Here is a 288358-nt window from a genome sequence, read left to right as displayed (position 1 = left end):
GTCATTTGGCCACACCCTACTGTGTGGAGGAAGAAAAAATGTCATCTTTTGAGGTTGCTTGCACTTCTACCCCAAATAAAAATTTGTTCCTCAGGAAGAAGGAGAGAATAGACTCTGGAAGGCAGAGTCTAGCAGTTTCTGGCCTTTCTTCACTCCTGGTGGGGAGAGTCAGAAGTGATATGTGGGCACAGATGTATAACTCTGAACTACTAACGTGCTGATCCTGGTTCTAAATGTGGGCCTCAGGCTTCCCCTACATGCCAGCCACTTTTACTGGTTTAATCAATCCAGGAATAAAAGGGTCATAGAGGAATGTCCATAATATAAACCAGAGAACGAGCAGATTGTATGCTTTATAAATCAATGACCCCTTTGTACCCCTTAGCTATTCCATGATGGTTTTTTTCATCTATACTGCTCAGAGCATTTGGCCTTGTTGACCCTTGACAAGTTGTAAATTAGCCCATTCATCCTAAAAAGAAAAAAGTGATATCCACTCTCATATGTTACATTCTCTCTATTTTTTATTTTAAACCTAATAATTTTTCAAAAGAATGTATTTGCTCACACAATTTTATTGTCAGCTTATTGAAAATATCCACAGACTTAAGATAACATATTAACTGATGCAGTTGTAAAATATTTTCTGTGATAATTTTTCTTCCTAAATATTTGTGAGTATTAGAAATTGAGTTTAAATTCTCCCTAGCTAAATAAACATGTAATCTGAAAACAAAGACTTCAATTCTAGATTTTTCCTAAAGAATGTTCGGGATCGAGAGGAAGTGGTTAAACACTTCTTTTAATCATTGAGAAAGACTTTCAACATTTTATTATTTTTATTTGGCCGATGTAAAGATCAGCAAACTATCTTTTGAGGAAGAATTGATACATTTAAAAAATTTTTCTATTTCTAGTTATCTCAAATTAACAATTACTCAAGGATTATGAATTAATAGATGAGATGTGTGGCAAAGTGATTTATGAGATGAAGAACAATGTGCATATTCTTAGTTACTTCTTGTTATAATGTTGGAAAATATTCATTTCATATCAACTTAATTAGAACTGAAGCTGTGAATCTGAGTGAAATGCAAAAATAAAACTGCCTATCAGGCTATTTCCACAAAGAACATGGAGAAATCATTATGACTATTTGTATCTGAAGATCCAAAGACCGGAGGGAGAAAAAAAAAATCATCACTCTACAGTGAAAGGTTAATAGGCAAATATGAACAAAGAACAATTGACATTGAAATAAACCCCATAAAGAATGAAGAGATCTGTGAGTTCAAAAGTCAAAGACCTTCACTCAAGACAGGGCCCTTTTGCTGCCCTCCCTCTGTTTCCCTAACAAAGGGCTGTTCTGACACTCACTCACCGCTCTTCTCTGACCCCTTTTCCTTCCCCCGAAACTTAGTCTCAACTCCCTTTTTCAAAGGGAAAACATCTAGCTCCCTAAATGTTGAGAGTCTCTCTCAACTTAGGTATATAGAGTAGAAATTCTGTAGGAGCTTATGTGTTGGCTTAGAGAGTGCACATGTCCTAGAAAACCCCACTCTGTGCTAAGAGAACCATTTGAAGTCTCAAAATTCAATGATGAGTGACACTATCAGATGCTTAAAGACAGGTGGAATATTTTCTGGATTCTGGGACAACTAACTCTCTACCCTTTATAAACTCCATATAGTCAATAAAAATTCTGTGGAAACTGAAAACAAAACAAAACAAAAAAACGGAGCTTGATATTTTAAAGAAATCTAACTCAGGACTCTTCAGATGTTGACTGGGCCAAAATGCAACATTTTCTAATGAGGAAAACCATATCCTTCATGTAACAAAAGCTGTATTTCAAAAGCCAGAGGACCAACACTGTTAAACAGACCATCCTGGACAGCTGTTCAAGTTCAACAGGGAAATAATTAGACATTCCACACTGCTGCCATTTGATATGAGGTGCCCAGACAAGGTCTCCGAGGCAGGGAAACAAGGGTCGGTAACAGAAGACGCAATGAGAAAAAAAAAGTAGTGTGAATGGAATGAGTAATACTGAATGGAATTAAGCTTCTGCACTTGCTTTGCCAAAGATTTATACTCAAAATAATTCCAAACCTAAGTAAAGTAAGGCCTAGACTGCTGGGAGGCTTTCAGCGATGGGGACGTGTGTAAGGATGCCAAATGGGTCATTGTTTCTAAAAATGATGTGTCCCAAGATGACAGCAAACTTGTTTTTCAGACAACTGGCATTCATTTATGTGATTACACCGGCACTTCCTTCTTTCTTGATTTGTCCAGAATATATTCTGTCCAGACAACACTGGAGAGTAATCCACATGTGTTGGCAAATTGAAGACTATGACCGTTTGAGGGGTTTTGGATTTTATGAATATCATTTTCATTTGGTAAATGCTACTCTAATATTTAGGGAAGGAAGAAGAAATAGGTCAGCTTAAGCATTTCATTCAGTGGTCATTTCAGAAACCTCAGAACTCCGGGGCTATAAAGTGCTTCCTCTTAATGAGCTCTTTTTTACTTAAGTTCACATGGCTAATTTATTATTTGTATGTTTTATTTTTCTTCATGATTATTCCTTGAAAGGAAGTCTTTCTGATCACATTTGCCTTTGACAAGCATCTGTTAGAGTTTGTTTTGCTCTGGTTTGATTTGTTGGTGTTATCAGTGATCGCTGGGAATGTCTGGTGTAGAGCTGCTCATTAGTCTCCAAAGACTGATTTCTGGAAAATGTGCATGTTGTCGTCCCTTATGTCCTTGCAGTCCCTTCACTCCTACTCCTATTCCGGCCAGCTGCCTTTCTGTGTTCCTGCCTTGATTAAAGACTTCGACATTTACACAGAGCTAGGAGTCAGCCTCTATCATTTCTATTTTACCCCCACAAACAACCAATCACCAAATCTTGACAGTTCTGCTTCAGGGATCTCTTCAAAGTCTGTTGCTTCTTGTCCTTTCTCATTGTCTCTCTATGAAGCTAGTGAAATTCCTTTCTCTCTGGCCTTCGTATTGTGATTCTGTACCCCACCTCCCCGCCCCCTACCCCACAAATGGCCACCCTAGGCAATACCAGCAGTTATTTCTCTACTTAAAGGCTTCCAGTTGTCCCCATTTGCCCGCAGGATAAACTCCGTAGTCACTATTGAGGCACCCAGGCCACTTGCTATCATACCCCAGCTCACCTCTGCAGCCTCATCTCCTGCCACATCCTCCTAGGCCCTCTACTCCCAGCCACTGACATCTCACTAGTCTCTAAAATTCAATGTCCCTTTGCTACTCCTTTTCTCTACACGTGCAGACCCTGACCCTTGCAGCATTTCATTCACTCTCTCTGCCAGGCCGTTTCTTTTCCAAGACCCAGCCCAAATATCTCTTCACTGTGACACCTTTCCCTCCAATACCAGGCAGAGTGTGCTGCTCCCTGAAGTCTGTTGAAACCTCTATTATAGCACATGTCATGTTTTGTTGGAATCACCTTTCCACATGGCTGCCTCTCTAAACATTCTGTGAGCTCTGTGATAGAAAACACTGTGCTTTACTCATCTCCTTATCCTCAGCTCCAAGCACAGGGCCTGGCACAAAGCAGGAGCTCAGAAAAATGTTTACCAAATGATTCTGTAAGGCAGGTAGTTCAGATTGCTGCAAGCTTTAAGCAAAGCAAATCTTCTATCAGCATTCTCTGAGAAAACCCTACACATAGGCAATGATTTTTAGCAGCAAGGAGGTTCTGCATAAAATCAACAAATGGAGCGTCAATAGCAAGGTGAAAAATAGGAATGTGCCCTGCAGTGGCCACTCAGTGCCAGGTGCTATGCTAGGTGCATCAGCTATAACAGCTGTGATAGAAGATTGAGTAGTCTTTATAGATCTATCTGGGAACTCAGATAATTCTGCCAGCAACATTCTCTGGGAAAATGAGCAAGAGATTATGTGTGTGCATTATATTAATACATATATACAAGAATGATATTCAAATGTTTTAACAACCAGTAGGGTGCAGGCACTGTCTAATTAGATTGATACATTTATTTTGACCTGAAGCCCTTAACCACAGAAAAAAAGTGCACTGGACTGACGTTGAAAAAGGTCTGAAAAGACACAATGAGAGAATCTATTGGCAAGCTTGGGGCCTAGAGTGCAGCTTTGAAGAGAGATTTTAGGTCTCTCCATCTTTATTTCTTCCCAGAGTCAGAGGAAGAAAAATCGTAAATGAATTAGAGACCGAAGTATCTTATTTTTTTTATTGAGTAGCCACACACCATTGGTATCCATTTTCTAAAGACTAGCAATCTCCATATCATAAAACATGGTATTCTCATTCCTTCAAAAACAGTGGCTTTTTGTGAAAAGCAGGGCAGTGGTCAACCAAGGGAGATGATAAACCCAACCCTTACTGGCAGAGCTGATAATGAACAGTCAGTTGCATGCTATTTCACAGCTGATACCTCTTCCAAAAAAAAAAAAAAAGGGAAAAAATTGGTATTAATTGCAAAAGTTTCACAGATGTCTGCAGCAGTTGACCAGAGCTCCTGGGTTATTGCTTGTCAGACTATTAATGGGTTTGCCTAACCATGACAGTCATTACTTTTCCCCCTCCTGTGAGCTACTTTCTGTGTAATTTATGCATAGGTTTTGCCAAGATTTGACAACTTTCAGGATATTAACATAAAATTAGACTGCAGAGCTGAACAATGGGTGGCTTTAAAATTAGCCGTGGTGAAAACCAATCAAACAGAATTGGCTTTTCCTTTGCATTGCTCCTAAGTTTATTACTGTCGTCTTTCTATTCCACATATAAGATTTCACGTCAAGGGTTCTGCACAGATTAGAGGAAGGAGGAAGGGCAGAGAGGCTGTGGCATCTTATGACCCTGGAGAGGGTCTCTTTGTAACCCAGGCAAACTCTGACCAGATGCCATGCCCAGCAAAGGCTTAAACGAACCCGTGCAGCAACCATTCTCAAAATTTACCAAAACACACCCACATTTTGAAGCTCATTCGAGAAGAGAACTTTTCCTTTGCCATCTCTCGGTTCCACACAGCTTGCTCCGTGAATGCCGTTACAGAATGCGATGTGTGTGTTAATAAGCTGGGACATCTGGTAACCAGCTTTTTTCTGATTCATTAACTGACTCTGCTTCTGTGGCCAGGGGGGATGAGAGGAGAAGGAAGATTTTGCTTTTAGCAAATGGGTACTTGATGTATGTCTCGCTTCTTTGGTCTAACCTCAGCATTTTAAAACTTTACTCCAAGGATAGCATTTAAGTGTAAGCAACCTTTGGTAAGCAGTGTTTTGTCCCACATAGAAAATTAATAATACTTCAATCATTCTATACAGTCTGAGAATGTGGGCTAGAGGAAAGGAATCTTAGCTCTTATAGCCTAAATTCTATTTAAAGCAGAAAATGAAGGAAGCGAAGGACTTTCTTAAGATCACACAGGTACAGTTGTGGCATAGCAGGGGCTCTTGATCCTCAATTCAGTTCTCTTTTCTACCTCAACATGTTGCTTTAAATAACTTTCGTTTTTTATTTATTTATTTTACTCTTAATTTTTAGGTCAGTAAACACTGTCTGCTTGATTGTTCCTTTTCTACCTCCTGTTCGTGCACCTTCCGAACACGTGAGCGGCTACAGTGCTCAATCAGTCCTCCCGCCTCCCCTAGTAAGTGATTAGGGACCCATTCGAGCATTTATAAGAGGTACTTAGGGATAGTTAATTTAAACTTTTGAAGAATGGACATTTTCAATTCAGGTTGTGAACAACCCTAGGGAATAGAATTAACTAACTAGAATACAATGAGAAAACTCAAATGGAAAATTGAGCAAGGTCATGAAAACCTCCCAATGATCAAGATGTTCAAATTTTTTAAAAAAAATACTATTATCCCATCAAAAAGGTTTTGTGTTTTTTTTTTTTTAAAGACAAAACAAAAACCTTGTCATTGAAGTAAATCAGGTCCAAATGCTCAAGACATTAATTGAGTAAAAAGAAGTCTGACTTGATGGTACATGTTGAGGGATGAAATGGACAATGAAGTTTCCATATGTTGCTTTTATGCAGTAATTAGAAACTGTCACACACGGTTTCATTTTTTCGTTTCCTTGGGCTTGTTTGCATGTTGGAACTTCCTTTGGAACAGAATGGAGAGTATCAAACTGGCACCCGCTGGAAATGAGGAGCAGTGGCTTGTGGGCCCCTCCCGGCCTCAGAGGCAGGAAGGAAGCCAGAGGCAGGTACTGCGGAGACGCAGCGCACCGCGAAGCAGCACCGCGAAGCAGCGAGCGGTGCAGCTGCCCTGGACGCGGTTCACATGGCACCGCATCCCGCCTGCCTGCCCTCCAATTGGTCATTATGGAGTACTTTGGCTACCCTGAGCTGATCTCCCATTTAAAGCAGTTTCATTCCATCCCAATTATCTTGCCTTCACTATTTGCATGGTCAGACTTGAAGTCAGGTACCCTATTATCCCTGTTGCCAGGCACAACGTGGTCCCCATGGGATCTTAGCCAATCTCAATAACCTTTTCATGTCTCGACCTTCATGTGAGATTTTTCTATCTATTTCTAGAAATCATCAGCATTGTAAAAAACAAAACAAAACAAAACAAAACAAAAAACAGAATAGGCCAAGCAGTTTCCATTGCATAAGAATTGTTAACCAGGAGCTGAAAACTCTAGAAGTCATTTGAATGTCAATTGTGTTCTAAAAATCTGCTGCTTTCTGCTACTAAACTATTACTGGTGAACTGAGAAATCCCAGCAAATTGGGAGTTGAAAGAAACTTCATTTGTCTAAGACAGATTATCTATCTGGACAGCTATTTAACTGAACACTTACTGGAACCGTAAGAATTAAATTACACAAGCATGATTTGACTCACGACATAGTAAATTCCAAACATCACATTTTTGTCAGAAAGAAATTTTTTGAGAAGTTTAAAATGCCATCTTAATTAAATCCTTTAAATGATTTATTTGATTAAAATACAGATAAACATAAAGAAAAAATAAAAAGAGGAAATCCAACAATCCCATCTTCAGTGGCGCATTGTTACTATTTTGATATTTGTCATTTGACTTTTTTTAGTATGAGTATAAATATGTTTTATGTGTAAATTTTTCACAAAAATGACTAATAATGAACCTAGTATTTTATAATACTTTTCCAGCATAAAAGGCAACAAGAGCATTTTTTCATGACAAACATTTCTACAATTTCATTTTAATGGCTGCATAGTATTTACAATATAGGTATTCCATATTTCATTTATGCAATCTCTTTTTGGGGGGTATCTAGATTGTTTTACAGTTTTTCTTATTATAATCAATGTGATGATTGAATATCCATCTTTGGCATGTCTTTATTTTCCTGGGATACATTTTCGGAAATGGAAGTGCCTAGTGAAAGACTATGCCCATTTTTAAGGCTCTTGATACATATTGCCAATTGCCTTCCAGAAAAGTTGTATTAATTTAGAATCCCACCAGCAGCGCACGGGGCACTTGTTTCCTCGGTCCCCTGCCAACACTCAGCATTATGGTTCTTTTTAATCTTTGCTCATCTGAGGAGTGAAAAATGGTGTCTCTTTGTTGTTTTAATTAATCCCTTCTTGAAACCAACATTTCTAAAGCTAGAATAGCACTCACTTGCTCCTTTACATGATTGCATATGTCAGTAGTTACACCTGGAAATCATTATTACCTGTATTTTATAGCTGTGTCATTGTTTTACAGCAGGTACAACTAATCTATTTAGGCCACAAAGCTGTTTGATCTGCCCAGAAAATACAGATTTGTGTAAATGAAGCATGGAGGCTATCTTATTCCTTATATATCTGGGGAAATACAAAAGACAACAAAATTTAAAAACCATACTTTGGTTGATGCTAAAGGAGAAAGGAGTGAGATGGCTGAAAGATAACACTGTTGGTCAGCCCGGTGGAAGGCATCCATTGGCTACAGCACAACGGCTGGAGGTGGCTGTGTTGGTATCTGTAACATGTTGATGTGTGAAGTGAAAAAATGAATCCTATTCCTCAGGAGAGTCCTGCATATGTCAAGTATATTGTCTCATTAAGCCAATCCATTTATCAACCCACTGAATGCCAATTAAATTGCACAGGATGGTGCAGGTATATGGTGGGCTGTTGGTGCCAAACTTTATTACAGCTGAGCTTTTCTGGCGCAGTATGTTCCACCCAGCAAAATGGCAGGCATATCAAAGCCAAATTAAATGTTCTTGAAATAATGCTTTTAAAGAGGACGAAATGCCACAGCCTGGCAGAAAAGAACGTGAAACGTAATGTCAGTTCTTAGTGTACTTTTTAGTTCCAATGAAGATGTCAAGGCTCAGATCCAGCCAGTGCCAAATGTCTTCACAGCGTGCAAATTAGATCAGTGTAATTTCATCAGGAGAATGAGCAGACTCTGCTGTAGTAATGGCTGAATTCACTGCTTCTGCCGAGGGCTGGGCTGAGGACCACAGGGCCCAGCTGAGTTCCTGCTGCTGTCCTCAGAAAGAACTGGATTTAACGGATTGCTCTCTTGATGCCACTGTGGAAAGTCAGTCCCACCTCTCAGCGATATTGTTAAATGAGTATCTGCGATAGATTATGATGCATTTGTTTGGCATTTTAAAAAATTTGGTTAGTGAAAATTAAACCCCAAGTAAGTGAAATGCTAAGCCCACTGACAAAGGGCATTATAAGCAAAAGAGTTTTATGTTTGTGACTAAACATGAAATTTGTATAAAAACATGTAGATATTGGTATTAAATACTTAAAGTATTTAAATTCCAAATAGGTTTGGAAATATATAAAATCTAATACACTGATGCAATGGTAAATATTCCTAAAAATCAATAAAATAAATTGCTGATACAGAATAAAATAATACTGAAACTGCTATAAAACAGAAGCCCGGTAAGAATGCTGTGTCTAATTTTCAGTGTTAAGTATGGGAAAAATGTAACATAGTAAGGATCTTGGGAAGGAAATTATAAATGATCTAACTTGTAGGCTGCTTAGAATAAATTGGAATAAACCAATTTTATAACAAAAGAAGTCACTTATTATCATGCACTTTTTGCCCATTTTGAAATGGTTTCTTAATGCAGCACTGCTAAAATACTCCTGAAGTCATATTTTATATAGTTTAAAACAGATTTGTCAAATACTATTTTTTACCAGAGCAATAGGATCAGCATTCCTCTTTTTATAAGAATCATAGAATAAACTTTGTAAAAATTATGCAAATAGGAATTAAAACAAAGCACTTTATTATAGTATCAGCAGAATGTATATGGTTTGAAAGGTTGAAAAACCAACTACAACTTCTTTAAACATGAAACATTGAGAGTTCTCTAGTTGTTCTTAGGAATCCTGATATATATTTAAGGTAAAAGACAAACTTTGTAAACAGTAGGACTCTAATTAAAAAAAATCAGATACCAACTAAAGACTGGAAAAAAAATATTACACTTGTTATGTCTGGATGGTAGATTATGAGTAAATTTTATTTTCCTCTACATTTGTTGGCCTTAAAAATATTATATCATGAGCAGTTTTCTATGCCATTAAATAGTCCTAAAATTATTTTAATGCTACAGAATACTGTGTGTAATATCCCTATAATTGGAAATTTGTATCAGTATTTAGCTATTTAATTGCCTTCACAATGAACATTCTTACAAATAAAACTTTGTCCCTATCTAATTAATTTTTTTGGACAGACTTCTCAGAAGTGTGATTACTGAGTTAAAGGTATGAATTTTCAAGGATTACTACCATTTTATTCTTCAGAAACTACCTATAAACCTACAATTTATGGCCCCAAGCTAGACAATACCATTACAAAATCAGATTCATAAAACACCTCATTTTTGTATTCCAACAGCCATATTATGACTTCTACATTCCAAACCTTAATTTCATGGAAATGAGAGAAAGAATAGTTCAAAACAAACTGTGAAATCCTAATGTAGGACTAAGGCTGCGTTTCTTCTGTTGTTATTCACTACTGAAGGATGTGCTGTGTACTCTGTTACTGGAAAATAATTTGATTGATACAATTAGAACATGCTTAAAGCCAATGACAAATTATTATCCCAAGCCCTGAAACTATTTTGACATTAACTTTTATTTAATCAATATAGACAAAACAATAATTTACCATAAACTAATGTTACTTTGAATTACTTTTCAATCCTCTATATCTCTTCCGAATCTTTTAGACCGTCTGTGTGAAACCTTATTTTATTTCGTATTTTAGCAACAGGCACAGGACTCAAGGCTATCTCCGGGGCTTGCCAAGACCCCAGATGCCAAGCCTTGGAACATTCTAGCAGCAACATCTGGCCTTTTGGTGAGCTCCACAGGCAGTTGTGCACTCAGCTCGGAACTGCCCCTGGGGATGTCACATGGTCAAACGATCTACTGATATTTGGGCTGGCATGCTCTCTGAGGAAACGTTTGTCTTTCTGCTCACTTTGAGTATGTAGCAGATAAAATTAGATCTGTTATGTGGAAAAATAATGTTTTCTACACAAAATAATTTGTTTTAAAATCTTAATTCTTTAATTGGTAGAGCTGCATTCCAGCTTAGTTTCCACCTGTTTGTAAATTTTTTTCAGGAATCAGGAAAGACACTGACTAGTTCAGTTCAGGATAAATTTTGTACAATTGCACCAAATTTATGAAAGATGGCTAGATTTGCATTCAGGAGTACCTTAAAATACTGATGGTAATTGAGGGGACAAATATTAAATCTTCCAAGACACTTCCTCAACATAATCTTCCTAGTTTATTATGTCAAGAACATTTTCTAAGCATATACAATGCTATGACCCAACATGCTATTTAGCGTCCTATGTCATTAGACTGCTATAGATCTGTTTTAACGTCTTTTCTAATCAAGAGATTAAAATCTATGTTCAAATATTACTATTGATTTCTTTAAAGTTATTATCAGTTTAGCATAAAAAGTAATCCCAGGTGTTTCCTTTTTTGAGTATGCAAGATTAACCAGGCACAGGAAAAAATGCAATTAAATTAACATTTTACCTCCAATTATTTTCTATTTTTTCCGGGGAAAAGAAAAAAATGTGTTTATGAATATTTTGCATATTTGCATAGTATATAGAAAATAAGATCTATTACCACATCAAACACATGAATTTCTTCAAATAAGTATGCTATCATTTTTAGAAACTGCTGAATTTTGGTTTCTTATTAAATTCTAATTGTCATGACATTACTATGTACTTTATTTTCATTGATAATGAAGTATTCAAAATTTCACACATCCTTAACAGTGTATTTTTGCATAAAAGCTTAAAAGCAGAAATTTGTTTCCATTTATTTTGAGTTATTGATTTTTTAGTATTGTTTTTAAAGAAAACATTATTTATATGGTCTATGAGTTAAAATATTGAATGAGTGGTTAATATTTTCTACCATGCATTCAAATTGTATCCATATAAATATCTTATTTCTGCAATGAAATCAGAGGAACTTCCTCTTAGATATCAACTGAATATTTACTTACCTTTCAAAATAAATAAGAAAAATCCCTATTACAAGGAACATTTAGTAAAATGTGGCTACCCTACTATATATAAATGATTAAGATTAAGGATCAGTATGATAGTTCCCAAGTAAACCCAGTGCAATGGGAATCATTGATTGGGTACTAAAATTGTAGCCAATGGTCAGCTGAAGACATTCAGGTTTTGGTATTTCTTCTTTATTAAAATGGCAGTAGTTTCTTTTTAGACTGAGGACTTTGAAAATAATCAAATTAGCCAAGATAATATAGTTCAATACATCCTATTTTATAAAACTATCAACTTGCACAAACCATATCTAATCACTATATGAATCAGACAACTAAGAGGGAGGTCTTCTGGTTTGCACTTGGCACAAGGCTCAGATTCAATGACACAGAAACCACTGAACCACATTTAGCTTTTCCCTTTTCTATTCAAACCAATTTTTTTCCATCCAATTCTATGGTCTCTATGTAGTCTCTATGTAACAAACTGGGAACAAATTTTTATCCTGCCCCTATAGGAAAAAAACATATTTTTGAGCAGGAAATTAGCAACCCAAATGTGGACAGGATGACAATCTGTCTCTGATTTGGCCCTGTCACAGATGATCCCTCAGGCCTATACTTTCCTCCTGGTTGAGAGTGGCAGGGGAACCAGCATGGCAGTCTCCAGCCAGTGTCCTAGCCCGAAGCAATAGGCTACAGCATGGGTATGGATGGAAGGTGGGGTGGGAAAGGAGAGACACGGTATAACTGGAAGGGTGGCTACACTCTAAGAAATAGAGAACAATAAAGTTGCAAACTTAAGATAGGGCAACAATATTCAGGTCTTGAAATTCTGCCAGTGGAGTTGGGATTAAGAAGCAATTATTGCTTTTTGTACAGAGAAGTGATACTTACGCAACTTCAAGCTTCTTGGTAGATCCTGGTTTTGTCTTATGTATTTTTTCTTACATGTATGCATCCTTACACCTTACTTCTTTTTGTCTTCTCTTAAGAAGGTGATATTAGTAAAAATGGTGGAGTAAGGAGCTCTAAAAATTCCCTCCTCCATAAAAGGAGTGAGAAAACTGGCAAAAAATGGTAAGAATCTACTTTTTCAAAACTCTGGAAATTAACCAAAGTCCTCCAGAAATTTTGGAAGTATTTATTCAAGAAAAACATCTGAATCATGGTAGCAACAGTCAGCTTGTAGCATTTTTAATTTACTCTGTTCCCATTCCCATTCCTAAGCTCAATGTTAGCCTTGAAAACTAACAGCCCATAATCACAATGAAAGCCAGTAGTATGGCAGCCACTGGAGGTGGCAGAAGACACTTGGAGCTGCTTCAGAATCCCATGCCTACAGAAGTGTCATTAACTGGCTTGTCTGGTGGTTCTCTACAGCTGCAGTCCCCAAATCCCACGCCACAGCCCGGTACTGGTCTGTGGCCTGTTAGGAGCCAGGCTGCACGTCACTACCTGAGCTCCTGAACTCTGCCTCCCTCTCCCCATCTGTGTAAAAATTGTCTTCCATGAAACTGGTCCCTGGGGACTGCTGCTGTAGAGGTCCTAAGTTTTCTTTATTTGACCTGACTCATAGTTCCACCAGTGAGAAAAATCTTTTATCTGGGGCTTTTGTAGAAAACAATTAGAGGCAGTTGTTAACATTGTGGCTGCCTGAGTCATGGATAATAGTTGGGGTGAGAAATAAGCTAACCAAAAAGCTTAAAAGGAAAATTTGGGAAATGAGATGTCCATAGAGTCTTTGATAAGCTCCAGCACCTCCTGGAAATCTAAAAAGCCAGGTTCATACATTCTCAAAAAAGACCCCAAATGGCCCTAAACTCTCACCTCTGGCTGACCTTGAGGTTCTCCACAAGCAGGAACTGAAGGCTCAATGTTCTCAATTGCCTGGCTTAATGATGAAAGTATACCCCAACATGCACATAGAGCCCCTTGGCAAATAGCAAGAGACTCATTGGTTCTAGACATTTAAAGAAATCTTTGTCCAGTTATTAACTGACCCCTACCATGAGCAAAGATTTCAATAACCACACATGAAAAAGAATACAGACTTGCAGAATTAGGTCAGAAAAATCATTAAACAAATAACAGCAGCAACAAATACTGGGGAAGGCGGAGATTTTGATTTCCAGAGTTTGCACATTATATCATTTAAAATGTCAAATTTTAACGAAATCTTATGAGATATTTGAAGAAACAAGAAATTTGGCTCATACACATTAAAAAAGGCAATCAACAGAAAATGCCACTTAAGAAGACCAAATATTAGAATAACTAGACAAATACTTTATTTTAAATGTGCTCAAATAACTAAAACCATATTTAAAGAACAAAAGAAAGTACGGGAATGATATTTCATCTTGAAGGAAAGTTTTACAATTCTTAGCAGTCTCTCTTTCAGCATTTTAATATCTCATCCCTTTACTTTCTGGCCTCCATGGTTTCTGATGAATCAGCTGTTAATCTTATAAAAAATTCCTTGTATGAGATGAGTCATATTTCCTTTGTGTCTTTGAAGAATCCCTCTCTGTTTTTGGCCTTTGAAAGTTTCATTATAATGTGTTGAGGTGTGGAGCTCCTTGAATTTATCCTATTTGGAGTTTTTTGAATTATCCTACTTGGATGTGTAGATTAATGTTTTTCATTAGATTTGGGTACATTTCAGACTTTTTTTCTTTAAATATTCTTCCGGCCCCTTTCTCTCTCCCTTGTTTGGCTGGGACTTTCTTTAGGCATGCTTCATGGCATTTTACAGGTTTCTGAGGTTATGTTAATTTTTATGCATTCTTTTTTGTTCTGTCCTTCAGATTGGATAATCTCAATTAGCCTATCTTTTACGTTCATAGATTCTTTCTTCTGCATACTCAAATCTGCTGTTGAGCCCTTCAGTGAATTTTTATTTCAGTCATTATAATTTTCAACTCTAGAATATCTATTTAGTTCTTTTTATTAATAAAAATAATTTATATCTCTTTATTGCTATTCTTTATTTGTAGAAAAGAAGTGGAAAATATTAATAAATATATAATAAGTAAAGAGATTAAATTGGCAATCAAAAAAACATCCCACAAAGAAAACCCAGGACCCATTTACTTCACTGATAAAATCAATTGAACCATTAAAATAATTAAAACCGAGAGAGGCAAGATGGCTGACTAGAAGCAGCCCCCATGTGCCACCCTCAAGGAGAGGACCGAAAGTTGCAGGTAGATGCCCACCTATGAATGGGCATTCTTGGAGAGAGCGTTGTGACACATCAGAGAAGTGATGGGGGATGATTAGAGTGAAGGAGGAGGTGACAGGGTGACTTAGCAAGATCAAAAGGTATCTGGGAGAGGCATCTACACGTGGGGAAGGACAAGAGGCCTCTACCCCATTTTCCTATCCCATATGTGCACTCTCTAAACCCTAGTCACATTAAATCTCTCTTTGTTTTCTGAAATACTAAGATTTTTCATGATCCAGAACCTTTAAATATACTTTAACCTCGAACCAGAAAGTAGGATATCTTCACTTGATTTGCCTTAGAACAATTTTATAGGTTTCTCTTCTTTAAAAGCACAAATTAATGGCTCAGTGGTTACTATATATAACTCAACCAATGAATTGTAGGTCTGTTTTCTTTGATAAACATGCCCTTTATAGACTTTGCCAGACATACAATGTCATCATTCTACATACTAAGTTGTGTTAAGAAAATTTATCCAAAATTTAGGACTAAGGCAAAAGGAGGACTTCATGTTGTTTCAATGTCATACTAGAGCATGAAGCATTGTCTATGGGACCACTCAAGGATTAGCTAATTATCTAGGGGAAAGGACTTTTGTTTGACTATTAGCTACTGAATAAGGCCTAGACTCTGTGAAGTTTAATGTTACTTTGTAGATTTTTATTTTGTAGAGATGCAAATGAGCTCTTTTTGATAGAATGGTTTCATTGATTATAGAATATTATGCTGTTTTGTGTGTAACCCAGCAATTTTATTCTGACTGTCATCATTCCTTATAAACACTTAGGTCTTCAAATAGTGTTTAAACCAATTTTATCATCCTGCTTGTTCCCTCATTAGTGAATTGAATAAATCTTTGACATGTTCTTATTGTATATTTGTATTAGAGTTATGTCATTCCATTTTATGTCATAGTTTTACCTTATGTTCTAAACTGAATTGTCCAGTTTTCAGCAATCTTTCTAAGAGTTGTGTCATAATTAATTTTTCTCAACTGAAAAATATTTTCAGAAAAAACTATACTATATTTAAATTAAAAATCAAGACTTTTACATTTGAAAACAACCTACTTTCTCCTAGCCCAAAGCATTAAGTATGGGTGATGAGCAGAGAGCCTTGTAGGCACATGCCCCTTTCTGCAACTGTTTCTTCAGAGTAATGTAAGTACAATGTCCTATTTTCACCCACAGGCAGGTCCTTGAGATATTATTTATGAAATGGAGAAATAAAGGACTCCACTTTAATTGATGTAGTAGCAAATCTGATTAATGGAATGTATGCACAAAAACTGTGACTTATTCATTGGCCTTAATTGAATGCCTAATCATGACTCACAGAGGTTAAGAGTTAGATTTTTTTAAAAATGTGGACATGCAATATGCAAACTTTTTATCTATTCTTGTTTTGAAGATTTAAATTAAAATTCATTTTGGGATACACATAAATTGTATTGTCTTCTCAAGCCACTTTTTACACAACTAATATTAACCAAAATGCTTTTGAGTGAAATTTACTAATACAGAAAAATGCCAAAATGATAGAATAACCAAAAAAAAGAAAATGCAGCTTGAAGTTTTGGTATATTCATTTATAATGTTTACCCAGAGAAAGTATTAAAAACAAAATAATGTGCAGAAAAAGGGAAAAATGCTTCAAAAATGTGCATATAAACTAAAAGACGATGACGGACACATTGTAGAATGCATGTGGGTGTCAACAAAAAGGAGGCTATCATCGGATTCATTAAAGCCACGAGGCTGCAGGGTAACTCTACAGCCAGGTTGACTTAAATTGAAGATATTCTAGTTCTTGACTTATTACTTTAATGCAATAACTATAGACTTATTCCTGGTCCTGTGTTTATTTTTTAAATTCTTCTGTTTTATGAATTACCTGTATTTTCAACTTTTTATTTTCTATATTTTTTTAAAACACCAATAATATCCTACCTCTTAAGTTTTTCTTTTAGTTTTTCAGGTTGGCTTGTTTTTTTTAATATATTTTATGTAGGCATAAAAATCTGAATTAAATAAATACATTTAAAATGGAAATTTAAAATTCTTCATGGAAAATAATTGCTATATTTATAAAAGTATAAACAATGTGTCAAAGAACAATTCTAAGTTAATTTGCATCCTTTTGATAGCATATTGGGAAATTGATCTTTAGTTTTAGCTTTAATTCATATAAGAAGCAAAGGATTATATGTATATAACATTTTTCAATATGCTTAATTGCTACAGTTGGAGCTTCTCATATTTCCCTAATGAATTACTTCCCTATTATGAAGAAATGACTCAAAGGACAATCATTTATTACACCTGAGCCTTCCCGGTCCCTATTGTGCCTCATGCTGTTTAATAATTTGCAATGATTTAGGAAGATTACCATAACCACTCAATTACTTAAAGGATGGCTTTGGTTGTACTCTATATACCATGAGGCACACCCTTAGTCCACATTTAGAACTGTCTTGTTAATTAAATAGAATCCAGCAACCACTATGTTCTGAGTATCCCACAGACAGCAGACAGTCTATCCTAGAGGAATAAAAGTAGCCACTCATTTTCTTTGGCACCTCTAGGCAGGTGCAGCATAACTATACAGTGCAATATAGCAGTGGGGAGAAAGAGATAGACTAGAATGTAGGAAATCAGATTTTTAATTCTGGCTCTATTGCTCTCTAGTTTTTGATCCTTGGGTAATGGTATTCTCTGAACTTCAGTTTTAGCCTCTTTATATTTAATAGAATGTGATCTACAGCTGATAATTTCTCAGGCATTTTTCTAATCAATGGCACACCTCTATGTAACCTACATTACAAAATACAAAAGTATTTTGCAAAATGGTACCAGGATATTTATAAAAATTGTCAATGACTTACTTCCATGCAGCATCCTGAAGCAACATGATGAAAACTCAGTCAAACGCTCTAAGACAGGATAACTAATTTATTGTAATCATCAAAAATTTTAATTACTTCTAGACCAATGATACAGAATTGCCAGGCAATGTGCTTTAACATAGCTCCTATAGCCAGAATCAATCTTTCTCTGAGGAAAAGAGACACATGTTCATATGACTAGGTAATGAAATTTAAAGGACAATGGTAATATGAGTGAATGCGGAAGACAAATTTTATTATACCTTGGACTGGTCCTATATTATTAAGGTATGGAATAAGCCCCTTCTAATTTATAATTTAGATTATTGAAAGTAAGTAGAGTATATTAAATAAACAATATATAGTCTTCTAAAACAATGAATTCTCTTGGTACCTAAATAAAACATCCTGATTTAACACTAACTTTTAGCTTCATTTCTTTACTGTATCATTTCAATAATCTACATGTGAAATTCTATGTATTATATTCTTATCAAAATTCTTTGTCCTTCATAAGTAAATGAGTGTTAATTTACATAAAGTCTAGGGAAATATGACTATATTATCCACTCTCCATAGTACCTAGATTAGTACAATAGAAATTTGAAATGCTTTTTGATGGTTCCTTGTACAGTGCAAAGATCATAATAAGTTTTGGAGTTGGCATCTCTAGTTTTGTTCTCAGATAATTTCTGACTGATATTGGGCGAGCCATTTAGAGTTTCTGAGATGCTTTTCTTCAAATGTAATAATAGACATAATAATATTATTCATGACCTTCTCAATGTGTAATAATATGATATTCCTTTTCAGGATAGTACGTATATATGCACATTCATTCAAATAAATTATTATTCCCATCTTCATATGCATTCCTAAGAACAGAAGAGCACTTGCCAATTTGCTCAGGAATAGGAAAGAGGGTAAAGAAAGAGTGGAAGGCCAAGAGCAACATTTTGTAATTTTCCAAAATTTGACAAGTGCACCTCATCTCTTTAGAAGCAAAAACACTGATAATACCTGTCTCACAGCATGTGTGATTCCTAAATGAATTAATGCCATAACTGCTTTTGGTTATTTCTTTAGAACTTCCAAAATAGAAATATCTTCTTTTACTAGATTATAAAAGATACCATAGTTTGATGCATATTTTCAAGGCTTTTCTATGTCTAGATTAAGAAGACATTTTTCACAAAAGAATAGGATTCTGTATGTAAAAAATTTTGAAATCTAGCTTTTTACTCAATTATATAAATTGAAGAATTCCGCATGCCACATACAGGTGTACTACATATTTTGAATGGTTAAAATAGTGTTTCATTGTATGGATATATCACAATTTACTTAAGCAGTTCCCAATTTTTGACATCTTGTTTATAAGAGAGAAAAATTAAAGGCTACAATGGACTTCTCTGTACATAAATACTTGTGCCCTTGTTTGATTGTTCCAAGATAAATTAACCAGTAGATATGCCCTGTATGAAGTCTTTTGATACATGGCACTGAAAGCCAGTGTATTGGATACCTATTGTTGCATTCCAAATATCACCCCAAACTTAGTGGTATGAAATAACAATAATCATTTATTATCTCCTATGGCTTCAGTGAGAAATTCAGACACAGTAAGGACACTCTGCTCTGTGATAGCTGAACCTCAGCTAGAAGACTAAAAGTCAAGGGGCTGGAATCATCTGAAGGCTTGGTCACTCTCATCCATCTGGTGGTTAACGCTAGCCATCAGGTGAGGGCCTACTTCCCTTACAAGACGATGGCTGAGCTTTCAGAGTAAGCAAAGGGGGAGAGTGAGAGCTAGAGCAAGCGAGAGAATACACTATACACTCTAGACAGTCTAAAGTCACATTGCATTTTATGACCTAGCCTCCTGCCACATTCCATTTGTGGAAGCAGTTACAAAGGTCACCCAGGCTCAAGGGGAGGAGACATAGATCCCACCTCTCACTGGAAGAGTAAGAAAAACATGTGACATGGGTTATATATTGCTGCTACCATCTCTGGAAAATACAATCTACTCTAGCCGATATTTGGACCTTTGATAAATTTCACCAAAGTGACTTCCATCAATAGTGTAAGATTTGAGTTATATCTCTGCCTATCTAATGATAGGAAAAATGGTATTTCACTATTATTTTTATAACTACATATACCCAGCATTGTTTTATAAGTTATTTGCCATTTATATTCTTTCATGATTTAAAAAAATTATTTGACATAGCCTCTATATTACTTCCCATGGGTATTCATCTGCTTAATAGCAACTTATAAAACATCTTCATTTATTCCACTAAGAAAATAACACTCAGTTTTGTTGAAAATATTTTCTCCAGTATGTCATTTTTTTACTCTGTTTTATTGCATTACTTATTCTTTATAAACTTTTAAATATGGCCTCTATCTTATACGCCATGCTTAGAAAAACTTTCCTCATCTCAGGATTACAAGAATATTTTTATTGGATGCTAATTTATTTGTTTATAAGTTACATCAAAATAAATTCCATATAAATTAAAGATGAGCTAACATTTTTCAGATTTTTAACTATTCAACTTTATTTGTTGAAATAGATAGTTAAAATAGCAACACATTTTAAAAATAGTAATATCCAAAGAAAACAGAGAAGGGTCCCACGCTAATTATGCTCCATGGAACAATCTATACCTGCTCTATCAGTTGGAAATGTTACAATGATCACATATACTTGAATCTCTTTCTGGACTCTTCTCTTTACCATGGAATTCAATATCATATTGTTTTAATCACCACAGTTTAAAAATCTCATTTAAATATTAAATAAGAAAAAAACATATTTTAATATCTTGAAAGCCCTCTTTCTCTGAAATGTGCCATGTAGTTCAATACTCAGTGCCTAACCTACTTCCTCCGTGGTGATCTCATTCCAGCTCATGGCTTCATTTACCTTCCATAGTGACAACTTCCCTACTGATATCTCCAGTCCCAACCTCTCCTGTGAACTCCAAACTCAATTACCCACTTTGAGACTGAACAGACCTCTTTGTTTCGACAGGTCAAAACTGAACCCTGGAATTTTTTTCCCCTTCTAAATCTCCTCCGCCTCCAAGTGTTCTCCATCCCAGTAAATGGCATTATACCAACTGCTCAGACACTATAATGAAAGGTGAATTTAATAGCATGGTAGCCAGTCCTTACACAAGGGAAGAAATGGTTGAATAATTCTAATATAGAAATTAAAATGGGAAGTGTGACTTTTTAGGCTATCAATGTAGTTAAATCTACATTGAATCTAGGTTGTCAAAATTTGTACCTGGTTTAGCATGTGAACAAGGGGTGCTTTATAAAAGTGAGTCAAAGACCCTTGATCTTGTGGAGCATTTCAAGAGTTTGTATTTATAGACAGGGTGGGGAGGTGTCTTCAGCCTTTTTTCTCACTGCTGTTGTAGTTTCCTGCTAGTTTCTGGGGGCTAAACCATGTCAGTAAGTTTGCCTATGAGAAGGGGCATACTATTTCTCATCAACAGTATTTTTCTTGAAAATGTTTTATGTATTTTCCAATATGTTTTAGATAACTTAAGTAAGTATGTAGTTGTGGCTTGAAAAAGTAAAGGATCAAAATAGTTCTAAAGAAAAACATACTAAATAGTGCTGAATTACAGACCTCAATAGGAAGTAAAGGGTAATATTAATATTCATACATTAAAACAAGATTAAGTTCCATTTTGTACTATTGTTAAACTGATGGTTTTTAAAATATATCAACTTAATAAAAATGTAAAATGAATGGAATTATATGAGATGATTCTGAGGAAAACTTTTAAAATGCCACATATAGAACACATGATATAATTGCATAAATTATAATTTGGTGATAGATAATGAAATTATTTTGCATCTGGTGACCATCCTTACATTATTTGGCAAAAATAGTCACATACATATAGCAACACTTTTTACAAATAGTAATCTCCAAAGAAAACAGAAAAGAGTCTTGTGCTGATTACCCTCCATTTGTCCTTCCAGATTCAATCTCTGCTCTTCCACAATGCTCTGTGCCCAGCAGGAGGACTTCTATGGACTGCGTCATCTGAGCTCTCTTGCTCTCTTACTTATCATCATTTTTATCCAATGAGAGGGATCAGGTAGATACCAGAGAGCAGAAGGGGAGAGAGGCCGACAGACATCCATCAGTATGTTTACACGTTCACTTCTAACCCTACTACCACTGCCTGTGCATTTTGATAGTGAGTACATTCCTCACTCATCTCACTGTAACATCACCCTGCTTTCACCTCTGCAGGCCTTGGGGTGGCAAATACTATTCAGAATTGCTGCCTCCTTGGGGTGCGTCAACATTCCTTGTTGGTTTCCTTAACCTTGCCACACCTCTGTAAATATTCTCTTCGTGAAAATCTCTCCCATCATCTCTTTGAAGGAGCCTTCTGTTTCCTGCCTAGACCTTGATTCATAAAAATTCCAACTTTGTTTCTTCAGTTATAATCATAAAAGGAAACAATATAGCCTGTGAACCCTACTGTTATTGTCCTTACAAAGCTCTTCATGATCATTTGCTACTCTCATTATTGTATCATCTCAGTCCAATTCAAACTTCCTTTGAGTGGTTTCCAATAAGCAAGCACTGAGCAAACTCTGGGACCACGCAAGTGTGGGAACCCGGCTGCAGAGCTCCTCTGCCGCACCCCCACCCCTGTCGGTGGAAAAATTGTCAGCCATGAAACCAGTCCCTGGAGCCAAAAAATGTTGAGGACCACTGTTCTAGGATGATAAAAGAAAAATATGGGGGTTTTCCCCCCAATATTACAGACTAGAGGTTTTTCCAGTATGCCCCTCCCACTTGGAGGAAGTAAAATAGACTGTAGAGATTCACACAATGAACCTTTATCCAAGAAGAATCATGGAAGTTCAACAGAGAAGTGAAAGAAAACTTCAGATACTGTGAAGGAGAAGGTAGGCAGGCAAACTACATGGCGGGGTCCAGCTGAAAACTGTGAGTGAATCTCCAGTACAGGAGAGGGGGTAAGTGTCTCTCTGTGATCCATCTTCCCACTGGAGAACCGTGTAGTCCAGGCCATGGGAGAGTACCTTCATCCTCCCTAGCCCTGGGTCAAACTTGGGGAACAGTCAGGAGATGTGAGAAGGAACAACACCTGGAAATGTCTCATGCACTTCCTCAGACCCATGTGCCAATAGTAGAAGGACGCTATTCTCTATATTAGCTCATAACAAGCTGCATGGGATCCTGCAAACTAGCAGAGGTAACAGCCATTGGCATTAGAGAGTCTGGGGCCAGGTATTGGAGATCTGGGTCTCTAGGAGGGGAGGAGCCCCCAAAGCCAGAACTGAGAAATGAGTGTAGCCTGGGCATCAGCAGTGTAATGGGTCTCCGCTACTTCACCAGATGGGTGTACGAAGAAGTTTGCCTGAGGGCTGTGATTTTGACCTGGGTGCCAAATTTTAACAGACTGGGGCAACTTTGCAGATTGAAAGTAAACTGCTTGTGACTGAACCAAGTGTCTCAACTGGCTCCCCCAGTCAGGACAGGGAACCAGGCCTGAGTGCCACTGGGTGTGGAGCATGAGAGAGAAGCAGATGCTGGGACCGCCCCTCTCTTCCTATGCTGAGACCTCTGCACAGCCGCGGTTGCTCTGATCCCCACCCCCACATTTCTCCAGGGTCCTACTTGCACCCGCCATTAAGGAGACCTGAATGCAGCCTTGCCCAATCCACTTCCACCAGGTTTAGCCTCCTCCTTGAGACAAAGCATGGAACTAGGACCACTGAGCATTTCATGGCCCAGACCATTCCCTTGGGGCACTTGAGTATTTCTCCTGGTCAACAAATGTCAAGCATAAATTCTACTACTTCCACCAGAGCTGTTTCTTACCTGCAAACACCACCTTCCAGCCTGGAGGTAGATAAGCACAGTAATTTAATCAGGTATTAATTTACCAGACTTCAAACTATACTACAAGGCTGTGGTTATTAAAACAGCTTGGTATTGACACAAGAACAGGGACACAGACCAGTGGAACAGAATCGAGAATCCAGATATAAAACCATCCTCATATTGCCATCTAATCTTTGACAAAGCAGACAAAAACATACTCTGGGGAAAAGAATCCTTATTCAATAAATGGTGCTGGGAAAACTGGATAGCCACATGTAGAAGACTGAAACAGGACCCACACCTTTCACCTCTCACAAAAATCAAATCACGGTGGATAACAGACTTAAACCTTAGGAGTGAAACTATTAGAATTCTAGAAGAAAATATGGGAAAGAATCTTATAGGCATTAGCCTAGGCAAAGAATTTATGAAGACCCCCAAAGGCAATCACAGCAACAACAAAAATAAATAAATGGGACCTGATATAATCTTATATCTAGAAAATAGTAAAGACTCCACCAAAAATACTCTTAGATTTGATAAATGAGTTCAGTAAACTTTCAGGATACAAAACCAACATACCAAAATCTGTAGCATTTCTTTACACCAAAAACAGTCAAGCTGAGAACCAAATCAAGAAAGCAATCCCATTTACAATAACTACAAAAAAAAAAAAAATCTAGGAAGGAAAAGATCTCTACAGGGAAAACCACAAAACACTGATGAAAGAAATTCTAGATGACACAAAAAAATAGAAAAATATCCCATATTCATGGATTAGAAGAAACAATATTGTTAAAATGACCATAATTCCCAAAGCAATCTACAGATTCAGTGCAATCCCCATCAAAATACCAATGTCATTTTTCACAGAATTATAGCAATCCTAAAATTCATATGAAACCAAAAAAAAAAAAAAAAAAAAAAAAGAGCCCAAATAGCCAAAGCAATCCCAAGCAAAAAGAACAAAGCTGGAGGCATTACAATACGTGACCTCAAATTATACTACAAGGCTATAGTAACCAGAGCAGCTTGGTACTAATATAAAAATAGACACATAGATCAATGAAACAGAATAGAGAACCTATAAATAAAGCCACATATCTATATACAACTGATTTTTGACAAAGGCAACAAAAACATACACTGGGGAAACAACATCCTTTTCAATATATGGTACTAGGAAAATTGGATTGACACATGTAGAAGAATGAAATAGGACCCCTATCTCTCACTATATTAAAAAAAAATCAACTCAGGATGGATTAAAGACTTAAATATAAGACTGGAAATTTTTAAAATATTGGAGAAAACCTGGGAAAAAGTCTTCTGGATATTGGTCTAGGCAAAAAAATTCATGACTAATTCCTCAAAAGCACAAGCAACAAAACCAAAAATAGACAAATGGGACTTAATTTAACCAAAAAGCTTCTGCACAGAAGAAGAAATAAACAACAGAGTGAGCTGGGTGAATGGTAGAAAATATTTGCAAATAATGCCACTGACAGGGGACTAATATCCAGAATTTACAAGGAATTCAAACAGCTCAACAAAAAAGAATAAATACTCCATTAAAAAGTGGGCAAAGGACTTGAATAGACATTTTGCATAAGAATACATACAATGGCCAACAAAAATATGAAAAAATACTCAACATTACTAATCATTTGAGAAATTCAAATTAAAACCACAATGAGATATCATCTTACACCAGTCAGAATGGCTGTTATTAAAAAGTAAAAAAATAACATATGTTGGTGAAAATGTAGAGAAACTTATACACGGTTGGTGAGAATGTAAAATAGTACAAACTCAATGTAAAATAGTACAAACTCTATGGAAAACAGTATGGAGATTTTTCAGAGAACTAAAAATAGAACTGTCATTTGATCCAGCAATCCCACCACTGGGTATCTACCCAAAGGAAAAGAAATCATTATATCAAAAAAGATAACTGCACTTATGTTTATTACTGTACTACTCACAATAACAAAGATATGGAATCAACCTAAGTGTCTATGAATGGATGATTGGATAAAGAAAATGTGGTATACATACACAATAGAATACTATTCAGCCATAAAAGAGAATGAAATTATGTCTTTTTCAGTGACATGGATGGAACTGGAAGCCATTGTCTTAACTGAAACAACTCAGAAACAAAAAATAAAATACTGCATGTTCTCACTTGTAAGTGGGAGCTAAATAATATATACACATGGACACAGAGTGTGGAATGATAGACATTGGAGACTTGGAAAGGTTGGAAGGTAGGAAGGGGGTGGATGATGAGAAATTACTTAATGGGTACAATGTATGGTATTCAGGTGATGAATATACTAAAGACACAGACTTTACCACTATACAATATATACATGTAACAAAATTGCACTTGTACCCCTTAAATTTATACAAATTAAAAAAAGAAAGAAAGATAAGACAGAGTTCTTGCCCCTCAAGAAGCTTGGCTTATACAGCAGACAATTCATAAATCTTTGAAAAAGTTTAACAAGATTATGTTTGACAAAATGTTAAAAAAGCACACTAACAGACAATAAATATAATTTGAACCAAAAAAGAAAACAATGATGTGGGCTAACAAGAAAGGCTTTGTTAAGGACCTTGGAGAATATATTTAATAGATGTACTTTAGTGTGATTCCACCATTAAATATTTCATATCTCTTTTGCCATACAAATAGTAATTTTTTTTCATTGTGTCCATCTTTCTATTTTCTAGCACCATTTATGGACCACTTGAACTAGTGTCTGTACATTATGACTAAATTGTTTTCCTTTCCTGCCCTGCCCTGTGTCAGCATAGGCTTTGAGTAGCATAGAGGTTCATCTATCTGAAGCACATTATGCCACACTGTGTCAGAGACTCAGGAAGGTTTACACCAGGAGGAGTTTGGATAAGTTCTAAATGATTGCATAGGAAGGATTTGCCAAAGTGCTCCCAAAAGACTCCAAGGGGCAAAAGATGACCAGCTTTTTAAATTAAATACAGATCTGGGAGTCACCAGAATTGTATTTAATTCCCAGCTCCTTCAAATGTTAATCATACGATCTTAGGCAAATTATTTATCTTTTGTTGTCTCAGTTTCCTCTTCTGTAAAATTGTGGTTTTCATATCTTCTTAGTTTATTGTGTCAAGAACATTTCCTAAGCACGTACAATAGCAATGTCATAATCTGTGACTTTTATTTTCAGGCCATCACATAGCAAGTCTCAAAACAATTTCATTTTAACATATCAGTTTTATAAATTAAGAACTTCAGGATAATTCTTTTTTTATATAGAAAAGCAAAATTTCATTGAAAAATAATCTTTCAGTGAATCATACCTTTAAGTTTTAGGTTTATATAAAAGGAGTACTATAATTGAGCTTTTATCAATCCTTTTAATCTTTTAAATTTGTATTCCCTGGCATAATGGCCTCAAAGGACTTTTTAGTTAATAAATAAGCAATGTAATTTCAAAATACCAGTGGAATACTGAGGCATAATTTAATTACTGAAATTGGAAAGAGTGCATTCTTTCCTTTAAACTAAATTACAAAGTAGAGCTAGCCTTTAAGTCATGAATTTTACTTTTTTAAAAATTTAATTTATATTCTCTCCTTTTTATTTAATTTTCTTCTCAAAACCACCTTCTACTTTAAAAACAAAATCAGTTTTGGACACAGAAAGGCTATATTTATGGAACTCCAATTAATGAGGACTATCCATAACCTAAGATGGCATAGTCATTTAAGAGTAGAGCTCCCAAAATTTTTACCTTGCATCTGACCACAGAAAGAGATGTAAAGTACAATTATATCCGGAAGAATTCTCCAGCCCAAATGTGCTTGTTAAGTTTGTTTATCCAGTTACGCCACATGCCACACAGCTGTAAACTATTTAGAGGTTTGCTAGACACTCCTGTCTAGGAATTTGTTTTCTTTCTTTCTGATTTTCTGCCTCATATCACACCGGGGACAATTTAATGTGACTACATTAAGTATTTTCTGAACTGCTGCTATTTCTAAATATTCTACTGTCTTTGGGGCATACGATCCTCAAAAGCCAGATTTTCTTAAGACTTTGGTTCAATTAATTTAGCACATTAAGCAATATGAGTTGATACAAACAATCACGATTATTATTTTGTCCAACAAAGGCCTAGGTGCTCGGGCTAAAGCAGGGAGCAAGACACACAGATGGCTGTGTTCACAGAGAATACATTCTGTTGAGGGAGACCTAAAAGTAATAGATAACCAAATAATTAAAAGAGAATATTCCAGAAAGAAATGATATGCAAATAAGGAATGATTAGGTGACTACTTTCCTGGAAGGTCTTTTTCAGGTCTATTTTCTAAGGAAGCTAGAAGAGCATGATTCACATCAAGAAGCAGCAGATCTCTGGCATGCCCCCTTTCCCTTGCAGAGACTTTAGAGGGAGAAAGGATGAGGAAGCCAAAAAATGAACAGAGCAAAGAAAAAGAGCAGGTGTAACTGAGGAATAAATAAAGTAGCCAGCAAGAAGGAATGGAGCACCAAAAGTGGCTGGAAGAACATGTGCCTACAGGAATGTGTGGGTGTCCCGAGCAGCCATTGATGTTACAAAGGCTGTAGAGCTGGAAATCATGTCCCCCAGCCCTCCTACTTTACAGATAGAATGCAGAGAGACTTTTACAGATAGAATTTTAACATTTGAAATTTAGGACTTCAGATCGTATCTCTGGGACCAACCTGGTCTCGGCATACACTAGATTTCCCTTGGCTACAGAGTCTTTGCTGTCTTCAAAAGCCTGTAATCAGGCCCGGCGCGGTGGCTCATGCGTGTAATCCTAGCACTCTGGGAGGCCGAGGCTACTCGGGAGGCTGAGGCAGGAGGATTGCTTGAGCCCAGGAGTTTGAGGTTGCTGTGAGCTAGGCTGATGCCATGGCACTCGAGCTCGGGCAACAGAGTGAGACTCTGTCTTAAAAAAAGAAAAAAAAAAGCCCGTAATCCTCTCATTGTCAGAAGGAATAAGTGATGGTAAACCCCATGCCACATAGGAGGTACTATATACAGGCTCAGCAAAAGGCAGAAGCAAGAGGTACACTTTTTGCTAGTTTTCAGCTCAGCCCTATGTAACAGAAATTTTAGGAAAGGGCAGGAGAAAAAAACAAAGCTAGCTATGAGCAATGGTAAACGTGATTCTCTGTCCTTGTTTCCCAGTTCTGGTGATGGTATTACTTCTCTGTTATTAGTTATGAACTGCTGCATAACAAATTACCCCTGCATTTAGATGCTCAAAACAATAGTAAGCAAGTATCATCTTGTAGTTTCTGTGAGTCAGAAACTTGGGAGTAGCTTAGCTGGGTGGTTGTGGCTCAGGGTGCCTTATGTGGTTGTAGACAAGAAGTTGGATGACTCACACGGCTGTGGACAAGAGGACCCAGTTCCTTGCTGGCTTTTGGCAGGAGGCCTCGGTTCCTCACCACATAGACCTCTCCTGCTTTTCGTGCCATGACAGCTGACTCTCCCCAGAACAGATGATCAAAGGCAGCAAAAAGGAAGCCACAATGACTTTTGCCTTAGCCTTGGGTAACGCACTCTTTCATTTCCACAATATCTTATTGGTTACATGTCAGCCCTATTCCGTGGGGGAGGGGACTATAAAAGGCATGCATGCCAGGAGTGGAGGATCACTGGAGCCATCCTGAAGGCTGCCCACCAGCATGTACACACCAACAGGAAATGTTTTTCCTTTTCCACCACCTACCACTTATACTATTATTTATTTACTATGTTTCCTAATATGGGCTTTAAAAAAACTCATTTAAGCAATAATGTCCATGAAATCATAGATTTTATGTAATCTTTATATTTATTTTAATATATTAATTTCCAAATAAAAATAAAACTGTTAAAATACATTTTCTCTTCTAATATCAACTCTAGCATCACCTGTGTTATGCGTATTACCATTTGTGAAGCACCACTAATCTCAAGCTTGAGCTGGTCTTACTGGAGGGAGATCCTTATAAGCTGAATGTAAGTCAGGAGGCGTTTGTTTCATGTGACATCCTCACTTACACTAAATTCCCTGGAAGTCCGGGGTAATAGTACTTGAGGATAGACTACAACACTACAACAAAGCCGTTTGCTGCAGTGCTTATAACTGTCACTTGCCAGCTATCGTTTGTAATTACTTAAAGTAGAAACAGTTTAAAGAATTAAACCATAAGGGTAAAGCAGATTGTTCTGAGGACATAAAACTAAACTCACCTTATTATGTATCGTTACACTGCTGTCCACTTTCATTACTAAAGGCCATAAAGCAATTGTAACTGTTCCCTGGAATGTCAACAGCAGTAAGCATTTTTGCTGTACTGTTCCGTTGAGCTGGATATAACAGTTATATTTTAGAACTCTTGCAGGCGGGAAATCTAGAAATGCTTTCTGGTCTTTGTGAATCCATTAAAATATTTGATTTGGGTAACCTTCTTGTTACTTTAACTGTGGTTGGGGAAATAATGTCATAATCACTGAATTTTATTAGTGACCAGCCCTTTTTAATCATAAAATTCAATGTTCTGAAACCTATTGCCTGTTCTGTCCTGTGCTTCTGACTTTATCACTTGCTCTTGATGGTACATCCATGAGCCCTCATTATGCTTTCCTGAGGGTGCTGTATTTACTGGTGTCCTTCCCATGGCCAAAGGTGACAGTACAGACAATGTGAGAGTGTGGCTAGCTGGAAGAAATTCTATACTTAGTACACGGAGCATCTCCTGTGCAGGGTCGATTCTGTGATTTGACCTTATAACTGTTAGATTTATTTTTTTTGCTTCATTTGAGAAGAAAATGATCTCTTTTACTTTAATTCTAAATTCACAGCTGAATTAATATAACTGTTAGATTGTTAAGTAGGTTTTCTTCATCATTAAGTTTTGAAAACTAGGGAAAGTATAGGAAGCTGCAAATCAATACATACATCTGTCACACCAATGTCATTGTTTTCCAGACTACTTCCTCCTCCTTCACTCAGTTTCTTTGCTAGGAAATTTAACTTCCAAGAATAAATGTTTTGTAACTTAAACCCGTATATGCCCTAGTGTGCTTCATGAAGACTAGAGAAGAAAGATCAGCCTGTATTATTTTGGAGACTTTTAATACCTGGTCTCTGTTATAACTATTTGTGACTTGGGCATATTTGAAGGTAATTTATACGGTTGTTATTTTCTTCTTTTACATTCAGATAAGAAGTGCAGTGTACCTTCATTATCAAAAACTCTTTAAAGCTAAATAAAATAAAAACAAATGCATTTTAAGCTATAAAGGGCCATCATGCAGGTATTTAAGAAAAAGAGTCCAAGTAGAGCTGGAGTTATAATAAAAGTAGATCTGAAAGTCACGATCAGGAGTTGTTCTTTATAGCTCTCAAACACCATGTGTTTTCCAACATCCTTGTTTCCCTTTTTGCTCCTCCATTCTCAACCATCTTCCTTGCCTGCCACTGGGCACCCACCCTTACACAACATAACTATTTAATGCCAACCATCATCTAACAAATATCTCTGGGTGTCTTCTTTCAAATTAGAGAAAGAAAGGGAAAGAGATCTAAATGTTATTTATACTTTCTCCATAGAATTCTAAGGAAGATGATATTAATGATAGTGCCTTATTTACTGAATGGGATGAGGAATATGAAAATACAAAATAGATACAAGACATAAGGAAAGAGATTTTAAAGTTCTTTGAGAGAAGGAAAAGTTAAGAAAGAAATGAATGGTCTTGATAGCCATTAAAAACTTTGGTGAGTTGTTGGGAAGGACACAAACATTTAATGAGGACTTTTGTTAAATTTTGTTGCTCATTGTGATATAATTTTCTGTTTTGTCTCCCCATCAATCCGTCTGTAGTATCTCTTTTTCTGAGCTTTGTCTAGTCAAGATTGCTTCTGTGAACTGTAAGTGTTAGGTCAAGGTGAACACAGATTAAGAGAGCACAGTGACTCCACTCAGCAGTGCAATCACACCCACAGGGCAGAAAAAACACCCAGACTCTTTAGCTTCATTACTAAGTTCTTCCCTGATTTAGCACATATCTAGTTTTCCAACTTTATTTCCAAGAAGCCATCCTCATATACCCAAAATCCAGCCAGGATGAACTGATTTCTGTAATCCCCTTGTTTTTTCACACTTCTGAGTCAAAAGACCCAACCCAAATGCTACTCTCAGCAGCTGAAATTAACCTCTACTTCTCAGCTCTTATAGTACTTTGTTTGGTACTTGTATAATTCCTCTATCACATTGTGCCTTGCACCACTAAAATGAGTGAGCGTATGCTTCATCTACCCTATCAATATAGGCAACATCTCATTCACCACGTGGATTCCCACAGGCGCCAAGCTTAGTGCATGACACATATAAGCACTCAGTAAATGTTTCTTAAATTGAATATAAAGGTCAGTAACTGAGTTCACTATGTGATTTGCATAAGATGTGTTCCTTAATGTGTTTGTTTAAGTGTACATTTTCATGATGAAGGTATTTTGGCTTATTGCTGGTAAAATAATGAGCTTTCATTTACCTGCCACATAGTCTGTTCAGAAGATAAATTGGAACATTAACAGGCAAACACTTTAGAAAGTAAAAACATGCCATATGAAGAACAGAGCTTGTTTATTGCTATAGCCACTATATGCAGTTGATCCCTATAACTCGGTATCTGTCTATACTATGGGGAATCACGGTAGTGTAGGTTAATCTGAACCCTCCAAGTCAATGCTAGTCCAGTTGTGAACTGCAGACCAGTGCCAACCCAAGAACTGTTAATAGTCTATAATGAGATAAGCAGAAACATTGGGAGTAAGCATTTAAAAACTCCTATAGCAATTTGACAGAATGACTATTGAATTCAATGATAAAAATATGGCATATGTCTATATGCCTTTTTCTTATTAATTTTCATTTTGCCAATAATAGATTTTTATTGCATTGTATAATAGAATTGATCTGCAAGGGATTGCAAACAAAAACAAAACAACGTCAAAAAAGCTGGTCCTTCAATCTAGATATGTTGAGAAACACTGCTCTAAATATTTCTCTCCAGAATGGAAGATATCCACATTATGTACATGGAAGTGCCAGGAAGAAGGAGGAACATAAATTTGAGGATATTGTGGGTTATAAAATGCTATTATCAACAAAAGTTAACAAAAAAGAACAATAGAGTAAATGGCAATAGAATAAAGCATCTGAAATATGACCATTCTGATTCATAGTATTCATTGTGATCAAGGTCTTTTTAAAGTCTTGTCTGTCTTTTACCATCCTCTCTACAGACTCCTCTCTCTAGTAAGTGAGCCTACATCTGGAACTTTTAGGAAAACTAACATTTTCTCCTATTGTTAAGTGAATTTGGGGGTTTTGTCTGCTTGAAGAAAACATCTATACACCCATTTAGTTAATATTAATCCCCAGTCATCTGCAAATTTCTGTATGAAAAAGTCCTCAGGAAGCTAATAAATCAATGTCTTTAAAATACAATTGAGCTTTGGTAATCTTTTGCTTTTTGGCCAATGTAACATTGACTTTTACGCAAGTTTTCTTAATGTGGGTCAGGATGACATTTTGAGCAAGCCCTATGTGGTCTTCTTATTGTCAGAGCATTTTGTTTTTCTAGATTACCAAGATAATACATTTCACAAGGGGTTAGAATATATTCTCAAACTTTTGAAAATGATCATTCACCAGTGTTTTAAAATTGAACATTCATGAATCATGTTGTAAATTTTGACTTGAGGAATCTTGGATTCATTATTTAGGTCCCAAAATCAGAGGGAAGGGACTGGATTAGATGTCAAGCCTTGTGTTGTACCCTCTGTGGTGGTATTGCTCAAAAAAGATTCTTTAATGGGGAGGAGGCAGAGTCTTCAACTCTGCATCAATCTAGACAAAGCAGGAGGGGCCATTGATCCGTTTATAATGTACTTTTAACTTTGCTATGTTTCATTTCAGTTTTCCTTCCTTCTGCTGCCAGGCAAAATGGGCCCCATGCTGCTCAGGTCCCATGCAAACTTAAATAGGGAACTTCAACAAGCCCTGTGTTGTGGTCCTCTGGGGTCCATACTCCATCTCTGCTTTTCTCCTCTACTTTTCAGATTCTGATTATCTTGACTCATTTTGCAAAGTAGCCAATATCTCTTTCAGTCTTTTTAAAAAAGAGAAGTTGGAATGTTTTATAAATCGAATGGTGCTCCAATAAAGAGAAAATCAGTTAACTGCTAACCAAGTTGCTTCCTATAATACATTAATATCCAAATATGTTCTAAATGATGTGTTTTTAACATTACTTCTTATATAAATGTTTGGGTCAGGGTGTAAAGAAAGTCTAAATTATACCCACTAGAAGTTCTGAAAACTTTGTTAACTTTCTTCAGCCATGAGTTTAGCTGTAGCTGCTCCAGAAGACTCTTTCTACCTACATATTCTCAGCTCCCCAACCCATCAGGCCATCCCCCAAGAGCCCTCCAGTTCTCCTGCCTACACCTTCCCTCTGGATGACAGACCCATCACTTCTGATCTGAGGTTTTTCTTTCCACCTGCTGCTTTAGATATGTTGTTTTGATCTTGTCTTCCTCCCTCTTTTGTCTAGAATTCAGCCTCCCTAAACACATAGTAGCTAGATCCATCTTCACGATCACTCACTTACCTGTTTCCTTTTAAACTCACCTCCACTCCCAAACCCAGTTCTGACTCCCAGTGCTTAGGAGGCAAAGCCAGACACCATGAGATAAGATCAGCCATTTAGATCCTGAAACTGAGAGGGAGAGTTTGATGATTTCAACAGTGATCCACCTTTCTCTGGCTCCTTCCCATAGCTCTCTCTTGCCCCTGGTTAAATTCTGAGTCCTGTTTTGCTGAATATACTTGTATTAATGACATTACTTTACCTATCCCTGCACATTTACTAGAACTTAAATAACCCAGGTAATTCATGCCCCAGTGGAAACAGGAAGAGTGTCAGGCGAGCCTGACGTGTCTTACTGCTTGTTGACAAAGTGCTTGACAGTATATGTCTATCATCTATCCTGACCTACTCTTGACTTTTAAAAAAATCTGCCAGTTCAGAAACCTAAAATACCATTTTCCATTGTGCTTGCTACTTTCTACCCTCTGAGTCTGATGCCTGTGCCCTGTCCTGACCGACACGCTGCCTGTTGGCATCCCATGTGAATATTGCACTTGGCACCAGCAGCAGATGCTTTCTAAGACAAAGCAGCTGTGAATGCTCATCAGCCAAGATTTTTCACTTGAATCAGTTTAAACTTGAGGGCACAAAGATGTGGCAGATGTAACTAGACATATTTTCTAGACGTATCTTTCAAATTTACCATCATAGCCTTAAGCTTCGAGCAGCATATTTGGTCTGTGCCTTAGGTATTAGGAAGAATACCAAGAGCCTCCTGTCACTGGTAATACCCTTCTCCACATTAACCCTTCAAATCTCAATGAATTTCTTGAGAACAAATAGAACTGACTTCCCCAGGGTCTGGCTTCACCCTCAGTGGGTGACACTATAACAAATTTCATCTTTTTTTGAAGTGAGCAATCTGTCAGTTTCAACACATTATTCCCCTTTTCCTTCCATATTTACATCTGGAGACAAAACTGATTCTTTTCCCTTACTTAATTCCTTTGAGTAGCTCCCTTTCTGCTGGCTTTCAGCAGGCTACGTAAGACTGTTGGGCTTTGCAGTTCCCGCCCTTTTCTGTCTGCCTGTGTGCTCTTAGGTGAACACAATCCTATTTGATCCTTTAGGTTATTTACTGCCAAGCGTAAGCCTCGTTTCTGATTGAATACCATCTCAGACATGCTAGTCCTCCACACCTATACAGATCATTACTGTCAAAGAAAATACAACCTCGATCCTGTCCACTGTCCTAATCCTGGCAGTTATGTAGGGAAACCATTTTGGTGTGATCCCAGCAATCCTTGATATCCATGTTTACATTGCACATACATAGTGTGGTCCGTGTTCTAAGTGCTCCATACATATGCACTCATTGAATCCTCAGTAACACTAGAAGGTTTGGAACATTATTAACCCCATTCACAGGTAAGAAATTGAGGCACAGAGGCCTAAGTGCCCTGCTAGTCACGCAATTTGTCAGTGAGGAACCAGATTTGACCCAGGAAGTTGGGCTCCAGAGCTCATGCTGTTAACTACCATGCTCTAAATAATGTTTCGACATCTAATATTTCTGCTTTCCTTTCCCATTTTTGATCCCATGAGCTTTTTCTACAGTCCTAGGATCCTCTTCAGTGGCACTCTGACAAATCAGGAGAAAAAAAAGATGGCTTTTTTTAACGCATGAAATCTCATGACTTCCTTTCTACTCACCATGTTTTCATTTCTTTATACAAATTGAACTCAGTTCCTTTATCTTGGTGGCCTTGCCTTTGACTCACTTTACCAAATATAAATCAATACTTGTAATCCTCCTACTGACATTTCCTGTCAGGAGGTGTAGCTTCAGAGAGAGCATGGCTTCTCCAAGGATGCTCACAGCCTTCCTCTGAGCTCCCAACCCTTGAGATTCTAGAATAAAAGTCCTTATTTTCCTCTTTGAGTCACTTTGTGACCATTACACAGTTTAAGTCATTTTAAAGCACAGAGGGCTATTTGTAATCAGTTACCTTCTTAATCAGGGCTGAAAACTAAGTACATCATGAGGCAGACTCTTAATCAGAAGAGTGGGTAAGGTGACAAAGGAAGGAGCACGGGAAATAGCATGAATTTAAATATTTTAAATGACTGAATAAAATGTTTAATTTTTTAAAAGTGAATATTTGGACTTAATAATTCAGTAGTCATATGTTGTGCAAATGTGTAGTGGCATGAGCTTAAAGGTCTCTTCTTGGCTTGATGTCAAGCTACATAACCCCTCCCCATGGAAGGGAAGGACCTCTCTTTCCTACTTTCCTATGTTTTTATAATGACTAGCATGGTCTCAGTTGATGATTGAGTAGTTAGCCTTGGTTCTTCTTTTTCTTTACCTCCCTTCCAATCCATCAGCTTTAAAAAAATAAACTTCTTTCTCTGGTTTAGAAAGCCCAACAAGACCTGGCCCCTGATTTATTCTCTGATTTCATCTCTTCTCCCCTACCCACACTGGCCTGCTTTCTGTTCCATAACTATTCCATAGTCTTATGCCGTTTTTAGGCCCTTCTCACTAGTCTTCCTCTCTTCAGAATGCTATCTCACCTGATCTTCTCATGGCTCATTCTCTTTTGTCAATAGAAGCTTTCCTGGATAATCCAATCTGTAGGAACTGTCCAGTGACTCTATCACATATTTTAATTTTCTGCATTCTACTTATAATAGTTATAAGATTGGAAATTGTTACCAAAATTTTAGCTGAGTTCACAAAACAGGAGGTGAAAAATACTCCAACATTCTAAGGTGAGGTGTTAGACTACCTTTGCAGGACTTTTACAGGAAGTGGACCGCGTGGTTTTGCAACTTTTGGCTAACCACTAACCTACAGTCTGTACAAGGAAGTAGAGGGGTCAAGAGAGGTGTTGGAGATTAGAAATTATTTTTCAGAGGGAATTAATGGTGTGTTATGAGCTCCTCCTCTCAGATATATACACTAAAGAAGAATGGATGAAGGAGGGTGCATTACACTCTTTTCTGCCTGCTGGAGAGACTTTGGCAAGACAACTCAGTGATCCTAACCTATGTCCTCTGGAATCGTAGGACACAGACTGACCCCTAGAAATGCCTAAGGGCAAGAGACAAGCTGCTCTGACAGAGCAGCAGGAAAAGGAGGCTGAATTGGAAATGGTCTGGATTCCCAGAATTTATTACGATAAAGAATACATAACTTTTGCCTCTTGACCAGTTGATGGTCACAGGAGAAAGTGCCAGCCTAGAGCCCTTTGAAATGCCACCAAGAGGGAAAAGTGATCCATAGAGGAGTCAGGCTTCTAGATGTCTAACAGCTGAGAGAGAAAATGTATGTGGCCACTTAGTGGAATACAGATCACTCACATCATGAACAGAGCAACAGAAGCCATATATTCATTCAGTGTAATGGCTACATCGCTGAATCAATTTTTCTCTAGTTTGTTCATTTTCTTTTATATTGCTTGTCTCCTATGACTAGAAAATAAATTTGACAAGAATAAAAATGTTTTTTAAAATTTGTATGGTTAGCTAGAACAGTACCTGGCATACAATTGGTATATTTGTTGAATGAATAATTAATAAATATTGGTTTACTAATAATATTAATTAACTGATTAATAATTTAATTTATTAAAACTAGGAAAGCATAACCTCCACTTTCTTCCCCCAGTGATATGTCCCTAGTTCTCAGCACTGTGTAAGTGTCCACTAATCTAACACAGCTATAACTGTTAAAGAATAGAAGGCAAGAGCTCATAAAAAATATTTGAATTAACAGTCAAACAAGCAATCACTTTATCACTCTCCCCAAATTTATTTTTTAATTTTTTTATTTTTTTAATGGAGCTCCTCATGACAGATCATGTGTTACTAATATAATCATTGCCTTAGGATATTGTAAGTTTCAGCCTACTTACACAGGCCAAATAATTTTAATTTAATAGTCAATGACATTCTTCCTTTTGTTTTTAAATATAGTTTGATATATAAAAAATAATATATGTAACATATGTAAGTTGACACTAATGATATTGGTAAATAGCATTTTATCACATTATAAATAATTGTAGAAAATTATCCAAAATGTTGTGACATATTAGAGATAAAATAAAATGTCAAATATTAAACTCTAAAATAAATTTCAATTCTAATCAACATAATATAAATACATCCTTAACACACACATGCCCAGAATTGTCTTCAGCTGTACATACACACCTATACATACAAACTTTAAATGTTTATTTATACATGTGTATATGTGCACTGTAGATAATATATGAAGCTAGTATGTATATTGTATGTATATATGTATATTCGACTTATGGGAAGTACACACTGCCTTCCCAAAATGAAGCTGAAGAATTCATAGAATTTTAAATTAATTTAAATCATAGTATCAATTTAAGATAGCAAGAAGAAAAATCGCAACAAAAGAGCTACCAGACAAATGGAAAATAATTAATAAAATGACAATAAATCCTTCCCTACCAATAATTACCTTAAATGTAAAAGGATTAAACTCCCTAATCAAAAGATACAGACTGGCTGAATAGAAAAAAAAAAAAAAACCACAAGATTCAACTACATGCTGTCTAAAAGAGACTCACTTTAGATTTAGGGCAACACACACAGGCTGAAAGTGAAGGGATGGAAAAAGATATTCCATGCAAACTGTAACCAGAAGAGAGCAGGGGTGACTAGGTCAGATAAAATAGACTCAAATATTTTCACAAGAGACAAGGACATTATATAATGAGAAAAGAGTCAATTCACCACGAAAATATAAAATTATAAATATATATGCACTCGACAATAGAGTACCTAAGATCACTTGATATAAAAGTAAGGTTTGAGAATGTGTTTCAAAATTGCTTGGGATGATTTTTTTCAAATGCAGTTTCCTAGTCTACATCCCAGATCTTCTGAACTAAGGACCAGAAATATGAATTTCTAATAAGCACCCAGGAGATTCCTTTTTGTTCTGAAGTCTGAGTAATATAGCCTCAGGCTAGTGGCCCCATGAGGGTCTGGACTCTATTTTATTTACCACTTTACTTAGTGACTAGAGTTGAGGTATTGTCTTTAATAAATATTTTTAATGAATATATAGATGAATAACCCAATCTGTAGTTTTTAAAATAGAATAAAAACAAATGACCCAATAAAAAAATGGACACAAGACTTGAATAGACATTTCTCAAAAGAAGACATACAAGTGGCTGATAGATATATGAAAAAATGTTCAACATCACTAATCATTATGGAAATTTAAATTACAACCACAATGAGATATCATTTTACCTCAGTTAGATTGGCTATTTCCAAAAAAACAAAAAATAACATGCTGGTGAGTATGTAGAGAAAAGGGAACCCTTGTACACTGTTGGTGGAAATGTAAATTTGTTTAGCCATTATGGAAAACGGTGTGAAGATTCCTCATAAAACTAAAAATAGAATTACCATATAATTCAGCAACCCCACTTCTGGATATATAGCCTAAGGACCTGAAATCAGTATCTGCATTCCTATGTTCATTGCAGCAAGGTACGAAATCAACCTAAGCGTCCATCAACAGATGAATAAAGAAAATGTGTTGTGTATATATACCTAATAGAATACTATTCAGCCTTAAAAAAGGAGAAAATTCTGTCATTTGCAAAAACATGGATGAACCCAGAGCACATTATACTATGTGAAATAAGCCAGGCACGGAGAAAAAAATACCATATGTCTTGCTTATATGTGGAATCTGAAACAACCGAGCTCAGAATTGTCAGTAGAACTGTGGTTACCAGAGGTCTAGGGGTTGGGGGAATAGGGAGTTGTTGGTCAAGGGATGCAAAGTTACAGTTAGCTAGGAGGAACAAATGTTAAATGTTTAAGGTGATACATATGTTAATTAGCTTGATTCAGTCATTCCACACTACACATACATTTAATATCATAACATCACTATATACCCCATAATTATATATGATTATAATTTGTCAAATAAATAAAATTTTAAAATAAAAAATAAAATCGATGTGATTTTTTTTAATTAGGCAAATATAAACTTATGACCATAAAAATAAAATCATTAAAATGAACCAGCATGAGTAGTCCTTACATATTTCAAATATTCCTTAAACTATAATTTAAATTGGAGTTTTAACCAATTTTATTAATATATGAATATTATAGTCTGGCTCTTTTAATGGTACCTCCACATAGTCAGAAAAATCTGTCATTGCAGAAGATTATTGAAAAGTACATAGATGATTGTTACAGATCATAAAAGTTAAAAAAGCAAATAATCATGCTTGAATTGTTTTGGATGCTTATCACAAAGCAGTCACATCTACAGCATTTATAATCTGTAATGGTTGAGAGGAAAAATATATATGAATTAAGACAAAACACCGTAGTTGGAATATCACCATATTTTCCTAATTCTTCTAATAAAAGTAAGCTTATATACATAAAGACATGAGAGCTTTTATCTTGTAGTATTTATTATTAAATGCAAATATTCTTTTCTCACAGGATCAAAAGAAATGTTATGAAATGAAATAACAATCTGTAAAACTTTGAAGAAAATATAAATAATCACATAAATATTAAAATATGTTCTAGGTCATAAACAAATATTTCACTTTCTGTAAAGTTAATAGGGGAGTGATTTATGAGAATTAGTGTAAATTATAAATAAAATCTATTGAGACTTTTGAAAATTCTTGGGAGCAGCATAAATTGGTTTCTAAAATATATTTCTAATATGAATATATATCATCTCCACAAGTAATACATAGAACATTAAATGTAACTAGATCAGTTACAAATCCAACCCATACTGGGCAAAACCCATGTCTTACTCACTTGTTTTCAGTGATTGACACATAGTGGACCTTACACAAATGTTTCATGAATGACTGAATGGTTGTCTCAGTTGATTTATATCATGAAGTTAATGAGACCAAGTTCATGTTCATTTGACTGAACATATTTGTGTCCTTGGCACCAAAACATACTGTATCTTTATTTCCAGCCAGAAACCCACTGTATACTGTATCCTCATATCCATCATCCAAGTTACTCATTAGCCACAAAAGAAACCAAGCCAGGGAATGCTTCCAATTTAATATAATCCACACAAGTTTTTGACAAACGTCCATAGTGCTACTTTCAGATACTAAGACCAGGGTAAGTATATAAGTATATATAACCTAGATTTAGATAGGTAGATAAGTATGTATATATATGTATACATATAGACACAGCACATGCATATTTATGATATATAAATATGTATGTCTATAAAATGAAAAGATGTTGCGAATCAATATTATCATTATTTGTGAAATATATTATTATGATTGCAAGTGGGAAAAAGTCAGGGCCCATTGGCCTGATGCACATTATTGGATTTTGAGTCTGTGTTCCAAAGAGATCCCAGTGAAGAGCTAAATATATTTAAAGCTAATAAAAATAAAAGGGTTTTAAAAAAATTATGTTGAAGCTCTTTACACAACCACTTTTATTCCATTTTCTGTCAAAGCTTATGTGCTTCCAGGGGAGTACAGTAATTTGTGCATTTTCTATTTTTAAATCATTCATTGTTCTAGTTAAATATTATGAGTGTATGCCAATTCCTGAAAGAGCCATGCAGAGATAGTAGGTATAATTGTGTTGTACTCAAAATAAATTCTTGGTTAAAGCAAATATTTAACAACTGCCAAATACTGGATTACATGTAGAAAATGAATCCTGTATAGCTCTGGTAAATTAAAACTTCAATCCAAACCTTCCTTCTGTGCTTTAGAATTAGAAAACCAAATGAGGAACTTGTCTGGGCAGACCGGCTAGTGTAAGAAACCCACCCTTTTTCTGTTTTTGAAAATATATTTTTCAAGTTAATATGTTTAAGTAAAGAATTTAGATGACTCAAAAAACAGGAATCAAATTGTAGACTAAAGAATACCCTCTCATATTGAAGTACTATTATATACATTTGTGATATACTGCAATTTGATAGCTGGCTTATGAGGCATTAATTATAATAATATGCACTGAAAAAGAATTGGGCTCAGGGTATGCAAACAAGACATCACTTGAGGAATGGCAACATCCCCATGGGTCACTTATCAAGCCTCATGTCCAATGTCCCTTACATTTTCCCCATGTCAGCCACTTACTCTATGGCTTCATCCTGGACCTTGTGAGTATTCAAAAGACCTATACTGAAATATTAAATTCAGGCATTCCACTGTCTGATCACCAGTTCTCAGTCTATTAGCCCCACTACATCTGTCTTCCCTTTCAGGGACATTTGGTCCCTTGAATTTAGTCTTCTCTCTCTACCACTACCTTCCCTGTGCAAATTAAGTTCCATGTTCCATCATTTTGAATACTTTCTAACTCCCTGACACTCTTCTTCTATTGTCCTTTAGTCTATGTACTTGGAAAAACCCAGCCTTGGTTATAATTCTTTACCTTTTCTGAAATAATACGTATACTGCTGCTGTGCCTCTGGAGAAATTTCATACAAACCTGCAGATTGATGCCAGCCTAAATGCATGATTTTCAAACTCAGCCAGGTTCTCAGAGTTCTGACAAACCTATTCTTTTTTCCAAAATATTTAGAAACTTCCTTTTTATTCTTAAATCTCCAACCCCATCATTCATTCTCACTTTCATCAGGTGTCTTGCTTTTAGCTTCACAAGAAAAAGAGAAACTATCAAAGTAGAGTGGCCTCATTCTCCCATTTGCATTTCAGATTTCCCTGCGTGCCAATCATTCTTTCCTCCTCCTGTGACTATGGAACAAGGTCTCTTCTGTCTAAGACGAACCTTTCTCTTAAGGGGATCCCATTCTCTCTTGCCTTCTTGGGGGACCACGTGCACATTGCTAGCCTCCTTTTCTACAGTGTCCTCAATCTCTTTCTTTACTGAGTTATTCTTAGAAATAATAAAATGATCAAGTCTTTCCAACATAGAAAGGAAGACAATATATAAAACATATCTAGGTGTTTCCTGGTCTATGCTATCCCTTCTCTCTGTACCCTTTACTAGCTAAATTTTGGAAAGAATAGTCTACTTGCCATTTGTTTTTCCTAACCGCCCACTTAACTTTGATCCGTCTGTGATCTGGCTTCTGTCTTCATCACACCACTGAGAGGACCCCCACCAAAGTCATAAATGACTATTGTGTCAGTAAAGCTTCTAGCAGGAAAGAGATAGGACACTCAAGCTGGAGCTCTGACTTGGGGGGAAAGGCGGTACATGGGCAACGTATGTAACCTGCAATTCTGTATCCTCCATAACAATAAGATGAAATAAAAAAAAAAAAAAGAGATTATCAAAGGCCATGGGTAGACTACAGGGAACTCTCCAGGAATAGTGCAATACTCCAGAGCTAGTAACTGCAGGAAGCTATTTCCAAACCTAGCACAAAAGGGGTAAGCAGACAAGAACTGGACTCTAAGTACAATAGTACACAGCCTGAGACAAATCCACAGAGAAGCTCCTTCCTCCTTCACTTGCTCTCATCTTCTGCTAGTGCTCACTGTTGGTTTAACTCAAATAGAGGACAGAATGCAACAGAGATTGTTGAGGCTATCCATACTGGTAATGGAGCCAGATGAAGAAGGATGGGGACAAATGGAAAATAACCAACACAGCCCTATTGCTAGACCTACTGTGCACCTCTGGGTCTTTATCTTACTTAGGCTCTGGTAGTGCTTAACAATGCTGGCCACTTCTTGAAACTCTCCTTTTTGTGACCCTTCTATGACCCTGCAATCTACCAATTTTTTTTTTTTTTTTTTGTGACAGAGTCTTGCTCTGTTGACCCGGCTAGAGTGCTGTGGCATCAGCCTAGCTCACAGCAACCTCAAACTCCTGGGCTCAAGAGATCCTCCTGCTTCCACCTCCCAGCATGCTAGGATTACAGGTGTGGCCACCGTACCTGGCCTGGATCAACCTATCTTTTACCTCATGCTCGTGCTCTTTAGGGCTGCTTTTCCTCTCATTGGTCCTCAGAGGTTCTTGCCTATTCCTGTTGCTTCAGTCACCATTGACAGCTTCATAATTCCCAAGACTATGTTTTAAACCCAGATATTTCTCCTGAGCTTTACGCTCATTTCCTCATCTAAGTGCATCTTCACTTGGAAGTCTCATGACGTCTCAAGATTAACATGTCAAAAATTGAACCCTCAGATCTAACCTTAAATCCTTTTACTCATATTCCCTATTTTAGTAAATGATATCATCATTCTTGCAACTGCCCAAAATAGAAACTCAGGATTCATCTTTAACTTACCACATTTACAATTAATTAGAATTCTTATCATTTTTATCTCAAGTGTACCTCAATCTCCTCGATTTACATTCATCTTCACTGCCACAGCACAATCTAGACCACCATATAAGCCCACATCTGGTTTCTGCTTCTCTTCTTGGCCCATTCTACACCCAGCAGCCAGCATATACTTTCTATGACAAATCTGCTCACTTTATTTGCCTTCTTTAAAAACTTCTAATAGCTCCACAATTTTCTTAGAATAAAGTCCGAATTTCTTATCCCAACTTGGAAGATTTATCGTCTCCTTTCTTAGGCGCCAGTAATCTACATTCCAACAGAGCAAAATTTCTTTCAGTTACATAAACTAGCCATGCTCAGTCTATGCTCTGGACCTTTCTACATTCTTTTTCTTCTAGTGGGTACACTACTGGACCACTCTTTACCTGGAAAATTCCTGCTTTGCCTTCAGGGCTCAGTGTAAGTGTCATTTGTTTTGAGAAGCCTTCTCTGATAATCCAAGCCTGGGTATCACATGCCTTTCTTATCCTACTGGATTTTGTACTTTCCAACATGAAACTTGTTGACTTGTCTGTATCCTCCTCTAGGCTCCAAGTGACGTTGCTCGCAGACTGTATTTTTGACTTTCAACACTGTATCCTCAGCATCTAGCAGAGTTGCAAGCATTTTTTTAAAGAATGAAGGAAATTACCTTTGAGAATATGAAGGCACTTTGCAGAGCAGGAGTAGCGTATCTGACGGGTGAGGTTCAGAGAGGCTGCATCATGCATGAATGGTATCATAATTCCATCTGAAGTTTTATGTTTATTCTGAGGGCAGTGGTAAGCCACAAAAATGTTCCTAAACAACAGAGTAAGGAGCAGTAGTTGTGTTTTAGAGAGAGCAATTTGCCTGCTGTGTGTGGGAGGAACCAAAAGGAGAAGAACTTGGAGGTTGGGAAAATAATTTTGCAGACTGAATAAATTCAGGCAACAAGTGAAACTTCATAAGACTGCTAAAGCGGATACAGCTACGGGAACTGTCTGGAATATAGAAAGAGCAGAACTTGGTTATTAAAAGCATAGTAGAAGGAGAAGTAAAAAATGACTATGATTTTGATCCTTAGTGATTAAGAAAAACAGTGCTGTCATTTACAAGAATAAGGAACTTGGAAAGGGGAATTCATTTAAGGAGAAATTATAAAGAGAATTAGAGGCTGCAATAGGTCATAACTTCAAAGTAGAAATGTTCTACTAAGAGATGTGGTAGAGGGCGGGACTGAAATGTCTCCATGGTTTCTTAAGGGAGAACACCGTTTTCTGACCCCAAAACACATGTTCCTGCACCAGGAGAAGCACTCTAGGACCTGAGTTCTCTTTGTGAGCTGCTGGTTAATTCCGAGTCCTAGAAAAGACTATTAGTGGTGGTAGACAGATGACAGAGAGGTATAAACTGCATCATGTAGCTATGTTCTCTCTCAAAGGAGAGGCATAGTTGAAGAGCAGGCAAGAATAATTCCAAATTTTTGCCTTTTCTATTGTAAATCACTACCTAGCTGAAACACAGTTTTCCAGTTACAGCAATTACCAATCACAGCAATACATTGCCTTTAATTGATGTTTATTAATTGAGAGAATGTTTAAAACATGCAGAGAAATGTTCTTTAATATTTAAATGTTGAGAGTCTGTGTATATGCCCATGATGTATACAACACAGCATTTTAGTAAATGACCTCCATGGGCTCTCTCTACATGACAAAAATTCAATCGTCACCTAACAAAAGAATGCCCACTATATTTAAGGATATTTGGGGCATTTTTAAAACTAAAGCAGAACATATTTATAAATCAGAAAGCAACTTTCTTATGTCCCCCTCACGGCCATTCAGAGCTGTTTTGTGGGGCCAGCTCTTTTCCTCTCCCTTCAAAGGTCCATGACTTTTTAATTCTCTTGGTTTGAGTGGTGCTTAAAGGGACTCTTTCTCTTGTGGGTACTTTTTGGGGCTCTTCTGAGATCCCCCATTGCTAACAATGTCTCTTGTACTTACACTTCTCAACTTCTCCAGCTGGTTCCCTGTCATTTCTCCCCCTTGGCCCCTGGCTAGCTACCAAGTCACCTCCAGACTTTCTGCCAAGACCTCCTTGATCCTCCAGCAGCCTTCTCGGACAGAACCCAAGAAAACCCCAGGTGGCTCTAGTATGTGGTCCCCACCTGGGCCTCTGCAGGCCACGCAGTTACTTCCAAGAGCAGCACTCTCCTTCCTCACCGTGGGTTGCTACAGCCCATGCCTGTCCTCATGGGACTCTCAGGCACGAGCACAGTCCACCGTACCCCAAAGTTCTAGGATGCTTATAAAACTTGTGCACGGTCTCCACAAAGCCTGTCACACTTGACTTGAGCTAACAAGGATATATATCTGAACCCTCTCTTCATCAGAAGGAATCATAGTCCAATGACACCTCTCTAAAGAATCCTTCTCTAAACCCTTTCTCCTCTTTTGAGCTTTCCAAACTTCTTTATATTCTAGAATTGGATAGTTAGCTAAGGACAGCAAAATCTCCCTCCTGTACCAGTCCAGCTGATGTTGGTTAGCACCTCTCTTTGAAGGTGGGGGTATACTTACCTCCTCTAGTTTGGGCCTCAGCTGAAACCCAAAAAGGAAGAGCCCTATTTATTCATAACATCCTGCTACCATCCAGGTAGGCACTTACGAAATCATAAAATTGATATTAGACTGTAAGGCAAATCTGGGCAAATAATGCCCAGAGAGGCCTAGTAAAGAAGACCCTGGCCAGTGGCTGACAGATAAAGCCCAAATATACGAGACATGTGCAATTTATCTAACCCCATCTGTGGTACATGTTTCCATAGAAACCATATGTTCAAACCCGTATTGACCTTCAAAGGAGGAAAGAAACTGCTCAAGAAACTGCTCTCTGTTTCTAGAAGGCGTAATTACAAGGAGAAAGAAATAAGTCATGATTTCATGTCGGAATAGTTGCATGTGTGTTTTGTGTGAAAAACTAGCAAGCAAATGAGGGATGTTTATTACCAAACACAAAGTATGTTCCACAAAATTATTCAGGTACTAGAAGAATGACAAAAGATGACAAATTTTACTTTTAGCTCATTTTATTTTTCAGATTTGTTATATGTAGAAGGACCTACATGATCTGACTCTCTTAAAACTTCATTTCGACCTTAAAACTTCATATGACCTCAGAGGGACTCATTGCTCTTTGGAATGTCTTTAAACTTTACAACGAGGCACATGCATGGAATTAATGATTCCTAAAGATCCACATGGTTGTGTGTTAAATTGTTTTCCCCCAAAAGGTATGTTGAGGTCCAATCTCCTAGTATCTGTGAATATATCTTTACTTGGAAAAATTGTTTTTGCAGATGTAATCAAGTTAAGATGATGCCATAGACACACACAGAAAATCCCATGTGGTGACAGAGGCAGAAATTGGAGTGATACAGTTTCAAGCCAAGAAATGCCAAGGATAGGCAGCCACCACCAGAAACTAGAAGAAGCAGGAAAGATTCTATCCAGAGTCAAACAGGGTGCACAGCCTTGCTGACGCCTTGATTTCGGATTTCTAGCCTCCAGAACTGTAAGAGAATAAATTTCTGTTGTTTTAAGATACTCAGCTTGTGGTACTTTTGTTAGGGCAACCCTAGGAAACTAAGATACACAGAAAATAAAATTTTAGTTGCAAATGTGAAAACTGTAAGGTAGTTTTCTTACAAGACTCGGGCCTCCACTAAGTAATTGCCTGATTTGAGAAAGTTGCTTGGATTGATGATCTTTTTTGTGAGGAGTGGCATTTCCAATTTTGGTGCTGATATATAGACTACTGTTGGAAACAGTTGTTTCAGTTCAGCGACTGGTCTTGTCCTTTCTGATTTGAGTATTAATCTAAATAGAATCTAAGCCCATAGCTCTTCAGCAGTTATAAAAGGAAATATTCTCATTTCTCAGAATGATTAAAGATCAGGATTGTAAAATTATTTGTAGAGATATGAATTTTAAAATATTTTCTTTTTCCTGTTGTAGGAACATATTCTTAAGCTTGAGCAAATTGTGATGCAACATAAAAGTAACTCAGTTAAAATTTCAACCACCTTCATGGCTTAACAGTATACTCATAGCAACACATTTTACCCCAAAACCTTGTCAACTCAAGATTTCTGGGTATTACTCTGACTGCAAAAAAAGCAGTAACTTCATATTAGAACATTTGTAATCATATTTTTACATTGTATTCTTTTTTTTGTGATTGTTTCACAAATTTAATCAAGGAGTCTTTATGCTGTCATAGAATTGTTCTAATATCAGATTGTAGTTTTGGTCACATAACTTTGTAAATTTATAAAAATCATTATTATATTGAACACTAAAATGAGTAGATTTCATGGTATGCAAATTATCCCTTAATCAAGCTACTTAAAAAACAAAGATTCTACTCTCCTAGTAGGAAATAGCAGTTATGCAGAACTCCTTTGCAAATTCAGGGTTTAGTAAATGATAATTGGTGATGGTGTTTACATTACTTTAGCAATAGTTCAAACAAAACAAAGATGCCATGGGTACGTTGCAATTTTGTCTTGCCCAAAGATGAATGTAGATAACCAGGGCCCTGTTGGATGAAAGAAATTCCAGAGACAATGACCCTCCAGAGGATAAATAAATGTTTTTCCTACTTTCACTCTAGAGCCTGGGATTATTCCTTTGAAGACCTTGCAAAGCATTATCTTTACCAGAATTTGTAGAGGGGAAGCATCTCTAAGAAGGCTGTTTATGTCAAATATATACATCTATATGATACTCAATTTCAAACAAGTTACAAATTCCACTAAAAAATACAAGCAGAATTCCTCTAAAATGGCACACAGTGTTTGAAAATGATTTTCCACTCCCTAATAGAAATATGAAAGCAAGTATTAGTCTAAATGCAGAAGTTTCTACTATTTTGAGATAGAAAAAGCATGCTGGTTCCTTTTAATTGTTTAGCTAAATTATAGCAATGTTTAAAATGACAAATCCTATGAATTTGTAAGCAAAAGGAGAAATCATCTGGCATAGGAGTCAGCAAAAAGGAGGATTGTCTTTGTAACTATTAATAAATCCATTATTGAATATCTCTTCCAACTCTCACAGACACGTAAGCTTCTGCTTTTAAAAATGGAACTGGAATATTGACTTACCTCAATGAGGTTATACTGAGTTCTGGTCCTAAAAATCTTCAGAAGTTACAGCTCTATGACAAGTACTATATGTGTAACAGACATAATTTGAATTTTATTTCATAGCACATTTAATTTTGATTTAATAGGTAAGCTCTGTGTTTTCATTTTTTATCTGTATAAATTATCCTAACATTAGTATTGTTAGAAACTATTTTTTACAGTAGTTTCATATTTTTGGTATAAAACTAAAACACTTCTATAGTAAATTTTAACATTTGTGTTAACCATTTTCTTTGTATTAAACAACTAATATAAAATATAATTTAACTGATCTTTTGAAATACATATTTTTTTGCTTCTAGCAACTAATTACCTTTGTAACCTGAAATATAATTGTAGCACATTTTATCTTATATGTTTTGTGACTAAATAAATTTCCTGCAAGGGAAAAAGTATTACTTGCAAGTAATTGGACTTTTATTATTTTCTAATGTTAATAGATATTAATAAAAAAAGAAAAAATCACTTTCAGCCATTTTAAGTCATTTTATTTTAAACAGTGTTAATTCATTTTTATTAATAAATATGTTTGACTCAGAAATAATAGAAATATCTGAACATGAAACAGATAATAACAAAATGAAAAATAACTGGAGTATACTTTCTATCCATCTGTGGCAATAGAACTAACACTGTATTTAGAATTAGAGAGCCTGAGTTAAATCTGACTCCATGGCTAATTATTTATATGAGATGTGGGTGTCATTAGCTTTGTAGGACTCAATTTCCTCATTTGTAAAACTAGAGTAGATAAAATGTGGCAAATCCACTTATGGATTGTTATCAATGTTAAATGAGAAGCTGTATGCAAATGTAAAGCACCTTAGAAAGAATTACTACAAGAATTGTTATCAAGGATGATGGTACTCTACTAATAAATGAATTTATTCTTTCAGTATTCAAGATGGTGTTGCCTTGGTAAATCCTGGGTGTCAATATCAATATCAATCCCCTGTTTGAACTCTTCCCAGCTACACCTCTCCCTGGCTGTCCCCCAACTCCAGTCAAAACACATGGTCATGCAGAAGTATTTAATCAAGGAAACTAAATTTAGGTCTACCAAGGACTCAAATCTATGACTCTGACCACCAACCAATTGGCCTATTCAATGGCAAATGCTCTCAGCAATGTTATGGCACACTGAGCAAGGGGGTAGAGGAGAAGGAGGGAGTAAGCAGGCAGATTTTTCAGGAATTAAAAAGCATCCCATATATTCAGAATGGAAGTGCCCTACTTTCTTCCTTAAAGAAGTTGGGCCGATCAGCAAACTGAAAAGATGTCACAAATGCTCCCCCAGAAACATTGACACTGCCTCCACAAGATTTCATTCAGTGAGTTTTCTTTCACAAACTGCCCTCAAGCTCAAACGTTAGGAAATCTGAATGTGTTGGAAGTCTTGTTCCTCCAGATGCATTCTATATACATCTCCATTCTGCTCTGGGTGTCAGGAGGCCAACCTTTACAGGCTACATTACCTACATCCGTGTCCCCAGGCTTCTGGTTGACCGTAGCCATTGGGATGCCCTGGAAGGAGATTGGAGAGTAACAGGGGAAGAAGCTGGAGCAGACCATGCATGAGCTGTCAGCAACTTGTTTCCTCAACAGTCATGGCTCTTGTGGGGTAAGTTCTCCATGAGCTATGTCTACAGCTCTCTCTGGGACCCCGTGACTGCCTCATCTCCTTGCCTTTCAAGTCTAGTGGTGATACTAGTGCTTCACCAGCCATCCCTTTTTAGCGAACCCATAATCCTAACCTCACCCTTTTAAGTAGCCCTTGATTAAATTCACTTCAATTACTCTTTTTGAGCATGCTACCCCTCTGCTGACAGGACACTTACTGATACACTGAGTCCACTCTTTCCATAGAAAATTTCTGTTTGCCAGATTCTTCCTTGGGCTGGTCATTGGTGTTTCTTGAGCCTTTAAATACTTGGAACTCAGTTCAATGTCTGATCGTTGAGGATAATATATTCAATAGGGTAAAGTGACTTTATGTCTATTTAGGAGTCCACAAAATATTTTCCACAAAATTATTATGTACAATAAAGTTTGCAACTTATGGACATACTTACTACCCCCATTCATATCTTGCAATTAACAAGAAAACACTATTCCAAAATTCATCTTTCGAAGTTCAAAGACAAGCTTAAGGTATTTTTTTTTTTTTTAGGGAAATTTAAAAAATCTGCATTTTGGAAAACACCCTCCACATACCGTCCACCCAAAATGCGCTGATTTTATGACCTGCCAGGTGGGAAGGCCAATGCACTAAAACCTCCTCTGTGCATTGCTAAGACAAACAAGGCAGAGCACTAAAAACCACCTGGGATCCAAATTTATTAGGAGGAAAGTATTGTGTAAACCAGCAGGACCCAAGGATTGCTGTCTGGAGATCTTGCTTTACTAAAAGAAGCAGTGATTTGTAGTTTCCATAGCAAAAGGTGAGCTCTGCTGAGCATTGCAGCTTTTGTTTGTGTGGTGATTATATGGTATTTGCACACTTGTCAGTACTTGAAAGCAGTCCTCCTCCAGTGTTAAGGGGGGCACTATTCATTTGCTTAACAAGCTCTCCCTTCTCTCTTCTTCTCCCTGCCCTCTAAAGATAATGCAAAAAGATAAAACTACACCCTAGGCCCAATTTTAATAATCATAAATTTTATATTAGAGAAGCTTGAAAAATATACTTTATTTGCTTTGCCCTTTTTATGTTTTGCATATTTTCAATTTTTTCTCTGCTCTCAGATACTGAGTGTCTTAACACAAAGTGATTTATTTTACGGTGAAGTTTTAGTGAATATGTAAAGCCTGTAGATTATTAGAACACCATTTCTTAATACTATGACATAGGAAAAGGGCAAAGCAGTTTCATAAAGCTTTCAAATATATTTTAATATAATAATGAGCTCTCAAGTACTAAGAGCAGTATTTTAGAATAACTAAAAATATGGTAACCAAATCTTCTTATGTCATGAGTTTTGTTGTTTTATCTTTTTTCATTTTTAATGTTGATACTTTTGAATAAATTAATGACTATAGATTATTCTCAGAGGACTGATTTCTGAAAAGCAGAATATTTTAGAGTTAAACCATTTCTCAGGACAATATAAATATTTTCCTCTGCTCATTGTTTCATCATGTTTGTGCTCAGATTTTTCTCTTCATTGTAGAGTAGACAACGGTGCGGATTATTAGTTAAGCTACTGGATGTGATCATTCGTAAGATAAACTAATGTGTCAGTATTTCCAACTGCGGCAATCAGTCAATAGTTTCTTCTTTTCCTTGATTTATGTTTTTGAGTATGTTGGTGAATGTTTTATACATTTTGATATATACAGTAATTTAAAAACTGCATTTAGCTATAAGCAATTTCATCTGGAACATAAACAATACTATATATGAAAATCTAAAATCTAAATGTGCTATGCAAATTATTTTACACTAAGATATTTGAGTTCAACCATGTAAAATCTATTTCTTTGCATTTAAAATAAAAAATTATTTTCTAACCCTCCTGCCCTCAAAAGATAATCAATAGCAGAAGCTACAAATGGGTTTCAGAATAAAGCAGAGCAAGTTCCTTTTATTGCAATAAATAATTGTCATCTAAGCTGTTAGATTGTATATTGGTGCTTTCCCAGAAAGGATCTGTAAGCTACTTTGAGAAAATACAGCATGGGATTGTCCATGATTAAGGAAACTTAAAATTAGAGGGCCATAATCCATATGTTAAATGTAGTTAGTGACCACAGACAAATTTATATTGTGGGGGTATTTTTTTTTTTTCATTTCAAAGGCATTATTCTTATGTAAATTAGAGCAGTGTTGGAATTTGGGGATTGATTTTTTTATAAAATCAGAAAGAATTCAATAATTTTACCAAAGAATGGCCCTGGCCCCAACTCTCTGGTTCACAAATGTATAGTTTAGGATTCCATGGCACTGAAGTGCTTTAAAGATTAGGTAAAGATTCTGTTCAATGACACCAAGGCAGTCGGCAGGCACCCATTAAGAGGAGTAATCCTGTTTCCAAAATAAGCTGACAGACTGAAGCAAGACTTCTTAAAACTTTGTTTTTAATGGTTAGTAATATATTTTGCATCACAACCCAGTGCAGATTCACACACATACACTCATCCTCACATTTATATAAAATTGAAACTAAAATTTTATAAAACTTACTGGAATGATAGTCAAAGCTCTACTATTCTATTCAACCTTTTTCATATGTTGATCATGATCCAGTAAGTTATTTCATGTCCCACTAAAGAGTAGCACCCAGTGCTGTGAAAAGCATTATAAAGAATGACAGGTAGAATGAGCACCTATTATTCTCTGATTTATAAGTGGAGGTGGCCAAGAGAACATGAAAGTTCTTTGATCTATGTCATCTACAAATTCTTTCACTTTTAGCCTCACAAAGACTACTTAAGTTGGAAAGTTTAAGACAGCATTCAGAAACTGAGCTGCTGATTCATTGAAACAAGTAAATGGAAACTTTGGAAATTTAAGTTGAGTTATATAATCTCGTTAGTTAAATTTGCTTGCAGATAGGAGATAGTAATTGATATTTATTTATTTCATGACTATTCAGAATGATAAATTAAGCCTATGTTTTTCAGATTAAAAACTGGGATAATCTCTTACTTCTAGTCACCTAGAAAAACTGTGGCAAAGAGATGAGAGTTGAAGAGCCCAGTCTCAATTTTTTGTTCTCTTTCTGTCTTGGAAGGGAGGCTGACACCCGCTATAGCCTGAGAATCTGAAAGGAAAAAAGGTTCTATAATGCTGGATGAGGGAAAATCCAGCATTATAGAATATAATTGAGCAGACACTGAAACAATCTGTGGGCTTCTGCCTGAACTTTTGCCAAGGAAAAAATCTATTCATTTGGATTAAGTCATAACTCTCAAGTAAAATAAGTGCCTTTAGGAAAAGTAATGGGCAATATGCTTCTAAAAAGATTAACTGAGTTAATAAGAGTCCTTTGAAAGAGCCAGATAGTTAAAATAAATGCAATAAACAGAGAGCATGAAGAAAAGAATCCAGAATATAGCAAATGCTCAGGTAGCTTCCTGAAGGTCCTGATGAATGAGGAGAAACCATGAAGACAGAGGAGAACATGGAAGGGGAGTGGGAGGGCACCCAAGATGGCTTGAACCCCTGTATTATTCACTATAAAAGGCTAAGCTGCTATATGCCATCTCAGTGAGTCTTAACAATGGAGTGGCTTTGAAAAAGGCTTTTATTTCTTCTTCACATATTAATTCAGAGCAAATAACAGATAGCTGTGCTCCACACAATCATTCAGGGATCAAGGTCTTTCCATATTCTTTCTCAGTTGTCATCTGGAGCATTACGCTTATCCTCATAAGGGATGTTTTTCTAAGGAAGCTTCCTTTAAATAGAATTTCTTCCAGTTTAGGTGAGGAGGAAAGAGCATCAAAAACATATGCCCAGTGGTTTAAGTCCTAGGACCAAAAAAGGCACACATTATTTCCATTTATTTTCTCCTGCTGAAAATGAAGTCATACAGTCATGCTTAGATTCAAATTTGGGGAGAGTAGCAATGCTAGAAATGTAATCCCTGGCTTGGTAGTTGCATCGTCAGCCCAACTGCATTAGTAGGGTATAAAAGGAGAATCAGCTTTGGTGAACAGATAGCAGTCTCTGCCATAGATACCTCTTAGCCTTGGCTAATAGACATTTCTGTGTCCACTGTCCAAATGGAGACTGTGATGTATGCAGGATGCAATGACAATATATAAGGCATCCTTAATGGTGCAAATTTTATCAGACCATTTATCATCAGGTCATTGACATAACTACAAAGACTTTTGAAAAATAACATCTCATATTTTAATCCAATTTTTCTATTAGCTTGGAATACTTTACATTGCTAATAAAAAACTTCTGGGACTAAGGCCATAAGTTAAAAGTGAATATCTTTAATTAGTTCCAGATTTTTTAAACCTAACTTCTATTATAAATTTTTCTCCTTGAATTTAATATATAGAATAAGAGACAAGGTATGATAGGCAAGTAATAAGCTTTAAAAACAGAACAAAAATCAGGCTAAATGTTAAGATCTGACAATATCATCTATACTCAAAATGTTCTTGCATATGAGGAAAATTAGTTTGGATTCTTTATATGCAAAGCAGTGTGCAACCCAGACAAAATTGTCTGGTAAATTTATGAATACTCTAGATTTGAATTTTAATGTCTTAGAATATGTTTCCTAAGGAAGGTTTCTTTAAATAGAATTTGAATGTAAGGGAAGAATCAGTTTCTAGCTATATAGAGAAATGGAATTTAAAACCTAATAGTTGGAAGATACCTTAGATTATCTAATTGAGAGGGTTGATTTTAATCTATGATATTCTCTAAGAATCACTATCTTGTTTCTAAATCTTTATAGGTATCTCTCTCTTATATTGATGAGAAAAGTCTCTAGTTCCAACAGCTAACGTGATACTGTTACAGATGCTAGAGGTGTTGGCAGACAGCTGAGATGGGCTCCAATTTGGATTGAAGGCATAGAACTTCAAAATCAAGCTTTGCAAATGCAACTTTTTTTAGCCTTGCTAATATCCAATAAATTAGTCTCATCCCTGGGTATAAATGAGATCAAAGATGTCAACAAGGTCTATGCTATTTAGAGTTTTCATTAGAAGGTCTCCAAATGATCCCTACTCTTCTATAATTTTCTTTGCAAACAACTCATCACCTTCTCTTTTCATTGGCTGTGATGGATGTCTCTTTTAACTTTATAGATTTCATTATTTTATTCCACAAATATTTGCAAGTCTACAATGTAAGTGTTGAACATTCAGAGATAAACAAGATCAAATCATGTTTTAATATTTTAGTGGAGAGGACAGGAAACAGACAATTATAAAAATATATGACAAAAAATAGATAAGAAAAATAAAAGTATATGAGAAAAAAGCAAGTATCTTAGCTTGATCAGGGAGATTGTCCCTGAAGAGGCGACATACAATCAGGGAATAAGAAAGCAAGTCATGTGAAAATCTAAAGAAACTTCCAGGCAAAAAATAGAAAGTACCAAGGTCACAAGGTAAAAAACAATAGCCTGGCATTTTAGAGGAAGAGCCAAAAGCAAGGACTAGAATAAAGTAAACAAAGGTTGAGATGAGGTTGCAAAAATTCACAGGGCCTTTTCACCGTGACCAATCGGATGCAGTTTATGTTAAATGAAATGGAAAGCCATTGGAAGGTTTGGAGCAGGGAAGTAATGGGACTTGATTTATGCTTTTAAATCATCCTGGCAGCTGTGTGGAGAACTGATAGCAAGGGGATAAGAATGGAAGCACCAGTAAAAGGCTTTTGAAGAAATGAGAAAAGATGGCAATTTGAACCAATATGGTTCAATATAACTTTTTCTTAGCATTTTCCTTTTGGCAGTGTTAGTTGCCTTCCCAGAAGCCCTCCCCACTTTCATTTCTTGCTAATAGTGCTCCAATATTCTCTGATGCATCAGCCCCAAGTGAGGAGTCAAGATTGGTCCCATTGTATCTTGCCCATCCCATTCTACTTTGCTGGGCATTCACTCCCCTGGCATCCCACAGAGCTCAGCATTGTCCTGGTTGTCCAAGAAGACTTCAGAGAAAGTCATCTGGTGACACTTCTGCAAAGGCTTTCTCCTTATTGATGATGGAAGGGAAGGCATTCTGTTCATCGCTCCCCTAAACCAAAAACTTGATCAATATGGAAAAAACGTAGAAAAGCGGAAAAGGCACACATTTCCCCAAATGTGCTCTCTGGACAAATAAATTTGAGAAACACTGTGATACGCAGAGTGCTGCTGCTTTGTTCTCATAATTTTTCAAATTCTAACATGCTCTAGGGACATCCAAAAGAGAAGTAAAGCGCCTAGATTTTTCCAAAGTTGTGTGATCATAGAACTCCCATTTGGGGAATAATCTGGTTCACAGAACTGTTCTTCTTCATAACACCATTAGGGCAGTACTGGGTAAAGGAGCGGATTTTATAGAATCAAATAATAATCTTCAAAATCATGATACATCAGTATTATGCTTAGAGAGCCCACGTCAGGCTGCAAACATCTAAAGACTTAAGAGTTAAAGTCTTCTGTGATGAAAAAAGATCAACTACTTGGGAGAACCTACCGAAGTAAACATTTGATGTTAAAATTTGGATTCTTAGAAACCTTATTCATTCTTAAGAATTAGAAGACTTGTTTAAATCCAAGTTCCTGTAAAGATACAGCTAGAAAATTGCTTCCTGGATTTTTCCCCTTTTATTAATGCTTAAACTCATTATGAACTTGAGTTACTATGGAGGTTGTTACCCTCCTCCTCTTCTTCATCCTCCTCTTCCAAAGGCAGGCAGTCAGAGAGAGAGAGGGAGGGAGGGAAAAAGGAAAGGAAGGAAGGGAGGAAAGGAGGAAAGAAAGAAAAATCTTCTTTAAAAATAGTTAAATTTGGTGGTATAAAAAAGATATTTAATTTAAATAAAAAATCTGGACCTACACCAGAAATTTTACCATAGTAATATCCAGACAGGAAGAGACAAGATTTCTAACTACAATTTATTAAATCTAGTAGTAAAAATAGCATGCTGTGAAATTTTATCTCATCATAAAAAAGGATTAATATGGCTTATAACTAAATGTCAAAATAGAGTTTCATTACGCAGTCTAATTTAATTTCTCAACCACAAGATGTTGGCCGAAAAGATTGATTTATACTTAGCTGCTCAGTTCAGATTTTCTTTGCCAGCATTTCTGACAATACTTTATATTTTACTAGTATAACTGTGAAATGAAACTTAGCTAAGAATATTCTCATAAAACTTTACTATCTAAAGTGTGATCCATAGCCTAGCAGCTTTGTCATCACCTGGGAACTTGTTAGAAATGCAGATTAACTGAATCAGAATTTGCATTTTAACAAGATCTCCAAATGATACATATGCACATTAAAGTTTGAGAAGCACTGCCTTAGAAGACATTCTCCAGGTGTTTTGCCATCATTGAGGATTGTTCTGCCACCACCTGGGGGTCACCAACAGGTTTTCCTAAGAATCTGACATAGGGATTTCTGCTCAGCTCCTACACTGTGCACTTACTGAAAATTTGTGTTCTACAACTGATTAAAAATACTGCTTAAGGTGCAATATAAACAAAACATTTTGTGCAGATCTTAACGTACTAATGTTAAGTAGATAATTAGTTCCACAAATTGTCTTGTCTCACTTTAGTAGAGTATAAGGTTACAAAGCAGTGTGTGTGTGTGTGTGTGTGTGTGTGTGTGTTTCATGGTCACTCTGCATCCCTAGTTGATATCAGAGCTGCTTTGGCTTCAAATTCCCCATTTAGCGAAAATGCAAACAGTCAAGCCTTTAGCAACAGAGTTCCCCAGAACAATGTCCGCACTTTTTAGGAAGTATTTGGGCACTTGGAAAGACTTCAAATTTTCTTGCATTCTGAACCCAAATCCCCAAGTTTTTTCAAAACTCAACCTGTTTTCAAACACACCACTAAATTGCCTGGATGGCATGAACTCATTTTAAATTTCAAGACCTTCTGATCTCAGAGCCTGACCTTCTCTATCTGCCTATCTAAAATGCAACAACACAATTGCATGCTGATCACTCAGCCCAGTGCCATGCCATGGGGTCAATGGGACCAGGAAGATTTGGCATCTGAGAATAGGGTCTGGTGTGTCATGTTCAAGTACAACCACATCCTTGGCTGCCCTCATTCATTCCCTGCTAAGCCCAAGACTTGGCCATCTCATGCCCTGCAGACCTCGTTGCTTCTCCACCTTTTCCAGTAATTCTTAATATAGCTACATTCTCTATGTGAGGTTTTCAAGCACTAAGATTTGCATGACTATCATCTCCATTGCAGAATCATCTCCTCCTAAAGAGACTGAAGTAGCTGGAATTTGGGGCAGTGAAGCTGCTCATAGTTAGTTGTTATCCATAGTGTCATCTTTAGAGGAAGAGAGACAGAAGGGAACTAAAAGTCAGGACCAAAGCTGGGAGAGTGGAGATTTGAGGGAGGGCTTGGTATCTGATAGTAACCGGAGAAAAAGAGATGAGGCTTATGCTGGCAGAAAAGTGTGGGTAGGGATATGTGGAAAACAGCTATACAGAACAAACAATCTTCAAGGGGAACAGATTTCCTTTCCCGGGACTGATTTTTGGTCTTAATGCTCGTCCTGAGAATAAGCATGTAACATTCTCAGAGAGCCCTCACTCGGGCTTCCCTCTGGGACAGAACAAACATGCAGCCACAGGGTCAGTGCAAAGACTCATCTTTCTCACCCATCTTCCACCAGACACTATAAGTTTGCAAATCATATGTCCCCAAGGAAACCCTAATTACTAAATCTTCATCATATTTGGCCTGTCAGTTACGCTTAATATGTAGGCTACTTCTTTAGTACTCTCTATTCTTGGTCTTCTGAGACATTTCCCTTGTTCTCTCACCTCTCTCATGATTCTTTCTTAGATTAATTGTGGGTAGCTTTTCCTCTGCCCGATCCAAAACTTTGATATCCTCCAAGATTCTTTCTGTAGCTCTCTTCTATTCTCCTTCCTATGCTCTCCAGCATCCACCTATGTGTTAATGATGTTATCAAGATTATATCTTTAGCACAAGTGTCTCTCCTGAGTCACAAAATTGTCTGCCTAATTGTCTCTGGGACACCATCACTTGCATGTATCTCAGAAAATTCAAACTCAACGCCATTGATCCCACCCTAATTATCTTCCCATTGAGATCTGCTCCCCTCCTCCACACCTTATCACAATGAATCAATAAATGACATTACCTAATCACACAAGAACTTCAGATACCATGCTCAATTGCTCCCTTGCCTTCACCCCATCTTTCTCTTTAGCCATTTAAGACTTATTCATTGTGGACTCAGCATCTCTCTCTGACACTAATATATCAGTCATTTAATTAAACTCTTTCCTTCTAAAATCCCATTATTCCAATCTATCCAGCCATATTATTCTACTACATAATTTTTTTTTTCTGACTGCAATAAAAATCCATGCTTCTTAGCATAACATATGAGGTTTCCAGGATCTACACTCTGCCTATCTCTTTGGTATTCCTACCACTCTCTGATCTATGCCAAATGCTTAAAGCTTCCCAAATGCACCACGTGATTTCACACCATCGTAGTGTTCCACTACATCTCCCAGGTAAGCACCTATTCATGTGAAAAGATTCAACTTAGGTGTCTCCCCTTTGATAAAGCTTTTCCTGACTCTCAGAATTGGTGGCTCTATTTCTTTGTTCCCACATGGAACTTTTAAAAAGTGTAGTATTTTATTTGTTTTATGTCAATTTCATGTATATACTGTAATTTCCTTGAATGTGGGAGCCTGTTTTATTTATGTTTATATTTGTAGCACCAAGCATTGTGCTTGGTTTATGGTAGTGATCACTAAATATTCTATGAGAGACAAAATGAATATATAGGCAAGGAATGAATTCAAAGAAGATAGGCAACTTGTCTGTAGTTTACTTGCTAGTTCCTAAAATTTGTTCATCAGGGTAAAGACAGTTTCAAAATGAACTACCTCTGATGGAGTGGACCACATTCGCAGTATAGGCTGAAGTGATGTTATCAGAGTCATTCTTACTGTGATAGAGGACCTGAATGAAGCAGATCAGAGTCCTAAGTATATGGGCACTGACAAGTGGTCAGGGAGGTTCCAAGAGAAGAGGGGACAGATTTTATCTGTTAACAGCTATCTAAGTTACAAATATAGAGGGGTTTAGGAAGGCTATAAGGAGAGCAAGAAGACTACCCTCAGATAAATGCTTCCCTCTTCAGCTCAATTCCCATATAGGGGATCTTTTGATGTTGTTTACAAATCAGACTATCGGCTCACTTCAAACAATATCCTTAGCCTGCATTTGCCTCCTGTCTCTTTTAACTGAGTTCTTGCTTGTGAAAAACAAACAATTCCTCTACTTTGGAGTCAAATGCCATTTGAAATTCCTCTGTGAAAGATTGTCAAATGAGGTTATGAAATCTGGGAGTTATTTTTTGTACAGACAGTTCTCCTAGCTTAAAAAGTAGTCTGGTGCTACTGATAGTCTGGATTAGAATGAGAGTCTGTGATGAGGACAGTGGGAAAGGTTTAATTCTGCCCCCACCCTTGTTTTGCTCTGTAATTTTTATTTTATGAACAAGGGGCTCAAAGTTACAAAAATGCCCATTGGCAGGATCCACTGTCAATACCAGCATTGATCCCATAACAAGGATTCATTTCAGTCAATCCACTAAAATTTTATTTGATTCAATGAAAATTTTTTCAGTGGAGCTATGAAAGCATTTTTGCCCATTCCCTAAACTATGACTTGTTGGAAACTGAATTGGATTTCATAAAGATTTATGGGCACTTCCAAAATCACTTATCAGCCAAAAGCCATGTAGTAACTTTTCCCATGTTTGAATAAAATGTGAGCCTTGTCAAAATGACAGTTGTAAAAGAGTGGTAAGATTAGATTTGGATCATTTCCACCCAGACCTTGTTTAATCTACTGCAGGGCCCATGGCTCTGCTGCTAGCCCATGTCTGCTGGCCCTAAAAAATTACATAAGATTGCTGAAGCCTTGTAATGCAGCCTTTATGGTACTAACTTATTAAATTTTAGTATAACCCACCCATGATTGTAGGCAGAAATGTAGGAGGGATAATTATATCTTGTGTGAATAACCTGATAATTATTCCAAATAAAGGTTGAAATAAATTATAACTGAATATGGGTAGGTCAGGTAGTCTAGGAATTATTTTTAATAAAAAGTCTCATCATGAAAACCTTACATACATGGATCTAGAAATCCATTCGGCTTAATTTCATTTCTTCAGCTCCATTTTCCAACACTTAACTCTTATGCACATGGAAAACACTAAGCTAGATAGAATGGCTTCCCAAAACTTCACTGATAAAGACAACGGTTATGAGTTTGAATTTCCAAGACTTCGTTAATTTATGAAGAAAACAAGGAAAAAGTTGTGAATCTGAAATCAACTAGCTAGGATTTAAATAAGTAGGTGCTATCAACATTTAAAAGCAAGATTTCTTAGAGTAATTATGGATGATTACTCAGAGCAGACTCTTTCTGATGTCTTCAGGTACGAAACTTCTTTATACACAGATAGCATAAGTGCTAAGGTATATTGGAAATAAATAGTAAAAAAAAAAATAGTAAACTCGAATGGCAGACTAGACCTTAAATACTATCTCAGTCACTTGTTAACACTATGACATCCTCCCCACCAGATCTCCTTACCTTAAGACACCAAAGCCAGTCAAGACAAGTCATAGATACTTCAGCTCCGTTCACAGCAATTGCCCAGGAACATTGGCACCAGCTCCTGTTTGGTCAGTTTCCGCCTGTTTCCTGAATCTTAGCATTTGTCTCTTTTTCTCCACTTTTGCTCTTTTGTGGAATGGACTAATCTTGATTTCTCTGGCTCAAACCTGAGGAAGGCATTAGGCACTTCCTGTTTTTGCCCTATTTTATGTCCGGAGACCTGAGTCCTGGCACCCACTCTGCTGGCTGTCCTTCTAGATTTGTCAATCTAGTCTCTATGTAAGGGGATGTGAGAGGGTCAGGAATGTAGTCAGTGGCCTTGGGCAAGACACTTAACGTGTTGGAAGCCATTGCCTCATCTCTAAAATGAAAGAAATTCTACCAAACTCAATATTTTCTTCTATGGATCAATAAAATTAGTATATGTAAATCTGTAATCTGCAGTTTACTTAAACTGCTAGGAATAAGCCTTAGTAAGATAACATTACCTGCTGCTTACCTGATAAGTATTTTGGGTTGCACAGTAATTGACTGTAATTTTTTGTTGAGATGATTCTAGGCCAGAACTCTATATATAATTAAAAGCAGTATCTAAATACTTCATGCTAGCAATAAGAGTGTCAACAAGAATTAACCAAAGTCACAAAGAAATGTGAACTACATGTAATTTATAATATTATTAACTTAAAAATAATCATGTAGGCTGCAGAATTCCGATATTAATTTTTTATCTTTCCTCCTTGTAGAAATCAGTGATAATCTTTACTCAGCTATGGCCAAGAAAATTGTTGCTAAAATGGGCAATGCTGCTTCTCATCTGTTCTCTTGACCTGGTTCCTGTACATACTTGCCCTAAATGCCCCAGCTTCTACTTGTATCACATTAATGGAACTGGTATTAGGACAGTTAATCATAAATACAGAGGTTTATCAATCTTTTCATGTGCAATTATTCAAAGCTCAATCTTCATTAGTAAGGTTCTGGTGTTCTCTAATTTTACTACAAAATAAAGTTTAATCGAGTCCATATTGCTTCAGGAATGTTCTCTTTCTTTAAGGTTCTCCCTGTCCCTGAGATCTGATTGTCTGTGATCTGTCTAGGTGTCTTTTGACATTTTTGTCTCTCAATTTTGCAATACTGATCTTACTTGTTCACTTTGATCAGAAGAATAACGTACAGATTAAGCCTAAGATAAAAATTGTGTCCCCACTTTTTTTCTTTCAGTGTAGTCTCGGCTATCATGGTACATTTTATAGAATTTCCTGTCATACAATTCCCCTTAGTTCTCAAGCTTTGCTATTAATAACTTCATACATACTTTGGTGTAGCTTGAGAAAAGGTTACTTTATAAATTATAAAATCTAAACAAATGCAATTTATTTATTTAGGTTATTTACCAGAAGTCTACATATAAGAAAGAGTATGAAGGAAAGGGGGTCCTAGGGAAGGCAATTGTGAAACACTAGAAAAAAGTGTTATACAACAATTTGAGAAAGAAAAGTTAAAGTTTTCCAATCTGCTTATACTTCACTAAGCTGGCATGTGACAAGATAGATGATAGATAGACAGCTGATTATAGATATTAACATAGAAACATATAGATGCTGCTGTTTATTCAGGATTCATAGTTTTATCCTTGGAGTTCCATCAGCTCACTTTCTTGACTAGAGTTTATCAACTGAATTGAATACCCTTTCCCTTCACAGTGTATCTACTGTGTGGCTTCCTGATTCTTACTGCATGTTCTCAAAGAACAGGGTTCTCCTGCTGTCTGTGAGAACTAAAAACAATACCATTTTGGAAATGAATATAACTTTAGTGACAATCTCAGTGAGCCTTTTTCATTTTAATAACAAGGAAGTTGTAAAAATATAAGAGCAGTTCCATAATCAGGAACTTCAGGTCTCCCAAATCCTTGTTTAGTTTCTAAAACTGGTTTTAGACAAACAGTTTTTTATGTGAACCATGAAAAGAGTAAGATATATTTCTACAATCTACAAAGAAAAATTTTATACTATTATTAGGTTGAATCAGTATTACAAACTTTTTGGAAATAAGTTTAAAAAAAAGTCTTTAGACCAATTAAAGAATACTCTTAGAATTTAAAAATGTTCACTTTTATCCATAATTCTAACAAGTTTTTTTTATGAACAACACATAATTTTAAAATCAAAATAGTTTTTCTAGGTTCTGTAAACAGAGGAAATTTACTTTACTGGGCCAATATACTGTGTAACTGTTATAAACAAAGCTGATTTTCAGTGTATACCAAAAATAGAATATACAAGCTGTCTGCTGCTCTTCCGATGCATAGACGTGAGATAGATACATTAGTTTTGTATAACATTCATACTTTACTAATCCAAATTATAATTATTTTCCCAAAGTTTCTGCTGGTTTCTAAATAGTTCAGGAAACTTTAGTACATTAAATTATCTCTCTTATGTCCCATTATTTTTCTTACAAAGTGGTATAGCCTCATTCCACTGTTTACATTCTTCCTATCTACTGATATTTTAGTCTTTCATGTTCTCTTATCTCTTTTATCTGGTCTACAAAGACTAATCTCTATGTTCCCCCAGTTTGGTCTGGTGAAAGAAAAAAATAAAGAGAAAAAGACAGAGAGGGAAAGAAAAAGATTAAAGAATAAGATTAAACTAAATTTATTTCCTTTAGTTCCCCCATAAAACTTTTGCTACTCTGAAAACTTCACTTATTATGTCATATAATTTGTCTTATAATTCACATTATATTAATATTTTGTAAGTTGCTTTGCAATTGTTTTCCAGTTTTGAGTTTGTATGTGTTGCTTCTCTACCTAGATTGCCAGCTATTGAAGAATAAGAAATTATCTTTAACTTCTTTTGTGTCTTGAAAGTGTTTGGGACATATGTACATATGCTTGTTGTATGATCTTATTTTATCCACAAACAATTAAGCAATTTTACACTTTTTTCACCATGTTCATTTCCCAAATGCCTAGGAACCCTGTGTTTTCAAGATGAGGCCATGCATATAAGAGGGTTGAGATAAGACACTGTTGCATGGCACTTTTACATAGATTCTAGCCTCTGATAACAGAGGACAATGATGCTGTAAAATATCAGTGTGTCTTGTGAACCTTTGAGATCAAGTGTAGACCAGTTGTGAAATCATTATAGTGCATCAATTCAATCTTCCAGGTCAGATTACCTATGAGATAAAATGTTGTCACTTAATAACTATGTGCTCCCTGAGAGAAGAATGGTTTTATATCAGGTCTTTTATACACTGTAACAAGAGGAGCAATTGTTTCTTTTTCTGAACTGAAGCATGAAATAGACTTGGTTTAAAAAGTTATAAAATATCAGTTGTGTCAGGAGTTTTGAGAAGACTGGTAAAAAGTAAAATTTATCAAAATTACCCTTCTAGTCCAGAAAAATTGCCCTAAACACCCCAGCCAGCAGAAACCTCTCCATCTGTTGAATTTCTCTGTTATACACCATCTTGCCTGGCATTTGACACCTACTGAGTTAAATAGTAGTTATTTCTTGATCTATTAATTTACCAAACTAAAGGGAACGTTCTGAGAGAGAAGGAAAAATAGTTGGCGTTTCGGGTGGGTAGAAAGAAAGTTAGTGTGAGGCCAAGAGTGGAGGACATTAAGCCCCAGCCAAGAAACTCTATTTTCATTGGGTTAAGTCAGGGAAGGAGCCGTTAGGAGTCTCTGAGGCGAGAAATGACATATTGATAGTTGTGCTGTAGAAAATATCATCTGCTTGTATATGTCAATATACTGAACAGTGACAAGATTTAAAATAGGTAATATTTATTATTTATTGTCAGATTGCCCTTCAGAATGTGTGTCTAAAGAAGAATTCCAACTCTTTATACCATGTCATAGATGGCGTCTCTCACTAACACATAATAGGTGTTCAATAAGTTTGTTGAATGAGTGAATAAATACAAGCATAAAATGTCTCTTTATTAACTGAAGTTTCCCATATGGGTCACTGCCCTTGATTTTAGATTCTTCTACATAGTTTATTTCTATACAAATTATATCATTAGTGATGATGCTAATAAAAGGAAAAAGGTTCAAAGGAGAAAGTGCTATTTTTTCAGCATTTATTATGTGCTGAGGACTCTGTTAAGTGCTTTACCTGCACTAACTCATTTTTCCCATCCAGTCAGAGAAAACTTAATTATAAGAATAAAAACCAGGTTTGAGCAATACAGACAAATCAGCCAAGGATCTGATTGGCAGTTGTAGTAGATACTGTTGATGTCCCACCTCTTGGGCCACCTGAGCCCACCTATTCCTAGGTAGACAGTCTCAGAACGGTGGCAGCTTCCCAGCTGCCATGGCTTTGTCTCTGATCTCCGCCCAAGGACTCCTCCTGCGCCTGGGAGCTTGCTTACCACGGACAAACAGGTGCAAGCTTCAAGTATGCAGAGGTTAACCCTGCGCCAAAGGAGGGTGAGAGTTCCTCAGATAGATGCCCCAGCCTCCAGGTCTTCCAGGGGTAGAGGATTCTGAGGCACGTTTCACACATTTTCTCAGCAGGTTTCAGAAGTCTTATAATTGAGAAGCCTTTGTTTCATGTTTCTTTTAAAGCAATCTTGTCATTGGTATTTATATTAAAGCATCAGGAAATTTGCTCTCATGGTATGTATTAGGATAAAAGGATTGGATCTTCTTGTTTCTTGGGTACTTTATTACCGTGAAAAAAAATATCTCCTATTGTCTTAGTTTGGATCCCCTAAAAGCAGACCTCGAGACAACCACTTGGGTGCAGATAGTTGGGGGTGGGGATTAGAAGATTGGATTAGAAGGAGGCAGAAAGAGATTGTAAAATTTTTCTTTATGCGTCTCTAATCATTTTATATGCTACATGCTTCACTTTAGTAATTTTAAAAATCTAATTTAAAAAGTTTTTTTTTAAAAAAACCTACTTGCCAGATATATCTGTGCGAATGTTCCACCAACGTCTCAGACTTATCTCTAGAACCCAGCTGGTATTATCCAAACACTCTCCACCTCCCCTCCCCCATTTTAACGCTTCCTTCTTGTTGCTTTCTGTTTTGTTTTTCATGGTACTACTATTGTCCCAGTCACTTGGCCTAAAAATACCAGTCATATTTTACTTCTCTGGATTACCTACAACTGACAATTCATATCAGATTTTTTTCCCCAATGTATTATATGAATTCATTCATTTTCCCTACCTAGACTCTATTTAAGTTGGGTCTCAGAACTGTCCTTTATGCAACACCATTTTTTAGCAACCAGTTCTCTCTTCTCTCCCCATTGTAAAAGACATTGACATTTCATTATATTATATTGTTCTCTAAGGCATATCACACTTTCCTCTGTAAATTATAAACTGAGATTAGGACCCACTTTTTACACATCTTTGCATCTGTTAAGGATCTAACACATTGTTTTGCATGTCATAATGAGTGAACATAAACTCAAAAATATCTAGTTTATGACATTAATGATACAAAAAGTCCAGATCATGTAAGTGCCATTCAAAATACTTGCTGAGCACCTGCTCTTTGCCAGAAAGCATATCAGGTGCTAGAGATACAGTGGTGAACAACAGTAGCAACACAAAATGTGTTAATGAAAAGATATAAATATATGATATAAAGAGTTCTAAAGAGAATAAACAGGATTGTCTATGTGAGAATGACATGGTGACCTATTTAAAATTGGATGGGGAAAAAATCCTCTGGGAGGAGAGCTTTAAGCTGAGATAAAAAGAAGAGAAAGAGGAATCATGTGTGAGAAGTCAGAAGCTGTGTGTCCAGGCAGAGAAAAAAATGAGGGAAAAGACCCTGGGGATGAATAAACCTTAAAGCACTTAGGAAATTAGGAAAGGCCAAAGTGGCAAAAGCGAAGTGATCCTGGGTGTGTGGTCAATGGCAGGGCTGAGGAAGTAGTTAAGACACCACATCACAGGGTCCTGTTAGGCCACACTGAGTGTGTTTTGTACTATAAGAACAATGGGAAACTATTTAAAGGATTTAAGCAAGGGAGTGGATGCATGATTGATTTAGAATTTTAAAAGTTCGCTTTAGCTTCTCTGTAGAAATGTGATGAGGTGCGGAAGGGACGAAGGGAGACCAGGTAGCAGAGAATTAAATAGCTCAGGTGAGATTATGGCATTTGGGGAAAGGGTAGTAGCTGTGTAGAAGAAGATAAAAAGAAGATGGGCTTGAGATATATTTTAAAGGTCAAATTGATAGACCTAGTGATTGATGGGTTTCATGCTGAGGATAGGGGAAGGAATCCAGGATTACATTCCAAATCTCTAGCCTGAACAACTGGGCAGATAGAGTGCCATTTTCCATAAAGGAAGAGATTGGGTAGAGGAATAGTTTAGACGAGGAGTGGAAGAACCAGACTTAGTTTTAGACGTGTACCACACCCACTAGGTATCCAAGAAGAGACATCAGGTGGGCAGTAAAAAATATGCACCTGGAGCTCAGAAGAAAGCTCCAGACTGGAGATGAGAAATGGGGACTCATGACATTCATTTATTTATTTTTCAGGTCAACCAATTGAGGGTATATTTTAATAACTCATGAAATAGTCAATGGCAAATTAATACTGATGCATATTTTGTACTTACATATAAAAAAACAAACTTTATTTTCAAATGATACATTTTTACCCACTGAGTAAAAGAACTTTATGCAAAAGCAAGACAAGGATTCCTCAAGGATCTAGAAGCTAACTTTTGGGAGTAGTAGAATATAATGAGAGAGGAGAATTTAAATTGTACTTTCTATACTCCCTCTTTTATGAAGATGTTTATCATGAAAAAATATGACAATCACAGATACTTTTAGATGATTTTTTCTTCACATATTTTAAGTGCATCCTCCACTGCCAACCTAAGACATTTACTTGATATTAATTGTGAATACATTTTTTCTTTTTTTTTTTTGTACTTTTTTATTGAGGTAAAATATACATAAAAAATTTACCATCTTTACCATTTTATGTGTCCAGTTTAGTTATGACTACATTTACATATGTGTGTATATATATATTTTTTCCCTTCCTCCTTTCCTTCCTCCAGCCCTTCCTCAGCCTCTGGTAACTACCATTCTACTCTCTATCTTCATAAGATCCACTTTTTCAGCTTCCACATATAAGTGAGATGATGTAATATTTGTCTCTCTGTGCTTGGCTTATTTCACTTAACATAATGGCCTCCAGTTCTGTCCATGTTGCTGCAAATGACAGGATTTCATTCTTTTTGTGGCTGAGTAGCATTCCATTGTGTATATATACCACATTTTCTCTATCCATTCATTGATGGGTACTGAGGTTGATTCTGTACTTTGGTCATTGTGAATAATGCTGCAATAAACATGGGAGTGTAGATGTCCTTTTAATATATTGATTTACTTTCTTTTGGATATATACCCAACAGTGGAATTGCTGGATCATATGGTAGTTCTATTTTTAATTTTTTGAGAAATCCCCATACTGTTTTGCCTAGTGGCTATACTAATTTACATTCCCGCCAATAGTGTACAAGGATTACCTTTTTTTCACACCCTCATCAGCATCTGTTATTGGCTGTCTTTTTTATACAAACCATTTTAACTGAGACAAGATGATATCTCATTGTGGTTTTGACTTGCATTTCTCTGATGGTTAGTGATGTTGGGCATTTTTTTCATATACCTCTTGGCCATTCATATGTCTTCTTTTAAGAAATGTCTATTCTTTTGCCCATTTTTAAATCATATTATTTGGGTTTCATTGCTATTAAGTTGGTTAAGCTCCTTATATATTCTGGTTATTAATCCTTTGTAAGATAGATAGCTTGCAAACATTTTCTCCCATTCTGTGGGTTATCCCTTCACTTTTTTGATTGTTTCTTTGTTATGTAGAAGGTTTTTAGTGTGATATAACCTATTTGTCCATTTTTGCTTTGGTTGCCTGTGCTTTTGAGGTCTTACACAAAAAATCTTTCCCCAGACTAATGTCTTGGAGTGTTTCCCAAGTGTTTTTTTCCTTGTAGTTTCATAGTTCCAAGTCTTGGATTTAAGTCTTTAATCCATTTTGATTTCATTTTTGTGTACAGTGAGAGATAGGGGTCTAGTTTCATTCTGCATATAGTTATCCAGTTTTCCCACACCATTTATTGAAGAAACTGTCCTTTCTCCATTGTATGCTGTTGGTGCCTTGTCAAAGATAAATTGGCTATAAATGTGTGGATTTATGTCTGGGTTTTCTTTTCTGTTCCATTGGCCTATGTCTGTTGTTATGATAATACCATAAACTTTTGGTTACTATGGCTTTGTAGTAAATCTTGAAGTCACGTAGTGTGATACTTCTAGTTGTGTTCTTTTTGTTCAGGATTACTTTGGCTATTTGGAGTCTTTTGTGGTTCCATATAAATTTTAGGATTTTTTTTATTTCTTTGAAGAATGTCAATGGTATTTTAATACAGATTGCATTGAATCTATAAATTGCTTTGGATAGTATTGTCATTTTAACAAGATTAATTATTCCAATCCATGAGCATGGAATATCTTTCCATTTTTTGTGTTCTCCTCAATTTCTTTCATCAGAGTTTTATAGTTTTTTAAATATAGATCTTTCACTTCTTTAGTTAGATCAGTTCCTAGGTATTTTATACTTTTTGTAGCTATTATAAATGGACTTGCTTTCTTAACTTTTTTTCAGATTGTTCACTGTTGGCATATATAAATGCTACTGATTTTTGTATGTTGATTTTGTATCCGGCAACTTTACTGAATTCATTTATCAGCTCTAACAGTTTTTTGGATGAGTCTTTGGGTTTTTCTAGATATAAGACCATACCATCTACAAACAAAGCTAATTTGACTTCTTCCTTTCCAATTTGGATGCTCTTTATTTCTTTTTCTTGCCTAATGGCTCTGGCCAGGACTTACAGTATTATGTTGAATAAAAGTGGTGAGAGTGGGCATCCTTGTTTTGTCCCAGTCCTTAAAGGAAAGGCCTTCAGTTTTTCTACATTCAATACAATGTTAGCTGTGGGTTTGTCATATGCGGCCTTTATTATTTTGAGGTATGTTGCTTCTATACCCATGTTGATGAGGTTTTTTTAAATCATAAAGAGATGTTGAATTTTATCAAATGCTTTTTCAGCATTTATTGAAATAATCATATGGTTTTGTTCTTGATTCTGTTAATGATTCATAATATTTAGATGTTTTTAAAGATATAAGAAATGAGTTAGCTATCCTGATGAGGAAGGTTAGAAGGAGAAGGAAAGAGTGCCCAGAATATAGCTCTGGGCCTTTCTGACACTAACAGTAGAGGGAAAGGAGCCAGTAAAGAAGACTCAGAGAGTCCAGATAGAAAGGGAAGGGGGAAAAAAGCCCTCAAAAAAGCTTTTTTTGGTATCATGAGAAGAGAAGGAAAAAATGTTCATTCTTGATAACTGTAAAGTTGGGGGAGTCAATATTAGAATCTGCTCTGCTGGAGAGGACGTCTTAAACAAGGTTAGAGACCACTTCTACTTGTATTTTGTCTACTCCTCTCATATGAGTCTTTAATGCAGTTCCTGGTACACAGTGGGCACTTGATACATATTAATTAAATATCTATCAATTGAATGAATATTTAAGTCCAATTGAGAGTGAGGAGTAGGTATAAGTCATTTTAAAAAGTCCTTCTCTTCTCCTCCTCCCTCCACCTCTTCTCCCCTGGCTGACTCTCACACCTGTCTACAGAAACATTGATTAGAGAGAGAACAGGATCTTCAGGCTTTGTCAAAGTAACTTTAAACATGTTTTATTCCTGCTGACATTTAGGAAAAGTGAGCTGTTTTCTAAGCCCTGGAGGAAGGAAACTCGGGCTAAAGTAGCATATGAGGTAATACAGTGTGGCTGTTTCTGGAAAGGCAGTGAATCCTAACCATAACCATAACCATAGAAATAAAGTCCTGTCCTATGAACCACTCCACTGGCTGCTAGTCATCTTAACTATGTTATGAAAAGGATTGTGTTGAGTGGCTTTCATTGTCAAGGATTTTGGTGAAGGGAGGGAAAAAAAGAGGTAGGTGTTCAGATCAATGGCTCTGGTTTTGCTAGTATCTGGAGGATGTCAGAATGGTTTCAATCCACCTGCTTCCAGGAGACAACTGGAGATTTTATGACTGCAAATGAGAGGGATTGCTTATTTCAGAATAACGACACTATGACCTAGTTGTGGGTCTGTAGAAAGAAACATACTTTGTACTACTGCAGAAAGAAACAGAGGAGGACCATTCACCATGGGCTCTGATAAGTACCTTTCTAGAAGCCATTTCATTTCATTTTTGTAATGGGTTTATCACACATCATTATTAACCTTTTACTTTGCTGCAAAGAATAAGAGAAGGTTAATATTTCTCATGTCTGTTGACAAGAGAGTAAAAATAATTAGGGTGGGTTTGGCTAGAATATCCTAACATTCCACAAACACTCCAAGCTCCACTTGTCTAAAACTTAACTCATCAAGGCACCATTGCATGCATGCATGCATACACCCTCACGACCTCACTTCTCAATGTGTTTTTTCATAATGAATGTAGCACCATACACTCAGTTCCCAAACCCAAAACTTGGGCATCATCCTGACTCCTTCATCTCAGCCCTACATTCATATTTATCAATACTATCCCCAATGCCATTGGGTTCTATCTCTTAGATAGCTCTTGAATCTATTTTCTCCTTTATCCTTCCTTCTACTTCTTAGTTCAGGCTGCCATCCTCTCTCTACTGATTACCACAAGAGCCTCCAAAATTAGGTTTTCTGTATCCATTCTTGCCTTTGCACTTCTGAAACCCACAGCTGACCAAGACAAATTCTCCAACAGCTTCCTGTCAGCCCCAGCACAGAGTTTGCAATTCCTAACCCGGCTTATGTGGTTCACCGTGCCACCCTGCTTCCCTAGTTAGCCTCATGTCACACCAACCTGTGTGTGGGCGGCCAAACACCAGAGTCAGGCAGACTCTTTCAGTTCCTCTACCTGGCCCTGCTAGAGCCCACCCTTGTTCCTCCTCTCAAACTTCTTAGCCTGACTCAACCTATCTTGTCCTTCAAATCTCTCCTTAAGTGTCCCTAAACGATCTGGAACTTTCTCTAGTTAGTAAAAGTTTTTCTATGTACCATTTGAGTGAAAAATTTTCCCGATAGCTTGTATCAGTCCTGCCTTGTTCATGGTGTCCTGTGTGCCTAGCATAGTGCCTGTTTGATGAATGTGCTGAATAAACGAACAAGTATTCTAACTGTGTGTCTGCTATTTCAACTTAAGATGTGATATTTAAGTATGGTATTAACACACAGACACACCCTTTGATGAAGTCTTTTCCCTTCTTCTTTTGTTTTTCTGTATAGCAGCAATCAATGATTGGACCTGCATCTCCTGCAAATATCTAATAATCATCCATGGCTGTCTCTCTGGTTGCTGAAGAGGAAAATCCCAGGCACATCTGAATTGTATCAGGATGAGACTCACTACCCAGTTCAGGTGTGCTGGGGGTCTGCCCAGCATTTTCGGAGGCTCATTATGACTCTGACCTCACACTGGGTCTACACAATTGATGACAGGTGTGTCCCGTCCCGGAGCAAATAAGTGGCTACTTGAATAGGGGATCACTAAGAACCGTTCAGAGGAATCCACAGAAGCGAGTCAGGTCACAGTGCTTCCTTAACCTAATCTCTGTTGGGGTCAGCAGCAGCCTGCCCCGCGTGCAGGCCATTCAGCCCGAGGGGCTGCTGCTGCCCGCTCACGCTTGCAGCCGGGGCTTAAGGGGAAGTGTGGGGAGGAAGGAAGTGGGTATAGAAGATTGCAGGGCTGTGAGTCTTGAAGAGAATACAAATAACGTCTTTGTCACCCAAATGTTCCCCAGGCGCCTTCAGGGAGTTCTTTTTGTTTTGCTTTGTTTTTAATTTGTAGCCCTCCGGATAATTTCTACGGCGGCTGCTTACGCCCGCCCGAAAAATGAAATACAGTGGTTAATTATCAACTAAAGAACTGGACGGTTCCCCGCAGTAGTCCGCGTCCCTGGGTTTGTGGCTGGCCGCGGAGGTCGGGGCCACAGGGCATCGCATTCAGGCCCGGATCCCACCGCGGTTAAAAGGGGAAGCCTCGTTCCACCTCCAGGTCCACTCTTGCTGCGCCCCGGGAGCCCCGGGCCATCCCGCGCCCTGAGGGCGGGGAGGCCGGGCCGGGCCGCGCGTCCTGCGCAGCTGAGGTCCCCCAGCGCCCCCTACAGCCGCGCGTGGGGGGAGACGGAGCCCGGCCCTGCGCTTTCGCACCACGCCCGGGACCCCACCCAGCCGCCAGCGCCCCGGGACCGCGCGAACACCCGCACCTCCCGGCCGCGGAATCGGGGCGTGGGGCCCGGCGGGCGCGCGGCATCCCAGGCCGCCCCGATCGCTCCGCCCGCGGCTGGGGACTTCCCCTCCCCCTTCCCTCCCTCCTTTCCTCTCGCCAGCCAGGGCCGGACACACGGCGCCTCATCTCTTGGGGCGCTCTTCCCCCTTGGCCAGCCGTCGCATGTCGTGCAACTTTGGGGCAGTGGCTGTTTGGTGTTGAATGTTCCCCACGGAGAGCACATGGCTGGAGAAGCGACGCGCGGCCCCCGCCCCAGAGGGGCCGCTGTCCGGAAGGCGGTGATGGTGATGCTGTTGCTGTGCCTGGGGGTCCCGACCGGACGCGCCTACAACGTGGACACCGGGAGCGCGCTGCTTTACCAGGGCCCCCCGAACACGCTGTTTGGCTACTCCGTCGTGCTGCACAGCCACGGGGAGAACCGATGGTGAGTGGAGCCGGACTGGGGAGCTCTGGGCATCCCAGAGCGGGGTGAGAACGGCGCCCCAGGGATTCCCTGCCCGGTTCAAACTTTCCTTTCCCTGGAGAAGGCAAAGGGAACCGCTGCGACAGCCAGCTCGCTGGAGATCTCCCGGGGAAACGAACTTATCTTGGGGTGGCAGCTCCTGGTGTGCTCGGGGGCAAGGCCCTGAAACTGTCAGAGGTGGCCGGCGGGGTGCGGGGGTGGTGAGGGGAGGAGGGGGTGGGGGAAGGTGCCCCGCTGCCAACTGCACGTTGGTCTAGACGGGGAGTTCAGTGGGCAGCACAGCTCACGTCTGAGCGCACGTGCACGTTTGTCGCTTTAGGCTCGTAGTGGGGGCGCCCACTGCCAACTGGCTCGCCAACGCTTCAGTGGTCAATCCCGGGGCGATTTACAGATGCAGAATTGGAAAGAATCCAGGCCGGACGTGCGAACAGCTCCAGCTGGGTGAGTTGGGTCTGGGACCAAGAATTAGCTACCACCCCTCACTCCCGTGGACTGCACCATAGGACAAGTCCTGGAAAAACTCGCGTTGCCTGTTACTTCTAGTTTAAAGTGTACAGAGTTTCAGTTTTAACTCCACACCATTTTTTCTTCTTAATATAAAAAGATCCCTTTCTATCAATATTTTTCTCCCATTTGCTTATGGCAATGATTGCAGTACTCTGAGAAAACTATGCAGAGGAAAGTTTCTTATGATACCTTCTCTTCACCTCTCCCCCTCTCCCTCCACGTGTAAAACACTTTTTAGTCTCTCAGCATATTAATGGCAGGATCCAGCTAAGCCAAGATTTAAGAATTTGATTTCCATCTTTGACCTATCACCCTTGTTAAAGAACAAGCTAAGGGGCATATCAGGAATAGCAATTGGACTTGATCCCATATCCTGTCATTTAGCCTAAGGGCTTTTTTAAAAAAATGATATAGTTTTAATTAGACTATGCAACATAAAAGAAAAGCACAAGGACAATTGGCATCTCCGTTGTTAATATAGTTAACATGAGGCTTAACATATAACTTTTCGTTCTCAAAACTCTGTTCAATGGGTCCATCATTTTGCAGTCATTTTTTAATGTCTGTTCTTAGACTTGTGATGACTTGAAAAATGTGTACTGATGGGGGAGGGGAGAAGTTTCATGTTTCAAAGACAAAAGCAAATTTTTTGCACACAGACAAGTGGGGGATGAAAGGGGAACTAATGTTAATCCAGACCTATCTTGTTCCAAACAGCGTTGGGCACTGCTATCCATATTGCTTAATTTTTTTTTTCCCCTCAAAGCAACCCTGGGTCATGGTTGACATTGTTCCTACTTCACATACAAAGACTCTGACTCAGAGAGTTACAAGTACCTTTTCTAAAGTTACTTAGCTAGTGAGAGGTAGGTGAGACCCCAAGTCAAAGTCAAGTCTGGAGGCAATGTCTAGGCCCTTTCCTTCCATGTGTCCATCTTCAATGCAAATAAAATTAAATGAAGGGTCCAATGTGTTGTCTGCTGAACTGATGGATCATCTGTAAATGGTGAATAAAAGGTCACAATTGGTACTTTTTTATATTTATTTTTGCTATAAATGGACTTTTGAAATTAGTTATTGCATCTTTGACTCCTTTTTCTTTTTATAGCAGTTTTTGCTTTTTTTAAAACTGTGAAGCTGCTTCCCTTCATTTGTTTATCTTTACTATAAATGGACTTTTGAAATTAGCTAGTATTGCATCTTTAACTCCTTTTCCTTTTCATAGCAGTCTTTGCTTTTCTTTTTTAACTGTGAAGCTGGTTTCCTTTATTTGCATGAATTCAAATAGAGTGTGAACATAATGGAATTTTTACTTATAAGTCCAGGAATTGTCTGTAGCTTGTGTAGCCTCTTGTTGAGCTCCAGCCCCTTGTTGAGCATCCTCCATCCTAGCAGGCAGATTGGAATGCATAAAATATTCACAAACCTATACATTTGGAATAATTTTGAAAGGTGGTAATTTTCGTTGCATGAGAGAGTTGTGGGGTAAAGAATTAGAGAGTGGAGCAGACAACCTTGGTCTGCCTGGGAATCTTGGCAAGGTCTCAGGAGGGAACAATTTCATTTCTGTTGTCATAGTTTCCTGATCCATGACATTATAACTACTGGTATTTAGAACCTACTTCCTGTCTGGATGGGGACTGACTCTATTTCTGGATGTCTGTGTTTAACTGGATAGATCATGTCATAATATTACATAAAATTTAAGATGATAATGCCTGTCAGTTGAAGGAAAACTTAAATCCTTTGAGTGTGTGGAGCATAGGAGTCGACTAAAGAAATAGTCTCAGAAAAATGTGCACATGGTAGACCTGTAAGAAACATAAATTAAATGAAGATTTGTTGGATAGATGAAAGAATAAAAGTAAAGTAAAATAAAGTAAAGGAAAAGCTTTACTGAGTAAGAGAATTAATTAGAAATGACAAGCCAAAGTGATAGTTTTAACTTTCAAAATCTGGTCAATATACAAAGTACTTACTGAGATGAAAGACAAAAAGGAAGACAAGATTCCTAGTTAATTAACTGGCTAAAACATTGATAGCTGTCATAATAGCTTTGAATACTTGCCAAAGAGTTGACTGAAGTTATTTCTCATGTAACATTCTAAAAAAAAAAAATATCTTTTTTTTCTTAAATGAAGAAACTGCTCTGTTCAGAACTAATTCAGAAGTAACTTAAAGCTATAAAATAGGAATTGAGGCTAAAGTCTAGAAAGAAAACAATAAATTGATAACAAAGATATTTTAGGATTCTCAGGTTTATGGGCTATGTACTATTTTGTATCAAGAAGTCTCAAGGGTGTGTGTAAATATATATAAGCCATCTTATTGTGCGTATGTGTGTGAGAGAAAGAAACTATAAAATAGCTTCAACTGTCCCATCTCAAATATGATGACTCTAATGTTTGAAAAATGCTAGCTCAGAACCTAACACATAATAGGCATTCACAAAATAATAGTTTATTTCTTATCTCTGTTTTCTGCTTAAATCTAGTATGTAGTACCTATATGTTATTTGTACTAATCAGGTTGAGGTTAATAAATAAGGACAATTGATAAATTAAGCCAAAAGTTGAAAAGTTAAATGTATTAGTTAAAAGGTAACAGTTAAAGTGAAACACAACAAAAAATATTTTGTTGGCTCATCAAAAAATATGTAACAACTAAAGATTGAGCTATGATTGCCATGTTCGTAAGGTGTCTACTTTCATTTGGAATAACTTTATTTGCTATCAAGAATATGAAATGGTGCCCATCTCCCACACAATTCAAAATATACATATGTAAGGCTGTAGAATTTCAGATCAACAGTTGGTTCAGACGGACTCCTTCCCTCAGAAGAGGGGGTCAGTACTTCCCCTCCCTTCCCCTCCCTACCCCACCCCTGGGGATCACGATGCCATACTCACTGTAGCCATAATCAGAAGAGAGCAGCAAATGCCCATTTATCTAGAATGCCCAGGATGAGAAATGTTAGGAGGTAAGATACCTCTTTTAGTGAAGTGAATTGACTGCAGAGGCCATGTCAAGGAAGTTGCCTGGATAGTACCACAGGTGCTTTTCTTCCTGCATACAATTAGTCATTGTCCACATCTCTGCCTGTTCGAGAGGCCCTTCTTCTCTCACTTCCTGGGCAGCAGGGGAAGGTAGTCTCCTCATCAGGAGGGCCTAGACCGGACCTGCTCAAGAAGCCTCTGTCTGAGGAGACCATGGTGATTTCCATATGTCCGCTTAATCTTCCCCTCAGGCACTCTGTGTCCTCCTTGAGGCTTGTTTAAAGGAAACTTTGTTGACAGATGGTTCTTGAATCAAGATGTCACAAATAATGACTCCATTAATATAGCTAAGCATAGTCCATCTAAGGGTTACCAATATTCAAAGAATTAGAACATAATAAAATATATAAAAGATTATCAAATTATACTAAAAAGATAGTCTTTATTTGGTCATTCAAAAGACACTCCAGATATTTCCATTACTTTGGAATTACCGCTAATAGCATTATACACATACATGTATGCACACACTGACATTCATCTGGATAATAGTATAAAGTTACATATTTACACTGTCCAATACAGTAGCCACTCAGCATATGTGGCTATTGAAGATATGAAATGTGGCTAGTCTGCAATGAGAGGTGTTTTCAGTTACATACTGGATTTCAAAGACTTAGTACTAAAAAAACCTCATTAATTTTAAAGATATTGATTATATACTGAAATATTTAAAAAATATATAATGAAGTAATATTTTGGATTCAATAAAATATTAAAAGTTTACTTTTTTAATGTGACTATTATAAAATTGAAAATTTCATATGGGCTTGCATTATATTTCTATTGGACAGAACTGCTGTAGAGAAACATAAATTCCCTGTGTAAAATAACAGTAACTTCTTAGCAGGTGCTTTCCCAGTAGCCATGTGTGAAATGAATAAGACTTTCACTTTTCTTTTCCAGACCAAGTGTTCTATACTTACTGGGCCTTCAAGCTCCCTCTCTGTGCCTCTGTTTTTCTTCCTGGAAAAACCAATGACCCATTTCAAGTTAGTCACCATTACCCCTCTTTGAATTTCTTTCTGAAAATTATATTACCTTAACCAGCCTTCTGGTTCATGATTAGATAACCTATTGAAAGAGGTTGAGTATTGTAGCATTAAACTAATGATTATCTAAGCCTCACTTTTTTTTTTTTAGGTTTTTTTTTTCTTTTTAGAGATGGGGTCTCACTATGTTGTCCAGGCTGGTCTTGAATTCCTGGTCTCAAGTCATCCTCCTGCCTCAGCCTCCCGAAGTACTGGGATTACAGGCCTGAGCTGCCACACCCGGGCTCTAACCCTCACTTTTACTTGACTTACAGAAGTTGTTAGTTTAATATTAAGTGGCAACATATCACTTGTTGAAACTTCAAATATGTTTTTCTTGATAACTTTTTTTCATTTGTAATATGTTTTAAGTTGTAGTTGATGAAGCTGAGGTTGATGCAGATTGTTCATTTTGAAAAATCATCCCTGAACATAGGCTGTTATACTACTGCTGCAGAAAATCAAGACAGAGAGCCTCATTAATGAACTATCAGGTTAACAGAAAGAAGCTCCCTGATTTCCAACAGTTTCCCAAAGCTCATCTTCAAATTAAGTGGATGAGGTTTCCACCTGATCTCTAATTTAAGAGATGAGGCTTTCTAAATGTATTTTACTTTTTGCCTCAAGTTTACTTGGTCACTGAGTGATATACCTAGTGATCAAAGATATCTTAGTAACAGTTCTCGGGCCATATACAGTAATCCATTACACATGTGGGTCATGTATTCAGTCATTTATTGAGGGATGCCTAAGGGCCAGAACCTGGGCATAGAAAAGAAAAATGCTTCTTGTCTCAAGGGGTTTAAAGTCTATAGGTTAGGTGATTATAGAAAAGTATGGCGGGAAGAACTAATCTAGTTGTGAGAGCAAGGTGATGTCTTCCTGAGGAATTGATGTTCAGGTGAGGAACTGAATAGTAACCAGGAGTTCGCCAGAGGAAGAGGCCATGGGAAAGTGTGCCGGACAGAACCGTGCATGTAAATACCCTGAGGCCTTTGAGGGCAAGGGACCTTTGAAGATCTGAGAGATGAGTACAGTTGGATTGTGGAGTACAAACTGGACGGCGGGTTGGAGAGGCAGGTAGGGATGATTTTGGTACAACTTGGTAAGTATGAATTTATCCTAAGGTGTTTGAAATTGGGTCATGATGAGATCAGATTTGTGCATTTGACAGATTCTTCTGGTTGAAGAGTAGTGAATGTTTTGGAGTAAATGGGTTAAGACTGAAGGTAGTGGGAGGATTTTGTTATAATTTAGGCTACAGATTATAGATTCCTGTACTAGAACAGTGGCAGTGTGAATAGAGAAAAATACTGAGATTCTGCAGATCTTTAGAAGACAGAATCAACAGCAGTTGGTAATTATTGAATGAGAGAAAGAAGAAGCTTTCAAAGATGTTACCCAGGGTTCTGACTTGGGCTGTTGCCTGGATGATGGTGCAAAGTATGGAGAAAGGGAAGAGCAACAGGATTTCTGGCAAAATGATGAGTTTCATTGGCTTGAGGTTCCTGTGAGACAGAAGTAATGTCCAGTAATCTGTTGGATGTATGGATCTGGTGGGCAGGAGAGAGGTCTGTACTGGCAATTCAGAGGCAAGAGTAATTGACATAGAGATGATAATCAAAGCCATGGAGGTAAATGAGCTTAACCTGGGAACTCTTTAGGGTGACTAGATCAAAGGGCCCAAGGGTAGATTACTGAGGAGTCCTACAATTTGAGAAGAGGCTAGAATAGTACTACTCAACTTTGGCTGCAACTTAAATTCTGCAGATCTTTAAGAATACCAGTTTGGGTGTCCCCATCCCAAACTAATAAAATCTCTGGGGTGGGTCTAGATAGGGCATCAGGTGTTGCCAGAGGTCCCCAGATGATTCCAGTATTCATCCATCGTTGAGAACACTGTAAAAGAAAAGAGGAGCCTGAGAAAAAGGCATAGAAAGAGAAGCCAAAGAGGTAGCAAGAAAGTCAGGTCAGTGCGGCATGATAGAAGTCAAAGGAAAAGAGTGTCTGGAGAAGTGGTTGGCAGTGTTAAAAGTTGCCAAGACATCAAACAAGATGAGAACTTATGAGGTTTCATTGGGTTTAGAGAGAATCAGTTCATTAGTAATCTTGGTAAGGCAAGTTTGAATGGTGAAGCCAGACCTCAGAGGGTTGAGAAGTGCGGAATGACAGCAAGTGACAACTCTTTTAACTGGGTTGTTCCTGCATTAATTCAATACATTTTATTGATTACTTATGTGCTGGAAATACAAAGTTGAATGAGACGTGGTTGAAGCCCTCAAGGAACTCAGTCTAGATGACAGGAGAGACAGGTAACAGATAATTAATTACGAGATAATGTAATAAGGATGACAACAGAGAGGTACACAGTGGTGAGAAGAAATGAATGATGAGAGAAAGCTTCCTGCAGGAGTGAAACCTGAGTAGTGGAGCCAGTTCTGACCAGTTTGAAGAGCACATGTGAAATGTGTTCTCAATAAATGTGAAATGAATGGATACATTTTCCAGATTTGGGTGAAATCCTGTGGGATTGGCTGCACATTTCAGCCTCATTCCAAGGGATCTATGTCAGCCTTGGGTTCGAAAGCCTCCATTTACTCACACAAGGCAATCTAAACAATAACACCCGCTCCTGAGATGGGGACCTTGAAATTTACTGTATTTAAAAGCAGGGATTTTTAATTTGAAGAATAGCTGGAAACATCAAATTAGAACATGAGGATGTTCTAATTGGACTTACAAGTGACAGGACTGGGCTCAGTAATGTTTGTTCTCAATTTATCCCCAAGAATTTTAATAAATGAGAAATTTTATAGAAATTGCATGAAATACTATAATTCACAATGCGTATGTTTACAAATAGTAAGACTGTAGACTTAGCTTTTGAATCCCTTTTATGGGACTCCTTATGTGGAGTGGATTAGACATATCCTTTTAAAATCATGCTCTATGTAGAAGACGACCTTGGTCAATGTCTACCATCTGTTTGTGAAACCTTTTAGGCCAAGATCAACCCAATACCATCTTTTGGATTCTTGTGAAAGTTTTCTAGTAGTCATTAGACTGTCATCATTTTGTTCTTCAATTGTTGTCTCCACATCTAATTCTACCCTTTACATTCTTCCCAGAGACATGTCCTTTGATATCTGTAACTCATCTCAGTTTGACCTTGCATTGGTCAGGACAATGTGATAAATTCCTCACTGATTTTTATTTCTTGCACATATTTTTAAACTTTGCTATCTTCCTGATCTCTTTTAATTTTTTTTTCCTGCATACATCTTACCCTATGAATTCCAAAGCCAAGCACAGAATTTTGATACTGGCTACCAGGTAGATTTCCCTGGAGCTTTGTTTCTGTTCACATTTTTGTTTTGATCTTATTTCAGAGATACACAAAATGGTATACACACATTATTGATAGTTTTTCCAAATGAATTTTTAAATTCAAGAGAGTAATTGAAAGCCATGGAAGTACAGAATTTTTTCCTTTACTTTCTAGTGTTGGAAGTTAATATATAATATTTGAGTTGTAGGTTATTTTAGAAATACAAGATTATAGTGTGGGATTATTAACAATGTCAATATCTGGAAGTAACATGGAAAAGTACTAATCATAAATTGTACAGCAGCATAGGGTGGTGATTGAGAATGTGATTTGAATCTTTTCCCTGAATATTAGTGGTGTGCCCTTAGGCAAGATGTTTAGTCTCCCCTGTTTCAGCTTCATAATTCATAAAATTGGGATGATGATGATAATACCTACCTCATAGGGATGTTATAAAAATTAAATGAATTCATATTTGTGTTTATGTGTATTACAACTACTCAGAACCTAGTAGATATAATAATTGGACAGTAACTTTCTCTAAGTTATGCTCACTAAATATATCAGGGTACATTTTTTGCTGTAGTTATTAAAAAGACTTGTGTAGGTTTTCTGCAGGATTTTGAAGAAGTTTGGGACCAAGGTCCTTGGTGGAGACCCTGAATCTAGAATCAAGTTCACAAGTTTCCTTGTTGTCTGGAGTTGTGAGGCCTAGTGAAGACTCAGGATTAGCCCAGATTATAAAATTGCAACCCCAAAGTTTAGCACTGCTCTCTGGAGACATTTGCTGAATGTTGAGCTCTCTTTCTAGATAGACTAGAATAGAATCAAATAAAATCAAAATAAAATAATAAGAGACTGAAATAGCTGGCTTTTTCAGTCCTATGGTTATATGAACTATTTCTCACATTAACTGAACATGATTGCTGTCCATTATCAGATTTTGATTCGGTAGTCTGAGAATATGACATTTAAATACAAGTGTTTCAAAAAAGAAATACTTTGAGAATGATTTCTAAATTTGATGTTTTGATATTTTGACTTTTTTGCTACTAGATTAGCTGAAGGAAAAGATCTTAGATTTAGTACTTTCATGTCCCGTATCTCTTCTAAAATTTGGGTATTTTGCTTTTTATTACCCAAAATTATTTTTATTGCTATGGAATTCATAAATGTCACTATTATCTTTGGAAACATCACCACCATGTAATTAGGTGTGTGAGAAAAGTACATAGTTTGATATAATGTATTTAGTAGTAATTAGGGTTTGATAGGAAAAACTAAATGAAGGGGTCATTTGGATTAGAGAGCTGAAGGCTGCTCATCAAATCTCACAGCGCCGTGAGCGCCCTCTGCTGGCCTAGTCCAAATCAATATGATGTAAGTACCCTGGGAAGCAGAAGCATTGACCATTTATTGAACATCTACTAGATACCAGATAGTGTTTTATGCACAGTCATAAGTTTTCTTTAATCTTCATAGCCCTACAAAGGTAGATTTTATAATATGGTCCTATTTGAATTGATTTGCTCACTTTAATTCCACATATGTTTTTCTAATATTTTGAATTTATGTGGGTGAAGGAATTGTATAATTATATTCACTCAGTAATTATTGCTTCTATAAAAATAAATGACTCTTTATAAAACAAATAATGGAACAATTTTTTAGGATTATTTAAGAAAAAATTTAGAGCAAAAGAGTTTGAAATTTATAGGACTCATCTTTTGTTGGAATAGAACTTCAACTTTAGAAAAAAATCAGTTGGTGGAAGTAAGAACTTTCACCATTTTTCTGAAACTTGAAATCACGTCATGAGTTTTGAAAGATAAGTGTGTATGTTGTCTCAGTAGCCAGAAAGTCAGACTGAGGGCCCCAGTCAAATGTCTGAGTTGATGGGGAAGCCACAGTATAGTGACACAGGCAGATACAAACATTTCATTGCATTTAAAAGTCCCAGACTTCCCCACCCACAAAGTGTTTCACTTGAACGTCAACAAGTTATAGAAAGAAGAACTTAGAGTTGGACCTTTTCCCTTGGTTCGCCTTACATCAGTGGAAATGCCAAAATACTGAGAACTGATCCAAATGGAGAAAAAAGCAAAGAGGGACCAAGTAAATGACATTTTTCTTGAACACACTCAAAAGCTGACTATACAGTCTGTGGGCAGACTTGATATTTTACACAGTTTCAGCTGAAAAACAGATTCAGAAAGTGAAATCGATTTCAGTTCATTCATATTTTTGAAATATTTATAGAGTCCTATTGTGTATGCTATAGAGTAGTGCAGAGTAACTTAGAGATTAATGTTATTTTTTATTCTAATCTTTTCCATTTGCCAGCCTTATGGATTTAGGCAAGTTACTCAATGTGGACTCAATTTTCTCATCTTGTGCTATTACTGTGAGCATAGGATGAGTTAATGTGAGGATAAGGATCCCCAATGATGATGTGCCATGTGTATTTTACGAAGGAGGTTGTACGCTGTGACATATGTGCAGCTTAATAATATGTTTAACTTAAACCTTAAAATAATAATGTCAACAGCAAGTAACATTTGCACGTTGTCTCTGCCAGGCTCTTGTCCAAGCACTTTACTCATTTACTCCGCAATCCTTGCAGAAACCCTCTGAGATAGCCATCTCCTGTGGGTCCCAGCTGATTCTCAGTCTTAAATCATGCTACTCACAAATCGCACACCACGTAAAGATCTTCAGACTTGCAAAGGCTGTTTTCCTTCAGACCATCTGTTACTATCTTAAAACTTAAGGAAATAATATTTTGGAAGAGAAGCAGGGAAGAATCATAATGTAGGGAAAAGATCTTGCCAAAGCTTAGATCCCTGAGAGTTTGGTGAAAACTATGCAGTAGTACCCTCTAGTAAAGGATTTTTGTAGTTGTATAATATATTTCAAAGTTCCCTCCCTCAGCAAATATGTATTGAGTGCCTGCCTGCTGCATGGAAGGCACTGTTCTGAGCTGTGGGAATGCCATCGTCAACAGAAGTCAATTTGCTCGCATGGAGGTGACATACAAGAGCAAATATCTAGTCTTCCATAGTCCCTGTCACATTTTTGGCACTTGGAGCAATGACACTAAAACTGGTGATATGAATAACAACAAAAGTGGGGGGAAGTAAAGAGTGCACCTCTCTATTTGGCTTTGTACTTATAGTCTTTATTTTCATTCATCAGAATTACTGGGTGTTCATATTTACATACGTATTTGTATATACTGATAAAAATCATTAGGTGGAAATAAAAAACTGAAGTATTAATAGTAAGCATATATTTTTATATTTTCTTTCCCAAATGAAAATAAAAAGAGGAAGATGGGCTTAATTTTTAGAATGAGGGGGATGGTTTTTATGTGGCTTTGTTTTTTTAATGTCAACTGGGAAAATGCATTCAACTGTGTTAAGAATTAGTCATTCTAGTTGTATAAAAGCATGGAAAATTATCACATGTTAATTTCTGATGACCTCTTTTATGTTAAACCGTGTAAAGTACTTTTTCAATTATGGAGCTGATTTGATTTACTAAGAGTTTAGATTAGTAATGTATGTGCTGAATTGAAAACCAGATTCTAAATCATTTCAGCATGACATTTGGATAAAATAGAAAGATAATCTGAGTTTATGTATGGTGTTCTGTCAGGGAAATTCATGAGAATTAGCTTTCTCGTGACAGTTCTCATAATCATCATTTTTGACCAAATTAGAAATACTGTATTTCTCCATGAAGAAAATCTGCTTAACATTTGATATTCTATTTCAATATCTAGCTGACATCAAGGGGGACAAAAAAATATTACTACTATTTTTAAAACAGCAGGTTTTTTTCAAATATGACATACAGTACAGGAAAAGGCATAACAGTCTACATTGTAGAGCAGTTATTCACAAGCCCAGCTGTAAACTACAATGTACCTGAGAACCTTTTAAAAAATTCTGATGTCTGGGTCTCAACCCAGCTACCTCAAATCTGAACCTCTGGCAGTGGGGCTCAGGTGTTGGTATTTGTTTACAGCTCTCTTGGGTTGATCCTAATGTCCAATCAAGGCTGAGTACCACGTGGTAAAGGAGTGGCCTTGGAAGCATGCGCGGTTAAGAGAGCAAAGCCTTAGAGAAGGCCCTGAACGTAAGCTGACAATGTGAAAGTCTGACCTCTTCTATCAAGATTCTGCAGGCACTACAGAAGAAAAGGAGATAAAAGTTTCCAGAAATTAAAAAAAAAAAAAAAAAAAGAACCAGAAGAGTAGTGGGGACTTATAGGATGTTCTTTGAACTGTTCCTAGCTTGTCACCAGTACTTGAAAGTACCTTGGTGGTATTGTTGCTATTGGAGGCTGCCTCTATGGTAGAAGCAGTGTTAAGAAGTGAAAAGGAGAAACATATCTAAATGTGAGTATATGTGTTTGCTCCCTTATTAGGATTAGTTTTTCTTTTGTGGAAGGGTGATTGTTTCATGACTTTATGAATTTTCTTTTTGGCTATGCATTCATCCTTTTGGACACACATTATGAATTAAGATACATCATACAAATAGAAGACGCTTAGTCAAACCACAATCGAAGTTTGAATTGCTTTTTGTTTATCGACGCTTCCATTTTCAGCATACATTTCTGGGCTGTGTCGGGGATGGGATAATTACAAACACGATAAAGTCCTGGCCAGGATGAATGAGGTCACTATTTACTCGTCTTTGGAAGTAGGCCAGGATAGTTGTAAATAAACAAATGTAGTTAACCCTAAGAGAAGTGAAAATCCTTCTTCCTGCAGGATATGAATAAATTTCACTGTAATTTCCTCTAGCAATGACATCCTGTGTGTCTGAGCAACTTCAACTTCAGGTGGACTAAATCTACCATTTATCATCAATTTTTGACAGTGAAAAACTAACTGGTGATTTTAATGAAAAGCCAAACTGAAACCTAAAATTTATTGTTTGCCGTTCTGTTTCACTTCAGTTATGTTGGTTTGGCATTATGTAGCCACAATAACAGCTCCCTATATTAGACCTTACCCACCACCTCGCACAGTATACTTTTTTTCCCCTCCTTCCTTCTGTGTGTCCCTCTCTTTTCCTCTCAGTCCTCCCCTCCCCTCCTTCTTTCCTTCCTTCATTTTAACACAGAGATCTTATGTGTCTGCCTGGACCATCCATTATCAAGGATCGGGCCGCAGCAAGATTCCTTTCCTGTTCCAATGGTAGATGTTGCCTATCAACCCCAGCATTCTTTCTCCAGACCTTTCAGTCTAGCCCTGCAGGAAGCCATTGCCAATTAGTGGGAGTTGTCATTATTCTACATGAAGGCTGGCCAGAAAAGCATTATCCACATTGCATTGCAACAGTGTTCCTGACCATAAGAACCACTGGGGAAGTCAGGGCCTCACCTGGACCTACTGAATCAATCTCCAGAAGAGGGGCTAGAACATTTTCTTTTGTTCAGCTGCAATTAAGAGTTTTGTTCTACCCGAATGATGTTGTGGAGGACAAAGAAATATATACACAAACATCTTCCCACACTACTAAAATCTCTCCTACCCAGGGGATTTAGTGGAAATAATTTCATTTCCAAAATATTAATCTTACCTATAAACATATTTTGAGTTTGCCCAGGAAGCTGTATCTAGAGGTCAAGTTATAGGAGGAGACAAAGTCCCTAATGATATAGAGACTAGTCACCATAAATGTATGAAAACTTGGTACCTAGTAACCAATGTTTGAAATTAAGCAAACCCGAGTTCCACATCCTTACCCAACCAGATTGATGCTAATGTACTTCTCAGCCACTGGAATTAAGCACAGATGGAATAGAATTGTCAAATGCCAATTGAAGAGGGTGAAAATAAAGATAGCAAAAAGAATCTTATCTGCAGCTCATTCTCCCCCAAATTCACTTATTTGAAATCACTTAAATATAGTATTTTTTTTTTTTTTTTTTGAGACAGAGTCTCTCTCTGTTGCCCGGGCTAGAGTGAGTGCCGTGGCGTCAACCTAACTCACAGCAACCTCAAACTCCTGGGCTTAAGCGATCCTACTGCCTCAGCCTCCCGAAATATAGTATTTTAATAGCATCCCAGCTATACAGCAAAGAATTTATGCTAACAGAAGAAAAAAAAAATCACTGTGAAGATTACTTTTTATTGTACAAAGTACTATATTGCACATGAGTATTTCATTTATATTTGACTTTCTGGCTATTTATGCATTTGCCAAAGTGCTTATTGAAGTTTTTTATTTATTACTGAAATAATCTGGTTTTCCAAGTCATTTTATCTTTGTTGAAAACATGGGTCACATTCCACTAAATGTAGAACATAGGGCAGTTTGTTGTAAATGCTGTGCATTATTAATATGCTAATTCTGTGTTCCACTGTCTGCATGCTCAGTCATCACCTTCCAGCTCCAATAAACTGTGCTTTAATTGGTGAGACCATATTGTAGTCTTTCTAAGTGTCTCACTACAAGAAAATTTTAAAAAGCTCTGATGATGTTGCTTACATTGCTACATAAATGGTAAATTATTTTCCATTAGACACTGCAGTTGTATTTGCACAGCCTATGTTGGTTTTAACTGGTCTTCCCCACTCTAGTCATATTGGTTAGCCATCTCCTGTATCACTGAATCTGTCTCTTCGTGGTGCTACCAGTCAGGGGTCATTTCTACAAATGCAAACCACCTTGTGTGAGAGAATAGGGATACTGGTGCAGAGTAACTAACATTTACTTCCACGTTGTACACTGAATATAAGATGATAGCAAAGGAAAAGTGTTGGGGATGAGCACACATATTTGCTTTCTCTGCTCTTGCAGAATAATACTGTTTTCAGGATAACTGATGGTACAATTATTTTCAAATGCCATAGGTAGCCCTACTGGAGACCCTTGTGGGAAGACTTGTTTGGAAGAGAGAGACAATCAGTGGTTGGGGGTCACACTTGCCAGACAGCCAGGAGAAAATGGATCCATTGTGGTAGGTATTGGAATTGGTCCACTGATCCATCGTAAAATTAGATATACTGGGTGGAATCTTCACATCATTCAGTCTACTTTTATTTTATTCAGACTTGTGGGCACAGATGGAAAAATGTATTTTACATAAGGAGTGAAAATAAGCTCCCTACTGGTGTTTGCTATGGAATGCCCTCTGATTTACGAACAGAACTGAGTAGAAGAATATCTCCATGTTATCAAGGTAAAGCATGATTTTGATTTTAACTAGACACAGAGAAATAAGTGAATACATTTTAGGGCTTTGTTTTGTTTTTTTAATTTTCAAGTTTGGATGTTTAGAGAGGAAGAGCTTCAAAGTAGCTATATTCTTTTTAACTACTCAAAGCATTCCTTCCTTTTCTTTCTTTACCCAATTGTGGGAGCATTAATTTTCATAAATGTACTTTGTGCTGTAAAAATTCTACAGTTTGATTTGAATAATTCTGGAATTTAGTTGGTAATTACCCACTTTTGCATTAAATTTGGTATGAGTGGGTCTAATGCCCAGTAATTATAGGACACTTAAAATCATGAAATTATATTAAAAATCTAATTTAAAAGAAAAAGACTGTTTAGGTTTCTGGCTTTACTTTTAGCTTCTAAGAGTACTCGGAATCAAAGTATAAGTGTAAGCAAATCTTTCACTCCTTTTTTTTTTTTTTTTTCCTCCTAATTCACATGTATTTCTTGAAACAGGAAGACAATGGTATCTCCAGTTTAAAAGATCTTCCCCATGGAAATTCTATGCTATAGGTAGCATCAGCGTGTATAGAGCTAGGACATAAACAATGCAAGTGAGCAAAGTTAGGGTGAGTGTCAATAGGGCATTTAAAATGATATTTTCAACAAAGCTGAAATTCTACAAATGTCTCTTTAGAAAACTAAGAAACATACATGAATGCCAATTTCCAATTTTTCCAACCCCAGCCCCCTTTAAAAAAAACCCCAACATCCAAAGAAAATTTTTATTAGCTATAAAAACTCTGGCCAAGTATTTGAATTCAATTATTGACTCTAATAATTTTAGGGTCTTTTCTCCCTGATATTTGTTGTTTCGGAGAAGCTTATATATATATATATATTTCTATTTTGCCTTTGGATACCAGGAAGGTAAAAGGTGAATTTTAAATTCTCAATTGCAGTAAAACTCAGTCTAGGTTTCTATAAATTTATCATCCTCTTTCCTAATAGTTTATGGTTTATGCTTTAAAACATTTTCACTGTAGAGTTTTTATTTCTGCTCAGATATACCTTGCCATATTCTATACAAAATTCAGGATGGTGTAAACCTAAACATACCTAAAATTGTAGAATATAGGATCAAGTAAGATATAAAAAGGAGTGAAAACTCATGACAGAAAATGGTAATTACAAATAACTTAGCAATTTAAGTATTCTGGTTGGCAAAACCAAAGAGAAGATCTCATTCTTATTTTCATAGAGGTTTACATATGTCAGTTCTTCATAAGAAGTAAAGCTATGTCTCCTTTATAAGTTTCAAAAGCATTCATTTGTGGGGCTTTGTATTAAAAAGACCCTCCATCTCCATGCAGATCCTGATTCAGTCTGTATTTTAAGCTGGGCAAAATCTAGGAAAGTACATTCTCTTCAATAAATGGTGGTGGGAAAATTGAATTATCCACATGCAAAATAATGAATTGAAATCTTACACCATATACAAAAATAAACTCAAAATGTATTAGAGACAAACATAAGACCTGAAATCACAAAACTCATAGAAGAAAACAGGGGAAGAACTCCGAGACATTGGCTGGGCAATGATTTTTTGGATATCATGCCAAAGGCTTGGGCCACAAAAGCAAAAATAATCAAGTGAGACTGCATTAAACCAAAAAGCTTTTGCACAGCAAAGAAAACAACAGAATGAAAGAGACAACCTATGGAGTGGGAGAAAATATTTGCAAACCATACATCTGATAAAGGGTTAATAACTAAAATATATAAGCTCACTAACTCAATAGCAAAAACCCTCAAATAACCTGATTTAAAAATGGACAAAAGGCCAGAATATCTTTCTTTCCAAAGAAGGCCTCAAAATGGCCAATATGTATATGAAAAGTTTCTCAACATCATTAATCATTAGGGAAATGCAAATCATAAACCACAATGAACTATCACTTCACACCCCTTAGAATGGTTATTAAAAAAGATGAGATAGCAAGTGTTGGTAAAGATGTGGAGAAATTGGAGCCCTTTCACAGTATTAGACTGTAATTGGTACAGCTATTATGGAAAACAGTATGGAGGTTCCTCAAAAATTAAAAAATAGAAAAAAAAATAGTACTACCGTATGATCCAGCAATCTCTCTTCTGGATATGTACCCAAAGGAGATGAAACTGGTACCACATAGACATGTGTTCCCATGTTCATTGCAGCATCATTCACAATTCCCAAGATATGGAAACAACCTGTGTCTATAGACAGATGAATGGATAAGGAATTATGTGTGTGTGGGGGGGGGGGTATATACACATATATATAAATAATATATACACAATGGAACATTACTCAGCCTTTTAAAAGGAAATCCTGTCATTTGTGACAACATAGATGAACCTGGAATGTTAAGTGAAATAAGCCAGACACAGAAAGACAAGTGCTGTATAATCTCATTTATATTTGGAATCTAAAAATGTCAAATACATAGAGTATAAAGGTGGTTGTTAGCAAGGGCAGGAAGGGAATTAGGAAGGGGAGATGGTCAAACAGTGAAAAGTTGCAGTGATGTAGGATAAATAAGTCTAGAGATCTAATGTACAGCATGAAGACCACAGCTAATAATATTGTGTACTGGAAATCTTCCAGGCAAGTAGATTTCAGGCGTTCTTACCACACACAAAGGTCACTGTGAGGAGATGGGTATGTTAATGTGCTTGAGTGTAGTAATCATTTCACTGTGTATGAAAAAGTGTATATCTCAAAATGATGTTGTACGATTTAAATACATGCAATAAAAAGAAGATACGGACTCAAAGTCACAGATCCTACCTCTGTCTTACATACCTATTTGACAAATTTTTGAGTGTATGCTGAATGTTCTTCCTATGAAGAAGAGGCAGGAGGTTTTTTTATTGCCATTTCGTAGGGATATTTTGATCATACATAATGAGTGCAATGCGCACTGCCTAGGGGATGGACACGTTTGAAGCTCTGACTTAGGGGTGGGCAAGGGCAATATACGTAACCTAAACTTTTGTACCCCCACAATATGCTGAAATAAGAATAAAAAAATAAAAATAAATAAAAAGAGATTGTTAAATCTAAAAAAAGATTAATATGGAAAAGATTTGTATTATATTATATCAAAGTTACTATTTTTTTGATGAGAGTGCAAAATAGAGACCTTAAAAAGCTTACTTGTAAGGATTTGTAAGAAAAGAAAATTATGGAAATTATGTCTTTATTTTAAAATGAAATTCTGAATTGTTTTTATATTCCATTTTAGATTTTGTGAAAAAATTTGGAGAAAATTTTGCATCATGTCAAGCTGGAATATCCAGTTTTTACACAGAGGTAATAGTTCAAACGGTAGCTGCTATGAATGTTTACAGATAGAACCTAAATTATTCTGAAGGTTTTAAGACTGATGTTATGCTTTAAAGTGAAAATTATGTAACATCTGCATAATGTCTCTTAAATTCTGAATATTACAGCTTAATTTTTGCCACTCAATATTCCACATATATTTTGAGAAAATATTATTTAGCGGGCTGTACAACACAAGACCAACTAAAGTCTACACTAAAGAATATTGCTTTCATCAAAAATGTAATGAAAATAAAAAGGAGATACAGTTAATTGTTAACTTAGGTATTGAAAATATTGATCCAAGTATATTATTTCAGTTACTAATTACAGGAGAAAGGAAGTATATGAATCCACATTTTCCATTAACATTATGGTAATTGGGATATTTAAGAACTTGATATCTTCCTAAATCAGATACACAGTATTCCCAAGTTCTCTTTTCTCACACTCTAGGATATACTATGAAATGTCACAGTTATACACACCCCCTAAATCTCCCAGATTCTCTTAAAAGCTCATTATGAATTTGTGAATGTTTTTGGTAGAAATCAAGCTGTATTGAGTTTTAACAATTTCTGTAAATATTAACTATTATATTTAAAAATGTTTACAATGCTTTCTTTAGTTTCTATATAAATTGACCTGTTTTTTAAAGTTCAGGATTATTTAGGAAATATAGAACTATGTTAAATAGGCTTGATTGCTGAAAATGTTCATACTGTACCAGACAAAGGCATGCTCATTCCAACATGCCTTCTTTTTCCTTTTCTAAAATTCCTATTTATAATAAAATATGCCCCAGATTTCACTGGATTTTTTTTTCTTTTTTCTTTTTCTTTTTTTTGCTAAGCTAATATTGTTAGATAAACTGGTCAGTGGTGTTTTGCAAATTGAAATAAATTAAGTCCACTTTTTTACTCTTTGGCAACACATGTTATCTCTGTAATGAGAACTAATGAATTACCCATATACGATTTTCTTTAATAGAAACCACACTGCCTTTCTCCTAAAAGCTTATTCTAATGTTTGATGATTCTATCTTCAACTTTTAAAATCCACTGATAAATGTGAAATAGAGTTTCAGCGTTTCCTCTCTGAAATTCTTTTAGGTAGAAATACATTAGTGAGCTTCTCTGGCTTTTTTTCTGCTATGTTTTTAACTTCATAACTCAGAAATTTATTATGGTAATGTAGTCTCTTCACTGTTTACTTAAAATGTTATGTATCTGGAGAAAGTTTTAGGTGGTGAGATTTAACTTTTAAGTGATGACTTTTTTTTTCCTACAGGATTTAATTGTGATGGGAGCCCCAGGATCATCTTACTGGACTGGCTCTCTTTTTGTCTACAATATAACCACAAATAAATACAAGGCTTTCGCGAACAATCACAATCCAGTAAAATATGGAAGTTATTTAGGTACTATAAAAATTGACAAACTCAAATTATCTCTGCTTTACAGATCCTAGTACTATAATGATAAATAAGGGAAATTGTGTTTTCAAAAGATCTAAGTGGGCAGTGGTAATTTAAAAAGCCCAAAACTGTCACTGAGGGATAGAACCCATGAAACTTTAGTTAACTTAATATTTTACATTTACATCTGTAACTATAATCGGCAACATATTAATATAAAATTCTTTGACTAAAACTCCTAGTTTAGTGTATACTTTGCTGTTCACTTCAGGAAATGCTTATAAGCTTGTATCTTTATACAGTCAGCTTATTATTATATAGGCAGCCTCTGTTGAATGCTTACCACATGCCAGGCTTTTTAAAAGAACTTTACATAAATTAACTCATTTGAACATGTATGAGTAAGTATAGCGTCTTAAAGGGCCAACTGAAAGCCAGTGGGGACAGTGTTGTAGAGAAGGGGTAACATTATGAAGTATATGGGTCTAAAAATGGCTCATTGACCTTCGCCTCATAAGTTCTTAGAATATTTCCCAGAACTTAACTATTTTTATCCTCTTCCTCCTCCTCCTCCTCATTATTACCATCTCATAAGTCAGCAGTAGGATATTTTATCATCTGTATTTCTACAGAAATACAAAATTTCCTGGCATTAATTCCCAATACAAGAAAATAAATGCTTTTTGTATCATTTCTTACAAAATACAGGTTTGTTTAAACTGTATATGCTTCAAATGTGGGCATCTTATGCTCAGAAATAATTAAAAAGTAAGCAATATTTTTTTCCCATTCAAACAGAATTCACTTTCAAGCAGAGAAACTCATTTACCATTCAACATTTTCTTGTTTGATTGACAGATATCTTAAAGTACTATAAGAAATATAATTTGCTATGCCTTTTATCACATAAAATAAAAATATTTTACTTTTGTCATCATAAAGTCATCACAATAAATAGAAAGACTTTATGGCAAAGAAGTTGAAATTTAGGATGATTTTTATTTAAAGTTTAGAATTTATATGTTATATACTCTGAAATATTTCTTTTGTAATCCTAGAAGCTGATACTGATACTACACAGGGAATAAACAGATGTAAAGATGCTATTTTCAATTTCTAGGACTTGGAAATATAAACCACATGATTAGTTTCATAGCACACACATCAAAATTTTTTAAAACATAATAAAATGACCAATTTTGAATATTGCTATGCTAAATATTAAAATTCTGCTTAATATTGTCATTTTTGAATTCAGTCTCATTTAATTCTATGCGGAGATTTATGATATATTTTACCTATTGTAAATAATGATTCTCAGACTCTTCTCCCTTTTCCTGAAGGCTATTCAGTTGGAGCTGGTCACTTTCGGAGCCAGCATACTACTGAAGTGGTCGGAGGAGCTCCTCAATATGAACAAATTGGCAAAGTAGGAATTACATTTTTATATTTATTTCTTCACAAAGGTTCGAGTAAATTGCATGAATAAGATCTTATAGGAAAAACTGCAGATTTTCTAAGGAATGAAAGATTAAAAATGATTAACAGTATATCACATTTAGTGAAATTAGAGAAAGATTTATGATTTTAGGAGAAATGTAGCACAAAAGCTTTCAAGAAAATAATATAAGTCAAATGAGGCATTTCTTTATTATAAGTAAATTATTCATAAAATAGGATTATCTAAAGATGCCCAGGGAATATGTTTACCATATATAACAGTTTTATAGCTGAAAAGAAATTGAGGCAGGTAGATATTCTGTGGTAAGACTAGAAAGAAGGAAATGTTATTTCTGGTTCTACTTATTGCCACATTGCTATGTGAACGTTGGCCCTTCAATTTCTCTGAACCATATTTTTGAAAAGTGAAGCCAACAGCACTCTCTGTGCACTTTCTATAAGATCAATAATTCCTGAGAAGTTAGTTTTACAAGTAAGGCATATTAATGTAACAGTGGATCCCTAAACCGTTTGTACCACTCTTAAGAAGATATTTGTTTACATTTGAATAATTAAAAATTAATAAAAACTGATGTTTTGATCAAATGGAAATAAGTTTGTTTTTTTTTTTTAAATCTGATAGCAATCTACCCTTTTCTAATTCTTTCCCCAATTACAGGCATATATATTCAGCATTGATGAAAAAGAACTAAATATCTTACATGAAATGAAAGGTAAAAAGGTAATATGTCTCTGCCTTTGGTATGCTGAGGACTTTTGTGAGTAACCCTGCCTTTTTCTCAATGATTGGATCTGGTTTGCTTTGGGACAGCTTGGCTCATATTTTGGAGCTTCTGTGTGTGCTGTGGACCTCAACGCAGATGGCTTCTCAGATCTACTTGTGGGAGCTCCCATGCAGAGCACCATCAGGGAGGAGGGAAGAGTGTATGTGTATATCAACTCCGCCTCGGTATGTCCAATCGCCCACAAACTGGAAGCCATTTATGAAATTATGATCAAAACTGACCTTGTTCTTATTCCAGAGTTCTGAGGCTATAGACTCTTAGGTTTATTCTACTGGCAAAAGTAAAACTTCCAATATCGTACTGATGCTGTAAAAATGAAATGGAAAATGATGATAAAAGGTCACTGTCTTCTCGTTTTGATATTCCAGAAGTATGAGAAAATGTTATGGAGCTTCTCTAGTCATAGCTTGTATGTGTTCACTCTAGAAGTTGAAATTTAGTTTTATTTTGATACACCTCTAATTTGAAAGAATGATTTTTATACATCCTTCAAAATGTAGATTTTTTAATAGTTCTATAGTTAAGGTCCTTATACAGTTTAATCAATTCTAAAATTTACTAGAAGATAAAAAAATTTTGATTTCTTGATTTGAAAACAGAAACAAGATGTGTTTTGATAATGTTAGTTTTCATAATTCATATAGATTATATTCTTGATAAAAATATAAAATTGATGACTTGATTCAATTTAAAGAGTTCTACTGGCCTTATCTTGCCGTCCTAACTTCTTGAAATTAAATCAAAACAAAACATTGATAGAGTCTTAATGGGATCTTCTTTGCTTGTTCCTTTAATTTGAAAATAAGAGTAGGATTGTGAGAAAATTGATTCATTTCCTGTGACTTTTTTAGTCAGGATTCAACAAAGTAAAATCTGTTTCAAGAAGGTATTTCTGGCCGGGCGCGGTGGCTCACGCCTGTAATCCTAGCACTCTGGGAGGCCGAGGCGGGTGGATTGCTCAAGGTCAGGAGTTCGAGACCAGCCTGAGCGAGACCCCGTCTCTACTAAAAATAGAAAGACATTATATGGACAACTAAAAATCTATATAGAAAAAATTAGCCGGGCATAGTGGCGCATGCCTGTAGTCCCAGCTACTCGGGAGGCTGAGGCAGTAGGATCGCTTAAGCCGAGGAGTCTGAGGTTGCTGTGAGCTAAGCTGACGCCACGGCACTCACTCTAGCCTGGGCAACAAAGTGAGACTCTGTCTCAATAAAAAAAAAAAAAAAAAAAAAAGAAGGTATTTCTAACTGTGTTTAATGGTTTCAGAACATTTAATAAGTTCTTATACTAAGCATCAGACTGAACTCTGTACAATTTAAGAGAGAGAACACTCTAGTGTTATAAAACTGAAAGATTCTCAAAGTTCAAAATATAAAACCAGGAGGTTATTTATGTTTTAGGATTTCTTAGACTGTTTAAACCTAAATGTAATAATAAAGGCATATCATCTACACAGTTATCATTAGAAGCTCATTAATAGTGGTGTCAGATAAATAATTCTCCTTCCATAGAGATTTCACATTGCCCTTTCCCTAAATGGTCTTTCTTATACTTGCTACATTTTCATGCTGCAAATTTATCTTTTTCTTTAAAACTAAACTTTTTTTGAGAACACTTTAAACAATAGCATATATATATATATGCTAAAATACTTAAAGCAATATAGAATTTTTTCCCCATTGAAATCTTAATCTCATTAAGATAATGGGAAAAAGTAGAGCTCCTTTGTTCCAAGGGCGAGGAAGGAGGCCTATCCACTGCTACCCTTCTGTTCTTCCCTCTCGCCTACCCTGAGGGACCACTGTTGATCACTGGGGTTAATTTTATAATTGATTTCAGCTTTTAAATCCTCTGGGGCAGATTTCTCTTCCTTTGTTCCCATCTAACCACCTATTTCTCAACTCTCTGAAATGGCACTAACTTCTAAGTGGCCTTACGTGTTTACATTTATTTGGTTTGCTATTGTCTGTCTGTCTACTGGAGTATGGATGCCACGTGGAAAGGAATTGTCTGTCTTGTTTACTGCTGTTTCCTCAGAACTTGGAAGAGTCCTGGGCATGTAGGTGTTCTGCCACTGTTTTTGAATGAACTCAAGAAAGAATGGTACTTGAATGACTCTGGCTTTCATCTGCTTCTACTAAAATAGCTATCAGAGGTCCCCAGAAAACTCTTGTTCATAGGTCTCTGTGACTGGAGAATGCTAAAGAGTGATCACCATTTCCTCTTGAAACTCTCCTTGCAGAACTTCAATACCATTGCGGTGTCTTCAGTCTGCACCTTGTCTGTTCTCCCCGTGGCAGCATCTTCCCTCTGCTCTTTGATTTGGGCATTTTCCCAGGAGCCGAGCTGTTTCATCCCTTATTCCTTTGATAGAATCATTCATGTCTTTGGTGTCAGTGATTACATCTATAGAGATGATTCCCAGTCATCTTAGTTCATATAAAATATATGACATTCAGTGAGTATCTGAAATGTAACAAGGACTATGAGAAGAATTGAAAATAATTTTAGCCCTGACTCCAAGGACCTCAGAATCTTGTGAAGACACCAAATGTGGGAGCTAACAACAAAATGCAACATGGTAAATGGCACATTATGAGCAGATACAAAGTGGAAGAAACGATTCCCTTTGGGTCAAGATGATTTGATGGAGGAAGGATAGTATTCGAGCAAGACAAAAATAGGGATTTTTCAATTGGAAAATAAAAGGTGAAGGATACCTCACAAGGGAAGAACACATGTGTGCTTAGGGAATAACCAATAAGTTTGTTTGAGAAGAGGAAAAGATCTATGATGTGTGCTATATAGATTTATTTTTAATACAAGGGACTGACATAATCAAAGTTTGCAAAGAGAACTGGTAGCTATTATTTTAATAGCTCATTATTGCAACATTATTGAATGTGTTATTGTAATAACGCATCTTCCTAGATCCTAGGAAGTTGGAAATTGACCCACCCATGGTGCATTGCTCCTAGAATAAGGGTCCAAAGGCCAGCTTCAGTCATGTCATTCCTCAACTCAGAAACCTTCAGTGGTTTCCTGTTGTTCACTAAATTAAGAATAAGTTTTCCTCCACAATCAAAATGCTACACCATAAGACTGCAATCTTACTTTTTAATCTCATTTATTAATATTATACATACCATTCATTATAGCCAAATTCATTGGAATTTGTTTTGCTGGTAACTTTCTCTGTATATCATAGTTACACTTATCCTTCAGGAGCCACCTCTCGCATGCCATCTCCTTTATGAAATCTGTTATCACAATTAGATACTCTTTTTTTGTCTCTTGATATTTTAAAGCAGTTTGTCCTTCTAAGTTATTTACATGCTTGTACTAAGTCCTCTGTGTAACTGTGGGCTTCTTGCAGAAAGGGAGTGTGTTTTATACACACACTACCTTGTCTCCTTTCACCTGTTCACTCTTTGCACAGTGCATTGTCTTTAGTAGGAGCTCAATAAATATTTGCTAAATTGAATTATCAAAATGATTTATTGGATTTTCAAAGCTAGGGATCATGAGTTTGACAATTTTTATGTCCTCTGAGCTCTAATCATACTATTATGTGTTGACAGACTCAATAAATATTTATTGAATTGAACTGAGATGTGTGTACTAAAGCTCAGTCTGTAGTTTGTCCAACTTGTTTGACACATTAGAAAAAATCCATATCCAATTACAACAGTAAATCATGTGTAAAGTTGTCAGGGAGTGTTATAATGACACCTTTTCTCTCCCTTGCTATCTAGGGAGCAGTAATGAATGAAATGGAAACCAAACTCATTGGAAGTGACAAATATGCTGCAAGATTTGGGGAATCTATAGTTAATCTTGGTGACATTGACAATGATGGCTTTGAAGGTAATTAAAATTATCTAATTTGGTATGTGATTCCACTTTTGGGATGGCTCATGGAAGATAATCTGATTGGAGTTTTGTGTTGTTTGCCTGCCTATAGAAAATGGATCTAGAATGGTATGCTAAGTTTTCTTTTCAGTGTTGCAAGTGACTTCTCAATTGTCAGCTATTGATCCTACCATTGTTAATGAAATGATATTCACAATGCTTATTTCATTGATTCTAAGGCACCACTGATTAGAAGTTGCATTATTATTTATATGCCCCTAAAAAAATGCTGCCTGTTGAACAGCGACACCCACCATTTTTCTATTTTAAGAAGAATCCTGATTTCAGAAATAATAAAATGTGGAGGTTATGGGAAATGTGTATCATAGACTCATTGAACCATGGTATCAGTACAGTAAAAACACTGACCAAACCCAACAGAGGTTGGCTACAGGACTGGAGCAGGGTTCTGGAAGCCTCGTGTTGTGCCCGGGGCATTACCTGTAGCCATATTGTGGGAGGATTTGGGGGATTCCAGGACAGAGTTCTGAGCAGTGGTGAAGAGGCAACTGCGAAACTCGGGGACTGTGGCTGTTTATCCTCTATCCTCTGATAGAGAAGTATTTCAATAATTGAATAGATGGTCCTCTTATAACTGAGCACATGGCCCTGGATATCAGCCCTGTTGTTGAAATGCCTATATCCACCTGTTTTCCCTCTTAAAACTTTTTTTTTTTTGACCTAGTACTGTGTGATAACCAAGTCTGTTAAAACTACATAAAATGATGAATAGATTTGAGAGGGGAGTGTGCAATTTTTTACGAGTTCAGTGAATAAATATTTGATACTTACTTTTAGGGCTCAGAATTATGTCTTCTTGCTAAGGCCATTGGCAATTAGTATGTGGAAATATTAGGCTAAACCTTTCTTGGATACTAAAAATAAGTGAGAGGTGCTATAAATTCTCACCTCCTTAATTGCTTCTTATAGCTAAATGTTTTAATCTACTTTAAATGAATAAAATGCATTATTCTACAAGAAGAGAGTTAGTTATTGAAGACATGCTTCCAGTGACTCTTCTAAAATATAAAATAGTGTAATTTGGTATACAAATATTACTATTTCTGGATTTTTGTTTTTACTATTTAAAAATGAAAGGAGAAAAATATATGTAGATTTTTTGTTATTACAAATAATAAGATATGTATGAAATTTTATTAATATTATAATTGATGTTACATTTCACAAGTAGTCAGCAATTTTGTGATATTTATTGAGCATTTATTTTGGGTCAGACATACCATACCAGGTATAGAGTGTGTGCCATAATAAATGATAATCAAGAAAGCAATGGCATTCTTTTTGATAGTTTTATAATCAAATGAAAAATGAGGTTAAGACATGAAAAAGTAAACCTTACTTAATGGTGAATTTAAGGATCCTATCTAATAAAGTCTACGGTTAAAACTATGCATCTTGATATTTCGTGTGTTAGATATGATTCTTCTTTTAAAAACACAAAATCATTTAGTAAAATACTTTGTTTGCTTATGATTCCTCTACTCTATGTCTTGTTTTAATTGACATAGTCAAGGAAGACCTTTCACTATTTTCACTATTTTGAATGTGCTAAAATATATGTGGTGCACATCCATGAGAAATGATTTTTGTGGCATCAAAATGTCAGTGACAAACCTGAATTATTCTGGTAATCTGATAGTTATTAATATAAAACTGTCATGGACATTAGGCACATTCTGTTGTCAAAATCACTGTAGCACCTGAGAAAATTCCAGACAATTTTCTAGTGGTGTGAAGGACAGACAGACAGTGTTCTGTCCATGAGACTTAAGAGGACTTCAGAAGGGACCTTCAGAAGACAATGTAGCCTTTCAGTTTGTATATGAGACCCTGGGTTTCAGACAGCACTTGTTTTTAGAGAGTCCTCAGCTCTGCACTACTAAAGGTAACATCTTTATGTCTCAAAGGTTATTATCCAAATGATTGTTTTTAATATTTCTGCATATTTTGTGCCATTTATAGTTTCATTTGTAATCCCACTTATAATTCACAACCTATTTACATTTAGTGGCTACATTAACACTTCAGAGAATGTTTATAATACCATCTTTTTCTAGTTGATCTAGTTTTAATTTTATCTTCAGTTTTGTCCATGAGTAGGCATTTTCTATGTTTTAGATATCATCCAGACCATTGCTGATTTGGAAGTAGGGCCAGTGTGTTTTAGTTCTTTGCTGATGTTTTAATTCCATTCCACTGTGTCTGCCCGAGTGAGACAGCAAGGCATCTACATGTTATTTTTCTTTATGTGTGTTTTTGTTTATTCCTTTGCCTCACCTTCTATCTTATCTTATTTTTCTGGCATTGATGGTTGAAGATACTTTGTGTTCATGATGGGGATTTTAGGATAGAGAGACAATGGAAGCCCCACCTGTTCTTTTTTCTTCCATCTCTAGTATGAGATGCAAATCATGCTTAATGTCCTTTTATTATTCAAAATTTTGTGGTGTTTTGCATAGCAAACCTAAGTTATTTTGGCATTTGTCCTATTTTTATTCTTCTAAAGGAAAAAAACAGACTCTACATCCTGTGTCCTTAGAAAAGCAAAGCAGGCCATTTTCTAAGAAGAGATGACTGACTAATCAATCTGGCAAAAATCCAGTGTAAAATTCTCATCAAAAACATGAGAAAGTTGTGGAATAGGTGGTAGATACACAGACTGACTAACCTAATTGGCCAATAGGTATCTTTCTGGATTTCCTATGTGAAGTAGATTTGGGAAGACCACTTATTATTGGTTTAGTTTTTGTTCACCTTGAGCTTTAGTATCTGAGCTCTAGATTATATGTTTGAATATTTTTAAAGCAGAACCGTAATAAGGCTCTACGATTGTAAATTATAAGATATGTTATTATTTTATGTGTCCTTGAAATAAACATTGATACATTGAGTTATTAAGTGAGCACTTCTCTGACACAGAACAGGAATAGGTACTAAGAGGGAAAACTTGGGGTATAGCCTCTGTTAATGATTTTACAGAGCATGATGATAGAGAACACGGGCTCTGCAGCCAGGCTGCAGGGCTCAGATCCCAGCCACATCACTTCCTGGCCTTGTCACCTTGAGCAAGTTACACTCTGTGCCTCAGTTTCCTCATCTGTAAAGTGTGGATGAAAAAGTATTTATTTGCTATGGTTGTTAGAGTTATGTGGGTAAATATGCATAACGTCCCTGGCACAGTGCCTACATTATAAACACCATTTAAGTGTTGGCTGATGTTAAGATTATGATTATACTGATTATTACTATTATGATTTATACTAATAGAATGAAATAATTTAAATGTTCAGACTTTTTAAAAATAGAAGCAGTTGTCAAATACATGTTTGTTGTGTATATTGTATCCCAAATTGAGTTGCATAGGCATGGAAAAACATGTCATCATTTATTGTATGTAGTTCACATGTATTTTCCTCATTTCTATAATGATGGCTCCATGTGACACAGCCAAGTGTAAGCCTAGGAAGTAAGAGTTTGGATCTATATGTAAGACAGCCAAAGATGGCATATACCCCAATGTCTTCTGTATGGAAAAAAATCAGTCTGGATTTGTTTTATGAAAAGGCTCATCTGTATTGTTTCAAGATATTTGCCTTAATTTAGATCACTAGTGCTAAATTAACACTAGTGATCTAAAATGACACTAGTAAGAATTTATGTATATCAACCACTTCATAACCCAAGCTTGTAATTTTTTTCCTGTGTTATCAAGAATCAAAGTATAGAATTTTAGCTACTAGGGATTTAGTCACAATAGTGGTGGTATAAATCCTGCTCTGATTAAAGAAATTGGTCACTGTCTTCCTGCAATGGCTATAAGACACTTCTCCCCCACCCCTTCCCCTCACCTCCCTCTTTTTGCCCTCCTGTCTCTTTCTTTGCACTCTTCCCCCTATGTTCTGCACAAATCTGGCCCCAGTTATTCCAAACCTATTGCTGTTCTTCATGTATGCCATGCTGCCTCTTGCCTGCTTGCTTTTACACAGGCTTTTTTCTCTGTCTGAACTGCATTCTCACTTTCCTTCACCTGGCTGTGATCTTTCAATACTATAATTTCATCTGAGGCTTCATATTCTATGAGGAGCCTTTCCTAATTTCTACCCCTCCCTCCTTGCATTCTGTGTTGTTCTGATTTTAATTGCTCTTCCTCCCCACTAGACTATGAGTTCCTTTTTGTGGCACTCCCCTGTATTGCCTGCTCCTGGCAAATGCCTGGGATACAGTAGGTGCTCAATATTTGTCCAATGAATAAACAAATGAATGGGCGAATTTGTATTCAACAGTGTAAAATAGTTTGTACAAGTCAAAAGAGGCTAGCTTTAGTATGTCTAAATAAAATAAGTATAGGCATTTACCATTCTTTTTAAATGAAAATAGAAAGGCATTTTTAAAATTGTATAGCATTTAGCATAGAGTTATATATCAAAGATATTTTTATCCCCACTGAAATAGCAGTCAAAAATTACCACTATAAGTTGTTAAAAAGATTTTAGGTTTGCAAGTAATAAGTAACATGAAAATGAACCTTCTGTACCTTAGGTTTCCACTAAAATAATAAAAAACATTGCACATTAGTAAATATATGAATATGCCCAAATAAACAGAAAATACTTGGTAAAATAATGAAATGCTTTTGTAACTGTAGAATATTATTTTCCTCCTTTATGCTTTATACTTATAGCACTTAAACAACCATGTCTTTCATACTTTCTGTTTACTCTTGGGTTTTCTTAGAAGTTGATAAAATCTTTTTTTTTTCTTCTTGGTATCATAATCTAATATGAATCTCAAAGTCATAAAAGTGGTGCAATCTTATTTTATAGACCAAATCCAATTTCTGAAATCATGGGGGAGGTGTGCAGATATCCCTAACAGATACCTTAATCACTTTCATTGGAATAGTAATTAATTTAAAATTATTTTGCAAATAAAGTAAAGCCTATGCGTTAAAATAAAGATCCTTTTGATTATAATATTCATAGATTATAATTTTATTGCACGCTAGGAGCTACTCCAAGCACTTTATGTGAGTTATGTCCTTTTATGCTGAGGGTAGGTTTAATTATGATCCCATTCTAGAGGTGAAGGAACCAAGACAGAGATTAAGACTTGGGCCTAGCATATCACAGTTGTGCACAGTGGTGGAGCATGGTCAGAGCCCAGCAGTCTGGCTGTAGAGCCCACACCCTAACCATTCTGTTAGATGCCTCTCAGACCCATTCAGTGTGCTTTCTTCCATGCACAAACTTCGGTGCAATCCTGTATATTATGATGATACAATAGTATTTTTTTTCTGTCTGGGAAGAGTTTTTTTTTTTTTTTAAATAAGAGTTTTCTTATATCAGGTAATACGAATTATGGATTATAAAGATTAGTTTTCAAAGTTGCATTTGTTGTATCAACAATTTTTATTTTTCCACTGTTTAAATCCTCGAATAGATGTTGCTATTGGAGCTCCACAAGAAGATGACCTGCGAGGTGCTATTTATATTTACAATGGCCGGGTAGATGGGATCTCATCAACCTTCTCACAGGTAAGATAGTATTCTATTTCTAAAAGAAGCATTGATAACAAAGCATCCTTAGAATTTCTAGTGTTTTATGTGATCTTTTTTTTTTTTTTTTTTTTTTTTGAGACATACTCTTGCTCTGTTGCTCAGGCTAGAGTGCATTAGTGGTGAGATCATAGCTCATTGCAGCCTTGAACCCCTGGGCTCAAACAATCTTCCTGCCTCAGCCTCCCAAGTAGCTGGAACTATAGGCACAAGCCACTGTGCCTACCTAATTTTTTTTTTTTTTTAACTTTTTGTAGAGACAGGTTCTTACTATGTTACCCAGGCTGGTCTCGAACTCCTGGCCTCAAGCAATACCCACTCCACCCTCAGCCTCCCAAAATGCTAGGTTTACAGGCCTGAGCCATTGCACCTAGCTGGATTTATTTTTCTTAAGTTGTTCTTGCAAATACTTAACATCTTATTTCCCTATTTTCTTATAATAATGATAAGTGGTCTTATTTTAAGGGATTAACTCTTTAAACCATTTTTTTCCTCATAAATAAGGGTCCTAGTTCACTCCCACTCTAGCTTGTCTTTAGCTAATTAAAGATTTCTCTTTGTATTTCATCAAATTTGTGTTCTGAGGTAATATGTATACTATTCCAAATATGCCCATTTTTATTTGATTAACTCTGTCTTGCCTTGTGGCTAAAGCCCCATATTTCATGAAGATTGAACAGGGAGATTAAACACACATATGATATCTGTGTTTCTTTCAGTGTGTAGTAGTAAGATGATAGCACTTCAATAAAGTTCCATGACCTAACTCTGAATTCAGTTTTACATGTTGAAAAATCAGGGCATTTCAGTGCATAGAAAAAACTACATTCATAAGCAGAGCAGAAAAGTTTTTCCAATGCTATTTTTATGGACACATTAACAAACACTGTTATTTTTGATTAGGCAAAACTGGTCAAATGGTTCTCTGTATTTGACATGAAAGATATGTACTTGTCTGTTTAAAAAAATACTGGTTTTCTTTATATAGGTAGCAACCTGATATTTATCAGTCAGTATCTGAACATGAAATTGGGTACATAGAATGGGAAACACATATCTGACTTGGGTTGGTATTGTCAAAAAAGTCGGCTTTCAGCCGGGTGTAGTGGCTCATGCCTGTAATCCTAGCACTTTAGGAGGCCGAGGCAGGAGGATTGCTTGAGCTCAGTAGTTTGAGACCAGCCTGAACAAGAGTGAGACCCTATCTCTACAAAAAATAGAAAGATTAGACAGACATGGTGGTGTGTGCCTATAGTCCCAGTTACTGGGGAGGCTGAGGCAGGAGGATCACTTCAGCCCAGAAGTTGGAGGTTGCAGTGAGCTATGATGACACCTAGCCTGGGTAACAGAGTGAGACTGTCTCAAAAAAAAAAAAAAAAAAAAAATGGCTTCCGTTATAAACCTGAGTAGGAGATTCCAGTAAATGGTTATAAATGTCTTATTTTCCAAATTACTTGTTTATTTATTTGTGTTGGTCAAGGAAGTAAAAGCGGAGCCTGAAAAAAGACTTGAGGAGAGGGAGTCAGGACTGTTTTAGAAAATCTGTACTGCATGATTTTCCCTTTGCTCACAAGGTAAAGAAAGTAATTTTTTTGTAAGTCTCAAAATAGCTGTCAACTGCCCATTTCAAACTGGAAAATTTTGTCTCTCTTAGAAGTATTTGACTTAACTAAAATGCATTTTGTTAGTAAATATGCCAGGGCTGGATGGAAAGGCTCATTATTAAGCTAACTTATTGCTTCTCTGGGATATCAGCTGTTCAAAACTGCTTCCCACTTACCTATTTTTCAGAGAATTGAAGGACTTGAAATCAGCAAATCATTAAGTATGTTTGGACAATCTATATCAGGACAAATTGATGCAGATAATAATGGATATTTAGGTGAGTATAAAATTTACCATATTTAATAAATTGAAAGAAGGTCTGTCGTAGATGCTGCTTTGTTGTGAAGTACATAAAACTAATATGGAAGACTTCAATTTACTGATGATTTTTTGCCTTCATTTTTGAAGCTCTTTTGAATTCAAGAATAGGCCAAAAATGATCACGTGATTCCTCATCTTTACACTGTTACTTAATTCCTTGTTCTTGAAAAACTCTCATGAAAATCAATCAAACATATGATGAAAAGAAAGAAAAATCATTTTTTATTTCAAAAGTAAATTTCTGGGTATTTGTTTCTGGTCCAAAAATTGAAATTTCTTTTAGTAAGCCTATCTTTATATCATAAGTTTATAACATAAAGTTTATGTTGGGATGAAGGTTATTATAAATGAATAGATTCAGACAAATATGGAATGAATTTAAAGATGTTAGCATATCTTTTCCAATTAATTTTCTGTAAATAATGTTTTGATATAGTCAAAAGATGATATGTAGTTAAGTATTTGTGGCTGAAAAGTAATTCTCTCTGACTAATGATAATCATTAATCTGTGTTTTTGTTTTTCATCCTCTAGATGTGGCAGTTGGTGCTTTTCGGTCTGATTCTGCTGTGTTGCTAAGGTAAGGCTGATACATTTCACTGCTTAATGCAACTGGGCTTAATTGTAAATGACGGGAGGTGGTATTTAACATCAGCAGTGGTAGTGACCTCATAATGTTCTTTTTGGTATCCTGAAGTTTAATTTATGAACTTTAGGGTATTTTCCCCACTTTACATATAGATACCATTAAACAAATCATCAAAGTCAATTTTTCTGACATGAAAATGAAAATTTTTTTGCTTTGTGTAATTGAGTATGTGCACACATACTATTAATAAAGAAGATTCATGAAATTATTTGGTCAATGCAAACTGACAAAACAAGTGCAATTGTCTTAAGAAAAAATAATTCTGCAATTAATATTGCTAATTTTATTTCCTTCTTAGGACAAGACCAGTTGTGATTGTTGAAGCTTCTTTAAGCCACCCTGAGTCAGTAAATAGAACAAAATTTGACTGTACTGAAAATGGATTGCCTTCTGTGTGCATGGATCTAACACTTTGTTTCTCATATAAGGGCAAAGAAGTTCCAGGTTACATTGGTAAGTTTGCCCCACAGAATGAATGCCTGTTGGAGTGTGAGGTTTGAGCTCTCCCTGGTTTTGGCCAGGGGGGGTCGTCTTTGCAGCAGGAGGGAGTAACCACCTGATATGCCTCTTTCTTTCCCATCTTCCAGATTCTCTAGTTGTTCTAACAAATGAGTAGGGCACATTAGAAGGCTGTAGTTGTTCAGAGATTATGGCAAGAAGCAAAGGATCATTTGCCATATGAATTTAAGGTGAACCAACTAAACTTAATCTGTGAAATCTCTTTACAATAGAAAGAACATCACCACGGCTCCTCTGTTTTACTGAGCTTTTCAAAGCCTGGAGCTGGCTTAAGGTAGAAGGCCTGAGAAGGAGAAGATTCTTTTCTTCACATTCTATCCTTTTTCAATAATTACAGAAACATATCTGGAATCTAGACCTGCTTCTAATTTCTATAAATGATACACATCTCTTAATAATTTCCTGCAATGATCAGCTCCTGAGAACCATGCCTGTTTCCCTATACGTAGGCAACTTTCAGTTATCTTTTCTGGAGAAAGTAGCATTGATATGGCTCACCCAAAATTGTGGTCATTCCCATATCATGTACATGTGACTTTATAAGTATTACATTTTTGCTAGCAGATTAATCATCCTAATTATGTTATATTTAAGCTAACCTTAGAATGAAACTAACCCATGGTAGGAGAAAATCATCCCTGGGTTTATCATTTGGACATTAATAATTCACAAATTTTATGATCTCCACAAGACCTATCAGGAGTTGATTGTACTCACGACCTTACAGGGGGCTGTCATCTAAACATCATGGATGGGAGCAAATGCTTATTGAATTGAATGATGGGTATGTAATAGAGGTATCAATCTGGATTAGCTTGTAATGCAATGTACAGAAGGAGCCTGGTGTCTCTTCCTGAGATCAGACTCATTTTTAATAGTGGAAAAGTCCTGGCCGAACTATAGTAATAAGAAGGTAGGCAAGCCTTCATCTGGTTATTGATTGGAGAAGTGACAGTTTAAGAACCTGACCCCACAGTGAGTTGTACGTTAACACAGACAAGCTGATGGATTATCTGAAAGATACATGTTGAATACATGGGGCTCTTTCCCTTTATGTAAAATCAGAGATCCCTGTGCGAACAATTCCATTGTGACGGGATATTTTTTTAAATGATTGAAGACAAATATATGAAACTCATAAATAACCGTAGCTTTGCTACAGAAATATGCTTTATAATTGTCATAAAATGACTCCTTGGGAGAAATAATTCACATGGTAAGCATATTTAATAAAACCAGGACATTTTGCCTCTTCATGTGAGTGGATTTTTATTCACCTCTTTCTCATTTACTTTTTGTCTGAACTCAGAGTGATGAATTTGTAGATGGCTATTTCAATTGCTCCTCTTTCTCTCAGCAGTATTGAAGCTCAGTTATTGTGATTTTAAAGTTAATTGACTTGGACTTTATTATTTTCCAAATAAAAGGATGATTGAAAGATTTATTTGAAATGTATAAGAGTAATATAGGTTGTATACTTACATTTTCTTAAAATAAATAGGTAAAAGTTTTCCAAAGGTATAAGTTACTCCTAAAATATAAATGAACACTTTAGGAATTCTTTAACCTATCACTTATGAATTATTGTTCCTATATAATGAATGACACCTCAGCAGACTATTAGATTTAGCTTGCTTTGCAATGAACCCATTTAGATTCAGGAAATGACTCTTTCTTGGTAAGGTCTGGCTTGGAATTGTTTTGGTTTCTTTTTGCATTTTCCTTATATATATATTTTTTCTCATTTGAAGATCATCTTTAGCAGGTAAATATTTACTATGTCAGATTTGAAATAAACCAGCCACACTGTTAGGGTGTTTATTGAGAGGCTGTCTATTTTTTTTTATTGCACAAATTAACACTGGAAGGTCAAATTAGAAGCCAATAAAAATAGAGAGGAAGGATAAATAGTCAGAGCACAGGACTGAAAAGAACACATTTTTGAGTAAATCATATATATATATGTGTGTGTATGTATATATATGTTTGACTTTTGAACCTTATATTCACTGTATATATAGGAAAATTAAAAGAAAAATAGCAAGCCCTCAAATCAGAAATAAATAAACCTAACTATATATAAAATTAGTCATGTAACCACACAAGATAGAATTATTCCAAGTGACATTTGAGCACAGCAGTCTGCCTCTATTTTCTTAGTCAGATGTTCTGAGGACAAAAAGGACTCCAAAGAAATCTGAAGCTTAAGACTTTTATTATTAACTATTTTGACATGGTAGTTTTGAAACTTTTTTTATATAGGAGGATTAAGCAAATAAAGACGGTAATATTGTTAATAGAAACCCAGAGAGAAGTTTGTAAACCTTTTTTATTTATAAAAATAATTTTGAAATTTATATATTTTATATAATTATTCAATTATGTTTAATAATGTGGAAGAATTTTTGAGCAATTAATTTACACAATATCTTATAGCCCTGCACCTCATCCTGTTTTTTCCTTTCCTTAATACCAGGGATATTTATGTAGAATGTTCTTTTTCTCTTAATTTTAAAATATTAAGGGGGTACATATGTTTCTGTTACATGGATACCTTGTATAATGCTTAAGTTGGGGTTTTTAGTGTGCCCATCACCTGAATAGTGTTCATTGTACCTGATAGGTAAGTTTTTATACCTCCCCGCTTCTTGATTTCCAATGACCTTAACATCTCTTTGTGCCCATCTATTAGCTCCCAATTATTAGAGAGTATGTGTGGCATTTGTTTTTCCATTCCTGAGACACTTTGCTTCAGATAATGGTCTCCAGTTCCATCCGAGTTGCTGCAAAAGATACTATTTCATTCCTTTTCATGGCTGAGTAGTACTCCATGTTGTATACACATCACATTTTCTTAATCACATGAATTGGTGGGCACTTAGGTTGATTCCACATCTTTGTGACTTGTGCTGTGATAAACATTTGAGTATAGGTGTCTTTTTGTTAAAATGATTTCTTTTCCTTTGAGTATAATACCCAGTAGTGGGATTGGTGGGTTGAATGGTGAGTCTATATTTATTTCTTTGAGGAATCTCCATACTGTTTTCAATAGAGGTTGAATCCAGTCCCGCCAACAGCATATTAGCAATCCTTTGTCTCTGCATCCACACCAGCATCTATTGTTTTTGACTTTTTTATAATGGCCATTCTGATAGGGGTAAAGTTGTGTCTCATTGTGGTTTTAATTTGCATTTCCCTGATGATTAGTGATGTTGAGTATTTTTTCATATGTTTATTGGCCATTTATCTTCTTTTGAAAACTTCTGTTCATGTTTTTGCCCACTTTTTAATGGGGTTGGTTTTTTTCTTGCTGATGTGAGTTCTTTGTAGATGGTGGATACATTATCAGATATATAGTTTGCAAGTATTTTCTCTCATTCTATAGGTTGACTATTAACACTGTCGATTATTTCCTTTTCTGTGCAGAAGCTTTTTAATTTTATCAAGTCCCATTTATTTATTTTAGACGATAGTGTATTTGCCTTTGGGGTCTTAATCATAAATTCTTTACCTTGGCTGATGTCTAGAACAATTTTTCCTATATTTTCTTCTAGAATTTTCATGGTTTCATGACTTACACTTAAATCTTTTATCCATCTTGAATTAATTTTCATATATGGCGAAAGATAAAAGTCCTGTTTCATTCTTCTGCATGTGGATATGTAGTTTTCCCAGAATTTACTGAATATTCCCCAGCATATGTTGTTGTCTGCTTTGCCAAATATCAGTTGGTTGTAGGTAGATGGTTTTATTTCTGGCTTCTCTATTCTGTTCCATTGGTCTATGTCTCTACTTTTATACCAGTACCATGCTGCTTTGGTTACTATAGCCTTGTAGTATAATTTGAAGTCTGGGAATGTGATGCCTCTAGATTTATTCTTTTTGCTTAAGATTGCTTTGGCCCTCTTTTGGTTCCAAATGAAGCTTAGAATTATTTTTTCTAAATCCATGAAATATGACATTAGTATTTTGATGGGGATTGCATTGAATCTGTAAATTACTTATGGCTGTATGGACATTCTAACAATGTTCATTCTACCAATCCATGACCATGAGATGTTTTTTCTATTTGTTCGTGTCATCTGTGATTTCTTTCATCAGTGTTTGGTAGTTCTCCTTTTAGAGACCTTCCACTGCCGTGGTTAAGTATTAGGTCATTAAATATGAGATGTCTGATTTCAAGTCAAAAGTGTAGTTTATTATGTCTCAAACAAGAAGCAGTACAATTAATCAAAGTACCCGCCTAAACTATCAACATAGTTTGCCATCTTAACAGTAGCTTGTTTATGCCAGCAGCAAAGAATCCTGGAGAGCAAGTGACAATAAAATTGCAAAAGGTGTCTTCCACAGGTTGTTGAGAATTGAATATATTTCCTTGCAAGAAGTGGTCCAAAGCCTGGAAGGAAGCAGTAGTCGGTTAGTACAAGGTCTAGTGAATACAGTGGATGACAGTTTCCAGGTCCAGCTGCTATAGTTTGAGCACTGTTGTTTTTTGTGACATGTGGTCTTGCAAGAGGATTGGCCTATCTCTATTGACCAATCTCAGCTGCTTAATCACAAGCATCCTCATCGTTTCATCTAATTGGTTGCAGTAGACATCCGCTGTAATCAATTGACCAGGTTTCATGAAGCTGTAGTGGATAATACCAGTGCTGGACCACCAAACACACACCATTAGCTTTTTTTGATGAATATTCAGTTTTGGACTGTTTTTTGGCACTTCATCTTTATCCAGCCATAGTGCCGAATGGTTGTGATTGTCAAAAAGAATCCATTTCTTATCACATGTAACAATATGGTGTAGAAATGGGTTGTCTTTATGTCATGACAGCAAAGAAAGGCAAGCTTCGGGCCGGGCGCGGTGGCTCACGCCTGTAATCCTAGCACTCTAGGAGGCCGAGGCGGGAGGATCGCTCGAGTTCAGGAGTTCAAGACCATCCTGAGCAAGAGCAAGACCCCATCTCTACCAAAAATAGAAAGAAATGATCTGGACAACTAAAAATATATATAGAAAAAAATTAGCCGGGCACGGTGGATGTGCCTGTAGTCCCAGCTACTTGGGAGGCTGATGCAGGAGGATTGCTTGAGCCCAGGAGTTGGCGGTTGCTGTGAGCTAGGCTGACACCACGGCACTCTAGCCCGGGCAACAGAGCGAGACTCTGTCTCAAAAAAAAATAGAAAGGCAAGCTTCAAGATGATTTCTCTTCTGGCACTCGTTTAATTCATGGGGAGCCTATCTATCCAGCTTCTTTACTTTCCTGATTTGTTTCAGATGGTTCAATATTGTTGGAATAGTAATGTCAAGCCTTGCTGCTAATTCACACGTAGGTTGAGATGGATTCCCTTCCACTATAGCTTTCAGCTCATCTTCATCCACCTTGGTCTCAGGTTGTTCACATAGCTCATTTTCAAGATTAAAATCACCAGAACAGAGCTTCTCAACCATCAGCATACCATCCATTCCTTAGCCTCATCCTTCCCAAACACTTCATTGCTATTTTGAGCTGTCTGCACTACATTGGTTCCACAACAGAACTTATATTTGAAAATAACACGAAGTTTTTTACTTATCCACAGTTGCATGAAAATTGCTCTAAAAAAATTGTTTTGAAAGATAATCACAAGCCAAACTGTGCATTTGCAAGACTGAAGGTGTACCTTTACAATAAAAATAAAACAAGAAGTGTCAAAGTGAAATCTTAGAGAAACCAACTTTCAAACTTAGTACTTAAGGAAATTGGGCATTTCATACTTAATAACCTAAATATATTCATAGGTATTTTATTTTCTTGTATTAATAACTATTGTAAATGGTATTGAGTCTTTCATTTGATTCTCATTTGAGATGATCATGTGGTCTTTTGTTTCTGTTTTTGTGGTGAATCATGTTTATTAATTTGCATATCCTTGCATCCTTGGGATGAAACCCACTTGATCACAGTAAATTATCTTTTTGGTGTGCTGTTGAATTTGGTTTGCTAGTATTTTGTTGAGGATTTTTGCATCTATGTTCATAAAGAATATTAGTCTGTAGTTTTCTTTTTTTGTTGTGTCTTTTCCTGTCTTTGGTATCAAGATGATACTGGCTTCATAGAATGGGTTGTGGAGGATTCTCTCCTTCTCAGTGTTATGGAATAAGTTCTGTAGGATAGGTACTAGTTCTTTGTTGTAGGTCTGGTAGAATTTGGCTGTGAATACATCTGGTCTGGAGCTTTTTGTTGGGATATTTTTTATTACTGCTTGAATCTCATTGTTTGTTATTGGTCTGTTCAGGAGTTCTATTTCTTCCTGATTTAGGCTTGGGAGGTTGTGTGTTTCCAGGAATTTATCCATTTCCTCTACATTTTCTAGTTTGTGAGTGTAGAGGTTTTTGTAGTATTCATGGATGATCTTTTGTATTTCTGCAGTATCAGTTGTAATGTCTCTTTTTTCATTTCTGATTGACATTATTTGAGTCCTTTCTCTTCTATTTCTGTTTAATCTGGCTAGTCATCTACTGACTTTATCTTTTCAAAGAACTGATTTTTTGTTTCGTTGCTTCCATTATATTATTGTTTTGGTTTCCATTTTGTTCTTCTCTGAGCTTTGTTATTTCTTTTCTTCTGCTGGCTTTGAAATTTTTATTTTTAGTTGTTCCTTTTTTCATATTTCTAATTGGTCTTTAAAAAGATATTTCATGGAGAGAATTTAAGATATTTCCAGTACTCTATATAACCTTGCCTATTATAATTGCAAAAATAAGAAAATAAATGCATTTAGATAATTACTTATATTATTGCAATTCTCTCTACATTTTTACAGTTTTGTTTTACAACATGAGTTTGGATGTGAACAGAAAGCCAGAGTCTCCATCAAGATTTTATTTTTCTTCTAATGGAACTTTTGACGTGATTACTGGAAGCATACGAGTATCAAGCAGAGCAGCTAACTGTAGAACACATCAAGCACTTATGCGGGTAATGTAAACTAATTTTTATTAATATGTAAACTTCAATATTGTCAATACAGTAAAACCTATTGTATTGACATCTTTTTATAAAATGTAGTTAAAAATGAGTGTTATCTCCTCTTAAACTGCAGCCTGTTCTAGTTAAAGTGTTAGACATTCCCAACCTAAATAGTTTAAAGTTCACTTTTTATATCTTTTTTTCACATTTATCACATTTGACCATATCACTATTTTTAAGGATTTGCCTTTATCTTCTCTACAATTGCTATTTTTTTCTTATCCCTGTTTATCCACTTACCCAGAAATATACATCTCTGTATATATACATCAGTAGCTCTGCTAAGTCTCAGATCTTTTCCATGGTAGATTTTTGGGGCAAGTTGGGGGAGGCGGGGAAGTTGGTTTCATACGTTTTCAGTCGTTTTCATACAACTCCAACAAAGCGGAATCCAACATGACTGTTTTTGGATTGTGTCTTTGTCTCCATGCCAGCTTTGTCAGTGATGTCAATGGGAACTTGCACAGTTGTAGCATGGTGGGGATCATCTGTGGGCCAAGACGACAGCTCTCATGATGGTTTGGGGTATGTCCTGCCAAAGCACAGTCGATTTCATGTTTCTTTTATTAAAACACTCATTCCCAAACTGATCATCATGCTCCTTGCATTGGTCAAATTTCATCATATGAAGCAGTGCCAGGTCTTTTTCATTAGGGAATGGTGTACTTCATCAGAAAATCTATTGTCACAGAAAGCCAAACTATTCCCAGGAGCCCTTTCTGGGATTTCAAATAGTAGCCCAGCGTAGGACTTAATTTTCCCTTAGATACTTATTCCAGGCAAATGCAAGCAAGCACCAAGACTCCAATACACTGTTAAATGCTATAATCCCCATGCTATTTCCTCATTTCCCTTAACAGTTTTTATTGTGTACTAGAATAAAGCTATTAGTTGGTTCAGAGCCAAAACGATAGAATATTAATGTGACCACCATTTATATGGTAGGAATTAAAGAGGTTTTTTTTTTTCCCATCCTTTTTAGATATGGTTTTACTTACATTACTTTTAGGGACAAATATTGGGACCATTCTAAGGGCAATAAAAGGGCCAACATTAGACGTTCACAAAGAAGTACATTGCATTAAATTTGTAAAAGTGGCAGGAAATTGATCTGGTTTATTTAGTTCTATGTTTCTTGGCATTGTTTCTATGAATAAGGGATCACCAAAATTGTATGCCTTGTTTGGAATAAATTTGTAGCAGAAATTGTAATTTAGCCGAGGTTTCTGTGTTTTGTTGCATATATACTTCTAGTATTGCCATGGTTTTGATGGTAGCAGGATACGACCATTGACTGTGGCCCATATTGTGAATGTTAAATAGTTGCACTTAAAAAAAATGATTGTTTCCTCTAATATCTTTTTTCCCTTCCTAAGTTACCTTGCTTTTGTTTGGAACATTTTAAAACTCATATATAGAAAGGCAAAAGGTGACTCTAACCCTCTTATTTTCAGCAAACCCAGAGAGGATGTAAGAATGTCAGATGCAGCTGCTCCAACCTTGGATTCTGTCAAGGAGCTCTAGCTGTTACCTAGGAAAGTGTGGGACTATAATGAGGGCACTTTGCCACCTCCACCAGGATGGTAGCCCAAGGCATCAGAAAACACTAATGCTACTATGCTTCTATAGTCTGAAAGCATAGGACAATAACCTGAATTCTTCATCTTCCTTATAATAATAGAAAAGAAGATTCACAGTGGTCAGGATGCCTGGGTGGTTCCTGTGTTCCCTAAAACGTGTCCAGTACCAGGAGTGTTAACACCGCATATGTGTCTTATCTTTGTACCCCTTACAGTGAAGTGAGGTGACACTTGAGAATTCTGTCCTCAGGCCCACTACCCCCAACTGTCAGACGACTCCCTGCCTGCTGGTTGGGCATGCTTTACCTGTAACCTTGTCCCCACTTGCCATGCCAATTAAGCCCCACTTATCCATTCACTCAGTTAATTGAACAGATATTTATTGAGTACCTACATTGTGTTAGATTCTGTTGGAGACACTTGTGTATACGGTGAATAAGACATGGAGCTTATAATCTAGTGAGGTGAGACAATAATATGAAAAAAAATGTCAATTCTAATATTTTAGAAAATATAGGTGACAAAAGGAGGAAAAAGGAGAACAGAGTACAGAAAAGTGAGGAGTGCTGGGGAAAGAGTGAGGCTGTTGTTTAAATAGTGTGGTCAGAGCAGGCTTCATTCAGAAAGTGACATCTGAGCAAAGACTTGAAGGAAATGAAGAAGTTACCCATGTAGATATCCAGGATGGTGATTCTCAACTTTAGTGTATAACAGCAACGCCTGTAGGGCTTCTTAAACGTAAATTGCTGGGCCGCATTCACAGTTCCTGATTCAGTAGGTCTGCAGTGAGCCCTACAAAGTTCTCAGGAACACTCTAGCTGCTATGTTGTAAATAGACAGTAGGGGACCAACATTTCATGCACTGAGAAGAAGCTACTGCAATGACCCATGTGAGAGATACCTCCAACAGAGGTGGTGACAGTAGATACAGTGAGAAGTAGTTGAAGACGGATCCTCTAGAATATGTTGACAGATCATATGTCTGGCATTTGAAAAAGAGAGTCTCATCATGACTTTAAGGTCTTTAGCCTTAGCAACTAGAAGAATGTAGTTTTCCTCAACTGAGACAATATTGCAAGAGAAACAACTTTTGGGTAGAAAATTTTGGAATTCATTTGTGGTCCTGCTGACCTGAGGAGAGACCTGTTTTACCTTCAAGTGTAAATATCAATTAAGCATTGGTATATACACATCTGGAGTTGAGGGGGAGGCATAAAACTGGAAATATAACTTAAAATATCTTTGGCACACGGACGGTTTTTAAAGCCATGTGAGATGGCTGGGATCAGAAGGAGAAGAGGGCCAACGTCTGCACTCTGGGGCACTAAAACACAAAGAGGTTGGAGAGAAGAGGAGGCCCTCAAAGGAGATGAGAAGGACCAATCAGGAAGGAAGGAAGGAAACCAACAGCGTGTGGTGTCTTGGAGGTGAAGTGAATAAAGCAGAGAAGGGGGGCGCATGACTATGTTTTCAATGCTGCTGCTTGCTCACATAAGATGAGGGCTGAGAACTGACCATTGAATTTACCAGTGTGGAACCTGTTGTGAGCATGACAAAGCATTTCAGAGGAGTAGTGGGGGAAAAGGAGGAGAGGAACTGGAGACAGCGTATTGGTTATTCTTTCACAAAATTTTGCTCCATAGGTCACCAAAGAATTGGGATTGGGAGTCAGTAGCTGATAAGAGAAGCAGAGTGAAGAGGTTGTTTTTTTGTTTCTGATTTTTCTTTTACTAGCACAGGAGAAACATCAGTGTGTTTTTATGCTTATGGGCATGCTCCAATACAGTGAAAAACTTGTGATATAGGTGAGAGGGGAGAATAGTTTGAACAAAATCCTTGAGAAGGCAAGAGAGATGGGATTTAAAAGTACAAGTGAAAGGGTTGGTTCTAGATAGGCAGGTGTCTAGTTAATCTGTCTGTGTGCTTGCAGATGCTGGGTAGATGTGGTGGTGAAGACCATGGAAGTTCTCTTCTGAGTGCTTTAATATTCTCAGGAAAGTAAGAGGCAAAGTCATCAGCTCAAGTAGGGATGGGGAAGGTGGTATTTGGAGTTGGGGAGAAGATGTGAAATAGTCTTCCTGGAGAACGGGAGAGTAAGGAAGTACAGTGTGGTTTTCAGATGGTGTCAGGGTCTACTTGCACTCGCAGTCATAAAGTGAGTGTGGTCAATGTGGTTGTGATTTTTTCTAGTCACATTCAATCCTACAGGTGGAAGTAGATGGAGAGTCACGATTAACCAGGGCTGTGGTTTTGTTGAGAGAGTGAAGCAAGCAAGTTGAAGGAGTATGCAAGAGAATGGTTACATTTTTGGCCCTGAAGTTGGAGCAGGATAAAGAGGGGAGAAGAGGGCATCAAAAAGATGAGGGACAGGGGAAAAAAATTGAATCGGAGATCTCAGTGGGATCAGCACATTGTTGGAACTGAGTATTAAAGGGAATGAGACAGAAAAATCCCATAGATACTGTAACATGTAAAAGCTCTTGGAGACTTGAAGGTGAGGAAAAAATTGAATTTTTTTTTTCTCACAATTCCTTGATTATCCCATGCAAATCGAAGTCTTTAAATCTACTTGCATTTACAAGAACCATTGCATTCTTTGATGGTGGAGAATTTTGCTATTAAAAATACCCCAAGTTTTATTGTAAAACTTTTTCTTAAACCTTTCTCTTTTAATCACACATTCTCTAGTTTCATGCTAGAGCTTCTTGGAATACAAGTGGCATCTTTAACTATCTAATAAGAATCTATGTCACTGGCATCTAAATTTTCTGGCCTGTTATTTTTCTGAGGCTATATGTTCACTTATCTGGTTGGTAGGGGCATTAGTTTTCTCAAGTCTAATCAGTCTACTCTTTGTAATTAAAATAGTATCATCTAGGATTATTTTACTTGGCTGGTCAAAATTTTTTCCTCATAAAATAAGAAGGAAGGAAGAATTTTTTTTTTTGCTTTAAAAAAAAAACCCTTGTATCATAATTGTTTGCAATTATTCTAAGCTTTAATTTTTGCTATTAGAGCCATAAAATTATTGGATTTTGCTGAAGTGGAATGTAGAATTTAGATTTGAGAGTTCATAAAAGGTTTATATGATAGGAGGGAAATGGTTCAGTTTATTTATACTTTATAATGTTTTCTCTGCTAAAAGCCTCTTCTGTTCATCACTTCACTCTATGAAAAGATGTTTCCCCATCCCTATACGTATATGAAAATTAATCTTTGTTCAAGTATACAACTTTATCAGATCTTAGTAATGTCTTAGGACAAGATCTTAGGATAAGGGATAATTTTGAGGCTATTATGATTCAGGGAAACCCAAACCATAATCTTCAGCAGTTTTTAGAAATGTTAGAATAGCTATAGTAGTGAGACTCCCCTTAGGTTTTGGTGGATGATATTTCTTGGTTGATTTTGATGGAATCTTTGCATTAAAATATTCACAAATAATTGATAAATGAAGAATGGTGCTACCTTGGGATAACAAATGAAGCAATGAGATTCCTGTTGCAGCATTTCCAGTAAAACTGGAAATATCTAGCTCAGGTGCTAAACCTAAAATGCCTGTTCCCATAGACATTCTGAGATCCAGGGACTTCAGTGGCCTTAGCATGTTGTTTGAAAATCATGAAATCAACCTACACACCTATATAGTAGATTACTTCATTCTTTTCTTCGATTTCTCAAATTTCTAAATTTTGGATTTCTGAAATACAGGGACTTTATTTTGTTTTGTAAGTCTTTTGGTGACTTTTAAAACTCATCTTTTTTCTACAATAATTTCAAGAAAATGTGTATTCAATTAGTAAATGCATTTTATTTGTATTTATTTCACTTGCTTACATTGTTGAGCTATATACACACATAGTTTAATGGAATGTGATTTGATCCAAAGCAGTAATTTTTTAACCACAGTACACTATGGACTGATTCATGTATGCAGACATTTCTGCTGAAAATCTAAGTGCAAGCAAACTATTGATATATAACCATACTGATATTGTGGTATTCTAGAACTGGATTTATTAGTATAACACATGTTAATTCTTTGTTAGGTTGTGAGGTCTTTGAGCCAGGATATTATCTTTTGCATATTTATATTCTTGTATTCTTCTTAGAGCAAACATGGCTCATTACATAAAGCAGAAACTCAATAAATTTATAGATGCTGTGTTCTCGGTGCTATTTAAAGACTTCTATAAGAGAAATATAGACCAGAGACCAATAGATTAGAGTTCTGTTGGTCTAATGGTTAGGGCCTCTGTCATGGGGTTGTTGTCTTTTCTCAGGAAGTCGTAGTGCAGATGTTTGACAGTTCTCTACCACCTGAACCAGGCTTACTAGATAAAGTGGTTCTAATTACATGTGATGGTGATGGTTCAGGTACCAATCTCTGCCTTGGTCTCACCTTATCCTTCCTCAACCCCACATTGGTACCAGGGGGGTATTTTAGAAACACAAATCTGAACATATTCCTTGCTTAGAATCTTTCTATGTAAGAGCCTCCCCAGCCCCTTTTATGTGTAGCTTAGGTGGCCCTCCTTCCTCTGTACTTGTGCAGGCAAATATCAGAATATTCACCCCCTACACTATCTGTGTGGATTTATGGGATATAAATTGTGATAAAACTGACTTTCACTTTTGTATCCTCAGAATCTTCTTGAACACAGACCCATGAATAGATATCTTCAAGTGTTTATGTCCAATATCATTTTTATTTAATAACATTTTATAAATATTTTGACTTTACCCTTTAAATAAATTCCTTTAGTACATAAACACAATAGGAGGATTTGGGCCTATAGCTCAGCTCTCAATTTGTCCAGAAATACAGATTTCCATGAAAGTCAAGCAAGAAGGCAGATTTTGTGTAGTTTCAGGCATGTGCTAATTTGCATGCTTGTGGGTTCCCTATTTTATGTAATTGTCCATCAAAATGTGGCATGGAATCTTCATTATTTTTAATATAGATAGCACATGCCAATCCAAATTAAAAATTTTAAGCAAATCTACTTTCTTCCTCCCCAATACTTAATTAACCACTTTAAGACACTTTTGACATTACAGCTTTTGTCCTTAGGTGGAGCTGTTAGAGTTAAATAAGTGTGAATATCTGTCAGATACAGTTCTTGCAAGAGTGCATGTACATTTTATATATTGCGAGAAAAGCATAATTAATAGCTAATTAGGATAATGAAAGTAATATACACCAGATGTAGAGAAGACCTTGTGGAAAATTAGTATGAATTAGATAACATGTGATTTGGTCAAAGCAAGCTTGTTGAGAAGAATTAAAACAGTGGACATGTGGAGGGCCAATCAGTGGCTGTCTAGCTCCTACACCTAGGGAATAATTTAATCAAGTTTGCTATTGTAATACTCAGGGCTTCAAGCTGTTCCGTTTTCACAAGTTGGTAACTTGGGATTTGGGCCTTGATTTGAAGCATTCCTATATGGTCAAGGTTTCGTGTTGGAGATGATCACTTATCAAGTAATTTAATAAAAAGCCTGTCTGTGTATAAGAATAGAAAAGTAATCAGATCTCGGGTATTCTGATCCATGCTGCAAATCTTCTACATACCATTTAATAAATAGAAGTCTGATACTTGCTACATAATTCATTTTCTATTTAATGTTGATTGGTTAGCAATAGTCCAATTTTCTTATTTCTTCCAAATGTTCTCCAGAATTTCTTATTTTAAGAAACTGAAATTCAGTAATTCCTTGGTTGGCTCATATAGCTACATTTCAAAGCAACATACATATATTATGATGTCTAAATGTTTTACTACATCTTGTCATTTAATCATCACAATGAGGTATAGGTATCATCACCATCATCTTCAATATTCCCATTTTCAGGTGAGATAACTGAGCAATAGACAGATTAAGTAACTTGACCAAGTTTACATAGACAAGTGATGGATCCAAGATTTGAATACCAGTTCTCCACCTTCAGACCACTTGCTTTTAACCACTATATACAAAAATTGATAATTTTGTAAATAAGAAAAGATTATGTCCTTTTTGTTTGTAATTGCATAAAGACATGGTCAGTCTTATTACTTCATTGATTTTTTTAAATCAAAAGTTACTATAGATGTAAGTAGCACAGTTATAATCTACATGATAGGTATTTTTCCCCTATTCATTAGAGATTATTAATTGACGAGTTTTGAAAATAATCTGTTCTTTATTTGCTTTTAGGCCATAAGGTTTAAGCCATATTCCAATCCTGAAATGTCTATAGATAAATAGAGTCCTGGTCCACTCATATTACTCAGTAGGATGTCTGCCAAACACAGTGTCATGGTTCTACCCCAAGGAGCTCATCAAGCATAAATAGAAACCTCAATTATGGTTTAAGTTAATGTATCTAGCCTAAATGAAAACAATTGACTCTTTTTTTAAAAGTCAAGAGGAACTTTGTTGAATCTATTTTTTTTAAAATAAGGAGTACCTATAGACTGAAATGGGCAGATGAAAAGTGAAGTCAAACTGAGCTTTAAATTATTAGTATGAAAGATATCATAGACTGTGACCAATTCTTCAAATTATCTTCTAAGTATAGTAATAATTCTAATACAAAGAAAAATAAAAAACCACATAGATTTTCTGTACTAGTTCCTATGTATGTGGACTATATCTGCTAATTATGAACTGCTCTCTCAAATCTTGAGATTATTTTCACTTTTAATTTTTGTTGTGTTTAAGACACTTGTTTTATAGATTTGCCATCGACATGTCATGTAATTTGTCAATTGGATTGTTATGAATCCTCTTAGATTAATTTATTAGTAAAATCTTATTAGCCTACCCTCTTAAATAAGGAGAGGAAAAGACGTCTATTTTATTCAGTACACTTTGGAAATGACATTTCTGTCCAGGGAGGGTCCAAAAAGGTGCTTTCTAAGAGACACGATGTTTTATATCTTACCTGACTTCCACACACAGTTATCCCTCTGTATCCACAAGGGATTGTTTCCAGGATGCCCTGAGGACACCAAAATCCAAGCATGCTTAAGTCCTTTATATAAAATGGTATAGTATTTGCATATAACCCATGCACATCCTCCTGTGTACTTTAAATCATCTCTAGATTACTTATAATACCTAATACAATGTAAATGCTACGTAAGTAGTTGTTATACTGTATTATTTAGGGAATAATGACAAGAAAAAAAGTCTATATGTGTTCAGTGCAGATGCAACTATCCATTTTTTTTTGCCAAATATTTTTGGTCTGCAGTTGGTGGAATCCACAGATGCAAAACCCACAGATACAGAGGGCTGATGGAGATTTGAGAGGCTATAACATTTACTATCTAGTAAAGTACTTGCTTACTTGAATGACAGACGCTTTCAAAGTCATTTCTTGTTGATTATTTTACTGGTTGTGTGCATAATAAATAATTTTGATGATGTGAAATATTCTCTTTTAATGAGGAGGCTAGAAAATAATCAAAAAGATAAAATCATTTTTAAGTTCATAGAAAATACCTTTTTAAATAGAAAAGTAATGTCTGAATGTAGAAATAAAGATTGAGATGTCAGAATTGGCAATCAACTGTAATAAAATCAAGAGCTGTTTCCTTGGAAACAGGATGATAAATTTCAAAAGTCTAATTATTCAAAAAGACTTTCTTTGACCACATATGAACAAGAATAGGAGTGAGAAATGCTGTGTAGAAATTAGTTAAGATATTAAGGTTAAAAGAATGTGTCATACAGAACAGACTGGACTCTGCATGGGTTACAATTCCTGTGTAACTGATAAATAAACCTAAGAGCTCTTTCCTTGTGAAGTATAAAAGCACAATAAACCTAAAAAACTGTTACAACTAATAAGAAAATCAGTAAAGTTACTAGGATGTAAAATTAAATATACAAAACAAACAACTTCCTCATATACCATTCATCATCTGTTAGAAAATGTAATAGGAAAAGTTCTGTAAAAAATATCAAAGAATTAAAAAAGGATGTTTCATAATAAATATGGAGTCAAATGAATCAAATGGAATCAAAATGTTACTGAGAGATACAACAAGAAAACTTCATTAAATAGATCATTTTTCTACAAGTTTATCATAAGGTAGTGCTAAATAGAATAAAATATTGATTAGCACTTTGAAATGATTTACAAAAAGGTTTATAATGAAGAATGCTTACATTATAATGTCAAGTTATAAAAAAATTCATAGACAATAGCATAGAAGGAAATATGTCCAAATATAGACCTTTGTAACTATTATTGGATGGCTATAGTCTTCCATTTTTATACTCCTTCTGTATTTTTCATAAGAAACATAAATGCTTTTGTAATGTGAAAAAATGTATACATTCAGTTTTATAACAGTTTAGATAAAAGGTAAGTATTTGCTTTGGATTCCATGCGTTGTGTTTGGCATTCTGCACGAAAACTCTTTTATATATACTTTTATCTGCATTCTTTCTTTTGTTATTAATTTATATGGTTTTCAATTTCCACAGAAAGATGTGCGGGACATCCTCACCCCAGTGCAGGTCGAAGCCGCTTACCACCTTGGGCATCACGTCTTCAGTAAACGAAGTGCAGAGGAATTCCCACCACTTCAGCCAATTCTTCAGCAGAAGAAAGAAAAAGACATGATCAAGAAAACAGTAGGAATATCTTCCTTTATTCAAAACATTATGTGACATATAACTAAAGAATTTCTTAAAAATATGACATAATTCTGAAGAAATGAACCATATATCTGAATTCTCTTAGAATTTTTTATGAATGAGGGTTTTCTTATAAAAATAGATTTATGGTATGTCTTGTTTCCCATTCTTCTCTATTTTTTTATATTCCCTTTAAGATATTGAGCTGAATATTTTAAAATATATATTTAGTCACAGCAGTAGTGTTCCATATATATAAAATGTTAATTTTCTCTCTGCGATTCCTCGCCAGTGAAGAAAATATATTATTAGAGAGCAATGGAAGGAAGTTGCGTTCGTGAGTTAATTATTCAGTGTCATCCTGTGTGCTCACTTCATCTTCCTCTTTCTCATTTCCTGTCTCTCTCACTGTCATCCTAACCACAGATTCACTCGCATCTTTCTAGTCAAATTCCCTCGTTCAGTTTTAGTCATTTATAAACATGTGTATTTATGTTTTACAACTATTTCTTAAAATTTCATTATAGACTTTTCGTCCACATGCCAGGATTAATTGCATTTACGGTGGATCCTGCATTGTAACCAGTGAGCTGCTCTTTTCTAAATTATCCCCAAATATTTCAGTTTCACTGACAGTGTATTTATTCTCAAGAATCCTAGTGTTCAGACCTTTACTGTCCAACAACACAAAGACATAGTGTTTGTCCCCAAACAGGATGTGTTTGGGGATGGTAAAAAGGCTTCATTAAGACATTGACTAATAACACACCGAATGTCAAAGATGAAAGGGACATTTAAAGGTCTACTTCATATCCTGTCCAGACAAAATTGCCCCTAAGTCACTGAAAGATATTTGAGCTTGCAGTCACCACTGTCTAGTCTAGAATACTAGATCAAATGAAGATAACTTAAGAGTAGATTTTGTCTATACCCTTATATGAAACTATTTATGGAAGTCTGGTTTTTTCCTTTTCCTCTTCTGTTGAACTTCAGTTTTCAACATCAACTGTTTTTAAATGTCTTTGATAATGAAAAGCTCACTATTGCAAGTATACATCCAGAATCTTAGTAATTTGTAGTTATTAGGGTAACCTGTACTTTGATTCTTAGAACAACCTGCTTTACAAATAGGAGTTGCAGAAAAAATCCTATTTACTTAACCATTTAAAGTGATATTTATACTTCTGCTCCCCTGGTACAGGCAGTCTGTGGTCGGGTGTGCTGTTTGAAAGTACTCTAGTCACGTCCACTTCACGTACCTGGCTCTTTCTCTGACTTCCTAGATTTCTCTTTCTTTTCTGCATCTCTCTCTCTTTTACCTATTGCTGTTATCTTCCTTTCTTTTTATCCTCATTATTTTCTTTTTTCCAGCCTATACCTCAGGTCTTTCCATATACCTTATAGCATCTCTGGATCTATTAAAATGCTCAGAGTTAAATTCTGGAACCCGTACTATCATTTAATTTTGTTTAGTGTTTTCTCAAAGTAAAAGTTCCTAATTTCTACACATAACTAATTTAATATAAACGACACTATATGATTATATTTAAGTGATACAAATATAAGTGAATATAAAATCACTATTCTGACATTTGCCAAAATTTAAGTTCCATGCTTATGTGCAGTAAATGGGATAAAACTCCAGCACCAGAAACTTGAGAGGAACTCAATGAAGAACATCTTGGCAGCTAATATTCATTGTCTTATTATATGCAGAGTGCCTGTTATTTAGCTTTTTTCTCAAACTTTATTTCATTTATCAAATTTGGGCTTTAAATTTTACCTGTTGGAACAACTTAGTTCCTTTAGTCCTACAGTAATTTGTCGTTTGAACCCTGCTGACTGATTCTCAAACTGAACGTTTTAAAAGGGATAAAATAAGGACTTATCAAGTTGATGTATTCATTTCATTTTTCTCATGTACCACAGGTATCTTATCCTTTAAAATATACAGAAATATATCTACTGATTGAACTAAAATAAGAAATATTATCATATTTTATTTCCAGATAAACTTTGCAAGATTTTGTGCCCATGAAAATTGTTCTGCTGATTTACAAGTTTCTGCAAAGGTTGGATTTTTGAAGTAAGTGTAGTATATTCTCTGTTATTTTGTGTGCACATGGGTTACAAAGAGAAAAGGACTCAGAACTAACCCGAGAATTAGCAGCATTTAAAGAACTGAAAAAAAACAACGTTCTACTGAGAGATTAAATGATCTATACATCATCCACAGTAAGTACACATTTAAGGATTACCACTTTTCAAAGAATGAGACTATATGAGCACCAAGACTTTATGAAGCATGTTTTAATCTTTTATTGATAACTCTGAAGATATTTCAGAGTTTAATTGTGACTTGGGTAATCATTATTATAATTGTAGTTATGTTTTAGACATTTGTAAGTGCTTGTTAATAGAGTTTTGGTTGCAAAATGAGCTTTCACTTCACAACGCTTAGTTTTTTATTGCCTAGAAAACTGGTTATATCATTCAGACTGACATATAAAACAATCCACATATGACAAATTTGAAAGGGAATAAACTATCTTGCTCTTCTAAATTCATAGACAGGGAAACAGAGTAAAAAGGAAATATATGTGATGTGCTTAGAATAGCATCTCACACAGTGAAAACTAGATAAATGTTGGTTGCTGTTGTTATTTTATGATGGGAAATGAACCATTGCAATTTTGTATTATGTCTAGATCTTCTGTATTCAAATTATTTTGCGTATCAGAGGGAAGATGTGAAAAATGAGGGCCAGAAATAAAGAACCCACACTTCGGGGTGAGGTTTGATGATGATATATGGGAAGCGAAAGAGGGGAAGGACATGCATCAGTGACAGGGCAGGGAAATGGAAAACTACTTTCAGGGAGTTGGGATATAAAGGAAACAATGTTACTTTGGGGCATGTCGAATTGGGAGTGACTTTTGTATGTAGCGTTCCACTTGAAAATCTAGTTCAGGATTCTGTTTGGAAGTTCTTCCACACATTAGTGATTTGTGAGATTGCCCAGCAGGTGGAAATGTGAATTTCACAGAGAAAAGCACCAAGGATCAAATCTTGGGGGATAGTTTCATTTAAAGAGCTTAAAAGGAATAGGGAGTCCTTGAGGGAGACTGAAAAAGTACCTACAGAGAACTAAAAGGAGAACTAAATCCATGGTGTCATGGCCGGCGGAGAATATAAAAAGGGGGCTTAATATTGTAAAATTTATCGAGAGATCAGGTAGTATAATGAAGAAAGATCATGGGGCTTGGCATGTACAATGTGGCTGGTGGGGGAGATAAAGGGTGTCCGTCACTGGCAAATTTTGAGATCGTAATCTCAGTGCAGTAGTAGCCAAGTGACAGGGTCAGTGATTGAGAAAAGGAGAGCATCCTGGAACAAGTAGGTTCAGTTGGAGAATTTTCATGTATTTATCAAATGTTTATTTAATCATGAGGAGATATTAAGTGCGAAGAGTCAACGGCAGGGAGAAGAATAAATTGGAGAAAACTTCAACTGAACTCCCAGGGGGTGCTTGTCTGTCCCTGCTTGAAGTCTGCTCAGAAGCATTTGACAGCTGTTCACTTTCTCTTTTGCATGTCTTTCCCTTCAATTTCCACGATGCCATCCTACTCCCATCCTCCTCCGACGTCTCGAGCCCTTCCTTCTTGGTTACCTCTGGTGGATCTTTAATTTTGGCATCCTAAATGGTCCTCCCTCAGCCATTTCTCTCACTACCGTATCTTCCCTGGGTAGTCTTGCCCACAGCTGTGACTTCCCCTGGCATGCCTACACTGCTGACTCCTAACTCAGTATCTCTGGGTTTTACACCCACATGTCCAGTTGCCTATTAGACATGTCCTCCTGGGTGGCCCATAGATTCAATCTGCCTAGTCACTATCCAGGAATGGCATTAATAAATTACTGAGGCCAGAAACCAGGGCTCGACCTGCATTCTTCTCTGTCTCTCTCACACCTAACATCCAGAATTATTAAATCTATAATACTACCACCTAGAAAATGTATTTCTTATCCATCATACTTCTCTATCTCTACCTCTGTTGTTTCAAACCACTCAATAGCTCTTGTCTCTAGCTACTTAAACTTAAGTCCTGCTGGGCCCCTGGGCCCCTGGGCCCACTGCACTGTGCTTCATTATTTAGTGTCTGTCTCCTCACTGTCCTGGAAGGTGCTGCAGAGCAGGTTCCTGTCCTTTCATCTTTGTGTTCCCAACGCCTAGCAGAGTGCCTGGAACGCTGCGGGTGACTAATAGAGGTTTGCTGAGACTGGAACAAGTTCCCAAATGGGATCAGACATACAGGTAGAGGAGTTAACCTTAGAAAGAAGTTAAGAGTCTTCTTATCTTAAACTAAGAAGCTATGAAAAGATGCTTGATATTATTACGAAATTTTAATGTGAAAGGAAGGGAAATGTAGAGAATTCATGGATAGCTACAGTAAAATGCAAGTTCATATATGGTAACTGAGGGCTTTGGGGATGGGTTTGGAAACTTGAATGGGAAAAGATTCAGAATACCTGTTATAAAAAGGACAGAGAGTCAACTAGGAATAAGTAAAAAGCTTAATAAAAAGCTTAATAATCTACTGGAGTAGGATGACATATGGCAGAGAATAAATTAATTATTTTCACTTAGGCTAATGCCAGGATAGCCTTTAGCATCCATAGTCAAGGACCAACAAGCCCTAACCTATTTCATTGATAATTGGACTTTGTACTTAAATTATCCAGATTGATTGCTCAGATAATCCAAAAACTGTCACTCCTAACTGTATCCCAGCATGTAGCGAGGTGCCTTTGTTGATTTATTAGTAGAATAAATCCCCTTTATGTATTTATTTTCTTCCTAAAATACTTAGTTTTCTTGGTGTTTTTGCCCTTATGGACCTTTGATAAGAAGAGTTGTGTGAGGGGAAAAGTTTTTCTAAGCTACAAATAATGTTTCCATTTTCTTCAATCAGACACTCCTGCTGTTACCTTTGTCATCTGTCATTGCAATCTCTCTGGCCTATGAGAAGATGGAACGTTGAAATTTATAGGGGCAAATATAACTGAGAATGCTGCTTTCCTAAAGAATAAAGATCTGTCTTATTGAATTAAGATATGAAATTATTAATTTGAATTATTCATTTTTCTCCACTATATGTTTTCTCACAAGAAATATTATCTACTTTGCATTTTTACTTTGAAGTGATAATATTTCTTTTAGTTTAAATATCAAGGTCATTATGATTTTAAATGCTAGTCAACACAGTGTAAGGCAGTGTTTCTCAAGGTGTGGTCTTCTAGCCAACGTCATGAGAATCACCTGGAATGCTTGATAGACACGCAGGGTCCTGAGCTCCAGACCATCCAAATCAGAGTCACTGGGGACCAGACCAGAAATCTTCACAATAGGGCTCCAAGTTCTTATGACACTGAAACCTAAGAACCGGTGTGGGGGTGAAGTGCTGCAGATTGGAAGTCAAACTTACCTGCTTCAAGTCCTGTATCTACCATTTTACTAGCAGGGTGGCCTTTTCAGAAGAGCCTTTTAGCCTCTATAAACCTCTTTCCTCATTGTTAAGTGGGTATAAATAGCTCCCACTCTTTAAGGGCATTTTAAAAATAAAATACAATAATGCGTGCCAAGTGCATAGTGCAAAGCCTGATTCACATGAGGCTTCAATAAAAGCTGTTACTATTTTTGATACATTATGGTTGGAATATTTATAGATCATGATACATTTTTTTTAGTTTGTCCATAAAATGAAATATTGCAAATCCTAAACATTGTGAATGTATACTTTATGTTGTGAGAATACAGCTGGCTGTGACGGGCTCAATAGTTTGCAGTCTTACGAGGTTTGAAGTGACACGAATGCCGGTATTAGGTAGTGGGCACCATACCTTTCGTATCAGTTAGGAAAGTTACAGGCTGTGTATTTCTATTTAGGTAAATGGTAATTTATTTGGGAAACTTTCAAATGAAAACTCTTCTAATGAATTTTTTAGACCCACAGTGAAAGGTTCTGACAAAGTGCTTTGCATTTTTAGTAAATTATATCCTATCAGACAAAAATATGCCTCTCCCACAGAGGTGTCCTTTCTCCCTTCTCAGAAACAGTAGGCAAATTGTGACCATATGTTCCATGCATTCTCTCAGCTATAACTCTGCTGGCACTAATGGTATTTATGTGCCCCAGAGCTATAAACCTGTTTTAGGTAAATGTATTTACTCAGTAAAGAACATGAGTTTCTGAAGACCACAATAATAAACTGCCGACAGTACACTAAACAGTGCTTATGCACTTGGTCTCATCTTTTCATTAAGTTGAGACTTCCTCCTGTACGTCTAAATTCTCAGGATAATAAACTATATTCAAATGGACTTCCAGTGCAAAATAATGATGAACAAACATGACTTCATCAAAATTACAAATATAATTATTAGCCATCACACAGGCAGTCTAATGTCAAATCCTTCATACGGATTATTGATGTAAATGGTACTGTAGTACTTCTCTTCTTTATGTCAGTCATACTTCTAGGAGTTTGTGATGCAGGTTTTCCCTGAATGATTGCTTTCATATCTAATTGCAAGTTACAGAATACTTAACTAATATAATGACTTAAACAATAAAGGCATCTTAGTTCTTTGTATAATAAAGAGTCTGGAGGTAGGAGGTGTTCACAGGTTTGGTGAGCAGCTACCAAAGATTGGACACTGATGGTTATCTTTCCAGTTCTCTTGGCGTTTTCCTTATGATCACAAAATGGCTGCAGCAGCACCAAAGTTCTAAGCAAGATAAAAGAGGCAAGAGCAAAAGTGCTTTGTCCTCTTGAGGCTACCTTTGCGGCAAGGGAAGTACCTTATCGGTTTCATTGTGATTAACCAGACTTGTGTCACATGCTCACCCCAAATCTATCATGATTGAAGGAAAATGGAGTCATCATGATCATATTAGATCGATCATGATTCATTCCCTGAAGCTGAGCTAGAGGCGTGCCGTCTGCAATATCAAGGGAATGCTGCCTGCCACCTTAATAATCTGGGGTTCTCTTGGCAGCTAAGAAGGGAAATCACAGTTGGAGTAGACAATGAGCAATGAGCAACATCTGCCACTATGCTGTTAACCCCCAAAAGAGCAAGTTTAATGAAATTGTCTATTTTTAAAATGGAGATAGTAGGAATATAGGCCTCAATGACCTCATAAGGTTTGGGGAGGGTGAATTATATGCTTCATATACTAGTATACTAAAACATGCTAGTTAAATCTTCTAGTTCAAGTTTTTCTGCTGTTCTCCCTTTGACCTCAGTGAGTTTGTCTTTATTCAGTACAATCTTCTTAACCTGTCTATTCCAACAGGCAAGAATTTTTCAGTATTTTCTTTCTTCGTAAAGTCAGTCATAAAGAAGAAAAGAGGGTAAAGTTTTATTTGGGCCTGTAGGCTGCTTCGTACAGGCTATTCTTTTGTCAAATAAATGAGTCGAGTATCCTGACACAGTGAAGTATGGTATCAGTTTATATTATATTTTGTTCTAGCATCTTGATTAAAAACAAGTTAGCTATGAAGCCCTAATTCATTTTGTCGAGGCAAAGAACATTTATTATGCTACGACTTGGAAAGCATTTCTTGCAAAATAAAACCATATCATTCACTCAGAAAAAAATACAGAGCCTGGTATTATAATACATAATTTTTTCTTTCACTTATTAAGTTATGAATCTGTATGTACACAGTACATTTATTTAAGTTACATGGATTCTAGGCTGCTTTGTAAATTTCAAGTCTGCATTATGCATGTTTTAATGAAAATGAACTATGGGTCCAGGGGAAAGCTCTGGTTCAGTCTTGTCGCACTTCCAGATGTGCACCTGGTCCTTTATTATGTCTCACATAGGAAGCTGGTGCGTATCTTTCCAATGGCACCTTGTTAATGAATCAAGATACAGTAAGATGTATATTTTTTTTAAAAAAAGAGTAGAATTGTAATTATGGTAATGTAGCAAAATAGCTTAAAAATGGAAAAAAAACCAGGAGTCTAGCTGCTGAAATGTGAACATTGTGTTTCCCTTTAATTTGCTGTTGTCTTGGAGCCTAGCTGTTTATGCAGTGCTTTCACCTTCTGTTGCTTGTCTAAGTGCCAACTTCTTTCCCAAAGGTGTTCAGTGACTAATGCTTTGGTTATGAGCCAGAATATTTTATAAATGTCTATTTCTAGGCAGCTCTTCTACAAGTCTTAATTAAACTTTAATGTCAAGCTGAAGTTTACTTTTAGAACCTCTTAGGTTCCTTTAGTTGTAACATGATTACATGAATGGTGGGGGAATGGAGGACTCACATTGTTGCCACGCATTTCTACTTTTCCGTTTCACACAGTGCTACCAGGCAGACGTGTACTTACTTATCCCAAAGGTTTACAACTCAGGGATGAGGAAATCGCGGCCATTCCCTAAAATGTTGGGATAGCACACTGTCACTCAAATTCCTGCACCCTGAAATGACAGCCAGAGTTTTGAATTACTGCTTTGTTAGTTATGATGCATTCTCCCTGCAGTATCCAACTTCTCAAATCAAGGATCAGAACCTAGAGGTGGTACACACAGAATTGTTCTTTTTCCCTTTCATCTTCATGTCTGGAATACCACCAAGGAGTTTTGAGGACCAGAGGATTATTTTCTCTAATTCTGTATGGTATCTGGGGGTAAATGCTTTCATCCTATGAAGCCTCTATTACAGTCAGAATACATTTTAATTAAATATAGTAATATGACGTGTGTTTATTTTGAAATTAATTATACTCATCAGATTGCTCTATAGCAGAAGCCTACATCTTTTTTCTGTGAAGGAAAAGATAGTGTAAATATTTGAGCCTTTGTGGGACAGAGATTCTCTCAGACTACTCTGTCATTGTAGTGCAAAAGTGGAGCATGGCTGTGTTCCAATAAAACTTTATTTATAAAAACAGGCAGACATGAATTTGACCTTCAGGCAGTAGTTTACAGACCTCTGCTCTATGATACATTTGGTTTTCTTATGTCCTTTTGCAGCAAATTTTTTGTTATTTAAAAATAGTTCCTTATAGTATATTTTGTTATTTAAGTATAGTTTGTCAGTATAACTGAAGATGGTTGCCAAAATAAGCCAAGATTCAGAGATTTTAAGAAATTAATTCTGGGTTAAAAAATACATATATTAGAATCTGCTCCTAGATAGATATACATAAAAGTAAAGATACATATAATCAACAGAATTACAAGTATATGTTTGCCAAAAGACTATAATAGTTCCAAACTGGAAATTGCCAAAATTCCCATGGAAAACTGAATGGATAAATAAAATGTGGCATATTCATAAAATGGAAATGACAAACATTTATCAATATGTTAATCTCACAAAACTTTGAGTAAATGAAGCCACACAAAAGAACAGATACTCAAAGACTATGTACTCTATAACCCTATTTATATAAAATGTAAACCCAGTTTATTTATTTAAAATAGAGTGGGAGGGGGCGATAACTGGAAGGAAGAGGACACAAAGGGATTCTACAGTGTTGGTTGGTACTATTTTTTTCCTTGATCTGGGTGCTAGATTCATGTGTGTATTCAGTTTGTTTTGAGCTGTACAATTAGGATATATGCATTTTTCTATAAATGTATTATACTTTGATAAGTTTAAAATTAAAAAAATAAAAATAAGAGGGGAAGAACTTTCAAGCGTTAAGTGAACTGTTCAGTTTCTTAGAGCTATATGAGAGTTTTATATGAAAGTCTATGATTAAAATTTTGTTTGCACATTGAGGTTGATAGAATTAATAACTTATTTCGCAAAAATCATACCACCTTTCTGGTATTGATTTTGCCGTGGTCATGGGATGATGCCATTAATTTATAGGTCATTCCAGTAGGTTTATCACCATTAAAATGTTAGCTCGTGTGGGTGGGACACAGCTCACAATAATATATTGCTAGATACTTACTTTCTTAATGAAACATTTGGAATTTGTATACCATCACAGAACAGATAAACATGGCTATAAGACTCTATAAGTTGACAGGATTTGTATCAATGAATTCATAAACTATTAACAGTCGATAACTTACACAATAATTTCCCTGATTTTTCTGACATGTTCCTAGGGTATAACCCAATGCTTCTTTATGTTTGATACATATACACACATACCCAGATGTACTTTTTGAACACTGTGTTTGGTAGGCTCTGAGAAAACAGTGACAATCACGATCCGACTCCTTCTCTCCCAGAGAACTTAGTCTAGTGGTGAGAGAAACCAGACAGTGATTTGACATTGTGCAACCATCGAGTTAAGAGGTGCCCAGTGTGCTCTGGAATAGGGAGGAGCCACCACCTTATTCTTGTTAGGAGGAGAGCATTGTGGGGTGAAGGTGGTCAGCAAGGAGTTTCAGCTGGAAGGATATCTAAGAATTATTGATGTATAAGCTGAATCTTGAAAAACAAGTACAGTTGTCCCTCGGTATCCATGTGGGATTGGTTCCAGGGCCCCTCACTTATACCCAAATCTGCTCATACTCAAGTCCCGCATCCAGCCCTGCAAAACCTACAAATACAAAAAATCAGCCCTTCGTATATATGGGCTCACCACCCTTCAGTACACGTTTTTGTTGAAAAAATCCATGTATAGGTGGACCCATGTAGTTCAAATATGTGTTGTTCAAGGGTGAACTGTACAAGTTAGCCAGATGTATGAAGAGAAGATAGTAAAGGCAGAGGGATAGCTTGAAGGAATACAAAAACATCTTGGTGTGTTTGGATACCTGTTTGTAGGTGAATATGGCTAAAGCAAAGGAATGAATTGTTCAGTGGAAAGTGAGGCGGGGGCCAGCTCTTGGAGGCCTCATATGTCATGCTGAGGAGTTGGAACTGTTATCTGGAAGGCACTGGAAGGTACTAAACAGACATGTGACATTATCTAGTTTGTTTTCTTGAAAATGACCCTCTGGTTTTATGAAGATTGGATTGGAAGAATGAAGGACTTGAGACAGAGAAATCAATTAAGGGTATAATACAAGTTAACCTCAGGTTCAGTTATGACATTTTCAGAACTTCTTTAAAAATCTTCCTTGGAGCAGCCAACCTAAATAATCATAATAGTAGAAAAGCAAAAGAGTGCATGTCTTTACCACCCCCAGGCAAAAGTGGTTCCCTTCCCTGGTCTCACAGAGCCCTTCATTCATAGCTCTTTCCCATGTATTTGTTTATATTTGTTTACATTTACATACCTGTCCTTTACACTATGGACTGTAGTAAGGAATGAAATGTGTTTTAACTATTTTGGTTATTGGGAGCAATGAAGCTAGTGCCTGATTTATTGCACAGAAACTTTCAACTATAGTCAATCATTTATGTATCTTAATGCTTAAAAGCAGAAATTTTGAAAGGCGTTCTTAAACTCTGTCCTTTAAAGAGTTTTAAAGACATATCCTTTGTCTTTAGTCAATTCACAAATAACTGTTAAATACCTACTCTGTGTTTAGTATTTCCATAGTTTATTTAAACACTAATCTATATAGATATCAATTAGAATGACATAATTTAAACATTATTGAAGATACTTTCTAAATTCTGTGGTGCTAGGTGACTGTTTACATTTTCTATGGTTATGACTGTCTTTACCTGATATTTTGCTTTGGGTCACATCCTACTCTAGTTTGAACTGATTTTTCTAAATTTTAAATTACTAGATATCTAAGAACTTCTGTCTTTGGGAGAAGTTTGTAAAATCATGACAGGCTGTAACTGAAAGTTTTCCTCAACCCTCTCACTGGGAAAAAGAGTGAACTGTGTAGAAATTTCCAGTTGCTTTGAGGTTTTAGAACATTCTAGCTGTGGCCTTTGAATATATTTCTTAAGCCTCAAATTCTTCCTATTTAAAATATTCTGAAGATTACATGGAGTGTGCATGACCTGAATCTTCACTGAATACTAGTTTATAATGTTATTATAGATGGGATGACTGAGGCTTAGAAACACTAAGTGACACACCTACCCCGAGGGCAGTGCCAAGATTGAACTCACACATATGTCTGGATTTTCCAGCAATCTGTACTTGGTAGTACTCAGGAGGGGGAAGTGCTTCTGTAATTCTGTTCTTAATTTGCCCTCGTTACTGGTGGAGTGACCAGCTGCCTCAGAAATTAATTCTAGTCCGATAGATTTTAGTGTCACCCACTTGCTGGTGGGCACAGTAGTTGTTCCCCATTCCTTGATCACTTCAACCACACATGCCCTCCATCCACTCATTCTCCTTTTCTCCCAGTTCCCTCCATTTTTCCCCTTTGGTTTGGACAGCAGCTAGTTCAATGTCTATCTTAGGCTTGAAAGAAAAAAGTACTTTCCTTTAAAAAAACATTGTGAAATAATGAGGAAAATGTTAAAATTGCAGAACCAAGAAGTTAAGCAGAAAAGAAATAAAATAGAAAAGACAATAGTTTAATTATAACTACTTAAAAAACAAACTTTTCTTGGGTAATAGGTGATGAATTTATCTAAAACATCAGAAATTAAGAGTTCTTTTTAATGTGGGTTTACATCTGCTCGCATGGGGCCATTCCCATGATTGGTTTTCCAAATTAGTGTTTTATGTTCAGCATATTTTATAGACATGGAAGGGGGGAGGAAGAGAGAGAAAGAGAGATGGAATTTTTATTCCCTATAAAAGAACTAATATTGCCTAACTTTTAGGCCACATGAAAATAAAACCTACCTTGCTGTTGGGAGTATGAAGACATTAATGTTGAATGTGTCCTTGTTTAATGCTGGAGATGATGCCTATGAAACCACTCTGCATGTCAAACTACCCATGGGTCTTTATTTCATTAAAATTTTAGAACTGGTAAGTACCGTAAACCACAATAGCATGATGCTACTTAGTATTTTACTTAATTTTTTTTAAAAAGCAAGTGGTATAATTCATCAGTTTGGAGTATAATACGTAGACTTACCACAGTGTCTCCTAGTTATTTTGACCCTTCCTGTATGCCCTTGCTCAGAAGGGCAAGGTCCTTGGATTCCAAGTGCAAAAGCATCAGCTTGGCACTTTTCAATGCTAGGAGTTAGGAGGGAGCTGCTTGGGCCCCATTGCTTCCTGCTGCCACACCGAGCACATGTCAGGTGTTATGACCATGCACCTCTTCATCATGGTCCACCCACAAGTAACATTGGTCCTCAGTGCTGGGCTCCCAGAGGTACTGCTCTTCATTTTAAGTTCACACCCTCAGCCTTCTTCCCAAAGGACCTCCAACACGTCAGAAGCAGCAGTCTTCCACAAATTCTGAAATCCTGGTATTAAGCCAGGTCTTAGGCAAGTTTTTCTTTTCCCACAAGAGTCTTTATCCTGAGACCACCCCTTCATACCAAGAGTGTTTGAGAGAGGCTTTTGACCTCTCACAAATATGTTACCCCCTTTCTCTAGAGCATTGAGAGCCTATTTGCAAAAGGAAGAGGGGAAACTCAGGTATTCAGGGAATATATTTTTGAAATATACCTATTGTGACTACAATTATTATTATTAACTACCTTAAACACATTCTAATGTACCAGACCAAAGAGGGCCATTGAAATATGGACTTTATGGATTCCTTGACTCATGATATTTCAGGAAATTCGACCTTGGATTACATAGGAAATATGTCAAGATGAATGAGAGCTACGTGCCTAGGAATTTTTTTTTTTTTTGGTAGAGAATTTACATGAATATTAGGATACCCTTATATAAACACACATATTTACATAACTTATTTCTATTTTTATTTATCCCAAAAGAAAACAAAATCATTTTCTAGGAAAGTTCAATACCTCTGGGATGATACTCTTTTCAAAAACCATCCTTAAATATATGTTAAAAACGTTTTATTTCCTTCTTACCCAAACCGGTTATTTCATTTTTCCTTTTAGGAAGAGAAACAAATAAACTGTGACGTCTCAGACAACTCTGGCGTAGTAAAACTTGACTGCAATGTTGGCTATATATACGTAGATCACCTCTCAAGGGTAAGCATATAGCACTTATGGTTTTTATTTACTAACATGAATTGTTTTTTGTTTCCCCCTCTCTTTATGCTGCATACAAAAATATAATGTTAACCTTTTTTTTAAAATTAGAGTGGGTAGCTAAATGATGACATAAAACTGGGCTTTGAAATCTTTGAGCTTTGTGTTTATATTCTTGGCAATGTTCACTGTTTAAAGAGGAGGCGGCATGTTTACATGGAGAGCGGCATGTGAACGTGTCAGTCAGAATTCCGCTCCCCTGCTCACCCGACCCCAGGAGGTCCTGTCTGCCAGGCGTGTTACCTCTGCTGTACAAAGAGGTGTTTTTGGCAAGAGTGCTGCCTCAAGTTGTTAAAGCATTTCTAATTTTGTCAGTCTGGACCTGCCTGTCTTCACATTCGGAGTAGGCTTTGTCTCTGAATGTTCCTTGTGGAAATACTTGCACTTCAGAATTGCCACAAACCCAACTCCCCTGTGTCTCACTGCCAAGTGAGGAGTAGCCTATGCCTTTAGAATGGTTTCAAGTCCACATTCCATAGAACATAAACTATTAAGAAAAATCAAAATTCAGATGATAAAAATGTATTTTCGAGGTGTTTTTTTAATGGGCTCTCCTTCTCTGTGTTTTACAGATAGATGTTAGCTTTCTCCTAGATGTGAGCTCACTCAGCAGAGCAGAAGAGGACCTCAACATCACAGTGCACGCCACCTGGTATACTTCACTGTGAAAAAAATAATTGTACTAGAGGAGATGTACCCACTATATTTTGAGGGAAGATCTTGGGAGAACCATGAAGCTGTGTTCCATTAATTGTGGGAGAAAACTTCTCTTACATGATCTGTTTTAAATAAACCAAACAAACAAAAACCCTTTATCTAGCATTAGAAGCAAATGACAATCGTTTAAATGACAGCAAATTTCTGCCAACCTTGTCCTGAAAATTTCTTATCACATTTGCTTTTATCCCCACTCCCCCAAAAGTGTTACTTAAACAAACTTCCTAGTATATTAGATACACATAATATGTAATTAGTTCTCTCTGAAGATGGTTTCTATGCTTGATGGATTCTAACAGGGTGTTTTCTGTTTGTTTGTATAGTGAAAATGAAGGGGATGTGGACAATCTGAAGCGTAACAAAGTGACTGTGGCGATACCTCTCAAGTATGAGGTTATGCTTAATGTTCACGGGTACGTAGACAGAGGCCTCTTGTAAAGTGTAGAGCTGATTTTCACTTCCATTGCTTCTCACATTAATGACAAAATCGTATTTTAAATTTTTAAAGAAAAAGGGTACTATACTGTTGCTATTTCTTAGCAATCACTTCAGTGTTGCAGTCCCTTGCTTAGCTGTTCATTATTTTAATCCACCCTATGATTCTTACTGATACTACATCAAACTTGTGCCCAGCTGGAGATTTCTTACTAGAAGAGCCCCAGCAAGCTTCTAGCAGGCCACAGTCAGCCTTTCAGTAGCATATTGTGCAATCTGTAGGCACTGGGAGTTAGGCAGGGTACGATTTGCACAAGCATACACAGTGGCCATGGCAAGGGTGACATTCAAAGACATGTGAGCTTAGCCAAGTCACCATTCTCCAGAACCCACATCTACCTGTGTGGCAAATGGATTGAGATGTGAGAGAGCTGGTTTCAAGGTGTCCCTTGCCCACTCTTTGTACCTATGAGATCACTGGGTTCCTCAACCACTGCCCCAGTCCCGGCATTCATTGCTTCTCCATGATTTTAGTGATTGAGTGGATCTTCCTCTGATAAGAGAAGAGGATGTGTGGAGAAAGAATAAAAGGGGGCTTTAGTAAACCTTCAGTGATTTCACTAGAAATTATTTACACTATTAGTCTTTGTTTAAAGCTACATGTTTAAAGCAATAGAAGATATAATACAAAATGAATACAGATGAGCTTTTCTTGTTGCTCTAAATAGAACCCATCCCCCCAGTCACTTTCACCACCCGTAAAGATGGTATACAATTATAAAACCATCAGATGTCAGTATCGGAAACTAATGGAATTGGGTATCAAGTTTGGGAGATAAAACAAATGGAGCAGGGGTGAAGCCATTCATAGGGGAGTTAGGACCAACGGAGCCAGTAGCTAAGCAAATAAAGGTTGATTGTATGTTTCCTAGTTTTGAATGTTCATCTTGTCTCCCCTTTTTGATTTTCTTATGATGAGTACTCTCCTATTTTCCTATTTTTCACATCTCATTATTTTGGGCAAGGAATTCTCTGTAACTGTTAAACTACTTAAATCTATACCATTAAATATTTCTAATTTCTTTGCTATTTAATGGGTTTCTAATTTGGTATTACCTAAGATTAGTTGCCAAATATGAGCAACTTGGGGAGTAGGGATTTCCCTAGAAGTATATTTCTTAAAGTTTATTATGGGTAAAACATGTCTAATGAGGTTTAACAAAAAGGATGACAACCTTGCATTCTAACAAAAAATTTATCAGACTTATCAGTGTTTGAATTGTTCCTAAAACTTGGGGTTCATTATAAATAGCCAGCAGGAATCATGGTATGGGAAGAAATAACTCCAAAGCAGGTAACATAGATTGAGGCATAAGAGCCCTGGGGGAAAGCTAAGGATTTATCCCATAATTGCCAAATTTACATGAATCATTTAAGGGCTGAAAGAGAAGGAATGTTCAGCGGAAGGAACACCAGGTACAGCACTGGGGAAGGCAAGGAAAGGATATTGGTGAGAACAGATGTTGTCACCCATGTTAGAGCACATAGACTTCTAATTTCATTACTTTTTCTATAAAATTCTTATCTGATCACAAAACCAGAAGTATTTCATCGTGCCTTGTGAATGTGCTATAGTCCAGTCTATAGGGAAAGACTGTTTATAATACCTCGTTGCAAAAGACAGCTAATTACAATTTGCATTTGTTTCTGTCAGGTTTATAAACCCAACTTCATTTGTGTATGGATCAAATGATGACTATGAGCCCGAAACATGCATGGCAGAGAAAATGAACCTCACATTCCATGTAAGAAAACATAGTTGTGTTGGTATTTGTAACAACCTGAAAGGATGTGACTGATGTATTGCTCCAGGGGCCATCATATACCTAGGACACCCCAGCCTCGGCCAACCAGTGCTGGCTGGAAGGGGCTGTAGCACTGTCACTCCTGCCTCTCAAGCTCCTGCTGCTTTTTTCTCCTTTGTCTTGTCCCTGCTACTGAAGCCTATATCCCCTTACAGGACAGGTGGGAAAGAGTATGCAGGAACAGAGATAACACTTGAAATAGGCAAAGTTATACGATGGGACGAATTCTCCAGAGATGCATTCAGAAAATAGGATAGGGCAAGGTGAAATCAGTGAAATCTCTTCTTGGTTCAAACTTTATAAAAGTCCTAATATTACCAAGTAAGGAAGCTCTTACCTCCCCCATCTCCATTTAAGGTCAAATTGTCAGCCTCTCAAGCCATAGGTTTAGGACCTGTGGCATGTGCTTTATCTATTATAAAATAACCTCTAAAAAAAAAAGTAAAGAATACTATCATCTGGAAGTATTAGTGGACAGCTAAAGCTAAATTTCAGACATTTTTGCTGTCAAACTGAGATTTTTTTGTTTTATCACAGATGATGATGAATAGAGATAATTTCCACAGAAATATTTTTTGACCCAAAAACACTGTCCAAAGTTATATAACAATCTGTAGAATCTGATTAGGTATATTAATGTATTTTGTAAGGCAATGCTTTTCAAAATGTATATTAGAATCACTTGAGGTACCTATCAAAAATGCAAATTCCTGGGCCCTGCCCCAGATCTGTGGGAAAAGAATGTCCTATTGAGTCTATGTATACTCAAGTTCTTGTGACTACTAGTATATACCTACTGTTGAAAAATTTAGCCTTCCACTTTGAAGTCCCAAGAAATGTTTTCATCAGAACACAATGAGGCTTTGTGCCTCGATAAACTAAAACAGAAACCAAGCTGGACTCTATAAGAACTCTTTATTAATTTACAACTAATAATAAGTATTTTCTAAATAATTTACAATGGAGGGGCTGAGACTGGAGAAACTTGTAGTATATAGGCTTGCAGAGTCCATCCAAGTATGTGGGTGTTCTTGGAGGCTTAGGTGTTATCAGGTGAACAGAGATGAAGCATAACGGTAATTTAGATGGATTTTTTACTGGTATTAGGAAGACCTTGTCTCAGGTACGGAGCACTGCTGGGTACCATTGCTGACATTTCTTTCTGCAACTTCCCTGTGCTTTTATGGCCTAGCAGTTACCACCTGTCCCAAATCGAGGCATACTCTGTTCATCTATGTCATATGCATTCAAGAGATGACTGCAGGTCTGCAATTGACCCTTTGGCATTTGGGTATTGTGGCATGTCTCTTTTCTGACTTATTGTATTGATTTTATAGGTAAGCTCTCAATAGGCAATGTTTTGACCCAATCTCCTTTTTCAAGGATCTGCAGTCCTCAATGTGTCAGCAATAATGAAATATCATCTCCTTATGCATTTTTTGAAAAGTATTATTAAAGACCTTTGTGTTTTCTTTAAAATCCCATAACATATTCTTTTGCTTTTCTGAATGTATTAACATTATAATTACCATGAATAAAAATGTATTTTTTTCCATGAAGTTTCCATTTTTTACCATGAATAAAAATACATTTTTATTCATTTACTGCTCATGATTATCCTCTCAGCAGGAAGTGATTTTGTGAAAACATCATAGGATTGAAAATACCCGAGTTTTGGTTCTAACTCTTGTCACTCTTTAACTTTCATCCTGGGAATACCAGTAACACTTCTTACCATTTTTCTTAGCTAATGGATAGTAAAATATTGGCTCATGAGATGGCTATAAGGACCAACTGATTGTTTTTAAAATATATAATCCAGCATAAAATACATGTTGTTTATGTTTCTTTAAGACTGTTTCTCCAATACACCATCAGCCTAAACTTTTGAGTCTAAACAATACCAAGAAGAGAGGGCTGGGAGTGACTAGAGTTTGAAATTATTAACAAACTTTTCAAATGCTGACTATGGACATTCTGTCTCCCTTGGCTGTGCAGCTGCCAACTCCAAACCTCCACCAATGTTGTGTGCAATACATGGGGTCACCTAAAAGCTCATTGATATCCGTACTTATGTACTTATGAAAAATATGTAAAATTTTTCCTTATTTTATCAGGTTATCAACAGTGGCAATAGCATGGCTCCAAATGTTAGCATGGAAATAATGGTACCAAATTCTTTTATACCCCAAACTGATAAGCTGTTCAACATTTTGGATGTCGAGGTAAAAATGTGTTTTTTCAACCTGACCTTTATTAGGTGTGTCTTAAGTACTAAAATAAATGCAAGCCAATTCGTATTCAAGTAGTATTACTAAACCAGAGATTTGTTATCTTATTTTAGTCATGCTCACTCTAAGCTACAAATTCATCATGCATTTCTTGAGTTATAATTTGAATGTTATACATTTCATTAGAGCTGTAGAATTACAGTGGAACTTCTGTATTTGACTTATGCTACAACAGAACTAAATTCTACCATCTCCACGAAATAATTACTTTATCAAACATTTTGTGATATAAACCTGTGGAAGTAATTTAGTTGGCAGAATTATCCATAAAACTTGAAGCCATTGTGAACAGATCAGGATTGTAGCCTTTAAAAAAAAAAAAAAGCAATATTCAAATGACTACTTAAGAACTGATATTCTTGTTGATGATTCTGTCAGAATTGTTTTTATCTTCCAGTTCAAGACATTCAGCAAATAAATATGCTAAATAGGTTTGAGATCTGATTGTTAAAAATCTTACTTGAATTTTATATGTAGATGGAAGGACATCCTGTTATAACATTATTTTGTGTATAAAGCCAAAGAAATGTTTAATTTCCTGCTAATGTTCAAATGTCATTTTTCACATTTCTATAAGGTTAAGGTCATTTTATCAGCTTAAGACCTATATCCAACCCTCTGGAATTTTGCTGGGTTTTTGTTTGTGCTTTCACCACAGAGATTTAATCTCTCCTGAATAAGTCTATCAAAAAATATTTTCACAACTGTCTAGGGGATGGAGACGTTTGAAGCTCTGACTTGGGGAGGTGGGGGGGCAAGGGCAATATACATAACCTAAATTTTTGTACCCCCACAATATGCTGAAGTAAGAATAAAAAAAAATAAAAATAACTTGAAGGAAACTAGGAGTAAAGGATAAAAGTTAACATCACAGACTTAGGAGGAGTCAAATAAACCTCAATTTGGTTCCTGGGGAAAAAATATATATATATTTTCACAGTTTGAGGTACTTGATACATTTCAGAAAAGATAAGCAATTGGAAGTTTTAAACCAGGTTGTTTTTGTTCTTTCCAGTGCTGAAAGATTTTCATGCTTTATATCTTTATAGACTACTACTGGAGAATGCCATTTTAAAAATTATCAAAGAGAGTGTACATTGGAGCAACAAAAGGGTGCAATGCAGACCTTGGAAGACATATTCCAATTCATGTCCAAGACTGATAAGAGGCTATTGGTAAGTTTCAGTTTTTTTAAGTTATGGTTCTTGCTTTAAAACAGACAAGCTGAAACACTTAAAACCAAAAGTCAATGAGTTTCAACTGTCAGTTGAGTGGTAAGATGGAAGACAAGTTTAGGGAATATTTTGCCTACAAGTAACAAGCATGAGTGGAGGGTTAAGACAGACCCAGTTTCATTATTCATTATTCATCTAACAAATGCCCATTATTTGCCAGGCAGACATTGTTCCAGACCCTTCAGGACACCAAGATACTGTCTTCACCTGGGCAGCCTTTGTGGCATGAGATTAATTTTCATTCTTTTCATCGTAGTGAATTTATGATAAGAAACTGGAGAAACATCACCTTGAAATGATCCAAGTTTTATGAGTCCTTCTTTTAATTTTATCCCAGAGGGTTAAGTTAATAAGAATAATGAGAACACATGTTCCACTTTGGATACTTTGTTTCTGTTTTAATTTATAAAACAAACGTGTTTTTCTTAAAGCAATTTTTTAAATGCCACTAAGGAAAGCAGCTGTTTAATTCCATGTTCACAGAAAGACAATTTTCTAAATGCCATTAAATAGAGCAGATTTTTAATTCTACATAAAATATTTTTAAAAATGTTTTTAATGCTGAAAATTTTAATGTAGAACTTTTATATTCTTTTCAAGTACTGCATAAAAGCTGATCCACATTGTTTAAATTTCTTATGCAATTTTGGGAGAATGGAAAGTGGAAAAGAAGCCAGTGTTCATATTCAGTTGGAAGGCCGGCCATCCCTTTTAGAAATGGTAAGTCTAAAACATATTGGCAACTTTATGGATAAGTTCATATAAAATCTATAAATTCAGTCATCTTACAGAGGCATTCAACAAATTAAGAAGATATAAAAATTTTGGAGTAAAACTCAAATTGTATTTCTATTTATCACTTCAGCTGTCTACATTGACTAAGTGATAACGCTTTAGTAATTAAATAGATAATTAAGGCTGAAATAGACTATGGAATAATTAAGAGATTTATTTCAGAAAGCATGTCCAACTGCCTACAAACCTTGATTAAATCAAAGAAATTGACTACCCTACCATTTAACATAACCTTAAAATCTTTTCCAAACTGATTTAAATTATGTTTCGTAATCTAATATTTTAAAAATAAAGCTCAGAAGGCAAACTATTCATAAAATCAAAGTGAAACATCAACATTTATCAACAATGAAATACAATAACAAAAACATACTTTTAAAATAATGAACTTTGAAAGGTTGAATTAAAAAAGTTAATATATCTTGGACTTCTTCCTAGAAAGGAATATGTATATTTATGAGGAGGAATTTGAGATAAAACTAGTTTTATCTGGAGTTCTGTGTTTCAGCTTCCTCATATGTTCAACAGGGATAATATCTCTGTCTCAGGGGTGTTGCAGATTAAATGATTTTTATAAGCACTTAGTAAGAATGCATGGCACACAGTAAGTAAGCCAAAGGAAGTGGCAGCTGTTATATTTTAAGTGGAATTTTTGAAATTACCAGACAATGGGCAAGAGGAAGATAGACCAGATGGGCAAAGGAGAAATGTCTGTTTTAGTTTTAACTGTGCTAAAAAACTTAAGTCATAAGACCATGAGTAAGTCATTTAACCTTTTGCAGTTTGCCTTCTCACACTCTAGATCCAGGGTTCTCAACAACGGGTACTATGGGCATTTTGGACCAGATAACTTTTTGTTGGCAGGGGCTGTCTTGATGCTCTTAAATACCTACAATGCACCTCAGCCTTTGTACACTAGGTGCTGGTAGTGCCACCTTCCAAGTTCTGACACTTAAGAACATCTTCAGACGTGGCTCACTGTAGGTACCCCTAGCTGATAAAATCCTCACTGTTGAGACCACTGCTCTGGATCTAAGTAAAGCTTGTAATTTATCTTCAGCTCTAAAATGTTAAATAACCTTTCCACAGTTTTTAACTCTTGAGGGTCATATCCTTCTTTAAGAATCTGACAAAAGGATATATTCTCATCTCTCCCAATAAGTATACTCATGAAAATATCTCCTAAAGATGCTTACAGTCTATAGAGCCCATACACAGATCCCCAAGCTCCATGGATTCTGGGTTACAGAGTCCCTGCTTTAGATAGTAAAGTTCTGAATTCACCCACTGATTCTATATTTGAATTCTAAAACTATTTGTACCAGATTTTGCCATTAGGATATGTATTAAATTTAGAAAGAAAAAGAAACCCAAACAAAATGGATTTGAAGAAATGTTTATCAGGCAAAAAAAAAGTGTCTTATTTGGGGATAAAAGTGCAATAGTCAGGAAAATAACATTGGTAACTAGTAATTTACTTCTTACTTTAAATATTTAAATCAAGTTATCTGCAAAGGAGCATGTTTAATTAAAAGGGTTTCAGTGAAATGATGCCATATAAATCGATACCAAGACCATGCCTGTGTAACCAAAGGCAGCATTGCATTGTAGTTAATTACAAAGGGTAAACTAAATTGTGAAAACCTCTAGATAGTAAGATCATGAGAAATTATTTAAATCAAGCTACACTGATCTTTCTTTTATTAAACAGGATGGGACTTCAGCACTCAAGTTTGAAATAAGAGCTACAGCTTTTCCAGAGCCAAATCCCAAAGTTATTGAACTAAACAAGGATGAGAATGTTGCACATGTAAGATTATTCTTTTAACCAGTACATTAAAATTGCAGGGAAAAGTATTGCAAGGATGTTTATAATTATCTCCTTTTGAGTACCTGAGTCAGGAAAGTAGAGTATGCCCAGATCATAGAGGGCCTTGAATACTTCACTGAGAGTTGGCATTTTCCACAGCTGGCAGGAGGGAACAGCTCTTTAGTGGGGTGAATTTGGTTAGCAGTGAGAACAGAATGGATTGGAGGAATTCCATTCCACTCAGTTTCTGCTAAACACTTACCAATGTTTCCTATGGTTATGTTAGAACCAGCAAGAAAATGGGTTGGGTAGTTATTATTATGGAGGGCATCACAGAAAATGTAAACAAATTTCTAACCTGTTGAGTTTTTCTTTTTAAATTTTTGCTTAATTTATGTAGGTTCTGCTGGAAGGATTACATCATCAAAGACCCAAACTTCATTTCACCATAGTGATTATTTCAATTAGCTTGCTACTTGGACTTATTGTACTTTTATTGATTTCATATGTTATGTGGAAGGTAAGCCTTTAATAATTATCAACACTAAACTACTCAAAATGCCATTCTTTATTTTTTCAAAGCTACTTTGTGGCTCCCAAGTTATTAGATTTAAATATTTCAGTATTTTAATGTTAACTTTTTAAAAACTTTTTAGATTGCTAGGTGAATATATAACACTGATCTCATTTCAATACCAAAGTCTTTCTAGAAAAATATGCCTTCTTAAAGATAACTTGCTTTGAAAGATGTTCTTTTTAAAAAAAAACGTTTGGAAAATATTTTTGTGGTTGTTAATGCAGGACTTCTCAGTTATACCAGACCTCTCTCCAAAATTGACATTCAATATCATGTTTAACCTAATTATGTCCCAAACTAATTTTTACTAATTGCACATGTTAAAAGTAACATGGGACACAGTGTAAGAAATATTGATTAGATGTGAGTATAGTAAACAGATATGAATGTTAATAACTATACAACTAGTGATTATGCAATGCTATTTTCAGGCTGGCTTCTTTAAAAGACAATACAAATCTATCCTACAAGAAAACAGAAGAGACAGTTGGAGTTATATCAACAGTAAAAGTGATAACGATGATTAAAGACTTCTTTCAAATTGAGAGAATAGAAAACAGACTCCAGTCATAACAAAGATAAGACAGTTTGTAAGAAAACATCAATTTTGCTCAGACTTCTTCCATGTACAACTTTTACTCACAATTTCATGACATATGTCTGAGAAAGAAGATCTGCAAAGGTAATACTTAATCTTTCAGTGTTTTTCTACCCATTTAAACACTAAAGCATTCAATTTATTCAAGAAAAGTAAACCCTTGAAGATATCTTGAAAGTATATCTGAATTAAATCATATTGACGAATTAAACAACATGATTGGAGAAGTCTTGGACTTAAAATATCTTTTCTTTCAAGGAAATATTTACCATATGTGCTCACCTTGGTAAAATAAATCCCACTGAATGGGCAGTGGTTTGTTTGAAATACATATTTTGAGACTTGTTTAAAATATGTTCTTTAAAAATATTTAGAATTTTGCAAAGTGCTGTTTTGCAAATTTTCTAATGAATGAAAGAGGATCATTACCATTTTAAAGCGATTTTACCTTTAAAGACCTTTATTTGTGTATATATATTTCCTATGGGCTTTGCACCGACACCCAGTTTATTCAAACTTTAGACTGAACTTATATACACTGGTTTGAGCTTACTCAAATGACTTCTGGATAATTAATTTTATATACCTAGGGGTTTTCTTTTTCTCCTGTTACTGTATATATACTAAGATTTTAAAAGAATCTGTTTATTTAGGTATAAATCCACCAGTCCTCTTACATATAACTTTATCAAGGGTACCCAGGAGTAAATTTTTTAAAACCACCTTAAGTACTCTAATTTATATTCTGAAACAGCAGATTGTGAATATTGCACTTTAGTTGATGTAAAAAATACAAACACTTTACCTCAGTAATGATTTAAAAAAAAATCAAAGCTTGTAAAGAATACGGGGCCAATACATCATACATATTGGGTACTGTATAATTAAGCAAATAAAAATATTTGCTTGGATGTTATTCTTCAAAATATATTTTAATCAGGTCTACAACAGTGTTCTGGTGTGCATGGGTATGAAGAAACAAAAATACCGATTTAACGTATACAGTGACTATAAATAAGACATCAGTGCTAGCTAAAATTTTTTTAGTTTGTTCATATTATATGAGGTTCTTTTTAAAATGAAATAGCTTCTTTCTGATATTAAATAATTTAAATACTTTTCATTTTCAAAGTCATTTTTGTAATATTTATTTCATACATATGATCTAGATGCTGATAATTGTAGAATACAATTTCGTCTGGACTTGTTCAAAATTTGGACACAGCTTTCTTATAAAGACATCTGTTATAGGAAATAATCACATTAAGATAGTCTTTATTATTATGGAAAAAATTCTTTATATGAAGGCTCTGTCACCAGCCCTCCCTCCCAGATTTCCTGATTCATAAGCTTTATCTGTTCAGTCTGATTGGTTGGTGGAAGGTGAGGAATAATATTTTTAAAGAATACTCTTTTGTGCAAAAGATATATTTGTTGTGCTTTTATCATTATAAAAAGCCAAGTAGTTCTTTCAGGATAATATTTAAGATCATTGGTGGGGGAAAAAAAAAAAATCAAGCACTAATTTAGAACTGCTTTCTCAGGGATGGTCTCTACATTTGGTTCCATTCTAGTCAGGAGACAAAATGTTATAAAGTTTATTACCTGTATGATGAATTTTTAAAACCACAAAATTGGTACCATAATCACTAAAAAAAAAATGATGGGTCATTCGTTGTTGACAAGAAGTCTAGGTATTGGAGAGATTTTGAAGAAGTGGTTGTATTTCTGGTTTTACCACTAACTAGCTGTGTGATTTTTGAAATTTAACCTTTCTGGATGTTTGTACCAGGCTGTAGGAAATTTAGCATTAGAATTGATGGGCTCAAAACCTGAACATTGAAAGAATCCAAATTATTTCACTTTGTAATTATCTAGGTTAAATATTGACATACCATGGTGATGCCTAAGTACATTAAGTGTTTATTTTTCAGTTCCAATAGACATCCTAAATTGTTTTATATATTTCATATTTTTCATCTTCATTTTTAAAGCCATAGAAGCTAATTTTAAGTAACATCAAAAATTAATTTCTTTAAAAATATCTGTTGAAAACCTGGCCATATTCCTTCATATTAAAATTTTACTTTGCACATTTCTTTTATAAACAATTACATGTTACTTTGGAATCATTTGTTTCTTCCATGCTTCCTCCATAAAGACTAATAAGTCTCGGATGTAAGCTGTAAAGAAAAGAATATAGGTAATTTATTATTTCATCAACCTATCAGTTTTATTTTTCACACATACAGCTGAGTATGGTACAAATTGATAACAGACATTCATGACAGAGCTGCAGTCTAGAAAACAGGGGGCCTGATAACACCAGTAATTCCTCATGTTGCTTTCTCCCTTTACTAGTGCTCTTACTGCCTCTGCAAGACAGTGTCTGTAGAACACGTCTAGTGGGTGCCCTGCACACTTCTGCCCTGAGTCACAATGCCTACCAAGAATGAGTTTGCAGGTTCCCAAACCTGTTTATACCAGTTGCTCAACTAAATAACACGTAAAGTGGTTCTTATGTTAAAGTTGAATTCTGTGTAAAGATTTAATAAAATTGCTGAACACAAAGTATTATATTAGTAAGGAATTAAATTTTAACAATCTTCTACTCACAGGGCTTCACTAGGTTTAAGATCTTGATCAGTTTTTAAAAATCCAAAATGGAAAGTATAACATGCATTATCTATAGAGTTTATGCAGAATAATTTAGAATGCCAATGTAGAGACACATAACCAAAGAAAATGCCTTAGCTCTATGTAACAGTTGGTGAATAAAGGTAAGGTTATATTTTTTTAAAGTTGTATATGTATCCTTCTGTGTTTCCCTGATTTTTTTTTTAAGTTAACCAACTGCCTGCTTTGATAGTTGAGAGAAGAGGGCTTTCATTATATCAATACTATTAGTTCGGGGTCTACTGATGGACATAGGAAGCAGTGAAATAACTGGACTTACCGAACATGGACCTCTGATGTAACTTCCATTAAATCACCATCTACATTCCAAGGAAAACTGTTTTCTGAGGCAGTTTCAGGAGGTTCCTCCTCCTCCTCACCTGGATTGTATCTGCTGGAATTATTCCTTGGATGGACTATTACTTCTGCAACAGTGTAAGTCTCAACAAATGGAAAATTGAACTAAATAAAACAAATGCAAATAATAACAATAGTTGCTTTATCTCTGCTACTACAAATCAAAGTCCACTGTGCCCTCTCACAAGTAAATATCAATATGCATGCTGACATTTTTATAGCTTTGAAACTGAATAGGGATCCACATTTGTTGGAAGAAGGAATCTCTTCTCTGAAGCTTTCCTGGCAATCTTGTTTTATGACAAATAGTATATATCTATCAGAAATTGCATATAATAATGATAGTGTAGTTTAATCTTTAATACTGGTCTGTTGATACAGAAGGCACAATTCCCTGAACTTGATTATTAGCTTGTCAATTACATTAGCTAATGTAAGTTTCACACTTGGAATTTAATTTGGAAGAACACAGGTCTAAACTTAAAGCCAATCACATGTGACTTTTCATAGGTGTTTGCCTGCCTCATCCCCACTTTAAGAATAAACATAAATTGTAAGATCACTGTTTACTTACTGTCCACTCTAGAATAGTACAAGATAAAAATAACCTTCAAATTGCAATTTTTCTTGTTTGCCAAATGAAACTCTAGTGAAACAACATTATGTATTTTCTCTAAAATAATTAAGAAAAGATAGCCAAATAACTTTAGTGGAAATACACAATAACTACTCATTTCAGTTTTCAGATAAATGGCATGAAATTTGTTCCTAATTATATTACCTATATAATTTTTCCTTCCACATGTAAACCTCAATGAAGTACGATATTTTAAAAGTTGATACAAACTTTTTCTAAATATGCTTATTTTACATATGTGGAAACCAAGGTCGGGCAGATGTTACAGTTTACACTGTATAATATACTGAGTTACACAGTGGATTACATGGTGGCATTAGCTGTTCTGAGTGAGATACAGAGTCAGAGGCTCCAAGCAGTGCTCTGTAAAGCTGTTTGACAGTAACTGCAGTAGACCTCCCACCTCAGGTATAAGCCTTGGGTACACAGTTCATACTTGTAGAAATTTCTACATATTCATTTTGGAGATTTTATTTTAAATGAGTCATTAATAAATAACTGGTTGTTATGGGTTAAACTGTGCCCCCTCCAAAGAGAAGTATGAAGTCCTAACCCCCAGTACCTGTGAATGTCACCTGCTTAGTAAGTAGTGTCTTTGCAGATGTAATCAAGTTCAGATGAGGTCATTAGAGGAGGCCCTTAATCTAGTATGACTGATGTTCTTATAAGAGAGTCAAAGATTGAAGTGATGCAGCTGTGAGCCAAAAATTGCTGGCCCCCACACGTATGTCCATTATCTTAAGTCATGAGCACTCCTCACAAAATGAAGCTCTAGCCATCCACTACACTGTACTAACTAGGAAGCCACAGGCGTTGTTAAATAGGACTTTAGGGAGCCGATAGCTTAGTTTCATGTGTGAGGGTACGTTTGGGACATGGAACAACAAGTGAACAGTTACAGTTGTGATACAGAGCAGTGCCATCACACCACAAGCAAGGAATTCAGTGCAACAAACAAGAAGAGGCCAACAGACTGAGGACATTGGGAAAGCTTCCCATTTAAAGTGAGCTTAAAAAAATAAAAAACAAAAGGAGCCTTAAAGAACACAGAAAAGTTAGCCTGGAGCAGAAGGAAAAGAGTTATTTACGAAAGTACAGAGGTATGCCATGGACAAGCAACTATAAAAATTTTAGCATGACTGTTATGGGCAGAATTATGCCCCCCTTCCTTCAATTCCTATGTTGAAATCCTAACCCCTTGTCCCTCAGATGGAGCAGTATTTGCAGATAAGATCTTTAAGGAGGTGAGGAACTTAAAATGAGATCTTTAGGGTAAGCCCTAATCCCATATGGTTGGTGTCCCCCCTAAGAAGTCTGGACATATGGGAAGACACCAGGGACACACCCACACAAAGGAAAGACCACGTGTGGATGCAGTGGGAAAGCAGACACAGACAAGCTAAAGAGAGAAGCCTCAGAAGAAACCAAACCTACAGACACCTTCTTGGATCTAGCCTCCAGAATTGTGGAAAAAAAATGTCTGCGGTGGTTACTGCCTATAATCCCAGCACTCTGGAAGGCCAAGGCAGAAGGACTGCTTGAGCCCAGGAGTTTGAGACCAGCCTGAGCAACACAGTGAGAACCCATCTCTACAAAACATAGAAAAATTAGGTGGGCATAGTGGTACATGCCTGTAGTTGTAGCCACTCGGAGGCTGAGGCAAGAGGATCACTTGAGCCCAGGAGTTTGAGGCTGCAGTGAGCTATGATTTTGCCACTGCAATCCAGCCTGAGTGACAGAGCAAAACCTTATCTCAAAAAAAAAAAAAAAAAAGTATTTTTTAAGCTATCCATTCCGTGGTATTTGTTATGGCAGCCCTAGACAACTAAAGATCAAAACATAGGGAATCTGGGGCGGCGGGGGGGGGGGTGGTTGGGGACTAAGGCTGCAAAACCTAGCCTGAAGAATTCAGCAGGAGAGAAATCTCTCTAACAAAACAAACAAACAAACAAAAAACATATGAAAGACAAGACCGGAGAACCTAAAGGCCAGAAGAAGTCTAATTCAAACTGTAATTCCTTCTTGCTGACAATAAAGTGAGGGAGAAATTTCAGAAGCAGTTAAGAGGAGAACCAACAGAACTAGTGGGTAGACTGGTTGTGAGGAATGAGGGGTAGGGCAGGCCCAGGGTAGCTCCAGGATGTGTAGAGAAAGTGGTGCCATTGAGCTGGGTAGGAAAACACAGAAGGAGCAATTTGAAGGGAAAAGATAAGGTCAGCTATGGATATGCTGGACGCAAGATGCCTGTGAGTTTTATACCCTTTGTGGCACACAAGAAGGCAGAGTGGTCCTGCAGCCCAGAAGAGAAGCTAGAACCCTTGGGAGTATATGATGCTCAGATGGTTCAAATAACGGGGAACAATAAGATCACCCAGGAGAGGGTATCTTGACAAGACAAGGGGGCTGCAAACAAGCCCCGGGGGAAACACTAACATTTAAGGGTTAAAACTCCTTAAATTGGTCAAAGTGAAGGAGAAACGTATGGACAGTGAAGCAGGGGCAGCAACAGGAGGAGTTGCCAGGACGTGGAAGGGCAGGTTTTACCCTCTATCTATTTCACACAGAGTTGGAGGAGGCAACAGGAGCCACTCCGCAAATGGTAATTTTTCATCTGTTCTACCACTGTGCATATATACTAACATTCACTTCTTCAACCTGGTTCAGAGAGCTAGATGTTGCTCTCCTTAAAGGGCCACATTTTCCTTCCTAAATACCAGCACTACTAGCAGCAATACACAGTAAATTATATAATCTTACATTTATCTGATATTCATAATCTTACATTATCTACATAAATTTACATTTTTAAAAAGTCACCATGAAGGAAAGAGACTAAATACACACACATACACACACACACACATATTTTGATAATTTTTAGCAAGTCAAATTTACATGGCTTGAAAGCAGTCACCTTGGGAATCGATCTAATTATTCTCACTGTATACCAGTATGCAAAACATTCTCAATTTTTTTTTTTTTTTTTTGCAAAAAATCACGGAACAATAGCATGGACTTTAACTTTTGAAAATAGCTAAGTCAATCAGAGTTAAATCTAATGAAACACACAGGCAATAGTTTGTTTCTTACATTAAAAGCAAGATATGACTGGTAGAGTACATGGGAAAAATAGGCTAAAATAGATCTTGCATAATATGATCTCACTTAGAAAACATTTTCCTAAAGACATAGAATTATTTTCATTATATTCTGTATGCTATTATGTTTAAGGTAAGCGTTGCTTTTAAAATCAGAAGAAAGCTATTTTCATAAAAAAAAAAAAAATCTACAAAAACTTGCCCCTTAGGCAAGAGACCTTCCATAAACAATTTTTGCAATAGATGTCTCCCTAAAATAAATATAGTGCTTCTGAGGGCTACCCTAATAAGTTAATACTCATTTAAGTTCTCAAATAGGATTTAAAAGAAATGGATTAGGAAAAATTTATTCCAAGGCAATGATACTGATTATCTCCAGGAACACGGAATTTCGAGTGCTTTAAAATAGTTTTCTTGTTTCTATTTTCTGACTTAAAAAGAGCAATGAACATGTACTGCTTTTAGATTAAGAAAAATAATAAAATTGGTCTTAATATTTAAAAGTCTAGTAGAATCTGGAAAGGCATGCATTCCTTTGAAAAAAAATCAATAAATCTTTAGATTTCCCCAAAACACACATATATAAAGTTGTTACTTAGGCTTACAACCCACATTATATTAATGTATGCTCATCTACTTTGTCTCCTTAGAGGTTTACATTTAAGGAAAGTAGGACTATATCTACTTTTTAGGACTTAATTTCCCAAACAAGTCCAGTTAGTTGCTTAATAAATGTTAATCAAATAATGTACTATGCAGAAGAGAACTCAAACTTCATGCAGATAGCCTAAGTTTACAATTATAGTGAGACCAAAATTGAGAGCCTTTCAATGGCGAAGGTACGTAAGTAAGCAAGATTCAGCTGCGAGTCATCGGCTGGGTTTACTTTCCTCTTCCCTCCTCCCATCTGTTCTCTCCCAACTCCATCCATCCAAGCATCATTTTATACTTTTAAGAATCTGTGCAACTATAGGGTTTTACACTCAGACCTATGTACTTCAAAGACTCACAATTTCAGAAATGCACATAAATTCAGGATCAGTTTTCTAATAACTGGGTCACAGTATTTGCCAAAATAATACGGCCTTTGGTAGTGTTTCTCCTTAAAGCAAATCACAAGCGGAAATATTTATCTCCACATGCTAGTTTTGAATAAAATGTCTGTATAAAAGTGGTATGTTTTTAAATATTTATCTGCAAATCTATTTCAAATAGTGAGCACAGGCATATCTACAAACAAATTTCAGGAAAATCGAAAGATCATAACTTTAGAGAGTCATCTGCCATAATATTAAGAAGGGTAAAATCTCAGATTTCACCCTTTCACCTGTTTCATTCAGAACAACAGCCTGAGTATGTAATTGCATCCTTAATTTACTTCACATTGCAATATAACAATACATTTTTATCTTTGTGCAAGTATATATTTATATACACACACATATATATAAAACTACTAACCCATAGCTCGAAAAAGGCCAATCTATATTAATACTGGTGGATGCTTTTCAAAATTTGAATGAAATAGATTGGAAAAAAATATTAATGTGTTCAGAGGAAAATAAAGCCTTCTTATGAGGCAGGATTTGATGTCAACTCTTGCAACATCTCTCTCCATGATTAATAGCTTTGTAAATAAGTAACAAAAAGAATTTACCATACCTGATTTTTCACACTGGCATATCTTTTCAGGTGTTTCATAAATTCTGGCCGAGTAGTGTTTCGTGCAATTATAAGAGCCATGCTTCCATTATTTAATCTGAAATATTTGTATTAGACATCAAGAAGTTTATTAAGAGATTACATCAAAAATCTTTCCACATTGTTCCTTATAACAAATATACTGTTTACTAGAAGTATTGTCCAAGAAACATAAATTATCACATTAAATTTACCTAAAATTTTTATACCGTATCTTGCTATGTTGTTTTCTAAATGATGGAGCCTTTCAAATTAGTTTTATTAAATTATTGGCTTCCTTTTCAACAAGCTTTTATATTAGGACTATTTACAAATCAAACTGTCATGCATTCTACTCACAATATCAAGACATAATTTAAAATCCAGTGTAATTAGGAATTATAAATGTGAAACTGTTTTTTAAAGTTATATTATAAAATAGTATGTACAAGTGGTATAACAAATAGGTTGACATTTTCTAAAATCTAATGTGTGGTTTAAATATTTATGGGTAGAAGGTCTAGGTGACATAGGAAATGAAATAAATCAAAGTGGCCCTTAAATGGATGAAATGGAGTGAACAAATGCTGCCACACATGTTCAGTTACATGACTGAGCATTTTAGTATTGCATAACTGTCCCACCCAGTATAAGACTGAAAATTCGGAGGTGCCAAAACAGCCACTCATAAACGCATCAAGCCATGGGAGTTAGTTTGCAGGAATATATACAAATGACTTCTAGGTTGATTTCAGGCAAACCTAAGGATAATCCAAAAATAACGATGACATAAAACAGGTCTCTTGAATTCTTATGGAAGCTCAGGTTAGAGTTGTAAGGGACCTTAGAGATTATTACATCATTCATTCATTTCATGTAGAAGGAAAAGACAACCCCAAGTTCCAGTCATTTGTTCAAAGGCACACAGAGAAAAACAAAATGATCATCACACCAGAGCTCTTGACTTCCAAGGCCTAGTACCCCTTCTGTCCATTATGCCTCCTCTTCGCAATTGAAAATTAACAGCACCAAAATATTCAGGATAGTGTTATCACGCATCTTTTATTTTTAAAAATTGCATAATTTTATAAGCATGAAAAGCTTGACCCTGTGCCTGCTTTCCAATATTTACTAGTAATTTTAACACACCCCCTATGTGCCTGGCACTACTCTAAATGTTTCACAAAATTGAAACATTTAATCTTAGAATAGAATAATATTAGTCCATTATCAGCAATTTGCACTGAAGTATTTTGAAGTAAATTATTCTTTATGGTGGAAAAAGAAAAGGCTGAAAGTGCAATCTCTTATTCAGTTATCCTGAATCATTCAAAAGCTACATCTCTAAAAAAAATCTCTGCTCAGCTGAGCTTGGTCTAAAGGCCTTTGCAAAGATGGTATGTTTTAATTATCATCCACAGAAGACAACTCTCATTAGCTTTCTATGAAAAATGTATCAATGCCGATTATACCTAAAGAGTCAGCAGTGGAATTCCAGGCAAGCTGAACACTGATGGAGCGGCTTTGAAGGAGCTAAGGAGAGCAGGGCTACCTCCCATGAAGGTTTTTGAACAAGCAGGGTTAGATATACATTGCCTGGAGTCCCGCAGGCCAGCTCCTTGGTCAGCTCGCCACGTCTTCACGCTCAGTGGGGCAAATTACATTGGGGAAGCACACAGCTACCTACGGTTTCTGAGGGTGTGGGGAGGAAACAACCAGGCTCAATTTCTAAGTCACACAACCTTCAAAATACTCTTTTTTTTTTTTTTTTTTTTTTTTTTTTTTTTTGAGACAGAGTCTCACTCTATTGCCTGGGCTAGAGTGAGTGCCCTGGCGGCAGTCTAGCTCACAGCAACCTCAGACTCCTGGGCTCAGGCGATCCTACTGCCTCAGCCTCCCGAGTAGCTGGGACTACAGGCATGCGTCACCATGCCCGGCTAATTTTTTTGTATATATATATTTTAGCTGTCCATATAATTTCTTTCTATTTTTAGTAGAGACGGGGTCTCACTCTTGCTCAGGCTGGTCTCGAACTCCTGACCTCAAGCGATCCACCCGCCTCGGCCTCCCAGAGTGCTAGGATTACAGGCGTGAGCCACCGCGCCCGGCCCCAAAATACTCTTTTCAAATTGCACCACTAGACATAATTAATGAGGACCCTGCCATCTGGGCTTTTAATATCAAAGTTTGTAGTTTCTCCCTTTTCCCCCCTAACTTTGGATGTTTCTGTTTATTACCTTTATATCAATTGCCAAAGAAGAAATTAAAAATCAATCCTTTTTTCTGGCTGTTAATCCCTCTGATTAAATATTTTCCAGGGAAGTTGAAATTAATCGTTAAAATGTTGTAAGTTGCCAAAGTACATAAGTCATTCTTTTATTCCACTTCTAGTGAAAATCTACAGTTGACTATATTTCACAACATTCACAATCCTTTTTTCACCACTCTACGGGATTGGATTTAGAAGGCAAGTATTTTCAGACCCATAATGGACAGCTGCTTAAAAAGAATGTGCAAAAGAAGGAATGTCTATATCCTGTGGATAAAATTACATACGAAATGTCTCATGACTTTTTCAATTGATAATATGGGCAGTAGATTCATAAGCACCACTATTCACATTAAATAAAACTGAAATGTTTTGACTAAAGGTATCAAATATACACAAACGCCTGTTTTCATGCTGAAGATATTTATGTTTTCATTAGAGTGGGAAAGCAGAGACTTTCACAAGAAATATCAGAATTTAATATAATGTTCTCAACAACTAAATAAACAAAGCAAGCATAAAATAACAAACTAATGTCAATACAACTTAGGGAGTATTACTTTAGCCTCAGTGATATTAAAATGTCAGTGATTGATAATTTTTCTAGTTCAGTTCTCAACCTACTCTGATGATAAATCCCTTAGAATCTCCAATATTATAGAATGAGGGACTATCTCCTAATAAGTTTCTAGCTAGCCAAGACTTACTTGGGTATTTTGAAAAAAAAAAAAAAAAAAAATTGGTTTATAAGAAATGTATCAATGAGTCAATAAAAACGCTTACTAACCTGGTATTAGGTGCCAAGCCTCTAGGTGCCACTGAACACAGGCAAGGAATTGCCATAATGCTGACATTCAAGAACTGACCCTGGATCATTTGCCATTGATCATTACAGTCTAAAGGTAACGGAAGTGATTGGTTACTTTCCCTCACCAGAGCAAAATGTCAACAGAGCCTGGCTTAGTTCTCAAGGAGATACTTTTGGACTCACCAGATTTGGGAGATCCCTGTGCCCTCCTAAAAACAAGAAAACAAAGAAACAAAAACAGGTCACACAAAAAAGTAGCATCTATTAAATATGAGAAAATTAGACAATTCATCATTACATACATTAAATACTTTCTTAAATTAGTAAGTAAAAATATGTGAATGATTTTGTTACTGCCAACGTTATAATGTGTTGATTATTTAAAGGTAAAATAGAAGCTGGGTGAGGTGACATGCATCTGTAGTCCCAGCTATTTGGTAGGCTGAGGTAGGATCCCTTGATTCCAGAAGTTTGAGACCAGCCGGGACAATATAGCAAGACCCTGTCTCTTAAAATAAAAAAATAAAAAAAGGAAAAATAGTAGTATAAGGAACAATGATTTTCTATATTTTTAAAAGACTAGAGCTGAGTGAATTAATAAAATGTGGTATATGTATAGCATGGAGTACTACTCAGCCACAAAAAAACAATGATGATCTAGCACCTCTTTATTATCCTGGATAGAGCAGGAGCCCATTCTACTAAGTGAAGTATCACAAGAATGGAAAAACAAGCACCACATGTTCTCCACCATCAAATTGGTATTAACTGATCAACACTTATGTGCACATACAGTAATAATATTCATCAGATGTCGGGCAGGTGGGAGCAGGGAGGAGGGGATGGGTATATTCACACCAAATGGGTACAGTCCACACCATCTGGGGGATGGACATGCTTAAAGCTCTGACTCAGGTGGGGCAAAGGCAACGTATGTAACCTAAACATTTGTACCCCTGTAATATTCTGAAATAAAAAATAATTTGTATTCCACATGACTAAAATTCTCATGAGGGATAAAAACTGTGGGTTTTCTTTGGTTTTTGGCTCATTGTTGTATCTAAAATGCCTGGCATATACTGGGCACTCAGACAGCTACTGAATGAATGGATGAATGGTTGTTTCTAAAGACAGAAGCCAAATTACATGCTTAGCAGGACCTGTAGGAGTCCATGATTCTAATATTCTGTACTAGTATATAAGAAAAATATCCAAAGATCACAATTCTGGTAAATTGTTTATGTCAAAATGTTTTATACTTTAAAGAAAGATACAGATATCTGTATTACCTTGAACTTTTACCCACCTCTCTTGTACATCCTCAGAGCTGTTAAATGGTAAAAATGATATTTCACAGTCTTCTGGCCTGAAATATAGTGAAACTGGTTATTAATAGTCATTGACCCTAGGATACAAAATGTTTGGTTTAAGAAAAATACTTACTTCAGTTTTGCCAATGCCTTCATCACAGCAAAGTCTCTCCGATGGTTAGGCGACATCCACCGATATTTTTCTGCAAGAGCCAAAGTTCTTCCACCAAAGCCAAACATGGCAGAGAACCCAAAGCGAAGAAGCTTGTTAGTGGTGCTAAAGGTGCAGACATCCACCAGTTGTATGTGCCCTTGAATATTATATTAAATATTAGTCAGTCAGTGAGTTCAGTTTTGTCACTAGTTTTGACAACTAGTCAGCGCTAGTTGTCAAAACAGCAAACATAAGAGAGCTTATTTATTTATAGGAGAATACAAGGTACTGTATACCATAATGAATGTCCTCACTTTCTCTTCAGCTCTCTTTACCTGTAACTACTGCAATTCCCATTTGTTAACTTGTTCAGGTACCAAGTGAAGAAACACAAAACAGTACATTTTGCAGCTTACTGCTATTTCACATAAAACATGGTTAAGGAAGTGAAGTTGAAGTAGATGTACAAAGTAAACTCGGATTTAACAATAGTTCTACATTGGAATTATCTCAGCTTATCTGCTTTCCATCAATTGGGATGATAAAACGCCTATGGACATGTACTTGCTGAGATTTTCTTCTCATACTTTTTTCTTTTAATAATGTAATCCTAGTCCTAGAGTCTTGGTACAGTCAAACATCAGTGTTTGATATACTTAAATAGTATGCATGGATTTTCTTCATCTGGTTGTAAAATTATGATTTTGAGCATCATTACAATATTTTTGTCCATCAAGATTATAGTAAAACTTCATTCACTGCTCTCTACAAAGTATTTTAAGATAGGCAGTCCAAATAGTGAAGATTTGCCTAACTGACTTTTGTCTTTCGTCAAACATTCGTCTGCTTTGAGAGACAATCTGCCTTTTCTTAAACAATTATGATGTAAATAAAATAGCCTTCCTTGTATAAATAAAAACTTCATCATAAAACCAACTTCTTTGGAAGAATTCTTACCCATTATGATGTGCAAAGTCGCAGTTACCACATGAGAGATTCCATGAAGAGAATGTGCCAATACATTGGTAGATCCTGGCAAGGCAATTTTAAAACATGCACTATCAGTACAGCATATGTTTTAAATTAACATTTGTTCTTACTTTATATAGATGTCACTATGTATGTGCAGATGAAAAATAAAGTTTGTAAAGTCAGAAAAGTTCATGAAAATATGAATTGAAGTTTAAGTTTTCATTCACAGCATAGATGCACATATGTTTGCCGAATTATTTGTTGAATCTTTAAATGACTTAAAAATTTAAAAATAGTTTATAGTATCTGCTTACAGCTTTTTTGATCATAAATGTCCGCTTCCCACACCCAAAATGCTAACTCTAATGAATGGGCTTTTCCTTCTACACCAATATGAGCACCAACAGCAGAGGGGTGGCTCCAGAGAGCAGAGACAAATGCATAATTAAAGAAAAATCCAAATAATAACTATGAAAAAATGGAAAACCACTATAAAGTCCAAAAGGCATTTTAAAGGCACTTAATAAATCTTAGAGATAAGCTCTCAATCAAATGGGAATCCTATTATCTGACAAATGTTTAATTCCACAGTATTTACCATGTCTGAAGATTTATACTTGAGACATTATGATTTCTGATTTTTATAGTCATTCGGATAATTTAAGACCCACATGGCTTTTTCCCACTGGCCTACAGAGGGAAAGAGCTCCCCGAGTCAGGCCCCTATAATGTTTATGTGTGACTGAAATTGAGGATAAAGGCCTGCTTCAGAAGAGAAAAATACCAGCTTGTCCCTCTCATTCCCAGGAGGTTAAAGAGGGCTTGAAATTAAGAGTGAATAAAGCTACAATTTTTCTTCAGTTAAAGAATATGGGAAAGAAGTCCCATAATAGCTGAGAGCTGTTAAAGCATGGATGTGGTGTGTACCAATTATCAAGCCAAAGGCTAGGCTCTGGATTTTGTTAATCAGAGAAGCATTCCTACATGGTCATACATAATCACCCATGTTACTCTGAACTGATATGTGCTCGGGTTGTTCAGTTGGAGAAGCTGAGGCAGCTCAGCCATTATCAACCAAGATGTCATTAAAATCATAATTATTAGTCATATCTAAGTATTATTTAATAAATAATTATTTTAAAGCATATTTAATTATTAATAAACATAATAATCCAGAGCTCTAGTAATTATAATGCAAAGAAAAGTAAAGTTCACCTTAACCAATTGGAAAACTGGTTCCAAATGATCTGCCAAAAGGCGAGTTGTGCTCTGACACTTGTTGCTCAGAGCATGGCCACAGTCAAGCAGGAGTTGCAACGCTTGAGTGCTTATTAAAATGGTGACTCTCATGAGTTGGGGAACACTGTCTTGTTCCTTAACAAGACAAGGAAGCCCACTCTCACCACTGCCATTTAGAATACTACTGGAAGTTCTAGCCAAAGAAATTAGGCAAGAAATAAAAGGCATCCAAATGGGAAAGGAGGAAGTTAAATTGTTCCTGTTTGCAGACAACATGATCTTTATTTATACAGAAAACGCTAAAAACTCCACCAAAAACCTGTTGGAACTAATAAACAAATTCAGTAAAGTTGTTGGATACAAAATCAACATGCAAAATCAGTAGCACTTCTATACAATTACAACAAACTATCCGAAAAAGAAATCAAGAAAATAATCCCATTTACAATAGCAATTAAAAAAATAAAATATTTAGAAATAAAGTTGACACATTGACTGTCATGGAGTTGTATTTAACTCAGGCTAAACTCCGGGGCCACATGAAACAAAACCCTGCAATTGGTTCATTAAAATCTTGTTGATGTTCTTATTGTTACAATTAATATTGACAATTTATTATCTTTTTATTTTTTATGGATATACCTCATTTTCTTTCTTTTTTTTATTTCAGCATAATATTGACAATTTTAAATCTAAAATGTGGATTGTGTTACATATGACTCATGCACAGAAAACAAACAAAAAACAACAAATTAGAAAGGATTGTTTTGTTTTAATGAAACACCATGGCCCCAGGGAAATTTTTTTTTTTCTAGTGTGGCAGTCAATGTGTTAACCAAGGATACTAAAGACCTGTACACTGAAAACTATAAAACATTAATGAAAGAAATTGAAGAAACAAATGGAAAGATATACTGTGTTCATGAATTGGGAAAATTAATATTGTTAAAATATCCATGCTACCCAAAGTGATCACAGATTCAATGCAATGCCTATCAAAATTCCAATGAGTTTTTTTCACAGAAATAGAAAAAAAATACCTAAAATTTCTATGGAGCCACAAGACCCCAAGTAGCCAAAGCAATCAATCTTAAGCAGAATAAGCAAAGCTGGCAGCATCACAATACCTGACCTCAAAACCTACCACAAAGCTATAGCGATCAAAACAGCATGGTGCTAGCATAAAAACAGATACATAGATCACTAGAAGAGAATACAGAGCCTAGAAATAAACCTAAGTAATTATGGTCAGCTGATTTTCAACAAAGGTGCCAAGAAAACACAATGAGGAAAGGACAGTCTCTTCAATAAACGGTATTGAGAGAACTGGATATCCACATCAAAAGAATGAAATTAGACCCTGATCTCACATCATACACAGAAATCACCTCAAAATGGATCAAAGTCTTAAATATAAGACCTGAAACCATCCATCTACTACAGGAAACCATAGTGGAAAAGTTTTGTGCCATTGGTCTAGATAAATACTTTTTGGATTTGACCCCAAAAGCATAGGCAATAAAAGCAAAATAGATACCTTATTTTATAGATACCCATTATATCAAACCAAAAAGCTTCTGCACAGCAAAGAAAACAATCCACAGAGTAAAGAGACAATCTATGGAATGGGAGAAAATATTTGCAAACCACACATCTAATAAGAAATTAATATCCAAAATATATGAGGAACTCAACTCAATAGCAAGAAAACAAATAACTTGATTTTAAAATGGCCAAAGTACCTGAACCGACTTTTCTCTAGAGAAGACATACTAATGGCCAAAAAGTAAGTGAAAAAATGTTCAGCATCAGTAATCATCAGGCAAATACAAATGAGATATTAAAAACACAATGAGATATTACTTCACACCTGTTAGAATGGCTACTATCAAAAAAAATTAAAGATAAGTGTTGGTGGGGATGTGGGGGGAAAAAGAACCCTTGTGCACTGTTGGTGGAAATGTAAATTAGTACAGCCATTATAGAAAACAGTATGGCTGTTTCTCAAACAATTAAAAATAGAACTACCATATGCTCCAGCCATCCCGCTACTGGATATAAATCCAAAGGAAACGAAATCAGTATGTTGAAGAGATATCAGCACTCCCATGTTCATTGCAGCATTGATCACAATAGCCAAGATATAGAATCAATCTAAGTGTTCATCTACAGATGAATAGATAAAGAAAATATGTTACATGTTGAATATACCTTATATAAAATGCCTGGGACAAAAGTATCCTAGATTTCAAATGTTTTCAGATTTTGGACTATTTCCACATACATAATGAAATATCTTGGGGATGTGACCCAAGTGTAAACATAAAATCATTTGTTTCATATACAACTTATACACATAGCTGGAAGATAATTTCATGTGATATTTTTAATGACTTTTTACATGAAAATGTTTTGGCTGAACTTTGTGACCCATCACATGAGGTCAGATGTGAAAATTTCCAGTTGTGTCATCATGTCAGTGCTCCAAAATGTTCAGATTTTGGAGCATTTTGGATTTCAGATTTTCAGATTAGGGATGTTCAACCTATACGTACACAACGGAATTACTATTCAGCTTTAAAAAAGAATGAAATCCTGTCATTTGTGACAACATGGATGAACCTGGAGGACATTGTGCTAAGTGAAATAAGCCAGGCACTGAAAGACAAACACCACAAGATCTCACTTATATGTAGAATCTAAAAAAGTTAAACTCCTAGAAACACAGTAGAACGGTGGTTACCAGGGGCTGGGGGTGGAGAGGATTGGAGAAATCTTGGTCAACGGATGCAAAATTTCAGTTAAAGGGAATAAGTTCAAGAGATCTATTATACAACATGGTGACTATAGTTAATATCAATTATAATGTATTATGTATTTGAAAATTGTTAACAGATTTTATGTAGTATTCTCATAAAATACGAGTATGTCAATTATATACATGTTACATAGCTTAATTTAGCCATTTCACAATGTATACATGTTTCAAGACATTGTACACGGTATGTATAATTTTTGTCAATTTTAAAACAAGAATAAGGTGTATTAAAACAATAATTAATGAAAATAAAATTTTTTTAAAAACGTTGGCTCTCAGGCCCCATTCCAGACGTGGTGCATCAGAGTCTGCAGTTTATAAGGTCCCTGGGTGGCTGGGCGATGCACAGACTTGGTGAGGCACTACTCTGGAATGTATGGGCCACTGATTAGCAGCAGCATCATTACCTGGAGCCTTATTAAAAATGCAAATTCCTGGGTTCTGCCTCCAAGTCATGGAATCAGAATGTGTATGTGTGGAGGAGGGACTCAGGTGTCTGTGTTTTAGCAACTTCTCAAGGTGAGTCGTGTAAGCTCCTAAGATTTGAGAACAAGTAGTGGTTGTGTAGAAACCTGTTACTGGGTGGATCTTTACCCAGGCCTTTCCAGTGATCTTTTGGCCCTCTACAGCCTGTCCTTAGGCTATCTAATTGCTAATTAATCTGGAATGGGTGCAGGGAAAAGACGAAACAAATCAATCCATTTTGCTTCCCCATCAGATTTATGGTAAAGGTTTTGGAAGAGGCCACATAATTAGAGTGAGATATTTAGGATTATCGATGGATTACAGTACTCCATGAAACACATTTCCTCTATTACCATGGTTAATTAGGAGTAGACCATAAAAGCTTTCCTCTAGAAAGGCTATTAAAACACATAATGCAATGTTGTCACATGCAATAGAGAATGACACATATCATGACTCAAGAAAATAAAGACTGTTTATTCCCTGTGAGTTAAAGTATCCTGAGTGTGCCCAAGTACAAATTCTTTTAGAGTGCCAGGGATGGCTTTTTTTTATTTTTATGTCCTCTCCAGCTTTGCAACTTTGCAACTTTTCTTTAATTCTGTAGAACTTGGCAGTGTTAACAGGAATGACCAGAAGTCAGAAAATTATTTTAGTCATCATCTATTGAATGTATGTCTTAGTCTTTAAATGTGGTTTTTTACACTGTGGGGAAAAAAAGTTAAAGAGAAAGTGTAGGTAAAATTGTAAAACAATAAATTGTTCTATATTTTGTTTGTATAATCTAGAAGATGGATCACATTTTGTTTCAGGAAATTGTACTGTATTTGAAAAGACAGCTACATGCCAAAAGAACATGCTGCTCACATAAATAACAACGGTGTAATTTTAACGTTCTCACAAAAGCTATAAATGTTCTACCTCAAGGTAAACATTTTAATTAGCCTGAAAAGTTATTTTTCTTAACACAACCAGCAACTTTGCCCACCACTCCCTCCACAGAACTGGTGAAATGTTCCAAGTACAGGAAAGTAAGGCCAGAAGTAGCAGCTCACGCAAAGCATCACTGATAAAATACCAGGCAGGGAAAAAAAAAGAAAGAAAAAAAAAATTGTCCTTGGAAGTGCAAGCACTTCTGCAGAACAATTAACTTAATTAACCAGACACCATGAATATTCATAAGGCTGTTAATGTCTCCCACATCCAAACAGATAAATGTGATGTAATGACTTCCTAGTCAAGCATATCTAAAATTCTCATGAAACCGGCACCTACACTTTGGTTCTTTGCCTGAAATATCATAGAAATTAACAGTCCCTCGGCAATATTTTATTCTCCTCAAATTAATTTGAAACCATGAATTTATTTATGCAAACTCTATAGGAATATATGGTTCACAGCCATCAGTATGTGGACTGAGCCTTGTTTTACAACAACTGGATTGCTTTTTTATTTTTATGTCCTCTCAGGCTTTTTCTCTATCCATCTCCCCCCCCCTTTTAATCGGAATCTCTCTGTATAGTTCCTTAGCACCAGTTCCCATAGCAACAAACACCATTCCTAATGGCCAGCAGTTCAAATACAGGCTTCCCCACATCTGATCCATTTGAGTCTGACCATAATTCAGCGGCTTCATCTGTTGGCTCAGTGGAGTAATTTCCTAAACACTCTCCCTCTGGATGTCTCTCTCCAGGAGGCAAATGGCTTCAAAGGCAGACTGTCTCATGTTCAGCTTGGAAACTTCCTGCCTAGCTCTTGTTCCCATTCTCTATCAAAAGCCCTGACTAGGCATAGAATCCTCATATTAAACATATCCCACACATGACTTTCTCCTCCTATTAGGTGGAATTAGAAAGCTGGAACTCCTAGACAATGACTAGAGTTTTGGCAGCATACTGTGTCTTCAAAACAAAAAGTGTTAAAATGGCATTTCTACAAATATTCGTGGAATACACAGAATGCTTACAAAATCACAAACATGCCTAAAAATTATAACAGTGATAAAATGCAGTGCTATTCCTGTATAAAATCTGAGTTACAGATGAAAAACATAATCATAACCACCAGTTTTTGTTGCCAACTACCCACTTTATGTCAAGTGCGTATCTGTGGGGACATCCATCTTTCCACTTCTGATGCAGAGCAGTTAATGAATGACCTCAGGAATGTAAGTACTAATGAAGAGAAACAGTTACCTAAGCACGTACACTTTGCATGGAGGGAAATCTTGGAAAGGTTCCACCATCATAGTCAGAACTACCAAAATGACACCAAAAAGTCAAAAAATAAAATGACATGTAAAGATGGCCCCAAATGCATTTTTTTTTCAGTGAAGGTTACTTTGTTGTCTTCTACTTAGAAACCATTATAGGTTTTTCTATATATACTTCACGAGTATAAGGATATATCCACACTTCTCTCTCCTTTTAAATTCTTGCTTTTCTTTAAGACTTTATACTATAAAAGGGCATTTGGATGTGTTTTGATTTTTGCAATTTAACAATACTAAATTATACTAAGATTCATACTAGATGAATGTGATTATCAAATAGACATTGAATTGTCTGACCATGTGCATTATTTTCTATTTTTGTGGGGAAAATACATTTTCTGCTTTTTTTTAAGCCCAAACAGTGTGATTTTTTTAAAATGAAAAAATGATGAATCTCCTTCACTATCATTGGTTGAAATACTACAGGATAAGTGAATATATAACATTATCAACTTGTGAAAGATGTTTTCCTCTTTTCTGGACCAAAGCGTTACTCTAACCATTCTCCCTGGCTCTGACCTCTGCTTTCTCCTGCCTTCTTCACTTAATCATTCTGCACCATGCTGCAGAATGAATCCTCCTAGAACAAACTCCGATCAAGTCACTCCCTTGCTCTGAAATATCCCACATTCCCTACTGCTTATCAATACAGTTCAGACCCCTTACTGTGGGCTCAGGGGCCTCCATGGTTGGACCTATTTGGATACCATTATCTCCCATGGAATAGCCTGTTTTCTATTTCTCAAACACTTCTAGGTTTTGCCTTTGCTTTTATTATTTTTGCTGCCAAGAAAGTATCGCATTCTCATCTTTTCAGGCCAGATCCTACCCATTTTAAGGCCTAATCCAAGTGTCATTTACTGTATGAAGTCCTCCTTACATTCATTCACTTAATAAGCACCTCTGAACATATACTGTGTCAAATTCTATTCTAGGTGCTGAAGAAATGTCAGTGGATGAAAAAATAAAAGCCTTGCCCTTAAGGAGCTTGCCCTCCAGCACTCTGATCCTCCTTCTAGTCAGAAGGAATTCTTTTGGCCTTCTCAAGGTTATCTGTTTATACTTCAGTTATGCGAGTTACGACATTTTACCTCGTGTGGAATTGTAAGCAGTTTGACTGGAGCAGCCTTGTTTTGAAACTTCCTATCTGGTACTGTGTGACCATTAGACATTCTTATGGGAAGGTAGAATAGTAATCATCCCATCTGTTGATTAACTACGTATTAAACCCTTTGCACACGCCACCTAATTCAATATCACAATAACCTTGTAATGAAGTGAATAGCATATGTGTTATCCCTACTTTATAGATTAGAAAAATAAGGCTCAACAAAGTTAAATGACTTATCCAAAGTCTCACATTTGCTAGCAAGATGCCAGAAGTTTGCATCTTTCAGACTTAAAAGTCTTTACATTTAACTCTGTCTAGGTTAGAAAGTAAGAAAGAAAAAGATGGAGGAGGACCAAATTAAGGAATCTGCGGCCACTCCCTTGCCTGCTGGTATTAAGCCAAGTGGAAGCTGTGCTCTGACAGGAGTTAGGATTCCATCTGTTTCCATTCCAGCATTCTTCTGGGCTCTGAGAAGCAAAGCATGGGCTACTTCACTAGCAGATCCATCTCCACCAATACAGACAACACTGGGGAAAAAATTAAGCAAAAGATGCACAATGTCAGAATGACTGGTAATACTTCATGAAATCTAGACTTCAAAATGTTTGACTAATCTCATATAGTCTACATGCATGACTACTCACATGCACCTTCAAGCATGCTAGTATGTGTCAATGGATAAGATGACACAAGCACTGCACGGTAAAGTTTACTTAACAAATTTGATACCTAGATACTTCCCAACAGACAAAATGTAGAGTTGAGAGGCATTAAAACATTTGTACGTGTTAACTCATATCAGACCTGCATTTTGCTTGGTTAACATCCAAAAGCATATCCTCATTTTTTTTATGTTAATAATACTATCATATGTAATTCATTTAACTAATGCCAACCAAAGTCATAAAATCCTAATTTTCAATAAAGCTCTGAAAAGACAGACAGCAATAAAAATCATGCAAAATATGAAGCTTTAATTTAAGGAACTGCTAATCATCATTAATATATGAATGCAGTAATTGCAAACATAACCCGGTTTTCATCTCCTTAACATCACTGCTATATGGCACTTCTAAATTTAGTTTTACTACCCTTTGATCCTAGACAGTACTGCTAATGTTTTTATATGACCTTATGGTAAGTAGACTATGGGCAGAGGGATCCACAAAAGTAATACATAAGGTATCAGAAATTTGTTTTCATAATCATTTGTATTTAAAAGATACAGAATAATCTTAAGCATTAAAATGTCATCAATGTACCCAAGAGGAGGATGATTTTGCATTATTGAAAGCAGGTGTCACAACTCAAAGCCTACAAGAGCCCAGCAGGAATGGAAGAACATGCTTAGTCTAAACGGCCAGCAGCTTCTCAGCTACGGCCCACTCACATCGTGTGGGAGGCCTAGCAGATCCAGTTCTGATTTTTCTACAGAAGTCTGAAATTCTGATTTTAGGGTGTCTCCAAATTTGTAAATACTAGCAACTAGCATTTAGTACATTTAAAACCTCTCTGTGCCAAACAAAAGAGCCTATGGGCCGTAATCAGCAGGAGTTCCTGGATCCCTAAGTTTACAAAGCTCTAGAGGGTGGTGACCAGAGAGGCTGCAAGTATCATTTCCATCAATTCCCTCTACCTTCCTCTCATCCTCCTATAATTCCCTTCACCTACCTGAGGTTAGGACCTATGGCTCCATATAGCGTGGGCCATCCAGGTCCACTCTGGTTAGAAGAGATGCAGGATATGACCCAGGCCATTTTTTATTAGGAGCATTATTATTATTTTTATGTCTGAACCGATTCTGGGAGTTCACAATGTGGCCACTGATTCAAAGAAAAGGGATAAAATCTACTGAGGACAAACTATACATTAGATAACATGTCTACTCTTTTCTATTAATATTAAATCCTCAGAATTTGGAGAAATAGGCAATATCCCCTTTATAAATGGGGAAATCAAAGTTTGATTTGAACCTTACCCTGTTTGATTTCAAAAATATCTATAAAATTTCCAGTATAAGTATAAAGTATAACCCTCTATGGCATGCCTGTCTACATGCTGACATATGGGTGTGACCTAAAAGGACCAGGCAAAGTCACCAAAAAAATCTAATTTAGCACCAAAGGACTAATATATGAACTAATAATAATTACATAGGATGGCAACCCTTGACTCCTGGAATCTTGCATACAATTATAGCATCATTTATATGTTAATTCATTGCTGGAGTTAGTAGAGATGGCCTTTCTATGAGCATCTTTTATTACAAAAACCTTTGAAATTTTGTAATAACACATTATATGTTAAATCTTTTGAAACTAATACAAATAATAACAAGAATTAGTCACACTTAGTGACTAATTACTATGTATATTAAGTACTGTTCATAGCACTCTCCATGTATTAACTCATTTAATTTGAACAATAACTTTATGTGATAGATACTATTACCCTCAATTTACAGATCAGAGGACTAAGGCATAGAAAGCTTAAGTAACTTTTCCAAGGTCACACCACTAGTAAGTGACACAACAGGGATTTGACATCAGACAATTTGGCCATAGAGACTGCACTATTATTCATTATACTCCATTTCTATATATGAAGCCTAATAAAAATAGCCCTATGAGAATTTTTTTATTTTGAAAATCAGTTTGCCAGTAGAACCAATATGAAATTGAATGAGTTAGGAAGGAATATATTTATTTATGTTGACAACTATTAGATCGTTAAAATCATGTTCAGATACAGTGACACAATCTAGGGAATGTGCTTAAGACAAAAACATCACAAGAGTCTGAATACTATAAAAAAAAGGCAAAAAAATCTCCAAAATATTCAACCGTTTATAATGAGTTAATTTAACACTTAAGAGTTATTCTACATAAACCTTAGAGGGACTAATTCTTTGCATGTGACAAATCTTATTTTTAGAAGCAAACTCCTTGCTATGGCTCCAAACAGAATGATTCTGTCTAGAAATGTTAAATTGGGTGCTAATGTCTTATTTCCCTTTCCAAAGAGTGATAAGAAAGATTTGTCAACTAGGTGTTTGTATATTTACCTATCAACCAATATTATCTATGAAATGTTGAGTATATTATTGGGTCTTCAATTCAGAGTTGTTTTTTTTTTTTTCTTGAAAAGTTTTTTTTACATAAGTAATACAGATATCATAGTCAATCTGATAAAGTGTCAATATTATCCAAATAATATCTATGTTATTATGAGTCTAGTTAATGGTACAATGAACAAAAAACCCTATAAATCAGTTTTTAAAATTGTGAAACAGATAGCAAAGAATTATCATATTTACAGTTGCATAAAAGCTACAGATTTTTAAAACTATAATCATAAACACAACTGGTATTGCTTCAAGTTTATGCATCTGATTATCATTCTTTCCTTATCCTTTACAAAACTTCCTAATTCATGCCCAGTGTAAACAGAGAGCAATAGAATCTGAAGCTCCTACAAGTTTTATCAGCGGATCACTAGAACACACTGGAGTGGGACACCAGCTGTCATGAGTACTGACACACTGTTTCTGTTGGATTTAGAAATATGTCACAATGTGTCTCCATAGAAATCTATGTAACTCATTTTTTTTTTAAACTCCAAAATCTTAGCAAATGACATTTCTTAAACATTATTTACCAAATCACTTTGCTTTATTGAATATTATATATAGAACCTTTCTTGATCAATCTCTCCAGCTTGTATCTAGAAACCAAACCATTAGGTGATTTCTTATCACTTCCTATCAATAGTTCTTCTAGGGTCAGGCAGAGATGCTTTGGGCTACAGTTCTTCAAGGAATGTCATCTTGTCTCTCATCAAAATGACATAGCATCTTGGGGTTACCTTATCCTATCCTTAAATCTTTTCTGTAAATTTCTCAGAAAGTGTTCCTCTAGCCACTGTTTGAACAGGTTCAGGCATAGGAAACTCACCAATGTACAATATTCCATTTTCAAACAATTTTGCCAGTGAGAGAATTGTTTTTTTGAAGTACCTAAAGAAACTGTTTCTATTGTTCTCCTCATATACTCCTCTATGTAATTCTAAGTGCAATGACTTAAAATTACCATTTTATAAGATAATTATCACAACTACCATATCAGCTTCCACTGAAAAAAAAATTGAACCCACACGAATAAATGAGCTATGTAAAAACTCTTGGAACACAGATGACTTCCACTGGAAATTTTAAATTATTGTTAAGTCTGAAATAAATCAGCATGCTGTAACATTTAGAAGCAGTTAAATAATGGAACTCAATTCAAATAATGGTGAGGCCAAACTAATTTAAAAAAAAAATCAGGTTATAACTGAAAGATCTATGTATCTTTTAGCCCCACATTGCAAAGTGACAATACTTGCCGTGAGAAATAAATAAGAATTAAATATGTTCAGGTAAAGAGAAAAATATTACTATACTCATACTACACTTTAACAATACCCTTCATTCTGCAAAGGTCTTTTTAATCCTTGCCACAGTACAATTAACAATAGAACATTGTAAATAACACATTCAGCAGAACACTTCATAATGCTGGTGCGTAAGAACAGGTGTAATATCTGTGGTATCTATTATTGTCATTATTTATGTAATCGAGTTTTGAAGCAAGGACTCATTTACAATGCAGCCACCCTCATATACTCATAAGCTCTGGTTTGGGACTGTGCAGCATATTGATGTAGATAGTTTGTGGGCATGACTCTCCCAATTGCTTTGCTTAACTTGCATACTTGTAAGATAGTTTCCCAAATGTAGCCTATTATTCCTTTTGTCTACCTCTAAGTATAAAGTTCTAAAGTAATCTCCTACCTCATGTTCTTGATTCTCAATACTTGTATAATATTGCTACCTGGATTTACTTCCCTCAATTAAATTCCTTCCTGAAAAAGAATATTTTACTTACCATACTTTCTTCCTTACCAGTTGTTGTCTCCTCATCAAAAAAATATTAAGCGTTTCTGAAAAACAGCCCTGCCAATGCTCCATGTTATTGCATCACTTCCCTCCCTAACACTAGTAGTTCTTGGAAAAGGTTAAAGCCTTTCACTTTGGTGGAAGTGCAGACCCCGCTGCTTTTCCTGACCTTATCTGTCTTTTGCTGTTCCCTGCTCATCTCCATGCGACACAAATAATTCACACACTTACCAACTTTTTAAACTCAAATAGCCACCCTTCAAACAAAAAAAAATCTTCCTTAAAGGAATATAATAAGTTTTAATCTACATATCAATCTAGCACTGTAACACATTGATTTCCCTAATTTTAAAAATGGTTATTAAATTTAGGTCCCTTGCCTTGGTTCTAATGTTTGGATGCCAGTGAACAATCTTTGCACACTCCAATGTATTGCAAACAATGGTTTCCAATGCCTACTATGAATAAAACACCTATACTGTCATCACCAAATTATGAGATATTAAAATTAGTATCTTTTATTCATTCTGAAAATAATGTTTGTTTTTATAAAATATCTCCCCAATCACAGATAAATTAATCAATGAGTAGCTATTAAAATTATCAGTAAATGTGCAAAAGAGAATCATAGCATAATTATGCCATATGACCAATATATCTTCCATCAGTGCTTTCCTAGATACACAATACAATCTAAGAATTAAGAATTATAGATGCAAATATATGCACATTAGGTAAGTATAGGGTAGTACACTATGATTTGCCAGTACTTATAATTGGATTCCTCCTTTTGCTTTCCTATGCCAGATCCTGAGAGGTGGATGTTATATTAACATTAATGATTATTACATAGACGTGGACAAAATAGAGCCTACTTATACGTATCACAAATATTTAAAAATTTTAGTTCCCAAATATGTGGCTAAAAACTAACAAAAAATTTAACAACATGAACCGTAAGATGCATTAATAGTGTGACCTACCCATCAAAGCCCTGGAGGTCACACTCCTTAAGCAGTGACACAGCATGCCCTTCATATTCCGTTACTATTTAAAAAAACACAAAGTGAAAGTTTTAAATAATGATCTATACTTTTTTAACTTGGTTTGGCAAAATAACATGATACACATATGGTCAAGTCATAAAACAACATTTATTCTTGAATATTTATATTTTAATCATGGAAAAGAGGATTAAGTGTTAGTTGCCTGATGTGTTTTATAGCTTTATGTAAAAGAGGGTCATATATTTGTTCCAACTGCATAAGTCATTTGGGGATATCCCACACATAGTGGTTAGAGAATTTATCTTGGTGCCTGTCTGTTTAGTATTCCCTAAATAAGACATATTTCCTTTAAGTCAGAGGCTTAGGAGCAGCAGTATTTTGAAAATAAGGCATATTAGCTGGCATCAAACAGTCGATATTAAATCGCTTTGGCAACCTTACATGAATAAATTAGTTGAAAGGTTAGCGTAAGATTTACAAACCAGAAGAATGTGTATCTGGAACTGCTAGACTAAAAAGAGGAGGACTTGGATGGTAAAACATGAAGTAAAGCCAACACCAATGATAAGAGACCCAGCCCCGAGAAGAGTGGCACGGAAGCCCACCAGAGCCCGGATCCTCTGAGGAAATGAATCTGTCATTCCCTATTGCTGTCTCCACCGTCACTGATGCCCTATGCAGTATTGTAAATGCCAGTGAAGACAGGATAAATGGGCACACTGCAGATGGCACCAAGCATCACAACCACATTTTGCATTTTCCAGGGCAGCTCTGCCAGAAGAGGCAGCCCAGCTGTATCCACCCATCAAAGATTTCTGCTGACTGACATGACATTGCAGATGGATTTTTTGTGTAAGAATGTGCATCATTATATGCAAGATTACATTAATCTTTCATGCCTGTCTGTCCCTGGTGCCAGCATGGTTCAAGCTTTTCCTACAATGTTTTTAGATATTGTTAAAAATTATTAGTCTTGGTGTCTAAAAGAATCATTCTGTATCCAGCAGTGTTACATTGTAATTCTCCCATAGCTTACTCAAAATGCTGTTAACATTCACATGAATAAAACCTCTCTATATTAAATTCTAATAAAAAAAAAGCTATAAAACTAGATATAAAATGTTAATATTAATAAAGTTGAAAGGTTAAGTTATAAAAGATTTGTGCTCATCATTTATAACTACAGCAGGTAGTTGCAACCTTAAAATGCAAAATAATAAAGTGCCTTACACATACACATTAAAAATAATTAAGGATATTATGAAGAAATATTTATGCTGAGAATAGGTTTACCAAGTCTTGCTTTTATAACAAAGCTTACTTTAGTAAAGTTTTTCAAATTCAATACAAATGAGCTTTAAAATTATGTTATGGCCTAATTCTCTTTTTATTCAAAAAATTGAATTAGTGTATTTTTCCCTTGATTTTATGGGTGGAATTTGACTATACACTAATACAAACTGTCCAACAATAGTAATTTTTTAAGTAACATTGTAAACGTTAAATAAAATCAAGTATCTGGACAGAGAAAAAGAAGATGAAAGAAACCCACATCTATAAAATATATCAGTAGAGTGAATTAAATGAATAAAATTTTTGGCCTCAGGGAGATTACACTCTAGAGATAGACAATGTATAGTAATTAAAAAATGAATATATAATATGAAGTAGTAATAAGTGATTACAAAGATAAATAATGTAAGACAAAAGATAAAGAGTGATCTGGACTACTATTTAGGTACAGTTGAAAGAACCAAGTATGTATTTAGACAGGCTATTATGGGCCCTGGAATCAGAGAGTTAGATTCAAATCATCTCATTCCAAATAAACATACGGAGAGGACTGCAAGACAAATGCAATTTCAAAAAATGTAACTAGCTTTTTCTTTCCTCTACTTTCCTTTTCCCTGTGAGAGCACCACTCTGTGCCCTTTTCTATATAGGAGATTCAGAGACCACAGTTTACAGGTGTTTGAACACTATTTCCACTACTGGCATCCTTCCTCCCCTTCAGTGCAAATATAACCTCCTTAAGACAAGACTAGAGGAAAATAATATCTTGAGGTTGATACTTCATGTTGAAGAAGAAATAGACTGAAACAAAATCAGATGAGATTTGATTTGGACATAAGGAAAATATTTCGTGGTCTGGTGATAAAATTCTTTCAGGATAGGATGCTGATAGGATGCTGAGATGTCATTTTCTTTCCTATAGTCACTTCGAACTTAGTTCAAAACAGAATTCAAGATGTCCACCTTCAAATATATTGTTCTAGTGTGTTCCATCATCCACTCCAAGACACGAAAATGACTTCTTAGATTCTCCCTCTCTTCCACTCTCCGTAACCACACAAGGCCCAAGGCCAGTTGTTCCTGTCCTTAAATTATACCACAGCATCCCTCCATTTCTCACGGCCAATTCCCTAGATCTGGTCACTAATCATCTTTCTGTATAGAGAGTCTCCTTAATCTCAAAATCCAAAACCTGAAATGCTCCAAAATCTATTTTCTGAGCACCAACATGATACTCAAAGGAAATGCTCATTGGAGCATTTTGGATTTCAGATTTTTGAATTAGGGATACTCAACTGGTAAGCATAACATAAATATTCCAAAACCCAAAAACATCTGAAATCTGAGACAGTTCTGGTCCCAAGCATTTCAGATAAGGGATACTCAAACTGTACTAATACACCTTTTTTCCTGTTTCTCTCCAACCTCTCTTCCACTCTAGCCATAATGACCTTTTTCAAATACATATTTAATCATATCACTTTCCTGCATAAACCCCATTCATGACTCTTCATTGTCCCCAGGTGTAAAGTTCCAACTTCCTAAATCACAGCTAAGTGTTGGGCACAGGACTGGCCATATTAAGAGGTAAAAAAAAAAAAATCTTTCACCCAGAATTATTTCTCTCTAGCTGCATATGATGCATGAACATTTACTATGCAGATTTTTATTAAAATGCAGGTGAAATTCAGGAAGGAGTAATGCCTCAGGCTACCAGAATCTTGTGGGACACAGTTTTATCAGATTACCTAGCTTTCTTCTGGGTGGGATCTGGAATGGTAAGAGGTATTTACAAGAAATGGAAGACTTCAAGTAGAGCCCAAAATAGCCAAAGAGAAACAATACAAAGAGACTTGGTAAAGGGTCAAAAGTTAGAAGCATGATCCTAGGTGAAAGAAGAGCAAAGTGACAACAAACCCCACTTTCTTACAATTCTTCCCTGGAGGTAAAATTATCTGGTGTCTAGGCCTTAAGCTGGCAGAGATCAAAGTTGCATTCAGATAAGCTTCTCTGACCATGATACTGATAACGACCTTGAATAGTTCTAGCAGCTCTGTTAATACAAAGAGTGACAGAAGCAGAGGGATGTGCCTATAAGGAACAAGAGAGATCAAGGGCAGACAGGAAATCTGTCTTCAAATACCTCAATGACTCTTATATACTAGATAGGACAGATTTTGTATTACTACAAAAGGTAAGATTAACTCTAGTAGATAAAAATTACAAGGAAGGAAACATCAGCTCACAAGTTCTCTGAACTGTGCAGTTTATGCCTAGCACAAAGGCACTTGGGCAAAGAGACAGGGTAGATTTGCCATCTAGCCAGTGCTCCTGATCAACAAGCCAGGTGACCTTGGGCTCAATCAGCCAGGAAGAAAGGACACCTTTTTGGAAGTCAACACTGAGGAGGTGCCTCTTCTAATCTACACAAAGGCACAGTGACTCTAAACTCAAGGTAAGAATGCTGGACAGTACTGTCCAGAAACAACATACTCTGCCACTAACTTAGGTGGCCAAGCCAAGGATGAGTGGTTACCCACAAGGAGTCCCACACCCCTGTATTCCACCCACATGGAAGAAACTGAATTACATGGCCTCTAATGTGCTGTTCAGTCTAATTTCTCTGTTGCCTTTACTTTTTCACTCCGTTGTTCTAAGAATTATCCTATGAATCTATGATCTTTAAAAATACCTCTCATACCTTTAATGGTACAATCTCTAAAGTTTGTTTTATTTTAGGAACAAGAGAAAGAATATCATATGCCAACATAGGCTTATCATTCATGCTCTTCTTTGATTAGTGCACCAACACGGTATTAGGAAAAATAACTCAATTCTTTCTAGTTTCTTCCGGAAGTGTTTCTGATGCTATTAGTAAATAAGATACTACATTGGTGGTGGTAGCAGAAGGGGGATGTGATTTTAGCTCAACTATTTCAAAAGATGTTGATCTATATTCAGAAGTATTCAGACATTCAGCACAAGCTAAAATGAAAGATGTATATTTTTATTAATGTAGTAAGATCCATTTTTAAAAGAAATTTATTAAAAAATTACAGTACTTTAGAATGCATATTTCTAGCTATAATTTTTCAAGTCATGCCTCATATTTACACAGCACTATTTCCTAATGAATTCATCATCATATAGTATTTTGTAATTCATTTCCATTTGGACACACCAATGCACATAAGGAAACATTAAAACAATGGTCTCACTGAATATGCAGAAGATGTATACCCTTTTTGCTTTCCTCTTTAATGTATTTTTTCTTTCAAATAAAGCATGAATTGAATCTTATTACATAATTTTATGAAAACGAAACTAAGAGCATTATGACCATATTTCTATAGCACTTTATAATATACAAAGTAGTTTCAAATATGTTATCTTATTTGAACCTCTAAACAACACGGTAAGGTAGGCAGGAAGACTAAAACTTTTCAAATATCTGGATGTTTATTCAGCCCTTCACACAAAATAGGAAATATTTTTATATAAACATTTAGCCAATATACATACTAAGATTGTTTTATAAACAAAGGATGTAATTTATAATTTTGCCTGTAGGAGGAGTGTTAGGCAGCTAATAATTAGCTATTCTGCACAACTACGTAAGCAAATTCTAATTTTGCTTTATGTAATATTCTATTGTTTTCATGTTAAACTAAATATAATACTTACCATTTACAAATTTAGGGGGGAAAACCCTAGAACATATTTTTTTCCAACATAATTGTTTTACAAAGGAAAGCACATTTTGATGATTTTTCTCTGCCCCTCTGCCTCTCTTTCTAATCCTTATTCTGCTGGTGGAGTCATTCTTGCCAAATCAGATTACAACACTATGATAAAAAATTTTACCAACTGTGAATCAATGCATGATGAATAAGCTGCTGAGTGTAGCGTAAAGACTCATCCATAATGTGGACTAAAACTTCCTATAGTATACATTGTTGAGAGCCTTCCCAGAAGCCATTTTGCCCTTCATAACATAATCCAGATTCAGTTCCAGCATCTTCAGCCTTCAGGACAAGGGGGTCTGACCTCAGCCCCTGGGAAGGGTCATGATGGTGAAGAGAATGATTGTTCTAGGTTGGGCATAGATACTATACTAGTACAGTCAACTGAAAGGAAATAAATTTTAATCTATCTTCAAAATTAAAGCATGTTGGATCTCTCTCTCACATACACCTTTCCCCACTAGATATGAATAAGAAAGGATACAATTCACTGACAGGTGTTTAATGATAGGATAAGATTTCATGAAGTCAAAACTCAGGAAGGTAGAGCAAAGTCATGGAACAAACGTCCCAGGATATTACAGGTATAATATTCTCTCTCTCTCTCGCCCAACTTGTTCATGACCACTAGCCTGCCTGCCTTCCCTCACTTTTTGCCTTCTCTGCCTCTTAAAAACTGTGTAGTTCAAATGCTTTCTTTGAGCCTCCTGATCAAAATTAATACCACCTCTGAGATGCCATAGTTCTTTTATGTATGTCCCAATTATAATAGTTTTAAATATCCATTTGAATCCCTAATAACCTAAAAGTCACTCAAAAGCAGGTATGATAGCTTATTCATCTTGCATTCTGCACAATGTTTAACACAGAGCAAGCATTCCACATGAGAGTCTTAAACTGAACAGTAGATAGTAATGTCCATTTCAAACTGTTTTGTAGTATTCACATATTAAATCAATGACACAAAATAGTTATTGAGTTTGCCGATAACTTTATTCAGTTTTTAATTGTCTCACCCTAATACAAATCTCAAACTTTTCCTTCAGCCAATCTGAAATTCTTCAGTAGAAAGGAACAACAGATCTGAATTTTCTCCCTTCCCTGTAAATTGCCTCTAACTAAGCCAAAAGTCACAAACATGGAAGGTTAACTTCTTCACTACAACATTATTTTAATTCAGAAATTCCTCTTGAGTTTTTCATGGTAGTTTCTCTTGAATCTCTATGGTAGTAGATGCTTTTTGGGGTGGCTGCCCTTCCCACAAAGCTTGCCCTCTTTTTTTTTTGAGGGGGGGGATTCCTTCTACCCCAATCCATCAAGTCAGGAGGTGTCGGCTTCAATGACCTCATTTACATTGTGAGACCCATCTCCCTTCGCTCCAGCTGAGCAGAGCCAGGTCACTCTGAATCCCTTCCCCAGGAATCTAGGAGATTCCAATTGCATTCTGGGTTTGTCTCCTGAGTAGCCTTGTTTTATAACATTCTTCATTGATTAAAATTTTTCACTATGTGTTAGTGAAGCTACATAGATATAAAGCTAGAAAAGTTGTAATTCTTGATAGCATCAACTCCTCTTCTCAGTCCCCTGCCACAGGAAAATAAAAGTCTCAAGGAAACAAAGAAATTGGTCACCAAATTAAAAATAAAAAGGCTACTATTAACCCTCTTTCTATTAATTTTAGCATTAACAAATTTCTATTTTCCTTGGCACAACCCTAAGCACATTTCTTAGTTTAGACAATGAATTTAAGCTTCTGGCTTTTCTAAACCATCTATAACCAGCAGCTAATTGCTTAGTTTTGACCTAACCAGCAGGGGTCAGAATCAGAACAAAAACAACCTAGGGAGAGATTCTATGGAAAGACATCAACTATAAAAGTGAGCAAAAATCAATTCCTTGCCAAACTGCAGAAATAATGTGTAAATAGCAAACATCTCAATGAAGATATCGAAAAGTGTACAGCTCCCTTTAAAAACAATTGTTTTTTAAAAAAATAGTCTGAAAAAGATCTAAAGAGAAAATGTTTATATTTTAGTAAAAATAATACAATAAAAAAGAAAGTGAAATTATTAAATTACAACCCTGGAGCTGGCTGCAGTAGGTTATAGAAGACATAAAAAAGATTTAGACATTACAAGTAGCTTCCCAAGTTTCAGCAGAGAATAAATTCAGGTTATCTTGCTTCCATGAGTGTGCTTTTTAAATGGCAAAATTATATTATGAAAATGACTTACTTGTTACATCAGTCTTTATTCCTGCAAGCTTCAACAGAGGTTCAACCTTCTCATCATAGACCTGGATAGCTTCTTTTTTGTGACTTTGGGGATTAAGGAGTATTTTTAATGACTTTGGTCTGTTTGAAAAACCTAAGAAGAAAATGTAAAGACAAAGTTATAAAGTCTCTGTCAGCATTTTTTTCTTTCCCTTTAAAATGACACACAAGTCTGTTAGAATGTTGTACACATTTAAATAGTACTTGTGATTTTTATTTGAAATTTTTGCATGAGTATTCCTGAATATGATATTTTAAAACATTTATGTTTTCCTAGCAGTTAAATAGGCATATCCCTCTTAAAATAACTCATGAGTTGTAAAAAAATTAATTTATGAAGGAAGATGTTAAAAAAAGGCAACTTTGTGAATATTAGGCAATGCTTACATATATTTACCAAATCACAGATAATTTATCAAATGTTCCTTTAGCATTTGTTTCTGCAAAAAAGCAATGGACTGTGACAAATAGAAGGTACGTTTCCTCTCCTTCGCTAAATGTGCTCATTATTGGAATTGGGCACCCCAGTGACCCCAGGGCTACCAACGCCTGACCTGCTGATGAGTCCAGGGCAGAACGGAGTGAGCAGGGATGGGTCAGTGTCAGCACCCAGAGCGATGCATGCTGGTAGCTAAAAAGAGGGCTTGGGTCAGAGTTCAAGCCTGAAAAGGGGACAGGGGAGAAAGAACTCCTCTGGGAATTGGGAAAGCAACGCCTCTCCTCAGGGATTCGATGATAGTGCTGCCTCACAGTTGGGGCTGAGATTTGATACTACAATTTTCTGGGTTTGCAAGATGCTTATCACTTAGAACCCAGTTGGAGCAGGTGCAAAGCAAATTTTCTGTTGTTAGGAAGGGGCAGGAGGGACAGAGGAGCCAAAAGAAAGCTGACAACCATTTCTTTTATGGTAAGCTGCTCTCAGAGGGCCACATTTCAAGATTTAAAAAGCAGTTACTAACATCCATTTTTAATAAAACCATTACTACAGGTAAGTAAAAATTGTCCACTACATGAAAGTGTTTCATCCGTCAAGTAGAGACAATATTTCATGTCTCATCATATTTAACACAATAAAATATCTCAGCAGCACATACTATTTTGAATTCAGGGAGAGTTTTGGATGAGGAAGAGATGGGCCCATGGTGAACTACTTAAACATTCCCAATAATCGTGCTCAATGCCTTGCTTTTTCCAATTCCCACATTCGAGTGAGTGCCCAGGTTCACAAGGCAGTAGCTATTTGCTTCCATGCCTTCTACCCTCTCTCGCTGCTGTCCTCTGACTCGGTGTCACCACTTGGGCACCTTTGCTGCCCTTCCCTTCCATGGCTTCCTCTGCCATCACAGCTATAATCAGTGCCGCACTGTTCAAAAGCAGCTGTGGCTCATTGCTGCCTGCAGAGCAAGCCCTAACCCCTTAAGATGACATTCAGAGCCCTCCCTCTCCCAGTCCAAACTGATCTCCTCTCCTCTCTCTGTCACACACATTTGAGAAACATTTATTCAGCATTTGTGCTAGGCACTGGGAAGAAGGGCAAAGTGATTAAGATGTGGTTCATGCTTTAAAGGAGGAAAACATCCACAAATATAAACACAAGACAGTATAGACTTGTTAACAGAGACATGCAAAGCATGACAGGACTGTATGAGAGGAGGGTGGTTAATTCTTAGTAGGGATCTGGAAAGGGCTGCAAGAAAGGAGTATTTGAGTGAGGCTCTTGCTTATGCTGTTTTCACAACCGAAAATTCCCTCCTTTGTTACCTGTCATCCCACCCCTCAGGCAAACAGCAAGGATAGAAATTTTAGACAGTGAGACCAGCCTGGGAAATGCACGAAGCCATGAAACTGCAGAGTTTTTATGTTCCATTTCAACTTTCTCATCATGGTCTGGACCCACTGTATTTTTGCCAAATACCAAATCTGACAGGACTTCCTTTGTTCAGGCAGTTTTTCCTTTCTGTTCTACATCATCCTCATTTTTGTCAAAATGTTATTCAAATCTCACTTCAAATACCACTTCCTCACTGAAGCCTTTCCAAATCACCAACAGAATTCACCTCTCTGGATTTTCTGCTCCCACCTTACTCTAGGTACCTCTATTATCTATTTTTATACCATTTATACAAAAAGCCTCTGATGAAAGTCTTGGGATTTCCACTGGCCAACACTGAGACAACACAAAATGGAATAACAACAGTTATATGTTATACAACATTGAATTTTCTATACATTCAGTTACATGAATAATATGGACACTAAAAAAACAAAGGACAAGTAGGGAACATTCTGTCATATGGTAGAATAATAGTTAATAAATATGGGGGAATTAGAGTGAGAAAATCACAGTTTTTAGCCATTATAATAATTACTGATTCAGGTAAGAATCACCAATGGATGCTAAAACCATCCAGTGATGGTCAGTTGGGGACAAAATATTTATATATTCTTAAACCCTGTCCCTTAACATTACTATAATTACAAAGGGTAACATCCTTTAGTGGGAACTAAAGAGATGACAACTAAATTCAATGTCTGATTCTAGATTTTTAAAAAGAAAACCACTGTAGAGGACAGTACTGCTGTCCTTTAGCCAAGAAGAACTAAGCAGTAAACCTAGGACTTACTTTTACTATTAATAAAACATGACAGGACCGAGAAACTTGCTTAAAGCCAAAGGCAAAAATCAGATTAAATATCCAGATTAATTACTTTCCTTGGTAAATTTATCAGAATACTGTGTTTCATTTCTCAAGCAGAGGCAGTCCCAGTAAAGATGATGTTATCATAAAAATCAACTTTTATTTCTCCTTCTTCCTGTACTCATTCATTTATTCACAAATGATTGCCTGCTTGCTATGTGCCAGGCAGGGTTCTAGAACCTGAGGCTCTATCAGTGTGAAATAAAATTCTCTGCCCTTATGAAGCTTCCATTCTAATGAAAGGAGAAAGAAATCAGAGAATTTAGAGTATGTCAAGTGGTGATACGTTCTAAAGACAAAAATAAAGATCAGTAGTGACAGAGAGGGAAGGCAAGGATGGGAGTGACCCCCTGGCCAGGGAAGGCCAGATTTCCTAGAGCCTTGTCAGCGTATACAGGGAATTTGGCTTTTGTTGAATAAGAGAACAGGCATGGTGGATTCTGAGCAAAGCAGTCACATAACCTTACGTGTTAAAAAGAACACTCTGGCTGCTATGTGGAAAGTAGGGCCAAGGGCTGACAAACATAAGAACCATGCAATATTCCAGAGGAGAATGAGTGTGCCTAGACGGAATGATTACAGCGGAGGTTATAAGAAAAATTAGGCTGGGCGCAGTGGCTCACACCAGTAATCCTACCACTATGGGAGGCCAAGATGGGAGGATTACTTGAGCCCAGGAGTTCGAGACTGGCCTGAGCAAAATAGTAAGACATCACGTCTACAATGAGATAGAAAAATTAGCCAGGTGTGGTGGCACATGGCTATAGTCTTAGTTATTCAGGAGGCTGAGGCAGAAGGATTGCTTGAGCCCAGAAGTTTGAGGTTGCAGTGAGCTATGATGATGCCACTGCACTCTAGCCTGGGTGACAGAGAGAGATCCTGTATAAAAAAAATGAAAGAGCAGGAGAGGGAGAACAGGGGAGGGAGAGCAGGGCAGGGAAGAGAAAGGAAGGGAAAATAAAAGAAAAGGTTAGATTCTAAGATATATTTTGAGGGTAGAGCTGGCAGAATTTATTGAATGTTTGAATAAAGTATGCGAAAGAAGAGCCAAGGAGTACTCAAATGTGTAGCTGGATAAGGGGAAAGGGAGGACTTATGATGGGTAAGAACTAGCGAAAAAGTGGTAGAATTAATAAATCGTGGTCTCAGTGGGGTTTAAGGATTTAGGAGTTGAGGGAGCAGATCAGGTAAGCTAGGAAGACAGAAGGCAACAAACAGGTGGAGAGTAGGATGCTTAAAACTGAGATTGAGAAAGTTATTAGGAATGACAATAACAAAATCTAATGAATTGGCTCATTCATTAGAATCATCTGAAATGCTTCTTAAAATGAAGATTCTGGGCCCCGGCCCCAGCCCCAGAGTTTTGAGCTCAGTGGTCTGGCTGGGGCCTGAGAATTCATATTTATTTATAACAAGCTCCCAAATGCTGATAATGTTGGTCTGGACACACTCTGAACATCACTGCTCTAGAAGTATGATTATGGAGGATGTGAATGAAATAAAGTGAGTGCAGGTCAAGATCCATGAAGGACAGGAGACCAAAAACTGAGAGAACACCTATAAAAACACATAAAATTATAACAGGAGTAGTGTCCCAAGAGAGTGACAGTGAGATAAGAGCTTTAGTCTTCAAGAAGTAAAGAAAACAGATTGAGCTTCAATGCTGAGAATTTTTGAGATAAGAAGGAGAGAAAATGGTCTCAAAATAGCCATGAGATGGACGGAAGATATTAAGACATTGACAACACCTTCAGGACAGTGGTATGAGATATACAGCAGAGAAAACTGTCACCACTTGAGAGGACTGCAGCAGAAGCCATGAGCCTCTGGGAGAGCTTAGTCTCCACTAAAGCATGAAAGTGAGGGGAACATTTGGAAGAGGCTGAAAATACAGGAGACTGTGCTAATGATGGACCATTCATTTCAAAGGGCAGAACAAAATGGTATCTGGAGTTGAGGAGAATGGGGGATGTATCAAGTTAGGGGACACACAGAGCCTTAGAGGGATAGGGATCCAGGTGATGAAGGGCCTTATGCAGTGACAAGGTGTGGAAGAGATAAGGTTTGCCGAAGTTAGGGTTGGAGAGTAGGGCAGGGGGTAGGGGAGGTGGGTGTCTTGCCCCAAGCACACAGAGCTCTAAGAACTTGCCTTCCCAGCCATGTCAAAGCTAGGGGAGGAGCAATGTTGCCTGGAGCTGAAGGAGCTCCAAAGCCCCTTTCTCTCTCAGTCTGAGGCCCCAGGCTACGCTCTTCACCAAGTTACCTCAGTGCCAACGTTCTATATTTGAGAACCACATACTCGACTGTTTTCAGTACAGGTTAAAACATACATGAGATATAGAATTAAAAATCTCCTTATTCAACCCATTTCCTGATATCAAGTTTTCCTCTTGGGAAACAACCATGGATATCACTTTGAGAATCCTAGAAATATTCTATGCATTTAGACATGCATACATGTTCTGTAGCTTTTCACGTAGACAATAGCATCCCTACAACTATTCCGTATCTTGCTTTTTCCTTTTATTCTATTTTAAAGATGACTCCGTATCACTACATAGAATGCCATCTCACTCTACTTAAAAGTACCTAGTATTCTTTTGTATGAATGAAACACAATTTAATTAACCAGCCCCTAGGATGGATATTTAGGTTTTTTCCAATCATCCTTTATTTCAAATAACACTGCAATGAATGTTATTTTCTATCTATTTGATGCAAAATAAGCTGTAGGACAAAATTCTAGAAGTAGAGTCACTGGATCAAAGGATAAGCACTTTTGAGATTTTATCATATATTGTTAAATGACTCAGCATAGAAACAACTACAGAGTTGTGATCCAAAAAACTGGATAGCTGAGTAATAGTAACTGGTCTTAAATCTCGACTCTGCCATTTACCAACTGTGTGACTTTGGATTACTTGTCTAACTTTTCTTTATATCTGTGATAGGGGGCTAATCATAGTACTTTATACGTAAGATAATTGTGATGACTAAATAAGTAAATGTAAAGTACTTAGAAAAGTGCCTGAACCAGTAAGTATTCAGTAAGTTTACCTTGTATTACTACTGCCAACTTATACTCTACCAGGAACATAGATTGTTTTCTTAAACTTTCGTAAACATAAACCCAAGGTATTTTCAAACTTTCTGATCTTTGAAAAATGAGGTGAAAACATATCTCACTCTAATTTCAATTTCTATTTCTCTCATTATAAGGGAGCCTGAGAAACTTTGCAAATATTTAAGAGCTACTTTTATTTCTCCATGAACTGTCAGTTTATGTTATTTGCCGATTCTTCCTTCGTATTTTCTTTGTTATATTAATTATAGCAGTGCTTTATACTGTAAGAAAATTAACCTTATTTTTTCTGTGAATCACAAATATTTTTCCCAGTCTGTCATTTGCCTCTAATTTTATTTATGGTGTTTTCCCCATGCTGAGAGTTTTCACTTATATGTGCCTACAGTTGAAATTGTCAATCATTTCTTTTACAGCCCTAGGTTTTGTGTCATATTTAAAAATCCCCTTTTGAAACTTAAAAATCTGTTTTTCTTCTAATACATTTATGGTCTCAATTTCGTATTTTTCTTTAATCCTATCTGCAGTTTATTTTGATAAAAGGTATAAAACTGGGATTTGATTTCACTTTTATCTAGATGGCTACCTGTCCCAACGTCATTCATTGGATAATCCATCTTTCTCCATGGAGTTTAAATGCCACCTTTAGATGTACTAAGTTTCTGAATATATTTGTATCTCTTTCTGAACTGTCTAGTTTGAAATCTTCTTATCTATTCATATGCCAGTACCCTGTTTTAAATATTATAATTTTATACCATGATTTAATAGCTGGTAAGGATGGTCTCTCCTTTATTTCTTTTAAAGAATTTTTCACATCTATTTTTGCTTATTTTTACATATGATCTTTAAAAATAAGTTTGTCTAAGCTTAAAGAATTTTCCTTGTATTTTATTGAGATTGCACTAAATAAAAGTTATCTTAAGGATAAATAACACTTTTATGGTATTCAATCTTTCTGTACAGAAACATGGTATATTTTCCCATATAATTAGGTTTCCTGTGTCCCTCAGTAGCATATTAAACACTTTTTAGATAAATGTTGAACAATTCTAGGTTTATCATCTTTTCTGTTGCTGTTGCTAATGTCTTTTTCCTTGATTCATCTTATTAACCATGTGTATCAAAACTATTGATTTCTATACATAATCCTTTCCTTAATTCTCTTACTGTTCATTGTAGGTTTTCCCTTTATTCTCTTGGATTTTCCAGGTTTACGATTATTTTATCTGCAAATAAGGATCATTTTACTTTCTCCTTTCCAATTGTCATTTTCTTCTCTAGTCTACCTGCATTGGTCAGTCCCACCAGAAGAATGGGACTAACAGTGCTGATGAAGGACATTCCTGTCAGTTCTAGAATCCAGTGAGAATACCTCAAATGTTTCTCCATGTAGACTTTTAAATTGAGATAACATATCCATCCATTCTTATTTTATTAAGAGCTGCTTGACATTAATAAGTATGACTGATCTGTAGTTTTCCTTTTTTGAACTTGCACTGTTAGATGTTTTAACAATTTCATGCAAGCTCTACAAATAAAATCTGGAGTTTTCCTTTTTTTCCTATGGTCTAGAGTAATTTAAATACTATTAAAGTTTCCTATTTCTTACAGGTATGGTAGACATCCCTGTGAAAATATCAGAGTCTGGTACTTTTTTAGGAATACAAAAAACTTTGTTTCTTTCATGGTAATTGGTATGTTTAGATTTTCTATGTCTTCTGGGGTCAGTTTAGCCATTTTTATTTTCCTAGACAACATACTCATTCATTTCATCCTGCTACTAGGAGGCAGGCAAGGTTGCCTCCTGGGTTCTAGACGTAGTCCTTCTACTGAGTGGTAGTAGCAACACTATTTCCCCTAATAATCAGAACTAATCATCTTTGCTAGCATAGCATCTTTTTTTTTTTTTCCATTTGATGGGCCAGTTACATGGTTCAGTAATGTGGCCAGATTATTCTAAATGTCCAATTCAACTGAACAATTGTCACATTCCCATGTGAAATTATTCTTCCCTCATACTAAAGCCTCTATATCAGCAGAGTTCAAAGTTGCAGAGGTAGGAAGTAAAAATATTTTTTAATGGGTCATTGGATCTGAAGGTAAGAGATGACACTTCTACTTCCATTCCTTGATTCATAGACCTCTATGTTCTGTTTATGGAACTAAAAACTACTTTAATATTCCAAGGTTTTATCTCCCAGCTAGAATACAGTATGATACAATAGGAACATGGACTAAGACCAGTGAATTTCATGGTTGTCATTCAATTGCCTCACTTCCTCTCATGTGAATGAGCCCATTGATCAAAAGCAATATTGTATATGATGTCAATTTATTGAGCAAGGCCTTTAGTAAGGTCACCAATGGTAGTCCTGACAGAAATACGATAGGCAGGGAATGCAAATCCATACCTAGAGTAAGCCTGCCAAGCAGCAAGGGCAAACCACTGGCCTTCAGTGGACTGGGTCCAATGTAATCAACCTGCCACCAGGTAGTTGGCTGGTTGCTCTGGGATAGTGCCATATTCAGGGCTCAAGGTTGATCTGTTTGTAGTTAGAACACTTGGCAATGGTGCCAGTCCATTCAGCCGTGGTGAGCAGAAGTGCTTATCAAACCTATGTACTCCTCCCATCCCTGCACCGGTGCCACTTTGTTTATGCCTCCATTGCAAAGCCCTGGTATTGCTCTGCAACAATGCTGACTGACATCTGTAGAATCTGTAGAACATGACCTTCTTGCTCAATTCTTTACACTTTGTTTCCTCTGCTTGCAACATATTTTCTGTCAGATATCCATGTATTAATAGTTCTCTTTCCCCATTACTTTCAGCTCCACAGTCAACGAATCCTTTCTTGACCACTCTGTATTCAATAGCAAATATTTTCATGCATTGCCTGGTAGTACATCATCATTTGACATAATAAAAATATACTTATTTGATTTTTTTAATTCCCCCTCTGCCACTAGGATATAAGAGCCTTGAGGTCAAAAACTGATTCTGCTCTTTGCTACATTTACTAGTTCCTATAATAATGTCTGGCACAGATATTTCCAATAAATATACATACTGAATTATAATATTCTTTCCCTAAAAAAACAAAAATTAAAGAAAAAATAAGTCATAAAACTTCAATTTCAGTTGCATTAAAGAAAACAAAAGCTCAATATTGCCCAATAATCATTTAAGCAAAAAGCTTTCTCTTTAAATTGCTGTAACATAAAACAAGTCCAAAATTATAACCACTTATATTAATTCCTAAAATAAAACAAAAAAGCTAAGGAAAATACTTAATAAAGAACCAAAGATTTATGAAAGTAGGTCTTGTGATAGACATCTAAATCCTTTGGAAAAAAACATTTAGCAGGAAAAAACTAACAACCTCTTAATTACTGCCAGATTAAGCTTTAACAAAAAGAAAAAGTAATACAATACATATATCATACCTACTCCTTGTATCTACAAACTTAAAGTCAGTCGAAAAATCATATTTAAGAGCTGGTAAAATCTTTTCTAAATTAAGTTTCTAAATTAAATTTACATCAACATTGAAGATAAATAGTGACCCTTTTGCTCAGAACTTAAAATAAATCAGTTTGCCTTCCAGAAACAAATCAGTTATAATAAAAATCAGATAGTGGGCCTGAAAGAAACAGTCTTTAGTCTATGTGACACTAGTGTGTTTTGAAAAGCAACCTCATTGCTTTATTTGTGGCTTGGACTTATAACGTCCCTCAGCCCCATTGGGGCACTTCAGCTTCATCATCTCACAAGAGAAAGGAAAATGCAAAGAAGCAGGTGGCCCAGGGAACGGCACCGGTAAGGAAAGATGAAGCCAAGACAAAACTCACCAGTTGAAACTGCCAAGTGCTTAAATAAACCTATCTTCCATGAAAAAACTATAACCAAAGGAAAAGCATTTAGAGACTTTGAAAACTAAGTTAAGAAGAAGGGGGAAGAAAAGTTCTTTAGTTATTAAAAAAATAAATTGATAAAGAGGGGTCAGTTTAATTTTTTTTTATGAGAAAACAGACACACACACTCCAGCCCTCTCGACCAAACAATAAACACATTTCCATGTAACATAGAAATATAGCACACTGTAAGGACTTACATAAAATTACTAGCTACAAAAAACTCTATGAAAAACATTTTTAAAATGAGACAACACAAGGTATCAGGTAGTCATGACCTTCTCTCCTCTCATCCAATTATGACAAACTGTTTGATATGAAACCTATAGCGAGACACCTAAATCCCCTAAACTCCTTGAAAAAAATGAATTTCAAAGTGGTATTTATCATTTATTCATAACTTCACAACAGTGTAAGCATCTCCCCCAAATAGACAACCCAAGATTAAAATACAGATATGATTTGACACTAATATGCAAATGACTTGGTTCTAAGTCCTTTGGTAACTTCCCAATTCATACTCTAGAGTATAGACCTTTTTAGCACGCCAGTTTGCAATGAAGCAGCAATGTAAAACAGAATGGCCAACTGTTCCTCTGTTAGTAACAAATGTGCTAATATGTACTAGTTTAAACTTGATCTATCAGTGAGTCAATGAACCATGAAGGGTGGGGGTTAATCAGGGTGTTCTCCAAACAAAGGCTCATGAGAGCAGCAGGGACGCCACTCCCAGACTCACATCTGTGCTGTTTTGAGAGCAGCACGATGGAAATGGCATGGTGTTCATCAAAGTTAAGAGCCCAGAACCTTGTCATAATCTTGTGTATATGCACAACTCTTTTACACAGAAAAGCAACCAAATTGTTGCAAAGATAAAACCCAAACACAGGGAATAAAATCTTCAGTTAACCACAAGCCTCAGGGGCTATTAATATTAAACTACGCCCAGTTAATGTGTAACAGTGATGGTAAAAGCCTTTCATACATAAGATTTGACAACTTCCCAGTAGAGCTCAGAGTTGGAGATATTTTATGTCAGGCAATTTATATTAAAATGCATCAGTTCCACTTTATTGTCAACAAACGCTTATTGATGCAGATCTTTACACATACTGATGAAAATAATTTTAATGCCGTAGTCTACTTAAAGTAAAAACAAAGCCATATAAACTTCTAAATTCACATGCAGTCCACCAGTGTAAACATATCTCTATTTCTAATAGCTGAAACTGACTGAACAGCAATTAGTAGAAAATATCACCTGCTGCCAGAATAATCAGCTCAATACTTCAGAATTTAAACAATAAAGGAGCTGAGACTGTTTAGATAGAGCAAGAGTGAACAAGCACAGAGGAGACCAAAGATAAAATTCGGCCAAATATACCATCCATTTATCTTTATCATGATATAATAAATTCTTATTCATTTTGGAAGATGCTATAGATCTATTTAACTATATCACTTTTCCTAATTAAATCCAGACTGAAAAGAGATATATGTAACTAGCTTTAGGAAATATTCCTACTCAGAAGTACAGAATTAGTTAAAATAATTAGCATTTAAATATGATTAACTTCATAAGAACCCCAATTTGTGATGAAATAATTATACATTTAACCCTTCACAAACTATGAAACCATAAAATATTAGGGAGCAATTTCATGAATATGTTTTAATTTAATGATCTTATCAGTTAGAAAGCTTTTGCAAAGTAATTAAGTGTTACTTTTAAGAGAAGTTTTTAGTTATCTGCAGGGCCTCAAAACAAAGCAATGATTTTAGCATTCCAAGAACATATGTTCCATTATAAAAATAAAGAGTCTTAGAAAGATTTGTGTACAGTAATACATATTAAAGACCAATTACAGAAGATTTTTATTTTTCAACTGACAAAAAGAATTGCATAATTTACCATGTATAACACATTTTGAACTATATATACATTGTGGGAGGGCTAAATTGAGCTAATTAACATATGTATTACCTCACTTACTTATCATTTTGTGATAAGAACACATAAAATCCACTCTTAGCAATTTTCAAGTATATTGTTAAGTCAACTCACCATGTTGTACAATAGATCTATTGAACTTATCCTCTAACTGAAATTTTGTGTCCGTTGACCAACATCTTTCCAACCCCCCACACTATTCCCAGCCCCTGGTGACCACGATTCTACTCTCTACTTCTATGAGTCCAACTTTTTTACATTCTACATATAAGTGAGATCATGTGATATTTGTCTTTCTATACCTGGCTTATTTCACTCAGCATAACTTCCTCCAAGTTCATCCACACTGGTGAAAATGACAGAATTTCCCACTTTTGAAGGCTGAATAATATTCCATTGTGTATATTTTATCATTCGTCCATTGTTGGACACTTAGGTTGATTCCGTATCTTGGCTACTGTGCAGAACGCTGCAATAGACGTGGTAGTGCAGATATCACTTCAACACACTGATTTCATTTCCTTTGGCTATATCCCTAGTACTGAGATTGCTGGATGCTATTGTAGTTCTATTTTTAATGGTTTGAGGAACTTCTATACTGTTTTTCATAATGACTGTATGAATTTACATTCCCACCAACAGTGTACAAGGGTTCCTTTTTGTCCACATCCCTGCCAACACTTATCATCTTTCATCTTTTTGATAACAGGTATTATAACAGGTGTGAGATGATATCTCATTGTGGTTTTAATTTGCATTTCCCTGAAGATTAGTAATGTTGAGTATTTTTTCATCTACCTGTTGATCATTAGCATGTCTTCTCTGGAGAAATGTCTGTTCAGGTCCTTTGTCCATTTTAGAATCAGGTTATTTGTTTTCTTGCTATTGAATTGAGTTCCTTACATATTTTGAATATTAACTCCTTATCAGATGTGTGATTTGCAAATATTTTCTACAATTCCCTGAGTTATCTCTTCACGAAGTTAATTCCTTTCTTTGCTGTGCAGAAGCTTTTTGGTTTGATATAATCCCATGTATCTACTTCCACTTTTGTTATCTGTGCTTTTGGGTTCATATACAAAAATCATTACCCAGACTAATGGCATAGCTTTTCCTCTATGTTTTCTTCTAGTAGTTTTACAGTTTCAGGTCTTAACATTTTAATATTTAATCCATTTTGTCCCAGTCTATCTGGGACAAGGATAGAATTTGTAATAAATTGTGTTAGGACAACTGGATAACTATTTGAAAAAAGATGGGGCCAATACATTATACCACATACAAAATAAACCTCAAATAGATTAGAGATCTAAAATTAAACTATACAAGTACTAGAAGAAAACATGGGTGCATTTATCTATAAAGTGGGTATAAAGAGAGTCTTTCTTCCAGGACTCAAAAATCACATGCAATAAAGAAAAAGAGTACATTTAACTACATAGAAGGTTTCAAATTAAAACTTTGCATGAAAAAAATCACTAGGAAAAGTCAAGAGAAGTTGTACGTTGGGAGAAAATTATTTGTAATATGTATCATAGAAAAGGACCAATATCCATAAAATATAAAGAATTTGTAAAAATTGAAGGGAACAAAAGGCCAAAAGTATTATAGAAAATAGGCAAATAATATGAAGACAATTCACAAGATATCAAAAATAGCCTTTAGACACATGGAACTATGTTCAACTCTGCTCATTTTTTAAAACATAAATTAAAACCATACTGAGATCCATTTTCTACCTATTGCATTGGAAAAATTCTAAAGCATGAAAGTACAATCTGTTGTTGAGGCTGTGATGGAACAGATACTTTTATACATTGCTGGTAAATATGAAAAATGGTATAAATTCCATGGAAGGGGATTTGTCAATATCAAACCAACAACACATGCACTTAGCTTTATCCCAGAATTCCACTTCTAGAAATTTACCCTCAAGACATAATATGCACAAAATTATTAATTGATGTATTATTTGTAACCACAGATATTAGAAACTATCAAAATGTCTGCATATGGGAGAGTGTTAAATAAAATATGGTACAGACAACATAATAGAGTCTTACACAGCTGTTAAAAAAATAAAGAAGCTCTCTATGAAATGATATGGAGTTATTTCCAGGATGTGTTAAGTAAAAAAGCAAAATGGCAACAAATTTATCTTATATATTACTTTTAGCATAAGAAAGAAGGAAAATTAAAAAAATACATTTATCTGGTAATTTTTCAAAGAGGAATATAAGTAAGATAAACCAGAAACCAATGCAATTGGTTAACTGTAACAGGTGAGAAGGATGAGGTGAAAATGATATAGGAAAAAGTGTTTTTCTTTTGGAAACATGTTAATGTCCTACATATTCAAAAATACATATATAATGAAGTCAATGAAGATGGAGAGAAAAAAATGAAAGCTGAATACAAATAGAAACAAAGCCAACTGTATTTCAAATGAATAATATAAGTATCATGAAGGGAATAAAAGCTAATCCAAGTAATTTTTGAACACCATACTTGAAACATATACCTTTAGTCTAGGGGGCCAAATAAAAAGAACTGCCAATAAATCTTGAACCCATTTTGGTAGTTTTATTTTTCATAATGATATAGACACCACTGTTCTGAAACTAGTTTGTATGCATCACATGACTGAGCAAATGGGCAGATGTGTTGTTTGAAGCCATAGTTCTCACTATGGAAGAAGGGAGACACAATAGGGAGGAAAGAAATAGGAAGAACCCTGTAGGACTGGATGGAAATTAGAGAAATCAATATAAACTCATGTTTCCTAATCAATTTTTCCTAACTCTGCTACATGAGCCTAGAAGTTATGACATCCGAACAGCAATGATCATACCTAGTTTCCAGGTCTTGGTTTCCTAATACCACTGCCCAGCAGAAGAAACCATAACTCCTTAGAGAAATGGCTGATTCCAGGGCTGGTACAGGGAAGGTATGAGATAATCCTAGAATATCCTATTATGCCAAAAAGTGAAGAAATGCTCCTATATTAACGGAAATGGTTTGAAAAAAACACAGGAGCCAACTTTAAGGAACTTCTCAAAATGTCTTCACCTCTATACCTCAAAGGAAACTCAAATTCGTCTTATGTCAGAGGAAAACTCCTTATTGTTCTCCCTAAACCCCCTCCTTTATTTCAGTTCCAGGCCCTCAAATCCACCAGCATAAGAAATCTGAGTCATCATTCTCTTTCTCTTGATTCAGCTGATTTCATGATATAAACATTTTAATGTTCTTCTCTCATCTCCTGGGCCTGAGGCTCTAAAACTGTCAGATTAATTTCAATCATTACTTATGAACATGTCAGTCAACTACATGAGAATGGTATCATCTGTGTAACATGAATATGAGCAAAGCTTAGAGTTGTTTTAACTAAAAGTCAAATATATAATAGAACAATATTTTAGAACCAACCAGCACTCAAACATATAGAACACAGATTACATTTGTATTAACTGTAAATTATGTTATTGGCACCCATCACTTTTTGAGTTTTGATACATTTGATGCCCAATTACACAAGCAACCAAGGGATGAGTTAAAAGGATAGCACAATCTGACCAATATACCAAAGACAGCAGCTAGTAGATTTCACCAGATTTAAAATTAGATTCTCTTTGCAGCAACATTACTGACTATGGAACATGCCTCCTAACTTTTAAAGTGTCAGGAGAGCATGGTGGGTTAAGAACATGGACTGTAGGCCCAGATCGCCTGAGTCTGAATCCCAGTTCCACAACTTTCTAGTTATACGATCTTGAGCAAATTCTTCACTCTGTTTGTGTCTCGTTTCCCCCATCTGTAAAATGGTAATACTACTACCTGTCTCCAGGATGTTGTGAAATTAACACCTGTTGGTATATGTGAAACACTTGGTATGCTCCCTGATACACCAAGAAATCATGACAATGATGGTGATAATGATTAATTCTATTAGTATAAAATCCCTCTCACCCTCTCTTCTACAAGGTGATGCTTAAACTTAATCTTGAAGGGCTAATGGGTTTGAAGCTATGGGTTCTATCAAAGCTCAACAAAAACTTGGATAGCTATACAATAATAGTAAGAGTTACCCTTCATTGAGTGCCTGCTATTTTATATACATTATATATTTATGTAACTTAGTAACTTATCAAGACTGACATCACCAACTTAATTTTACAGATAGGAGGCCAAAGGTTTGTAGAAGACATAAAGATAAGGTATATAGCTAAGTGTTCATAAGTGGAAAAGCTAGGAACCAAACTGAGATTATCCAAATAAAAATCCCATCAGTCACAATGACTCATTCATAAACCCACCAATGTACTTTCCATTCATTTAAGTAAAAGGAGATAAGTAGAGAACCTAGCCAAGCTATCCAGGGTGACATCTTTCCCACACGTCTGGTGGGCCAGGGCTAAGTCAGTCACCCCATTGCTGACAGAGTCTCTAACAGATGTGGTGAATAGTTTGAAGAGCCTCAAAACAACAATTTATGGAGTTTGAACTTGAGTCTTTTGATTCTTTATGTATTATAAAAGTGGAAATCTTTATTTTTGATAAGACATTCAGACAAGAAGTGTCTAAAGAATGACACTTTTCCTTTTGATAAAAACAAAAAACACCACACTGGTGAAAGTTGGGCATCAGACCGGTTTGGAGCCTATCAGTCCTGCCCTGTCCCTTTAAGATTTCAGAGGACCCTCTCCTCTGCCAACATTGAAGGTTCACCACCAGCTGGCTTTCCTTACTAACCAATTCCATCGGCTTCTCAACTTCTAGAAATTCTTCAACCTGCATGGCTCCTTGATGAACTCCTTTCCAGTGATACCACAGCCTTTTTAATAGACTTGACAATATATTTAGTCCCAAATATATAGCATAGTCCATTACACCCTGCCTTTCAAGAAAACAATACTACTCTCAAAAAAAAAAAAAAAAAAAAAAAAAAAAAAAAAAAAGATTAATTGTTTAAATCTTTCTGCTGAGAGGCAGTGCAGTGAGTAAAAACAAATGGGTTTCTGAATTAGCAAATCCTGGATTTAAAACTTGCTTCAGTACTTTATAACCACCTGACCCACCTTAACCAATCTCTCAGAGTTGTTTCCTTAGCCAGACATCTATAGAGATTTAAAAAAAAAAAAAATCTTGACCACAATAAAACTGTTGTGATAAAGATTTAATGAGTTAGTTGGTTTATGTCAAAAGCAACTAAGACAATGCCTAAAATACAGACAAGCAAAATAATCAGTTTATCTCACCAGCATTTACTGAGTCAGGCACTGTGCCAAGTGTTATATTAATAGAAAATAATAAACATTTATCGAGCACTTACTATACATGAACCCCTAATTCCAAGTGCTTAACAATCTCTGTGCTAAAAAGAATTACAGTCTAGTAAAGTATCAACTATGTGAGCTCACAATTAAAATTTAAATGATGATGTGCAGAGCGTGAACAGTGCCAGGAAGTGGCCTGATTGTGCTACGTGGTACAGTCAACTTTGCAGAGGATTCTCTGGTTTGTACCAGACCTTGAACTTCAAGCTGGATTTCACTGGGCAAACGAGATGAAGGGCACCATAGGTCAAAGGAAGCTCCCAGCTTTGCAACTTAATTGGCAAGTAGGAAGGCACCCAGGTACAAGAGAACAAAGCCTGGCACTGGATGCTGCAAAGGGTCCAGGAACCTGACCACACAAACAGGCTTCACACCTTTGCCCATCTCTTCTCTTTTCATTGGAAAAAGAACTAAAGTACATAAACAGTAGAAACAGAAAATGTGCTTTTTCAAAATACATCATTTTCCACATAAGCATTTTTTAAATGTAAAAAATAGACATTTGCTTTAATGATAAATAAGGAGGAAAAAATGGTTGATTTGAAAACTGTTACAATGCTGAAGCCATTGCCAATATCCAACTACCTGCCTCAAACAGCAACAAATATATTCATACAAGATTATAATAAAATTCCTAGAGTTACATTTAATATCTGTATAAATACCACAATTTCATTACCATTAATGATAGTCTAATGAATGCCAGGGGGCTTAATAATGATTTGTTGCTTAGTATGAAATATTATGTATTTTCTACTTACGCATACTGTGAGTGCTGCTTTATTACTTTTTACTTCATTTCTTTTCAGTGACAAAAGTTGTTAAGTGAAAATCCATTATACTCGTATCTAAGGATTGATTCAACTTTTAATTTCTCCTGTAGGCTTACAGAATTTGTATTTTGCTTAGGACATTCTGCTAAACGTAAAGCCTGGTAATCAGTTACAAACCAGTGTATTTATATATGTTTTTAAAATTCCTTTAGGTTAACAAAAAGAAATGTCTGTCATCTTTTCCATAATGCACACCCAATTGATCCCAAGGCACTGGAGAAAACTCTAATAGTGACAATTGTGAGGAATTTTTTTTTTGAGAAATGCATTATAGTATTACTGCTCACCCTAAATATCACCTGGCTCAAGAGTCTAGAGTTCTGAATCATCATGTTGGGAAAAGAACACTAGAGAGGGCTAATTTTCACACAAGATGATATGGATACTTCCTAACAAACGCCTGAAGTCCTTTGTTCAGGGTAGAGTCTCAACTGTACAGTAAATATTAGGTCATTAAACATGAAATGTCCTATTTTGAATCAAAAGCTTAGTTTATTGTATCTCAAACAAAAAGCAGTACAATTAATCAAAGTATGTGCCTAAACTATCAACACAGTTTTGCCATCTTAATGGTAGCTTGTTTATGCCAGCAGCAAAGAAGCCTAGAGAGCGAGTGGCCATGAAATCGTGAAAGGCATTTTCCACAGCATGTTGAGAATTGAATACTTTTCTTTGCAAGAGGGCGTACAAAGCCTGGAAGAAGTGGTAGTCATTCTGGTGAACACGGTGGATGACAGAGAGTTTCCAAGTCCAGCCTCCAGAGTTTGATCAATATTGTTTGTGCGACATACGGTTGAGCATTGTCTTCCAAGAGGATTGGCCTGTCCCTATTGACCAATCTCGGCTGCTTAATTGTTAAACATCCTCCTCATTTCACCCAATTGGTTGCAGTAGACATCCATTATAACCGACTGACCAGGTTTCACGAAGCTGTAATGGATAATACCAGTACTGGACCACCAAACAGACACCATTAGCTTTTTTGGTGAATATTTGGTTTTTGGACTGTATTTCGGCACTTCATCTTTATCCAACCATTGTGCTGAACACTTGCAACTGTCAAAAAGAATCCATTTTTCATCCCATGTAACAATATGGTGTAGAATTGGTTCACCTTTATGTTGTGACAGCAAAGAAAGGCAAGCTTTGAGGCGATTTCTCTTCTCACACTTGTTTAATTCACATGATACCCATGTATCCAGCTTCTTTTCCTTGCCAATTTGTTTCAAATGTTCAGTCTTGTCGGAATAGTAATGTCAAACCTTGGTGCTCATTCACACATAGGTCGAGATGGATTTGCTTCCACCACAGCTTTCAACTCATCATTATCCACTTTAGTCTCGGGTCGCCCACATGGCTCATGTTCAAGATTAAAATCACCAGAATGGAACTTCTCAAACCATCAAGTACTGTCATTCATTAGCTACATCCTTCCCAAACACTTCGTTGATATTTCAAGCTGTTTGTGCTGCATTGGTTCCACAATGGAACTCATATTTGAAAATAACAGGAATTTTTGACTTATCCATGGTTTCACAAAAATTGTGCTAAAAAAAATGTTAAAGATAATCACAAGCCAAAATGTGTGTTTGAAAGACTGAGGATGTACCTTCACAATAAAAATAAAACAAGAAGTGTCAAAGTGAAATGTCAGAGACATCAACAACTGTCAAACTTAGTACTTAAGGAAATCAGATATTTCATACTTAATAACCTATCTAGGAGATACTTAAGTATTATGGAGTATACCAATACCTGGTGGGAATAGCACATCAGTTAAAGGTTCATGCTTTGGATTCAGACACATACGGATTTGTTCCCATTTTCTCCACCACTGACTAGTTTAACAAATCATTAAACTATTTAAGCCTTAATTTTCTATTGTATATGCTAAGAGATGTTGATGGTTATAATAATAATATTAACTTAATTTTACTATGTGCTAAGTCATGCATTGTTTTCACTCCTCAAACCTTACAAAACTCATAAGTAGTTTTATTCTTCTTTTTACATGAAAACATATTCATAGTTCTTGATGCTATCATTATGAGGATTTAATGAGATAATTCATAAAAGTTGCTTATAAAAGTGGCACATAGTAAATGCTTAATAAATGTCAGCTATTATCATTAAGATTTAAATTTTAAAAATAATGATTGCTCTATAATTTGGTAAAGGAAGAAATGTTAACAGCATGAAAACTTAATTCAATATTTTATTGGAAACATTTAGCAAATCTTCATTAGCACTTTATATATAATCTCATAATAAGATCTGACAAAGCTACCTAAATTGTTTCTCCAGACAAGTCTTGTTATACAAAACAGTAAGGGCTTCTTTCTAGCTGAAGGATTTGAAATATATAATAACTTGACAATGAATACACTTAACTACTCTTCTCAAGACACTATGTCAATGACTGAAGCAGAAATATAATTTTCTTATAAGAGACATTTTTTAGATATAAAAGTAATGACCTTCAAAAATATAAACCTCCCTTAGGATAAAAATGCTACAGAGGCCAGTGAGAAGCCCTTGGGAGGACTGTCTGGTATCACAATTCCCAGGAATAAACAGAATGAATTGTTTCTAAAGAGATCAATCTAGCTCGCTCTCCGCTGAAAGGGTAGGAACTGTGAGTTGGAGCTGGTGTTATTAATAGTTGAAAAGAAACTTGAAGGGACACCTTTGGCAGGCCTCCATCAACCTTCACCAGGATCGTCTGAACCAGTTGTGTGGTAAAAATCATTGAAAATAAGTGATAACTTTACATAACTCAGAAATAGGTCCTGGTCAATCCTGAAGGATATTTAAAATTACAAGAACATAGAATGTTCTGTCACCTATTAATCCCTGCAAAGGTATCTTTGGTAAGTGTGGCATGCAGGGTTCTGCATATGTTCATTAAATCAAACTGCGTTGCTCACATCTTGCACGTCCATGGTTCTTGGCCCTGGCAATACCTTAAAATCAGTGAGGGGACTTCTAAAGGAAATCCAGGCTGGGGGCCCACCCAGACCTATTTAATAGAGCCTTTCAATTCTCAGACTAAGGAACAAGTCCTGAGGAGGATGAACTTTTTAAAATGAAATTCACACGTACATACTCATAACAGTGCTATCCTTTTTGGATAGTACCCTATTGTTTTATATTTTCAATTTCTCTTTTTTGTTTGAACATTTCAATATTCTCTGCTTGTTCTACTGGGTGAAGTTCTTGGGTGTCCAATGCTACAGTTTGTTATGTCTGCAGACATTCACTCGTGGTAAATTTTTCATACTGATACTTGCTGGAAAGGAAATGGCTCAAAATGTCAAACTAGCATGCTCTGGTTTTAAGATAAATAGCAACTTTTCCTATTCCTTTATTAAGCAAATTTTACATGATAACTATGTTTCCATATACTTATGTTTTTAGTTATAAGTTTGACAAAATTGGAGGTTTGGTTTTAAAAGATTTTCTTTTAACATGTTAACATCCTTTGAAGAGTTAAGAGGTGCTATTAGTCATTCAGAATTGAATGGAAACTAGCAAGGCGCGGTGGCTCATGCATGATCGCTTGATCTCAGGAGTAAAAAAAAAAGCCGGGCACTGAGAGCGCACGCCTGTAACCACATTACTTGAACATAAGGCTTCAGAGCGTTTCTTCTTGTTTTTAAAATCTTTTTCTTCGTATCTACAGACTACTGCTAAGACCTTCACTGACCTTCTCCACAAAAGACTGTGTTAAATTACTTTTGCCACAATGACTTCATGTTAGGCTTATCAATGACTACATATTGGTCTTAATTCATTTTTTAAAGATTCGAATTTCTTAATCAATGATCAATGGTTGTGCTTCCTGTCAGTTTATTTATATCTTCATTGTGGCCCTTAACACATTTATAATATAATGAGTTGTCTTATCTGTCTCCAGGACAAAAGAGTTCCATACAGGATGATATCTCATTCATTTTTATATTCCCAGCACTTAGCACAGTTCCTGATACAACACATGTGTTGGGTAAATTAACCCATATTGCCTATTAGTCAATAAAGTTACGGTGACTTTTCCATTAGTAAGAATAAAAAATGATACTGTGCTCAACTGTGTTCAGAACATTAGAATGTGAAAAAACTTAACTTACTTTCAAATAAAAATAGAAAGTTCTAAGGCTCACATTTATAAATCCACATCATCTAATCATTCTTTGTCAATTAGTCTTAGAATCTCCAGTATTTGAGGGTTCCTTTCGTCCTCCTTGTGCTGCAAATTTGTTCTTTTCTTGAAAATTCACATCTTATTCATTGCTCCAATTCAAAATATAAATGTGCACATTTGAAAACAACCCTTAATATATAAACTATACTAAAATTATAAGTGTTATACTAATTAGGCTAAAAGACCAACCACCTAAGGCTTTAATGGCTTTGTCATGTTTTTCTTAATAGAAAAAAATAGGAAATACGTAAAGGCTGACAGGAAAAAAAAAACACTTTTGAATAAAGACAAAATTCAAAATAAATCAATGTAATTTTTAAAATTCTATCAGTTTTTACCAGCAGAGCCAGTTAAAAGTAAGATCTTTGGACTTAAAATAGGGGTGGCTAATATTTAAGCAAGTTATTTATATTTTTGTGATGGTAAACTTCTATCCATCACTTCCCAAACTTAAGCAAGCTGCCTTAGGTAGGTTTTTTGTGTGTGTCTGGATACAAATGAACAATCATCATCTCCCAAATCTGATGCAGTATAGAACAAAATAGGGATAGTAAATGTGAGACAAGAAGATAATTCACACATAGACCAAACTCTATGGCAAACAGAGCCACAGAGGACCAGAAAAACGTTAGCAATAGACCTCATCCCAGAGAGAATGGGAAAGACACAGGGCTTCTTCACTTACAGAATGAGGTTTGAGCCAGTTGTATTTGATTCTCAGGTGATAGGCACTTTAATGAGCACCGGAATTACATGGACTTGAAAGTGAAAGAAACCTCAAGGAAAACTTGTTCAGATTGCAATTTTAAAAGGAAAGCGCCAACATAACATAAGGATTGGCAGAGAGCTTTGGCGCCTCGACCATTCATTCGTTTATGATGAAGCTGACCCAGAACTATCCTTGCTGGGGGAGTGGGGATAAGGAGGCGGCACCTCCTGTAGGACTCTGAGTCCTTCATTTTCATTAGAGGATTTTAACCATGTTTTGTTTGTTTGCGCTGGTTGATTTCTATTTGCTTTTAATCAACAAAATCACTCAGTGTTCCAGGACCATGCCAGAGAATATGATCCATATATTTTACTGTCTCCAACTCTCGGCAAAATCAGAAGTCTAGGCTGGTCCGAAGATAGTGAGTTGTATCAGTTGATTGTTTAAAGTCAGTTACAGATCAGACTATTTGTTCTCCTCTTTCCTCTTCTCACTACTGCACTTGACTAGTCTTAAAAAGAAAAAAAAGTCACAGGTTCAAAAAGGTTCAGTAACATTCTCAGAAGATGATAGCCTAACAAATATGTACTTTATTCATCTTTGTAATTTGTCTAGATTTTAACCCTGGACCAAACCAAAACATTATTCATTAAGCTGAAGAAATATTTGGACAGTGTTTTTTTTTGGGGGAGGGGGTTGGTTTTGACAGTCCCTCTACTCCTATAAAATTGCTTTTACTGAAATGAGCTTTGTTGTGATGCCGTCTGCTTACTTGCTATTGGATTTATGGGTGAGATATATTGAGGAAATTGCCTCAGCCCAGCCCTTCATAAACCCTATGGGAGAAGATTTCCTCAGACCTTAAGTGCAAGGAAGAGCTTTGGCTCTCCTAATCAAATGACACAGTCTTATTTTATAGACCACATAAGCCTTATGAATACCTGGCCATGTTAATAAATTTAATTCAGCTGAAATTAATTTTTCATTTTTAACTTCTTTTAATCCCTTGACATAAATTTGAACTAACATTGTATTAATAAAAACTCCACTGCTAAAGTGGAATGCTTTTAGTTAATTATACATATTCTCTATTTTCAGAGAAATGAGCTAAACTATGGCCTCTGTGGATTCTTGCCTCTTGACAAAATCAGCTCTCCTTGGAGGTCCCAAAGGGGCTAACAAGGAAGCATGGGACTACTTTGTAACAGGGTCTTCCAATTTCAATGTGATGTCACTTCAGCTCATCTCCTGTGACCATAATCTCAACAGCTGGCAGCCTTTGGCCAATGTGGGTCCTCATGGTCGTCTTGATCAATGATGCCAAACCTGGAAATTTCTATCACCACCATGTGCCTGCTCTATGTCTGACACCCATCTCTGTCCTGTGCCATCTAACTCGAAACTGTGCCATCAACCACATCAGCTGCTCCTACCCTGATCAATCTGGCAAACAGAAGAAATGGACTAAAAGGAAAACAAGATTTGCAAACATAGAAGGAAAAAAAAAAATCAACCCTAAACTTAGATTATATTTTAAATGTTTACTTTTTAAATTTTTTTTTAAGAGATGGAGTCTCACTGTACTATCCAAGCTAGATTTGAACTCCTGCACTCAAGTAATCCTCCCACCTCAGCCCCCTAAGTAGCTGGAAATACTGGCCTGTGCCACTGGTCCTGGCTCAGATTATATTTTAACTAGATAACTTCTAGAAATCCAAATTGTATTATATTTGTATTTATGGATTTTATTTTTATGAAAAATATAAAAATGTCATTTAGAAATTTCAGATACACTGAATTTATTAGGAGATATATTCTAATAAACATGTTCTCTTTTCTCTGGATATTAACCTTTAGAAAAATCTATGCTGAAATAGACAATTCTCAACTGGCAGCACATAAGGCATGGTCCCTTAAAGATCATCTTTAAAAACTTATTTTGAAGCTGTCCAGTACATGTACACACTTGCCATCAATGTATGAGTGGAAGGAAAATAAATTCTAATATAAGCTCAAGAGATACATTAATAGAAAAATATTTCCCAAAACTCTTAAGTGAGCCAAAGTATTTCAGAACTGTGTTGTTTCAGATCACTAAAGCTTCTTCATGAAAGTAGTCATTCAAGGGTTACTTCCTAACTCATTCTATGAAGCCAGCATTACCCTGATGCCAAAGCCAGAGTAAGACACTACAAACAAATTACAGAACAATAAGCTTTATGAATATTGATGCAAAAATCCTTAAAATACTAGCAGACCAGATTCAATAGCATATTAAAAGGATTACTCACCATGACCAAGTGGGATTTATTCCTAGAATGCAAGGATGGTTAAACATATGAAACAAATCAATGTAACATACCACATTAACAGAATGAAGGAGAAAAAAATATGATTATCTCAACTGATACAGCAAAAGCATTTGACAAAATTCAACACCCTCTCATGATAAAAAACAAACTAGGAATAGAAGGAAACTACTTCAACATAATCAAAGGTTGTTTGTACTCAAATATAACATACTTAGAGCAATAATCTATATCAAGGAAACCAGGCTCATTTAAAATTCCCAGGAGGAGTACTTACCTGCCAAAATTTCCTTGAATTGTCGAAACCATATGTCACAGTGGTCTTCACTTAAATTAATAAGATCAAGTGTAGAATCCTTCAGTTTATTTTGTTCCTTTTTCAAGCAGATGAAAAGTGTAATACCTAATAAAGTGCCACTTCTCTGCTGTTTCACAGAACAACGCCGTTTCAGTTTCACAGAAAATACATCTTTGAGTTCAATAAATTCTTCTTTACATAGCATGTCATACGTGGAATCACCTGAAAAGAAATTAAATTTTCTAATCAAAACCATTGTGTCCGTATCTTAAGTGTATGAATAACAGTTAAAACTCAAAATCATTTGTAATTTTATGGATTATCCTTTATGTCAGTCCCTATTTGAGATGGGAAGGGGGGAAAAATTGAGTCTATTTTCCCCAAGAATGCAGGGGGAGTAAAATAAATGGAAGAGAGTCCCCGCCACACAGGCCTAAAATATTCAGAATCTGAGGATATTCAATATATGAATAATTCCAAGACCAAAGCAACATTTCAGTAATAAGAAATTGGTATCACACAGGAGCTCCTCGATACTAATAGGGAGAAGGTAAAGTAATGGGAAAACAAATAGAATTCATTAACAGAAGTGAGTTTATAACAAGTTGTTGAAGGCACCTGAAAGGAAATGTACATTCCTGGTGAAGTAACACACGTGCAAAAAGGAAGCACAAGTATGATTACTGTGAGTAGAAAACGTGAACTCCTGCCAATCTAGAAAGAAAGATCCTCCTGAATCTTACCACATTCTGACTTTTTTTAAATTGTGGTGAAATTTTTATCAGTTATCTTTAAACACAGGCAAAAAATAATTTGAGGTAAAAAAAAAAAAATAACTTGAGGTAAAAGACCATTTCAACTTTGACTCTCAAAGTAAAAGTGTTTTAGATTTAAAAAACAAAGAAACAAAAGACTTCCAAAATTTCTGCTTCTGGCCAACATGGAATAACAGGGACTGGTTTTTATCTTCTGCCCCAAATAACTACAAAACACAAAGGTATATGAAACGGCTGTTTTCAGGTATTGGCCATCAGGTAGCCTAGGAGAGTGATCCCTGAGAGAGAGGAAGCCAACAAAGTAAACTATATGACTGCTTCAACCTACTGCCTAGAGAGAGTTTCCAGGCCAGAGTATAGGCAGGAGAACCCTGGTGTTCTCCCCGAGTTGGGGAGGAATCGGGGTCTAGGCAGGCCAAGGTGACCAGAGTTCACATGCATTTACTGAAGACTAAAAGGCTACTCAGAGAGTAAACTCTGCAGATTTGCAGAAGTCCCCCTTACTTCTTCAGCTGAGCATTGATCAGCATATGTGTGAGGCCAGGATAGGAACTGCTCCAAGGATTACCTGAACAATGCTCAGAGATCACCCACATGCTCCTACCAGCAAAAGCAGAAAAACATTAAAATTCATAGACATTATGGAAAGTGTTTAGAAGAGTATTGTCTCATTAATGAGCTGACTGAAGGCGCTGTAGCACATCAAACAAAACTTAAAAGCACAGGTGCAGCGGCTGGCACCTGTAATCCTAGCACTTCAGGAGGCCAAGGTGGGAGAATTGCTTGAGGTCAGGAGTTTGAAACCAGATGAGTGAGACACCATCTCTACAAATAATAGAAAAATTAGCTGGGCATAGTAGCACATGCCTGTAGTCCCAGCTACTTGGGTGGCTGAGGCAGGAGAATCATTTGAGACCAGGAGTTTGAGGTGCAGTGAGCTATGATGACACCACTGCACTGCAGCCCGGGCAACAAAGCAAGGCAAGACTGTTTCAAAAAAAAAAGAAAGCAAGAAAAGAATTTACAGGAATACAAAAACATTCAGCAACTCTACATGATAAGATTCACAGTATCTCTCATGTAATCCAAAGTTACTAGGTATACAAAGAAACAGAAAAATATACCCCAGGAGGGAGGAAGAAAGGAAGGAAAAGAAAAAATATAAATGTATTTATTACCACTTATCTGTACACTTAAAAATGGTAAAGAGGGTGAATTATATATTATATATGTATAATTTACCTCAATAAAAAGGCTTATTAAAAAACATATGGCACATGAGAGAAGAAAAAAATCCACAGAAAGATGCAGAAATGACCGAGTGCTAAACACAATAGAAAGCAGAGACCTCTCAGCCTTTTAGCCCTGGAATTATGCACAATGGTCTCCTCAGATTGGAGCAAGGACTTTCAGGTGCTTTAAGATGTTTCTGGCCTGCATTCTTAGGGAGCTTTTGGTTTTTTGGCCCAATCATTCTGCAAACTATAGCCTGATTACTCACAAAGTAAATGGACCACTAAAAAAGAAAGGGGGAAAAAAGCCCTTTTCTCAGTGATTACGGTAGTGGGATGGGATGAATCCAAAGTCCATTTTTCAGGCCTGTCATTTCTGAGAAGGCTCAGCTTCTGGGTCTTCCTGGAGTCCACTTCTAGAATCAACCAGTGACCTAGCAACAGTCTTAAAGTATCACTTCAACAGGCTTTTTTTTTTTTTTGCCTTTGAGTATCAAAACATTTCATATGTCTTAGAAAACCAAACATTCATCACCATTACTATAATCACCACTTAAACTAATCAATAGAGTGACAGTAGTTGAGCCAAAGTGTTCTGTATGCCTTTGTAAAGTGAACGATTCACCCTATCCCTTTTCTGTAGTTACTACTGACTGATTTGTTAGTAAGATTTACTTTTCTCTAGTACAGTAGTTTCCAGGCTCTTCAGTTTCAAGCCTCTTCTGCACTCTTAAAGATTGAGGGCCCCAAAGAACTTTGGTTTATGTGGTTTATATCTATCTATGTTTATTGTATTAGAAATTAAAACCAACACTTTTTAAAGCACAAGAATTCAAAGTGGATACTCCATTAGGGCAAGGGTATCACCAGGTATCCCATAGCCTCTGTATGCTTGGGAGAGAATAAGAGTGAAATACATTCTTAGTATAATATTATGAAAACAGTTCTGACCTCACTAAGGCTTTGAAAGAGTCCCTGAATCACACTTTGAAAATGCTGCTTTAACATATTGAGATTGTTTGTTCCTTTTGATAATATTACGAAGTTATGCCCTTTTACTGATTCAACATTTCAATTAACTATAATTGTTTTTTCCATTTTAATACTTAAACTTGTCACCAACTAACCAGGAAGAGTCCCTCCAATCTGGCTCCTTTGTTCCAACCTATAGATGTCTTTGAAAGTAGCCTTTCTTGCTTATAACAATGTAGTGTTTCAAGCTCATCAGCATTCTTCAAGAAGTCCTGGTTCCTTTTGAGGAAGAATATATGAAACACTAAAATCTGGACACTATGGTTTTATATACAAAGGAAACCAAACTCATTCACAGTAAATCATCAGTAATATATTTGTACCTGTTGAGCAGGTAAGCATATGGCCATGGTCTCCAGAACACTTTGGAGAAACCAAAGATCTTACACCCTTCCGGAACCCTCAAGAATGGAAGGGGGCAGGTTTATCAAGGAAAAATCCTCACCCTGTGGTGTGTAGTGGACTAGATGGTAAAGTGTCCTGTGAAGTTTAAGAACACTTGTCTTCCACATGGGGGTGCTGCTGGGTGTCTGCTTCATATTGCCAAATGCATATGGACAAATTGTATCACCCACCTAAAGAAACTTGTAGTTTTGGTTAAATCTGTGACTGTCTTTCCAAAAATCAATTAGTCAAACAATTAGTAAAATTTAACACATTTTCATTTATTTCTTTTTCATTTGCACTTTTAAAGAGAAGGGGTCTTTCTTTGTTTGCCCAGGCTAGAGTGTAGTGTAGTATAGTGGCTATTCACAGGTGCTATCACAGTGCACTACATCCCTGAACTCCTGGGCTCAAGGGATCCTCCTGCCTCAGCCTCCAGAGCAGCTGAGACTACAGGTGTACACTACTGCTCCTGGCTTATTTGTACTTTTTTTTTTTAAGAGTTGCACATGCTTTTTTAAGAGTCTACACATACTTTTCCAATGTCTATTGGTTGTTTGTCTATTTTTATTAATTTTTAGAGTCCTTCAAATAATCTTGAAATTAGTTCTTTATTACATATATTGCAAACAACTTCTTCTAGGCTAATCTTATTGGTTATCACCTTGTGTCACATAAATTTAGGTTTTTTCAATGTAGCAAAATATACAACAAATAAGAGTACCAAGGAAGGAAGGGAGGGAGGGAGGGAGGGAGGGAGGGAGGGAGGGAGGGAAGAAAAAACCACCACCGAGGGAAAGAAAAAATAGAAGGAATGAAAAAAATTCTTCTCATTCTTCATTTGAATTCCTGTACTACAGTCTGAAATCTTTAATATGTGTGTGCTTTACTGTGGTTAACAATGAATATTTCAATTTAAAATGTCCTATAAGTTGTAAATTTGAAAATATTAAGGAAACAGTCAACAACACACTTAGTAGTAAACCAGAAGAATCACCAGAAACAGTGAAAGAATACCTATTATCATTCTTACTATTCCTAATTATTCTAGACATTCCAGTAAACACCATACATAAGGAAAATGAAATAAAAGACAGCAATTGATGGAGGTAAGAGAAAAAGGGGAGCTGAAAACCATAACTATTTATAGATGATCTCACAATTTGTTCGTAAAATCCAAAATAAACTTACAATCATTCAACCTAAAAAAATATTCAGTAAGGAAGCTGGCTATGTCTATACCCAAGTAAGTATAATGGGGATAAAGAGATTCCATATCAATTAGCGTATTACACCTAGAAATAAACTTAGCAAAATGATGCTGGACTTGTACGGGGAAAAAAGCCATTCAAAATTTACTGAGACAAAGACTTGAATAAATGGAGATATACCAAGTTCCAAGATTACATACTTTCCATCCTAGTATTCTCATTATTAAAATCTACTTATAACTTCAATCAAAATCTGAATGCTATTTTCTTTGATGTAAGGGAGGGGCAAGGAACCTGATCAAATGATTTTCAAATTCTCTTGGAATAATATATTAACTGAGAAAATGTTTTAAAAGTAATGAAGGCAAGTATATGCCCTATCAGATATATTTGGTAAAGCTATAATAATTAAAACATCTAGGCATAAAGAAATGAATGGACCACAGAAACATTTATAGACATTTAAAAATTCACTAATGTGATAATGGTGGAATCTAAGCTCCATGGGAAATATTAATAGACAGAAAGATGATTTAGAACTGTCTAATCCTTTGAAAAGAAAATAGAGCCCTATTTTATAAAATATATCAATATTTCTAGATTATAAATTATAAAACCATAAGTTAGAAAAGCCCTAAGCATGACAGGAGAGGCAGACATACAGACATCAAAATACTGAATGTAAAAATTATTTAATGCCTATAATGTCCTAAAGACCCATGAAAAGAAGTCATAAGCAAAGGTCAAATGGACAGAAATATTTGCAGCATATGACAGTTATATAATCTATTTAATCAAAAAAAGAAACACTTTAATGAAAAAGTATATAAAAGACCCAAGCGGGCATTCCACAAAAGAAATGCAAATTGACCAATGAACATACGAAAAAGTTCAACCTAATTAGTAATCAAAGAAATGCAAATTAAAACAACAAGATACCATTTTTTGCCTTTTAGATTGGCATGAGATCAAAAATAATGCTCAATGATGGTGCAGCTAAAGGGAAGCATTCCCAGTGCTGGTGGGAATGCAAAAATGGTAACTGCTGGAGAACAAGTCAGGAATATGTATCAAAAGATTTCAAAATGTTAATTGCAGTAATGTTTATAATAGCAAAAATATTTGAAGCAATATTCATGTCCTTCAATAGCAGGATAGTTGAGTAAATTGTAGTCATCTTTTGCAGCTCATGAATGAGTAAGTGAGATCTCTGTTCTGGTCTGGAAAGACATTCATGCTAAGAGATATGAATAAATAGAATAAGAACAAGTTACAAAGTAATCTGAGGAATTTGATCCATTTTTATTAATAGGAGAATTTAAAAGAAACCCCAGCAGAAAACACAACAAACTTAACGTTGATTACCTATTCACAGAGATACGAGATAGGGAATATGAGATTAATTTTTTTCTTATAAACCTCCATAATTTTCCCTTCCTACAATCAGAATTACATGTTATAATTTTTTAAAACATAGAAAAGGAAAGTGCTTTAAAATATGCATGGTTTTGATCCAGCAATTTACTTCCAGGAATTTACCCTAAGAGAACAAATGATATGCATAATTTAGCTAAAAGAATGCTTACCCAAGCATTATTTTAGTGAAACTTGGAAACAACTTAAATATGCAATAATAGAGTATTGGGGATATAAAATAAAATATATTCATATAATGGAAAGTGCTATTCAGCTATCAAAATGTGTAACTGACTAGCAAAGTGTCCAAAATAGTGTAGCACATTCCCATTAGTTTTGTATAAAGTACATATGTGTAGTATTTTATATGCATACCACATAACCACTATCCCATTAAAGATACAGAATTTTACCATTATACTAGAAAGTTCCCTCATGCCACTTTCCAGGTAATCTCTCACAATCACGATGATTTTGATTATCACTATAGCTTATTGCCTTTTCTAAAACTTCATATAAATGTAACCGTAAAGTATGTGCTTTTGTGTGTCTGGTTTATTTTACTCAATTTTAATGTTTTTAGATTTACCCATATCTTTCTCAGATATTTAACTGGGTTAATGGGAGTTAAGAAATTACCCATATTAGTAAGATTAATAATGAAGGATAGTGTTCTTTTTTAAAAAGCTATTGTATGCCTCTCCTTGGAGGATTTATTAGTCCCACTTTCCCCAATCTTCAGCCATTTGCTTTTTTCATCAGAATATTTTTTAAATTACAGCTTTATTTTTTCTCAGTTTTATTATGGCATAATTGACAAATAAAATTATATATATTTATGGTGTACAACATGATGTTTTGATATACGTATACAATGTGAAATCATTAAATCAAGCTAATTAACACATCCATTACCTCACATACTTTTTTTGTGGTAAGAGCATTTGAGATCTCATCTCAATAATTTTCACATATACACTATTAACTATAGTTACCATGCTATACAATAGATCCAGAACTTACTCCTCCTGTTTAATTGAAACTTTGTACCCTGTAACCAACTCCCCCTATCCCAACCCCTGACAACTGTCATTTCTACCGTCTGCTTTTATGAGTTCCACTCTTTCTAAATTCCACATACAAATGAGATCATCTGTTTTTAAGTCCAATCAAATTTAAAAGTCAGTGAAGCATAGTTCTGCCTGTAGTCCTTAGGAAAGCAGCAAGACAGCAAAGGTATAAATTAACTGAGTACTATTTCATCAGAAACTGAGGTGGCTTTCAAGGAGATGGGACGTTAGATTGTAGCAACCAGGAGCACCTAGAAGTGAAAAGTCTGAAAATCCCTGTGACAATCTGAACGGTATTTCCTGCTTTCCCTGCTCAGGCTTCCAATCTCTTCTCCTGCATTTGCTCACAGATTAAAATCTGAGGTTTTCACATGAATGGTCTTTGGCCAATGTGACAAGAAACTAAGAAGAGCTAGACTTAGAATATTTAGTTTTTATTTGAAATGAAAATAAGGATAATTGGTTTGTGGGGGGAAAAAAACAATTTTTACAAATTTCTAACAATAAGGAAACATTCTACAGCACGGTTTTTCTCAGGAGAAATATACAGTAAATCTGTCAAGTGCCAATATCCTACGTAGAAATTCTGATTTATTACTCATTTCGGCAATGTTAGTCATTTAGGTCACATGAGTAAATCTGTCCAGTTCTAATCATAGGATTCACTTGATTTTGAATATAACTAATTCCTAACATATGTGAAGATGTTAGGAATGTGAGTATAATATGAGTTTTAAGGAAAATTATTTTCTCACTCTGGATGTGGTCTTCAGGAATAAAACTTGTTAGAATTCTGTGAACTTGAAATGTTTGTATTTAAAGGATCGGAACCATCTAAATGTTGTTTAATCAGTCACCAGATTAGGTGGTGCTTCCCTATGTCTTTGTTTTGTTTTTGAAGTTCTTAAGATAGGAGCAGTGGACCAGCTAGCTCTGTGGGGCAGCAGGACACTGGCTTCCTAGACTTGAAACAGAGCTGAGATCCTCAGGTTTCTAGGTGGAAAGCCCTGGGGCTAACCTCAGTGAAGGTTGATGGATCTGGAGATCATCTGATAAGCTAAGCTGAAAATCTAAGAAGGTCATTGTTTCCCCTCAACTCCCATCTCCCTACTTCAAAAAACTCTTTGCAGTCTTAGAATATACAAATATTTATAAGAAATATGATTAAAGAGAATAAACCATTTTGAGATTAGACTATTAGTTTTGGGTTGATAAAAATAGACTACCTATCTACACCCCTTTGTGATATTACCTTAATGACTCAGGCTCATTTGAATGAATCAAAAAATATTGCTATTTATAAAATCTTTATAAATTTTTAAGTGCTGAAAAAAAATTTTCATCTACAAGATAGCTGCTCTGATTCCCATGTTAGCCATCTCTTATACAGTACAAGTTTCTGCCACAAATAAAAGCAATTGTTTCCATAATTGTATGCAAAAGCCACATTTCCATATGCAAACCTAACACATGCAGACAATATATTGAAAGAGGAGTTAAAAAAAGACAACCACCACCACATACTTTGGGGCATGTATTTTAAAATATAACTTTAATTTTACCTTAATGTTAAAACATACCTTTATTGGTAAAAAAGGTAAAGTAAAACTTTATTCATAAATTGATATTTGATATCAGTACATAAAAATATGGAAATCTAGAGACACTGTTTTGCAGGTTTTAAGCATTAGATCCCTATGAATGATATGTAATTTTGCTTTGTGGCATGTGGTTTATTATTTGAAGTCTATGGGTTCATTAGTATCATACTGGTTATAGCTAGTTGTTTCAGAACATTAACTGTCCTCTCACATTACTTACAGAGATACTGGGGACCATCTGTTCTTGCAAGGGATTTAAGTATACGTCTATTGGATATCATGCTATTTATTTAATTCAGCACCCACTTCCTATTGTTGTATTTTCTTGGGGGAAAAAGTCAATTTAATTACAGGGAATAAAGATAACCTCTCCTGGCAGGTTACCCTGTCACCATGAGAGCAAAGCAGGACCTGCTTGAAGTAGGTTACGGTGGTCAACAAGAAGAGCAAAACCAATAACACTTAAGAATATTTAGCAAAGGTTTAACAAAAATAGAACAGGGAATGGCACTTTTAAAAATATTACTGTAAGCCTAGGGCTTGTCTAAATCAATCTTGGCACATCTGTCTGATGCAGACCATAAACAGGATTAGAGCTGGATTTATCTGCTTGGCGCTAATTGTGCTCACAGTTTCTGCACATGTCCACTTTTTAAAATACTGCCTGAAAAACAGGCCTGCCTGGTAGATGGCTCTCACAACATAGTGTGTACACACACTTACGGTATATTAGATGGTTAAGCAATGTGATGTCTAACAATTTTTTTTTTTGGCTCTTCAGAATTAGTTATCTAATCCCCTAATTAAAAATACAAAATTCTGTTTGAATACACCACATACTGAGATAAATCTGTGAAGCAAGGGACCAATAAATTTGAATACACTTTAATTGTAAGAAGAAAACACAATTTAATTGTTAATAATCAGGTTAAACTAGGGTTTAAACAAATAGGGCTGCTCCTGTAGTTAACTGAGAACCCATCACAATGTATTACTATCCTCAAGAATCGAGACATAACGTTTGTTAGCAGAAAAGCTTAAGTTCCTAAATACATGCATATATCAAGATTGACAATGAAGAAACAGCCTTCTTATTTAGTAAAAGAATTAGTAAATCTTCAACTTATTTTCAGAAAGAGAAAGAGAAATTGCCATTCCAATGTCCAAATGTCACATGTTTATTAAGTAGAAAATTAATATTGAATTTGTCTGCAATTTTTTTATTTAGTTATTTCTGTCATGTATAAAGAGCTCACATGCTTCCTAAGAATTTAAGCACTTGAAGATATACAGGTATTTTTGCATGAAGTGCAAAATGAACTAATGAAAAAAAAAAATCAAGAAAATTTAAATGTTATTCTTTGATTTGAATTTTAAAACATAAATATGCTAATTATGAAAAACATTTAATACCTTCAATGTAAAAAGTGATGTTAACAATTTTAAATTATGCAGTCTATGTTTAATCATAAATGCCATATAAAATTGATATTTTTAAAAAGAACAGTATAACAGAAAAGTTTAAGAAGTTTGACTTCTAATCATAGGCAATCTTCTGTTCTAAATCATTTTTCTTGATGTATAATTTATTCATGTTCCAAATATCTTGGCTAGTTCTTAGAAGTCATTTTTTTTCCTAAATCTGTACCATTAATAAAAGGTATGTCTATACCTATAGTGTTGTTTTATACAGACGAATATTCAGGAAAAAAGCGTAACTTAAGTAAATCATTTAAATGCTTTAGATAAAGCAAAACACCTTCATCAGCAGTTCTCAAGATGTAGTTGCTCGAGTCGTACAGGGGCAAAACAATTTTTATTAATACTAAAGATGTTATTTACCTTTTCCACCATGTTGACATTTGTACTGGTAATGCAAAAGCAATAGTGGGTAAAACTCTTGGTGTCAGTATGAATCAAGGCAGTGGCACCGAATTTTACTAATAATCGCTGCATTCTTCACTACTTCAAACTCTCAGTTTAAAAAAAAAAAAGTCAGTTTCATTTAACTGTTCTTGATGAAGCAGTAACACTTTTTTAAAATTTCTACTCTTCAGGACATTTCTTGTTAACATAACAGGTAATGACATGGGAAGTGTGCATAAAGCAATCCTGCTTCAAACGGTAGTGGTGGTTCTCTCCAGGAAAGGCATTTATACCACTTGAGTTACAGACGAACTAGTTGTTTTTCATAGAACACCATTTTTTACTTGAAAGGTCAACTGACTATGGTATTTAGGCATGAATATTTGGCAAATATTTTCTGGAAAATGAGCAAAGTGAGCCAGTCACTCAAGAAAAGTAACTGAGAGCATCATCAATGATAAAACACAAGGTTTCAAGTAAAATTAGAATTTTGTAAAACTTGTAAGTACCACAGTGAGCTTGACAGCTTCCTGGTCTTAAAGAATTTTCTGATGAGATTGGTAGTGATATTACTATCTGACTTTTTAAAATATTATATAATAAAATATGTCAACATTTAGAAGTTCTGTATAAATCAGTACGCCAAATTTTCCACATGGCCAGTGCAGGATGTTATAAAATCATGCATGGGTAAAATATTGATTCAAAGTCCAAGACAGAGCAGTACATTTTCAAATAACAAACTACAAAAAAAATTGATATGTTTTCAGATTCCATATTATAACCAGCCTTTAAGAAATCAGTCCTTGACAAGGTTTTTTGTCAAAGGAGAATATTTACAATTATATGAAAACATTATTAAAAGACTTCTCCTTTTCCAATTACACATATGATTTTCCTTACATACTTCAACCAAAGTTTCAATAAGGAAAACTGGATTTTCCTTACATACTTCAACCAAAACAACATATTCACAATATACTGAATGCAGAAGCAATCTGAAAATTCAGCTGTCTTCTATTAAGCCAGACACTAAAGAGATTTGCAAAAATATAAAATAATGAGAAGAGTGCATTACTTTTCTGATTATTTTAGAAAATATTTTAATAAAAATGTTATTTATGATAACATGCCTTGGACTTACTGTTTTTAATTAGTAAATATTTTAAATTATCTGTTTAATTTCTAATACAATAAATGAGTATAACTTAAATAAAAGGTCTTTGTGATTTTCAATAATTTAAGAGTGTAACCCCCCCTTGAGACCCCCCTTTAGGGTCTCAAGACCCAAAATCTTGAGGATTCCTGGTATACAGTGTTGCTAAGACAGGCATAACCATACAAAAATGCAGTGGAAAGATGGCAATATGCATTATGTTTTTCATCACCTTGTATCAAATAACTAAGATTTTGTTATTATTACTTTTAAACTATCCATACAAGTCCCTATTACATCTGAAACATAATGGAATAAAAAGGCAACTCGGAGCATTTCATATTCTCTACCATGACTTTATTGAGTTTTGTCATTTTCACTTCAGGAAGAGCACTAATGTGCTACTTTTGTTCAGACCATTTATTCCCTAACTTTACTATCTACTTACAGTCCTTTTATATGTCCACTCTTATCTCAATCCCTCAGGAAAAATACCTATATATGGGGCAGGGGGTCTTTGATAATGTCACCAACAGAAAATATGACCTTAATGAATTTATCTTCATCTTAAGATCTAGCCATTTCTGTGGCATTATCAGTTCAGATATGCCTATCAGTTTGTATATAAAGTTCATATATATCATACAAGATAATTTTTGTACAGATTCCTCATGGGTCTCAAAGCACGGTAATTGGTCCTCCTTTTTCTAGCTTCTCAGCAATTCACTTTGACAGTATCCTCATCATTATCCTCACCTCTAATCTCTGTATCCCAGCACTTGGCTCCATGCTTCAACCACAGGCTAGCCTTCCAACAAAAGTTAGTTACTGACTGTATTTACTATCAATCAGATGATACCTTAATCACACTATATGCATTTCTACCTCTGAATCTTTGCTCCTTCATTTCCCAGCAAATGGAAAGACTGGAGAATGGACTCCAGTCTTTTCAAATATTAACCAACTGTCAAAGAACATAGAGCCACTCTTCCAAGAAATCACTTTTGTTTCTCAGTCTGTTTGAACTCTTAAGGCCCAGTACTACTTGTTTGACATTTAGTCACATATCAGGAGCTTCTAACTTACCAGAAGGTAAGGGCACAAAGCTCTTTGAAAACCTTGAAATAACTTGTCATATATTTTTCCATACTAATTAAATGGTGATTTGAAAATGGCAGTGGTGAGGAAGGGGAAGAGAAAGAATGAGACCATAGTAGTTTAGGGTAAGCCCAGAAGTTTACCTCTCTTGTTTAACAAACATGAACACCTACTACATTCCAGGTACTTCTAGGGGAATATTAAAATGCTAAAATTAATGTAACTGAACCTCCAGGGCAACTGTTTCTATGGGAACAAACGATAAAAAGTTCTTAATATTTTGTGGCCTGGAACTTGCTGGACTATGGAAATAGGACTAGGTCTAAGTCACAATGATGCCTTCTGTCACCATGGTCTGAGGATAATGTCTGAGCATGGGCTTCCTTCTTAGGAAAGGTCCTTCTATCTTACAGTCCAAAACAACTCACTGATTCTCTTTTCTTCTCAGGAGCTCAAGGGTGGTCTTGCCCACTCTGCTCTCACCTCCACCATTACTGTCAACTGATGCAGCAGCTCTGCAGGTCAGATCCCCCACCACTGCCCAGGAGTCACAGTGGGACATCACACAGCTCTCCAGATTATCCAAAGGGTTTTGCTACTTACAGATACTAAAAGGCTCACTTTTATACCACTCCCGTTCAGTTCTCCCCTCAAGACTCTCATCATTTGATCCAAAAAGACAAAAGAGTATTCAGAATAACCATTCAGAGTCTAAGGTCTGTGAGCTCAGCACAGGTAGCTCTGTGTTGTTGGAAGGGAGCAGAACAATTACCCGAGAGATTAAAGCAGTAGTCATTTTTACTTGGTGAAGACTAGACCAGAAAGAAGTTCATCTGAAGAGCCAAAGTCACCAGGAACAGAATGCCACAATCCTGACCATCCAAAAAAAGTCGGCAAGAGATTCCCCTCATCAGCCTCCAGGACCCCTGAACTTACCAGTCCACCTTCCTGATGCCAGAGACACCACAACCGTGCTCAAGGGATCACTGCAGGGTGGGGGGTGACAGGGAGGAGAGGGAGAATTAAAGAGAAATTGCCAGAAGCTCCATATAACTGAACATCCAAAAGTGAACTTCAAACAAATACATATAATGCAAGTTGTTCTCAAAAGTATTTGTAAATCTTTATTCATTTGATGAGTATTTTTAGGCCTAGACTTACTGGAGACAAAGGCAAAATGATAAGCAATTTTAATATAGCTTATCATAGTTTTATTTAAAGAATCCAACTTAATAACATTCAAGACAAAGTTCATGTTTATTTTTAATATGCTAGGCAAATGGGAGATAGAAGCCTTTATTTCATTTCCATCATTAAAAGCATACAGTTGACAGATATGTTTGGTTTTTGTTTTGTTTTTGGCATTGAAAAAAGCTAGTTAAGTAAATCCAGTAAGAAGTGATTCAATAAGAAAGAAAAATTGCAAGGAGGTTACCTATAAAATGTAGTCAAAATTTCCTCACTCTCTAAATTATTTTCAACTGGACTTAGGCAAAAACGTAAGGAAAAAAAACTAAGTCTTAATAAGTTTTTATGTCTTAATAAAAACATGTCCTAATGAACATACACACTTCATAAATTATACTGGTCAGCTGATATAATTTAGGATCCTAGTCACAAAAAATATGATACCCTACCTATGTATTTGAAGTCAAACAAAATTTTAAAAGCCATTTTGGAGTAGAAATTAGAAGAAGTCAAATTTTTCTTGAAAAAGCCTTAAACTGATTCAAAGGGTATCATATTAAAATAAGCTCAATGTTTTCAGCTTGGCATTCTACATATATGGTATTTATACAAGTCTGTTCCCAATTTAAAATGGTTTTAAAATAATAGTTTCTTCTCCATACCTCTCATAATTTTTACCACATAGCACTAAAAGAGGCCAAAATTAAAGGCAAAGGTGAGAAAATATTACCTGATAATGTGAAAATGTTAGAGAAAACAAACATTCGGGATCAAGTTGCTTTATATATTTAGCTACACTATGTAGCATGTAGTAAGCAATGTAAAATAGTTTATAGGATTACAGCAAGCCATCCTCTCTGTGCTGAAATATTACTGTCAGGTTTTTTTTAGAAAGATAAATTTGATATCAATACGATGTGACACAACTGCATCAAACCTTAATTTCACTCACAGTAAGAAGTCACAGGATTAAATAACACTGTGCAGTCTTTTAGAAAAGTTTATTGCTTCCAGATGGATTCAAGTTTCCTTTCAGCCCTGATTACATCTAATATGCACAGGGTGCCAACATTATAAAGGACAGAGTCAAAAATATCATTTATATAGATAGCAAGGGGTGGGGTGGAGGAACTTTGGCTTCTAAATAGGTTCTGCTAATCAGGTCTTGAGTATTTAAGAAATTATAATAAACATTTAATTAAAAAAAACAAACACCATACTATGTAAATGTCTCAACTATGGCTGTTACACAGAAAAACACAAATCTACAGTAAAGTAGCCATAAAATGACTCCTAGCTCAAGCTGCATGCTCTTTGCCCCCATGTTGGGTAGTGCCATGTGTCACACCACATGGGGCTTGCCACCAAGATGTCCACCTGTGCTTCTGTGGCAGAAGAGGCATTCATTTTTATCTCATTTAATAGGAGTGCTGTTGAATATAAGCCATTGCAATCAGAGATAAATAAAGACCTTCAAAAATACTGACTATTTAAAGGCATGTTTGCTAACTGTAAGGCTGCAAGCAAATCATCACTTGTATTTAAAAGAGCATTTTCTTATGCAACTGAAGTTTCACTCCCATAATAAATAAAAGCCTTTGCGTGAACACCAAAAACAAAATTCTCTTCATGATGTGAATTAAAAAAATAAAATCACATCTGCCGTATCTAGTCTTGGACAGAAAAACAATAAAAATTCATGATTGAAGGATTTCAGTCAGTAGATCGTGTGCCAATTTTTTAAAATACAGTAAAACTGTAATACTTCTATTTTTCTCATTTCTTAAAATTTGTAAATGTTCTCCTAAAAAAATCATACAAATTATAAAGTTGATTGAATATAAATGTTAAACAATTTATTATGCATCCTTAAAATAGATAGACAATTTAAATACAGTTATGGCTCCAAAGCTCAAAGAAAAGAAAAATGATTAATTTGTGGAAGTACACCAATTCTTAAAGGAGAGCCATTTAAGAAAGTGGTACTACAATAATTCCTACTCACGTCTAACTTTCTCTTGTGGATACTCAACCAAAACTAAGACAAATATCATTACAATATATTATTACTCATAGTTTCTTTAGAGAGAAATAAGTTCCTTTATGTAAGAAATATAAATTAATGTTAAAATTTCAGGTGATCTTTATAAAAGTTTTTCACTATCCCTTATTTTCAATTAATTCTATAAGTGATACATAAAATGGATATGACTGCTAAAAATTTTAATTTTAAGTAGATTAAAACAATGATAGTATCTTTGATCAACAGTTTGAAAATGCTTAAAGACACAAGGCAATCAGAAAAGGATCAAATTACACTAGAATGAGATTTTTAAAGTTACATGCCAAATCAATAACAGATCAATGAAACAGAGTCCAACTGGTAACGCTACCAGGCACTAAAATAGATAATGGGTTTGTATCAGCAGATGACTCGCCCATTAAGTATTTCTGATATTTCTAATACTAAATGTTTGAGTTAACTATTGATAATCAAATAGTACTTTGTTTCCGATAATGGTTAACTGTTCTTAAACTGGCCACTGTCTTCTAAATAACACATATTTGAGTGAAAAATGATTTGTGTTTCATTTCTTCTTTCAACGATTGTTAACTGGCCACTTTCCACATGCCAGACTTGTTCCACAGAGAGAAGCCTTTTAGATTGTGATCTCCTCTGACTTACCAAAAAATAATGGTTGAACAAAGATTGGAAAAAAATATGGGAGCAAGCCATGTAGGTACAGGTCCAGAATCTCTCATCTGCAATTCCAAAATCCCCAAAGCTCTGAAAACTGTAAGGTTTTTTCTTAAATCATTTGGCAGTAAAATCTGAGCTGACCTCATTCTTCAGCCAAATTGGGCCTGACAAGGAGGTTTTTAAGTCTTTACTTAACCCCCTTAGCGTGGGTATTCTTAGTGTTCCATTAAAAAATATTAATGTTTGATTATGAGATGCTACTACAGGCCAATTGTGGGTGTTATATCATATATACCCCATATTATCTTAGTGCAGTGTGTAATACCAAGATGGCAGTTATGCTACTCAATCTAGGATATATTTCAAATGAAGAGGAAGCAGAATTTGTTGATGGATTGGATATGGAGTGAGAGAGAAAGAGTAGAATCTAGAAGGTCGCTAAGTGTTTTTGGCTTGGACAATCAGAAGAATGAAGTCTCTACTGACTGAGATGAGAAATTCCATAGGAGGTGCATATTGGGAGGGTTCAGGGGGGAATGTGGAGTTTGTTGTGAAACATAAGTTTGAGAAGTTTATTAGACTTCTAAGTTAATATTTAAGTTGGCATTTAGATTGATAAATCTGGAATTTGGAGGAGAGGTCTGGACTAGAGATAAAATTTGAAAGTCATCAGCATGTTGACAGCATTTAGACATTTAATGTCAGAGGTTACAGGAAGTCCAACAAGAGAGAGAATAGAAACAGAGACAATAAGAGGTCAGAGGACAGGCTCAAGAAAATGAGAATAGCCAGTAACAGGGACTGGGAAGGAACAGCTTAGTGGGGTAGGGAGAGAACCAAAAGATTAACATGCTAGAAAATAAGTGAAGAAAGTTGTGTGAAGGAGAACAGTGTGATTACCTGTCTCACAGGTCAAGCCAGATGAAGACTGACCTTGACAAGTGAGCTGTGGAGCGATGGGAGTCAAAAGCCTGATTATAGAAGATTCAAGAAAGAATAGGAAACAAAGAGAATTTATAATAAGTTTAGCTAGAAAGTTGGAGGTGGGGCGGGCAAAGAAATGGGACCAAGTGCTCTACGAAGGCATCGCAATCCTCACAATAGTGCTATGAGGTAGAAATTATCTCACTTCACAGATAAGGATACAGAAATTAAGATAAAGGTTGTGCCAATGATTTTAACAAGAACAATTCCAAGTTTATCTCATTATCAAAGTTTATCCTAATATACTACCACACGCTTCCTATCCATTTATCATATAAACTAAACAAATACTGAGAAAATAACACCGTGTTCCCAGAAAGGATACTGCAGGCATTAGAAGGCCTTAGATTTAGTCCCTCACTCTGTCACCAACCCTCAGGAAAATGTTCTAACTTTTGAGTCTGATAGCTCATTCCCCTAAAATGAGATTAGAATAGATTCATTCATTCATTCAACAAATATTTGTGGAGTCACTATTTGCTGGACACTGTTCTGGGAATTAGAGGAACAGTGATGAACAAAACAGAAACTTGCCCTCTAGTAAGAAAAATGACAAATATCCTATTTTAATTTAATCTAAAATTTTTTTCCAGCTCTAAAATGCTATAATAATGATTATTTTTGTTTTTGGAGACAGGGTCTTCCTCTGTTGCCCAGGCTGGAGAGCAGTGGCACAATCATAGCTCTCTGAAACCTTCAACTCCTGGGGGCTCAAGCTATTCTGCTGCCTCAATTTCCTGAGTAGTTAGGGCTACTGGCATGTGCACCATGACTGCCTAATTTTTTATTTTTTTGTAGAGATGTGGTCTCACTATGTTGCCCAGACTGGTCTTGAACTCTTGGCCTCATGTGATCCCCCTCCCTCACCTTACCAAAGTGAGAATATGGTCTTGAGCCACTGTACCTAGCCTCTAAAATGCTATAATAATTCTTTATAATAGACAAAAAATTCTGTTCTTTGTAGTGCAAAGAGGTTTAGATTCATTATGTCACTGAGTGCTCACTACACCATAACTGGGTACTATCACTATATCCCATTTCACAGACTGGAAGGAGAGGCAGATAAGCTTAAAGTTTAAATAGCTTGCCCCACGGTCTCACAAGGAATGGCAAAGCCCAAATTCCAATCAATAGCTTTGACTCCAGAAACCAATGTTTCAACCTCTCTCAAGAGTATAGTAATTTACTAGTATAATACCTCATTTTACTGGTGTTTACTTCTCTCCTGTTATTTCACTTTTTTTGATGGATCTCTAAATATTCCAAATGGGAAACAATCAATGCAGAGTAAGAAAGAAAAGAGAAGAACAATGAAAGAAACTGCAGTAGGAATGAATAGCAATGTAAAGAAAAAAATAAGGAAAAATAATCAATGTAGTGAAGTAACATGAACAAAAAAGAAATATGAGAAGGCACAGGAGGGAAAGAGAATAGCCCCCGAGATGGTGGCCTGGTCAGTGACCCACTAGGGGCCACATGCCCACCGTACAGGACAGTTGACAGGCCTGGTCAACTGCAGTTCCCCAGGGCTGCTCTATCACAGGGGCCTCGCTTCTCCCATTCTCTCCCAAATCCCCCAAACGTTGTCCATTTAACAACCCTACTGAGAAGCAAAACTTCTAGTAAACACGCTCCCTGAATATTTCAGAAAGGAGATCTAGGTACTTTCTCATGCTTTGGAGTATTAAAAAGGAAACCAGTTTTTAACAGGGTTCTGGGGAAAAAGATGAAATCCGTACAGAAATGAGAGGAGGAGAGAAGGCACAGAGATGAGTCGCCTGCGCTTACTACCACTGAGGTCACTCTCTGATGTTCATCAGACAACCAGGGTCGGGCTCTTCCCTTTGCATCAGGGATCTCTGGCCAGCACCAGGCACACATGGACCCTCACTTGCTGGGAACCAGTTTATCTTCCCTAGCTTTCAACAGAGAATGGTGACAACAGTAACTGGATTTTTCATTTTGAAGAATTATTCTTATAATAATTATTCTTATAGTATTTCACCTAGTATTCCAAGATCTGGAGATCATATTGCTTTGCAAATTGTAGAGACAAGAAATACATCTTCCATCAATAATCTATTTAGTTTCAAAATTTGAGTGTCTGCTATATTTAGATAGAGTATTGAGAAATATTGAGGATTTCAGGATGATTAGATATGGTTCTGTCCCTGTAGCAGTTCAGTGTATTGGGTACTGGGGAACAGAAGCAGGGCAGGGAGCTAATCATCACAGGAACTTCACCACATTCCTACTTCCAAATTACTGCCTTACAAAAGCGGGCATCCTAAGGGCCTCTCTAAAGCAGACTGGGAAATCTCCCTTGTAAAAAGGTCCCACTAAGCAATTTATGGAATAGTTGGGAGGAGAAAAATAGGAATCGCAAGATATAGACAATAATGGGAAGATACATTTGAAATAAGAGTAAGAGGAAACAATTACCAGAAGTTGACTCATGTGCTGCCGCCACTCTCACTGCTCCTAGTTAGGCACAAATCTTCTCAGACATTTTTGGGAAACGTACCAAATTCAGTTTGTATTCATCCGAAAAGGGTTATATGCTCTACCCACAGTGCAAAGTTCTTTATCAATTCCACTCCAGGATGAGATGGTCTTTTTTTTTTTTTTTTTTTGACAAAAACTAATGATCATGTAGTGTGGAACAGAAATTTGATCACAATCACCTGGTTTAATCAAGTGGGTTTTTTTTTTTTTTTCCCTTTGTATCCTGGGTTTTGTTATGGAAATACACAGACTTTGCTGAGGAGGAAAACATTCTCATGCTCTGTGACTGGAAGGGACATTGTATGCATCCCGACGTGAGTATAAAACACATTGTGGCAGCTCACCAGCTCCAAAGCGTGCCACTCTTTATTCACCATCGCGGCCTCTCAACAATGTGAAAAACTACGCCATAGCAACAGTTTACAGGTGCAAGACTTGCTAAGAATGTGAAACTAGGTGGCGGCATATCTATAAGATCATCAGCAACAACAAAAATACATGCTGATCATCTAAGATATTCTGAAATTGTCATGTGTAATTATTTTGTATATTCTTAAAATATAAATAATGTCTTGTCTTGAACGTTTGTGTTCCAGATCCTTTTGTGAAAAACAAACTACTGTACATTTAGATAATCTTGGTGCTAACCAGCTATTTTGACCATGACCACAGACAAATTCTTATTTAAACTTCAGATTCCAAAACCAACACCATCAACTTCAGAAATGTTTGTAAGGACTCTCACAATTTTGTAGGTACCTATTTAAGAAATGGTTTACACAGTGGTTCTCAAACTGACCTTCAGATAATTCTTCTATGGCATGGACCTAAGTAGCTCTGCTTTGATTTTTCTATTGGGAAAGGAGAGAGAGGGTGTTGAAGATGGCTGGACTTGTTTCAGAGAGTAACTGTGATGCTTGAAGATCAGTGATTGGTTCATTTGTTTAAAATGCTCTATTTTTAGTGGGCATAATTAAGAAAACAAAGGCAGAACCTACAGAGGATATGGTCAAAAGCCTCAGTATCAATATATATTAGGAGTTGGAATCCTGGAAACTTCTTCCAAAATGCTGTTGAAAAAACTTCCAAAAAGTGAAATTGAGGGCTTTTTTCTTTTTTCGCTCTTTAAGGGGATAAATGAACTAAAGTTTATACAGGTTAATTTTCCTTTTAATGTACAGATTTTATAATTATATTTTTCCAATACATGCATGCAGTTACCACCCCCACAAGATTATTATAATCTAGCCCAAGTAATTACTGCTGAGATCAGCAAGTTAATGCCTTTTGTTTGCCAAATTTTTGTTTTCCCAAGAACAAATTCCACTCAATAAAGATATGTTTCCAGGATACATATAATTATCCTGGGCATAACATCTGTTGCTTTGCATTTTCAGAGCCTTCCTGAACCAAGATAAGGACACACTTCCACGTCTCATGTCTACTTTAGGGGGAATGGGTGTAGCAAAAGCACAAATATTCAGAATATTAAAAAAAAAAAGGATTCATCAAAAGGAGAAGCTAATTCTAATTTAACTATTTCCAAATGAAATTAACTCATTTTAGTCCTTATTTAGATCATTTTTTCACATTTTTCAGTAACATGACTACGTGATCCTGAAAATTGTCTTTCTTATGAAATCATATAAGAATCTTAGTGAATTTTCCTTATTTCAGTTCTCTTTCTAAAGTAGAGACCCTAATTAAAAAAAAAAAAAAAAAGGTGATCACTTATGATCAAAGACAGCAGAGAAAGTGATACTGGTGGCCTCTTTTCTGTATTTTACCCTCCTAAATCCAGCACAGTGGATTTAGATAACAGCTAGGACAATGTTGCACTTTTAAATGTAGGTCAGTATTCTGACTGCATTAAAAAAGTAAATTGCTCAGACTTGAATAAAGCAGAGCTATAACAACCTAAGTCACTTTCTGCATGGCCTTTTAAGGTTGCCCTCAACAACCTGATAGTCTAAGAACGTCCCAATATCCAAGGTATTTATTGGAAAGATTTTCCAGGGAGACATGGAGATACGTGAATACTGATTTCAGTGCAAAAAATATGAAATGAACACTTAATAAACAGCGGAGATCAAACAGCGCTCTCTCCCAAAACGTTAATAATCTCAACCAAGAAAATGCAGCTCTGAGTTATTCATACTTCCCAGAAAACTTTAGGAGAAGGATAGCAAACTTACGACAATGTCAGTGATATTCAGGTGTATTTTACTACTTTGAGAGATGCTACTGCTGCCATTTCTCCTGTCTGTAGAAGTACAAGGCGGTGGTTGTGCTGCATTTATACCGATTAGATTGACCAAGTTCCACAGACATTTAGAGTTGAAGAAACCTAGGCAAAAATGTCAAAAATGACCCATCTTTCTAAGCCACTTCACTCTAACAATTCTTATTTCTTGGTGTTTTATGTCATTTTTAAGTAACCATACATTAACGATTGTATTAAAAATTAAAACAAAAAAAGCCTCACCTAACTGTTAGCAGGAATTGGGGGGAGCAGTACAATCCACTTTCAAGGTTGGGAAAAAATGTAGCTAAAGGAGGTACTATAGCAAATTTATCCATTATGGACCAAATAGTGTCCTCTTCAAATTTATATGTTGAAGACCTAACCCCAGTGTCACTGTATTTGGAGATCGGGTCTTTAAGGGGTTAATTAAAGTGGGATCCTAATTTGATAGGACCGGTGTTCTTATAGGAAGAAAGAGAGACACCAGAGATCTGTTTGGGTACAGGCAGGGAGCAAAGGCCATGTGAGGACACAGCAGGCAGCCAGCCATCTGCAAGCCAGGAGGAGAGTCCTCACCAGAAACCACCCCTGACAGCAGCTTGATCTTGGACTTCCAGCCTCCAGAACTGTGAGAAAATGAATTTCTGTTGTTTAAGCCATCAGTCAGTGGTACTTTGTTATGGCAGACTAATACACCATCCGGATTCAACTTGTCTTCAGTTTTAATTTCTTCTTTGGCATCTCTGAATTTTCTTCATGGAGTGACCTATTTTTTATTACCATCTCAAGGAAAACATGGAAAACATAAAAATGATCATTTCTTTTTTTTCCCAAGGAAAATTAATATTGGAAATATGTTCCAATATTTCCAAATGTGAACATTGAAGAATATTTAATGCCAAAGGGAGAAAAAACTAAATAATTGCATAAATTATTAGTTACAATGCTAGAGTTCTATTGGGAGGTCATTAAATTATTTTAGGTGAGAATTAGTTAAGATGTAATATGGTCTAGGGGGTACGGATGACGATGAAGGTTAAGAAGATGAAGGGTAAGATTTTAAAATACCATTTATAATATTTCTCACGTTGCCTGCCTGAAGGATCAAGTTGAAAATCTCTCAAAAGTCCTTGATATTTTTGCTCCCAGAATTCTACTAATTCTTTAAAAGTCCTGTGCTGGAACTAGGACTAGTGCCTCCTTGAGCTTGCAAACCCAGGAGAACATAGCATAGCTACATCTGGAAATTTGTCAAGATCCGGACTAGTAGAGAAACAGATCAGTTTGAAAAGGTTCATCAGAGCCCAGAAGTGACCAAATGGAAAACGTCCCTTCAACCACCCGCACATCTCATTCCCTCCCCTCCTGCCAACACCGCTCCCAACACAGCCTCTTCCCTGGGAGCTCAAGCCCTGATTTAAGGGGCTGGAGGGTTTTAAGAAGGTCCCAGATGGAGGAAGACTTTGCCTCAAGCAAAGCACTCCCCCTTCTTACCACCCACCCTGATGTTTATTCTCTCTGGGGGTCACACATGAGCCCTCAGAAAAGGGCTCTGCAGTATGAAAAGAGGAAAGAGAAGAAAAAGGCAACAGAGCTTCTTTGGAGAGTTTTTGTACAAGTAACAAAAACTAGACATTTACACTTTGCTTTTCCCTATATCATCATAACCCCAACCATTTTTTAAACTAAACCATCTCTTCAGATATTAAAATATCATTTTAGGAAAGCATTTATCTGAAATAAGAAATACAGAGCACCCAATTTAGCATTTTGAGGACAGGTTTAAATTATGTAAATACTGAGTTTATTTACAATAAGTTATTCAAAAGTATAAAGAAAAACATATGACCATTTGAAAAGAGTATTTCCACAGCTTCTGTTTCCTTAGCCAAGTTCTGTATCTTTGTCTTTCCCAAATGTAAATTCTTGACTTTACATTCCTTTCTATATCATCCATAAACTTTGAAAAGCATTATTAAATTCAGTGGTTAAGAGAACTTTTTAATCTGAAAATATTTATTATCCTAAGACACCATTAGATTTATTCTCATATGTGGGGATCAGAGAAACAAACGAAAAAAATCCAATTATTTAAAACAGTAATCCCTTAACACTGGGATTTTGTTTTAATTATAAAGAGTGTGTCTTATTAAAAACAAAACAAAGCCTTGTCCTTTAAGGCAGAAGCCCAGTGTTTCTCTAGTGAACATGCATGCAAGATTTCCTAAAGAATGCTTAAACAAATTAATTTTGCTATTCTTCAATTTCCCATGATATAATTGACTTATTAAAAAGAGCATCAAGTAAACAATTATGGGCCCACCTGTTCAGGGTATCATACCAGGCAACATACACAGTTAATGGGAATATATTTCTTTCTATTTTCCTCACCCCCATGACAGTTTCTAGTACAGTGAATTTTATCTGTACTAACAACAAAAAGTACAGGCAGTAATAAGTTATCAAATGAAAATCACTAAATCATCTGTTATACTTCAAATATTACTCCAGCTATGCCCAGTACCTGAAAGACCCTTTGCATGAATGTCCTCCTCCATCCTATGGTTCCCTGGGCACCTACAATAGGGTAGTGGGGACAGAGGGGTGGGAAGTTATGAGAAAGTAAATGGCCTGCTCTTCACAAAGCAAGAAACGTGTCCAGGAACTTCCCCTATGTGGTCCTACTGCAGTCAAACACAGAGGAAAACGAAACCACAATTTCGAGGAATTACATTCCCCTTTGAATCCAGCCCACCTAAATTGTTGAGTGCTGAGGCCTGAGGGCTGAGGGAAATCCCTCTTTCTCAAGGGACATAGAGGCCCCTGGCTCTCCTGTTTCAGGCCTAAATGAAAAGCTACTTAGGCACTCCGCACAGCCATGCTTGGGTTTAACCACCGAAACTAAAGCTTTCAGTAATCCTGCCATCCCCGGCAGAATTGAATTTGGGAGTAGAAGGTGCGCAGATATCACAGAGGCCGAAGCTGAACCACAAGAGGTGTAGCAACTAAAGTAACTGGCAAGGGCCTCGGCTCAGTGTCAGCCAAGTGGTGGCAAGCAGGGGGACAGAAGGTTGTCCTAATGACATAAGTCACCCAAGGGACAGAGAGGGACTAAGAGCAGCAAGGCGAATGAATGAGCATGGAGATGTAAATGATGACATGTTTAGAGGCTGAGGAGGACAACAGCTGATGCACTGAAAGCAGATGAGAAGGAAGTAACAGTGAACTGTTCTAGTTATTATCCTGACAGAGGTATGTACTGTGATTAAGGACTAGACCTCTTAGGCATCCTTACTACATTGGGTTTAAGTTTGGTATCAAGGGTGTAGGTAACACAAAATTTTGTTGTTAACATCCTCTAATAAAATTTGGAAAGAATCTATACATTTTCCTCTGGAAGACATGGACAAATACTGCTATTCAAAGAAAGTTTTGTTATTTCGTTGATGTTCCAGGTTTAAGTACCATACATAAAAGGTCATGTTGATTTTTTTTTTTTTTTTTTTTTTTTTAGATAAAGAGCAATGCCCTTAAAAATGTAGGAGAAGCAAAGCGGAAAGCAGAAGACGGAGTGTCAGACAATGGAAATCCTTGACTGCTGCTTCCCAGTCAAGATCATGCCAAGGCGAGGAAAAGAAGGGATCCCAGCGTCTGTTATCTAGAAATTTCTCATCTCCATAGAGCAAAGATTTTACAACTTTATAGAAATTTCATTTCTTCTTTGCCTGCCCTTCAAAGATACTAAGAAAGATTAGCAATTACCACAGGATATAAACTGAACAATGGTATAACACAACTACCACACACGTTGTCAAATTCAAAGAGTACTTTGAGGACCAACAGAAAGCAATGTTGGACTTAATTTTGAATGCTGGAAGACCCACTGAAAGGGCACTTTTCTATTTTAAAGTGTCAATCAATGACAAAAAGTTAAAAGCACAATCACGAAAAGCTATTTTTTAAATTATACAGACATTCGGTTTCTCTGAATCATGCCATAAAACTTCTGACTCAATTTTGTTGCTTAATATCAATAGCATAAAAACCAGAAAGGCAGCCTACTCTAAGGAAATATTGTAGATTCACATTAAAAAGTAACTGGCAGGTCAAATTCTAAAAAGAAAACAGTAGATACCACCACAAAACTAGCAGATGTTTCTTGGGGTCATTTGTACAAAAACATAAGCATATGTTAAAGAAATTTGACACTATCATGGAATCAGTTGGTGTCTAAAATAATAGCAGCTCCTTATGGCAATATGATAATATCCGTATCAAATGCACAACACATTATGTTGCAACAGTATGTGCAGACAAAAGAGCATCAGTATCAGCAGTAATGACCAGTGCTTTCATCAAGGTGAAAAAAAATTTTTTTTTTCCAGCGCATAGTATTGTTTAGCAGTAAATTGAATGTGACAGTATGTTGAATTTTCAGAGTGTGCATTTAACTGATTTTACTGAGACTCCTATAAAGGCAGAACACTAACCAAATAAGAATACTGAAGTTTTTATAGGGACCTCCAACATGGGGTTTTCTGATTTATCCAATCCACCATGAATAATAGAGAAGATAGTTATTCTCAAAGCTAATGCTAATAAATTGGTTAGTTTGGAACATGAATTCTTCACTTCAAAAATTAATGGTTTCAACCTGGTGTCCGATACTCAGTAATTAAGCAATAAATAATTGCTGAATCATTATTTTAATGTAAAGCAGCACATAATTTAGTGAGTATATTATCACCTTCAATCTTAGAAGGCCAAGTTCCTGAATATTCCTTTGGAACTAATCATATCACCCAAAAGTGTACAATGCACGCAATGGATGCTAATTAAATGTTACTGACTGGTTTTTGAAAAGTCAAAGCCAAAAGGTACTCCATAGTTTTCCATACAAATCATTGGGAATCATGTTATACTCTAAGAATGATAAACTGAAAAAGCACTTAGCATTTCAATGTACATATTTTTCATGCAGAAGCATTGGATGCAAGATGAGTCTGTCAAATAGCTAAGCAGGTGTTCGAGTATCAAGAAGATTTCAGAAAAATAAAGTTCATGCATGAATTATTTCCAATAACAGTAGGTTTGGTTCCAATGTAAAACAACCTGGAAAATGATAGATGTGTCTTTAATTTAGCAGCCAGGGTACCAAGATGTGTTTTTCCCCAAAATATGAAAAATGCTTGATTAAGAAATATAATTTAGAGAAAAAATTATTGCTTTTTTATTGAAGAGATTACAAATCAAATCCCATGATAAAAATGTATCCACAATGTTTAGTTTACTACAAGTATCTAAATATTATCTAAGTGGGCTATGAATATGACTTTAAAAAACGCATTACACATCCATCAAGATTTTAACTGTAGTAAGTTTTTATCTGTATAATGAAAACCACAATCAAACATATACTATCATCCCTTTACATTTTGAAAACATGAAAACATGCTTAAAATATAAAGAAACCAATACACACTAACAGCTGCTCAATTTTATTGATCTTATTCTTCCTGCACAGATGGACACTAAAAAGTGCTTTATATTATGGGTAACATTTAGTAAATATGAAAGCTTCCTTTTAGGTAAATATTTTTATTAGACAAAAAATACCAACATGAAGATTTTAAGATGTAAAATAATTTTTCTAAGTTCAAAATGGTATGAACAGTTATTTTCCACATTCAATGGAAAATAATTGACATCTTTACAAATTACTATTTCACGAACTTTTTACATTTCAATACCGCCTGAATATCATGAATGTACATAGATTATAAATTTACTAACATTTAATGAATAATATTTGTCTGAAAAGAGAAAGCTTTAAACTATATTTAAGTAGCCTCTACTCTAATAAGAAACAGGATACGGGAGAGAGCCTAAGGCTCATAGAAAACACAGATCGTAGGCTTGATAGGGTTCAACTTACAGTCGTCCTTCCATAGCAACTTCTCCAGTTTGTGCATTTTTCACACTATTTGCCTCTTGTTTAGACATTTTGCTAGTCACTGGCACATTTGATGCTAAGGCTTGGTAGAATACATTTCAAATAAGATGATTCTCATTCTGATTTAAAAAAAAAAGGTTTTTTTTTTGTTTTTTTTTTTTTAGCAGTGTCCACTATCCATTCACTGACCAAGCTAGAAATCTCAGCATCACCATTGTCTGTTTCCTTTTCAAGACCACATCCTCCAAATTCTACCTTAGCCAATATCCCCTACAGCCAGGCTCACCTCTCTCTCCTCCCTGACTTGTACACACTGCCTCCTGATCTTCTGGTATATGGGCCATTCTACCGGGCTCCTCAATGTGGAACTGTTTACACTCTACTCTGCCACCATGGTTGCCTTTTGAAAACCCAAACTCACTTACCTTAAAAAAAAAACAAACAAAAAAAAAAACGAACACTTGATCTCTGCTAACACCCAGCCTTTGTCACCCCTTAACTCAACCCTCAGGTTGAGACACCAACTTCCCTGGCATGCTGGTCAAGGCCCTGCACAAACTATTGACTAATTACAAAGCACTGTCATCTCCCCCCATAAACATAGGCTCTCCCCAAAGACTACATAGTCTATTTTCCAAATAGACTAAAGTAGTCTCTTCTGAGAAAATTTTTCCCAAAATATTTTTTTTTCTAGAATGGTTTCCTTACTCTTGTCTGTGTTACTAACTCCTAATCATGCTTCAAGGCCCACATTCAAGTTTACCCTCAAACCCTCCATAAGCTTTTCCTGATCTCCTCCCTCTGCCCACTCAACAGAATGATTTTCTCCTTTACCTATTTGTCTATAACCATTTATAATGCCCTGTAATACCTCAATTACACAAAGCAGATCACATAGTTATTCTTTTGCTGATATGTCTTCCTGTAGATTGTGAATATCTTAAGGCAGAAACCGTGTCAAATTGATTGCAGCATGCTACAACCTACCAGAGACCCCAGCACATAATGGGTGCTCACTAAATGTTAGGAGGAATAAAGTAAAAACAGAAATGATTTAATAAAAAAAAGCAAATTAAAACTATGCTGAGATACCATTTCTCACCTACTAGGTTGGTTAAAAAAATGTTTGACAACATACTTTTTTGGAGAAATTTTCAGGAAACAAATGCTCTTATATGGTGATGATAGAAAAGCAAAATAAAACAACCTTTCTGAAGGAATTTGGTAATACTGAGTAAAACTATAAAGGCAATTATTCTTTGACTCAACAATCTCACTTCCAGGAATCAATCCCAAAAATGCACTGGGAAAAAATACAAAATGATAAATAAGGTTTTTCATTAAACTACTGTACTTAGCAAAAATGACTAGAAAAATTCAAATCCTTTGACACAGTTCAATAAACTACAGTACACAATAGATTGCTGTACTGATATAAATGGAAATGAGGACTTTTTCTCTATATAGTACCATAGAGTGATCTGCTGAGTATATTGTTAATTGAAGAAGAAATCAAGGTGGAAAAATGCATGTATGGTATGCCACCATGCATTTAAGAAGATGGGAGGGGTAGGGTAAGAAAATATATGTACATGTTTTCTTATATTTTAAAAATAAAAATAAACTCAAAACTTGAAAGAACAAATAAGCTTTCCTATAATAGGAAGGAAGGAAGGAAAGGGGGTAGAAGGGACACAGATAAAAGCCATACTTCACAGGATATAGCTCGTTTAGTAGATTTGACTTAGGAACCAAAAAAATACTTTACATAATTATAAAATAAAATTGGTTTTTTAACAAAGCAATGCCTGAAAATGAAAAGCACAATGAAACAATTCAGAAAAAAATAAGTCAGAGGTATAACTTCGTAGACAGGAATTATTTCAATTGTATTTAAAACATAATAATTTGACTACATGTCCCTAGCAATGTACACTCTATGAAGACAATAAAAAAATTATAGATCTTAAATGGCTATCAGTAATTATATTTTTGATGGTAGCACTGGTGGTGTTATTTTATTATGGATATGTAATGCAAGACAAAGCAAATGAGTAATGATGTTGTAGTTAGAAATCAGGATTTTAAGGGTGGGAGAAAGGAAACAAAGTAAAAAATACTTTAGTACTGAACTTGAATTGAAAGTATCAGCATAATCCCATAATATATTTTTTTATTTAAAAAAAACCAACATACTTCCTAGCTCTGTTTTCTGAAAAACATTGGTAACAAGGGCCACGTACGGGAAGTTTTAGCGATGAGTATGCTTAGTGCTCAAATTGTGGTCTGTGAAAAATACCACTACCCAATAACAGGAACTCAGTCTCTCTGGTGATAAGGTTGGCTTCACGTTTGAAGCATGAAATGTTCAGGATGAGTCTAGAATATCTTTCCATTCCAGAAAGCAAGGAAGCTATCAGAGACAGCTGAGGGAATGTCAAAAGGACTCGAGTCAAGTTGAAGGGGCTCCCATTGATCTAAAAATTCAAAATTGTGATAATTTGAAAATCAGTAAAAATAGTCATTGCTGTGAATTGAAATATATTTAATGATTAAATCCCTGAGTTCATAATGACAATCATAATAATATCTCATTGGTCACTGTGGCTGCTGGGATCTACCTTTGAGGAGGAACTTGCCATTCTGCTATGGTGACTAGTTAGCACTGCAACAGTCCAAGTTCCTGGCACCCTCAAGCTCCACCTCAGTTTCAGAGCTGAGCTGCTTCCCAGGCAGCCCGCAGCCCATGGCCAAGCACAGCTGAGGCTCGGCCATGTCCGCCCAAGGCAGGACTCCTCACAGGCAGTCTCTTCTCCCAGCCACCACAGGTAAGCAAAGACTTTGTCAGATCTGCACCATGGTCTGAGGCTCTCCCCGCCCCAGCCTGCTTCAGCCCCCTTTACAGGACTCAGAGTAACACCCCTGATTGAAGGTTATCCCTGCCCAGCCTGCTTCCTCCCCCTTTTGTTTTTCACAGACACTTTCCCCCAATAAATATTTCATGTTCTCTGGGAAACTACAGGCCAGACAAACCAGTTTGCTCACGAAATAAATTGCAAGTGGGAAGAAAAAAGAGAGAAGAATCTGCGGATTAAAATATTTAAAAGACATAGCAATCAACTACAGTGTGGACCTTATTTCAACAGTGACTTACATAAAAAAGAGACAAGGAGAGAGAAACTATCAGAGGACCCTGAACACTAACTGGATCTTTAAGGATATAAAGGATTATTTTAAATTGGAAGAGTAGTACTGTTATTTTTTAAATCTTTATCTCCTAGTGTTTATAGATTAAATTATATGATGCCTACGAATTGCTTTTAATTATACCAGGAGAAAGGAAATGGGTAGGACATAGATGAAACAAGACTGGCCGTAAATGGAGAACTATTTAAACTCAGTGTGTTACACATAGAACCTCATCCCTCTTAGTGTTGTACGTAGAGGCTTATTATTCTTCCTACACTTGGGTATGTTTGGTGTTTCCATGATAAAGTACTAGGTTTTTAAGAAAAACTTGTTAAAACCTCTCATTTATTGTTTGTTTTCTTCATTTATTCAGAAATTAGAAGTGGCCAAAGAAATGACTGAACTGTCTATGATAGATCTGTCTTAAAAGCCTGAAAGAAGTCAGATAATATTATTTCAAGCTTTTTGATTTGGACCATGATGCTTAACTATCACTAACTCAGATGTCAGACAGACCCTCGAAGGCCACAGCGGGAATTCTTGCTTGTGGAAGCACTCCAAGTACAGGCTCTGGAGTCAGCCTGCCTGGCTTTCAATCCCAGAAACTCTGTTTCTAGCATGACCCTGGACAAGTTATTTAACATCTCTGGGCCCCAAGGATAAAATCTTATCTCAACTAGTCTTGCTGGAAAGGTCAAGCAAGATAAGATACTTAGCACAACAAGACCTGACAGAGTAAAACACCAATAAGTGTTCACTATTTTCATTCAAGCACTGGGCACTATTGTGTTGCAGCAGTGGTGGTTTCCAGAACACTGTTTCTGATGAAAATCTTGGAATGTACATAGGAATTCCCTGATGCCAGCTGGTACATTATTTTAGAATTATGTTTAGGCTTACCATAAGTCCGTAGCACAATGATGAAAAAAACCTTACCAACTGTAAATTTTTTTTTTGTACGTATACCTTCCTGCTTCTTCAGTCATTCATTACACTAGGATCCTCAACTTCTGGTTCCCATGACAAAAGTTGGCAGAAGGTGTGATTTCCTTCAATCCCACGCTCCTCCCCACTTTCTTTTTGACTTCCTCCAACACACACTGATTTTGGAAAACACAAGAGCATATAAAAAGCCACAGCTACTGGGAGTTCCTTCCCTTTGCTCAACACACACAGGACTCGTTTGTTCATTATCTGTTATCCCCATCATCAGTCCATTACTTCTAAAACTTGGGCAGGAAGACAATCACATAGAAGGCCTTAGAAAGGTGTGTGTTAGGACTTTAATGAGATGCTTGTAGACCTGTCAATGTCTGAAATGTAATCTAGTAACCCAGTCAAGTAACAGGGTAGGTGGGATAACAAGCAACAAGGTTCTGATGAGTTTCTGGTCCTGAGATCACACAACTGCACTGAATTATATCTACTATATCCCTGGCCCTTTAAACAAGGATGGTCCACTTTCCCAAATTGCATTGGGGACAAAAATGTCCAGTCTAGGCAATAATATCTTCCTGCAGACCCAATTGCTCTGTTGTTCCCTATATCCATTGCCCAGGCTTTCTGATCCTTTAGCTTCATCATGTTCAGCTTTCTGCAATTACCTCGGGACCTCTTGCTTTTGGACAGTCCCACATGGGTCACCCTCTCTGGCTTACTGACCTTGGCCCAGCCTATTGGACTCTCAATTTGCATAGCCCTTGGCTTCAATGAGAATACCATTTCTCACTCCTAGGGGATACTTCTGTGCCAGTTCCAGCCCCAGGGGGCCCTACAAGGGTAAGGTGTGGGGGGACAGGGAGGGGACAAAACAGTAGATCAGTTTTAAATTGCACTTGCCTTCGGATGGTGCCACATGGTTGTAGCATATTTAGAAATATTAAAATAACATTAACTTGCAGACTTTCGTGGGGTCAGCTTACATAAGCTAGGATAGTTAGCATTTCAAATATACTATTCTCATAGTAAGAAACAGAGTAAGTTTGCCAATAAATCACAATGACCATGAGGATACAAAGATTTTTATAGACAAGGCTTTAACTTTGCTCCTAGCCAATTGATTCAGAAATACATTCTTTGTATTTCTGTACACACAAAATATGTTATAGGGCTCTGCCACTTTGGCATCTCTGGACTCAGTTGCTTTATCTTTAAATAGACATCTCAACCATATCAGTTCTACATTAGGGTTAATTTTTTATAAGCTATACTTTCCTTTCTGTATAGAAATATAAAGATTAAAACTAAAGTCTGGGAATAAAGAAAATAAACATTTTCAACTCTCCAGGTGTTAGAGCTGTGTTGTCCAATGCAGTTGCCACTAACCACATGTAGGTATTAAAATTATTAATATAATTAAAGTTTTAGTTCCTCAGTCACACTAGTCATATTTCTGGTTCTCAATAGCCCCATGTAGCCAGCAGCAACTACACTGGGCAGTTCAGATATGAGCATTCCCTCCACCTCAGAAAGTCTAACTGGACAGTCCTGCTTTGGAGCATTCACTCTGTTTGTTTTTCTGTGAGGACCAACTTACCTTAATAAAAAGCTAAAACCTTTGAGAATGTTTTTATGCTAGATTAATGGACTTATCAAAACATGTAAAAACTGTACAAGTAGATAGTATATGCAGTTACCAGGTAAACTTTAATCTTCACACCCACATTTAAAAATTCCTTTAAATTTGACAGTGTAAAAACATACTAAATTTTTCTAAAGAGGCATTTCTTCTTAATGTGTAAACTGATGAATCAAAGCATCATGGCTTACTGAGCAATCAGTCCTTCAGTAATTCACATGAGTAGCAGGTCATTTTGGGGTTTAACCCTAGCTGCCATTATTCCTGACCACACAGTCCACCAACAGATGTCTCACTTTGGATGTACACAACAGAACACCGGGTATCTGTTTCATGTACATCTGTTCCCAAACAGCTTAGGCAGATTAATACTTAGAATACACTCTGTTCTGCTAAGTCCCACATAATCACTAACTCTTGTTTTAAAATTTTTTTTCCCTCCTTTTCACATTTTTCCACATTACTTTTCGTGGTGCTAAGTTTCCAGAAAGTAAATGTTTATGTAAACATAGGACTCAAGAAAATGATTTTGACTCTCTTACAACAGTAAGAAACACTTTCAAGATCTTATTTTGAAGCCCAGCTTTCTCAGATTTTCTAGTCGCTGCTCTAATTCACAGCTGAGCTTAGAGTTGTGGCAGGGATACCCTTTGGAAAAAACATGACATGAAGTTGGTAACCTGAGATAACAAGCATATAAAAACTAGAGTGCTGTAAACCATGATTAACATTTGAAACTTTCATCTTTAAACATATTTGGAATATTCAAATGCTAATCAAACATAAAATCTTATCTCAGAAATTTGACAAAAGACACAAAAGGATGAAATGAAAGAATGAGCTAATTCTTTTGTTCATAATGAAAAATCAGCTTACAACTAGCCTTGACCAACTCTTTTTTTCCAGAAAATGGTTTCTTCCTTTCCAAAGATGAGACCTGTGCCAAAGCGATTGCCCACCTCTCATCACTGTGCCCTGAGGGTGCGGAAGGGAAGCAAGGGGCTTTGGCCTCTATTTCCCATGTGGTTCTTCTAATTAGAAATTCAGTAGGACTATGAAGTTCCTGCTGTAAAATACAACATCCCTCCACACACACCAGAAGTAGGCCCCACTGATCATTCAAACTTTACTCAGAATTATTTGACAAAATGCCCTAGCACTTAAAGTCCATAGAAATAGATATTTTCTTTAAAATGAAACTTCACAGGTGATCAGAGTTGATAGTACACAGAGACAATATAATATAAACCCCTCATTTTGCAGCTGACTGAACCTGTAATCAGAGGTGTTAAATGACTTGCCCAAAGTCAGTTACACACCTTGCTGTTTGCTGAGACAAGACCTCGGGGCCTTCAGTGCCCACTCCTGAAACCTTTCCTACACCACAAAGGAGAGCAGATTACAGACAGCTGGAGAAGGGAAGCTGTAAGATACCCTGTAGTGCTTTTCATACTTCAAGGTGCTATCTATCCATTAGGAAATTATGAAGTTAATTTAGTGAATCGCAATCAGTATTCGCTTGTAATGAAAACAGATCATACGGTGACTCTCACAAAGCAAGGCTAAGAATTGTTTTGTGAAATTTCACTTTAGGAAAATCACATATCAGCATAGAAATGTGTATAGTATTTATCAATCCCTAAAGGGCCATCACTTCAGAGAACCAAGGAAGAGTAGAGGAGACATGTGTTCCCAGTGCGAGATAGCATTGTGGACATTTGGCATTTCTGTACAGAGATCCCTAAATTGATCATTCTTTAACATACTAAAATATGAGCTTAATACTGTCTAATCCTACCCATTACTTACTGTCCCCATCAGTAGCATTTCGTATATGAGGGAAATAGGTTAAGACAATATATTTAGTCACATAGGACAATAAAATCTTGCTCTGAGGATGAACAAAAACCCTTGTATCTTCTGCTTCAATCTAATATTTCAAATAAAAGCTTACCACTTGTTAAGCACATGGTCCTACAAGTTTGCCCGTGGTTGAGGTTTAAGACAATGCCAATAGGCGAGCAGGGATGCTTTTGAAAATACTGAACTCTGAAAATATCTGATAATACCACAAGGCTAAATTATGAAATATACAAATTATTCTGTGGTGTCTGCCCGTGTCCCCTCTCTGTGCTTTCTTCTTGCTTTTTGGCACCTCATACCCAGGCCCTGGCACCACATGAGGGACTGGCCACATGGAGCCACTGCACTGCCTTGGCTTGCTCGTGACTCAGATTTGTCTGGCCTTTTGCATTTGACCTCAAAAAAACTCATCTGATCACTTTCATTTCTTCAGGATTTTACTCTCTCCTAGGTCTTCAAAAAATGGTGCTAGGAAAATTAGATATCCACATATAGAAGAATGAGACTAGATTCCTACTTCTCACCATATACAAAAATCAACTCAAAATGGATTGAAGACTCAAATGTAAAACTTGAAACTATAAAACTACTGGAAGAAAACATAGGGGAAATGCTTCATGGCATTGAACTGGGCAAGGATTTTTAAAAGATCTCAAAAGCATAGGCAACATAAGCAAAAACAAATAGGATTACATCAAACTGAAAAGCTTTTGCACAGCAAAGGAAATTACTAACAGTAAAGAGAACTGTACAATGGGAAAAAATATTTGCAAACTATATATCTGACAAGCGGCTAATATCCAGAATACATAAGAAACTTAACAACAACAACAACAAAAAAAAAAAACCCACAAAAATCTGAGTTTAAAAATGGGCAAAAGACCTTACTAGACACATCTCAAAAGACATACAAATTATCAACAGGTATATAAGAAATGCTTAACATCACTAATTATCAGGGAAATGCAAATCAAAACCACAGTGATCTACTATCTTACTCTAGTTACAATGGCTATTATCAAAAAGATAACAAGTGTTGGTGAGGAAAAGGAGAAAAAGAAACACATACTGTTGGTATTGTAAACTAGTACAGCCATTATGGAAAACAGTATGGAGGTTCCTCAGAAAAGTAAAAACAGAAAAATCACATATTCCCCAAAACATATCCCCCCAAAATATATGTTGAAGACATATCTGCATTCCTATGTTTATTACAGCATATTCACAATAGCCAAGATATGAAATCAAGCTAAGTGTCCAACAACAGATGAATGGATAAAGAAAATGTGGTACATACACACAATGGAATACTATACAGTCATAAAAAGAATGAAATATCATTATTTGTGAAAACATGGATGAACCTGGAAGACATTAAGTGAAATAAGCCAGGCACAGAAAGACAAAATGCCCTGATCTCACTCATGTGTGGAACTTTAAAAAAAAAGTTGATATAGAAGACAGTATAACAATGGTTATCGAGACTGGAAAGGGGAGGGGAGGGAGGATAAATAGAGGTTGGTCAATGGGTACAAAATTTCAGTTAGATAGGAGGAATACATTCTGGTGGTTTATTCAGAGGGTGGCCATGGTTAACAGTAAAATACTATGTATTACAAAATAGCTAGAAGGTTTTGAATGTTCTCACCACAAAGAAATGGTAACTGCATGAAGTGATTGGATACACTACCCTAACTGGATCATTATGCAACATAAATTTTGAAACATCAATTTGTATCTTTAAAATATGTACAATTATAATGTAAAATTTGAAAGAATTATTAGACCAACTGCTGGATCTAGTTGAATTAATAAAGAAGCACATGTATAACACTATATCATACATTTGATTTTAAATATTTTTTCTATTTCAAATAAAAAAAGACAATAGTGCTAGTGCTTTTGTGCCTCCCACCTTGACTTAAAGGCTCTTTTCCATGAGTCTCACTTCTACAGGGAAGGGTAACACATCCATTATTCCAAGTCACCCTTGAACCCAATAAAGACAACTATAATCACTGTGGTTATACTCATTTACCCTGCCAACAAGACCATCAATTAGTCCCAATTTTGGCAGTGATAGTCCTCATAAACACATTAGTGTCTTTGCTCATTACTCAAGATGGAAAATTAGAGAAAGATCACATGGTATTTTATTTCATCAGTGAAAACAAGTAAGGCACTATGAGGCAAACATTTCATATATATGATCTAACAATGCCAAGTGACTTCCCCCACCCTTTGCTGGGACAGCCAGTCACCTGCCAACCAGCAATGGGCATGGCCCTTCATGATATGGCACCACACCATGTCCTCCCATGTATGGTAACCCTGATGCAGTTTCTCCTCCATTTCATTCACCTTTCACCACTCACATCTAAGTTAATTCAACAACAAGGAGTATTTCTCACATTTAAACATATCATCTCTTAATACTTCCCTCTCTTTCCCCACTCTTATTATTTTATCTAAATGAAACATCTCTTGGTTACTTCTATAAATAGAATTACTTAGTGTGTCCCAATTTTAGAGGCCCAAAGTGGTTTAAATACCAGGTGTTACTTACAAAGAAAAAGCGGTACACCTGTATGAAGGAAAAGAAAACCAAAGGGTTTTACGGCAAAATTAAAGAATTGGCACTTGCAACCTTTAGAGTTTTGAAACTGTCAAGATATCTTTTAAAATTCTATTGCCAGGGATGCTAATGAAACCTATTGTTCCTCAATCACCACTTTCAATACAAAACAGCATTTCTTTTTCCATATCATTGTTTGGTTCTTTGTGTACCAGCATTGCAACATTGATTTGTATGATCTCTCATTGCACAATGTCTCATCTCTTAATAATTTTGTAGTATTTTAGCTTTGTTGTAGGTTAAGTTGGCTCTTTGGGTTAATCTAAACTCTAATTATAAACTTCTACATCCCACAACTCAAACTGACTTAAAGACTAACAGAATAACTCTTTATCTATATCCTAGCTTTTAATTTCACAGGTTCAAGAAAATACTTTACCTTCAGTTTCAAAACACCTGATAACATTTTAATTAAGGTAAAAGTTTTAGTCTTAGTTGGGCGAGCACGACATTTGCAGCACAAGCAGAGTTCACTGTCATAACCAGTATTGGGTCCCTGATTAGTTGGTTTCAGTTTGTTAGACTTTTGAACAAGAAACTTTAAGACAGCGACTTTTTCTATTCTGTAAGACAAAAAGCACACTGTATCTTGTTTTCCAACAGGGAAGGTAATTTTTTCATTTCATAAATTTGTATGTAGCTAAAAAGAGGCTGTGTACCACATTCCAAGGTTTCCCCTAAATCATCCCCTCCCAAGTGCAGTACCCTGGACATAGTATCTCCTCCCTGTCATCTGTCTTTCACCACTCACATCGAAGCTAATTCAGCAACAGGCAATATTTCTCGCGTTCAGACTTGAAAATAAGACTATTTAAAAGTCTGTTTATAAGGCTATCGTAAGAGCTTTATAAGATACTTATGTCTATTTATAAGACTATTTGAATAAGACATGAAAATAGACCAAGACTTGAAATATTTATATTGTAAACTACAGCACTATAACACGTTCTGGGTTAACTAAAATTCTAAATAAGAGGCAAACGCAAGCAAACCGCATGATGTAACTATCGCAACACTGTGATTCGATATTCTAGAGTCAATATTAAAACTCAAACGTTTCTAGACTGACCCTGAAGCAGCCTTGATTCTAGACAATGGCAAGAAATGTGAGGGTTGGAAAAATCAGAAAGACCCCAAACCTCTGGGGTTAAATTTTCAGAGGTCAGCGAAATGAAAGCTGGATTCGGAACCCACGTGTAGACATACTCTGTAAAAGGCTTATACTTTCGGTGTATCGTTAAAAGTTGGGGGGTTAAAACTTCAACTTGGAGGGGCAGAGTAGGTGACCTTCCCGCCTCTGTAAATCACCTCCCCTTTGGGGCTCAGGTTTTGCTGTTAAGACTCAGAGCAGAGGCTGTGACGTCTGTCCCGGGAACGCACCCGGAGGCCGGAAGCCAGGCGGGAGGCGGCGGGGAGCGGGGGACCCCTGCGGTTGCTAGGGGGAAGGTCCCCGGTGGGAAGGAGGCGGCGGCGGCGGCTTCGGGACGCTGTGACTGTCGGGCGGGGGAGGAGAGGAGGGGTGAGCTGGGAGGGGCGGGGGACAGGGAGGAAGCGCGGTGGGAGGCGAGGGCGCCCGGACCTGCACTCACCCGTCGGGCGCTCGGGCTGAATGGGCCGCCACCGCAGGGCCCGCTCGCTCAGCACCACGTCACAGCTGCCCCTTCCAATCTCGAAGATGCCTCGGAGCAGAATCTGCTCCGCAGCCGCCGCCGCCGCCTGGGTCTGCTGCACCGAGGTTAACAGCGCCGGGGGCACAGCGGCCGCCTCCGGGGGCGCCTCTTCCTCCCGGCAGCCCTCCAGGGCACTCACCCGGCTCCTGCGCCTCCTCCGGGGCATGGGGGAGCAGTAGGCTGGCTCCAGCCAGGGGTCCGGGGAGGCCTTTGGAGGAGGCGGAGGCCCGGGAGCCACCGCTCAAGCTGCGTCCGGCGCTGCCACAGCAACGGCGCGCAGGGCAGAGACCCAGGAGGGAGGCGGGGCGGGCAGGCGGGGCGGCCCCGGACCTGGTCCAGCGCCTCGGCCTGCAGCCTCGCTTCTCCGCCGCTCACCAGAGACCCACGTCCAGAAGGGGGAATAAGTGGCTCCCCCTGCCTAGTCCCTGCTGTTCAGTAAGATTTAGCGCATTGCAATACCCTGAGTTGTATAAACCAGCGCCCCTGAGACTTTCACTCGCATACACATCCCTTGGGCGTCTTGTTAAAATGCAGATTCTTACTGAATAGGTATGGGATGGGACCCCAAATACTGCATTTCTAAGAAGGTACTAGTTGGACGCCGCTGGCCAAGGAACACACTTTGAGTTTCAAGGACCGAAGCCAGTTTTTCACCTCCTTTCCAGCGGGCTTTCCTGGAGAGCGCAGGTGGTGCTTACCACTACGTTCGCATGCCACCGCAGGGTAGAGTGGGAGCTTATCTCCCAAAACCCCTGGTTTGCACAAATTTGCATCTGACAAATTTAGTATTAAAAGTGCCTCTGTGGTATAAGTATTTAGGGCCCTACCTTCCCCAAGTCAGCTCCTCTGCAATCTTGTCTTTGCCTGGATTTTGCACTCCCTTGAGAAAGATCAGAAGTAGCAGGGCTTGCTCTGAAGAGCCCTGGGGGCTGGAGGGGAGGAATCACCCTTAACTTTCTCGTGATTGCTGGGATTCCTAAAATTAGCTGCTTGTTAATTTGCAAAGCACAGAAAGTCTAGAGGCCAGTGATTCTCAATCATGGCTGCACATTAGAGTTACCTGGGGAGCTTTTTAAAACCCACAGGTCCAGGCCACACTTGAAGACAAATTAAGTTGGAATCTCCAGGTGGGACCGAGACTTCCAGATTTTTAAAAGTTCCCCAGGTAATTCCAATGTTTAGCCAAGGCTGCTTACCAAAGCTGTGGTAAGCAGGGTAATCACATAAGGAGCTGACTACTACTGATGGGGAAACAGGGAGAAAGTGAGTCCTCGGGAAGAATGGGAGGTAGAGCAGAAGGCTTTTTTTTTTTTTTTTTTAATTTCATCTTGTTATGGGGGATACAGAATTGCAGGTTACATACGTTGCTCCTGTACCGCCTTTCCCCCCAAGTTAGAGCTCCAGGCGTGTCTGTTCCCCAGGTCATGCGCATTGCACCCATCATGTAGGTATATATCCCTCCCTTCCCCACTACCCCCCCTTCCCGAGTCAGCACCTTCAAGTGTTGAAGGCTTTTTATAAGATCTTTCTCATTATATTGAGAAAAAGTTAGGAGTGGTGGATGTAACGAGGAAATTAAATTCATACAGTTGTCCATCTAGTTCCAGTGTGCCAGTGCCTAAACAATTCCATCAGATAGACAGCCACTTCTCATTCTGTGCTCATCTGTTGTCACACTGCAAAGTCAGAAGAGCTAAGCATAGTAGGAATTTTTTAAGGTTCTTGGCTCAGATTGTAGGCCCAGCCAAATCCCTTTCAAACATAAAGTAATTGTGTGCCGGTTAAGTTAGGGTAATTGCTGTTTAGTGCTCCGACAACAGATACCCAAGCTTCCAGGAAAAGCAAGGAAGAGCTTCAGTTTGGCCTGACTGCAGCAAGCTGTGTCTTAGAGCAGAGGTGCAGCTGCTGCTAAACCCCAGGCAAGCTTCAGGTGGCTCTGCTCAGCAGTCATCAGCAGGAGAGGGATGGTGCCCTTGGAAGAATGAGTTGCAGTTGTGGATTCAGCATCTTGTATTCACAGCTGTCAGGCAATCAATACAATTAGAGCTCACTGGCATTTTAAAAGCTCACTGAGAGAAAGGGCAAACAGGCTAAGGCATTGGCTACTTCTTAGGACCTTCGCAAAGGGGCAAGTTGCCATTTTTCAAGCTTCAGTCAAGGCCAGGCAGTCAAAAACATTGGCTTTGTATTGTCTTGAAGGCAAGTAATAAAGGTTATGTTTCATTCTTTCCCTTTGATGGGGTGTCCTTTTCCAGGGTTCTAAAGGTTGTCATGCCCCAGGGCTCTGTCCTCTGGCCTTATCCACACACACTGGACATACTGTCTCATGTTTTACATACTGTCCAAGGCTCTGCAAATGATGTCAGCAGCCCCAGTCACTCTCCTGAACTTCAGATTACATCCAACTGCCTACCTGACATCTCTACTAGGTTGTCCAATAAGCATCTGAAATATATCTAAAATTCCTGAGTTCCCATCATAAACCTGTTTTTCCCAGAATGTTCCAAATCAGCAAATAGTGTCATCAAAATCCCTGATATCATCCTTGTCTCCTTCTTTGTCTTATACCTCACATCCAAGCCTCCAGCAAATCCTGTCCATTCCATCTACAAAATATACTCCTTCCATCTTGCTCTCATCCAGTTCTGTACCTCTACACCTCTCAGCTGGACGATTTCCATCTCTTTGTTTTGTCTTTCCCCTGTGCTGGTACCACCAGCCTAGAGCCCATTTTCCACTTTGTGGTTATATTGCTCCTTTAAGAAATAACAAGAGCATACTACTTCCTGCTCACAGCCTTCCAATAACTTCCCATCACTCTGGAAATAAAATCAAAATGCTTAGCAGGGCTGGGGGCCTTACATAATCTGGCCTCTGGCTCCCTCTCCAAGATCACCTACTAACACTTTTCGGCTTGCTCATTCACACAAGGCTTTTCACTACTCCTCAAGCACACTGAGAAGAGTCCCTTCTCAGAGCATTTGTCCTTGCTGTTCCCTCTGACTGGAATGCTTTTTGCCCCGGCCAATCAGACAGCTAACTCCTTCATTTTGCTCACTTTTCTGCTTAAAGGCCACGTCCTTAATGAGGCCATTCCTGAGTACCTTCCATGAGTCACCATTGTGTCTCTCTGTGTATTAGTTTCCTACCCCTGCTGTAACCAGTTACCACAAACTTAGTGGCTTAAAATAAAACAAATGTATTATTGTATAATACATTCCTGGAGTTCAGAAATCCAAAAACAATTTCACTGAACTAAAATCAAGTGCTGAGCATGCCTGCATTCCTTTCATAGGCTCTAAATAAGAATTTATTTCCTTGCCTTTTCCAGCTTCTACAGGTCACCTGCATTTCTTGGCTTGTGGCCCCCTCCTCCATCTTCAAAGCCAGCAATGTAACATCTTCTCTCCTCTTTGCCTCTATCCTTTTATCTTCTCTCTTTCTCTGACTTTGATTTTTGTTCCTCCCTCTTCTAAGGACCCTTGTGATTATGTTGGGCCAGCCCAGATAATCCTTAACTTCATTATTAAATACATTTGTAAGGCCCTTTTGCTATGTAGGGTTACATATTCACAGGTACTGGGAATCACAGTTTCTGGACCTCTTCAGACAGCCATTAACCTCTCAACCATTGGTTTATTTTTGTTTACAGCACTTATTATTATATTATTACTCCTTATTATACTTTTACTTCTTTCTTATTAACATCTGCATTGAATAAGTTGGTGTACTTAGTAATAGTCTAGAATATAAGAAACAGTAAGTGTTAAGTAGTGTTGGTGGTATTATTGTTAGAATATAAGCTCCTTGAAAGCAGAGAATTTATTTTGTTCACCATTGAATTCCTACCATTTGGCATGGTTCCTAGTACATAGTAAATGTTCAATAAATATCTCAAAGGATGAATGAACTCCTTAAACATTTATCAGTAACAATGTTACCAAACTACTTCCATTTTCCCCCTTAGTTCTTGAAAAATCAATTGTCTCATTAGTGATTTCTATATATAATATGCTAATACATGAAAATTGCTTTCAAAAAACTTTCAGTAAGCTTCCCAAACATTGCTTTCCCTACTTTGGCTAAAGCTTGGGTATTTGTTTCCAGAGCATTAAACAGTAAGAGTACTAGCTTAACAGTCACATAGTTGCTTTATGTTTGGAAAGGATTTGGCTGCATCTAGAAATACAATCTTCATCCCTGGTTCTTAGAAATCCAAGTCTGAACAGAAGACCATGGAAAACACTTTGCTATTATTAACATTGTTTTTAGGACACCATTAAGTATGCTCTGAAAACAAATATCCAAGCTTCCAGGAGAAGCAAGGCAAATCCCAGGGATGTAGGTTGACGAGACAGCCTCCTGAAGTCTGGGCCACCTTCTCCATGCCACTGATGGAGGCAAATGAATCCACAGCCAATAGAGACATTCAGATCCACTGCAATGGGGGTAACAGACAAGGATGTCTAATTCCAGTTAGGACCAACTGCTATGGATCTGAATTTTGGCCAGTGGGTAATCCTATGTCACTTCATTTCATCTCCCAAAGTCTCTGCTAGCTTCAAAGTTTAGAGTTTATGTGACAAATGATTGAGTGCTTATGTTATAAAATTACCATCAACATAGTTCTTTTTTAAACTACAGCTTATAGCTGCAGTTTATAGAATATATTTTTAAAGGACTGCTCACTGAAGATCCCACCATGACCTGAGACCTGGCGTGATCCAATTCCTGCCCACCTGCTCAAACCCGGCTTTTCTTTTTTTAATTTTTCTTCCATTCTTACTATACCTGTGTCCCACCATGCTGGCCTTCTTTGTGAACAAATGAGATAAGCCATGTTCATTCTCTTCCAGGGTCTCTGCTTTTGCTGCTTACTCTGCCTGGAACACTTTTCACCACAGCAGAGCTTTGTAGGGTGCCTGGGTCAGCTTCCTGCCACCTTCTCAGGTCTTCCCTGTCCAGCCAATCAAAAGTTGACTCCTACCCAATGTTATTTTCTTCATAGTACTTCACACTATGTAAAAGTATGTAGATGAATTATTTGTTTACTTATTTCTGTCTGTCTACTCTCTCCATCAGGTTAGTACCTCAATGAGAACAGTGACCTGATCTGCTTATTTATAACTCTATCTCTTCTGCCTGCTTTTAACATAATAGATGCTCAATAAATGTGCTGAATGCATGAATGAATATATTTACTTTTTAAAACTGAATTCCTATATTAATTTCTGCTGTTATTTAACATTATGTCTCATGGGTGAAAATAAAAGATTGATGATGGCAGGCCGTATTTATTTTTCCATGTCAACGTATATTTTGTATAAAGTGAGTTTTAATGTGTCCACTTCTCAGTCATTTCTGATGCTAAATGGGCACATTGTCAATGTGTCAATAGGACTACTTCCCTCTCATGCTGAGTGGAGATTTTGTCAGAATGTTCCTGCTACTCTGTCTCCTGCTGTCTAAAAGGTAGAGGGCCATATGTTCCTGTAACAATTACAGAAAAATAGAACAAATCCTAGAATCCCACCAAGTCAGAATATCAAATTTTATATGCATGTGCCTGTTTTTTGTACTCAGATTGAAATGTGATTTAAAATGAATCGTTCAGTTGTATTCTAGGACACATCTTACCTGATGTGCTCTCCCAGCACCTCAATCAGCAGTGAAAAGAAGTAACACAGGGAAGAAGCGTAGCCCTCTCTTTACCTTTCCTCGAGTTTTTTGAAGCCCCTTTTTAGGTAGGTTCTGATATTCACAAACCTTGAAGCCCAAAATTGGAAATGTATCTCCACCAAATAAGAGAGCTTGAAAGATTCTCACTGTAACTGCTAAGCAGTGCTATATTGTAGAATCTTAAATTAGGTATAACCAGGCACACAAATGAAATAGGCGGTTTAAATCAGAAATCTATCCTCATTTTCTACATTATATGTAGAAAATAGTTTCTATTCTAACTATGAAAAAGGCATTATACTGAAGAGGAAACGTCCCTTCTCACTATTAAAAATAGCTCACTGTTCTCAGGCTTCTTAACCATAGCATCACAGAATTTAGTACTGGACTCTCTGTCTTTGACTTTTCCTTCATTATCTGTCACCATTTTAAGGCACTTCAGTGCCTACGTCAACAACCTATACAATTAACGGTTTCAAAATAAGATTTTATTTCTCACGTCAAAAGGGGTCCAGAGTCAGGCTATTCCTGGATTGGCACATCTCATGTGATGTCATTAAGAAATCAAGGGCTTTGCAACTTTCTACTTCATTATACCCAGTTAGCGGCAAGGACTCTACTGGTGGCTCTCAGATGGCTACAGGGGTGCTAAGTGTCGTATCCTCTCCCCAAAAATGTCCAAAAGCTAGAATGTAAGGGTAAGAGTCAGTCTTTGCCAGGGTGTTTCTTTTTTTTTTTTTTTAACCAGAAAAGTAAATGTTTTCTAAAATCTCACCCAGCTGATTGCCTCCCAGGTCCCATTGATTAGAATTGGGCAATATGCCTGTGCTCTACCTTCCAGAGAGACTGGGAAAAGTGTTCTCAGCTTCCAGATGGAAAGTGAGAGCTACCAGCATGGAAGAAGTTGGGCTGACTATTGACGAGGCAACTAACTGTGGCCTATCTTCTTCTTTTTTTTTTTTTTTCAGGCTATATAATTTATCTATTAACTGGATAACAAACAACTCCCAAACTTACTGACTTAAAGCAATGACAGTTTATTATTTCTTATGATCCTGTGAGGTGCTGAACTCACCTGGGTAGTTCTGATCCATGGAATATCAACTGGATGCACCAGCATTTACCTGGATGCCCAGCTGGGGCTGAAACGTCAAGATGGCTTCATTAACATTTCTGGCTTTTCAGCTGTGGTAGCTGGAATGGGCCTATCTCTCATGTGGTCCTTCATCATTCAGTAGTCTAGTCTGAGCTTTGTTTTGTTTATTTCAAAATATTAGGAGGGTACAAATGTTTTTGTCACATGGATACCCTGCATAATGCTTAAGTCAGGGATTTTAGTGTGCCCATCATCAGAGTAGTGTTCATTGTACACAATAAGTAAGTTTTTACCCCTCACCACCTTACCCTTCTTAGTTTCCAATGCCCTTTACATCTCTTTGTGCTCATGTGTGCCCATCGTTTAGCTCCCACTTATTAGCGAGTACATGTGGTATTTGTTTTGCCATTCCTGAGATACTTCACTTAGGATAACGGTCTCCAGTTCCATCCAAGTTGCTGCAAAATACATTATTTCTTTACATTTTATGGCTGAGTAGTACTCCACTGTGTGTGTGTGTGTGTGTGTGTGTGTACCACTTTTATCAATTCATGAATTTATGGGCACTTAGGTTGATTCCACATCTTTGTAATCATGAATTGTGTTTCAATAAACATGAGTACAGATGTCTTTTTGATAAAATGACTTCATTCCTTTGGGTAGATGCCCAGAAGTGGGATTGCTGGATCAATTGGTAGGTCTACGTTTCTTTCTTTGAGGAATCTCCATACTATTTTCCACAGAGGCTGTACTAATTTGCAGTCTCACCAAGAGTGTATAAGCCTCCCTTTCCCTCTGCATCCATGCCAGCATCTACTGTATTTTTCCTTTTTAATAATGGCCATTCTGACAGGAGTAAGGTGGTATCTCCATTGTGGCTTTAATTTAGCCTGGGCTTTTTAAAAATGACACTGAATTTCAAAAGAGCAAAAGCAGAAGCTGCCAGGCCTTTTAAGGGCTAGACCTGGAACAAGCATAGTATCACTTTTGCCTCTTGCTATTAGTCAAAGCAAGTCTTACAAAGGGAAAGGGAACTAAAGCCTACTCCTTGAGGAGAGGTTAAGGTGTCACACTATAAAGGAGCACATATATGAGAATGGAAAGAATTGTTGGCAGCCATCTTTGTAGACAGGCTAACACAGTGCACCCTTGGGGTGTGGTTATCAGGGGTTAACTTCCCTCCCATAGGCAAAATAGCCTCACTTCCTTTCAATGCCCTCCAAGTCTCATCCAATTGTGGTATTGATGCAAAGTTTAGTATCTCAAGGATATGGCTCTTCGAGTGTGCTCCTCTTATTCTGGTAACCTGTCAACTAACTAAGGTTAGAGTCTTAGCCTCTGAATTTTAAGCTCAAAAAACAAATACTGGCTCAAGGCTCTATATAACCCAAAAATAGAAGTAGAGCTTTTAGAAGTCATGTCATTTGAATTCATTTATACAATAATCATTAAAAAAAAGATTATGTAATTTTACATATAAAATTGTGTGTTAAATCAGTGTTTGTAAAAGCAAGGAAATGCTACATTTGTTTTTTCGGAGTCTCTATTTATTAGTACATATTCTGCCCCATGAATCAAATAAATGTGACCTTTTTTCATATGAAGAGTAAGTAATAGTTAATATTTGATACTTTTTATGAATTCAAGGATAAGACTTTAAAAAATTATCCTTAGTATATTGGTTGGATCCATTCATACCTCATTAAATTTAGATGTCAGTTTAAGTTTATTAACATGAATAAAAAATATAACTTTAATTCAAATGCTTATAATATGGCCATTATTTGTCAGCTCATTCAAATATCAAACCTGATAATAACTAAATATACCAGTAGTTATATGTCATTAAAAGTTCATGGTGACATTTTCAGAAGAATTTAAATGAACCATCCTATATTTATATACATTTAAGATCAATTAATTATAGACTTTAGTGTATGTATTAGTTTCCTAGGGCTGCCATAACAAATCACCATGAATTGGATAGCTTAATGTGTCCCAATTCTGGAGACCAGAAATCTGAAATCAAGGGGTCATCAGCAGGATTGGTTCCTTCTTAGGGACTCAGAGGGAGAATTTGAGAATTCCTGCCTCTCTCCTAGCTTCTGGTGGTTGCCTGAAATCCTTGGGGTCCCTTAGCTTGTAGATGTATCACTCCAGTCCCTGCCTTTGTCTTCACATGCCTTTCTCCCTGTGTGCTGTGCGTCTCCATGTTCTGTTCTCTCCTTATAAGGACATCAGTGATTGGATTTAGGGTCCACCCTAATCCAGCATGAACTCATCTTAATTTACATCTCACATCTTAATTACATCTGGAAAGCAGCTATTCCAAACGAGGCCACATTCTGAGGTTCTGGATGCACATAAATGAGGGGAGGGCTGGGGGAAGGGGACACTACTCAACCAAGTACAGCATGTATTTCATATATATATTTATATATACATAACAATTATTTTCCTTGACAATATACTTTCAGTAAGATAAATGCACTATTAATTAGGCAAAAATACAACTTTGAGAAGTAAAAGATCTCTTTGCTTAACATTTTTAATATGCCAATCAGACTCAAGGAAACATTAAAATAGTTTCTTTATCCAAAAATCTCATTTTGATATTTTAAAATACGTAAACAGGTAGACTTACCTTTATTAACTATTATTCTTTTAGTAAAGAAAGATTGTAATAAATCTCACTGCTTAGATTTAGCTATAATTTATATGCATATGTTACTATTGTTTATTGTATATTTAGTCATTGGCTGGAATAAAGATTATTCAGTTATCTGTTAACAATGACAAATGATGTTATCCCAAATCTTCTTTCTAGAATACTCTATTATCCTCTTTATTCTTTGATGTGAACATTACTTAGTCATGTACCTGCAACCTACCACAGATTATAAACTTATAATTCCCTGCTATGAGTAGACAAGTACTACAATTGTTAGTGACATCAGTGGTAAGGAATTAACAGTTCTCTTAAGCATTGTAATACCCCTTCATTGACGTCACTGTAGTGGTGGTGCTCTCTTAACTGACGTCATTGAGAGAGAACACTAAAGAAATAGGATTGATATGCTAAGTTTTACACTGAACATTTTAAAATAGAAATTATGAGCTTGGGTAATTTTACATAACACTAAAAATAGAACAAGAACAATTGCTGAAAGAATGATGAACAGAAAGGAAAAACCATGCATGCAAGAGAGTTTTTAATGAATGTAAAAAAAAAAATGCATGGTCTGGAAAGAGCCTATAATATTTTAGTTTTCCTTTTATTCCAATTCCAGATTATATTTAACCAGTTGATATCAATAAAAAGAAAATACAACTGATAAGTCATGATTACTGTTCTTCAGAAATGGAGGGGGAAGTTTGGTGCCGTACAATAGCATAAGAAATTAGCTCCAATTGTTCTTTTTTTTTATAGAATTAATGTTTATAACATACACTGGGCTGAGAATAATTTGTAGTCCTCTCCATTCCCTGATTTGATTTATAGCATAATGGTTAAGGCAACAGGCATTAGCATTATATTAGTGTGGTTTGATTCCCTTGGAAAGTTAATATTTATTGAGGATCTTCTAGGTCTTCCAAGCACCAGAGAAATAGCAACAAACAAAAGAGATGATCTTCTTGTTCTTGGAAAGCCCACATTCTACTAAGTAGAATGGATAGATAGATAGATAGATAAAAAAATAAACTAAATAAATAAATGTGCAAGATAACATTTGATGAGTGCTCTAAAAAAAGGGGAGAGGTAATATAACAGCAATTTTGGTGGGGTTGAAAGAAGTTACTATTTTAGATGGGGATCAGGAAAGGCTTCTTTGAGGAAGTGACATTGGAATAAGAACCTAAATAAAGAAAGTAAGTCAGGAATGCAAATATCTAGGTATCCCAGCTCAGCTTCCTGCAAATTCCCCCTCTGTAAAATAAGGCACACAACTGCTTTGATCATGCAATATGTAAGTGAATGAACAGCACTTAGCACTGGCCTGGTAAGTGTATTAGGCCATGTTTCTGGCTCGCTGTCCTTAGATGTGAAAGTCTCAAGCAGGGTTAGCTTTTAATCTTGTTAACAGCAAAGTAAGTTACCAAGTTACCTCATAAATGCTAGATTAAACTTATTCTTTTATCTCTTAATGTCTTTTCACAATCAGATCCATCTCTTTGCATTGCTCCACATCTGGGTATCTGTGAAGATGGTTATTGTCACTACCTATCTACCTCTAAATTAGAGAGGCAAATAGCATAATGAAGTTTAGATGCCCAAATCCATATTTAACCTATCTGAAGATTTAGTTCAGCATTAACTTAATACTCTGTATTTTAAGGTATTCTAAAATTAGCAATTTAACCAGAAGTCTCCAGAGACTGTGGCCTTGTCTTGACAATGCCACTAGTTTGGCTGTACAGTTGATTCCATCAGAGCCATTGAACCAAGTGTTAGTGTGTGTGAAGAGTGTCCACGAGTCAATTGCCAGCACAGAATTCTTCCTGACATAGGAAGGCAGATGATCTCAACTTTTGAGTGCATACAGTGCAGATTTCTAGTTGAATGGTTCTTGACAATAGTGTCCTCTGAAACATAATGCCTGGCCAGGAGCCAACGATTATGCCACCGTACAAATCACTGTGCATCTGACGCCAGAATGCCTCTTTGCAATGGTAACAACAAGAGTTCTCAGTCCTGGTGTTCCACAAGATGTTGCATTGGCTCTTTTATTCTTTATCAGACCCTGGAATTAAAGATTTTATTTATATGGTTTTCAGGAAATCAGCATCGGTGGATGGAGAGAAAAAGAAAGGTGAGAAGGTTTTAGTGTAGTTTAAGAAACAGCTTTACTGTTTTACATTTCCCATTAGGACAAAATCAGCCTATGTTTTGAAACCTAGTTTTATTAATTGTTTAATAGATATTTCACTTTAAATTTCTTGTATAATTATAGAACTAAAACAGCTTGATTCAAACTGTTAACTAATGATCCATACATCATTTTAGTAATTGCTAGCTTCTTTCAGAAAATACATTAATTTTGTAAGAACATATAGACTTTCAAATGTGAAAATATAGGGAGATTTTAAGATTAATATATTAGAATACTTGAAATTTGTTTTCAAATGTTATTTTACTATAACATATTATAAATTAAAAATTAGAACAAATTAAAGATATAATCCTCCATATTTATTTGTATATTATTGTCTTTTTAAGAATTAAAAGTAGATACATAGATCATACTGTATAACTGCATGTGGTGATATATATAAAATCTAACTTATGCAGAGTGTTCCTGTTCAGTAGGAATTATGCCTCAGTTAAGATATTTAGCCAAATTTCATCTCCAACTATGAAATTGTCTGATTTTAAATATCAGCTTTTTCTGGAAATCACTCTTCAGGGAATTTTCACATTAAATAAGTAGACATAAGCAGCTTATTGATAGGAATAGTAACTGCTCAAGATGAAGGAACACATAGAACCCTAGATATTACTCCTGACAAGCATTATACACAAAACTAAAAGAAATATTTTTCCCATTGAAGCCAAAGTTGCCAGCATTTCTTCTTCTTCATTGGTTTTCACTTAGTAAAACATATTCTTTTCTTACCAGATGTATATGAGCAGTGGCCAACTCTAAAAACTATAAGAATCTCTTTTAAATATGGATAACAATTCATAAAAGAAAAGGAAAAGATCATTTAAAAGGTTTCTTGCAGTTTGAAAATGCCTTCCAAATATTCATTAAACATTTAAGTGAGTAAATTTGTAGAATATGTTTCTGACGTTGGCACTGGTTCTGTGGTATTTCTCTGATCAGATGGAAGTGCTATGTGTTATGCAGAGTGCATGCAGTTCATTCATGCATAAACAATATCATTTTCATAAATTAAAACCTCCCCTGCAGAAGGAACATCTGTGCCTGCCTTTGAATAAAAGATGGTGGCATGTGAGTTACTCCTTGACTGACTGAAAGAATCCCTATGTTTTAGAATGAAGTTGTATAGGCAAAATGGAAAAAAAAAAAATCAAACCTAACTTTCAGTTTTCATTTCTACCTTACAAAAGAATCCAGTCTAGATTTCCCTGCTTGCTGTTTTAAAAGCTGGAATTCTTGAAACATTCTTCTCTTATTTCTTCCGTTTACTACAGCAACAGTTTTTAGTTTGTATGAAGATGTCTAATTTTAATTACAGGTGAAATTGAGCTTAATAGATCTGATCAGATAGATCTGAATGTTCATTTCATGGTCTCCTATGCTGGAAAGCTGGTAGTATTCAAATATCATATCAGTATTATGTCTCTTAAAGTAAGAACAGTGAGAACAATCCGGGATATAGGAAGCAACAGCTTGATTCCAAAATAACAACTCTGATTCACTTGGAATGAGATTGTTGCATTTTGGATAAAGTTGGGACTAACTTAAAAGTATTTCTGTCATGTGATGAAGCCTGATAGAAAACATGTTAAGACGATGTATTTTAAGTTGCACTCAAACTTTTTTTAATGTTGAAATATTCCTTACTGCTACTGTCACAGCTTGACGCAGCCCCATTGGCAATGTTATTAGTATGGCTAATTGTTCCCGTCCATTACATTACTCACATTTTTCTGGAGCAGCTTGCTAAATGAGGTCAGCTTTCTGGAACCCCTAAATCACCAATGAGAAGGAGATTAAAGGAACAAGCTTGGGAAGGGGGGTAGTCATCCAATGTGGCATCCGAATCAGAGTAGAAACAATGGAGTTACTAATGACAGTAATCAGAGCACCACAGTAGAGCCAGGACATGAGTGCCAAGATGATATTCCCTAGGAATCATGACTGTCAGTCAATACATCCAGAGGAAGACAAACACCAAACTCTTTTTTAAAAGTGGGCTTAACAATAGACAGAATCATCTGTAAGTTTTTCCTGTGATTTGCATTTATGAAACAACAGAATAGTACCCCAAACGGGAGAGGGAAATAATTACACCTTCCTAAAATATATTATATTACAAATAGTATGTTCTGAAGTACAAATAATTCATTACCTTTTCTGATAGGAAATTTATTGAAATCATCACAAGATATTTATAGAACGATTATAAAATGCCACTTTGCTTGGATTCTTTAAATTAATTAACTCATTTCCCTCTGGTATTTTTAAAAGGTCTGTAACTTTCTCTTGGGGACAGTACTGGTTTATAAGAGAAACCTGTTCGGTTCAAGAAAATGTACAGGTAACAGACCACCAAGAAAATGGTAAAGTTTTTATGTCTTATGTGTGTAGACAAACTAAGCTAGAGTACTTGCTTGTTAATAATTAACTAAATTCATATTTTCTAAAAATAGAAGAAAACATTCAACACAATCACTTAAAAGAATGTGAACAAAAAAACCTAAAGGCAAAGCCACTTAAAACAAAGAAAGACAAAAATACAACTGTTTGTCCCAACCCCTATCCCCATATTCCAAACAATGAAATATCAGTTAGGTTTTCTCATTATCTGCAAAGAGCTGGTGACTCTCCAAGCAAGATAAACAGATTAGAGCGTATGCCAAAGTAAACTTTTCTTCTTTTCTTTTATTCTACAAAGAGTGTTTAGTATTTTTTTTAACTCAGCAAATAAAGAAAATATTTTCCCCAGGAATAATTTATACTTTAAAAATCACTTTAAGAAAAAAATGCAACAATTGCTCTAATTTTCAATACTATTTTATTGCAACTGGATGAATGTTTTCTAAATTGTGCATTACACCATAATATACAGGATTACAAACAAGATTACAGTACAGATTGATTCCAGTGGTACCAGGATCACATCTCAAACAGCACTTATTCTGGACTGCATTTTACATGCAATAGCTATTGTTCTAATTATGAATTAAATGGTTTGAATTTATTTAAGCTACTGTACTAATTGACTACAATAGATATAAATCCCAACATTAACAACCTGATTAGATTTAGGCTCAGATTTATTACATGAATATATGACAAACCACCATTTGTGTGACTATGTATAAAATCATGCATTTATATTTTCTGGAAATATCAATAGCTTCAGATTCTCTGTAAAATCATGGAATGCAAAGGAGTAAAAGACTAAAAATAAACAGTGCAAATTGTATGTGATAGTCAAGCAGCTTTTGATTTAAAGAAGGGTATGTTGGCATTTATTTATATGTATATACAAGCTTGTGCAAGTAATGAATTGATATGTTTTGATAGGGAATGCATCTCTTGATTTTTTTTTATTCTTTTGAGCATTATGGATCTGGTTTTTATTTTAGAGAGAGGGAAAGACTTTAAAGTGAAATGAATTGCTCAAATTGTGCAATTTTCTTTTCTTTTCTTTTTTTTACAATTAGAGAGGAAAGAAGTGCTAAGGCAACACAATAACTTTCTAAGCACTTTTCTGCTGGTTTAAATTAGTTAAATTATTTTGTATAAATTAGATATAATTCTACTTTTCTGATATGTATAAAAATTGATGAAGCTGCATGGTTTTAAAATAGGAAATCCACATTATAAAAAGTCATTAAAAATTCTGTACAAAATCACAACAAAATAATTCAGCATGGGAAAGGTAACAAGTAGTAAAATGCTGGTTGAAAAATATATATTTATATATATTTTAATTGGCCCATTACTAGTTTAAAAATTGCATAGATCCTAATTATTGCTTGTGATTTTGTTATCCCGATCAGATAATTAATACGATATGAATACAGCTACACCAAATTCGTGGTGCATTTTTTTAACTTTACTGTATTTTCTTGTTTAAATAGAAGAGCTATAGAAAATAATACATAAGGTGAACAGGAACTTTGATCCCCTGTTTCTTCCAAAGGCAGTAACAACAATAAATACATATATCACTTGAAGCTTGGAGTATTTGCACTTTGCAGCAGTAGTACCCAAAGGGCTGCCTTGTAAACACCACAGTCACTGTAAGCACAGTGGGTTCGTTTCCCGGTAATGGTGAAACTGACATGCCTCTAATCGTGAAAGATGGCATTGAGCTGGGCACTCATGACTCGCTCATGATGTGAATGGCTATCGAAAGACATAATATTGTCTATGGGGATCTCGCAGCGAGGGGCAGCGGCGCCCGAGAAGATTGATCCGTGGCTTTGGGCCCCTGCCAGGGTCGCTGCAGGATAGTGCATGGTAAAGGCATAATTTTTCTCAAACTCGGCGGACGGTTCGTGTTTGAAAGAGAAGTTGCCATTGATGCTGAGCGGCGGGCTGAGGGGTCCGTCAAAGGAAGGACTCGTGCAATCAGTCAGAGGGCTTTCAAAGAAGGGCTCCAGCGCCGCGCTGTAGGCGTGCGGCGGCGGCTTGACGTGGAAGACGTGGGAGCTGTCCATGGTACCATAGGGCGGGCTGGGCAGCCCAGGCGACTGGTAGGAGTAGGGGTGCACAGGGAAGGAAGCGCTGGCCGTCGGCAGGTGCGGGGGCATGTCCTGGTTCTGTTCAGGCAGAAAAGTCCGAGGATTGAGCTGCAGGCAGCCCGCAACCAGGTTGGTGGTGGGTTGGGATAAGCCCTTGCAAAGCGTCTGAACGAAGGAGACTAGGTCGGGGCTTTTGCCTGAGCGCAGGATCTCTGACAGAGCCCAGATGTAGTTCTTGGCCAAGCGCAGCGTCTCGATTTTGGACAGCTTCTGCGTTTTGGAGTAGCAGGGCACCACCTTACGCAGGTTATCCAGCGCCGCGTTCAGCCCGTGCATGCGGTTCCGCTCCCGGGCGTTAGCCTTCATGCGCCTCAGTTTAAAACGCTCCAGGCGCGCCTTGGTCATTTTCTTCTTTTTGGGGCCCCGTCTCTTGGGCTTTTGATCATCGTCCTCTTCTTCCTCTTCTTCTTCCTCCTCCAGGTCCTCATCTTCATCCTCCTCCTCTCCCCCATTCCTCAGTGAGTCTTCCTCTGCGTTCATGGCTTCGAGGTCGTCCTCCTTCTTGTCTGCCTCATGCTCCTCGTCCTGAGAACTGAGACACTCGTCTGTCCAGCTTGGAGGACCTTGGGGCTGAGGCTCGCCCATCAGCCCGCTCTCGCTGTACGATTTGGTCATGTTTCGGTTTCCTACATTCAACAGGGGAGAGAGGCAAACAGACAGAAAAGGAAAAAAACGCTATATTCAAAAACCAGGTAGCCTTCAGCTCCCACATCCTAACCTATACAAATGCATGCGAAGTGCCAGTTCATTATAAAATGAATGCCTCTGAGAAAAAGTTAAAATGCAGTGTTTTATAATGGCGTGCGTGTGCCCGGCTGGTACGTAGGAGAGAGGACAGGGGTGGGGGAGGGCAGTGAGTATGTATATGTGTACACCGCTCACGCGTGTGTGTTTCCTAGTGACGAACTTAAATGTGATGATGGTGATTGTCTAGCAGGTTAAAATGTGTGGAAATGAGTGTACCTTTCAGCGACTTCGTGTTTATCCAAATGTGTTCAAACTCACTCACAACTCCACAAAAATGATGAGTTGAAACATCGTACATTCTGTTCCCATTTCTGTCCTGGCTTCTGGGTACTTAGCGATTTAAACTGAAGAGCTATTACGTAATTTACTAATACTGGCAGTGATTTTTAAGAAGATTATACCGACCAGAGATTGAAGAGCAAATGCAGAAAAGAGGAAAAGTAGTTTCAACCAAATTATGTCACCATTAACATAACATTTGGCAACAAAAATGGGCAGGGATTTTTCCATCCCTCCTTCGCCTTTCTTTTCTCGTCTCCCATCCAGCCGCGAATTTCCACCTTGTACAAAAGCGCTGGCTACAGGGCGAGGGCTGGGGGCGCGGCGCAGAGCGCTCTTCCACGCGCCGGGGATCAGGTGCGGAAGGCTCCTCTCTAATAAACAGCCCATTGAAAGGGCTGCCCGCTCTTTATTGGGGCTTTTCAAAGTTCGCCTCAAACCTCCCTTTAAAAGATTGAGTAATTATAATGGTCAGCGATTGGCAATGGCGAAGTTGCCGCTTCTAATAAGGAAAATAAAAAGCCTTTAGTAAAACAACTGAATTTCTGGCTCCAGTAGTGGCCGTTGAGGACTTGGCCGCTTCTGGAGCGGTAACAGGTAGCAGGAGTGCGAGGAGTGGGGTCCCTCTCCCTTTCTGCACTTTGCCCCCATCAACTATCTCTGAACCTGATTTATTTTCCAGGGTATGTATACTCAACGTATCCACCTCCCTTTCATTCACTGAAAGCATAACTTGACACTCCTAATATGCATAAAATACATGTACACAAAATACAGCTTGGGCTTTTTTTTTTCTGACTGGAAAAAGTGAAAAAGTATAGTAGTTAGTTGCTTTTAGAACTTTAAAATCACCACTAGCAAATAATCAAAGTTACTGTGTATTTAAAAAAAAAAAAAATCCAGGAAGCTCCTAGACTAGCAAAAAAGGAAAAAACAAATTTTTAAAAAAATCAAATTAGAAAGCCTGCAGGGGGGACTTGAGTGACACGACTCATTATGTGTGAGTACTTGTGGCCGACTACCGGGAGGGATGTTAGTCTCAACACACATACACACGCTCACAAACGCGCACATACAGAATATGCAGGTGCATGGGGTCTTCAATTATTGCTTTTATCCTCTAGCAAAAAATAAAAGGATTGTAATTACCTTTGTTGTTAGCAAGTCCTGAGCAGTGATGGTCTCATAACCCTGGGGCCTCCGGACGCCTTGCCTTCTGCGTGGGCGAATTCCTCGTGTCCTGGCCGCGCGGGCGCTCAGGTTATATAGCCGAGTTAGTGATGCTGAGCGCGGGCGGGGCCGCGAGCTGAGCGGCTAGCAGGTCTCCGCGCCGGGCGCCTGCGCACGCGTCCAGGATGCACGCTCCCTGCTCTCCCCTCCTCCCCACTTCCCCCCAGCCTTGCTCTTCTCCCGCCCTCCTCTGGCAACCGCTCCCCTCACCCCCCACCCCTACCCCCGCCCCTTCTCCTTCCTCCCCGGCATGCGCCATATGGTCTTCCCGGTCCAGCCAAGAGCCGGGAACCACGTGACCTGCCCATTTGTATGCCGCGGAGCGCTCCATTCCGGCCCCTTTGTGGCCAGAAGAAAGTGGCCCATCTGTCGCCAGTTAGAGACTCTGCGGACCTGTTTTTACCCGCAGGAGAGATTAACCCTTTCAGGCGGCAGAAGGAAGAGGGGATGGGGGGAGGGGATTTGAGGGAAGGGAGGGAAAAGCTAACGATGCCTAGGTCTAGGTCAGAGCTAGTGGCCTGCATTCACACGGGAAGTGGGGCAGAGGTGAAAGAAGCGGGGAGACTGAGGCACGCACTGAAGAGTCCTCGCTCCTTTCGATTCCTTGCCTTGGCACCGGCCTGCAGGACAGCATGACTCTCTGCCCTCTCTGAGAGGCCCATCTCTTGGCTTCTTCCCCTTGGCAGACGCTTTGCTCATTGGCGCCAAAGGGTGGCTTCTTTTAATCTCCATCAGCTCCTCTAAGCAAACATATACGCCATATAAAACGGCTTTATCTGTAAACGCAAATTTGAGACTAGTTCCCCAGCCTCTCTATCTGGATCATCCGCTCCCAGTTCCTCCAGTATAGACATTTTGTACCTGCCACTCTACCCCCACCATATATGCAACCCCGCATTTCCTGATGGCAGCTATCTCTGTCCCTGAAGACCCCTCACAATGTCAGTCTCCACTTCCACTCCCAGGATCTTGATCTCAAAGCGAGCTAGTTCTTTCCTTCAGGCCTTGGCTCCATTGGCCTTTGTGCTCTCTTGCGCGGGATCTGGGGACTTCTCTGACGCTTGGATTGTGCCAATTAACCAGGGCCATTGGGTTGCTGCAAAGGGTGCCTTCACCCAGCCAGTCCAGGGGACGTTTTCTGGTTGCCTGGACAGCGTGCTCCCACCACCTCAGCTCTCTAGCCCAGACACTGACCACGAGCATGGTAGCGGACACCCTGCCACATCCTGTTCTGCGCCCTTGGTTCCCCCAGTCTCGGGCCTGTACAACAGACACTTGATTCCGACAAGCCTTCTCAAAGAGAAGATGCAATGGGGCCTGTGTTGAACGGGTCTTTTCTCTCTCTTCTAGAACTGCCATTAGCACAACTCCGGGAAGGACTGACGGCTGCAGCTCCTCCACAAGCTCAAAGCCTCTGATTTGACGCGGCCTCTCCCTTGTAGGTCTAGCAAAGACCACAAAACTTCCTGACCAATTCTGAAGGAGCCATATTGTTGCTTAAATAGCGATGATTCTTTATTTACTGTTTCCAGGTGTTTTACAGAATGAGACATCTAAAAAAGAAAGACAAAAAGAAGCTGGCCTATTCCCTTCCCTGTCTACTCCTTCTCCCCTAGCTTCTCCTCTAATCCTCCATTAACAAACTCCTTACCCCCGCCCAGAACGGAAGCCCTTTGCAATGAATGCGTCTTTCTTCAATTGCTTATTTAAAGGCAATTGCCCTAAACGTCCCTCCAGTTTGCAAACAATGTCAGGGTTGAGCGTCTGGAGTGGGGTGTCTGGGAGAGGGTGGAGGTGGGGGAAGAGGGTCCTAACGAGATCGCGAGCGTCTGGAAGGAGGTGGGTGCAGCCTTCTCGGTCCAGCACAAATCCTAAAGGGGAAGAAAAGAGTTGTGCGACTAGATCTGTGGTCCCAGGCAATTGTTCTGAGGTTCTGGAGCACAACTGTACGGAGTTTTGCTTTTCCACGTTCACTCGCTGGCTGACAGAGAACACACAGGAGGATAAAAGAATTCACCTAGTATCCTGGTCCCAGTATTCCCTGTGCCATCTGTGTCTTCAGTGCTGGGTTCAAACTCGAGCGGCGTCGGAGTTCCAGCCTGCAGAGGCCGGTCCACAACCCGGAGGTCTGAGGACATCTGTGGCAGGGCCAGGCTAAGTGCTGCCACTCTCCTGGCAGCCGCCGCGACGGACTAACACACCGTGCCGCAGGGACGTGGGACTCGTGCCTGGGCTCTCATTTCTCCATCTTTGGGGAGCTCCAGAGGAGATATTGGGGATGAGGTGGGAAAGAGGGCTCCAGCTGCCCTAAAGGCCAGGGGCGGCCTACGGGTCCCTCTGTTAAGCCCTCACCCTCAAAAGTGGAAACGTCCCCAGTTTGCGACACCCTGTGGAATACAGGAGAATCTTGGTGGAGCCAGATGTTCGTGGACAAGAAGGAAGCCTGAGCTTCTCGTTTTGTCAGATGAGACTCAAATGCGTAAAGTCAGAGAATTATTAGACCCGTTCCCTCACTCCCTGATAAATTCATCTCTAACCCCACTCCTCGTTGTTCTTTTAGGCCTGGAGATTCGCACAAAGGAAAGGCCACTGCGGGACGTTTCAGAGACCTGGCCGAGGTTGGGTCTCACTGTGGCTCTCACTGAACTTCCCAGCCCGCCACGTTCGGCTGCGGACCCGCCTCCCCGCGGAGATTGTCCGCCCTGGGCCGCCGCATCGCGACAATCAGCAGTGGCCCGCAGGGCCCCGGGGAGGCTGCGGCCAGGTGGTAAGGCCTGCAAGGGAGGAACCCAGAGCCTGGATTGAGGTGTCTTTCGTTTGGAGTTGGGGGCGAAAAAAAGTGGGGGGAGAGAAAGAATCTGCCAGAACGCTGGGAGAGGGCCGAGCTGGAGGCGCGCTGGGGTTTAGCAAAGAGAAGGGTCTCCCCCCGACCCCCCACCACCGGCTTCTTTATTTTCTTCTCTTTGGGCTTGTTTGGACGGTTGCACACTTCCTCCCCCCCCCCCCTCCAGATTCCCTAAATTCTCTCCCTCTCCACCCCTACCCCCACCCCGGCTGCCAGTTAGCTGTGCTTCCCCAGCTCCTGTCCCCACTGGGCGCCGCAGGCTGCCGAGCGGCACGCGAACCGCACGCGCGGGCAACAAAAGCCGCTTTCATGACTCACTGCCCTCGAGCAATGCCCCAAATCTGCCGCCTCCCGGGTCCCTGTTCTGAGCGCGCGGCGCTGGCCGGGCGTCCGGGCCGTTACAGCGGCAGCCGGAGCGCCCGCGGGAAGGGGGGTGGGAGGAGGCGTGTGGCCCCGGGTGGGGCGAGGGGAGTGTGGCCTGGACCGAGCGGAGGAGAAGGGAGGGAGGCTTGGGGAGGGGTGGAGGTGGGGAGGGCGATGGAGGCGTGTGGCCCGGACGTAGGGGGTGGGAAGCGTGTGGCTGGCGGCGAAGGGGGCGGGGGTGGGGGGTGGCGACGCATTCACAGGGCAGAGATAAAGAGCTGGGGCCGGGCCGGCGTCGTCGGCGGTGACCTGTTTCTCAGGGAAACAGATGCTCGCTCTTGCAAAGGGAGGTTTGCGTTCAATGAAAGGATGAAGTGTGGCCAGGGTGGCCCCGCCGACCTCCAGGGGCTCCCGCGTCCACTCCCTGCCCTGTCCAGGAGGGGGGTGTCTGGGCCTGGGGGCGTTCCAGGGGCTGGGAGTGGTGCTGGGGGCCCGCGAGACCATGGGGCGTTGAGGCCGCAGGAGCGAAGGGCTGTTAGCTCCGAGGCCCTTGAGAGGGTCGGGGAGTGGGGGGCCATGAGAGGCTCCGGGGAGGTGGTTGGGCTCCCAGGTCGGGGCCAGAGGCTGGAGTTGCCCCAGCTCGACAAGCAGGCGGCGGGGGAGAGCCAGGAGCAAGAGAGACGCTATTAAAATGCCTCGCCGTCGCCCCGAGCGCAAAACCCGTCTTCCCCAAATCTCCTGGGCTTGCGGCATAATCTTAATTAAGATAATTGATTCATATTGCACCTGCGAGAACAGAAAAAAAAAATTGATTTCAACCCCCAGCCCCACAAATCGCTTAGAGCTATTGGATGGAGCAGGACGCGGCTGTGATTTGGGGAGTGATTTAGTGCCGCGCTTCCGCAGCTCGGCCTGCCTGGGCCCTTTTATTTATTATTTACGTCCTCCTGGTCCTGCTGGGCCTTGGTGGCTCCCTTCCTGGCGCCCACAGTCCTCGGAGGGACTTCGTCTCTGAATTCCTGTCAGGATTGAGGGGCTTTCCTTAAGCCATCCAACACGCAGAATCAACAACGTAAAATCAGCGCAGTCGGAGTATCTTGGCAGACGCGGGTCACGAGCACTTGCTCAAGGCCTCGTGTGTCTGATAGGCTGTGTGTGCAAATGTGCGTTAGTGTGTGATTGTGCTTGAGTGTGCAAGTGCATGTGAATCTGTGTGAGTGTATCAGCGTGTGTGAGATTGTGTGTAAATCGTGTGTGTATGTGAACGTGAGTGTAAGTGTGGGTGTGTATGTGGTGTCTATGAGTGTGTGCAGGTGTGAGAGTGCATGAGTGAGTGTATGTGCACGGGCGCACCTGCTGTTGAGTGAGGAGCGTGAACAGAGGGCGCACACCTGTTTCGCTGGGATTGAAGAACAGCTTGCGGTCCAAAGGGGACCACAGGGCTAGGGAACTGACAAGCACACGGTATTTGCCAACGACCTTTGCCTTAACAGAAAGAAACAAGCAAATAAAAATCCCTGGTAGCTGGGTATGGCTTCAGGAGTGGAGAGCCAAGACACACAGAAGGCGCCTGAGAGTCCCCTGAACAATGGGTGCTGCGCTGGCTTAGGGGAGGAGACCCGGGCAAGCTCCTAAAGGCACGGGAAGAACGCAGGCAAGCCAAGTTTAGGAGCCTCAGGCCGCTTGCAGAAGAAATGGCTTCCTCATGGTATCAGCACCGTGGACAATTCCCACTTCGCTGGCCCTGAAATTCGTCCTATTAAGATTAAGCAAAATTTCCCTTCCTGCCTGCCTTCCTGCTCTCTTGCCTTCCTGCCTGCCAGCCTGTCTTTCCTCCCTCCCTCACTCCCTCACTTTACCTTCTTTGCCTTTCTGCCTTCCTTTTTCACTTCATTGCTTTCTCTTATTCCTGTTTTCTTTCTTTCAAAAAACCATTGGCCACCTGTGCCTGAACTTTTAGTCAGAGAGCCTTGTAAGTCTGCATCTAATTAGCCACCTTTTCAAAACAAGTTTCCTGGTAAACTAGAGATCTAAATTTAGGGGTGTGGGAAGGGCTAAAACTATAATTTGAGCTGACTTATCTGAAACAAAGACATAAATCATATATTGAATAACTTTCAAAAAGATAGTAATTATTCTAACATTTACACCTATTTGCCATAGAGCTTCAAAACCAAAATGAATCTCTTATTTGTTGTCCACAGAAATAATAAAATATCTCTAAAAATATTTTTGATTTCGCTTTTGTTTTATGAAGCATAAATTTTATTGAGAATATAAATCTCTATCATCATTTTAACAACTATCGAGTTAATTTATAGGGTAAACAATTTCTATTAAATTAATGGAAAAATAAACCAACAGACATTAAATGGCATTATTTGCTCAGATTTGGTGAGCCACACAATTATCTAAACAGAGGAGATTTAAAATATTGCGTATTAGTACATGTGATTTATCCAAAATACACTGGAAAAAATCAAGTAGAGATATGACTCTGGGGAAAGAAAGCACCGTAGGTAAGTTAAAAACTCTTAGAAATATACACTATTTCTAAGTGTACATACAGACAGACATACACACTTATTGATATAATTTTCAGAATATCATCTTTATTAGCAAACAAAATTCTTATCAAGTATTACTCAGACTTCATTGTAATGGAAAATATAATTATTTTTGATTCAAGAATTCACTCCTAGGGTCTCACTTTCTTTAAATAAAATGTTTTCTTTTCTTTTTAACAAATGCATTTCACTCAAATTAAATATTGATAATTTGACCTTTTATGTCTTTAACTAATCAAAGGGGGAAAATTCCCAATGTAGATCTCTGAGTTTGGCCCTGGTGGGTCTTTCTGCTTGAATAGGCACTGAGATTAAAGGAGTCAAACTTCCTCTTTCACTGCTCTCTCTTTGCACTAATTGCTTATGCAAAAAATGCAGATTTGTATTAATTAGTAACTCCACTGATTAGTTCTGTGGTATTTTCACATAATAAATCATGCTGCAGACATGAATTTTGGCACATCACCCAGTGGTGGCTCGGCTGCAATACGGATTTCTTATTAAAATAAAATCTCTGACTAAATCTACCTTTCGGATGCAGGTACCGTGAGCAGCCACCTGCTGGGAGCACCTGCCATGGGAAATTACTTTCACTCAGTGACAAGCCACTTTTGGGGCCCAAATGGAACAATCTGATTATGAGGTTAGGCTCTAATAATAAATAAACAAATAAACGCATTCATAGATACATGACACAAATGTGCCTAAACTTTAGGCATTTTGCAGACAATGGTGTTACAACAGAGGATTTACTTGTACTTGGACTAGATGTTTAAAAATAACTTCCCAAGTTATCAATAAATACCTCATTCTATTTTCCTCCTATGTGATCTTTGCTCCTTTGTGAGGTAGTGTGATATTCTAAGACTCTCGCATAACTCACACTCATTGGCTTATCTACTCCCTAGGCAGACAAGCTACTTCTGGAAGAAAAAGGACCACAAAAGCATCAGTGGAGGAATGTGAATGCCAAGTGCCATCTCAGAGGGAATTGGCCACCCCCTCTCTCCTTTATCCTCGCATAGGATGAGAAGCTGTGAAGCCAGGCACCCACATCATTATTTAGCTATCACTTACTAAACCTTTTAAATACTTGATGGCAAAAGGAAAAAAGTCATGCATTGTGTGTTCTTTTAATTTATTTTATTAGATGTGTAGAACTTTCTTCAAGGAATTAAACAAAAAGTCAGGAGAAAAGATATAATTTAAAGCAGCTCTCGAAGTCAAACATGCTTTTTCTCCCCTTTGGATTCACTTCTTAGGGCTTCACATGGACAAGAATGAGTAGTCTCTCATGAGAAAAAAATCCTAGACTTTCATGTTTGTCCACAATGCTGGAGTATAGACGCTATGTAGAGAGCCAGGGATGGGCAAAAACTCTAAAACTGCTTCAGTTTTGTTTGGGGTGTGTTTGTTTGTTTTTGTGGGATTTTTTTTTTTCCAGAGAGCTTGTCTCCTCATCCCTCTCCTTTCAGAAACTGCTGATTCACTGGGTAGTAAACTTACTCAGCAAATCTGTATTGAGTGCCACTATGTGTCAGGCACTGTGCTGCTAGGTGCTAGGGGCACAGGAATAAATGAAAACAGACAAGATTCTGCTAGACTTTAATAAGGTTCATTCACAAGCAAATGTGCACCTACCCAACTGGAAACAAATGCAGGAACACTCAATACCCAATCTAACTCCCTCCTTGTATGCTTCTGCTAGAGTAAAAAGGCTAGAAAGCTAAAACAAAGAAATAAATGAAAAATGTTTTCTATGCTCCCTAGATATGGTATATGTTCTGCTAATCAGATGCATTAGGCTTTGATTCAGAACCAAGTTACATGGTGGGGAAGGCAGGGAACAAGAGATACATTTGGCTGGCACAAATTCTGGTACAAGGTACTGAAGACAGCAAGTGTGGTATTGGCTTTCTGATTTGTCAGCTTCTTTCCAGCAAAGGTAGAAGCTTTCTTAACAGCCTAGTTTTGTGATGTGGTTTTGGATACCATTCCTGGAATTTTAGGCTACACTCTGTTTTTTCAAGCCTCCTAACACATTTCTGTGAATTATCTATACTCATTGTGAAATCCAGTTTGTACAGATTCCAGCAAGATGTGGCTATATTGTCTGCAATTAAACTCTTGTTGAGTAATTGGTGCCAGAAGTGTTTAGGGGCAGCAGAGCAGTAAGAAAATGGGGATATATGATTGGTTGAGTTTGAAGGTATTAAAGAAGGAGATGATAGTAATCCATGGCAACCAGGATGAATTGGTTGACCTACTTATCACCTGTGGTCACCGGGAATGAAGTGGTGCACCAAGTGGACACCAAGTGGCTGCTTCAGTGGACCATTATGGGAATACAAGGAATATAAGGAATGTGGGGGTGGGTTGTCTGCTTTCACCTATACTGAGTTACTTCAAGGAAGTACATGACTTACTCAAGACACAGTAAAAAGGAAAAAAATACTATGGAATTTCTATGATTTCCCTAAAAGAAACTCTAGTGTCTTTACCTACAGAGCTGATATAGCCAGTTATATCCATCATAGGTTGTTGAATTACAATGTAGTTCAGTGGTACTCAAATTATGGTCCCTGGATCAGCAGACCAGTAACAACCAAGAACTTGTTGGAGAAGGAAATTCTTGGGCCTCATCTCAGAACTACAGAAACAGAAACTCTGGAAGAGGGCCCTAGCGATTATGGTTCAAAAATCCCTCCAGGTGATTCTGATGCACACTAAAGTTTGAGAACCACTAGTGATTCTCAGTGCCCCACCACACTCGCCTTCCAATCTGAGAATTGTAATGACAACCTTTGGGAGGATTTAGAAGGCTGCAGCTGCTCTGAGTACTTCAATTCCACTGAAAGCCTCCTTTTCCAACATAAGCACTCCCTCCTGCCATATCTAATGAAGCTGGTCTAGGTTGGCTTGAAGGTTTGTCTGAAGTTCTTAACATACAAGCGGATGTTAATTCTCTTTGTACCCCACTCCTTCCCTTCCTCATTGGCTCCAGCCTATGACTAGTGTTACATCCTAAAAGAGATCGGGTAGAACAACAACTATTTCATACCCAGGAGAAGGCTAATAAGTAATTGCAAGGTTTTATTCATTTATATTGCCATAAATGTGGGGGCAAATGTGTGGGAATAGATTTTGAAGATGCTAGCCTAGGGAACGTAGAATATTACTTTAGATCAGGCTGAATTTATTAATATAGTTGTAATTATTAGGAATTCTGGATTCAAAGTACTGCTGAAATCTCTAGGTGTAATTCTCACTGTTTGCTCAGAAGGTTGATTAAAATGTACATTCAAAGCCGACCTACATTGCTTGAGGCTGAAATACCAAAAATCTCTTGGTGTGATATAGGAAAAGCAATCCAAAGTTTTAAGCAGAAAAGGTAAATGCCAATTCATTATGTGAAAACTTCTCACCTACATCCTAACTATGCCTAACACTCAGGGATTGCTTTAAAAATATCTCCTTCAGGCTCAGCAGGTGTGGTGGCTCAGGCCTATAATCCCAGCACTTTGGGAGGCTGAGGTGGGAGGATCCCTGGAGGTTGGGCATTTGAGACCAGTCTGGGCAACATAGTGAGACCTCAAGACCTTGTGAGTACTCGTCTCTACCAAAAAAAAAAAAATAGCTGGGCATGGTGGTGTGTGCCTGTAGTCCCAGCTACTTGGGAGGCCAAGGCTGGAGGATTACTTGAGCCCAGGAGTTCAAGGTTACAGTGAGCTATGATCAAGCCATTGCACTCCAGCCCGGGCAACAAGGCAAGATTCTGTCTTTAAAAAAAAGAAAAGAAAAAGAAATCTCCTTCAGACTGGGAAGGAAGGTGGACAATGTTACTATTGAATGGTGATGCCTGATAGTAGTTGTGATAATGGATTTCTAGGATAACAGGCCAGGGAGCACACATAAGAGTCAGAGGGAAGGTAGGATTTTTACCATGAAGCACAGCAGAAATGGAGTAGTGATTGGAGAGATTTAACACAGGAAAACCTGTGACAGTGTCTTGACCTTTCATGGGATCTCTATAATTTAATTAGGTTTGAATAATAACAATAAAAATACACAAATGCTAAAACCTTACTGAGGCCTGGCATAAATTACCATGATGTCATGACGGCTGCTCACCCAGTTCCCAGACTTGAGTTTATCACCAAACTTTAATGATAGGAGAAACCAGGTAAACCTGAAGAAGGACCTTGTTATATCATCACCAGTACATCCCAGCCTTCTCCATAAGTATCTCTGATCACTTACCAGGGTAACTGTGTAGGGAAAAGGGAAATAGCCAGATCTTTCAGGGAGTATTGGCTCCTGACTGTGAAGTAACACTGTGCCGAATGTCACTGTGATCTATCTGGAGGAATGTGGGACCCATGAAGGTTAGGTGACAATTGGATTTGGGGGCCTAATTCTGTCACAATGGCACCTGTGGGTCTGAAAATCCATACTGTGATTGTTTCCACATTTCCTGTATCTCAAGATGACTGAAGGTTAGTCTGATGTATTCAACATGCTGGAGGATGTGAATGCTCTTCATAACCCACTACCTCCCCTTCTCATTGTCTCCACCCTATGACTGTATCGGACCCAAAAACTGAGGGCTGTGATGCAACAAAAGGCCAAATATTGAGCTTCCTGTTCTTACCGAAAGTAAAACTGCACACTGGGGGAATTGCAGAGATCAGTCTAGTACCAAAGCTTTGAAAGGTGTGAGGAGATATGGCAGCAGCCACTAGTTGTCCCCCAACAGCTATACTCCCCTTTTTTCTCTTAGAGATAATATCTCCAAATTTTAGCTAGGATAATAGCCATTCAGAAGAAAGACTAAATTTTCCTGCCACATTGTAGCTATGTATGCCCATGTGGCTAAGTTTTGGCCAATGGGATGTGAATGATAGTTGACGAGAGCAGTTGCTGGATCTTGTCATTTTAAATGAGGTGATGTGTCTACCCCTTTCCCCACCTTCATTCTGGCTGAAGTGCAGACCAAGGCACCACTGTAGGGACAGTGTGGCAATAAGATAGAAGGAATTGGGCCATTGATAGCACCACCATATTAGCTCTAGTCTGCCTATCCGAGGACTTTCATTTGAGTGAGAAATAAATTTTTATTTTGTACACGCCTGTATCATTTTGGATCTCTTTCCAGCAACTGAACTCATATGCTAACAAACATAGGTAGTGATTCCTATAATATGTCCATTAAAGAACACTTTTCCCTACCTCATTCCCTACATTCCCCACATTTCCCTACCTGCAGATGACAGATGGGTTCTGGAGAATCTCAGTAGATTACTGTAAACTTAATCTAGTGTGGTGATTTTAAATGCAGGTGCTATTCCACATAATCTCTCTTAGTTGAGCAAATCAACACAATCCTGACACCTGGTATTCAGCTATTGTAACAGATTTCTTTTTATCCCAATAACCAGGGAGCACCAGAAGCAGCTTGCTTTGACACATTCTGTTTCAAGTATACTAACTCTTCCACTCTATGTATTAATTTAGTTTTCAGGAGTTTTGAGCATGTCACCATTCCACAGGACATCATGCTTATCTACTACATCAATGACATTATGCTGTTAGATATGGATGTAGAAGTGGCTGACACCTTAGACACATCATAAAGGTCCATGATTGCCAGAGGATGGGAAGTAAACCCAAGAAAAATTTATGGTCCTGTCATCTCAGTGAAAGTTCTGGGGATCCAATGAAATGGGGCAAACAGATATTTCTTCCAAAATAAAAAGCAATTTGCTTCACTTTGCATCACCTATGACTAAGATTATTATGCAGAATTTTCCTCCCAAATTATAAAATTGGATTAAATAAACTTAGTTGAAGAGGAAGGAAAGGTACACAAAGTCATTGCTCTTATCCATACTTAACTAACTTTTGGTTTTTTTCTTGGCGATTATAAATAGTTTGTACAAATGACATGAAATATGAGAGACCTAATGCTCTACATAGTTTGAATAAATTCTATACAGTGTGGAATAGGAAAGCCATAAATTATTTATACTATGAGGAAAATTTATTATTTGGATAGTTAGAAGATAACTTTAACAAATGTGGAATAAGGAAGTCAAGGAACAAATGTACTTGGTTAAAAAAAAATAGACAAGCAGAATAAAATGAGAGAAGATATTCATTTATAAAATTCTTTTAAAAAGTTAGAGACCCTTCACAAATTGCTGGTGGGAATATAAACTAGTATAGCTACTGTAGAAACAGTCTGGCAGTTTCTCAAAAAATTAGAGTTACCATATGACCCAGCAATTCAACTCCTAAGTATATCCCCAAGAAAACTGAAAACATAGGTTCACATAAGAACTAGTACACAAATATTCATAGCAACATTATTCATAATAGCCACAAAATGGAGACAAGCCAAATGTCTATGACCTGCAGAATGGATACATAAATATGGTAGCCATACAACGGAATATTATCCAGTCATAAAAAGTAATGAAGTTCTGACAGATGTTAACAACAAGGATAAACCTTAGAGACATTATGCTAAATGAAATAGGCCAATCACCAAAAGATAAATGCTGTATGATTCCACTTAAATGAGGTACCAAGAGTACTTAAAACCATAGAGATAGAATATAGATTTGTGGTTTCCACGGGCTGGAAAGCGGGAAGAATGAAGAGTAAACACCTAATGGGTAAGCGGTTTCTTTTCAGGGTAATGAAAATATTCTGAAATTAGATAATGGTGATGCTTGCACAACTTTGTGAATATATTAAAAATCACTGAATTGCACAATTTAAAATGGTGAATTTTATGGAATGTTAATTATATCTCAATTTAAAACATGAGTAGAAAATGCAATTGCAATATCTCTTGTCTTGCCTCATGTGACACCATATGATTTCAACTTTCCTTCTACCTCTTAGACCACTCTTTATGAGTAACTGTGCAGGTTGCTTTTTTGCTCATCCCTTAAATCTTAGTTTTCTTCAGGACTCTCTTCTAGGCTTTCTTCTGTTTTTTTCTTAAATAATCTCTGCTTTGGTATAATAGTCAGGCAGTCATTGCTTTGAATAGTAACTCCAGTAAGTATCCTTAGATTCGCATTTACTGCACTAGCTTAGGCTGCCAATCCTCACACGCCAATTGCTGTGGCCACATGTATGTGAGCTTCTGCTTGACTTAGCCTTCAGTCTCATAGTCAATCCTTGGGGCCAGATGTACTGGCAAATGACAAATGTCCTTGTTAATGACCCACTCCTACACCTTTAATTATCCTCTACAGGAGAGTGGCTCCAAGATCTGCCCAGAAATTATAACCTATATTCCCCACTCCTTGCAGGACAATCCCCCTTGGATTCCCTGCAAGCACGTTAAAATCAATGTGTCTGAAGGTGAACTCTTTATTCCCTCCTCCCCCAACCCCAGCCAAGTCCATGTCTCCTCTTTGTTTCCTATCTCAGTGAATGCCTTCACTGTTCACCCTGGTTGCTCACACTAGAAATCTGAAAATAGCTTAACTCCTGACTGTCCCTCACCCGAAACTAAAATCAATCACCAATAAAGTCTCGTTAATTGTACCCCTACCATCCCTGAAATCAACCTGTTTCTCTCCATCCATGTTTCTCTTACCTCATTTCAGTTCCTGTCTTGATCTTTCGCCTGCATCACAACAATAACCTCTTTTAACTTGACACCCAGCCATCATTTTTGAGTTTTAAATATTTTGTTAAAATATACATAACATAAAATTTAACATCTTAACCATTTTAAAATGTATAGTTCACTGATATTAAATGCATTCATACTGTTGTGTAACCATCACCACCATCTATCTGCAGAACTCTTTTTATCTTACAAAACTGAAACTCTGTGCAATAACTCTCCATTTCCCCTCCCCCCAGCCCCTGGCAACCACCACTACTTTCGTCTCTATGAATTTGACTACTCTGGGACTTCATATGAATGAAATCAAACAGTATTTGTCTTTTTGTGGTTGGCTTATTTCACTTAGCATATGTTAGAATTTCTTTCCTTTTTAAGGCTGAATAGCATTGCATTGTATGTATGTACCATATTTTGCTTATCCATTCATCTGTCTATGGATACTTGGGTAGCTTCCACATTTAAGCTATTGTAAACAAGGCTGCTATGAACATGGTTGTACAAATATCCCTTTGGGATCCTGCTTTCAATTCTTTTAGGTATATACCCAGAAGTGGAATTGCTGGATTATATGCTAATTCTATTTTTAATTTTTTCTTTTTTTTTGAGAAACTGCCATACTGTTTTTCATAGTGGCTGCACCATTTTACATTACCACCAACAATATACAAGGATTCCAATTTTGCTACATCCTCACGAACTCCACTCTTATTATTTTCTGTTTTCTTTGTCTGTTTGTTTGATAGTAGCCATCCTAATTGCTGTGAGATGCCAGATACTGGTTTTTATCTCCTAAACTCTTTTCATATTGTAGCCAGAATGATTTTTAATAAACACATTATGACCATGTACCTGCCCTGTTTAAATCCTTCAGTGGTTCCTCATTGCCTTCAGGATAGTCTGACCTCCTTCAAGTGTCTTACGGAACTGTTTATGATTTCCTCCCTGCCTTACTTCTCAGCTGCTCCCTTTTCCACCTCTGCCCCTATAGCCCACCCCCCACTCCCTATACACACATAGACACTCAGCCTCAGTCACTCCAAAATTTGTTCAGGTCTGTGAAAATGCTACATTTTCCCTCATCTCCAACACAATTCCTTCTGATAGATGCTCTTTCTTCCTCATCACCTGGCTAGTCCCCGTTTATCTTTGAGGTCTCAAGATAGCATTTTCTCCACAAAAATTTCCTTGATAAATTCCCTCTGCCAAGCTGCATCAGCACCCCGAGTGTGTGCTCCCAGAACACTCTATCCTTGCCCTAGCACAGTACTCAGTTACACACCCTGACTGCTTGCTAACCACAATCCCTCCGTTCCTGCACTGTCCAGGAATATGTGGCTCTTCAACACTAGACGTTACTTTTGTGACTGAGGAACTGAATTCTTAATTTTGTTTAATTGTAATAAATTGTAAGTTAAAACTGATATCTGAATCGATTATTGAAAAATTTTAAAGTATGTTTGGAACAATGTGCATATGCGAATCTACTTTTTCAACTGTAAGTTTATGAAAGAAATCTAAATACAGATAGAAATTAAGCATCTGAATTGTGATGTGCTACAAGTATAAAATACACTTTGAATTTTTAAGGCTTAGTACAAAATAATGTAAAATATCTCATTAATAACTTTTTAAGTCAAGTTTAATTGAAACAATATTTTGATTATCAGCGTACATTATAAAAATTATTTTTACTTATAATTCAGTCACTTTTTACTGTAGCTCCTAGAAAATTTTAATTACATATGTGGCTCACCTTATATCTCTGTTGGATGGCACTGACCTGGACTATAAGTTCTGTAGGGATAAGAATGATGACTGACTTATCTACTTATTGAAAAAACTTTTATAACATTCCCCATATGCCAGGTATTAATCTATGCATTAACTTAGAATTTCAGGCATTAACTCTTTTAATCCTTATAGCCTTTTTAGTTAAGTATTATCATTATCCAGTTATACATGTGGGGAAATTTGCACAGAGATTAACTTAAGGAGCTGAAGATCACACAGCTGACCTTGTGGAGTTAGACTGTAGAGGGGATACAGAGACATACCCTCAATAACTTTGTGATACTGTTTCTTGTTTCTTTTATCACAGGTGTCTAGAGAAATAATTACTATCCAACTTTTCTAATTGACATAATAATTGATCAATTAATCTTTTAAAAGTAATTACTGTTTATTCAATAAGTATTAATTGAACTCAGTGTCAGGTACTGTGCTTGGTGATGAAGATCCTAATGTGAATGAAACAAATGCTTTACTTTTAAAGAAACTTTCTGGTGGTGGTGACAGCCATATACTGAGATAATGATAATACAATATTGTATTATATAACACAATTTATACAATTCAAATATACCATTTGAAAACACATAAAGGAGCACCTATCTCAGCCTAGAGATGAGGGACGTGAGGGGAAGAGTGAGTGAACGCCCTGAAGGATGAGTAGGAGTAAGCTAAAAGTGGGCAGGTGGAAGTGGAGAGGTTGCTGAAGCTGCACTGAGTCGGGGATAAGATGAGCAGAGGTAAGGAATAGCCGGATGTTGGTCAGGGAAGCGGTCTAAGGCAGTGAATAACAAGTTCAGATTTACCTACATAAAAGATCACTCTGGATGACGCTAGAGAAGAGATTGGAGGGAAATAATCATGACTCAAAGCAGGAAAACAATGAACAACAGTCGGTTGCTGTAGTCCTGAGCACAGATGATAGTAGTTTACACTGAAGTGGGGACAGCAGTCAAGAAACAGACACACTTTAGAGATATTTAAAGAGTAAAAGAGACCCGACTTGATACTTGGTTGGAAGGAGGGGGGTGGTTGTTGCAGATACTGCAAGTTACTAAATCGATATTTATTTTCACTTTTTTTCTGCTAAAGGAACCCTGGTTTTTTGAGGTGTCAATATGTCCATCTTGAGTCAATGGAATAATCCAGTCATAATAATCTCGTTCTCTGTTTTCGCAGTCTTCCTTGTAGCCAGGGTAGTTGTCTAGTCTGTTCTGACAAATGAGTTACAAAGAAAAGTTTGCTGGGAGTTTCTTCAGGGAAAGCTGCGTTTCCTGGTAAGAGAGACTCACATGGCTACTGCTGCGGCGGCGGTTTTCTTGTTTTCCTTGGATGGGAAAGTGATGCAGCTCTGACTCAGGGAACATGATGTGAATTGCGGAAATATTGGCGGACATTTTTAGGTTATTGAATCAACACCACAGCCACGTACCTTGAACCTACGATGTCAGAAAAAGAAAACATTATCATTCAGCATCTAAGAGAGAGCTCTGGCCTGGAGATACAGATTTGGGGGTCATTTGCACATTCAGTATCAACTTATCTAGAGAGATACAGAT

At 36.7% G+C, this 288358-nt stretch overlaps 3 protein-coding genes across 4 annotated transcripts; 1 reads left to right on the top strand and 2 right to left on the bottom strand.

The window, feature by feature from the left end:
* The first annotated feature begins 75708 nt into the window (after nucleotides 1-75708).
* Nucleotides 75709-152265, top strand: ITGA4 (integrin subunit alpha 4). 2 transcript variants are annotated; one of them, XM_069470117.1, is made up of 28 exons: nucleotides 75709-75918; nucleotides 76277-76398; nucleotides 90751-90857; nucleotides 90950-91079; nucleotides 94345-94412; nucleotides 95715-95844; nucleotides 97185-97270; nucleotides 97961-98023; nucleotides 98114-98251; nucleotides 101843-101954; nucleotides 107460-107554; nucleotides 109367-109457; nucleotides 110035-110080; nucleotides 110448-110602; nucleotides 117470-117624; nucleotides 127740-127889; nucleotides 129902-129978; nucleotides 140616-140766; nucleotides 141828-141923; nucleotides 142556-142635; nucleotides 143024-143113; nucleotides 144850-144940; nucleotides 147118-147225; nucleotides 148341-148466; nucleotides 149127-149246; nucleotides 151033-151131; nucleotides 151532-151651; nucleotides 152140-152265. In XM_069470117.1, the coding sequence occupies exons 1-28, from the start codon at nucleotides 75716-75718 to the stop codon at nucleotides 152233-152235; spliced, it is 3105 nt and encodes a 1034-aa protein (XP_069326218.1). In that variant the 5' UTR covers nucleotides 75709-75715; the 3' UTR covers nucleotides 152236-152265. The 2 variants fall into 2 exon arrangements, with proteins under 2 accessions (XP_069326218.1, XP_069326227.1); XM_069470126.1 differs by lacking the exons at nucleotides 94345-94412; nucleotides 95715-95844; nucleotides 97185-97270; ... (19 more) ...; nucleotides 151532-151651; nucleotides 152140-152265 and adding an exon at nucleotides 91631-91662.
* A 2142-nt stretch (nucleotides 152266-154407) lies between these two features.
* Nucleotides 154408-253275, bottom strand: CERKL (CERK like autophagy regulator). The gene is made up of 14 exons (XM_069474289.1): nucleotides 253029-253275; nucleotides 212736-212978; nucleotides 187386-187517; nucleotides 180092-180155; nucleotides 179489-179566; nucleotides 174557-174699; nucleotides 166253-166327; nucleotides 165275-165452; nucleotides 165138-165197; nucleotides 164015-164040; nucleotides 163811-163919; nucleotides 160737-160833; nucleotides 155263-155444; nucleotides 154408-154489 (listed from the first exon to the last, which is right to left on the bottom strand). Exons 1-14 carry the CDS (start codon nucleotides 253273-253275, stop codon nucleotides 154408-154410), a joined length of 1716 nt encoding a protein of 571 aa, XP_069330390.1.
* A 14300-nt stretch (nucleotides 253276-267575) lies between these two features.
* Nucleotides 267576-271592, bottom strand: NEUROD1 (neuronal differentiation 1). Its single transcript, XM_069470108.1, has 2 exons — nucleotides 271505-271592; nucleotides 267576-269955 (listed from the first exon to the last, which is right to left on the bottom strand). Exon 2 carries the CDS (start codon nucleotides 269942-269944, stop codon nucleotides 268874-268876), a length of 1071 nt encoding a protein of 356 aa, XP_069326209.1. The 5' UTR covers nucleotides 269945-269955; nucleotides 271505-271592; the 3' UTR covers nucleotides 267576-268873.
* Between the last annotated feature and the right edge of the window lie 16766 nt (nucleotides 271593-288358).

Source organism: Eulemur rufifrons, chromosome 1, assembly GCF_041146395.1.
Source record: "Eulemur rufifrons isolate Redbay chromosome 1, OSU_ERuf_1, whole genome shotgun sequence".
Lineage (NCBI taxonomy): Eukaryota > Metazoa > Chordata > Mammalia > Primates > Lemuridae > Eulemur > Eulemur rufifrons.
Note: the sequence above shows the minus strand (reverse complement) of the source record. Positions and strands in the feature narration are given on the sequence as shown.

Excerpts from the sequence above, each read along its gene's own strand:
- ITGA4 (XM_069470117.1), top strand. The coding sequence starts at position 75,716 with ATGGCTGGAGAAGCGACGCGCGGCCCCCGCCCCAGAGGGGCCGCTGTC. Across the intron at positions 98,024-98,113 it reads ATGAAATGAAAGGTAAAAAG|CTTGGCTCATATTTTGGAGC; the intron begins GTAATATGTCTC and ends GCTTTGGGACAG. Across the intron at positions 144,941-147,117 it reads AAATGAACCTCACATTCCAT|GTTATCAACAGTGGCAATAG; the intron begins GTAAGAAAACAT and ends TTATTTTATCAG.
- CERKL (XM_069474289.1), bottom strand. The coding sequence starts at position 253,275 with ATGCCCCGGAGGAGGCGCAGGAGCCGGGTGAGTGCCCTGGAGGGCTGC. Across the intron at positions 179,567-180,091 it reads GACCTCCAGGGCTTTGATGG|TAGGCATTGGAAACCATTGT; the intron begins GTAGGTCACACT and ends TTTTATTCATAG. Across the intron at positions 154,490-155,262 it reads ACATCAGAGGTCCATGTTCG|CTTACATCCGAGACTTATTA; the intron begins GTAAGTCCAGTT and ends TTTTCTTTACAG.
- NEUROD1 (XM_069470108.1), bottom strand. The coding sequence starts at position 269,944 with ATGACCAAATCGTACAGCGAGAGCGGGCTGATGGGCGAGCCTCAGCCC.